At 48.8% G+C, this 250,000-nt stretch overlaps 3 protein-coding genes across 10 annotated transcripts in view; 2 read left to right on the top strand and 1 right to left on the bottom strand.

The window, feature by feature from the left end:
• The first annotated feature begins 39,721 nt into the window (after positions 1–39,721).
• DIPK1A (divergent protein kinase domain 1A) lies at positions 39,722–142,137 on the top strand. Of its 8 annotated transcripts, XM_069967692.1 has the most exons (7): positions 84,384–84,536; positions 111,838–111,931; positions 115,630–115,734; positions 117,990–118,124; positions 133,921–134,028; positions 134,655–134,831; positions 140,782–142,137. In XM_069967692.1, the coding sequence occupies exons 4-7, from the start codon at positions 118,005–118,007 to the stop codon at positions 141,592–141,594; spliced, it is 1,218 nt and encodes a 405-aa protein (XP_069823793.1). In that variant the 5' UTR covers positions 84,384–84,536; positions 111,838–111,931; positions 115,630–115,734; positions 117,990–118,004; the 3' UTR covers positions 141,595–142,137. The 8 variants fall into 8 exon arrangements, with proteins under 8 accessions (XP_069823787.1, XP_069823792.1, XP_069823790.1 ...); XM_069967686.1 differs by lacking the exons at positions 84,384–84,536; positions 115,630–115,734 and adding an exon at positions 39,722–39,806; XM_069967691.1 differs by lacking the exons at positions 84,384–84,536; positions 115,630–115,734 and adding an exon at positions 66,465–66,483.
• Positions 142,138–157,589: 15,452 nt separating this feature from the next.
• On the bottom strand, positions 157,590–170,325 carry RPL5 (ribosomal protein L5). Its single transcript, XM_069969084.1, has 8 exons — positions 170,217–170,325; positions 167,575–167,644; positions 167,272–167,387; positions 165,254–165,388; positions 163,191–163,393; positions 162,110–162,287; positions 158,789–158,877; positions 157,590–157,754 (listed from the first exon to the last, which is right to left on the bottom strand). The coding sequence occupies exons 1-8, from the start codon at positions 170,217–170,219 to the stop codon at positions 157,655–157,657; spliced, it is 894 nt and encodes a 297-aa protein (XP_069825185.1). The 5' UTR covers positions 170,220–170,325; the 3' UTR covers positions 157,590–157,654.
• Positions 170,326–203,567: 33,242 nt separating this feature from the next.
• The window catches only part of LOC138789101 (ecotropic viral integration site 5 protein homolog), a 108,320-nt gene continuing 61,887 nt past the window's right edge, over positions 203,568–250,000 (top strand). The window contains exons 1-7 of the mRNA XM_069967684.1: positions 203,568–203,724; positions 229,937–230,160; positions 244,506–244,698; positions 245,532–245,756; positions 246,632–246,706; positions 247,825–247,950; positions 248,770–248,913. Of these exons, the coding sequence (XP_069823785.1) occupies positions 230,018–230,160; positions 244,506–244,698; positions 245,532–245,756; positions 246,632–246,706; positions 247,825–247,950; positions 248,770–248,913 (906 nt within the window). The 5' untranslated portion in view covers positions 203,568–203,724; positions 229,937–230,017. The remainder of the gene's footprint in view (positions 203,725–229,936; positions 230,161–244,505; positions 244,699–245,531; positions 245,757–246,631; positions 246,707–247,824; positions 247,951–248,769; positions 248,914–250,000) is intronic.

The following is a 250,000-nucleotide window of genomic DNA, read 5'->3' as shown; positions in this document are numbered from 1 at the left end:
CCAGGGAGGTAGGTTGGGGGCAGTTGTGCGTTGCGGGTGCTGAGGCCCGGGGAGGGGGATGGGGGGCGATTGCGGGTGGCGAGGTCCAGGTGGGGGGGTCGGGGTACGGGCGACAGGCGATGGACGATGTGGTCTGGCGGGGGAGGGGCGTTGATGTGCGGGGGATCGGCGGGTGGCGGTACGGCACCATCCGGAAGTCGGGGCAGACCAGGAGCGGCGCAGCCAAGGGAGACATGCATCAGGAAACCGTCCGGAGCTCAGGCGCTCCCATAGACTTCTATGGGGGCGTCCGGGCCGGAATTCCGGACGAAAATAGGACCGGTTCTATTTTCCGGAACGGACACCCTTCCGGAAAAATGCGGGAGGGTGTCCGTGCCTAATGAAAGTCTATGGGTCCGGAAAGGAAATCCGGATGGTTTTCCCGGACGTGTGAAGGGGTGTTACGCCAGATGACCTGGCCTCCACAGTCACCAGACCTAAACCCAATCCAGATGGTTTGGGGTGAGCTGGACCGCAGAGTGAAGGCAAAAAGACCAACAAGTGCTGAGCATCTCTGGGAACTCCTTTAACCCCTAGACGACCCTGGACGTACCACTACGTCCTGAGCTATGAAGCGCGATCCGGAGCGCGCTTCATAGCAGGTGGGGGCTGGCTGCAATCAGCAGCAGCACCTCACCGTCAATGACAGTCTGACTGAGGGGGTCCCGATCGTTACAACGGACCGCCGGAGGTCTCTCACCTGCCTCCGTGTGGTCCGATCGGCGCTCTGGTCACTGAGCCTGGACAGGTAGGTTTAATGAGCAGAGCACCGATAACACTCATCAATGCTATGCCTATGGCAGAGCAATCATCAGTGTAGAAAGTAAAACTAATGTATGTACAAGTCCCCCAAAGGGACTTAAAATGTATAAAAAAAAAAAAGTTAAAATCACTAACACACAACCCCAAAGCCCCTTCCCCAATAAAAGTTTAAATCACCCCCATTTCCCATTATATAAATAAAACATATTAAAATAAATAAACATATAATATACCGTAGCGTGCGTAATTTTCCGATCTATTAAAATATAACAAGCGTCATTGTGATCGGTGAACGGCGTAGACGAAAAGAGGGAAAAAAGTGCGCGGATTACCGATTTTATGTTACATTATATATATTAAAAAAATTTATAAAAAGTGATCAAAACGTCCGATCTTTACAAATATGGTATAAATAAAAACTAGAGATCATGGCGGAAAAAAATACACCACATACAGCCCCGTAGTTGAAAAAATAAAAGCGTCACAATAGGCCCATTTTATTACTAATTAATTTCCAAAAAAAAGGATTTCATAAAAAATATATATATAACATTAGAGAATCTGTGTAACCTGCATATGGTTGTGTTCGGACTGACCTATAGAGTAATGGTATCATGTCGCATTTACCATACAGTGCATTACGTAGACACAGGAACCCCCCAAACGTTACCATATTGCATTCTTTTTTTACAATTTCACCAATTTATATCTTCATAAATAATATATTTGGGATTCCATCATACATGTTATGGTAGAATGAAAGACGCCATTACACAGTACAACTATTCCTGTAACAAATAAGCCCCCACATGGCCTTGTAGATAGAAAACTGACAGTGCTGGAGCTCTTAGAAGGGGAGGAGGGAAAAACAAGAGCGCAAAGATCAAAATTTGCGCGGTCCACTGGGTCATTTTGGGCCTGGTCCTCAAAGGGTACCTTCAGATAGCTGCTTTTAATTCAAGATCTGTCCTGGGGTCCATTCGGCAGGTGATGCAGTTATTGTCCTAAAAAACAACTTTTAAACTTGCAGCCCTGTGCCAAATGGCCATGTTATTGGCTGTGGCATACAGAACATCGCCAAGCTGACCGCACATAGGAAGGTAAGAGACCTCCAGCAGTCAGTTAAACAATTGGGCCCCCCGCAATCACATTGGACAGTGAGTGACAGGAGCGCAGCATTAAAGTATTGAAAGAGTTAATGCCGGGTGGCTGCGCTAAAATGAAAGCTAAGCTGTGATTGGCTGCTATTAGTCCCACTATGGTTCTCTGCTGTACATATATACGTAGTCATTTCTAAACCATTCACATTATACACTCACCGGCCACTTTATTAGGTACACCTGTCCAACTGCACGTTACCACTTAATTTCTAATCAGCCAATCACATGGCGGCAACTCAGTGCATTTAGGCATGTAGACATGGTCAAGACAATCTCCTGCAGTTCAAACCGAGCATCAGTATGGGGAAGAAAGGTGATTTGAGGGCCTTTGAACGTGGCATGGTTGTTGGTGCCAGAAGGGCTGGTCTGAGTATTTCAGAAACTGCTGATCTACTGAGATTTTCACGCACAACCATCTCTAGGGTTTACAGAGAATGGTCCGAAAAAGAAAAAACATCCAGTGAGCGGCAGTTCTGTGGGCGGAAATGCCTTGTTGATGCCAGAGGTCAGAGGAGAATGGGCAGACTGGTTCCAGCTGATAGAAAGGCAACAGTGACTCAAATAGCCAACCGTTACACCCAAGGTAGGCAGAAGAGCATCTCTGAGCGCACAGTACGGCCAACTCTGAGGCAGATGGGCTACAGCAGCAGAAGACCACACCGGGGGCCACTCCGCTCAGCTAAGAACAGGAAACTGAGGCTACAATTTGCACAAGCTCATCGAAATTGGACAGTAGAAGATTGGAAAAACGTTGCCTGGTCTGATGAGTCTCGATTTCTGCTGCGACATTCGGATGGTAGGGTCAGAATTTGGCGACAACAACATGAAAGCATGGATCCATCCTGCCTTGTATCAACGGTTCAGGCTGTTGGTGGTGGTGTCATGGTGTGGGGAATATTTTCTTGGCACTCTTTGGGCCCCTTGGTACCAATTGAGCATCGTTGCAACGCCACAGCCTACCTGAGTATTGTTGCTGACCATGTCCATCCCTTTATGACCACAATGGATCCAACATCTGATGGCTACTTTCAGCAGGATAATGCGCCATGTCATAAAGCTAGAATCATCTCAGACTGGTTTCTTGAACATGACAATGAGGTCACTGTACTCCAATGGCCTCCACAGTCACCAGATCTCAATCCAATAGAGCATCTTTGTGGTGGAACGGGAGATTGGCATCATGGATGTGCAGCCGACAAATCTGCGGCAACTGTGTGATGCCATCATGTCAATATGGACCAAAATCTCTGAGGAAGCTTCCAGCACCTTGTTGTATCTATGCCACCAAGAATTGAGGCAGTTCTGAAGGCAAAAGGGGGTCCAACCCGTTACTAGCATGGTGTACCTAATAAAGTGGCCAGGGAGTGTATGTACAGTTATATATTTGTGTATGTTTTGTTAGTTCTTCAATCATTTAGCAAACTTGTCACCTTCTCCTGATATGGCCGCCCCTTCCCTCTGATTGTTGACAGCTCGTTGTCTAGGTTACCGACCACCACTCAGCTGACTGGGTTCAGCTCACACCACAGGTCTGTGATCGGGTAGTATACAATGGTATATTGATTTTTATGTACTGCATTGGAATTACATTTGAGTAATCGTTGCAAGTCTAAACACACATGCATTCAGAAAAGAACCTGAACGCAGTTACTAGCAGAGTATGTTTACGCCATTAAAGTCTATAGAGGCCGTGTCTGTCCTTACATGTCAAAATGAGATCCAGACATTTCTGTGTGACATGCTGGGAAATCACAGTGTAAATGAACGCTCACAAGCGATGTGAGATCAGATACATTGGGCTGTACCGCCTCTGTCCTGCAGATGTCACTGTTGCTGCAGATCTTGATGAGGACACTTTGTTTATTACAATAGCCCTTCAGGAAAACAGTGAGATCTAGAGCAGGGCTGTGTTCACATGGAGCAGATCCGCCACGTTCATATGGAACAGATCTACTGTGTTCACCTAAAGATTCGTTGTGTTCACATAGAGCAGATCCGCCACGTTCACATGGAGCAGATCCGCCATGGTCACATGGAGCAGATCCGCTGTATTCACATGGAGCAGATCCGCCATGGTCACATAGAGCAGATCCGCTGTATTCACATAGAGCAGATCCGCTGTATTCACATAGAGCAGATCTGCTGTATTCACATAGAGCAGATCTGCTGTATTCACATGGAGCAGATTCGCCATGGTCACATGGAGCAGATCCGCTGTATTCACATGGAGCAGATTCGCCATGGTCACATGGAGCAGATTCGCCATGGTCACATGGAGCAGATCCGCTGTATTCACATGGAGCAGATTCGCCATGGTCACATGGAGCAGATCCGCTGTATTCACATGGAGCAGATTCGCCATGGTCACATGGAGCAGATCCGCTGTATTTACATGGAGCAGATCCGCCATGGTCACATGGAGCAGATCCGCTGTATTCACATGGAGCAGATCCGCCATGGTCACATGGAGCAGATCCGCTGTATTCACATGGAGCAGATCCGCTGTATTCACATGGAGCAGATTCGCCATGGTCACATGGAGCAGATCCGCTGTATTCACATGGAGCAGATCCGCCATGGTCACATGGAGCAGATCCGCTGTATTCACATGGAGCAGATCCGCTGTGTTCACAGGGAGCAGACCCGCCATGGTCACATGGAGCAGATCCGCTGTGTTCACAGGGAGCAGACCCGCCATGGTCACAGGGAGCAGACCCGCCATGGTCACAGGGAGCAGACCCGCCATGGTCACATAGAGCAGATCCACTGTATTTACATGGAGCAGATGCGCCAATAATCGCTGCCATTGACTGTATACAGGTTTTCCAGGACACCGTAGGGCAGGATCCAATTTCTTCAGCCACCGGTTCTCAAATGCTGAATGCTGCTCATCTCCAGTGTTCACCCTTTGCTGCCTCTGTACTTGCTACGAATCCTTTGCAATTCACAGCACATTGATTTATGCAAATTTTTGTGGTTTACTGCAAATTGTCATGGATAGATGAGGCAGAGGGTTGCAGCATACAGTCACTACAAATCATCTGCGGGTTTCTCAACTGCACCAGGGGTGCCAGGTGTTACCTGCAAGGCAGGGGCGTAACTAGAAATGGCAGGGCCCCATAGCAAACTTTCACATTGGGCCCCCCCCCCCCACCCAAAAAAAAAAACTGGAGTGTCACATTTCCACCATATTCTCCTGAAGTGTGAACATAGCCTTACCCTGAGATAGCTCCATAACTCTGCCACTTAATTTATTTAAAGCTTACCTCAAAACGGGAGTAACAGAACTTGTTGACTTGTTTTCTTCTATTGCTTGATTGTAGGTTCTAACTTAGAAATTCCAAGAGAAACAACCTAAAACCAATTTAAAAAGTTTATTAATCTTCTAGACCTTAATGTATATTAACATATGAGATAGCAGTACAACATACCTTTAAGGCTATGCTCATACCTCATTTTATGCTTCATCCCAGGCTATACATCACAAAGCGATGAAAACAGGATAATTAACCTGATGTGTTGCCAATAGTCCTGCTGACTTGACTTGACATTTTGTGACTACATTCTGTCCATTTTATGGACATATAACATTCTTGTTTAAGGACTCAAAAGCATGGCAGACTACACTTCTGGACCAAAAAAGTATACATCCAGGAAATGGACAGAATGTAGTCACAAAATGGCTACATCTTGCCCTTTCAGGTCAATGGGGGAAACATCATCATCCTTTTTTTAAAAGGTTTTTTATCGCCCCACATGGGGCAGAAAATGAAGTATGAACATAACCTTAAAAGTACAAAATATCAACCTAAATGCAGTTCAACAAAGCTTACCTTAACAACTGGTTGTCATCTCTTCAAAAGTCATTTGAATTTGTATTCCAACTTTCAAAACGAAAAATGCATAAACAAGGCAACCTAAAGACCAAAAAGTAATGATAAGTAATCCACATGCATGTAATATTCACACAAAATCATCACAGTTTTGGTTGTGACAAAGCACGAAGAGCTTGAAGAATTTGAAACTTACGTGAACTAAACAGCACTTGAGATAAACCGTAAAATGGAATGATTAACCTAGAGACAGAATAAAACAAATGACTAATGCTGCTATTTGCACCAGTGCCAAGGGCTGAATCTACAGTAAACCATCTTTTTGAAAACAGTTAAATTCTTGTATCAGATTTCCACCATATATTACCTATAATGGTCATTTTAGAAGAACAACCAAATAAAACACAAATTTTCTACATAAAATTTGGTTAGTCATCTAAAAGTGGTTTGACTGCAACTGTTCAACCCAGACACTGATATAAATGTGAATACTCCTTGAGTAGTGGTACTCAAAGACTATGGACACCTTTGCATTTTTTATTGATTCCTGAATGCAAAATTAACTAACTTTTGACTGCTATTCAGAGAAAGATAACATAAATCCATTAGATGCACATACAGCTCTTACAGTGTCAGTGATAGCTGCCGGGAGGAGAAGATGATTAGATATCACTTCAAATTGCAGACAAGAAGACAGAATTTTGGATGACAGCTCACAGTATAAAAGGAGAAGGTAATACATGGAGAACAGGTAAGGCTAGAGACAGAGAAAAGCACACAGATTGCATTTTGTAGGGAAGAATCACCTGGGGTGTACAAGTGTTTAGAGAACACAGAGCTCTCATGGAAAACCATAGAGGCTATAGAAAAAGAATTATTTACCTATAGAGTGAGTCTTTTTGTACCATGATGAGTACAAAGAAATAATAAACAAAAGTTGTCAGAAGTGTCCATAGCCTTTTATACCAAACATAAATGTAATTTTAACTGAAAACTGTTAGTAAAACTGTATTAATTCAACAATAAACTGTTTGTTAAAAGTTAGAGCGTCCCAAACTCCCAATAAACTTTACACTTACACAGATTACACTTTCTTACAACTGACGCCTGCGTGCCTTGACTTCAGCAAAGGTGTCCACAATACTGTCTATGTCTAGTTTCCTAGCTCTCTCATTTTCAATGCTCAGCACTGCAAGCCCGGAAAGCCTTTGCTCTGACATGGTGCTCCTCAGATAGTTTTTTATTAACTTTAGCTTAGAAAAGGATCTTTCTGCGCTGGCTACTGTTACAGGTAGTGTTAAGAATAGTAGCAAGGCTACACACACATCTGGCAAGGTAGATGAAAGAGCACTGTTGTCTACGAACAGGAGGTGGGTAAGGTCACTGACAGATGTTGATTTTTGAATCTCCCTCCTTAATGCAGACCGGAAGCTAAGCAATTGGCTAGGAAAACTGGGTGACAGATCTTCATTGTAGAGATTGTGCAGATTTGAAGCAGCTTTGAAAAGATCGTCATCACAAGCAGATGAAAGCATTGCAGGCTGAATTATATTAAATCGACCAAGAACCTGATCAAGCCCCTTAAATCTGTTTAGAAGCTGAGATGTTATTACATCTAAACAGGCAAAAAAAACTGTCACTTTAAAATGTTTTTCGCCATCATTTAACCGCTCATCAACTGCCAATTCATCAAAATGGCGCCTTACTTTGGGGGTGCGTTTTTTTCCGAACTTTGAAGCAATGCCCCATTGTTGTGCAAGCGATTCTGCATTTTTTTTGGCTTCCTCAAATTGATTCCTATATTGGGCAAGACTGTCTGCAACATTCTTAATTAGGGTACAAACCCACTTGACGTATTTGCTGCGTGAATCAGTCTTAAAAATAAGCAGGCAAAACGCAGGTTGGCTTTATACAATTGTTCTGTGTTAAAATACGCAATTGCGTATTTTTGAAGCATGAAGCTTGTTGTTAGCAAAGCATCAGTTGTTAACAACCTGTGTGAAAAACGCATGTAGCTTCACGCTTCAAAAATACGCAATTGCGTATTTTAACACAGAACAATTGTATAAAGCCAACCTGCGTTTTGCCTGCTTATTTTTAAGACTGATTCACGCAGCAAATACGTCAAGTGGGTTTGTACCCTTAAAGTGGATGCCTTCAACAAATCAATGCTTTTCATTTGCAGAACTTTTGACACTGCATTTATGCTTTCTAGAATTTTTGTTTGAAGAACAATCAAAAGTATGAACTCAAAAGACTCAATTTTTTTTTTTAAAGATGCTGCCTCTTCTCTTTCTTTTGGTTTTGCTGAAGTTAGCACAATCTTTGACAGTGCTTGCAAAACATCCAAAAAACGGAAACGTAAAGCAAGCAGGGATTCATATCGTGATGACCAACGGGTAGGGCACAACTTTTTTAATGTGACATTGGATTTTGTTGTAAATGAGCAAAGAATTTCCCACCGCCTTATGCTGTCACCAAAAAACGTGTAGAGATTCTGCAAGACGTCAAAAAAACTTGCAACTTCTTTGATGTTTGACATTGCATCTTGCAATACGAGGTTCAGATTGTGTGCAGCGCAGTGGACATAGAGAGCATTTTCTTCTTTTTCTAAAATTCTTGCCTGTACTCCAGAGTATATTCCACTCATTGTAGCAGCTCCATCATACCCCTGGCCACGACATTTTTTTAGTGTAAGGCCTTTACTTTCTATACAGGAAATTATTTCGTTTTCTATGCCTGCAGCAGTTTGATCTTTTACAGCATGAAAACCCAGAAACACTTCATTTATTTTCAAACTGCTTGCTCTCCCATTTCCATCTCTCATGACAGACACATACCGGAAAACCTGGCTCAACTGGTCAACTTTTGAAATGTCTTGGGTGGTATCCATAATAATAGAATAAAATTGTGCCTCCTTAATTTCAGCGACTATTTCTTTCTGAACGTGCTGGGAAAGAATTTGAATTATTTCATTCTGGATTTTTGGACTCAGATATTTTACGGATTTTTGTGGCATCTCAATCAGTTCTTTCAAAACTGGATCGTACTCTGCAATGAGCTGAATTATTGATAAAAAATTCCCATTATTAATTTCACCTAAATGCTCTCGATGGCCACGAAATGGTAGATTGGCCATTGCCATGGTTAAGGTGACATTTATTATTCTCTGGAGAACTTGCCTCCAGAAGTTTTTTTCCCTTATGATCTGCCGTTCAGTTTCCTCATCAATAGTACCCTTCATTCTCCACTGGTCATATACAACACATGCTTCCATATGGGCATTTGAGCTCTCGTGGCTATGAATTTTTGTTGTTAAGCTCTTCCACTTATTAATTCCTTTTGCCCAGGATGGCTCAAACCCCTGCTTTTTCCGATCCCCAAATAACCAGCATGGCTCACAATACACTGCATTGAGTTTGGGAGAATAACACAGCCATGTGACAGGAAGCTTTAGCCCTGTTTTTGTAGTTCTGTCATAATATTTTTCTGAAAAACATCTTCTTTCGTTATCATTATCTCTGGGAAAGGGACCTGGTGGTCTGCAGGGGCCCTGGGAAACAATGAATCTCTTTACATTTGGGTCAGAGATAGTAACAGGATAATTAGCCCTATCCGTTACAAACTTCTCAGAAGCCGTTGCCAAATCTAAAATGTCACTGGTAGATGTGCTTGCAGTTTCAGTGGTGGCAGTGGTATGCATGGCTTCATCAGTGGTGGGGTTGATGGCTTGTGACAGGCTGATATCACTCTCACATTCACTGTCACTACCTTTTTCATGTACTACATTGGCTTCATCAACAAAAATCTGGCTTGTGTGGGCTTGCTCCTCTACTTGGGCTGCTGTGACATTTATATTAGTACTTTCTGAGCTTGCCTCCTCTGCAGCTGATCCTATAGTATGTGAGGAACTAGAACATTCACCTACAGCTTTAGGGGCAGAAAAGAAGCTACTAATTTTGGGAATTTTCTGACTCTTCAAATTCTCTTCCTTTCTCTTTTTTCGTTTCTGCGCACCACTTAGATGGTGATAGGTAGACATAATGAAGGGATCTGTCAGCAAAAATAAAGTACCATATATAAATAGATCTATAAAATCACTAGGGGGAAATTTATCAAACATGGTGTAAAGTGACACTGGCTCAGTCGCCCCTAGCAACCAATCAGATCCCACCTCTCATTCCTCAAAGCTGCTTTAAAAAATGAAAGGTGGAATCTGATTGGTTGCTAGGGGCAACTGAGCCAGTTTCACTTTACACCATGTTTGATAAATCTCCCCCTAGGTGTTTACAGTCTAAGACCACCTAAGTGTTTACTTAGTACACTGGAAATTAAACCTTCAGTACTCCTGCTGTTGTAAAACTACAAATTCCATCATGCCAAGACAACCAAAGATATGGCTTTGGCTACACAGGTATTATGGGAATTCTAGTTTTGCAATGGCTAAAGAGCCAAGGTTTCCCAATCACTTTTTCTAATCTAAAAAATGTCTTAGAGAAAAAAGTCAACCCAGAACATAACATCTTATACTTACTAAACAACCCTATCAGTAAAATGTGACCCAATTTAAATGACCTAATTTAAATTTTTTGTTCCAAAAAAGCATGGGTTAATATGCCTTACACCACTTTCAGGCATATTTTAATTTTTTTTTTAACCCCAAACAAGCATTTCCAGGAAAGTATATTCCAAACCCAGACTAGGCCCCCAAATGTATTCAGAACATAGACCCAATAATAAAACCTCATTACAGACATTATCAGCAGGACACCTATAAATTTTACAGAGAAGGAGGGGAGCCCTCAGTTGTCTACATCTAAGGGCATTCTTTAACACCTGGTAGTTTCTTCTCAGTCCCACTCCCGAACTTTTAAAACATTAAAGGGGTTATCCAGCGCTACAAAAACATGGCTACTTTCTTTCAGAGACAGCACCACTCTTGTCTCCAGCGTGGACGGTGTTCTGCTGCTTAGATCCATTGAAGGGAATGGAGCTTAATTGCAAACCGCACCTGAATTGAAGACAAGAGTCGTGTTGTCTCTGAAAGAAAGTGGCCATGTTTTTGTAGCACTGGATAACCCCTTTAAAGAGGCTGGGTAGATGTGGCAGCACAGTGCAATTGCAAGTTGTACTCACCGCTCCAGTTGTTACTCTCTGTAGTGTAGTCTACGCTGATGAGCTCTTCACCTCTACTGGCTGCTGACCCACTCCTCAGGTGTGTGGCTTCCAGAAATAGCCACTCTGAGCAGAAACAAAAACAAACAATATTGAGTTAAGTCCATCCAACTCCACTTCCGAAAAGTTAAAGAGGTTATCCAGGACTACAAAAACATGGCCACTTTCTTCCATAGAAAGCATCACTCTTGTCTCCAGGTTGGGTGCAGATTTTGTAACTCGGTTCCACTGAAGTGAATGGAGCTTAATTGCAAACCACACCCAAACTGGAGATAAGATCGGTGCTGTCTCTGGAAGAAAGTGGCCATGTTTTTGTAGCGCTGGATAATCCCTTTAAAGAAACAGAGAGAAAAAATATGGCAGCACAGTGCAATTGCCAGTTGTACTCACCGCTCCGGATATGTAGTGTGTTCACACTGAAGTGCTCTTCACCTCTACTGGCTGCTGACCCACTCCTCAGGTGTGTGGCTTCCAGAAATAAAGACACTCTGAACAGATAGAGGAAAACACAATAATTAGTTGACAAGTCATCTGTACATTTGAACAGGAAATGGTATTTGCCATTAAAGGCCACTGCTTTTAAAGAACTACAGACACAGTGACAAAGCCCATGCATTCAAAGCACAATAATGATATGCCACACGAACATGATTGTTGTCACTCTAGGGGACTAATCCTTTGATTGCTTATACTGACCAATGCTATGCTACTGCATAGCATTAATAAATTGGGTCAGCTCTCTGTAATTAAAGTCTGCCACAAGGCCCTATTACACGGAGCTATTATCGGCTGTATGGCCAATGACCGTTACGGCCAATAATTGCTTGGTGCAATAGCTCCTGTTAAGGGTCCATTTACACAGAAAGATTATCTGACAGATTATCTGCCAAAGATTTGAATCCAAAGCCAGGAATGGATTTAAAAAGAGGAGAAATCTCAGGGTTTTTTTTGACCCGATCTCTTTTTATAGTCTGTTTCTGGCTTTGGCTTCAAATCTTTGGCAGATAATCTTTCTGTGTAAATGGACCCTAAAAGGCAACAATCAGCCAACACGCATGATGTCGGCTGATCCTTGTCTTTCAATATGTTGGGAAAAAAACAGAAATGATTGCGACCTACTGCTGGCCGTCACTCCATGTAATAGGAGTGGTGGCAACAGCAGACCCTCCTGTAGCTGCCTTGCTCATTGTTGGCGCATGTTATAGCACTGGTAGTCAGTAGGGAATGAGGAGCAAGCAATTGCACATCTGACACGTCGGTACTCACTTGATCAGCCTTTTTCCTAATGTGCAGGAGAATAGGATTCTTGCCACACCCCTCCCTCCACCCTCCAGTTGATTGACAATTGACTGCCTATATACAGCATGGATAGATAAGCTGCAGAGAACAGTGTAAGTGATACATCATTCTGTTCAGCCTCTCTGTCAATAGTTTTTGCTACTCTGAGATAGGACACCATAAACCTACTGACAGAGTCTCTTTAAATATCCAACAAATAGAAAGAAACAAAAATTCATCACTCACCATAAACCAACGCTGTGTAAGGTTTATTTAGACACATAGACTGTAGCATGGAATATGCCACTCCTGAACATGACTGCTAGTCACCTTCCATGCTAAAGCCTATAAGTGTCTAAATAAACCTTACACAGCGTTGGTTTATGGTGAGTGATGGATTTTTGTCTGTATTTGTTGGATATTATATTTTATAAGTTTGGACATTTCTGCATGCTGCGATACCAATTATGTTTTTTTGGGGGGGTTTTAGATTTTTTTTTTTGCAAAGTGGGATAATGTTGGTGGTTTAAACTTCTATTAGGGGGGCATTAAAAAAATAATAAATATATCTGTTACCCTACAAGGGTGTTTCACTAGCAAAGTACTACTTTCATAGCAGTCACTAAAAGCACTACTGTCATTTAGAGAAACCTTGTCGTCAGACATGTCAAAAGTTACTAATCTAATCTAGTGTCACTGCTGAGGCCTGCTGCAATAATTACATTACAGCCAGGGAGACTGTGAGTGTGCAACACTTGAAACTCTAAAAGGCCCCTGGCTGCCATGACGAGCAAAAAGCAAGACACAAAGCTTCTAGCCTGCTAAATGGTTAAATAGGAGTGCCATTACACATATACAATATATGATTTTTTGAATGCAGGCAACCAAGCCAATATAAATTGCAATACAGGAGAGAAAAGAGTGCTGCACCTCACACCTATGGCTGATACTAGTACCTCTCGGCTGCATAAAAAACATCAGAATTCTGTGTATGAATTGATCAAGCCACACTGCCCCATGTACCTCGTGCCGGTATCTGATACACATGGGTCCCTACACTAAGTCCACACTGTGCCAGTCAGCGACCACCACCCCCGCAGGCACGCACAGTCAGGGAACGGGGGCCATGGGACGGCCCTGCGACCCCATATCACAGGACCAGACCCAAAAACACCACACCAGAACCCGGCCAGCACCGCCGGCGGAGGAAGCTGCCCCCAAACAGCACAAGTCTGGATAAGGTATTGCACTCACCATAGCTGCAGCAAACAGAATGGGACAGACAGGAGCACTCATGCTGCCCGTGCCTCCCATTCGCACAGCACTGAAAGAGCTCCCACACACACAAAACTTGCCCTGCATATTACTGAGTACCCCCTCTGCCCCCCCCCCCCCCACGACACACACACACAGAATGTGGCCTGCATATTATTGGCGATCATCATCAACCCCCCCCCCATGATTTTGGCCTGCATCTTATTAGAGCCTGGGATCATAATCATCATCATTCCCTCCCCCCATTATCATCATAATCATCATTCCAGCCCCTGCCCCCCCCCCATCATCATCATCATTCCAACCCCCACCCCCCCATCATCATCATCATTCCAACCCCCGCCCCCCCCCATCATCATCAACATTCCACCCCCGCCCCCCCATCATCATCATCATTCCCCCCCCTGCCCCCCATCATCATCATCTTTCCCCCCCTGCCCCGCCATCATCATCATCTTTCCCCCCCTGCCCCGCCATCATCATCATTCCCCCCCCTGCCCCCCCCATCATCATCATTCCCCCCTGCCCCCCCATCATCATCATCATTCACCCCCCTGCCCCCCATCATCATCATTCCCCCCCCTGCCCCCCCCATCATCATCATTCCCCCCCCTGCCCCCCATCATCATCATTCCCCCCTGCCCCCCCATCATCATCATTCCCCCCTGCCCCCCCCATCATCATCATTCCCCCCCATCATCATCATCATCATCCCCCCCCTGCCCCCCCATCATCATCATCTTTCCCCCCCTGCCCCCCTATCATCATCATTCCCCCCTGCCCCCCCCATCATCATCATCATCATCCCCCCCCTGCCCCCCATCATCATTCCCCCCCTGCCCCCCCATCATCATCATCATCATTCCCCCCTGCCCCCCATCATCATCATCATCCCCCCCTGCCCCCCCATCATCATCATCATCCCCCCCTGCCCCCCCATCATCATCATCATTCCCCCCTGCCCCCCATCATCATCATCATCCCCCCCTGCCCCCCCATCATCATCATCATTCCCCCCCTGCCCCCCATCATCATCATCATCATCAGCTTTCCCCCCCTGGCCCCCTATCATCATCATTCCCCCCTGCCCCCCCATCATCATTCCCCCCCTGCCCCCCATCATCATCATCATCATCAGCTTTCCCCCCCTGCCCCCCTATCATCATCATTCCCCCCTGCCCCCCCATCATCATCATCCCCCCTGCCCCCCATCATCATCATCATCATCCCCCCTGCCCCCCCATCATCATCATCATCATCCCCCCTGCCCCCCCATCATCATCATCATCCCCCCTGCCCCCCATCATCATCATCATCATCCCCCCTGCCCCCCCATCATCATCATCCCCCCCCTGCCCCCCCATCATCATCATCATTCCCCCCCTGCCCCCCCATCATCATCATCATTCCCCCCTCTGCCCCCCCATCATCATCATCATCCCCCCCTGCCCCCCCATCATCATCATCTTTCCCCCCCTGCCCCCCCATCATCATCATCATCCCCCCTGCCCCCCCATCATCATCATCATCATCCCCCCCTGCATCATCATCATCCCCCCCTGCCCCCCCCCCCATCATCATCATCATCTTTCCCCCCCCTGCCCCCCCATCATCATCATCATCATTCCCCCCTCTGCCCCCCCATCATCATCATTCCCCCCCCATCATCATCATTCCCCCCCACAGAGACAGGCAGCTATTCAGCAGCTGCAGCAGCAGGGATACCTCTGGGGCCCAAGTCACTTTCTTTCTGTCAGTCCGCCTGAATAATGGCGCGCGCCTGTGACTGTGACTCCGCCCCCCTCCCCCACAGTACGGCACAGCAGAGAGGACCTGCGTGCGTGCGTGCACTTACGTGGGGGAGGAGACGGCTCAGCAGTGACTTCGGAGGCGGCCCGACGCCCCGGGGACTACGAAACGTGAGAGGCGGCCGCGGGGACAGAGGCGGGGACAGATGCCGGGGCGGGCCCCGTACGTACGGGTAGGTGCGGACCCGTCCATAGTTTAAATACAGAGTCAGTTTCTCCCCGGGTGGCCTAACCGGGGAGAAACTGAACTCTGAAAGGACACAAGGACTAGCTGGCCGGGCCGGGCCCCTTGATGCGGCGGGCCCCGTAGCAACCGCTACCGTTGCTACGGCGGTAGTTCCGCCACTGCTGCAAGGGCTGATGTTGGGGCACTTGTCGTGAGGCTCAGAGTGGTAGATGCCCTCCCTAAGTCCCAATACACACCTATTGAAGGTGTTAGTGTAGTCTATGCTGTTTTGTTGTAGTGCAATCAAGTAAACACAAAGGGGGACATTTATCAAGGGCTTTGCGCCTGGATTTTTCAACTATTTTTGGTCTAACTTCTATTTATGAACCAGTATTTGGGCGAATATTTTTTAGATGTGACTTTTTTTTCAATCTGCCTGTTTTGAGTATTCACCCAAAAATCTGCATAATCCGTGATTAGCGCCCAATTTATCATTTGCGACTTTTTAAAAAGTCACACAAACTGGTGCAGGCCTCCGTCTGGCCAGGTGAATTTGTCTGCGCAATTTTTTCCAAATATTCTTAGAAATTTATAAAAAGTTTGTTGAATTAGTCCTATTTGGTTGGGTAAAAAAACAGACGAATACTCTGTAGAAAAATCGCGTGTTTTAGACTCAATAGTAAACGTCCCCCAAAGTCCAGAGCTCCAGATGAACAACTTGACTTGACTTGAAGGTTTTCGTATAGCGACAGTAAAGTTAATTTTGGTAATAATTTTACAATAAGCTGTTTTGTGCGTGAGATATATTGCCAGTGTTCCCTTATTTATATTGGTGATAATCACTCGGCAATTTTTGGACTTTAGATATAGGATATTTGTAAAGATCACTAGCAAAGTTAGGCAATAGAATAGTACAGGAGATGGCAAAGTTACTTGGGGGGCTACCAGGGTGCAGAACTCTGTCAGGGTGACTGTGATAATTGACTTGAAGATAAGTAGATATCTTTGAACTATTCTTCCTGGGCTTACCTCGAGTGCACTAAGGACTTAAAGTGTCCCTGTTCCCCCCCTTTTTGAATTCTGACATCTCTACACAGGTGTAATGGGTAAATTTAGCGGTTTTCATACGTTATTTTATATCATACGTCATGGTGCTAAGTGGGCAGGACTTTGCGGCATTAGCACCACTTAGCCCCGCTTACAGCGCCACCGTCGGCCCTGCCCCTCCATGACGTCATATAAGCCCATTGGAACAGGCTGGCCTAAAGGTCTAGGCCCCACCCCCTCTGCGTCGACCCACCAATGGGCATCAAGGCGGCGGGACCAACTGAGGTGCTATGGGCGGGGCTTAGTGGGGCTAATGCCCCGCCCACTTAGCATAATTTGCAGTTGATAAAAGATGACTTTTTACTTGAACAAGCACCATGACGTATGATATAAAATAAAGTATGAAAACTACTAAATTTACCCTTTACACCTGTGTAGATAAGTCAGAATGCAAAAAGGGGGGGGACAGTGTCACTTTCCCATCACATATTGGTATACCGGCGAAAATAACAAGAATGGGATGATCGATTCAAAAAACTACCGCATCAGCTAATAAAAAACAGAGAAAATAGGTGGCGGCATCTTGGGCCCAAAAAGTGGTACTGCAATAGCGGTAGACTGAGGGTATGTGCACACTGAGTAATCTTGATGGAAACTCTGTCGCGGAATTCTCAGCTAGCGCCCGCTTGTGAACTGCGGCGGGCGCGCCTGTCTCCGCCCGTGTCATAGACTCCATTCTATGAAAGGGCCGATTCTTTTATCTGTCCAAAGAATGAACTTTATCAGAAAGAATTCAGCGATGGCGCTTCCATCAAAATTACTCAGTGTGCACATACCCTCAGGGCCGGTTCACACTGAGCAAACACGGCGCAATTCAGTGGCGGACCTCTCCGCCGCGGAATCCCGCCGTGCTCAGTGTCCTGCTTTGAGCGAATGGGAGAACGCGCGCCTGTCCGCTCCATCTCCTCTCCGCTCAGTGGACGGCAGCAGACAGGCGCGCGCTCTCCCATTCACTTAAAGCAGCACACTGAGAACAGCTGGATTCTGCGGCGGACTTGCGCCGTGTTTGCTCAGTGTGAACCGACCCTCACATAGCAAACCCTACTACAATAAATACCTCAGTGCCAACAAATTAAGGAAGAACCCAGGAGGGACACATCCACAATACTGCACATTAACAGCCGACCATGATAGAAAGCAACAGAAGGCGTAATACTAACACACCGCTGCCTCCATGCCGATGCATTCCTGGTGCACTTGGTCTCTGTTCCTGTCACCAGGGGCGGATTAACTTTACCATAGGCCCCGGGCTGTTCACCAAGCCTGGGCCCCCCCACCCCACTGTAACTATGGCAGCACTAGCCTGGCGTTCATAGTACAGGACAGATAATGTCATGATGTCCTGATTTGTGCAAAATTGCCATAAAAAAAAACAGATTTTTTGCAAATCATGACGGAAGTGTAGCCTGGAGACAGTACACCACTGAAAGTATAAGTCTTTTTGGGTGGTCATAGGCCCCCCAGGAGCTCAGGGCCCCGGGCTGCCACCCGAAACGCCCCTATTATAATCCACTACTGCCTGTCACCATAATATGTAACAGCTACAGCAACAATTGCACGTCACCTCTACAGCCACTGACTGGATACCGTGGTCAAGGCAAGCAGAGACTGGCAAGACACCAGGGAAGCGTTGGCACAGCAGCAGTGAGAGATCGGTGAAGTGAGTACACATCTTTTACTATTTTACACCACTGTTAAAAAAAAATCATGGGAATGGAAAATCCCTTTAAGATGAGCTGACAGATAGAGGAGTGCAGATCTGCCGGAGGGCCGCTCTGTTTGTTCAGATGGGTTTTGTTTTACTGGGTATTATGTGGATTAGGTTGAGGCATTTCTCCCGTTTGCTTTGTATAGCCGCCGCGTTCCTCTAAGTGCTGTTTTGGCGACTGTGAACTCTCCAGCGCCGTGAGCTTTGAATTTCCTCCAAATTACTGAAATCTGCAGAAATCAGCCAAAAATGCAATAAAATGGAAATCTTGTATACAACAGAAAATCATCAGAAACACTGGAGTCCATGGGCACGAGAACCGCTGCTTGTTTATGGCTCAGGATCTAGAAGGGTCCTGAGCTAAAGACTCTTTAAAGCAGACCCGCCAGACGTTCAGATATCACCACTCCAGATTGGTTCCGTGGGCGAGGTCTGGGGCTTGTGCACGGAACGGACATGGTTGTGTACAGAACGCTGCTTCGTGCTGAACAATTCCACAGGCAGAGGAATGGATAGGGAATGAATACAGCAGGTGCAGATCAATAGTCTGCTTCTACTGAGATGTTCTGCAAGAGCTCTGGGCAGAGAACTGGCAGGAGTGCTATGGGAGGAGAACAAGGTGGGAGGTTTATGATGGAGAACTGAAAAAAAAGCAATGCATTATGGGAATTGCAGTATAAGCAACTGCTCAACCAGGAACTTGGAAGCAGTGAGAGGACATGGTGGGGAAAGCATTACATTAGAACAAAATAGACAGATTTTTTATGGTTTCAGCACTTGGGCAGACAGGTGAGCAATGCTACAGTATATTCCTCTGCAGGATTCTTATATACTGTTTGGGTGAATCTCCTTCTTTACAGCAGAATGCAAATGCAACAAACTAGGTTCCATTGATCTCAATAGACAATGTGTGTCATTGCTTACATTCTAATTCTTTGCATGTATTACGCCTCCAATGAAAGGGAGGGGAGCGCTAAAGTATACTGCATGAAACAGGAAGAATTTATTTTAGAAGTGTTTTTTTTTTTTTATTATTTGCAGGTGTTTTTTCTGCATGCCTTCTATGTATATTTCATGTGTATTTCACATTCTAGCGCTCCCATACCCTGTTTCCCCGAAAATAAGACCTGGTAGAGGTTTTGCTGTATTTCTAAATATAAGGCCTTCCCCAAAAGTAAGACCTGGCAAAGTTTTTGTTTGGAAGTATGCCCGCCGCAGAGAACACCAGGGCATGCAGCTGGGATTCTTTTAGCTCACTGCTCCGTCACCTGCCGCCAACCCCGATGTTCCCTTCTGCGACCGTCACTTGTAAATGTGCAAGCAAGGCATCAAGAGGCCAGGCACCTGCCACCATCCCTGTTGTCCCCTACATGTAGAGCTGCAGATGTAGAGCTGCAAACAGTCTGTCAATATCCCATTGCCTGCTGCCAAACCATACGCTGTTCCTGCTGTGCTCTATGCGTGTGCTGTGGTGAGTTCCCCCCAGTGTCCAGAAGCCGTCATACTGTGTGCTCTCTCCCTGCTGTGCTGTACTGTGCTCTGGTGAGCTCCCCCTGGTGGCTGGAACCTGCCATACTGTACGCTCTGTCCCTGCTGTGCTGTACGAGTGTGCTGTGGTGAGCTCCCCCTGGTGGCCAGAAGCCACCATACTTTACTCTATCCCTGCTGTGCTGTACGAGTGTGCTGTGGTGAGCTCCCCCTGGTGGCTGGAAGCCGCCATATCGTAGTCTGTCCCTGCAGTGCTGTACGAGTGTGCTGTGGTGAGCTCCCCCTGGTGGCTGGAAGCCGCCATACTTTACACTGTCCCTGCTGTGCTGTACGAGTGTGCTGTGGTGAGCTCCCCCTGGTGTATGGAAGCCGCCATACCGTAGTCTGTCCCTGCTGTGCTGTACGAGTGTGCTGTGGTGAGCTCCCCCTGACGGCCTGAAGCCGCCATACTGTACACTGTCCCAGCTGTGCATGTGATATGTTAATTCTTCTTCATCTAAAAATAAGACGTCCCCTGAAAATAAGAGCCAGCGCATCTGTGGGAGCAAAAATTAGTATAACACACAGTTTTTTTCAGGGAAACACGGTATATATAAATAGTGGACTTGGTCGTGTTGCAGTTTTCAATACTGCACGGAATTTCTTCCATTACCGACTAATGGAGTCTCAAGTGACAGAATTACAAACTGCAACGTAAATTGGTTGTGTGTTTAACCCCTAAGTAATGGAGGAAACTCATTGCAGTGAAACCACAGCACAGCCTTAATTGTTTTTGACATTGAGGCTCCGTTCACACGGAGTAAAACTGTCGTAATTCTGCAACGGAGAATCCTGCCAGCCTCCTTGTCATACTGGGAGTCTATGAGAGGCTCACGCGCCTCCTCTCTCTGTGCTGAAGAATTGACATGGCCATTCTTCAGCGCGGAGAGAGGAGCCGCATAAGCCTCTCATAGACTCCCAGTATGACACGGAGGCTGGCAGGATTCTTCGTCATGGAATTACAACAGTTTTACTCTGTGTGAACGGAGCCTTAGGGTTTATTGACCACATTGTGTGTTTTGTGTTTTTAACTCTATGGGCCATGTAAATGGATATATATTGTGTATACTGGGCCCAGGGCCGTCTTAACAGCATTATGGGCCGCTGGGCGGAGGTGCGAATTGGGCCCCACCCCCCGCGGCCGCCGCCATCAAAACCCCCCCATCTTTGCAACCCCGCCCCTAGCCAGTACAATTACGTACAATAAAAAATACAAATTATTGTTAACATAAACTTTAATTCACAACACAGTCTCTCAGCAGCGCAAAAACAAAAAATAACCGTGCGTGCCGCCGCACCAAACCAGACCAGGTTGGCTTCAAAGTATTCAAAAAACGCAATGGAGACGGCACTTCCAACAGCAATCTGCAGGGTTTATTGTCACACCAGTGCAACATGTCTCATATATACAGAGGGGCAACAACATGACTATTATATATGAGAACCATGTTGTCTCCCTGTATGTATACTGTATAATACAATATACAGGGAAACAACATGGCTTATATATACAGAGGGGCAACAACATGACTATTATATTATATATGAGAACCATGTTGTTTCCATGTATACAGAATACAGGGAAACAACATGGTTCATATATAATATAATAGTCATGTTGTTGCCCCTCTGTATATAAGAGACATGTTGTTTTGCCCTTCTCTATATATATGCCAGATAACAAGCAACAAATATTACCACCGCATACTGACTAACACCACTGCTGCTACTGACTAATCCACTGTACACAGATCACTATCAACTCATCCAGTCATATAGAGGTACCCAGCTCTACACAGGTTCTGTACACCATATACATTACAGTGCAGATACATCAAGTGACTCACATGGGACGTCTTCTCTGATCGGAGTTCTTCCCTTTTCATCTTCTTTTCCATTTGCCCTGGGCCATTATGAGAACTTCTCCGAGCCACGAATCCACAGAATCTGCCAGACAGACATATTTGGCTCCACACTCTGTCACCATCCTCATCTCTCTACACACTGCACATCTGTATTGGCCCCTTATAGATGGCTCCCCCCTGTATCCCCCCCGTATAGATGGCTCCCCCTGTACCCCCCCTTATAGATGGCTTCCCCTGTACCCCCCCCCTTATAGATGGCTCCCCCCTGTATGCCCCCCGTATAGATGGCTCCCCCGTATTCCCCCCTTATAGATGGCTCCCCCCTGTATGCCCCCCGTATAGATGGCTCCCCCGTATTCCCCCCTTATAGATGGCTCCCCCTGTATTACCCCCTTATAGATGGCTCCCCCCTGTATCCCCCCCGTATAAATGGCTCCCCCGTATTCCCCCCTTATAGATGGCTCCCCCTGTATTACCCCCTTATAGATGGCTCCCCCTGTATTACCCCCTTATAGATGGCTCCCCCTGTATTACCCCCTTATAGATGGCTCCCCCTGTATCCCCCCCCTTATAGATGGCTCCCCCTGTATTACCCCCTTATAGATGGCTCCCCCTGTATTACCCCCTTATAGATGGCTCCCCCTGTATTACCCTCTTATAGATGGCTCCCCCTGTATTACCCCCTTATAGATGGCTCCCCCTGTATTACCCCCGTATAGATGGCTCCCCCCTGTATTACCCCCTTATAGATGGCTCCCCCCCTGTATTACCCCCTTATAGATGGCTCCCCCTGTATTACCCCCTTATAGATGGCTCCCCCTGTATTACCCCCTTATAGATGGCTCCCCCCTGTATCCCCCCCATATAGATGGCTCCCCCCTGTATCCCCCCCGTATAGATGGCTCCCCCCTGTATCCAACCCGTATAGATGGCTCCCCCTGTATTCCCCCCTTTTAGATGGCTCCCCCTGTATTACCCCCTTATAGATGGTTCCCCCCTGTATCCCCCCCTTATAGATGGCTCCCCATGTATTACCCCCTTATAGATGGCTCCCCCTGTATTACCACCTTATAGATGGCTCCCCCTGTATTACCCCCATATAGATGGCTCCCCCTGTATTACCCCCTTATAGATGGCTCCCCCTGTATTACCCCCTTATAGATGGCTCCCCCCTGTATTCCCCCCTTATAGATGGCTCCCCCCTGTATCCCCCCTATAGATGGTTCCCCCGTATTCCCCCCTTATAGATGGCTCCCCCCTGTATCCCCCCCCCTCGTATAGATGGCTCCCCCTGTATCCCCCCCTATAGATGGCTCCACCCTGTATCCCTCCCCCCTCGTATAGATGGCTCCCCCTGTATCCCCCCTATAGATGGCTCCCCCCTGTATCCCCCCTATAGATGTCTCCCCCCTGTATCCTCCCCCTATAGATGGCTCCCCCCTGTATCCCCCCCTATAGATGGCTCCTCCCTGTATCCCCCCTTTAGATGGCTCCCCCCTGTATCCCCCCCTATAGATGGCTCCCCCCTGTATCCCCCCCTATAGATGGCTCCCCCCTGTATCCCCCTATAGATGGCTCCCCCGTATTCCCCCCCTATAGATGGCTCCCCCGTATTCCCCCCTTATAGATGGATCCCCCGTATTCCCCCCTTATAGATGGCTCCCCCCTGTATCCCCCCCTGCACAGCAGATAAAAAAAACAAACACCCAACTCACCTACCAGCGCTCCCCCGTCGCTGCTTCCTCTCCTCTTCTGCCCCCGGCTGATGCGTCGCTCCTTGGGGGATTCTCCGGGAGCGCACACATCCGGAAGCTCAGTGTGCGCCCAGACGGGACTTCCGGTACAGGAAGCCCCAGGGACGCGCACTGAGGTTCCTGATGCGTGCGCTCCCGGAGAATCCCCCAAGGAGCGACGCATCAGCCGGGGGCGGATTTCCTCTTGCGACCGCAAGCAAGAAAGTGCTTGCGGTCGCAAGAGAAGGGGAAGGGGGGGGGGCGTGCAGGGCCGTCTTACCCATTGGGCATGGGAGGCGGCTGCCCGGGGACCCTTGCGTCCTAGGGGGCCCCTGCCCGCTGTGACAGCAGGTAGGGGCCCCCTAGGACGCAAGGGCCCCCGGTCAGCCGCCTACCATGCCCAATGGGTAAGACGGCCCTGACTGGGCCTCGTCTTCTTCCCAGGATCACCTCTCTGTATACAGATTGCTGTGTATTACCTGCAGCTTGTTAGAGATTTCCAGCTGTATTTCCAACTCCAATAAGGAAATCACTAAAAACAAGAGCATACACTCTCTTCATTACTGCATCATGTGACCAAATAACTCAAGAGGATTATAATCCCGAACACAACTGATAGAAGAGCTAAGAAAAGACAAAAGAATGAATGGAAACTAAGATAATAAACCGGCAATGAACTGAGGATGGATAAGAGGAGAGCAGAACCATCATATATATGTCAGAAAGGATGGAAGTGTGTACAGGGAATCTACCTACATCTGATGCCTGATGGATCAGTCTCCAGCCCCTCTCTCTCCTCTCCTGATGGATCAGTCTCCAGCCCCTCTCTCTCCTCTCCTGATGGATCAGTCTCCAGCCCCTCTCTCTCCTCTCCTGATGGATCAGTCTCCAGCCCCTCTCTCTCCTCTCCTCCTGATGGATCAGTCTCCAGCCCCTCTCTCTCCTCTCCTCAGTCTCCAGCCCCTCTCTCTTCTCTCCTGATGGATCAGTCTCCAGCCCCTCTCTCTTCTCTCCTGATGGATCAGTCTCCAGCCCCTCTCTCTCTCTCCTCTCCTGATGGATCAGTCTCCAGCCCCTCTCTCTCCTCTCCTGATGGATCAGTCTCCAGCCCCTCTCTCTCCTCTCCTGATGGATCAGTCTCCAGACCCTCTCTCTCCTCTCATGATGGATCAGTCTCCAGCCCCTCTCTCTCCTCTCCTGATGGATCAGTCTCCAGACCCTCTCTCTCCTCTCCTGATGGATCAGTCTCCAGCCCCCCTCTCTCTCTCTCTCCTCTCCTGATGGATCAGTCTCCAGCCCCTCTCTCTCCTCTCCTGATGGATCAGTCTCCAGCCCCTCTCTCTCCTCTCCTGATGGATCAGTCTCCAGCTTCTCTCTCTCTCCCCTCCTGATGGATCAGTCTCCAGCCCCTCTCTCTCCTCTCCTGATGGATCAGTCTCCAGCTTCTCTCTCTCTCCCCTCCTGATGGATCAGTCTCCAGTCCCTCTCTCTCTCTCCTCTCCTGATGGATCAGTCTCCAGACCCTCTCTCTCCTCTCCTGATGGATCAGTCTCCAGCCCCTCTCTCTCCTCTCCTGATGGATCAGTCTCCAGCCCCTCTCTCTCCTCTCCTGATGGATCAGTCTCCAGCCCCTCTCTCTCCTCTCCTGATGGATCAGTCTCCAGCCTCTCTCTCTCCTCTCCTGATGGATCAGTCTCCAGCCCCTCTCTCTCCTCTCCTGATGGATCAGTCTCCAGCCCCTCTCTCTCCTCTCCTGATGGATCAGTCTCCAGCCCCTCTCTCTCCTCTCCTGATGGATCAGTCTCCAGCCCCTCTCTCTCCTCTCCTGATGGATCAGTCTCCAGCCCCTCTCTCTTCTCTCCTGATGGATCAGTCTCCAGCCCCTCTCTCTCCTCTCCTGATGGATCAGTCTCCAGCCCCTCTCTCTCCTCTCCTGATGGATCAGTCTCCAGCCCCTCTATCTCTTTCCTCTCCTGATGGAGCAGTCTCCAGCCCCTCTCTCTCCTCTCCTGATGGATCAGTCTCCAGCCTCTCTCTCTTCTCTCCTGATGGATCAGTCTCCAGCCCCTCTCTGTCCTCTCCTGATGGATCAGTCTCCAGCCCCTCTCTCTCCTCTCCTCCTGATGGATCAGTCTCCAGCCCCTCTCTCTCTTCTCCTGATGGATCAGTCTCCAGCCCCTCTCTCTCCTCTCCTGATCGATCAGTCTCCAGCCTCTCTCTCGCCTCTCATGATGGATCAGTCTCCAGCCCCTCTCTCTTCTCTCCTGATGGATCAGTCTCCAGTCCCTCTCTCTCCCCTCCTGGTGGATCAGTCTCCAGCCCCTCTCTCTCCTCTCTCCTGATGGATTAGTCTCCAGCCCCTCTCTCTCTTCTCTCCTGATGGATTAGTCTCCAGCCCATCTCTCTCTTCTCTCCTGATGGATCAGTCTCCAGCCCCTCTCACTCCTCTCCTGATGGATCAGTCTCCAGCCCCTCTCTCTCCTCTCCTGATGGATCAGTCTCCAGCCCCTCTCTCTCCTCTCCTGATGGATCAGTCTCCAGACCCTCTCTCTCTTCTCTCCTGATGGATCAGTCTCCAGCCCCTCTCTCTCCTCTCCTGATGGATCAGTCTCCAGCTCCTCACTCTCCTCTCCTGATGGATCAGTCTCCAGCTCCGCTCTCTCTTCTCCTGATGAATCAGTCTCCAGCCCCTCTCTCCCCTCTCCTGATTGATCAGTCTCCAGCCCCTCTCTCCTGATGGATCAGTCTCAAGCCCCTCTCTATCCTCTCCTGATGGGTCAGTCTCCAGCCCCTCTCTCTCCTCTCCTGATGGATCAGTCTCCAGCCCCTCTCTATCCTCTCCTGATGGATCAGTCTCCAGCCCCTCTCTCTCCTCTCCTGATGGATCAGTCTCAAGCCCCTCTCTATCCTCTCCTGATGGGTCAGTCTCCAGCCCCTCTCTCTCCTCTCCTGATGGATCAGTCTCCAGCCTCTCTCTCTATCTCTCCTGATGGATCAGTCTCCAGCCCTTCTCTCTCTCTCCTGATGGATCAGTCTCCAGCCCCTCTCTCTCTCTCCTGATGGATCAGTCTCCAGCCCCTCTGTCTCTCCTGATGGATCAGTCTCCAGTCCCTCTCTCTCCTCTCCTGATGGATCAGTCTCCAGCCCCTCTCTCTCCTGATGGATCAGTCTCCAGCCCCTCTCTCTCCCCCCTCCTGATGGATCAGTCTCCAGCCCCCCTCTCTCTCTCCTCTCCTGATGGATCAGTCTCCAGCCCCTCTCTCTCCTCTCCTGATGGATCAGTCTCCAGCCCCTCTCTCTCCTCTCCTGATGGATCAGTCTCCAGCCCCTCTCTCTCTCCCCTCCTGATGGATCAGTCTCCAGCCCCTCTCTCTCTCCTCTCCTGATGATCAGTCTCCAGACCCTCTCTCTCCTGATGGATCAGTCTCCAGCCCCTCTCTCTCCTCTCCTGATGGATCAGTCTCCAGCCTCTCTCTCCTCTCCTGATGATCAGTCTCCAGACCCTCTCTCTCCTGATGGATCAGTCTCCAGCCCCTCTCTCTCCTCTCCTGATGCATCAGTCTCCAGCCTCTCTCTCCTCTCCTGATGGATCAGTCTCCAGCCCCTCTCTCTCCTCTTCTGATGGATCAGTCTCCAGCCCCTCTCTCTCCTCTCCTGATGCATCAGTCTCCAGCCTCTCTCTCCTCTCCTGATGGATCAGTCTCCAGCCCCTCTCTCTCCTCTTCTGATGGATCAGTCTCCAGCCCCTCTCTCTCCTCTCCTGATGGATCAGTCTCCAGCCCCTCTCTCTCCTGATGGATCAGTCTCCAGACCCTCTCTCTCTTGATGGATCAGTCTCCAGCCCCTCTCTCTCCTCTTCTGATGGATCAGTCTCCAGCCCCTCTCTCTCCTCTCCTGATGGATCAGTCTCCAGCCCCTCTCTCTCCTGATGGATCAGTCTCCAGACCCTCTCTCTCCTGATGGATCAGTCTCCAGACCCTCTCTCTCCTGATGGATCAGTCTCCAGACCCTCTCTCTCCTGATGGATCAGTCTCCAGCCCCTCTCTCTCCTGATGGATCAGTCTCCAGCCCCTCTCTCTCTCCTCTCCTGATGGATCAGTCTCCAGACCCTCTCTCTCCTCTCCTGATGGATCAGTCTCCAGACCCTCTCTCTCCTCTCCTGATGGATCAGTCTCCAGCCCCTCTCACTCCTCTCCTGATGGATCAGTCTCCAGCCCCTCTCTCTCCTCTCCTGATGGATCAGTCTCCAGACCCTCTCTCTCCTCTCCTGATGGATCAGTCTCCAGCCCCTCTCTCTCCTCTCCTGATGGATCAGTCTCCAGCCCCTCTCTCTCCTCTCCTGATGGATCAGTCTCCAGCCCCTCTCTCTCCTCTCCTGATGGATCAGTCTCCAGCCCCTCTCTCTCCTCTCCTGATGGATCAGTCTCCAGACCCTCTCTCTCCTCTCCTGATGGATCAGTCTCCAGCCCCTCTCTCTCCTCTCCTGATGGATCAGTCTCCAGCCCCTCTCTCTCTCCTCTCCTGATGGATCAGTCTCCAGCCCCTCTCTCTCCTCTCCTGAGGGATCAGTCTCCAGCCCCTCTCTCTCCTCTCCTGATGGATCAGTCTCCAGCCCCTCTCTCTCCTCCCCTGATGGATCAGTCTCCAGCCCATCTCTCTCCTCTCCTGATGGATCAGTCTCCAGCCCCTCTCTCTCCTCTCCTGATGGATCAGTCTCCAGCCGCTCTCTCTCCTCTCCTGATGGATCAGTCTCCAGCCCCTCTTTCTCTCCTCTCCTGATGGATCAGTCTCCAGCCCCTCTCTCTCCTGATGGATCAGTCTCCAGCCCCTCTCTCTCCTCTCCTGATGGATCAGTCTTCGGCCCCTCTCTCTCCTCTCCTGATGGATCGGTCTCCAGCCCCTCTCTCTCCTCTCCTGATGGATCAGTCTCCAGCCCATCTCTCTCCTCTCCTGATGGATCGGTGTCCAGCCCCTCTCTCTCCTCTCCTGATGGATCGGTCTCCAGCCCCTCTCTCTCCTCTCCTGATGGATCAGTCTCCAGAACATATCTATACCCGTGTCTCTGTGTACGATGTATATAAGACATGTTCTGTGGCTGCAGACTATTCTCAGACTCTATTCACAGCCGCACACCACAGGACACTCTCCAGTATTACTGTAAAATATGCCCATAATTCTTAAAATACGGCTGTATATTCCGTGAAATAATGCGCTTTCTAGAGGTCAATGGGAAATTAGCCGGCAGTGCAGATTGTATAGAATAACGGCCCTGATTATGACCGACTTAATACTGGACATATTCAGTATTTACCACCTGGTTTTGCAAATTACAGCCGTTTTATTTCATCTGTTCAGACATTGTTTTATTTCTGTAATCTCAGATAGGAATCCCCCTTTATGTCCATTCCCTGTTCTTTATAGCAGTAATATTACTGTATATTAGGGACATGAGGCTCTTAGCCTTAATTATAGGACCTCCTGAGCCTTATTTATAGGACCTCCTGAGCCTTATTTATAGGACCTCCTTATCCTTATTTATAGGACCTCCTGAGCCGTATTTATAGGACCTCCTGATCCTTATTGATAGGACCTCCTGATCCTTATTGATAGGACCTCCTGAGCCTTATTTATAGGACCTCCTCAGTCTTATTTATAGGACCTCCGGAGCCTTATTTATAGGACCTCCTCAGTCTTATTTATAGGACCTCCGGAGCCTTATTTATAGGACCTCCTGAGCCTTATTTATAGGACCTCCTGATCCTTATTGATAGGACCTCCTGAGCCTTATTTATAGGACCTCCGGAGCCTTATTTATAGGACCTCCTGAGCCTTATTTATAGGACCTCCGGCGCCTTATTTATAGGACCTCCTGAGCCTTATTTATAGAACCTCCGGAGCCTTATTTATAGGACCTCCTGAGCCTTATTTATAGGACCTCCGGAGCCATATTTAAAGGACCTCCTGAGCCTTATTTATAGGACCTCCTGAGCCTTATTTATAGGACCTCCTGATCCTTATTTATAGGACCTCCGGAGCCTTATTTATAGGACCTCCTGAGCCTTATTTATAGGACCTCCTGATCCTTATTGATAGGACCTCCTCAGTCTTATTTATAGGACCTCCTGATCCTTATTGATAGGACCTCCTCAGTCTTATTTATAGGACCTCCTGAGCCTTATTTATAGGACCTCCTGAGCCGTATTTATAGGACCTCCTGAGCCGTATTTATAGGACCTCCTGAGCCTTTTTTTATAGGACCTCCTGAGCCTTATTTATAGGACCTCCGGAGCCTTATTTATAGGACCTCCTGAGCCTTATTTATAGGACCTCCGGCGCCTTATTTATAGGACCTCCTGAGCCTTATTTATAGAACCTCCGGAGCCTTATTTATAGGACCTCCTGAGCCTTATTTATAGGACCTCCGGAACCATATTTAAAGGACCTCCTGAGCCTTATTTATAGGACCTCCTGAGCCTTATTTATAGGACCTCCTGAGCCTTATTTATAGGACCTCCGGAGCCTTATTTATAGGACCTCCTGAGCCGTATTTATAGGACCTCCTGAGCCTTATTTATAGGACCTCCTGATCCTTATTTATAGGACCTCCGGAGCCTTATTTATAGGACCTCCGGAGCCTTATTTATAGGACCTCCTGAGCCTTATTTATAGGACCTCCTGATCCTTATTGATAGGACCTCCTCAGTCTTATTTATAGGACCTCCTGATCCTTATTGATAGGACCTCCTCAGTCTTATTTATAGGACCTCCTGAGCCTTATTTATAGGACCTCCTGAGCCGTATTTATAGGACCTCCTGAGCCGTATTTATAGGACCTCCTGAGCCGTATTTATAGGACCTCCTGAGCTTTATTTATAGGACCTCCTGATCCTTATTGATAGGACCTCCTCAGTCTTATTTATAGGACCTCCTCAGTCTTATTTATAGGACCTCCTGAGCCTTATTTATAGGACCTCCTGATCCTTATTGATAGGACCTCCTCAGCCTTATTTATAGGACCTCCTGAGCCTTATTTATAGGACCTCCTGAGCCTTATTTATAGGACCTCCTGATCCTTATTGATAGGACCTCCTCAGCCTTATTTATAGGACCTCCTCAGTCTTATTTATAGGACCTCCTGAGCCTTATTTATAGGACCTCCTGAGCCTTATTTATAGGACCTCCTGAGCCTTATTTATAGGACCTCCTGATCCTTATTTATAGGACCTCCTGAGCCGTATTTATAGGACCTCCTGAGCCTTTTTTTATAGGACCTCCTGAGCCTTATTTATAGGACCTCCGGAGCCTTATTTATAGGACCTCCTGAGCCTTATTTATAGGACCTCCGCCGCCTTATTTATAGGACCTCCTGAGCCTTATTTATAGAACCTCCGGAGCCTTATTTATAGGACCTCCTGAGCCTTATTTATAGGACCTCCGGAGCCATATTTAAAGGACCTCCTGAGCCTTATTTATAGGACCTCCTGAGCCTTATTTATAGGACCTCCTGAGCCGTATTTATAGGACCTCCGGAGCCTTATTTATAGGACCTCCGGAGCCTTATTTATAGGACCTCCGGAGCCGTATTTATAGGACCTCCTGAGCCTTATTTATAGGACCTCCTGAGCCTTATTTATAGGACCTCCTGAGCTTTATTTATAGGACCTCCGGAGCCGTATTTATAGGACCTCCTGAGCCTTATTTACAGGACCTCCTGAGCCGTATTTATAGGACCTCCTGAGCCTTATTTATAGGACCTCCGGAGCCTTATTTACAGGACCTCCTGAGCCGTATTTATAGGACCTCCTGAGCCTTATTTATAGGACCTCCTGAGCCTTATTTATAGGACCTCCTCAGCCTTCCTGCCAGTGGACGTTCCTGAAGACGGTAAATAAGGAAATGGTTGTCCGGGTTGTTTTATTTCCAGTTTTGTTTTTCTGTTCTTGTCGGGGAGGAGATTGGCGGCTGGAGCTGAGGTCACCGCTTCCTGTACGGACGGACGGACGGAAGAAAAGATCCAATCTTACAGGATTCAATGAGGAGTAAGATCAGCAGTGTCCGGCTGTACGCCAGCCATCTGATGAATGGGGAGATTGTATACAGACAATGACTGAGAATCTATGAGGACGCTGCCCAAATATCACATATCATTACTGCAGAAGGAAGATCAATATAAGGACACCCAGATGGCACAAGTGTGAACGTCCCTGCTCAGTCCCCAAATCACTACTCAGCAATATACAGCCGGCCATTAGAGTTATGACAGTAATCTATAGTTACACAGCGCCAACACATACAGGAGCGAGGAGGAAATAGAGGACACAAGAGGAGTGAGGACCCTGATCACAAGAGCTTACACTCTATGAGGAGAGAGGAGACACAAGAGGAGTGAGGACCCTGATCACAAGAGCTTACACTCTATGAGGAGAGAGGAGACACAAGAGGAGTGAGGACCCTGATGACAAGAGCTTACACTCTATGAGGAGGGGGAGACACAAGAGGAGTGAGGACCCTGATCACAAGAGCTTACACTCTATGGGGGGGGGGGGGGAGATACAAGAGGAGTGAGGACCCTGATCACAACAGCTTACACTCTATGAGGAGGGGGAGACACAAGAGGAGTGAGGACCCTGATCACAAGAGCTTACACTCTATGAGGAGAGAGGAGACACAAGAGGAGTGAGGACCCTGATCACAAGAGCTTACACTCTATGAGGAGGGGGAGACACAAGAGGAGTGAGGACCCTGATCACAAGAGCTTACAATCTATAAGAAATTAAGGGCACAGTCAAACATGCCCACCCCTGACATTTAGGCCTGTGCACTTACATGGATTTATCAAATAGATATCACTAGCAAATCAGATGATTTTTTATATTACAGGATCACATGCATTACTTTAATTTTTGTAGTAAGATCAAAATCTTGTCATTCTCTTCATGTTTTGGAAAGAAGACCCTGACTTTATACGGCATGTGAATGGCGAGTGTATAGAGCTCAGATCCAGGAGTCTGGGTGAGAAAATAAAAAAAAAACAAACAGCAAAAACAGGTGAATTTAATCAGATATTTTTTATTAAACATTTTTCAATTTTACAACAAACCCCTCGCCAACCCCTCCACCCCTTCCCTCCCACAACTTCCCCCTCCCCCAACCCTTAGGACTACATGTCCTTTCCCCGTCACATTTTTTAACAAGAAAACACAGTCATCACAAAAATATATCTTGTATAAATATATCAGTACGAATCCTGATTCTGCCTGGGTTCCTGATCCCACACCTCGACCCTGATTCACCCCGGGCTTCTGATACCGATTCTGCCTGTGCTCCTAATTCTGTCTGCCCTCCTGACCCTAATTCTGCCCGGCCTTCTGATCCTGATCCTCCTCGGACTTCTGATCTTGCCCGACCTCCTGATCCTCATTCTACCCAGGCTCTTGATCCTTATCCTGTCCAGCCTCCAGACTCTGCCCGGGCTCCTGATCCTGATTCTGCCTGGCCTCCTGATCCTGATTTTTTCTGGCATCCTGACCCTTCCCTTCCTTTTGATCCTGCCAGGCCCCTGCTCCTAATGCTCTTTGGCCTCCTGATTCTGCCTGTCATCCTAATCCTAATTCTGCTGTCATGAGTCTGCCTGTCCTTCTCATCCTGATTGTGCCCGGACTCCTGATCCAGATTCTGCCTGGGATACTGATCCTGCCCAGACTCCTTGGCTCGGCCTCTTGATCCCGATTCTGCTCGGCTTCCTGATCCCGATTCTGCCCGGCCTCCTGATCCCTATTCTGCCCGGCCTCCTGATCCAGATTCTGCCCGGCCTCCTGATCCAGATTCTGCCCGGCCTCCTGATCCAGATTCTGCCCGGCCTCCTGATCCAGATTCTGCCCGGCCTCCTGATCCAGATTCTGCCCGGCCTCCTGATCCAGATTCTGCCCGGCCTCCTGATCCAGATTCTGCCCGGCCTCCTGATCCAGATTCTGCCCGGCCTCCTGATCCAGATTCTGCCCGGCCTCCTGATCCAGATTCTGCCCGGCCTCCTGATCCAGATTCTGCCCGGCCTCCTGATCCCGGTTCTGCTCGGCCTCCTGATCCCGGTTCTGCTCGGCTTCCTGATCCCGATTCTGCCCGACCTCCTGATGCTTATTCGGCCCGACCTCCTGATCCAGATTCTGCCCGGCCTTCTGATCCAGATTCTGCCCGGCCTCCTGATCCAGATTCTGCCCGGCCTCCTGATCCAGATTCTGCCCGACCTCCTGATCCAGATTCTGCCCGGCCTCCTGATCCAGATTCTGCCCGGCGGCCTGATCCAGATTCTGCCCGGCGGCCTGATCCAGATTCTGCTCAGCCTCATGATCCCGATTCTGCCCGGCCTCCTGATCCCGGTTCTGCCCGGCCTCCTGATCCCGGTTCTGCCCGGCCTCCTGATCCCGGTTCTGCCCGGCCTCCTGATCCCGGTTCTGCCTGGCCTCCTGATCCCTATTCTGCCCGGCCTCCTGATCCCGGTTCTGCCCGGCCTCCTGATCCCGGTTCTGCCCGGCCTCCTGATCCCGGTTCTGCCCGGCCTCCAGATCCCTATTCTGCCCGGCCTCCTGATCCCGGTTCTGCCCGGCCTCCTGATCCCGGTTCTGCCCGGCCTCCAGATCCCTATTCTGCCCGGCCTCCTGATCCCGATTCTGCCCGTCCTCCTGATCCTGAAGGTTCTGTTTCATTGAATAATGACTGCAGTAGGATGTTTTCCTCGCCCGGTAACAATAAGACGGTATGGCTGTGCCCTTACTTTGATTACACAGTATTAGAGACACCCGATCCTGAGCCGATAACCTGCTTAGTACTAAGCACAAGATGTAGGATTCTCCATGGAGATTAGCGAGTGAAAGTGGAGAAAGTGTCTCCTGTTTGTTGCTGATGCAGAAATCTGAGGACACGTGAAGAGGAGCGCGGACCTGCCAGATTACTCAGCACTGGGAGAACTGGGACACCGAGACCTCTGCAGACCACTAAGGACCTGGTCACATCTGGGAGGAAGGTGAAGCCTAAAGCCGCAGTCACACATTCACCTTCCATCAGACGAGGAGCCAAAGATACAGAATTATTATAGCCGATGTCTCCATTATAGATTATACAGTGATGTCACAGTACAGGGATAATACACACAGTGATGTCACAGTACAGGGATAATACACAGTGATGTCACAGTACAGGGGGGATAATACACACAGTGATGTCACAGTACAGGGATAATACACCCAGTGATGTCACAGTACAGGGATAATACACACAGTGATGTCATAGTACAGGGATAATACACACAGTGATGTCACAGTACAGGGATAATACACACAGTGATGTCACAGTACAGGGGGGATAATACACACAGTGATGTCACAGTACAGGGGGGATAATACACACAGTGATGTCACAGTACAGGGGGGATAATACACACAGTGATGTCACAGTACAGGGGGGATAATACACACAGTGATGTCACAGTACAGGGGGGATAATACACACAGTGATGTCACAGTACAGGGATAATACACACAGTGATGTCACAGTACAGGGGGGATAATACACAGTGATGTCACAGTACAGGGATAATACACACAGTGATGTCACAGTACAGGGGGGATAATACACACAGTGATGTCACAGTACAGGGGGGATAATACACACAGTGATGTCACAGTACAGGGGGGATAATACACACAGTGATGTCACAGTACAGGGGGGATAATACACACAGTGATGTCACAGTACAGGGATAATACACACAGTGATGTCACAGTACAGGGGGGATAATACACAGTGATGTCACAGTACAGGGATAATACACACAGTGATGTCACAGTACAGGGATAATACACACAGTGATGTCACAGTACAGGGGGGATAATACACAGTGATGTCACAGTACAGGGATAATACACACAGTGATGTCACAGTACAGGGATAATACACACAGTGATGTCACAGTACAGGGGGGATAATAGACAGTGATGTCACAGTACAGGGATAATACACACAGTGATGTCACAGTACAGGGATAATACACACAGTGATGTCACAGTACAGGGGGGATAATACACAGTGATGTCACAGTACAGGGGGGATAATACACACAGTGATGTCACAGTACAGGGGGGATAATACACGGTTATATTTTTCTTGTTCTGAGTCGTCTGATCTCCATATACAGTATAACCTCAGTGAGCTCCTACATAAAGCAATGGAATATATTATAGTAATGACATGTGACGGCCACTAGAGGGAGGTGAGATAGAAGTGAGTGAGGGCCTGGTCACAGCTACAGTACAGTGCAGTTATATATGTTACAGAATGGCAGCTAATCCATATCCAGCACAATACAATGGTGGCAGCGCAGGAAGCCCCCCCTCCCCTCCATACTCCTCGCCGTCTCTTTAGGACACAGCCTGCGAAGTATTACAATCACTTTACAGGTGTATGTGGTGCCATGGAGCAAAGAAATCTTCTCCTGCTCTGGACAGTTCCTGACATGGACAGAGGTGGCAGCAGAGAGCACTGTGTCAGACTGGAGAGAATACACCACTTCCTGCAGGACATACAGCAGCTGATAAGTACTGGAAGACAGGAAATTTGTTTTTATAGAAATAAATTACAAATCTATATAACGTTTTGCCGGAGTTCCCCTTTAAGCTGCCAATCACACCGCTGCATTCCATCCCCTATGCTGTTATGCTTCTGCCCCTCATAGAGGGGAGGAAAGAGTTAATCCGGCTCTCCTCACCTGTCAGGTCCTGGGCTGTCTGGGAGGCGCTTGGTTCTTTATATGAAACACTGCAGCACATCAGAGTAACATAGAAACCTGTCGGGCTTTGCTGCTGCTGGTTGTTCAGACACTTTGGGGGCCGTGTATTGAGGACGTGATGACATTGTAACCTTTAACTTCTATTGATTTCAGAATTTACCAAGTCGCCCAATGTCATTGATTTATAAAGATGTCAGCAACTATAAGTCATGTGACACCCATCATAAGTCATGTGACACTCATCATGCCATGTGACAGCCATCATAAGTCATGTGACACCCATCATAAGTCATCTGACACCCATCATAAGTCATGTGACACCAATCGCCATTACCGTACATGGTGGCCGATTTATTAAGCTAAATGCAACAGAATTTTGTCCGCAGCAACAAGACTGAGTGTACAGGATCTGCAGTACAGCCCCGGCACACCGCCAACACTGTATAGGGATCAGTACAGCCCCGGTACACTGATGTCACTGTACAGGGATCAGTACAGCCCCGGTACACCGCCGTCACTGTATAGGGATCAGTACAGCCCCGGTACACCGCTGTCACTGTACAGGGATCAGTACAGCCCCGGTACACCGCAGTCACTGTACAGGGATCAGTACAGACCCGATACACTGATGTCACTGTATAGGGATCAGTACAGCCCCGGTACACCGCCGTCACTGTATAGGGATCAGTACAGACCCGGTACACTGATGTCACTGTACAGGGATCAGTACAGCCTGGTACACCGCCGTCACTGTACAGGGATCAGTACAGACCCGATACACTGATGTCACTGTACAGGGATCAGTACAGCCCCGGTACACCGCTGTCACTGTATAGGGATCAGTACAGACCCGATACACTGATGTCACTGTATAGGGATCAGTACAGCCCCGGTACACCGCCGTCACTGTATAGGGATCAGTACAGACCCGATACACTGATGTCACTGTATAGGGATCAGTACAGCCCCGGTACACCGCCGTCACTGTACAGGGATCAGTACAGACCCGATACACTAATGTCACTGTACAGGGATCAGTACAGCCTGGTACACCGCCGTCACTGTATAGGGATCAGTACAGACCCGATACACTGATACACTGATGTCACTGTATAGGGATCAGTACAGCCCCGGTACACTGATGTAACTTTATAGGGGTCAGTACAGCCCCGGTACACTGATGTCACTGTACAGGGATCAGTACAGCCCCGATACACCACCGTCACTGTATAGGGATCAGTACAGCCCCGGTACACTGATGTCACTGTACAGGGATCAGTACAGCCCCGATACACCACCGTCACTGTATAGGGATCAGTACAGACCCGGTACACTGATGTCACTGTATAGGGATCAGTACAGCCCCGGTACACTGATGTCACTGTATAGGGATCAGTACAGCCCCGGTACACCGCCGTCACTGTATAGGGATTAGTACAGCCCCGGTACACTGATGTCACTGTATAGGGATCAGTACAGCCCCGGTACACTGCCGTCACTGTATAGGGATCAGTACAGACCCGGTACACTGATGTCACTGTACAGGGATCAGTACAGCCTGGTACACCGCCGTCACTGTACAGGGATCAGTACAGACCCGATACACTGATGTCACTGTACAGGGATCAGTACAGCCCCGGTACACCGCTGTCACTGTATAGGGATCAGTACAGACCCGATACACTGATGTCACTGTATAGGGATCAGTACAGCCCCGGTACACCGCCGTCACTGTATAGGGATCAGTACAGACCCGGTACACTGATGTCACTGTATAGGGATCAGTACAGCCCCGGTACACCGCCGTCACTGTACAGGGATCAGTACAGACCCGATACACTGATGTCACTGTACAGGGATCAGTACAGCCTGGTACACCGCCGTCACTGTATAGGGATCAGTACAGACCCGATACACTGATACACTGATGTCACTGTATAGGGATCAGTACAGCCCCGGTACACTGATGTAACTTTATAGGGGTCAGTACAGCCCCGGTACACTGATGTCACTGTACAGGGATCAGTACAGCCCCGATACACCACCGTCACTGTATAGGGTATAGGGATCAGTACAGCCCCGGTACACTGATGTCACTGTACAGGGATCAGTACAGCCCCGATACACCACCGTCACTGTATAGGGATCAGTACAGACCCGGTACACTGATGTCACTGTATAGGGATCAGTACAGCCCCAGTACACTGATGTCACTGTATAGGGATCAGTACAGCCCCGGTACACCGCCGTCACTGTATAGGGATTAGTACAGCCCCGGTACACTGATGTCACTGTATAGGGATCAGTACAGCCCCGGTACACTGCCGTCACTGTATAGGGATCAGTACAGACCCGGTACACTGATGTCACTGTATAGGGATCAGTACAGCCCCGGTACACCGCCGTCACTGTATAGGGATCAGTACAGACCCGGTACACTGATGTCACTGTATAGGGATCAGTACAGCCTGGTACACCGCCGTCACTGTATAGGGATCAGTACAGACCCGATACACTGATGTCACTGTATAGGGGTCAGTACAGCCCCGGTACACCGCCGTCACTGTATAGGGATCAGTACAGACCCGGTACACTGATGTCACTGTATAGGGATCAGTACAGCCCCGGTACACCGCCGTCACTGTATAGGGATCAGTACAGTCCCGGTACACTGATGTCACTGTATAGGGATCAGTACAGCCCTGGTATACTGCTGTCACTTCATAGGGATCATTACACTGTCGGTCCAGCTCAGTCACTGTATAGGGGGGTCGGTACAGCCCTGGTCGCTGTATAGAGGTCAGTACAGCCCGGGTATATTGCCATCAGGGCTCGGTCCAGCCCCGATATATTGCCGTCACTGTATAAAGGGGTCCGTACAGCTCAGTCACTGTATAGGGATCAGTATAGCTGTATAGAGGGGTCGGTACAGCCCCGGTATATTGCCGTCATTGTATGGGGTTGGTACAGCCCCGGTATATTGCCGTCATTGTATGGGGTTGGTACAGCCCCCGTATATTGCCGTCAGGGGTCGGTACAGCCCCGGTATATTGCCGTCATTGTATGGGGTCGGTACAGCCCCGGTATATTGCCGTCAGGGGTCGGTACAGCCCCGGTATATTGCCGTCAGGGGTCGGTACAGCCCCGGTATATTGCCGTCAGGGGTCGGTACAGCCCCCGTATATTGCCGTCAGGGGGTCGGTACAGCCCCGGTATATTGCCGTCAGGGGTCGGTACAGCCCCGGTATATTGCCGTCAGGGGGGTCGGTACAGCCCCGGTATATTGCCGTCAGGGGTCGGTACAGCCCCGGTATATTGCCGTCAGGGGTCGGTACAGCCCGGGTATATTGCCGTCAGGGGGGTCGGTACAGCCCCGGTACACCGCCGTCTGGGGTCGGTACAGCCCCGGTATATTGCCGTCACGCCGGAGCTATGCTGGGAATGTGGCAGTAACCCTGCGAGAAGCCGCCGCTCGGCTCCTCCACATCTCGCGAGACTTGGCGGCGCCTCCTGCGATGCTTCCCCGGCTGCTGGAGATAACGTGCGGGCAGACAGCGGCGGAGCCCCGACCATGCCAGCCCCTGCCAAGGTAACCGGGGACCCCGTGCTCTCAGGGATGAGTGTGCACAACCAGGGGCAGCCGGGGCTGTCAGCAGCCTGCCGGGCAGCCATGGCATCATCCTGGGCAGCGCACTACTGACAGGCTGCCGGTGCCCCCGGTTTTGCAGGCATGCTGTTCTGGGGGGCTGTTACCGGATGCATATGGGGGGCAGCAGTGTGCATGCAGGCGGCCATAGCAGAGAGCTACAAATCCCGGTGCTGTGGGGGCACTGGTACCAATGGGCAGCCCCTGCTGTCACCCTCCATGTCCTGACAGCTCCTGGGCAGAAATCGCTGCGGTACCGCACTGGGGGTGGAGACATTTGTAAGATTTGTAACTTTATTATTTCTGTTCAGTTTGATAATATTTACTGACGTGTAATAATACTTACTGACGTGTAATAATACTTACTGGTGTGTCATAATATTTAGTCTTCTGTGACGTCATTGCTTCCTGTGTGCAGGCAGATGTGTAATCACTCTCATCCTCCAGCTGCCACCTGGGAGGAGGGTTAACCCTTTCTGTGCTGTGGCTCTCACCTGTTAGGAGGGTTAACCCTTTCTGTGCTGTGGCTCTCACCTGGGAGGAGGGTTAACCCTTTCTGTGCTGTGGCTCTCACCTGTTAGGAGGGTTAACCCTTTCTGTGCTGCAGCTGCCACCTGGGAGGAGGGTTAACCCTTTCTGTGCTGCAGCTGTCACCCAGGGATCTCCTCCTGTATGGAGCTCTGTCCTCTGACGCCCTCCAGGTTACAGGCTGGTGACTATTAATATAACTGTAACAGGATAAACTTTCCCTTGAAGTTGGGCTTCACTGCAGGATGTTCACAGGATTTACATGAAGCGTTTCTGTGGTGTTCCCGCTTCCTGGCCTCATGTCTGAGGGAACATACAGCACAGCAGCGTTTCTTATCCTGTTACTATCCAGCCAGTGCAAGACTACAACTCCCAGCATGCCCTGACAGCTTTTAATGCACTTATTCAGTGTGGTCTCCACCTGCTGCAAGACTACAACTCCCAGCATGCCCAGACACCCTTCACTGCATCCTATTTCCCAGCTTACTGTTTCACTGCTGACCAGGGAACATTTCATTAGATCATGCTGTTGGCTGTCATGTCATGCTGGAAGTTGTAGTGCTGCAATACTTTGGTGAACACTTTTATCAGACCATGGCAGTGGCTGTGGGGGCATGCTGGGAGTTGTAGTTCTGCAACACTTTGGTGAACACTACTTCAGACCATGGCAGTGGCTGTGGGGGCATGCTGGGAGTTGTAGTGCTGCAGGAGCTGGAGAGATGCAGGCTGTGCGTAGAGCAGGGGTGCGGAGGGGACGTTCTTTTACCCACTGGAAGAATGTGAAAGAACGTGAAGATTTCCTGTAGATGATTGACAAGGATGCAGCGTTCCTTCCTTTAGGCTACGTATATAGGCTGGTATATAGTCTAGTAGTCGCCATATACCGGGGGGGGATGTATATGTTGCAGTTATTTCTGTAGGGACGGTCTGACCTCTAAGGATGCACAAAGCTCACATGTACAGTATATATATATATATATATATATATATATATATATATATATTGCATCACATTAATTGGCTCACAGGATTATGTAACGTCCGAATATGATGAGGAGGATACAACGTCTCGGATGTCCCTGGCGTCTTCCTCTATCTTCTGCAGCTTATACTTTGTCGTGCTGCCACTCAGGGGGTGACTTACTTTTATTAGTTTTTTTGTATATTTTTTGTACGTCCATCACCCTTTTTATTTATCACTTGTATATATTGTAATAGTCACTATAGGGGGACAGTAGCGGCAGCTGCCCCCCCCCCCCCCGATCCGGGAGCCTGGGGGGTCCTTTATAGGGCAGTGCTTCTCACACTGTGCGGCGCCCCCTAGTTGTTGGGGAGGCATGCTTTACAGACGTTACTATGAGCTGCTCAGTCCTTTCCCAGGATGCAGCAGTCTCTGGTTAGGAACTTTATTGACCCATTCTGCACTTATATTATTGTTATACAGAGATTAGGAGGTAAATGAAGGGAAAATGAGTGATAGTTTTTATATTTCCATGGACTTCCTCCTGGTCAGTCTGGTGAACCCCCGGCCTCCTCTTGGTTTTCCATCACTCTGGGGTTAGGGTCCTTCCATCACTCTGGGGTTAGGGTCCTTCCATCACTCTGGGGTTAGGGTCCTTCCCTCACTCTGGGGTTAGGGTCCTTCCCTCACTCTGGGGTTAGGGTCCATCCATCACTCTGGGGTTAGGGTCCTTCCATCACTCTGGGGTTAGGGTCCATCCATCACTCTGGGGTTAGGGTCCTTCCATCACTCTGGGGTTAGGGTCCTTCCATCACTCTGGGGTTAGGGTCCTTCCATCACTCTGGGGTTAGGGTCCTTCCATCACTCTGGGGTTAGGGTCCTTCCCTCACTCTGGGGTTAGGGTCCTTCCCTCACTCTGGGGTTAGGGTCCTTCCCTCACTCTGGGGTTAGGGTCCTTCCCTCACTCTGGGGTTAGGGTCCTTCCCTTACTCTGGGATTAGGGTCCTTCCCTCACTCTGGGATTAGGGTCCTTCCTTCACTCCGGGGTTAGGGTCCTTCCATCACTCTGGGGTTAGGGTCCTTCCCTCACTCTGGGGTTAGGGTCCTTCCCTCACTCTGGGGTTAGGGTCCTTCCATCACTCTGGGGTTAGGGTCCTTCCCTCACTCTGGGGTTAGGGTCCATCCAACACTCTGGGGTTAGGGTCCTTCCATCACTCTGGGGTTAGGGTCCTTCCATCACTCTGGGGTTAGGGTCCTTCCATCACTCTGGGGTTAGGGTCCTTCCCTCACTCTGGGGTTAGGGTCCTTCCCTCACTCTGGGGTTAGGGTCCTTCCCTCACTCTGGGGTTAGGGTCCTTCCCTCACTCTGGGGTTAGGGTCCTTCCCTCACTCTGGGGTTAGGGTCCTTCCATCACTCTGGGGTTAGGGTCCTTCCCTCACTCTGGGGTTAGGGTCCTTCCCTCACTCTGGGGTTAGGGTCCTTCCCTCACTCTGGGGTTAGGGTCCTTCCCTCACTCTGGGGTTAGGGTCCTTCCATCACTCTGGGGTTAGGGTCCTTCCCTCACTCTGGGGTTAGGGTCCTTCCCTCACTCTGGGGTTAGGGTCCTTCCCTCACTCTGGGGTTAGGGTCCTTCCCTCACTCTGGGGTTAGGGTCCTTCCCTCACTCTGGGGTTAGGGTCCTTCCCTCACTCTGGGGTTAGGGTCCTTCCCTCACTCTGGGGTTAGGGTCCTTCCCTCACTCCGGGGTTAGGGTCCTTCCATTATTCAGGGGCCGCTATAGAGGAGCACTGTGTAGCATCATTTGCAGCTGTTTCTATTTTTCTTTTGTTTATTTCATCAGGATAGATAAGTCTGTGATCTGCGTGATACAATCTGTATACTGTAAAGAGACAAAAAGATGAGATAAAAGTTATAAAAGCTCTCGACTAAAAATTACCAACAAAGTGCTCTTAGGCGCAGGTTACAGCTCTTTATGTGTCTTTTTGGCTCTCTTGTCTCTGGCATTCCTGCTATACTGTGCCTGCACTCACACTCAGCTATACACACTGCTACTATACTGTGCCTGCACTTACACTCCGCTATACACACTGCTGCAATAATGTCCCTGCACTCACACTCAGCTGTTCACACTGCTGTATAGAGCAGTTTCTGTCACTGTCCTCCTGCACAGCTCTGTGATTCTCACTTCCTGATTGGTCCAGGCTGAACGAACCCCCTTCCCCACTGCTGTCATGTGACCACACAGACCTCTGACAGCAGCCCTGCTTCTCTATTCTAGCCTGTTGTACTATGCTACTGCATTATGGGGATCTGCAGCTCCATCCTGTATATGCAAGCTGCTGCTGTGTTATCAGGGTTATACAGTTACTGTACATTATATACCACATGCTGATTGCTATACTGTACAGTAACTTATATATCACATATCCAGCTGCTGTGTTATCAGGGTTATACAGTTACTATACATAATATACAACATGCTGCTATGCTGTACAGTAACTTGTATATCACATATCCAGCTGGTGTGTTATCAGGGTTATACAGTTACTATACATAATATACAACATGCTGCTATACTGTACAGTAACTTATATATCACATATCCAGCTGCTGTGTTATCAGGGTTATACAGTTACTATATATTATATACCACATGCTGATTGCTATACTGTACAGTAACTTATATATCACATATCCAGCTGCTGCTGTTATCAGGTTGTGCAGTTACTATACATTATATACCACATGCTGCTATACTGTACAGTAACTTATATATCACATATCCAGCTGCTGTGTTATCAGGGTTATACAGTTACTATACATTATACACCACATGCTGCTATACTGTACAGTAACTTATATATCACATATCCAGCTGCTGTGTTATCAGGGTTATACAGTTACTATACATTATACACCACATGCTGCTATACTGTACAGTAACTTATATATCACATATCCAGCTGCTGTGTTATCAGGGTTATACAGTTACTATACATTATATACCACATGCTGATTACTATACTGTACAGTAACTTATATATCACATATCCAGCTGCTGTGTTATCAGGGTTATACAGTTACTATACATTATATACCACATGCTGCTATACTGTACAGTAACTTATATATCACAAATCCAGCTGCTGCTGTGTTATCAGGGTTATACAGTTACTATACATTATACACCACATGCTGCTATACTGTACAGTAACTTATATATCACATATCCAGCTGCAGTGTTATCAGGGTTATACAGTTACTATACATTATATACCACATGCTGCTATACTGTACAGTAACTTATAATATCACAGATTCAGCTGCTTTTCATTGTTTCATCTCTTCTAAATGTTATTCAGAATAATAATCATTATATTTGGGGGTGGAACCAATTGTCTGCAGATCAGTGATTTCTTATGGGAAAATTTGCTTTGGTGTAAGAGTGGATTTGGATTACAAGCGCCGTCCCGGAACGGATTATTCTCCTAATCCAAGGCACCACTGTATCTCCTTTGTAGTATATACGTATTAGCCCGTAGCACTTTATATTTATATTCCGTGGACGTTGAAGGCCGTGTATTTCTTGTGATTTTATTACCTTGTTGATCGTTTTGTACAGTTTATACAGATTACACAGTTACTTTTCCTGAGCTATTTCTTTGGTTAAATATTAAAGGACACTGAGGTCTGGGCTCTGGGTATAAGGATGTCAGTGTGACAGGTCTGTGTATGTGCAGCGTCCAGCACAAGTTGCCAAATAGTGAGGCCGGCTATGACCTCCTGCCCTCTGACCTCTACTCCTGACAGATGCCGCAGGTCCGTTCTTCTGGTTTCTGGGAGAGCGGGGACGGTCGGTTTCACGGCTTGGAGATCTTCCAGCATCTTGTTTAGTAAATCCTCAAGTGTGACAGTAAGTGTCTGTGACCTCCTGGAGCTCCTGTTATTCCCTGTATACAGCTGGATAATGATAATGTGCGGCCCGAGGCGACGTCCTCACCCGTTCTTCTGTAACTAAACATTGTGACTTGGCCGTCTATGGAGAACGTCTACATCCGTGTGTTCACATGATAGCGGCGGCGTCTGTGATCAGGAGTCTGTGACTTCTTCCTGCAGGGGTAGGGAGCGGATCCAATGCACATTCTCCATTCATCAGATCCGAGTAATTTCACTTGTCCGTTGTACAATGTAGTCACCAGACGTCCTCAGCGCCGGCCAAGGAACTATACCAATGTCATTCAAGGCCCCAGAAACTCAGCAATACAAATCCTGGCAGAAGACGCTGCACTTAGAGGACATGGGCGGATTTATTGCTTCATAGCAAATCCCAGACAACAATTCTGCTAACCATCCGCAGGAAGGAAGGTGTCACTGGTGGGGGTCCCTCAAATTCAAAATTCTGACTTTTTTTTTTCTTTCAAATCAACTGGTGAAAGTTATACAGATCTGTATTTTACTTGTAGTTTTAAAAATCTCCAGTTTTCTAGTACTTATCAGCTGCTGTATGTCCTGCAGGAAGTGGTGTATTCTCCCCAGTCTGACACATTGCTCTCTGCTGCCACCTCTGTCCATGTCAGGAACTGTCCAGAGCGGCAGCAAATCCCCATAGAAAACCTCTGCTGCTCTGGACAGTTCCTGACATGGACAGAGGTGGCAGCAGAGAGCATTCACAACAGAGCAAGTTTGTCAGCTCGCCCCCCCATAATGCTGGTCTCTCTTGCACCATCAGCGTCCCAGGAAGGAGCACGTGGAGAATACTCGGGCTGTATCCCGGCAAAGTAATATAGAAAAAATAGAAATGGATCCCACAGCTCCGATAAAATGTAGAAAATTTAATGAAACATAAATAAAAAATAAAGTGATATAAATCGCTCCGACGCGTTTCGGGTATAACCCTTAATCATGGCAAGTTACAAATGATAAAATCAACATTTATTTATGGTAAATGGTAATTGGCACAGAAGAAAGAACGTCCCACACAGTGGGAGGAGAGAAGCAATGTCAGGTGTGTTCACTTCATCATTAAACAAAGAGACCCTGGGCTGAATTCACACACACTGGGGGATGAGAAACAGTAACAGGTGTAATCACTACATCATTGGACAGAGAAACCCGGGGCTGATTTCACACACACTGAGCAGAGCAGAGAGCACTGTGTCAGACTGGAGAGAATACACCCCTTCCTGCAGGACATACAGCAGCTGATAAGTACTGGAAGACTGGAGATTTTTAAATAGAAGGAAATTACAAATCTGTATAACTTTCTGACATCAATTGATTTGAAATAAAAAAAAAAATCACCAGAGTTCCCCTTTGTGTTTCTAGAACAGATCCTGGAACCCACCTTATAATGCCATTTATTCTGGGGATAGTAAGGAAAGTGCTGAGAGATATTATGGATGCTGTAGACTTAGCTTATTGATAGGAAACATGGCCCCAACAATGGGAAGTATGAGAATCCAGCCTGGAGTGCGGCACAAGATGTTGGTTGTTCCCAGTGAGATAGGGCCCTATTCCACCGGACGATTATCGTTAGCATAACTGTTAACGATTAACGATCTCAAACGACCGCTATTGCGAAAGACCTGAAAACGTTCACTCATTTCCATGGAACGATAATCGTTACTTATGATCGTAATTGCGATCGTTTCTTCTTCCGTATTTATTCGCTATTGCGTTCGTATCTATTGCGAACGACCGAACGATGTCTTATTCAATGCGAACGATTTGCGAACGAGCAACGATAAAAATAGGTCCAGGTCTTATAAAGCGATCAACGATTTCTCGTTCGGTCGTTAATCGTTAACTGCATTTCAACCGAACGATTATCGTTTAGATTCGAACGATTTAACGATAATCTGAACGATAATCGTCCGGTGGAATAGGGCCCATATACTGTATGTGTAAACTCCAGAGGTCGTATAAATAGAAGATATGTGGAGAGCGAGGAAGACGTCAGTGACAGGATAGAAGATTCCAGCAATATCCCTGGGAAATAGACAATGTCCAACACAGCAAATGGGGGAAACAGGAGACGGGACAAAGGGGATTGCCATAGAGCTAAACTAAGGAGAAGATATAGGGGCCAAAGAGAAGGATTCTGGGGGGTGGGAGGGCAGTGATGTCACTGATCAGTCACTGATCTGCATTGGATCCTCTCTGGGATCGTTCAGATGAGACATATAAAGATGGCGCCAGAAGAGACAGTCACATTCCCCATCATATACCATGTCATGTAAAGGCCCGGTAAGATGGCGGCCGTCACCCTTAGCGCAGGACGCAGCCTCAGTGCTGGCTTCTCTCCTTCCATCTATAGACGGTCAGTGATGACATCATTATTCAAGATGATGATGTGACAGGAGCGCAGTCCAGATCTTAAACCTTGGGCCATGTACAGACTCCATCCTGCCCGCTGTCTCCGCTCTACCAGAAAGTCTCAGGCCGCTGCACATGGAAGATTGTTTGGTGTCATCTCTGGGATTTGTGGATTTGCTATGAAGTAATAAAGCAGATTTTGCACAGGGGTTTTATGTCCTTTGCGCATCTTTTATTGCCTTTATGTTTTCTGTGACCAATGGAGAAATGTCAGAGCCTGTGTATTTATATGAAGCCTCTGTAGTCACATATACATATAACATGAGGACCTGTGACATCATCATCATCAGTAGTGGCAGATACATATAACATGAGGACCTGTGACATCATCATCATCATCATCAGTAGTGGCAGATACATATAACATGAGGACCTTTGACATCATCAGTAGTGGCAGATACATATAACACGAGGACCTGTGACATCATCATCATCAGTAGTGGCAGATACATATAACATGAGGACCTGTGACATCATCAGTAGTGGCAGATACATATAACACGAGGACCTGTGACATCATCATCATCAGTAGTGGCAGATACATATAACATGAGGACCTGTGACATCATCAGTAGTGGCAGATACATATAACACGAGGACCTGTGACATCATCATCATCAGTAGTGGCAGATACATATAACACGAGGACCTGTGACATCATCAGTAGTGGCAGATACATATAACACGAGGACCTGTGACATCATCATCATCAGTAGTGGCAGATACATATAACACGAGGACCTGTGACATCATCAGTAGTGGCAGATACATATAACACGAGGACCTGTGACATCATCAGTAGTGGCAGATACATATAACATGAGGACCTGTGACATCATCATTAGTGGCAGATACATATAACATGAGGACCTGTGACATCATCATCATCAGTAGTGACAGATACATATAACACGAGGACCTGTGACATCATCATCATCAGTAGTGGCAGATACATATAACACGAGGACCTGTGACATCATCAGTAGTGGCAGATAGATACATATACCTTGAGAACCTGTGACATCATCAGTAGTGGCAGTTACATATAAGATGGAGTGTTGCGGCAGGACCCAGCGCTGCTCGGAGGACCCCCTTAGGGACGTCCTTTGGCGATGCAGCGCTTCTTGCAGGACTCTAATAGATTTCTTCCTCTTGTTCTTGCGTTTTGGCCTTGTTCAAACCTCTGTAATCATGGCAGCTTGAAGAATACGATAGAACTCTGCTCTGCGCTCTGGAATCGCTCTCTAGGTTTCTCTTTAGTCCGGTCTGTAATAGAGAAGAAACACCTGAGCTGCCGGTGTGAGGGAATCGCCTTCTCTTCCCTGAATAAGCGTGTGGAGCAGTTAAGGAGTAAATTATTCTTAGCAAGGTTTCTGTTGGGTCGGAGTCTTCTGGCGGCAGAGGTCATGGCAGCGGGAGCCCTCTGCTAACTTATAGATGGACTTGGATTTCATTATCTTTTTTTATACTTGTACTTGTGGTCTTTCTTATTGCAGGTTACATATAAGAGAAACAGATTTCTGATCTCAGGGAGACCAGCCAAACGACAACACTGCCGGCTGCTAGTGAAAGCGCTCAATGCAGTGAAGTCCTAGGTGCATTGCCCCCTAGGAAACATGAATATGCAAAAGAGGAGTCCGTGGAGCCTCATTGAAGAGTCTCAAAACACAGGACTAGCCAGATATCCCTCCGGGAAGAACCCACCCAAGGGGCAGCTCCTGTTAGGAAACCACCAAAACCACCATATTAAGTGGCCCTATAAGTCAATGTAATGACCAGGGATAAACCAAGGCCGGGTAACCATCCACAGACAGCTGTTTCGGGGTGTTGCCCCTCATCAGTGTGGAGCAGGATTCTGGCTAGCCCTCTTTTGCATATTCAGGTTACATATAAGACAGAGGATTATGCTATAAAATAAGACCTCAGTAATTTTATGGACCAGAAGACTCGGTTATAGTATATCCACTGCTGCCGCCGCCTCGCGTGGCCTACAGGTGATTTCATTAGTATACAATCACCTGCAAAAAAGAGAGTCCCTGGAGCCTCATTTAAGAGTCTCAAAACAAGAGACTAGCCAAGTATTCCTCCGGGTATGGCCCGGCTGAGGTAACCCCCCCGGGTATGGCCCGGCTGAGGTAACCCCCCCGGGAAGGGCCCGGCAGAGGTAACACCCCCCCCCCCCCCACCCCCCGGGAAGGGCCCGGCTGAGGTAACCCCCCCGGGAAGGGCCCGGCCGAGGTAATCCCCCCGGGAAGGGCCCGGCCGGGGTAACACCCCCCCGGGAAGGGCCCGGCCGAGGTAGATCCCCCCCCCCCCCCCCCCGGGAAGGGCCCGGCCGATGTAACCAGCAGCCGACAGTGTTATCTTTGGCTGCTCTCCCTGAGATCAGTGATCTGTTTCCCGTATACAATGACTGATACTAGATGCCGGGTGATGGGCGATACTAGATACCGAGTGATGAGCGATACTATGATGCCGGGGGATGAGCGATACTACATGGCGGGGAATGAGCGATACTAGATGCCGGGTGATAGGCGATACTAGATACCGAGTGATGGGCGATACAATGATGCCGGGCGATGGGCGATACTAGAAACCGAGTGATGTGCGATGCTATGATGCCGAGTGATGAGCGATACTAGATGCCGGGTGATGGGCGATACTAGATGCCGAGTGATGGGCGATACTATGATGCCGAGTGATGGGCGATACTAGATGCCGGGTGATGGGCGATACTAGATGCCGGGTGACGGGCGATACTAGATGCCGGGTGACGGGCGATACTAGATGCCGGGTGACGGGCGATACTAGATGCCTGGCGACGGGCGATACTAGATGCCTGGCGACGGGCGATACTAGATGCCGGGTGACGGGCGATACTAGATGCCGGGGGATGAGCGCTACCAGATGCCGGGGGATGAGCGCTACCAGATGCCGGGTGGTACTAGTTACTGTTATGGTGCACATTGGAGTTGTCACTCCACATCCCCCTCCAGGAGCTTTTGGGACATCGCATATGTCATTCGTCTGATCCAGATTCCCCTCCTGTCAGTACAGACCTCGCTGCCGGCGCTGGGACACAGTCTGGGGAAACAGAAAAGATTTAAACCCAAACTGTTCCCGCGAAGCTTGAGGCAAAAATTGTGCACAATGTTTTGTTGCTAAAGCCTCGGCGACCCCTGAGGACCCCCATAGTGTTATCCCTCGCCACTAAGCTGGCAAAATGCCGGCTGGTAACACTCAGACTTGTCCATCACATGGCAGATATAGAGGTGTAATCCATCACTCCGCAAAACATGTTACCTCTGCTCCCGAGTTCAGTCATGGCGACTCTACACACTTACTCTAACACCTGGTCAGATGCTTGACATTGTGCCGGTGGTGTAAGGCCCATGTGCAGCCACTCAGTGTACGGCTCCCGGCAGCCATTGTCTTTGTGCTGATATTAATGCCGGATGAGGTCTGGACTCTTTGCAGCCAGCTGAGTGTTGGCGACTTTTAGATTTTTGGCCAATCCAGGTGAAAATATTGATAAATTCTGCACACATCTCCCCACGCACAATGCCGTGCCCCCTCCGCCTATAAGGTGCATGGGGTGCAGACAGGCAAAAAGTCACACAATTTTTGTACAAGAGGCGTCTGTGCGTAAACATTTGCACAATTTTCCCAGTTTGCCCCAGGGTAGGGCTGGATAAATGTGCCCTTAGGTCTGTGCCAAAACGCCACCTTTGGAGAATGGTATATATGGTATATACAAGGGGTATTTTCAAGGGTTTTTCCCTGGATGTAAACGTATCATATATTCACCGGTGAGGCAATACCTGTCTGATGGGTTGGGATCACCCGCTGGAGCCCCGCCAGTCATGAGAGGAGATGTGTGTCTGATGGGTGGGGATCACCCGCCGGAGCCCCTACCAGTCATGAGAGGAGATGTGTGTCTGATGGGTGGGGATCACCCGCCGAAGCCCCTACCAGTCATGAGAGGAGATGTGTGTCTGATGGGTGGGGATCACCCGCCGGAGCCCCTACCAGTCATGAGGGGAGATGTGTGTCTGATGGGTAAGGATCACCCGCTGGAGCCCCCACCAGTCATGAGTGGAGATGTGTGTCTGATGGGTAAGGATCACCCGCTGGAGCCCCCACCAGTCATGAGAGGAGATCTGTGTCTGATGGGTTGGGATGACCCGCTGGAGCCCCCGCCAGTCATGAGAGAAGATGTGTGTCTGATGGGTTGGGATGACCCGCTGGAGCCCCGCCAGTCATGAGAGGAGATCTGTGTCTGAGGGGTTGGGATCACCCGCTGGAGCCCCCGCCAGTCATGAGAGGAGATCTGTGTCTGATGGGTTAGGATCACCCGCTGGAGCCCCCACCAGTCATGAGAGGAGATCTGTGTCTGATGGGTAAGGATCACCCGCTGGAGCCCCCACCAGTCATGAGAGGAGATGTGTGTCTGATGGGTTGGGATCACCCGCTGGAGCCCCCGCCAGTCATGAGGGGAGATGTGTGTCTGATGGGTTGGGATCACCCGCTGGAGCCCCCGCCAGTCATGAGGGGAGATGTGTGTCTGATGGGTTGGGATCACCCGCTGGAGCCCCCGCCAGTCATGAGAGGAGATGTGTGTCTGATGGGTTGGGATCACCCGCTGGAGCCCCCGCCAGTCATGAGAGGAGATCTGTGTCTGATGGGTTGGGATCACCCGCTGGAGCCCCCACCAGTCATGAGAGGGTGGTCCCGAGCCCCCGATATGTTGAGTATGTGGAGTACGGCTCCATTCATAGTCTGTGGGGCTGTAGATGAAAGCCGAGCGCCATTGAAGATGTCCCCAGTCTGAGGCATCTGACAATCCATGGAGGTAAACACGATTATACAGACGAGTGCGACCATCCGCGTCCGTGACCTCCTGAAATCCCTTCTTATTTTCCCGGTATGCAGCGTGATAATTGTGCCGTCCGTTAGCAGCCAGACCTGAGGCGATCTCCTCCCAACCATCCATTCATCTGTAATTACGTGAGATCCCTCGCTCTCCGGCTCCACTCACACATGCCGAGTGACGACAACTAATGGCGGTAATTATAGCGCCAGGAAGGAGCGTCATCCCGCTTCACGGAGACTCTAAACACCACATCAGTCTGTATTGTTATATAGCGCGTTCCTGCGAAACAATGGCCCCTTATACGTACGTCCTGCTGTGCGCAGCGCCGACTGAGAACCCATGTGACACGGAAGCCATTAGAGCGGCCGCCCAGAACATGGATGGGGCATAATAGGAGGTTTGTCGCCTCATACACAACGGCAGCAACTCTTTATGGTTCATACGTTTTTAGTCTTTATTAACATGTTTTCTTGTAAAATTTATGGGGCACATTTATCCATGGACCCCTCCCCCCCTCTGGGAAGAGTTTTGCCTTCTACATTGTGTATGCCAGGTGCAAGCCCCACTCATCCGAAGGGCAGGCAGGGGGGCACAGCAAGGCATCACTTAAAGGGGAACTCTGGTGAAATAAACATATTTTTACATCAGCTGGTGTCAGAAAGTTATATAGACTTGTAATGTACTTCTACTTAAAAATCTTCAGTCTTCCAGTACTTATCAGCTGCTGTATGTCCTGCAGGAAGTGGTGTATTCTTTCACCATAGAAAACCTCTGTTGCTCTGGACAGTTCCTGACATGGACAGAGGAGGCAGCAGAGAGCACCGTGTCAGACTGGAGAGAATACACCACTTCCTGCAGGACATACAGCAGCTGATAAGTACTGGAAGACTGAAGATTTTTAAGTAGAAGTACATTACAAGTCTATATAACTTTCTGACACCAGTTAAGATGATAAAAATCATCTCTGGAGTACCTCTTTATTATATGAAAATAAAAAATATGAAACAGGGACTGTGCTGTGATTGGTTGCTATGGGCAACAAGGGCAGTTTCGCTTTCAGTTCTCAGTCATTGCCCAGTGTGACCGTGGGGCAGCGGCGTTCCTCCAGAGGACGGGGTCACAGGGACATTTCCTGCTCTCGGAGTCCATTGTGCTCCTCTAATCTTCTCTCTATGGCGGCATTGTTCCTGGTGTGTATTATCGGAGATCTGGCCTCAGTATTTACATCACCCACAGAGATGATAACATCTGCCGGCGGCCGCTCACCACACGGCCGCATTGTTGTTGTATCCTGGTCGCCCCATCAGCTTCGGGCTCTGTACACACATGTGCTCAACACACGGCCGCATTGTTATTGTATCCTGGTCGCCCCATCAGCTTCGGACTCCGTGCACACAGGCGCTCACCACATGGCCGCATTGTTATTGTATCTTGGTCGCCCCATCAGCTTCGGGCTCGTTACATACAGGCGCTCACCACACGGCCGCATTGTTGTTGTATCCTGGTCGCCCCATCAGCTTCGGGCTCCGTGCACATAGGCGCTCACCACATGGCCGCATTGTTGTATCCTGGTCGCCCCATCAGCTTCAGACTCCATGCACACAGGCGCTCACCACATGGCCGCATTGTTGTATCCTGGTCGCCCCATCAGCTTCGGGCTCCGTGCACACAGGCGCTCACCACACGGCCGCATTGTTGTTGTATCCTGGTCGCCCCATCAGCTTCGGGCTCGTTACATACAGGCGCTCGCCACACGGCCGCATTGTTGTATCCTGGTTGCCCTATCAGCTTCAGACTCCGTGCACACAGGCGCTCCCCACATGTCCGCATTGTTATTGTATCCTGGTCGCCCCATCAGCTTCGGGCTCCGTGCACACAGGCGCTCACCACACGGCCGCATTGTTGTTGTATCCTGGTCGCCCCATCAGCTTCGGGCTCGTTACATACAGGCGCTCGCCACACGGCCGCATTGTTGTATCCTGGTCGCCCCATCAGCTTCGGGCTCGTTACATACAGGTGCTCGCCACACGGCCTCATTGTTGTATCCTGGTCGCCCCATCAGCTTCAGACTCCATGCACACAGGTGCTCACCACACGGCCGCATTGTTGTATCCTGGTCGCCCCATCAGCTTCGGGCTCCATGCACACAGGTGCTCACCACACGGCCGCATTGTTGTATCCTGGTCGCCCCATCAGCTTCGGGCTCCGTGCACACAGGCGCTCACCACACGGCCGCATTGTTGTATCCTGGTCGCCCCATCAGCGTCAGACTCCATGCACACAGGCGCTCACCACACAGCCGCATTGTTGTTGTATCCTGGTCGCCCCATCAGCTTCGGGCTCGTTACATACAGGCGCTCGCCACACGGCCGCATTGTTGTATCCTGGTTGCCCTATCAGCTTCAGACTCCATGCACACAGGCGCTCACCACACGGCCGCATTGTTGTTGTATCCTGGTTGTATCACAGTGCACGGAGGGGCCATGGAACGCTCACAGTGCACTATAGGTACTAATTTACATATTTATTTTGGATCCAATTACTCCAAGATGGCGCCACCTAGAAAAACAAGAACGCTGGTGCTGTAATGAGGTGATAGGCGGCTACAGGGAGGTATCATAAGGATTGGTGTCCCTGCAAGTGAGCGGCCGTCTCTAGCCGTTTCCCCTGTAGATAGTATGAGGGCAGGATGGCGTCGCAGGCCTCTTTATGTTGTCTTTTCTGTGTATTATGACGTCGCTTTGGCATCTGATGAATGTGATTGTGTGTGATCGGCTTCTCATATAATCCGGCACATTCTGACACGTCTCCACCTCAGAGCTGCGGGAGCGGAGAATGTTTTCTAATCGTCTGCGCGTCCTGGGAAACCGCAGCCGCATTGCCGCTTTGATGTCTGCGATTAGGAAGTGGTTACTTGTTCTCCTCTCAGCACTGTAAGCGGCTGTGACCTCCGCGACACCACGAAGGGGGGGGGGGGGGGGGGGTTTATATTGCTTTATTGTTCTATGTGGTTTTATTTTATTGGCAGGGTTTGGGGTAAATGTATGAAGAGTAATATGAAGTATTAGCATCATCTAATAGACAACAGCTGGAGTTTGAGAATACAAAGACTTTATGATCGTTTTTTTTTTCAGGTAAGAAAAGCGTTATATTTTTTATTTGATCTTTATTAACCGCGATCACACACAGATTCCTGTCTGTATGCACCTACTGTCCTATTGACATGAATAGGAAATGTCACTGAGCATATTCTGTGACCTTTGTAGAGGTCATTCCATGGGGGGGGGCTTCACCTGTTGGCTTCTGTACTGGTGTCACCTGACGCTGCAATGCTGAATAGATTACTTTACAGCAGCCTCCTCCTTATCATCACAGACACTACAGGAAGTCTCAGCTTCGTTTTAGCCCCAGTGGTGAGAATGAGAACTGCAAGATATCAGGATTATTTTGTAATATAGATAGAAAAATGAAAATTTTAGAAAATAAAACAACAATTCTGTAAATAAAAAAAAATTAAAAATTCTGTTTTATGTCAGTTCCCCTCCTGGGTTTGGCCACAGTCCAGTGTGTGAACACGGCCTTACCCCTCTAAAATATTGATTTTGTAGCTTTATAAAAGATATGGTAACCCTAAAGCCGTAAATTGTAAAACCTAAAAAGGTATCGGCAGCGGCTGGATGGCGGCTGACACCTCTGAATTGGTTTCTCAGAGACCGATGGTAAAGTGTCAGCTTGTCGGCTATAGTAAAGTGATGGCATACTGGGAAACTAATTCCGAGGTGATGAACAATATGGCTGCTCTTCCTGATGCCATAAAATGACCACCGGTGGCACAACATACAGCGCAGAAACAAAGGCCGAACGCTACAATGTAAAAACTGTATAAAGATAATAAAGTCGGGTCCCAGGTACCGATCCGTTGATGCCGTATTATTCACGGCCACATTATTTGTTGCTTCTAATGCACTTTAAGGGGATGTTCATGGATTTTTGGATTTGACCCCTTTGTTCTTCTGTTACACACAATTCTTCTGCTTATTGCAGTGGGATTTGCTTTTTCTATAGTCGCTTGTTTTGCATTTGATGAAATCCCCTTTAAGAGGCCTGGCTGGAGGGGAGTCTGTGAGTGTAGGGGTCTGTATTATTCCCTGTGCTGTATACAGATGAGGTCAGGCCTCTCAGCACTTGAAGGGCTTTTCTCCCAGTTGGTTTTGTGTAAGGGATAATACATAAATTATTTAAGATGGCCGCCTTCAATTTACTACTGACCCAACCTGTCCCAGCACATAGGGTGGGTTGCATCATGAAAGTCCATGGGCCTATGTGAGCTGCTCTGTTGTGCCCCCTGGAGGTTGTATAGGACTGGAGCCCATACGGACACAGTCACATGATGATGACGGAAGCAGCAAGGTCTCTAAGGCGCAGACTCAGCTGAAGTAAAGGGGGGCGAGGGGGCAGGCGGTAATGGAGCATAGAGTTTCCTTGTTCCTTTACTTGTCATACACTTATCAGTAATGGAGACCACAGAAGAATCTCTGTTTTTGTTATCTCATTAATAGGAAGGAGGTGAAACAATTTCATGTACGGAAACGAATCCGCCATCCTGGAGCGTCTAGTCTTAGAACGCTGCATTAGGGGATGTTCACACTGAGGAAAGGTTTCTGCTTGAAATTTCCTCTTCTCCAGCTCTGGCGGAATAGATGCAGAATTCGAGCGGAAAGCGGATATTCAAAGCCCCATTGGCTTTTATGGGATTTCCACCATAACATGTCAGTTCTTTGGGCGGAAAGTGGTGGAACATTCCGTGTGTAAATTCCGCCGTGTGAGCAACAGAGTGGAAATCCCATTAAACACAATAGGACATTACTCTGTACATATTTAAATACATGTATATTTAAGAGCTGATTCCGCTTGAAATTCCTCCCCTGTTCCTCAGTGTGAACATAGCCTTTTGCTGCTCCTGGAAATGAATTCCTCCACATTCTGCTACTAATCCTTTAGGGCTGACAGTGTCAAAGCCATATAACACTGTAAGATCGGCACACGCTTACTGAGCCCTTTAATTGTGCAGCAAGAGCTGTGTATGTGTGCATAATATATATATATATATATATATATATATATATATATATATATATCATTAGTGGTATCCTTGCAGCCCTTGCTTTGGTGTAAAATAATAAAGTGTACTTACCTGTTTAGGCTTCCCTCTATCCTCAGGCCTTGTTCCTGTGTCCCCCGATCACCCAGCCCCGCCTCAGGGACCTTTTTATCCCGTCCCCAAAGTGATGGGCCGCTCAGCCAATCACTAGCTGAGATGGGGCAATGCTGCGACCAGTCACTACAGAGACTGTTTCACAGGAACAAGGCAGCAGGACTTTGGGGGAGCCTGGACAGGTAGGTATGATCTTAAATATTTTTCTTTACTCTAGCATCGGCTGTTTTTTTAAAGATGATTTTGTAAACATGTTAAAAGACAACGATCAGCTGATGATCATTTGTTCAGATGATCAATGTCTTTATTACATGAAGCGATAATTTGCCAAATCGGCCTGATCCTCTATTACTAGAAAAAACTTTTCGCCCTCCTATTTGCCCCAATCAGCTGTCAGCAGCCCCAGTCTGTCTGTGAGCAGGATCAGTAAATCATGGCTGGTATTCTCATTGCCAAGTGTACTCAAATTTTTATTTTTGTTGCCCCTATAGACCTCCCATACAGACCTGGATTAATCAAGACTTTAGATAAGCGAGGACTGGCCCAGATTTGGGGGAAAGTCTTAAAGGGGTATTTCACCTGAAATTTACTTTTCCTCTAGCCTCATGTTAGGGGATGTGTTCTGCTCAGGATCCTGATCTCTTAACTGTGAGCAGGTGTGAAGAGTGTCTCTCTCCCTGGAGGACCCATACTGTCCATGCATTACACAGACAACCCATGGATGTAAATGCACATTGTGTAATGCCTTACTTCCCCTGTGGTGGCGCTGCAAGTAAACACTTAATTCCAGGATTCCTACTAGATTACAGCTGATCACTGGGGACACGATGGCCATTTTATTGTCAAGGGACCCTTATAATAGGAAGGGGTTGTCCAATGTGGAGTTCCCCTTTAAGTCGTCTTCTTCTCACATATTCGTCATGTATAAAGAATTATCACAACGCACAAAAAGGCAGCGCCAAAGATGTGAGATGTCACAATCCATTCCGCGCCGTCTGTGAATCAATTATAAGATAATTATAGTCATTTTTGATCATTTATTTTCCCTTACATCCTCGTAGTTGTGTTTCCTGCTATTTCTGCGGCTCTGGAGGTTTCTGGAACAATTTGTTCTTAGATGCAAAAGGGCAGAAATTGTTCCAATCACTAAAGTAAGCGGCAGCCATTAATTCTACTGTCACGGGCTATCCTCTCCGTATGGACGCACAGGTTATACACTCTTCCTTGCCCCATGGCCCCTCTCTATGGCACATTACATGGACACACAGGTTATACACTCTTCCCTGCCCCTATGGCCCCTCTCTATGGCACATTACACACAGGTTATACACTCTTCCTTGCCCCTATGGCCCCTCTCTATGGCACATTACACACAGGTTCTATACTCTTCCCTGCCCCTATGGCCCCTCTCTATGGCACATTACATGGACACACAGGTTATACACTCTTCCCTGCCCCTATGGCCCCTCTCTATGGCACATTACATGGACACACGGGTTATACACTCTTCCCTGCCCCTATGGCCCCTCTCTATGGCACATTACATGGACACACAGGTTATACACTCTTCCCTGCCCCTATGGCCCCTCTCTATGGCACATTACATGGACACACGGGTTCTATACTCTTCCCTGCCCCTATGGCCCCTCTCTATGGCACATTACATGGACACACAGGTTATATACTCTTCTCTCCCCTATGGTCCCTCTCTATGGCACATTACACACAGGTTATACACTCTTCCTTGCCCCTATGGCCCCTCTCTATGGCGCATTACACATAGGTTCTATACTCTTCCCTGCCCCTATGGCCCCTCTCTATGGCACATTACATGGACACACATAAGTTCTATACTCTTCCCTGCCCCTATGGCCCCTCTCTATGGCACATTACATGGACACACATAAGTTCTATACTCTTCCCTGCCCCTATGGCCCCTCTCTATGGCACATTACACACAGGTTATATACTCTTCCCTGCCCCTATGGCCCCTCTCTATGGCACATTACTTGGACACACAGGTTATACACTCTTCCTTGCCCCTATGGCCCCTCTCTATGGCGCATTACACACAGGTTATATACTCTTCCTTGCCCCTATGGCCCCTCTCTATGGCACATTACATGGACACACAGGTTATATACTCTTCCCTGCCCCTATGGCCCCTCTCTATGGCACATTACTTGGACACACAGGTTATATACTCTTCCCTGCCCCTATGGCCCCTCTCTATGGCACATTACATGGACACACATAAGTTCTATACTCTTCCTTGCCCCTATGGCCCCTCTCTATGGCACATTACATGGACACACAGGTTATATACTCTTCCTTGCCCCTATGGCCCCTCTCTATGGCACATTACACACAGGTTCTATACTCTTCCCTGCCCCTATGGCCCCTCTCTATGGCACATTACTTGGACACACAGGTTATATACTCTTCCTTGCCCCTATGGCCCCTCTCTATGGCGCATTACACAGACACACACAGGATATATTAGTGATGATTGCTGGGATACAGTAAAGATGTATGAAATTATGGAGGAGAATGCTGATGACTTATGGGTAATTGCAGAGGTTTAAGAGAGAAAAAAAAATCTCTGCTCAGAAAAGTGCGACCGTGATACACGGCGCTGATAGTTTATTGCCTGTTCTGGCCGATGGGAAACAATGAATATGTTGTAATACAGGAAATGATTACTGTCAGAATCGCTCATCCTCCTGATTTATGGCCGTAATTTGCCTTTTCACTTTGTAATTCCAGAATAAATTAAGCCTTTCCTCCTGATAAGCAGGTAGCGCTCACACGGCGTGAACATTATATGGCGCTCAAGTATCGAAAGGAATAATAGCGCGGGGATTACACCGGGGACTTGTGTGTTACTGCGGGTCTTACATGGGACTGACTGGGAAAATAACCATTTCCAGTCACACAATCAGGTTTTTTGAACATCAGATATATGCCATAAAAAACTATGCGCCCCTGGTGTATGCTAGGGGCAGATACATCCTTTTTCCCTGCCATACACCAGCCATATAGCCCACCTGATGGGCAAGGCGGTGAGAAAGCATGGCATGGCGAGGAGGAGGAGGTGTGACAAAGCGGTGAGGTGGCATGGCATGGCGAGGAGGAGGAGGTGGGACAAGGCGGTGAGGTGGCATCAGGGCCGATTCTAGCTTTTCTGCTGCCTGAGGCGAAAATTAAAATGGCGCCCCCCCCCCCCCCCCCCAACACACACGCCCAGGCTTCCTGGGTCAGAGTACAGGGCTGTAGACCCCGCTATGCAGACCATGCCCCTCCCCCTCTCCCCCTCCCACCCAGTACAGGGAGCTCTTACACCAAAGCAATGCTCTTACACCAAGTTACTATTTTGAAAAACTGTGAGCTTTTACACCAAAACGCTCTTAAACCAAGTTACTCTTAAACCAAGGTACCACTGTATATATATATATATATATATATATATATATATATATATATATATATTAGCAGTAAATATACCATATGCATAACCACACCACAGCAGTGAATATACCGCACAGATACATATACACCAGCTATGAATATACCTCTGCACACGTTCGTATATACTATCAGTGAGTATTCCCAATGCATTACCATATACCAGTAGTGTATTCTGTACAGATACATAAATAACAGCAGTGAATATACCAAATGTATGCATATAACTATATACTAGCAGTGAATATACAAAAGCATCCATACATATCGGCAATGATATACGAAATGCATAACAATATACTAGCAATAATTATACCTAATGCATAACCATATACCGGCAGTGAATATACAAAATGCATAACCATATACAGCAGTGTACACCACACAGATACATATATACCAGCAGTGAATATACCACAAGCACACATATATAACAGCAACAAATGCATTCATATATACCAGTGATGAATATATTGTATGCATTGATATATACCACAGCAGTGAATACAACCATGTGGTACATGGTTATATTCACCAGGTGTGAATTCGTTGCACTGGCTACAGGGCACAGCTCTATGAGGTTTGCTGTACTTCTGCTGAATGCCTCAAGCAAAGAGCAGAAGGTGGCACCAGATTTTGACACACAACCTGGATTGTCTGCCAAAATCTACTGGTGTTGCAAATCGTCACATTTGTCCATTTACACAGAAAGATTATCTGACAGATTATCTGCCAAAGATTTGAAGCCAAAGCCAGGAATGGATTTGAAAAGAGGAAAAATCTCAGTCTTTCCTTTATGACCTGATCTCTGTTTATAGTCTGTTTCTGGCTTTGGCTTCAAATCTTTGGCAGATAATCTTTCTGTATATATGGACCCTTAGGGACTGAAAAAGGTGGTCCAAGGGCAGGTAAGTATCATTTTATTTTGTTTATATTTTTTTAAACTTTCATTCTGGACTACTTCATATAGAAGATTCTTACTTTTAATAATAGGGTCAACGAGGGCTCTTGGGGTATTTTATTTCAATAAAGAGCTTTGTTAAATTGTTTATCTTACTTATTTTTGGCTTAGTAGTGGAAGCCGCCTAATAGATGGCATCCATTAGTAAGCTAGGGCTTTGTGTTAGCTATTATAAGTGCTGACACTAACCCCCATGCTTATTACCCCGGTACCTACTGTCACCAGGGGTACTGGGAAGAATCAGATACTGTCTGGCCTGGAACGCCAGAAAATGATGATCCAGGACTAGGCAGCAACAGGCTGGCGTTATCAAGCTGGCAATGACCAAAATAAATGGTGCTTGTCTCTCTGTCAGGCTGCTGCTGCTTGGTTTTGTATCTGTCTGGTTATGGAAAATAGGGGAGACCCCATCCATTAGTTTATTAAATAAATAAAATGCGTCGGGTCCCCCTCATTTTCCATAACCAGCCAGATACAGCCAAGCTGCAGCAGCCTGACAGGAGGGCAGGGGCCATTTATTTTTGGACACTGCTACCCTGATAGTGTCAGGATGCTGTTGGCTGGTTCTGTATCTGGCTGGTTATGGAAAATGAAGGGGCGAAAGCATGCATTAGTTTATTAAATAAATAAAAAAAATACATAGGGTCCCCCTCATTTTCCATAACCAGCCAGATAGAAAATCAAGCAGCAGCAACCTGACGCTACCAGGGTGGCAGGGGCCATTTATTTTGGCCATTGTCACCATGATAGTGTCAGGCTACTGTTGCTTGGTTCTGTATCTGACTGGTTATAGAAAATAAGGGGGCCCATGCATTAGTTTATTAAATAAATAAATAAATTAAAAAAAATGTGTGGGGTCCCCCTCATTTTCCATAACCAGCCAGATACAAAACCAAGCAACAGCAGCCTGACGCTACCAGGATGGCAGGGGCCATTTATTTTGGCCACTGCCAGCCTAATAACGCCAGCCTGCTGCCGCCCAGTCCAGGAGCGCCATTTTCTGGTGCTCCAGGCCTGACGGTATCTGGCTCTTCCCGGTACCCCTGGTGGTGGTGGGTACCGCGGTAATAAGCGTGGGGAGTTTGTATTAGCCCTTCTACGGGCTAACACTAAGCCAGGCTTAATAATGGATGCCATCTATTAGATGGCTTCCACTACCAAGCCAAAAATAGGTAAGAAAAAAAACACCAATTTTAAAAGGTTCTTTATTGAAATAAAACTCCCCCGAGACCCCTCATTGACCCTTTTATTAAATCAAAAATGTAAAAATCTTTTTTCCGAAGTAGTCCTGTCTCTACCTGTAAAAAAAAAAAAAAGTGAATGATCTGCAAACAAAGACCCTGGCTGCATTAAGTCTGTTGTCATTATGAGGAGGTCTCTGCAGAGGCCCTGACCCCTGAATGCAGAGACTCCCTAATAATGAAAATAGACTGCCAACCCGGAAAAAAAAACTAACAGGTCCCCCCACCGCCGCAACCCGCACCTCCGCAAGCCGCCCGCCACCCATCCAACCCCCCTACCACCCCAGGAACTTACCACAGCACAGGGAAACCGCTCTTCCTCAGATGAAGACCGGAACTGCACTCCTACTTCCTGGACAGGTGACGTGACCTCAGTGCGTAGCGCCGCGGCGGACGGCCGTGGCGCACGCACGCATGTACGCACCCAACCAATCAGGAAGAAGGCTGGGTGACGTCAGATGCAGGGACGCCGGTGAGCGTAGGCGGCGCGAGCCGCGCGACGAGTGGTGAGGCCGTGGCTGCGGCTGTCATTTTAGCCAAGTTAAACTTAGCTATAATGACAGCGGCGGGGGAAATCTTGCCGCCCCCTGAAAGGGCGCACAATCTGCCGCCTGAGGCGGAATACTCATTCCGCCTCATGGCAGAAGCGGCCCTGGGTGGCATGACGAGGAGGAGGTGTGACATGGCGGTGAGGAGGCATGGCGAGAAGGAGGTGTGACAAGGTGGGGAGGAGGAGTTGTGACAAGTTGGGGAGGAGGCGTGGCACGGCGGGGAGGAGGTGTGACATGGCGTGAGGAGGCGTGGCATGGCGAGGAGGAGGTGTGACAAGGTGGGGAGGAGGCATGGCATGGCGAGGAGGAGGTGTGACATGGCGGTGAGGAGGCGTGGCATGGCGAGGAGGAGGTGTGGCATGGCGAGGAGGAGGTGTGGCATGGCGAGGAGGAGGTGTGGCATGGCGGGGAGGAGGTGTGGCATGGCGAGGAGGAGGTGTGGCATGGCGAGGAGGAGGTGTGACGAGGTGGGGAGAAGGTGTGGCATGGCGAAGAGGAGGTGTGAGATGGCATGGCGAGAAGGTGTGACAAGGCGGGGAGGAGGTGTGGCATGGCGAGGAGGAGGAGGTGTGACATGGCGGTGAGGTGGTGTGACAAGGTGGGGAGGAGGCGTGGCATGGCGAGGAGGAGGTGTGACATGGCGGTGAGGAGGTGTGGAATGGCGATTAGGAGGTGTGACAAGTTGCAGAGGAGGCGTGGCGAGGAGGAGGTGTGACAAGGTGCGGAGGAGGCGTGGCATGGCGAGGAGGTGGTGTGACAAGGTGGGAGGAGGTGTGGCATGGTGAGGAGGAGGTGTGACAAGTTGCAGAGGAGGCGTGGCCTCCTCCCATGCCAGATTTATCATCATTTACACCTGCTTAAACCTTGATAAAGTAGGCGCAGGAGGAGGCCACACCTCCTTCTTGCCTTGCCACGCCTCATACCACCTTAACGCTCTCTAGATGACCAGCAGCTACGGTTGGCATATGCCAGGGAGAAGACCGAAATCGTCACCTTCACCCTGGCATACCCTTTAATAAATCTCCCTCGATATGACTACTGCAGTCTGAGTTTAGTTTACGTCTGCTCCATTATGTATTTGTAAAGTGTTTCCAGTCCCTTTAAAAAGGATGTACCATCAGGTACACTCTCTTTAAAATTACACGTGAATCGGATGGTGCCGGCACAGGGAAGCCGGTGCCAGGGTCCTTTTTTTGAACCGCGGCCTGTTCCCCCGCGTACGGCGCCACTCTATTCATGGTTACCGGTTCGGGGGTGAAGCACTGGAGGTGGGCCAGCCCGCCCCCAGTGGGAGGAAACCCCCCTGCCCTCCATGACACCTGCCCTCCAGCCCGCCCCCAGTGGGAGGAAACCCCCTTGCCCTCCATGAAGCGGTTCAAAAAAATGACCGCTGCACCGACTTCCCCGTGCCAGCGCCGTTCGATTCATGTGTAATTTTAAGTGTACCTGATGGTACTTCCTCTTTAAGCCATAAGCAAGTCTCTGGTAAGTTTTTTGCAATGATTTCAATCTTTTTATTTTATTTATTTTTTTCTCATTGTATTCTCCTTGTATTTTAAAAAAAACGAACAAAACAACCTAGGCTAGAACAACACAAAACACACACAAAAAGCCCAGCGCGCATTTACAGTGCTCTATAGGAGGAAAAACACTGCAAACTGCTTGAAAGAGAGGGAACGCCGGCCCAGAGCTCGACACATTTATATATAAAGATAAAGCTCTGTATAGGAATAAAAATACCAGACATAAAGCAAGCTTTATAACGTGTTTCCATATCGACTTCCAGCAACATCTGGCCGCCGCGCTTTACAGACAAGAAAAAGCTGATAAACATGGCGGCAAAAGCCCAGACAGAAGGGGACGTTTCCTGAAGACGCTGCTATCAGATATACTATATAATTAGAAAACAGCGGCCTAAGGCATTGTCAGGGGCTTCCATCTTGGACCTCATCTTCTCAAAGCTGTCGAAAGAAAAGCTGTGTTGCCTATAGTTACCAATCACCGCTTTAGAGCTTTAGTTGTTCCATAGCAACCAGTCAGCACCATCAAAACCAGTCAGAACCATCAGAACCAGGGCAGTTTAAAGGGGAATGTCCCACATGAGTCTGCACTGATGCATTATGGGAAATGAAACCTATTTCAGTTGTACAAGTATGTCTGAGGATGTCCTGTATCTAGACTTGATAATCCTCTGTATGCCGGCTTTGTCTATAGTTACGGCGCACTATTTACCCTGTTGCCCATGGTTACGACACACCATGAGGCATCCATTAATGTGGGTCAAACATGCGCAGTCCAGTCTCCCTATCTGTCCCATTAGTATTGGGAGTTGGTCTCCACTGCACATGCCAGCATGGAGGATTGTGGGAAAGTGTCTGCACTGTTGCATGGCAACAGCAGGGTCACAGGAAGTGATTGGATCCATGGGGGATGAGGACATTACAGGGAAGTAAGTTATTTTTGCTAAAATGCCTCACATTTGCTTTCTTTACACGTATGTATGTGATACTCATTAACCCTTTAAGAAATTGTAACCTGACCTTTAGATTCACACAGCGGCCTAGATTATTGATCCATAGCAACCAATCACAGCTTAGCTTTCATTTTACCAGGGCAATGTGAGAACTGAAAGCTGACTTGTGATTGGTTGCTATGGGAGCTGTGAGTGGTTGCTATGGGCAACAGTTTTTTTGTGTGTGTCTCTGATGGGAATACACGCCGTATCTTCACACGGTTTTCAGCATGTTTCGTTAATTAAATATACTCAAGGAACGTGTATCCAATAGCCGTATCTCAAATTAACCCCAAATGATGGCGTCGGCCACATCTAATGTGTATGAGCAGCTGCACAGCTTCCGTCCTCTGGTCAGACATTTTCCCCTTTTCTTGTCCACTTTTCCCTTAAACACCTGTAATAAAGCTTCGTCTCGGCTCTGGCGGTACGTAGACAATGGCGCACACAGCGATCCATACTGTTACGTGGTTCCCCCATTGTGGCCTCTCTCTGGGGAACAATCCGATAGCCGCCCTTATGCCACCGCGTATTGATGGAAACGCTGGCGCTCTCGTTCACTTTACTTCTTTATCAATGAAATTCCTTCCAGCCAGATCGCCGGCCTGATTTTCTACTTGAGGATAAAAATGAAGGAAAATGGCTGATCGATCGCGAGGAGGAACAGCGTTGTTTTTCTTAGCGGTCATTCTTATAAATCAGCACAAGCGGCTTTTATGGAGTTGACACAAATGAAGAAGAATTCCGGTCAGTAACAATGTAATATATAACTTCTTGCTGATGGCGTCTGATTGGATTCCTGTGCAGTCAGCCGCAGTTAAGAGGTCGGTGTCATTGATGATGACTCAGAGACCAGGGAGTGGGCTTGTGTGGGGTCCTGTGCGGGGGTACGGTAAGAGTGGAGACCTGCCTTGGATTTTGTCTCGGATAGGAAGGGGTAAGAGTGGGCCCCTGTGTGGGGGATGGGGTAGGTCTGGGCTTCTGTGTGGCGGACAGGTTAGGTGTGGGCTCCTGTGCAGGGGGGGGGGGGGGGGTAGGTGTGGGCTCCTGTGTGGCTGACGGGTTAGGTGGGGGCTCCTTTGCGGGGAAGCGGTAGGAGTGGGGTCCTGTGCGGGAGATGGGGTAGGTGTGGGCTCCTGTGTGGGAGACGGGGTAGGAGTGGGCTCCTGTGCGGGGGGCGGGGTAGGAGTGGGCTCCTGTGTGGGAGACGGGGTAGGAGTGGGCTCCTGTGCGGGGGGCGGGGTAGGAGTGGGCTCCTGTGCGGGGGGCGGGGTAGGAGTGGGCTCCTGTGCGGGGTCGGGGTAGGAGTGGGCTCCTGTGCGGGGTAGAAGTGGGCTCCTGTGTGGGGGGCGGGGTAGGAGTGGGCTCCTGTGCGGGGGTCGGGGTAGGAGTGGGCTCCTGTGCGGGGGTCGGGGTAGGAGTGAGCTCCTGTGCGGGGGTCGGGGTAGGAGTGGGCTCCTGTGCGGGGGGCGGGGTAGGAGTGGGCTCCTGTGCGGGGGGGCGGGGTAGGAGTGGGCTCCTGTGCGGGGGGAGGGGTAGGAGTGGGCTCCTGTGTGGGGGGGGGGCGGGGTAGGAGAGGGCTCCTGTGCGGGGGGCGGGGTAGGAGTGGGGTCCAGTCTTGGATTGGCTCGGTGGGATTGTACGGGAGGAGGTCTCCATTCTTCACTCCTCATTTCCAGGCCTCATATTTACAACATTCACCTCCTTGTGCAGAGAATATGAGGCCGTTCTATACCCACAGGTTTGGACACCATGATAAATAAAGCACAGAGGCCGCACATCCTCATACACCTTGTTCCTCTTCTCTTTTCTAAAAACCCTTTTTACGAAGAGGATCTGAACCTGAAAGTTAAGGTTTATTTATTTTCAGTCTGTTCAGGGTCAAGGTCTTCAGACCCCCACCAATGGTCAGATACAGCAGAGAGAAGCTCTCGAATTAACGCTTCCCTCCTCAGCTCGCAGCCTCTTCTGTCTCTCTGCATGATGGGCACCATAGACTTATTATAGAGTCCGACTCCTGCAGCAAGAGGAGAAGCGCAGTAAGCTAGGGAAACGTTCAGCCCAGTGCTTCTCCCGGCTCTATCTGCTGATTGGCAGAGAGTATGAACACCCAGACCCTGACTGATCACAACTTATCACATGTCTGTGGGATATAGTAACTGGAGTCCAGACCCTCTCAGTAATATCACAGTGGCACTGCCAAGATTGAGATGCCGACATATACTGTGGCGGAGAGCAGCACGGCCCCCAAGTTGCCTTTGTGACTCCATTAGTCTCCGTAGTGCATCAGACTGCACTACAGAATCCGTTAAATTTTCATATAGCAGTAGAATGCTGCCCGAACACTGGGTGACTCCATTTAGGCCACTGAAATGAATTGGACCTGCTGCTGTCCATCACAGTATACGTTGGCGTCCCGTTCTTTGTGGGTTGTCACCGGATACCTCAGGAGGCGCAGTGTAAACGGGGCCTGACGCTGTCTCAGGAACATGTAGAATATAAGAGCTCTGGGGATAGTAGGAAACAGGATATAGAATTCATAACACCAGCAAATCCCCTCACAGAAGCCGACGCGTTTCTGGTGCGCCCTCCACCCATAGGCCTCATTCACCTGTTCAGTGTTTCTGTTCCGTACATTGTGACCGCTGTTACGTCCCCAATCTGCTAAAAAAACCAGTATGAAGTTCATCCGTAATCCGTGTTTTTTTGTGGTTCCCAAACAACAATGTGCAATGCTTGTTAATAAAGTTGAAGTGGTTCAAAAAAAGATGCCCAAACCCCTAAAACGGTTAAGTGATTGCTCTCAGCCTGTAACATTTCTTGGGGGATCTGTATTTTTTTGGGAAATCCCATAGACTTTAATTGGCGAGTCTGTAGAAAAATCTGGGTCCGTACTAGGGATTGGATTGGATTGCTTACTCGTAAACTATGGGTTGTGTGAAAAGCCCAATGTGTGTGAATAAGTCTTTAGCAGCTTTGGCTGTTATAGGGTATAGGTGCAGCTCTGTTAAGGGGCACTCTTCATTGTGGTTGGTTTAGCCATGGGCCACACTTTTTCTGGTTTGGTTTGGGATAGTGGTAGAGTCTTTGGCTCTGTAATCCGGGAACCATGGCTGCCACTGTGTACCAGTCTGTTATTGCTCCTGTATGGAGTGGCCCCTATGATCAGGAGCAGCGCTCACACTCCAGTCGGTGATCTGTGGAAATCGCTCTGCCGCGGCCTCCTCAGTGCACGTACAGGTAAAGGGCAGTAATTATTTGTGCACTACATGATGTTACGTGGCCACATTGTGTATGGGAGCCCTCCGGCTGTAGTTACTGATTGACACCATCACACATAACCCAGTGTGGTCCTCGGGACGGGAGCCCGGTCAGAATCTCTTGTCTAGCCTAACCCCCAGGATATTGGGAAGCGGCAGATTTCTCGTCTCCTCTTTATTAACCATGGACGGGGATCTCTCTGGTGGAGCTAGTAGTGCGGGGGAAATGTTTCGCTTCCTAGAAGCTGTATTTTCACATTGAGTCACAGATGAGAGAAACCTTCCGTGCTCGACATCTGTTTCCAATCATAAGGTCTCATACATGTAACATGAAGTAGTTAGCGGAGCGCGCCCCTCTGACATCTGCGTCTGCCCTGGTGGGAGGCTCGGTGTGTACATGATTTATGTGGTATATAATGTCTCTTTATGTGATGTTATGTGTATATGCCGCAGCCTCTGTAATATTACGTGGCTTATACCTTCCCTCTGCAATGTAATGTATTCCCGGCCATATGGACCATACCGCCTCTAAGTAGATGTACATATGGTATAGGAACCATCTGCGAGTGTCTCAGCCTCTAATAGTCTTATTGTGTCTTTGCCAAGTGAACATTTGTGAAAGTGCACAAAACGACAATTACCAACTCTTTACCATATGCCGCAGTCCTGGAGCCTTCATCTTCTGTCCTGATGTGAAGGATGGAAATCCACCGTCCTCAACTGGGAAGAAGAACGCTCAGGTTACCAAAGCAGAGTCTCCTCTACAAGGTAGAGCCCCCCCATCTGTAGACGGCTGTTGTGGGGTCCTTGCCTCTCATCCGTACACGGCAGGTTGCTGGCTGGTTGGGGAGGTATGGATGGGGACTCACCAGCAGTAGAGACTGTTCTTCCATTATGAAGGAGAAACAATTAGCCTCAACCTAAGGCCTCATTCACACATGGCATCCTGTTGCATCCGTATCTACATCCGAGACGTCCGTGAAAAACACGAATCCCATAGACTTCTATTGGATAATCCATGGCGTGATCAGGTCTGCGTTATCTCCTATTTTTTCCCGCCACGGATTTAGTGTGTATCACAGGACGAATTGTCTGAATAGACTCATAAGATGTGATGGCCCCTAAAATTGTCCATGGTGGCGGATCCGCAATCTCGGACAATTTCACGGAACATGTGAATGCAGCCTAAATCTCCATACAACATCTAGGTCTCTTCAAGGTTTGGCCCGCTGCCTCCTCCCACGGCCACATCTACTTCGGCATATACTGTACAAGTAAGGACAAGCAGGCTGGTCGGTCATTGTCACATGTGCAATAACCACCTGTACGGAGACCGGCTGCTGGTGTGCGCCTCAAGGACCGACCAGCCTGCGCGTGCTTACTGGAATCTGCTTAAGTAGATGTGATATGTCAATGGATTCCACTAGAGAAATCCCATAGAAGTCATTGGGGCTTTAGATTTCGGCTTTCCGCTCGCATTCTGCGCCTGTTCTGCCAGAGAAGAGGGAATTTCCAGCAGAAACGTTTTCCTCTTTCATTCCTCGCCTGTTCCTCAGTGTGAACATCCCCTAATAACATCCTAGCTGTCAGTTGTGCAGCTCCGCAGGCCGGCAGATGTGTGATGTATAAATCAGCATTACTGGCACCGTGTAGAGCGGCGGGTGCATTATGTGGCCGTCAGCTGGGACGGAGCAGACAATGGCTAAGTGAAAGGAAAGATGACAAAGAGGAATTGTAGTAGAGAGCAGTGACCAGAGAGAAGACAATGGAGGGAGCGGAGGGAATGGGTGGCCTGTAGGGGTTCAGGACGAGGGGGTAAAGTTTACTTTTGTCATTCTGCCGGGACAGCGCTGTGTGTGGGGCGGCGGGGGACGGACACAGCGCGCTTGTTTCTGATGCCGTTTAGGAACTTGGCAGAGTATTATTGCGCCTTCAGCTGATTTACTTTGGCTTGCTACGTTTTCAGTTTAGATCCAGAGTGGATTTCTGGCAGAGACTGCTCCATCGAATCATCCATATCTTTAGATTTGCAATGATTTACTGCATCAGAACCACATGGAACAATCCAGCTGCATTACTGCATCAGAACCACATGGCACAATCCAGCTGCATTACTGCATCAGAAACACATGGAACAATCTAGCTGCGTTACTGCATCAGAAACACAATGAGCAATCCAGCTGCATTTCTACATCAGAAACACACTGAACAATCCAGCTGCATTACTGCATCAGAGAACCATGGCACAACCCAGCTGCATTACTGCATCAGAAACACATGGAACAATCTAGCTGCGTTACTGCATCAGAAACACAATGAGCAATCCAGCTGCATTTCTACATCAGAAACACACTGAACAATCCAGCTGCATTACTGCATCAGAGAACCATGGCACAACCCAGCTGCATTACTGCATCAGAAAAACATGGTGCAGTCCAGCTGCCTTAGAAAACCATGGAATAATCCAGCTATACTACTGCATCAGAGAACACAGAACAATCCAGCTGCATTACTGCATCAGAGAACACAGAACAATCCAGCTGCATTACTGCATCAGAGAACACAGAACAATCCAGCTGCATTACTGCATCAGAGAACACAGAACAATCCAGCTGCATTACTGCGTCAGAAAGACATGGAACAATCCAGCTGCATTACTGCATCAGAAACCCATGGAACAATCCAGCTGCATTACTGAGTCAGAACAACACAGAACAATCCAGCTGCATTACTGCATCAGAAACACATGGAACAATCCAGCTGCATTACTGAGTCAGAACCACATGGAACAATCCAGCTGCATTACTGCATCAGAAACACATGGAACAATGCAGCTGCATTACTGCATCAGAACAACATGAAACAATCTAGCTGCATTACTGCATCATAAACACATGGAACAATGTGGCTGCATTACTGCATCAGAGAACACAGAACAATCCAGCTGCATTACTGCATCAGAGAACACAGAACAATCCAGCTGCATTACTGCGTCAGAAAGACATGGAACAATGCAGCTGCATTACTGCATCAGAAACCCATGGAACAATCCAGCTGCATTACTGCATCAGAAACCCATGGAACAATCCAGCTGCATTACTGAGTCAGAACCACATGGAACAATCCAGCTGCATTACTGCGTCAGAAACACGGAACAATGCAGCTGCATTACTGCATCAGAAACACATGGAACAATCCAGCTGCATTACTGCGTTGGCGTTTTGTGACTCCATTGTGCAGGTTGCAGTAGTCAGATTATATAGTGGTCACAGATAGATGTGGGACCCTTCAGTCCATCGGTGCTGCAGCTATAGCAGTCGCAGGGGTCGCAGCTGTGACCGGGCCCATAATCCTTACCCTCCGATGATCATGCGCAGTGTTTGGTATTTGGAAGCCCAAGAATTGACTTGCAAATTGCACATTTTGCTTCCTGCAAGAAAATCCTTCTGACTATTCTCATCAGCATCGAGTTCTCTTCAGAACGGAGCCCACTATAGATACGGAATAACCTGGGGTCCCAGTGGTTGGACCCCCCACTCATCAGCTTGTTTTTTCCTATAGATATGGGATAACCTTAATGTTATATACAATGTATCTCACCCATCCAGTCATTGGTCTGATCGGCAGACCCCCCCCCCCCCCCCCCGCCCCCTATATGTTCCTCCTATATGTCCCTGCTCTCTGCGGCCTGACCTGTCACCTGTCAGTACCCCATATACCATAGTGGGCTTCTGTATACTCTCTGTACCCCGTATACCATAGTGGGCTTCTGTATACTCTCTGTATCCTATATACCATAGTGGGCTTCTGTATACTCTCTGTACCCCATATACCATAGTGGGCTTCTGTATACTCTCTGTACCCCGTATACCATAGTGGGCTTCTGTATACTCTCTGTACCCCGTATACCATAGTGGGCTTCTGTATACTCTCTGTACCCCATATACCATAGTGGGCTTCTGTATACTCTCTGTACCCCATATACCATAGTGAGCTTCTGTATACTCTCTGTACCCCATATACCATAGTGGGCTTCTGTATACTCTATGTATCCCATATACCATAGTGGGCTTCTGTATACTCTATGTATCCCATATACCATAGTGGGCTTCTGTATACTCTCTGTACCCCATATACCATAGTGGGCTTCTGTATACTCTCTGTATCCCATATACCATAGTGGGCTTCTGTATACTCTCTGTACCCCATGTACCATAGTGGGCTTCTGTATACTCTCTGTACCCCATATACCATAGTGGGCTTCTGTATACTCTCTGTACCCCATATACCATAGTGGGCTTCTGTATACTCTCTGTACCCCATGTACCATAGTGGGCTTCTGTATACTCTCTGTACCCCATATACCATAGTGGGCTTCTGTATACTCTCTGTATCCTATATACCATAGTGGGCTTCTGTATACTCTCTGTACCCCATATACCATAGTGAGCTTCTGTATACTCTCTGTACCCCATGTACCATAGTGGGCTTCTGTATACTCTCTGTACCCCGTATACCATAGTGAGCTTCTGTATACTCTCTGTACCCCGTGTACCATAGTGGGCTTCTGTATACTCTCTGTACCCCGTAGGCTTCTGTATACTCTCTGTACCCCGTGTACCATAGTGGGCTTCTGTATACTCTCTGTACCCCGTGTACCATAGTGGGCTTCTGTATACTCTCTGTACCCCATATACCATAGTGGGCTTCTGTATACTCTCTGTATCCTATATACAATAGTGAGCTTCTGTATACTCTCTGTACCCCGTGTACCATAGTGGGCTTCTGTATACACTCTGTACCCCGTATACCATAGTGAGCTTCTGTATACTCTCTGTACCCCGTAGGCTTCTGTATACTCTCTGTACCCCATATACCGTAGTGGGCTTCTGTATACACTCTGTACCCCATATACCGTAGTGAGCTTCTGTATACTCTCTGTACCCCATGTACCATAGTGAGCTTCTGTATACTCTCTGTACCCCATGTACCATAGTGAGCTTCTGTATACTCTCTGTACCCCATATACCATAGTGAGCTTCTGTATACTCTGTACCCTGTATACCATAGTGGGCTTCTGTATACACTCTGTACCCCGTATACCATAGTGAGCTTCTGTATACTCTCTGTACCCCATGTACCATAGTGAGCTTCTGTATACTCTCTGTACCCCATATACCATAGTGAGCTTCTGTATACTCTGTACCCTGTATACCATAGTGGGCTTCTGTATACTCTCTGTACCCCATATACCGTAGTGGGCTTCTGTATACACTCTGTACCCCGTATACCATAGTGAGCTTCTGTATACTCTCTGTACCCCATATACCATAGTGAGCTTCTGTATACTCTGTACCCTGTATACCATAGTGGGCTTCTGTATACTCTCTGTATCCCGTATACCATAGTGGGCTTCTGTATACTCTCTGTACCCCGTATACCATAGTGAGCTTCTGTATACTCTCTGTACCCCATATACCATAGTGGGCTTCTGTATACTCTGTACCCTGTATACCATAGTGGGCTTCTGTATACTCTCTGTACCCCATATACCATAGTGGGCTTCTGTATACTCTCTGTACCCCATATACCATAGTGGGCTTCTGTATACTCTCTGTACCCCATATACCATAGTGGGCTTCTGTATACTCTCTGTACCCCATATCCCATAGTGAGCTTCTGTATACTCTCTGTACCCCATATACCATAGTGGGCTTCTGTATACTCTCTGTACCCCATATACCATAGTGAGCTTCTGTATACTTTCTGTATCCCGTATACCATAGTGGGCTTCTGTATACTCTCTGTACCCCGTAGGCTTCTGTATACTCTCTGTACCCCATGTACCATAGTGGGCTTCTGTATACTCTCTGTACCCCATGTACCATAGTGGGCTTCTGTATACTCTCTGTACCCTGTAGGCTTCTGTATACTCTCTGTACCCCGTGTACCATAGTGGGCTTCTGTATACTCTCTGTATATCGGTTGTCTTTTAGCTCAGCTCCTTTGTTTTCGGAGGGCGCAGTGCTTGGCGGCGGCTCAGCGGCGGCTCTGGTGCCAGGTGATAAGGAATCTGTTTACGGAAGCGACGCTTATCATCGTATTATCTAATATTCAGAGGAGCGGCCGTTATTACATTCTGTACCCTTCCTGGTTCTATATCTACAAGGTGAACACGGACAGTGTCAGGAAGACTGGTCACATGGTGGCTGTACGTTAGATGATGCAAGTGCGCTACGGTATACGGCAGAATTCCTTCTTATATCAGCAAACTGGAGCCAAAACGTTTAACATATCACTATTTCATTGTACTAGTATAAGGAGGGCATTCCAGTACTTTTTTCTAAATTATTTCTATTTAAAAATATCCAGGCTTCCAGTACTTATCAGCTGCTGTATGTCCTGCAGGAAATGGTGTATTCTCTCCAGTCTGACACAATGCTCTCTGCTGCCACCTCTGTCCATGTCAGGAACTGTCCAGAGCAGGAGAGGTTTTCTATGGGGATTTGCTGCTGCTCTGGACAGTTCTGGACACTTCCTGCAGGACATACAGTAGCTGATAAGTACTGGAAGATTAGAGAGAATACACCACTTCCCGCAGGACATACAGCAGCTGATAAGTACTTGAAGACAAAAGCTTTTTAAATAGAAGTAAGATACATATCAATATAACTTGATTTAAATCTTTTTTTTCCCCTTTATGTAGAGTACCCCTTTAAGAAATTTAAAATAAACTTAAAATAAACTTTAAGTTTATTTTATTATAATGCGGGGTTTGAATATATAATTTTTCTGGAGTGAACACGATGAATAGCTCCTCCGCAGGATAGACCTAATACGACCTGCCATAAAGCGATAACCCGCCACACGGAGACGTTTATTACAGGTGTGATTCCCATTATTACCGTTACGATTTTGTTAATGTAGATTGCGGTTGAGTATAATGGTAACGATGGCGGGACGTGTTCCTTCACGAGGCAGGACGAGGTTTTATCACAAAGGATGGGTGGGAGATACGGCGCGGCCTGGTGACACAGCCGTCATGTTAAACCTGAACTTGTTACAAAGGAAAGTGATGCCCCCTATAGGTTCCCTATTGTTATGCAGTGTAGGATTAGTAGTACAGAACACTTAGTGCTCCTATCAGGAGAAAATGACGTCTTTGTCGCCTTCCATCGACCTGTGATTATTCCTCCCTGTTTCCCGCTCTCTGTTAAAGAAACTATCAGGAATTCATAAAAGATTGCTGCGTTCTCCCACAAACAGCGCCACTCTTGTCGTCAGGTCTCGTGTGGTATTGCATCTCAGTTCTGTTAAAGTCAGTAGAACTGTGTTGTAATACCAAACACAACCTTAGGACAGGGGGGGCGCTGTTTTGTAAGAAAGAATGTTTTCGGGCAGAGTTTGGCTCCCGGATAAATCCGTTAGGCTGATGATACGGATTAGATTAAAGTCAGCTGAACCTGGTGAACTCGGAGGGATCTGCCTATCATCTAGTGTGTATGAGGGCATCCCAAGTCCCCCACTGGCAGATTTAAAGGGGTACTCCGGCAGGGGGCTATTTTGGGATCTGGTCGGGGAGGAGGTGGCTGAGGGAAACTACGTCCACTCACCTCCCTGGTTCCAGCGATGGGTCCCGTATTGCGGCGCTCCGGGGGCCTGGCTGCTTCCTGGTGTCTGACGTGGGCTCGAGACGTGGCGTCAGTGATCGAGGCGGGATCTCAGCGGACTTGAAACGGATGTTAGGTTTAGTTCAGGAAGGATCTGGAGAGATTTCTATGTAAAACATATGGAGAGTTTAAAGGGGTACTCTAGCAAAAAATCTTTTAAATCAACTGGTGTTAGAAGGTTTTACAGATTTGTTATTTACTTCTATTTAAAAAATCTCTAGTCTTCCAGTACTTATCAGCTGCTGTATGTCCTACAGGAAGTGGTGTATTCTTTCCAGTCTGACACAGTGCTCTCTGCTGCCACCTCTGTCCATGTCAGGAACTGTCCAGAGCAGCAGCAAATCCCCATAGAAAACCTCTCCTGCCCTGGACAGTTCCTGACATGGACAAAGGTGGCAGCAGAGAGCACTGTGTCAGACTGGAGAGAAAGCACCACTTCCTGCAGGACATACAGCAGCTGATAAGTACTGGAAGACTGGAGATTTTTTACATAGAAATTATAAATCTAGATAACTTTCTGACACCAGTCTGGGTGAGAAATACTCTGCTCCAATATCTGCTGTCGGTAATAAAGACCCCCAATACACATCTCAGGTGTCAGACTTGTCGCCTCCAGCTGCTGCAAAACTACAATTCCCATCATGTATAGACAGCCAGCGCTTTAGCTCCTCAGGCATGATGGGAGTTGTAGTTTTGCAGCAGCTGGAGGGCAGCCGTGCGTTTGACCCCTTGCTCTGCCAGTCCTGCGGGGATCTGCTGCCATCACTTAGCTCAGCTTTATAGAGACATATGGAGCCAGATTTTCCGGATTTATTTCCTGTAACATGGAGCTGCGTTCCCATTGACGCGTCGCACGTTCCGGATTCTGCACAATCTGTTGCAATATTCACCCGTTTGGTAAATCCGGGAGCAGCTATTACACGGACGTCCTTATAACGGACAGAACATGCCGGTAGATTGTTGTACTGTGCGGATTATGGTGTATGGCTGGAAGTGATTGAAGTGTTCAGTGTGAGGCGGTTAATGCCGCTCATTGTGCAAGGACGGTCACACGGAACTAAAAGGCGACCAGGGTAATGTAAGGAAATGTAAACATGAGCGGCAGCCGGCGTGCAGGGCGCGCAGCGTAAGGAAAGCCTGCTGGAATCTCAGCTGCTGTGTGCGGCTTGTGGTAAGCAGCTTATCCAGCTACCCGCCAAAGCCCTGAGAAGCTGACACATTAGGCGTTGGAGGGAAGCCATGGCTGAGCGGCCGCAGCTCTGTGTACTGATAGGGAGGCACCTGCTGATGGCGCCGCACAGGACACGATTACACCAATGTTTTCTCTTACCGATTAGAGTCCGATACTAAAACTTGTTCAAGGGTATCAAGGGGTTTAAGGGGTATTTTGGTATCAGAAATTGGTATTTAAATAAGACTTAATAATCACCCATCTATAACTTACTGATATTGAGCTATCTATAATAGTCCTGGCTTCAGCGTATTTTGGTTGGTTTACCTCTGATAGGAAGTTGTGTCGTTTTTTTTCCTTGTCAGTGCAGTGTTGTCTCCAGCATCCCGGCTCCTCCCTCTCTCCTGGGACAATGCATCATCCTCTGTTGTCACTGACCTCTAGCCCCACCCCCTGAGTGATGTCACCACCTCTGACTAGCCCCTCCATTCTACATCACCATGTTCTGTCATATACACTTATATCTTTATTGGGACATTTAGATTTAGGTAAGAAGGTGGGGAGGTGGGATTACAGTATCCTACCTTGTGCTGAACAATGCCACAGGCAGAGAAGCAGACTGGGAAATGAATACAGCAGGTGCTGCAGATTTAGAGTGTGGAGAGAGAACCTGGTGTGTATGAAAATGTTCTGCAGAGAACTGGCTGGAGTGCTGTGGGAGTGAAGTAGGCAGGGTGGGAGGACTATGATGAAAAGCTGAGGGAATGCATTCTGGGAATTGTATAGTAGTGAGAAGACACGGTAGGGGAGAGGAGTTTTGGTGGTTTCAGAACTGGGGCAGACAGGTTTGTAGTGCTATATGCTTCTGTGGTGATTTTATGTTTTTTTTTTTTTTTTAACCTGATATCGGAGTGTCCCTTTAAATCATTCTATCGCTGCTGAAAAAGTCTGAACTATTATAGCTAGAGATGCAAATGAAATAAATGATGAAATTCGGTAATAAGAGCAGAGGCGCGGGCCGGGACATGTGCGGCAGATGCCTGGGCGGTGCCGACTTTGCCCTGGGCACAGCATTTAGATAGATGGTGGTGGTGCAACCTGCTGAGCCTTTACCCCAGCGCAGGAAGCCACGGTATAGCTGTGCGATAGATACCAGGCGGGTGACCCCCCCCCCCCCAGCTGTTCTGTATTATACATGATAACTCATCATGTCTCTGTACTGGAGGACGTTATTATATAAATGGCCGTACAGCACGGCGTCCCGAAGAGCGGTATGAAGGGAACTGACCACAGATCATAAGAGGTAGATACAATTACGGAGTCCCATTGTGGTTGACCGCACACAGATCACAGCGCTGTATCTGACATAGGGATCAGTCAGACGCTGGATCATTTGTGTGTGTGTGTGTGTGTATATGTATGTATGTATGTATATATATATATATATATACATACACACACACACACACACACACACACACATACACGATGGAATAATGTGATCTAATTAGATAAGAAAGGTCCAGACTAGTGATGAGCGAACTCACCGAACATTTCGGTTTGTCCGACGTTTGGCATTTGACTCCCTGTGGCCGGAGAAGTTTGATGCAGCCCATGGATACAGTCATAGCTGTGGTACTCGGCCAGTACTTGAGATAGCCAGTGACCCCAATTCTGTGGTGTACGGTTAGTGATGTTCGTGTCATGACGCCAGTGCTTGTCCAGCACACAGGTGAGCTATTGCCCCATGGGCTCATGTCATGGCAGTCCTAAGTGGCAACTGACCCACCTGAATTATCTGTACCGCCGCACACAGAAAGGGGAAAAGTAACACAAGGTGTGCGGTACTGTGTGTATAGGTGCCGATGCAGACAGAGAATGACAGAGTCCCGGTAGTATAAAAAATAAAACAGCTTCACTGTCAGACTTTTCAATGTAATAGCACACGTTTTCACAAGTAGATAAATCTTTACACACTGGTGTGCTTGACCTTTGTGCTGGAGGAGGTGCTTGAGAGTAGTAAGAGACAGAGAGGTAGTTGTAGTGGTGCTTGTAGAGTATAGGAGTTGGCCAGAGGAGCCCAAACCCAGTGTAGCAATGTACTCTACTGGAACCTGGAGATGTCTTCAATAGTGAAGTATTCTTGTACTTGTGTATAGACTTTGGTCTGACCACCAACTTCCCCCTGGTATCGTAGAACCCGTCCCAGTAGGGTAGTACAAGCCCCAGCCGTGGTTTCTGGGCGTAGCTAGGTGTCTGGGATGGAATTTACCTGTACTGCACGATAGAATACATACGCCTTCAGTGCTGGCTGCTTTGTCCTATCGAAGCTAGTTTCTCTGTTACCTGGATACTGCCCTGCTCATTGTAGACGTGTTCCTGGCGTGGCTAAGGGTTTTCCCTGGTTACCTCTCCCTTGAGTGTGTTTAGCACTGCATAATAGGTATAGTAGTAGTAATAAAAGAACTGGTTGTCTCTTGTTGCATATGCTCACAAAGGTGACTAGACTCAATTGAACTGGTTGTCCTTGATAGGGGTCCTGGCATCAGCCAGGCCCTGGCTTAAGTACAGCAGGAATAGTGTTTGTTATGTCCTTCCTCTCTGAGAATCAGACTAGAACTGCCCTACACTCCACCAGTGTAAACTCCTAGTGTTCCTACCTGTGAGTAGTGGGGATAAGTGTGTGCAGGAGAAAGGCAATAGGTGAGAAGGAAAGAGCACCTCCTGTTGGTCAGCATAAAACATGTTACAGATAAAACATTAACCCATTACTACCTTCAGCACTGGAACACATATAGACATAAGTTACTGACACCTAGTGGTGAAACTTCAGAATAGCTCATCACCACTTTAAACTGAGAGAAAAAGGTGCCTTGACAGGTGCATAGGAGAGACAAAAACACCAGTGGTGGGACACCACAATAGCCCTATGTAGATATACAGGTGGTCCCCGACTTACGACGTTGATCCGTTCTTGCGTGGCGTCGTAAACCGAATTTCGACGTAAGTTGGATCATACATTCATACAGTACTGTACCATAATAACAGTACTGTGCTGTAAACACTTAGCCTATCCTAACACCTACTGTATGCTAACAGTACCCTACATAAGTATCAATAAACACATAGGTACAGTAAAATGTTGTGCACTACGTACTGTACTGTAAGAAAGAGAACAGTACTGTAAGTACAGTAATAAACAGTGTACTGTCCGGAAAAAAAATTCTAAAGAGAGAAGAGGCTTATTGGGAGGAAGCTGCAGAAGGTGCAGGAGATACTGGGGCAGGTAAGTCAAGAGGGGCAGCTGAGGTAGAGGGTACAGGTACAGGATCTGTTGCAGGCCTCTCAGCCGTCTTGAAGTACTGCTGCAGGTTAGTCTGGAAGGAGACCATCTTCTTCTCCTCTAAGATCTCCTTGTAACATCTAAGGGAATCCATGACTCCTCTGGCAACACTACTGTACCTCTCCATGTTGGGATCCTCAGCCTCAAACTTGGACAACCCTTCTTCAATCAGGGCAAACCCTCTTGCCAATCCCTGCCTTGTGAATCTCTTGGGTTCTGGGGTTGGCATGTCTTCCTCTATGATTTGCTTCTCCAGCTGTATAAGGTCCTCAGCAGATAACTCCTCTCCATGAGATGCCAGTAGCTCTGTGACATCCTCCTCCTCCACCTCCAGATTCATTGTCTTACTCATAGCTACAACGTTCTGTATGACACTAGTCACTGACTCTTGAACCTCTGTGACATCAGTCACAAACTGGGGACACAGTTTTTTCCACCCACCATTCATACTGGTCTGCTTCACCTCATCCCAGGAATCAGCAATGTTCTGCACAGCATCAAGGATGTTGTATTTTTTCCAAAAGTCCTTTATAGTCAAGTCCTTATTCTTTTCAGTTGCTTGTAAAGCTTTGCCAATGACCCTTCGGAGGTAGTAGGCCTTGAATGTAGCAATGACTCCTTGGTCCATAGGCTGTATTAGAGCAGTGGTATTAGGTGGAAGGTAAACCACCTTGACATTAGGGTGAAAGTCATCCACATCAGCAGGGTGTCCAGGGGCATTGTCCAGAAGGAGCAACACCTTAAAGGGGATATCCTTGGAGGTACAGTAGCGCTCCACGCTTGGCACAAAATAGTTGTTGAACCAGTCCTCAAACACTGCAAGTGTCACCCATGCCTTCCTGTTAGACTTCCAGATGACTGGTAGTTGAGCCTTAGAAATGCCCTTGAGTTCCCTGGGATTCTCAGCCTGATACACCAGCATGGGCTTCAGTTTGTAGTCACCTGCAGCATTGCCTCCAAGAAGCAAAGTCAGTCTCTCCTTGCTGACTTTATGACCTGGTGCTGACTTCTCCTCCTTGGAGATGTACGTGCGGTTAGGCTGCACGTACTCGACTTACTACGGAACCGCGTAGGTCGGAACAAGGCATCGGAACAAAGCGTCGGAACCACGAAACGTCGTAACTCGAGACCGGCGTAACCCGAGGACCACCTGTATATGTTTCCCAGCACTCCCTGGGGCTTCATCCAACATTTTCAGGGAGTCAAATGCCGAACGTTCAGGTTCAGACGAATCTTAAGGATCAGTAAGTTTGCTCATCTCTAGTCTGGATGCAATGACGCAGTCATAATATTATAACCATCTTCTTTTGTAGGCCTCTCATGGGGGGTCACATGGTGAGTGGCTCACTGGGTTTATAATGTGCGATAGTTTGCACACGTATCCCTCGGTGATGAGGAGTTATCAGAGTTGTACAGAGGGAGGATTGTTGGCGATATTCCTGATACTGCGCAGTGTGATCTGTTTCCAGGAGGCTGTGGTGACAATTTATTGTAATGGAAACTGCTGATCACCATTGCCGGGGGGGGGGTATCAGCCAACCTGGGGATAAACCCGTCCCTGCATATCATCTACACCCATACTTGCTGGTTGTCTTCTCTGGGACGGATGGGATCTTCCAGCAAGATAACACGACTTGTCATATGGCTAGAAATGTCTGACATAGGTTGGAAGAACATGACCACGATCTCCCAGTACTATCCTGGTCCCCTGGGAGGGCGCACTCGGGTGGTGGTGTTGGCTCTGTGGACCCCTCAGATACCGTACCCTATCGTGTTTGTATTCCTGGTTGGGATTCTTGAATATTCAGTGACTGGCCTGGACTTACCTCCTGTATACCGCTCTTTATTTCTCTTGGCCGGTTGTCGTTGTTTAGGTATGTGGGACGTGTAACTCCTTCATGTGTTTATTGTACTATTAGCTGTGCCTGCCCATCACTTGTATCTCTCTAACCTCCATAACCCGCCAGTGTGCGGCAGCTGGAAGACCTGGGCGGGAGCGGAGACTGGAGCCCTGGAGCCAGGAGTCACTCCGCCAAGGTAAACATGAGATGTGACATGTCGAAACAGCAGAGATCTGATAATACGAGAAATGGAGAGAGAAGCCGGCGAGAGAGGGAAAACTATAAGAGCAAGAGAACAGATGAGAGGCTCAAAGTGGTGGAAACTGTATAAAGAACCGAGAGGAGCCATGAACCCGGAGTCACCTGACAGAAAGCGAGAGAGTAGTATAGGTGGAAGACGTAGAGGAGCCATGAACCCGGAGTCACCTGACAGAAAGCGACAGAGTAGTACAGGTGGAAGACGTAGAGGAGGTGCAGGCAGAGGTGGGAGGAAAGTCCCACGTGTCAGATGCTGAAACCGAGCACCAGCCCCGCAGCTGTAAGTAATGATTCACAGGAATCTGAAGCAGAGAAATGACTCTATAAGTGCTCTCCTTTAGAGAGTCATACCGTACTTACCAGAAGAAGCCTACAGGGAGTGCCGCAGGGTAGGAAAGACACAGAGCAATGATCTGCAGAGGAGGATGGGTCAGGAGTAACGTACAGGTGGGTCAGGAGTAATGTACAGTATATACAGATGGGTCAGTAGTAATATATAGTATATACAGATCGGTCAGGAGTAATGTACAGTATATACAGATGGGTTAGTAGTAATATATAGTATATACAGATCCGTCAGGAGTAATATACAGTATATACAGATCGGTCAGGAGTAACGTATAGATCGGTCAGGAGTAATATACAGTAAATACAGATGGGTCAGGACTCAGGAGTAATATACAGTAAATACAGATGGGTCAGGACTCAGGAGTAATATACAGTATATACAGGTGTGTCAGGACTCAGGAGGAATATACAGTATATACAGGTGGGTCAGGAGTAATGTACAGTATATACAGGTGGGTCAGGAGTAATGTACAGTATATACAGATGGGTCAGGACTCAGGAGTAATATACAGTATATACAGGTGGGTCAGGAGTAATGTACAGTATATACAGATGGGTCAGGACTCAGGAGTAATGTACAGTATATACAGGTGGGTCAGGAGTAATGTACAGTATATACAGATGGGTCAGGAGTAATATACAGTATATACAGGTGGGTCAGGACTCAGGAGTAATATACAGTATATACAGGAGGGTCAGGAGTAATGTACAGTATATACAGGTGGGTCAGGAGTAATGTACAGTATATACAGATGGGTCAGGAGTAATGTACAGTATATACAGGTGGGTCAGGCGCAATGTACAGTATATACAGGTGGGTCAGGCGTAATAGACATTATATACAGATTGTTCAGGAGTTATGTACAGTATATACAGGTGGGTCAGGAGTAATGTACAGTATATACAGGTGGGTCAGACGTAATAGACATTATATACAGATGGGTCAGGCGTATGTTCTTTCTTACATTTCTTCCATTTTCCCCTAATCTTTCTGTTCTGTATAGCCGTATGAATCTTATATAGGGAGACATAATGGTTAGACACCTTATACAGAAGCTGCCACCACTGCCAATATACACAAGTATTATATAAACCTGGAGGAAGGATTATAACAATCCCAGAACACCTGGTATGTTTATGTATGGTGGATATGTACTAAGCTGTTTAGTTGCCTGAGGGAGCGGAGCGGCAGCCAAGTGTCTTCCCTGTATCCTCCTGGTGTATACCTGTATCTGTGCCGTGCCTGAACCCGCTATCTATATGTATCTGTACAGTGCCTGAACCCGCCATCTATATGTATCTGTACAGTGCCTAAACCCGCCATCTATATGTATCTGTACAGTGCCTGAACTCGCTATCTATATGTATCTGTACAGTGCCTGAACTCGCTATCTATATGTATCTGTACAGTGCCTGAACCCGCCATCTATATGTATCTGTACAGTGCCTAAACCCGCCATCTATATGTATCTGTACAGTGCCTGAACTCGCTATCTATATGTATCTGTACAGTGCCTGAACTCGCTATCTATATGTATCTGTACAGTGCCTGAACCCGCCATCTATATGTATCTGTACAGTGCCTAAACCCGCCATCTATATGTATCTGTACAGTGCCTGAACTCGCTATCTATATGTATCTGTACAGTGCCTGAACTCGCTATCTATATGTATCTGTACAGTGCCTGAACCCGCCATCTATATGTATCTGTACAGTGCCTAAACCCGCCATCTATATGTATCTGTACAGTGCCTGAACTCGCTATCTATATGTATCTGTACAGTGCCTGAACTCGCTATCTATATGTATCTGTACAGTGCCTGAACCCGCCATCTATATGTATCTGTACAGTGCCTGAACCCGCTATCTATATGTATCTGTACAGTGCCTGAACTCGCTATCTATATGTATCTGTACAGTGCCTGAACCCGCCATCTATATGTATCTGTACAGTGCCTGAACCCGCCATCTATATGTATCTGTACAGTGCCTGAACCCGCCATCTATATGTATCTGTACAGTGCCTGAACCCGCTATCTATATGTATCTGTACAGTGCCTGAACCCGCCATCTATATGTATGTATCTGTACAGTGCCTGAACCCGCCATCTATATGTATGTATCTGTACAGTGCCTGAACCCGCCATCTATATGTATCTGTACAGTGCCTAAACCCGCTATCTATATGTATCTGTACAGTGCCTAAACCCGCCATCTATATGTATCTGTACAGTGCCTGAACCCGCCATCTATATGTATCTGTACAGTGCCTGAACCCGCCATCTATATGTATCTGTGCGGTGCCTGAACCCACCATCTATATGTATCTGTACAGTGCCTGAACCCGCTATATATATGTATTTGTAAGTTACCTGAACCCGCTATCTATATGTATCTGTGCGGTGCCTGAACCCGCCATCAATATGTATCTGTACGTTACCTGAACCCGCCATCTATGTGTATGTATCTGTGGTACCTGAACCCGCCATCTATATGTATGTATCTGTACGGTGCCTGAACCCGCCATCTATATGTATCTGTACGTTACCTGAACCCGCCATCTATGTGTATGTATCTGCGGTACCTGAACCCGCCATCTGTATGTATGTATCTGTACTGTGCCTGAACCCACCAACTATATGTATGTATCTGTGCGGTAACTGAACCAGTCTTCTATATGTATGTACCTGTACAGTATTATTACTATGAAATGTATATCAGTGCGATTTTGGCTCTTGGTGCCTCTTCCTTTCGGCTCTTCGTACATGGCATCTCTTCTCATCTTCATCATCTGAGCAGTAACATCAGTAACACTTTCCACAATGTTATAGAAGAGGCCCGGGAGCTGAACATCTGTGTGCGCAGTAATGAGGATGTGCCGCTACTGTGTCCAATTCCACATAAGTAGCTGTAAACCTGAAACGCCATAGACATTGATATGCACAGACAATGCCGAACAATTAGCAGAACCCCGCGAAGCATCCGGGCCGGGGATAAACAGCTGACGGGTGACAGGAGGAGAGAGCTGGACGGCTGGATGGAATAGTGGTCCTTAATCCACAACTTGCTTGTCCTGGCTGGATCACATGGGGCATTGTTCTGCTGTTAGAGTTGGAGAACATTCTAATCCATCAAACGCTGGGGGTGTTTCCATCTCAACACCATCACCAATCCTGCACCAGATTTCTCGGTGGGTGGGAAATACTGCGACTTGTAGGCCTCTCCGGGTCTCCATGTAACCACTACATGACCTGGTAATGAGCAGAGCTATAAACCGGTCTCATCAGAGAGGAACTCCTTACTCCATTGGCTCCGGACCACTCCTTCTGGTCTTTCAGCCCGGCTCTTCTTGGCTTGTCATTGACGAAAGGATTTTTCTAGCTTTGAACAATTTCCTCCTTTAGAAGCCCGATCTTAACCGTCCTAGCCATGTATTTCACCCTGTTCTTTTTAAAGGTCACATGATGTCATCCTCCAGTTGTTAAGTGCGATTGGAATCAGATAGCGGTCAGCCTGAACAGTAAAGTCATTTTAAGGATGGAAGCAACCTGATGCTCACTGTAGTCCTCTGCCAGTAGGGCTAATATTTATCCCTTCTCTTCCACAATTTTCTTTTCCGCTCTTTAGGCATGGTCTGTAATTATTTTGTGGGTACTACCAGCCTGTTCCTGCCATCCAGCTGCTTCTAGAACAAGAGACTCATGATAACTAGAAGTGTTAAGGGAGATTGGAATGAGATAGTGGTCAGCAGGATCAGTAGAGGATGGAAACAACCTGATGCTCACTGTATTCCTCTGCCTATAGGGCTAATATTCATCCCTTGTGTTCCTCAGCTTTTTCGGCATGGTCTGTAGTTACTTTGCTTGTACTACCAGCCTGTTCCTGCCACTCAGCTGCTTCTAGAACAAGAGACTAGTAATGACTAGACGTGTTTTTATATGATTGCCGGTAAAATAAGATTTGGTTTAGATGATCATCTAATCAGGACCTTACTAAGTAAATTGAGGAGCGATTGAGATGCGATTCAACAAACACTGGGCAGGATTGGCCGCCAGTAGAGACGCTGATGTAAGAGATTGGAGTGGTCATAGCTGGATATAGAACGCGTTCCCATAACAAGTGCAATCAGAGCCTGACACTCAGTGATAGATATATTTTCCGTTCATGGAGACAAAGCTGTTTACTGGAAGTGAGTTGTTTGCTCGTGAGTCTTTGTATTCACGGCCATCGCTCTCTATTATAGCACAGGACATATCTCGCCTTGGCAGTAAGAACATGAAAGCAGTCAATTAAGCAGAAAATGTTAATCTTCCCCCCAAAAAAGAGAAGCTTTTCCTTGGGACGAGTGATTGACTTGTTGTCTTGTCTCCGTGTAGAATTAATCCCTTAAAATGCGGCAATTACAATATTTTCCTATCACGTTTTCTTGATTTTTATTGAAGCGAATCATAAAGCAAATAAAATGTTTCATCATTATAGAGAGGCTTTTACTTTGGCAGCCGGGGCCCGCGGCACGGATTGGCAGCGCTACCCGGATGAATCAATAAGCGATGTCGGAGAGGAGACGAGACGCTAATTAAATGAGAGAACAGTTGTCCTAGTAAATTTAGGAAGTGTTCCCTGATCAGGCCGCATATTGCCCCATTAAATCCTGTCCTTGGCGTCCTGACCATTTATTATTTAGTGATGTGTTTTCCGGGAAGGTGACATCTCGTGGTCGCCGTTAATCAGCAATCAGCGCTCTTACAGTTCCCGCGGATTCCATTGACACGGTTATGTAGTTCTTACAGACACAAAGGTTAATAGGGACGAGGACTTAATAAAAACCCACAAGAGCGCGCCCGTAGAGTTCTACCACGTTGGCTTATTAATAGAGCGAGTCTTATATAAACATGTCATAAAAATGGTTATTAACCCAATGGTGCTAGACTTCATCTTACTCTGCGGGGAAGTCCAGGCCTCCATCACCTGCAGTATAATGACCGGGAAGATATCAGACACCGTGATGGTAGCCGAGCCGGCCTCATCCGCGTCAGCGCTGGCACGCTGCACATATACACCCCCAGCGTTTGATGGATTAGAATGTTCCCAACCTGTGGATCTTCTACAAGATCGTCCACCTCCCACCTATGTTCACTATGTGCATGGGCCCTGATGCATTAAAGGACTCTTAAAGGCATACACCAGATTAATAAAAAAAAAAAATTATATCAGATGGTGCAATGAAGGTATAGAGATTTGTAAATGAATTCTAATTAAAAGAACTCTTCAAGTACATAAAACATCAGAAAAGATACAGAAAATGAAACATGGAGGGGCACTCCAAAGATTATACTTTCTCTTTTCAAATCAACCTGCGCCAGAAAGTTATACAGATTTGTACATTACTTTGTTTAAAGAAAATCTTTAGCCTTCCAGTACTTATCAGCTGCTGTGTGCCCTGCAGGAAGTGGTGTAGTCTCTCCAGTCTGACACAGTGCTCTCTGCTGCCACCTCTGTCCATGTCGGGAACTGTCCAGAGCAGCAGCAAATCCCCATAGAAAACCTCTCCTGCTCTGGACGGTTCCTGACATGGACAGAGGTGGCAGCAGAGAGCACTGTGTCAGAGTGGAGAGAATACACCACTTTCTGCAGGACATACAGCAGCTGAGAAGTAGCTGAGAGATTTTTTAGTAGAAGTAAATTACAAATCTGTATAACTTTCTGACACCAGATGATTTGAAAAGAAAAATACACCCCTTGGAGTGACCCTTTAATGTTACATTCTGTATGTTCTGAGATTTTTCATCATTGCGCTCCCACTCGATGCTGCACTTGGTCAGAGCTTGTGACCCCATCCTTGTGGGCGTTCGGCTGACAGCAGTGACACATCGGGGAGTACAGTCGTTGCGGATTCTCTGGGATGATCTTCCTGGCTGTTACATTGGTCCCACACGACCTGCACATAATCTCCCATTCATTTTGGTTTTGTTTTTTGCCGTCGTCTCGCTGTGGATGGTCCAGATGTTCTGCTGATCTATTGTCTGCGTACGGTCTGTCCCACTGCTTATAGCCTTGTTAGAGCAGACCAGTCTCTTCCCGTCTCGGAGAGGATGATAGAGGTTTCCTGCTGTTAATATGTGGAAGTCTTCCTGTTCTGCTCCCTGGGAGTCATAGATAGCAGGAACCCGAGTAACTCACATCCCAAAGACCTTCTTCCTTCTCTTTGTAAACATCTGGTGCATTTCTTCTTTTTTATAGTCATCGATGTGCGGCCGTTATATGGTAAGAGGAGTATATTCCCTCAGCCATAAGAGTAAGGCTTTATATTGTGGAGATCCCCATGTGCTCTGACCACCCACGGCCTAAACCCCATAGCCCTGTGATTTGTCCTCCTGGACCCCAAAGCCCTGTGATGTGTCCCCCCCAGATCCCATATCCCTGTTATGTGTCCCCCCCCAGAGCCCATATCCCTGTAGTGCCCCCCCCCCCCGAGCCCATATCCCTGTTATGTGTCCCCCCCAGAGCCCATATCCCTGTAGTGCCCCCCCCCCCCGAGCCCACATTCCTGTGATGTGTCCCCTGGACCCCATATCCCTTTGATGTGTGTGCCCCCCCCCGGACCCCATATGCCAGTGACGTGTCCCCCCTCCCCGACCCCATATCCTTTTGATGCTTCCCCTCGGATCCCATATTCCTGTGATGTGTCCCCCCCCCCCCCCCCTGGAACCATATGCCTGTGATGTGTCCCCCATGTTGTGCTTATAATACAAACACAGAATTGCGACTATATTGCACTAAGAAGGTTTCCAGCAATGTTATGTGACTGTGTGAGCCCGGGAGGGGTTAGGAGGTGACTCCACGGCTCTGCGCCTCCCTCATTTATACCGTGTAGCCTCCGCTCAGGGTCAGACACAATAGTGGAGTTATCTGGAGGCGATGGCTGCCGCCCGCGCTGACCCGCTCTCATCCATTTTTAGATGTTACTCCAGGGTCTCGCCATCTCTTCTTGTAAGCCAAACGCTGAATATTTATTTCTGGGAAACGTTCTGCAGCGACGGCACAAATAGCGGCGGCCGATTATCTCGTGTGGATGGGGGCTTGGTTAGCGGAAAGTATTGAGGTCCCGGACGAGATCAGACGTTATCCCGATTCCTACTAATTTATATTCTTAGGGCTGAGTTGCAGATTTTGGAGATTGTTGTGGGGCGGGAGGGGTGTGAGGATATATCCTAGGAGACATCTAATACTATACTTACAATATGGAAAAAATGTTCTTTTTTCCTTTTGTTTGTATTTTATGAGTCTAAGCTTTAAAGTGAATCTGTACACCTGACCTCCTCCAAGCCCCCACTACCTTTCTCTTGTCTTCCACACACCATGCCTGGTCCTGGGGTCTGCTTGTCTTCTGGTGCCGGTATTCAGGCTAAAAACATCTTTTATTCAGTGTCAATGAGGCGGGGCCTACAGTGTCTGTGCCCTAGGCCTGCAGTGCCTTTCTCTTCTTCCCCGCCCTTTTTCTTTGTTGTCACGCCCCTGGGCTGGACTTTCATCTTTGGAGGCTTCAGGCCCGGCCTTATCGATACCACTACGCCGGAATAAAAGATGCCTTTAGCCCGAATACCGGCAACAGGAGACAAACAGACCAGGACCAGGGATGGATTGAGGACGACAAGAGTGCGGTATCGGCGGTTTGGGAGGGGGTTGTCTGGTGGTCCAGAATTCGTATTAAAAGGAAAAACCTGGCTCTGCTCTCTTAGAAGTTCCTGGGCCTAGTGATACAGCTCAGGACGGCCATCAAACTGACCACGACCGAGCTGCAATATCAGACACAACCTGCAAACAAAGCGGCACTGTCTATAAAACTAAAAATCCCACTGTGTCTAACAAGGGGGATAGCGCATTGTCTTTCTTTTGCCCCTGATCTAAGCACAATGAAAGCAGATTTCTTCCTGGGCTGTGTGGAGTGTTAGAGACAGTGCCCCATGGGAAAAATATGCAAATTAGCTCTCCCCCAGTAGAAAGTAAACTGACTCTCTAGTGACACCTATAGGCAGCGACCTGAAACATGATATTACCCAACCTGTGTCCCCTTGAAACCTTTGTCTTACTGTGAACAGAAATGTTTTCAAAAACAAAAGTCTGAAGGATCAGTGCTCACCATTCACAGAATGGACTCTACAAGGTTCTGTTTTATAGGATGTTTTGACTTTTTCCCCAATCTCTTCCAATGTGACATGTGGGACCAGAGCTAAAGGCGGTATAGACAGGGAGCAACGAGCAGGGAGGGACCAATATACAGTGGTGATATGTTTAGAAGTGAAAGGGTTTGTGGGGTTGTGGTTCGCTAGTGATACTTACCTACTCTGGTCCCCCCCCCCCACCAGCTCAGCCCTGGGGAAGGAAGGGGGGTTACTCAGGTTACTAGGAAATATGGCATAGAGGCAGTGTTGCACCCCTACCAAATAATGTTCTACTAAATACAAAAATGTCATTCAGTGTCTCACAGGTGACATCTTCTATGATCTGAGGCGTCACTTTCCCTTTCCTCTTCATCTGGCCCAGGCCACCGTGATGATTTCTTCCAGCTACAATTCGTCTCTTCACAACCTGCCAGACAAACATCTCAGGCTCCACACTTATCCAGCAACTTCCTCCCGCTTTTCCCTCCTGTAGGCTCCAAACTGAAGTAATTGTGCTGTTAGATGCAGTAAAGTCAGTAGTTATGTGGGTGCCCCCTGTATGTAGGATCCGGTGCTGTGCCTGTATATAACAATAATATTTCCCACTGTGCCTCTATATAGTAATATTGTCCCATGCTGTGTCCTCATATAGTAATAATGCCTTCTGCTGTGTCCCTATATAGTAATAATGTCCCCTGGTGTGCCACCATATAGTAATAATGTCTCCTGCTGTGTCCTCATATAGTAATAATGTCCCCTGCTGTGTCCTCATATAATAATCATGTCCCCTGCTGTGTCCTCCATATAGAAATAATGCCCCCTGCTGTGCCTCCATATAGTAATAATAATCCCTGCTGTGCCACCATATAGAAATAATGCCCCCTGCTGTGCCTCATATAGTAATAATGGTCCCTGCTGTGCCACCATATAGTAATAATGCCCCTTGCTGTGCCAATATAGTAATAATGTCTCCTGCTGTGTGTGCCCCACAGTAAAAATGCCTCCCCTGCTGTGCCCCCATATAGTAATAATGCCCCCTGCTGTACCCACCATAGTAATAAAGTTCCCCCCTCTGCCTGCAATAAACCTACCCCAAACACACACTACCCCCACCTTACCCCCCTACTCACACACTATATCCCGCCTGACCCCCCTTCACACACTATCCCACCTGACCTCCCCTTACACACTCTCTCTCCTGCCCCCCCCTCCTCCCTTTACACACACACTCTCTCTCCTGCCCCCCTCCTCCCTTTACACACACTCTCTCTCCTGCCTCCCCTTACACACACTCTCTCTCCTGCCTCCCCTCCTCCCTTTACACACACTCTCTCTCCTGCCCCCCCTCCTCCCTTTACACACACTCTCTCTCTCCTGCCCCCCTCCTCCCTTTACACACACTCTCTCTCCTGCCCCCCCCCCCTCTACACACACACAACCTCACCTGGCCGCCATCACAACAGACCAATGCCCCCACCTGGCTGCAATCCCCCCACACACTACTCGCCGGCCGCCATCACCCCGGTTGTAATATTTGTCCGCGATCAAAGCTTGGTGCCGCTATCGCCAGGGCGCTTGAACAACCACCAACTGACATGAGGCAGGAGAGAGGCGGCGCACAAGCATGGCGTCCTTGGGGTCCATCCAATGAATGAATAACGTGCCGGCTGACGTGCCCAGTGTGCGGTACGTCATGCCGGCTGGTGCCAACATCAAAACGGAGGTCCGTGGGGTCCGGCCTTAGGGAAAGAGGGTGGATTGGGAGGAGGGGGCCTGGTGGGGGGGGGGGGGCGCTGGGAATGTGGTGAGTGTGGCGGGGGGTCGGGCCCCGCGGGGCGCCCCCTAGCTGTCGGTGCCTCGTGCGGTGGCCTGGCCCGCCCGGTGCTAGAAACAGCCCTGGGGTGGGTGAGTATTGTGGTGAGCCCCCACGGTGCTGTGGCAGAGGAACGGACGATCACTTGCTAGCTGGTGAGGTGTGACGCCACTTCTCGGTGGTTGGCCGAGATGTAGCTGGTGACGGTCCCTGAGATGTTGTGTCATGACGCCACTGCCGGTTGGGCACACAGGTATGGTGGCACACCTGCTTTTATTTTAAACGGCCAGTTATACCTAGTTACCCTGTGGACAGTAACCTGCCGGGTCCCTTGGGATGTGATCACGACTGGGCAGAATGGTGTAGTAACCCTCCCGGATTATCGGTACTGCCACCCACAGAAAGGGGTCTTAAGGAAGTAGTGTATATTGTGTCGGTGTGAGGTGAAGAGTCTCTATCATAAATAATCTGTTTACTTGAAAAGTACTTGTGTGCAGCAGGTAATACAACTTCACTTTGACACGATATGTTTCCCTTGGAACACTTGATAATACAGGATCCAGTTCTGTGATAGGAGTACAGTCGTGCTGACTAAGTTGCGTGTTGAGAGATGCAGAGAGGAGGATGCCGTGAGAGTCCCAACCCAAGTAGTTCTGTGCTCTGCCGGGATGTTGGAGGATGAGGTACAAGAATACTTAGAAGAAGAAGAGAATACTTGTGCCCGTGTTTTGACCTTTGGGTCTTTACACCACCTAATGCCCACCAGTGTCGGGTGACCCATCCTATGAGGGTGACACAAAGCCCCAGACCTTGTTACCTGCGATGAGCGGAATGCTGAGGGTTCCCTGCTGACAACCGCGCTGCAAGATAGAGTTCCTAGGCTTATCGCAACTTTGCTCTATCCGAATCAGTTCCTAGCTTACTGCTGTCTGTGGATACTGTCCGGCTCTGTGACTCTCCTTGTACACGGCGTGGGTTGGGGTTATCTCCGACTTGTCCTTTTCCTTTTAGGGGTCTAACACTGCATAGTGTTATGTAGACTAGACGGAGGAGAAACTGTTAGCTGTTCTGACTAAGACTGACCAAGGTTGGGGACCTGGTAGAGGGCCAGGGCCTGGCGGGACCACTGTAGAGAGCTTTCTAGCGTGCGTCCTTCCCCTACAACGTCCAACACAAAAGACTCGTACACTTCCTCTACCCATGTGACTTCCTATCCCCAGCATATCTAAAGTGCGCTGTGAGTGGGTGAAGAGTTCATTAGAAGTATAGAGAGAGGTGATAGGATAGAAGAAGAAAAGACTCCTATAGGTTCACAGAATCAGGTGACATACAAATAAACAATAACCCTTTACAAAATTCAGCCGTTTAGCATCTGAGTACACATACCTAATACAGCAACATCTAGTGGCAAAACTTTATCACCACCTTCATCACCACTTACTAACAATTAGTACAGGCTTTTACGAAGGGTGTAACTAATAGCAACACCCGTGGTGGGACACCACAATATCACTTGGCCATTATTCTACATTATATCCACCAGCATAGCCCTTTAAGTGCCCATGATGGCTTCCACTATTGCAGAGCTTGTGACTGTTTCGGCTTTTTTTTAGATTAGACAAACATTTTCCACTCGGAGCAGAAGATGGACGTCACCATGTATTGTAGGCGCCGTACGTCATCTGGGACATGTCTCATGAGTCTCAGTCTGTATAAAACTCTTCATATTACTACATTTTCTTTCCCCTCGCTCTCTGTATGTGAGAAGGTTTTTACCTCTATTATAATGCGTTCTACATCCTGAAGCTGTGAGGCCGGCCGCTGCTGCGTGTTAATCCATCTAATACAGATATCTCTGACTTTGTGCACCTGTAGGGATTCCAGTCCGGATTGATTTTGTGTCTGGTATTTTCTATGTCGATATGGCAGATGATCGGTAGACGCTGGCCGCACGCCCACTACAGCTCTCTATTGGTTAAGCAGAAGAATACAATAATTGCTTGAGGTGAAATGAATCTAAGTGGCAGCGGGGTCTCGCTGAGTTATAAGCAGGACCCCTCATGGGCTTCAATTTATCCTCAAGGCCAAAGTTACTCCACCCTCATACAGAGCAACACTCTGATCATTCTTACTGCACGATTCTCTAACACCGCTTTACCCGATACCGGATCATACGCCATGGATTCAAGGCCGGTCACATCATAGAGACCCGTGGTCAGTTCCGGTTTCGTAGTGTTCTCTGTATCCAAACGTTCGGCAGTTGAGAGTCCTGGAAAACATAGATACAACCTATGGCTTATGACTGTATCCATGTGTAGTGTCCCAGTACGGGTGGTCCACATAGTTGAAAGGTAACTCTGTCTGGTGTCACTCAGAAGGGGATGAAACTGCTGTTTATATTTTCCCCACTAGGTGTCTCACTTTTCCTGACAGTCTGGTTATAGGAGCACAGCTGCAGTATGAAGGGTTAACTGTTGCACTGTTTTGACTACTGTATTGACCAATCACAGGTGCAGGTGTCACACACGGCTCTCAACCAACTACATGTCTTCCTTCTCCTTTCTCTTACACAGCCCCGCCAACCGAAAGTTAGACCCGGTCACCGCTATAAAAGCTCAGTTAGTTCCTGGTGGGAGGGTCTTTTGCCTGTTTTATGGGATAAAGAACAAGCAAGCTACAGAGGTCCTGCTGCAGTGAAGCTGGGCCTGGCCCAAGGCCAGAGCCCTTGTCAGAGACCTAAAGACTAAGGGCCCTATTCCACAGGAGCGATAATCGTCCGAATCGGCCCCATTCGTCCCGATTCGGCCTATTTTCGCTCGGTGGAATAGAGAGAACGATCAGCCGATGATCGTGTCATCGGCTGATCATTCATTTAGGTTCAGACCTAAAATCGTCATTTGCCACCTGCGCATTGCTACGGTTAAATAGCTGTGCGCGGCGGAGACGATTTTCATTACCTGTCCGGGCGCAGGTCTTCTTCCTCCCGGTCCCGTGCCGTAGCATCGGCTTCGGAGCGGGGCTGTCTGAACTGACAGACCGCTCAGCCAATCACTGGCCGTAAACGCCGCGGCCAGTTATTGGCTGAGCGGTCTGTGTCGCGGGACTGGGAGAAGAAGACCTGCGCCTGGACAGGTAATGTATGAAACAAGGGCTGCAAGGACATTGGTAAAGATGTCCTTGCAGCCCTTGTTTGATCATCGGGGCCGTGGAATAGGCCCAGTAAACGAGCGCCGATCTAGCAGATCGGCGCTCCTTTACATTGTTGCTCGGTCCGTGGAATATGGCCCTAAGCCTGAGTTATATCTATGGGAGCGAGTTTTCTTCTGATGCCCTGCTAAAGCTCAAGGAAGGGGTAACCGCCTTCTAGGGACCACCTTGTCTGTGCCAGGGATTCTTCTTTACCAGTCAAAGAGTGTCAAAAAGAAGTCAAGGGACTGATCCTCAGTAAGGCAAAGTGCAGTTAAGCCGACGTACCCTACTGGTTTTGCATTGCTGTCCTGGGAGGTCTCAGGAAGTCTCTACACCCACCTGGCACTCTTTGATGTGGTTGTGTAGAAGGCAATCAGATATCTAGGTGCCAGTGCCTGCGTGTCCTGGCTGTGCCCAGTACAAAACACCAGAGCCTAGCTGCTGTATAACACCCTCAGCACCCCGGCATATGCTTTCTTGGTAGCCCTAGGACGGCATCCAACTTCTGCATCCATCGGTAAATGCCGAATGTTTGGGTTCAGAGAACACTACAAAACCCTCAGAGTGTGCCAGGTCCGCTCAGCACTAGTCAGCGGGTTACATCAGCTGTCAATGAGGGGATCTGGACTGTATGTAATAGCAGGTGGTTCCTAACAATGAGCCCTATTGTCCGTACACTGAGTAATCATAGATGTGCGCTCGCAGGGACTTAAGGTCTACGCTTTTGGTAACCATAGAAATTATTTTGCAGATATCTATCGTTTTCTTTCTTGATTTTATTTTTCATGTTTTACTTTAGCACAATAACACGTTTTATAGAAAAAAATAAATAAATTCATGTTGCTGAATTCCAAGAGCCATAACTTAATAATCTCCGTCAATGTGGCAGCGTTCCAGCGTTACCCAGGGCCTTTGGCTTATAAATTTAGTAGCTAAATAAATTTTTAGTCGACGAATTTATATATATATATCTGCTTAGTGTTATAATAGAGAAGAGTTCCAGTGGGCCGTGCCCGCATCCCTCCACCATCAGATTCCTACATCCTGTAGTCGACTTTACACCTAAAGCTTCTATACTGGAGGGGCCCGCACTTCCCTTATACCTTAGGGCCAATGGGGGTTCTCACTTCTTTCTGTAGAAATATTTGCAAAACTTTCACTTTCTGATGTGGATTTTGCAGAGAAGATCCAAGACTAGGCCTCAGATTTCAGCCGTGGATGTGCCAGTGGGTCCTCCCGTGGATTAGCCTCCTTGTATTCCAGAAGCAACTATTGCATCTAAGGCCTTATCCCCTGTGCACGGTTTGTAAATACAGACAGTGTGGTACGAAATGAGCAGAGAGTACGGAGTTCCCGACATCATGTATCCTTATGATGCCGGGAGGTCCAAAACTGTTTAAATGTTTGTGCTACTGTATTATTCCAGCACTGTAGTACAAGGAAAATTTAAACAGTTTCAGAACTCCGACCTCTGTTCTGTGGCACATCATCTATATTTAAGGACCATGTGCGAATTTTGGGAAGAAGCCCTACGGGTTTAAAGTGCTGGGATCTTTCTTTTTCCTGGAGCTCCTGCCACAGTCTTGCACAGTACCCACCACCGCTCCCCTACTGTTTGACATCTCCGGCAGTCTCGTTCTCCTCGGTCTAGAGTGTCAATCAAAAATGAATGGGAAGGGGTGTAAAATTGTGAATCCAGGACACGTGTCAATGAAGGAACACTCCTGGACACTTTTCAAAGAAGGAACACCCACTGGACACTTCCTCATGAAGGAACACCCACTGGACACTTCCGGATGAAGGAACATCCACTGGATACTTTCCGAAGAAGGAACACCCACTGGACATTTCCCGATGAAGGAACACCCACTAGATACTTTCTGAAGAAGGAACACCCACTGGACTTTTCCTGATGAAGGAACACCCACTGGACACTTCCTCATGTAGGAACGCCCACTGGACACTTCCTCATGAAGGAACGCCCACTGGACACTTCCCGATGAAGGAACGCCCACTGGACACCTCCTCATGAAGGAACGCTCACTGGACACTTCCTCATGAAGGAACACCCACTGAACACTTCCCGATGAAGGAACGCCCACTGGACACCTCCTCATGAAGGAACGCTCACTGGACACTTCCCGATGAAGGAACGCTCACTGGACACTTCCTCATGAAGGAACGCCCACTGGACACCTCCTCATGAAGGAACGCTCACTGGACACTTCCTCATGAAGGAACACCCACTGAACACTTCACGATGAAGGAACGCCCACTGGACACCTCCTCATGAAGGAACGCTCACTGGACACTTCCTCATGAAGGAACACCCACTGGACACCTCCTCATGAAGGAACACCCACTGAACACTTCCCGATGAAGGAACGCCCACTGGACACCTCCTCATGAAGGAACGCTCACTGGACACTTCCTCATGAAGGAACACCCACTGAACACTTCCCGATGAAGGAACGCCCACTGGACACTTCCTCATGAAGGAACGCCCACTGGACACTTCAGCACTCATTGGCATATGGTGCCGGTTAGATGTCCCTTTTCTCTGTTCTGTGAGCACTGGGAGCGGATGATTCTGGAACACTATGACCCCATCGCATCTTTAGCAGAAAGAGCAGTTTCTGATGATCAGAATTGGCGACATATTCCCTTTAGTGGTGCAGCCTGACCTTTATTCTCCCACCATTGTAAGGAATGGGTAAAAGCGAATCGTAGCAGCAATTACGCTGTGTGCAGAGGAAATACGGGACGTCGTTCAGAAAGATGGCTCTCTGTGATCTCTGCCCTCAGAAAGTGGATACGGTCTAAAGAGCGATGAGCAGTAAAGCCGAGTAAATTAATATTTCATTTACTGAGGAAATCAGCTGCGGCCTGCCCGGACAATGGACGGCCGAGACGATCGATAACAGCCGCATTGTTACCTAAGGAGCGGTGGACGCGGCATCCTGTAATAGCTTCTCAGCTGTGTGCCTGGGATCATACGTGTGCTGACGCCGCAGTCGTGTGTATCGGCCAGTAACACGATGAACGTCCAGCTGATACAGACGCCAACGTGCGGATTCAGGGTCTGGTCCTAAGAACCGAGTTGTGTTACGGCGCTGCCAGTGACCGCTATAGCGCCAAATACTTGTGTTTAGACACATAAGGAAACTTTCCCTAATTCACATGAAGGTGAATATGCAACAAGCTAAGAATGGTGGAAAATGATGCAATATTAATATTATATAATGTATTTTCTTCCATGTCTGGATTGTTTTCCGCTCTATCGACTCCACCCGAAACTTCTTTCCCGATGAGGTCAGAGGGGAAACATAAGCTGGCAATACCACATAGGAGAAGCAGAGACTGTAGTCTTAAAGGGGATCTCCAGACTTCTGTAAATGAGCACCCACAGGAGATCGGCTCTTGTCACCATGGAAACCTGCAGCCCACAGTGACCACTACAGGCAGTATGTGGTATTACATGTGTGCATACAGATGGATAGACAACCACATGAGGCTAGTCTGCTGGTTTCCATGTAATGTATATTGACAATCCATGATAGATCACATGGACTTGATATGGTTGTCAGGTTTCCACTTGTATGATATTAAAGTTACTGCAATCCCTTCCAGGCCACCAGAACACCTGAGTCACATACTAAAACTTGTTCTTTTATTCTATTCTGTTTTATTATTTGACTGTAAATTTTTTTTTATTTTACTTTTTGTACATGGTTATGGGGGCGGCCATATTGCCTGACCTGTTTTTAACAGCATTTAGTGACATGCTTTACAGCACAACTCATGGACATAGACGACAATAGACAGACTCTGTCCCCTTGAGATGAAGGTGAGACATTACTGAGCGCGCTCTGTGACCTGTGAAGAGGTCATTCCTCAGGGAGCCGCTATTGTCTCCTCTATCTACTTTGTGTCACCTGACGCTGCAATGCTGTACAGATAACTTTACTGCAGCCTCCTCTTATCACCACAGACCTCCTGCCTATAAGGATCCTGTTTCATCTATATCTTAGACGGGGACAGTTTTTACCTCTTGATTGTATAAAAGCTATAATCCTTGAACTGAGCCCCCGCTGGTACCGCAGAGGTGGGGGGGGGGGGGGCAGTCACTGCAGCATCGGGGGGGCAGTCACTGCAGCATCGGGGGGGGGGGGCAGTCACTGCAGCATCGGGGGGGGGGGCTGTGACTTTTTTGTCTTTGATACTTTTATAAAGCGTGTAACGGGCAGCTTTGTCTTTTGTGTGGGTCTTTTTGTTTCTTTTTGAGCTTTGCGTGGTTTAATAAGATGTAAATGGCTGCCCACCTTGTTCTATAAGCTGACCATTGTCCTACCCAGCAGCGCCCACTTATAGAGCGCATACAGCTCTGAAGTATAATGGAGCCAGGTTTTCTTTGAACGATCAGCGCTGGGTGTATTGTGTGTGGCTGAGGGGGAGTGGGTAGAGAGTGGGCCCGGAGGAGCACGAGGAGCGTATACCGTATACCTCGCTGTCGGCTCCGTCTTGTTTCTGCAATCTGTTATCTCTCAGGATGAGATTTCTTTCGTATTGATTCATGCGCGGTGATATGTAAGAAGAAGAAATAAGCCGTTCCTAAGCAACTTAGAGGGTAAAACATATGGGAAGACTTATCTGGTACAAGAGCCGGGACTAAAAATAAAATCTCACCTGCTGACTCCATATAATAGGGTTACACATGGGCTCCGGTTCAGAATGACTAAGCCGTAACTGGAGGAAGGCGACTTCAAGGTTTGATTCATAGTAAATGGATATATGGAAGGAAGGCGCTGCTATTATTCCATCTATCCTTAACCAGACCTTAAAGGAACGGTCCAGCCATGACCTTGGAGGTGACTCGTTGCCTATTGGTAATTCTAACCGGCTGCTTATTTTCTTCTGATTTTGCTTTTTAGCTATTTATTAGCTCAGCTGTATTGGGCAGAGCTGCCATCTGTGACTACAGCTCAGCTACAGTGTCTATAGAGTCTGTGGTGGTCTAAGACACGCCTCCTGCCTTGTTATTGGTTCAGACTGCTGCTCTGTCCCGCCCCCTGCAGCTCTGCCTTCTATCACAGTCATTTGGAACACACTATTGGGTTTGACTCCTGCCCCCCCCCCCCACTCAGCTGTTTAAAGGGACAGCGTCATCAGTAAATGGACGATGTTTAAAATCACATTTTTATGTTAAAGAAAAATGTTAGTGTTCTATTATGGACAAGTATAATGGCGGGAACCGATCCCTCACATACCGGACAAGTATAATGGCGGGAACCGATCCCTCACATACCAGACAAGTATAATGGCGGGAACCGATCCCTCACATACCGGACAAGTATAATGGCAATTCCCGATCCCTCACATACCGGACAAGTATAATGGCGGGAACCGATCCCTCACATACCGGACAAGTATAATGGCGGGAACCGATCCCTCACATACCAGACAAGTATAATGGCGGGAACCGATCCCTCACATACCGGACAAGTATAATGGCAATTCCCGATCCCTCACATACCGGACAAGTATAATGGCGGAAACTGATCGTTCACATACCGGACAAGTATAATGGCGATTCCCGATCCCTCACATACCGGACAAGTATAATGGCGGGACAAGTATAATGGCAATTCCCGATCCCTCACATACCGGACAAGTATAATGGCAATTCCTGATCCCTCACATACCGGACAAGTATAATGGCGGGAACCGATCCCTCACATACCGGACAAGTATAATGGCGGGAACCGATCCCTCACATACCGGACAAGTATAATGGCAATTCCCGATCCCTCACATACCGGACAAGTATAATGGCAATTCCCGAATCCCTCACATACCGGACAAGTATAATGGCAATTCCCGAATCCCTCACATACCGGACAAGTATAATGGCAATTCCCGAATCCCTCACATACCGGACAAGTATAATGGCAATTCCCGATCCCTCACATACCGGACAAGTATAATGGCAATTCCCGAATCCCTCACATACCGGACAAGTATAATGGCAATTCCCGATCCCTCACATACCGGACAAGTATAATGGCAATTCCCGATCCCTCACATAGCGGACAAGTATAATGGCGGAAACTGATCGCTCACATACCGGACAAGTATAATGGCGATTCCCGATCCCTCACATACCGGACAAGTATAATGGCGGGACAAGTATAATGGCAATTCCCGATCCCTCACATACCGGACAAGTATAATGGCAATTCCCGATCCCTCACATACCGGACAAGTATAATGGCGGGAACCGATCCCTCACATACCGGACAAGTATAATGGCGGGAACCGATCCCTCACATACCGGACAAGTATAATGGCAATTCCCGATCCCTCACATACCGAACAAGTATAATGGCAATTCCCGAATCCCTCACATACCGGACAAGTATAATGGCAATTCCCGAATCCCTCACATACCGGACAAGTATAATGGCAATTCCCGAATCCCTCACATACCGGACAAGTATAATGGCAATTCCCGATCCCTCACATACCGGACAAGTATAATGGCAATTCCCGAATCCCTCACATACCGGACAAGTATAATGGCAATTCCCGATCCCTCACATACCGGACAAGTATAATGGCAATTCCCGATCCCTCACATAGCGGACAAGTATAATGGCGGAAACTGATCGCTCACATACCGGACAAGTATAATGGCGATTCCCGATCCCTCACATACCGGACAAGTATAATGGCGGGACAAGTATAATGGCAATTCCCGATCCCTCACATACCGGACAAGTATAATGGCAATTCCTGATCCCTCACATACCGGACAAGTATAATGGCGGGAACCGATCCCTCACATACCGGACAAGTATAATGGCGGGAACCGATCCCTCACATACCGGACAAGTATAATGGCAATTCCCGATCCCTCACATACCGGACAAGTATAATGGCAATTCCCGAATCCCTCACATACCGGACAAGTATAATGGCAATTCCCGAATCCCTCACATACCGGACAAGTATAATGGCAATTCCCGATCCCTCACATACCGGACAAGTATAATGGCAATTCCCGATCCCTCACATACCGGACAAGTATAATGGCAATTCCCGAATCCCTCACATACCGGACAAGTATAATGGCAATTCCCGATCCCTCACATACCGGACAAGTATAATGGCAATTCCCGATCCCTCACATAGCGGACAAATATAATGGCAATTCCCGAATCCCTCACATACCGGACAAGTATAATGGCGGGAACCGATCCCTCACATACCGGACAAGTATAATGGCGGGAACCGATCCCTCACATACCGGACAAGTATAATGGCAATTCCCGATCCCTCACATACCGGACAAGTATAATGGCAATTCCCGATCCCTCACATGCTGGACACCAACAGTGCCCAATGGACTCTTTTGACTCCTTTTGGGTCGGTAGGTTTCGGCTCTGCACCCCAGCCGCCTGTGTGACAGAATCTGATGCAGATGTGATCCTAGTCTTACAATGGAGCTGATGCCAGTGTGAACACGGCCCGGGATGCTTCTCATGCCACCCGACCTGTTATGTAACTCACATGGGGAGAGCTGTGACCTCCCCGCTGCCGTCATCACTGCCTCTCCGGCTCCACACAATGCTCCTCACTATACAGGGGGCTTATGACGGGCGGGGGGCCGGGATTACCATGTTGGCCAGGTTCCCGGCTGGTTGATTAGCATGCCAGTGAACCGCGCCATGAAGTCTTACAGGAATAGAGGAGGGGTACATGGGGGGCTTTGCCGCTGTTCATCCCCTTTAGCGATTGTTATTTTGCAGAGGTCATCAATACAACAGCTAGGAAATAAATGATCCCATGATTTAAAGGGGAACTCCAGAGAAGTTTTTTCTCTTTTAAAATCAACTGATACCAGAAAGGTATATAGATTTGTAAATGCTATATAAAAAAATCTCTAGTCTTCCAGTACTTATCAGCTGCTGTATGTCCTGCAGTAAGTGGTGTACTCTCTCCAGTCTGACACAGGGCTCTCTGCTGCCACCTCTGTCCATGTCAGGAACTGTCCAGAGCAGGAGAGGTTTCTATGGGGATTTGCTGCTGCTCTGGACAGTTCCTGACATGGACAGATGTGGCAGCAGAGAGCACTGTGTCAGACTGGAGAGAATACACCACTTCCTGCAGGGCATACAGCAGCTGATTCGCCTACGAACCCATGCTATGTTTTATATGTACAAACAGCAAAACCTGATGAGTACCTGAGCGTGTTTTTTCTTTGTGACCTGATTAATGCGATGTCTTCGGTCGGCATTAAATTTTCTCATAAGTAGATTGTTCATTAGTGAGAAATATGGGATAAATGCCACAGGGCGACTCCACTAATGATGAACGGCCTGTCACTAGGCGGAGGCTAAGATCTCTACATGTTCTGTATGTTCTGCCTAACCTTATCCAGTATAAAGGAGGTTTCCAGGGATACAGAAAGCTAAAAATGTTAATTAGACTTGTCAGTACACTTACCCTTATTCCTCACCTCCCATTTACCGTATCCCAGGAGTCTCCTGCTGATTCTGATGCATCATTCTGGACCTAATCATTACTATAGGTGTCACTGCGTTCATTAGCTTTATATTGTTCCGGCATTTTACAGAGGCAGAGAAGCTACTCAAGGCTCTAGTAAGTGTTATATGTTCCTGTGAGCTAATTCACAGCCTACACTGCTCACTACTGCTCTATAATGTCCTCCATGCTGCCCATAAAAATCTGTGGAGGGAGACTAATAGGAAGAGGGAGATGCAGAGAGAGATAAGAAGCTGCTGGAAGCTCTTGTAAGTGTTACAATTCCCCCAGTGGTGGACTGACAGCTGACACTGCTCAGTACTGCTCTGTAATGTCCTCCATGCTGCCCATAAAAGCCTATGGAGAGGGAGACAAATAGGAAGAGGAAGCTGCAGAGAGAGATGAGAAGCTGCTGGAAGCTCTAGTACGTGTTAGGGTATATGCACACTGAGTAATTCTCATAGATTCTTTGTAAGGAAAGAAGGTTCCGTTATCTGCAAGAATACCTGAGTGTGCATATACCCTAATATTTCCCCGAGTGGTGGTAAGTCACACCTTACACTGCTCAGTACTGCTCTATAATGTCCTCCGTGCTGCACATAGAAGCCTATGGGGGAGATGAGTATTTAGAGGGCTCTGTAGAGAGAGATGAAAAGCTGCTGGAAGCTCTAGTAAGTTCATCAGCAACTTGACCTCAGAATAACCCTCCCAGCATTACAAAGAAGCTACAATGTTTCAGATACAGCCTGCCAGGGACTTGTTTACATCAGAAGAGAGGGGGTAGGAGAGGGAGGCAGAGAAAAAAGCTCACACACAGATTTTTGTGTCTTCAGCAGAAAGCAGCAGCTGAAAACTGGGGGAAGGAGACTGAATAGACAATAAGTGTGGAATGAATTGTTAGTCTCACCATGGGCAGCAACATATCAAAACTATAATTGAGTCGAATACCCCTTTTAGGTACAGCCCATTTTGCAACAAGGGGCTGGTATATCGTCTCTGCATTGGCGGTCGCACTGATATGCGACACGTCTAGTTAGGACAAGTATGATATTTCACAAAAGATCATCCGTCAAGGACACAAAGGAGATCTTCCTTTTTGTTCCCTGATTAGGTGTCTATCAATAAAAGTAAAACCGCTGAATCGCGTATGGCGGATGATTCGCTTCCTGCTATAAATAATCGGACGGACGCAGAAGTGTTGGATATTTTACCATAGAGAGGAAATTCTTAAAAAAAAAACTCGTGACAATTATGACACTTTAGATGAATTGTAGTCAGCGAAAAATAATCTTCAGTGATATAACGGTGGCGGCCTGGAAGCTCGTAAAGATATCACCTTGACGGATGCTTCACCGCGTAATTTCAGGCCGTGAACTTAATCGCGTAATAACTAGAGATGTCTAATAAAAAAGACATCAATTACCCGAATGTAAAGTCGTCGTCCCCCCCTCCCCCCCCCGTGAGTGTTAAGCCATTATTCCACCACGCTGTGGGGAGGGCCGAATGTGCAATCTAACAATGGAGCATGGCCTCACAAATGAGCTCATAAGTGACTCCGGCAATGAGAGCCGCACCGTCCGCAGTCGTGACGCCGCTATTTATATCCACTCTTTTACTCCATTCTTTATTCTATACAATAATGGGAATCGCTGCGCGGAAGCATTATCCTGTCTCTATATGTGTCGCTACAGTACAGTTTGATACTACATGTCCTGTACTGCTGTGTGTATCTAGTATCTCCTCTACAGTATAGTGTGATACTACATGTCCTGTACTGCTGTGTGTATCTAGTATCTCCTCTACAGTATAGTGTGATACTACATGTCCTGTACTGCTGTGTGTATCTAGTATCTCCTCTACAGTATAGTGTGATACTACATGTCCTGTACTGCTGTGTGTATCTAGTATCTCCACTCTACAATATGGTGTGATACTACTTGTCTTGTACTGCTGTGTGTCTAGTATATTCTCTACAGTATAGTGTGATACTACATGTCCTGTACTGCTGTGTGTGTCTAGTATCTCCACTCTACAATATGGTGTGATACTACTTGTCTTGTACTGCTGTGTGTCTAGTATATTCTCTACAGTATAGTGTGATACTACATGTCCTGTACTGCTGTGTGTGTCTAGTATCTCCTCTCTACAGTATAGTGTAATACTACATGTCTTGTACTGCTGTGTGTCTAGCATCTTCTCTACAGTATAGTGTGATACTACATGACCTGTACTGCTGTGTGTCTGGTATCTCCTCTCTATAGTACAGTGTGATACTACATGTCCTGTACTGCTGTGTGTCTGGTATCTCCTCTACAGTACAGCGTGATACTACATGTCCTGTACTGCTGTGTGTCTGGTATCTCCTCTCTACAGTATAGTGTGATACTACATGTCCTGTACTGCTGTGTGCCTAGTATCTCCTCTCTACAATATAGTGTGATACTACATGTCCTGTACTGCTGTGTGTGTCTAGTATCTCCTCTCTACAGTATAGTGTGATACTACATGTCCTGTACTGATGTGTGTGTCTAGTATCTCCTCTACAGTATAGTGTGATACTACATGTCCTGTACTGCTGTGTGTGTCTAGTATCTCCACTCTACAGTATGGTGTGATACTACTTGTCTTGTACTGCTGTGTGTCTAGTATCTCCTCTACAGTATAGTGTGATACTACATGTCGTGTACTGCTGTGTCTAGTATCTCCTCTCTACAGCATAGTGTGATACTACATGTCCTGTACTGCTGTGTGTCTGGTATTTCCTCTCTACAGTACAGTGTGATACTAAATGTCCTGTACTGCTGTGTGTTTAGTATCTCCTCTACAGTATAGTGTGATACTACATGTCCTGTACTGCTGTGTGTCTAGTATCTCCTCTCTACAATATAGTGTGATACTACATGTCCTGTACTGCTGTGTGTCTGGTATCTCCTCTCTACAGTATAGTGTGATACTACATGTCCTGTACTGCTGTGTGCCTAGTATCTCCTCTCTACAATATAGTGTGATACTACATGTCCTGTACTGCTGTGTGTGTCTGGTATCTCCTCTCTACAGTATAGTGTGATACTACATGTCCTGTACTGATGTGTGTGTCTAGTATCTCCTCTACAGTATAGTGTGATACTACATGTCCTGTACTGCTGTGTGTGTCTAGTATCTCCTCTCTACAGTATAGTGTGATACTACATGTCCTGTACTGATGTGTGTGTCTAGTATCTCCTCTACAGTATAGTGTGATACTACATGTCCTGTACTGCTGTGTGTGTCTAGTATCTCCTCTCTACAGTATAGTGTGATACTACATGTCCTGTACTGATGTGTGTGTCTAGTATCTCCTCTACAGTATAGTGTGATACTACATGTCCTGTACTGCTGTGTGTGTCTAGTATCTCCACTCTACAGTATGGTGTGATACTACTTGTCTTGTACTGCTGTGTCTAGTGTCTCCTCTCTACAGCATAGTGTGATACTACATGTCCTGTACTGCAGTGTGTCTGGTATCTCCTCTCTACAATATAGTGTGATTCTACATGTCCTCTACTGCTGTGGGTCTAGTATCTCCTCTCTACAGTATAGTGTGATACTACATGTCCTGTACTGCTGTGGGTCTAGTATCTCCTCTCTACAATATAGTGTGATACTACATGTCCTGTACTGCTGCATGTCTAGTATCTCCTCTACAGTATAGTGTGATACTACATGTCCTGTACTGCTGCGTGTCTAGTATCTCCTTTACAGTATAGTGTGATACTGCATGTCCTGTACTGCTGTGTCTAGTATCTCCACTCTACAGTATGGTGTGATACTACTTGTCTTGTACTGCTGTGTGTCTAGTATATTCTCTACAGTATAGTGTAATACTACATGTCCTGTACTGCTGTGTGTCTGGTATCTCCTCTCTACAGTACAGTGTGATACTACATGTCATGTACTGCTGTGTGTCTGGTATCTCCTCTCTACATTACAGTGTGATACTAAATGTCCTGTACTGCTGTGTGTCTGGTATCTCCTCTACAGTATAGTGTGATACTGCATGTCCAGTACTTCTGTGTGTGTCTAGTATCTCCTCTACAGTATAGTGTGATACCACATGTCCTGTACTGCTGTGTCCAGTGACTCCTCTCTACAGCATAGTGTGATACTACATGTCCTGTACTGCTGTGTGTCTAGTATCTCCTCTACAGTATAGTGTGATACTACATGTCCTGCACTGCTGTGTGTCTAGTATCTCCTCCAGGGGCGTAACTAGAAATGGCTGGGCCCTATAGCAAACTTTTGATTGCCTTCCCCCCCCCCCGACTGACCACTAAACGGTCAAGTGAAGTCACAACTACATAACCATAACTGCTAGCTCTGGTCAGGAGTGCTTGCAGTTAAAGGGACATTTGCAAAACCCAGGAGACCAGCAGGGTCACCCGGTGCTGCAAATGATGACGGCTCAGGGGGCCCAGTGTATTGCAGGAGCAGGCCATGGGGCCCCCTGATGCGGCGGGCCCCATAGCAGCCGCTATGGCGGTAGTTACGCCCCTGATCTCCTCTCTACAATATAGTGTGATTCTACATGTCCTGTACTGCTGTGGGTCTAGTATCTCCTCTCTACAATATAGTGTGATTCTACATGTCCTGTACTGCTGTGTGCGTCTGGTGTCTCCTCTCTACAATATAGTGTGATTCTACATGTCCTGTACTGCTGTGGGTCTAGTATCTCCTCTCTACAATATAGTGTGATTCTACATGTCCTGTACTGCTGTGGGTCTAGTATCTCCTCTCTACAGTATAGTGTGATACTACATGTCCTGTACTGCTGTGGGTCTAGTATCTCCTCTCTACAATATAGTGTGATACTACATGTCCTGTACTGCTGTGGGTCTAGTATCTCCTCTCTACAATATAGTGTGATACTACATGTCCTGTACAGCTGTGTGTCTGGTATCTCCTCCCTACAGTATAGTGTGATACTACATGTCCTGTACTGCTGTGTGTCTAGTATCTTCTCTACAGTATAGTGTGATACTACATGTCATGTACTGCTGTGTGTGTCTGGTATCTCCTCCCTACAGTATAGTGTGATACTACATGTCCTGTACTGCTGTGTGTCTAGTATCTTCTCTACAGTATAGTGTGATACTACATGTTCTGTACTGCTGTGTGTTTGGTGTCTCCTCTATACAGTACAGTGTGATACTACATGTCCTGTACTGCTGTGTGTCTAGTATCTCCTCTACAGTATAGTGTGATACTACATATCCTGTACTGCTGTGTGTCTAGTATCTCCTCTACAGTATAGTGTGATACTACATGTCCTGTACTGCTGTGTGTCTGGTATCTCCTCTTTACAGTATAGTGTGATACTACATGTCCTGTGCTGCTGTGTGTTTGGTGTCTCCTCTATACAGTATAGTGTGATACTACATGTCCTGTACTGCTGTGTGTTTGGTGTCTCCTCTATACAGTATAGTGTGATACTACATGTCCTGTACTGCTGTGTGTCTAGTATCTCCTCTACAGTACAGTGTGATACTACATGTCCTGTACTGCTGTGTGTTTGGTGTCTCCTCTATACAGTATAGTGTGATACTACATGTCCCCTACTACACCCCCCAGACGTTTGCAGGTTGTCCTGCTGATGCCCCCTATCCCTGGTACACGGGTCGTATATAATAAGGCGTTTATTCTGTTTGTCCGCAGGAGCGATGCATCCGTGCCATCAGACTTAGCGGTGCCGCCATCGCCTCCACCTCACTGATCTGAAGCCGGGCCTGGACCGCCACCATCTTTAATGGTAAGTGCTGGCAGGACGGGGGTCTCGGGGATGTCCGGATATGACGCCATTCATCAGCGTTCTTCAGGATACTGCAGTGATACGTGACGCGGTAACTTCCCCTATCCATCCTTCTCTCTCCTCCATGTGTGGCCGCGGCTGGCGCGGCAATGCAGTCTCCTCCGCGATCACATTTACCTTCTATTCACGAATACTATCCCCCAAATCTTTGCTGAATGAGGCCGCTCTGTCCCAGATCAACGAGCGTTACCGAGATTCATTGCTGGTAATATCCGTCTATTATTGCGGCCTGACGATGACGGCGCGGCCCCTGGCGGATGTAACTGATGGCTGTGCCGCTATGATTTGCAGCCAGGAAACAATGGGATTGGATAACGGCTCGGGCTGCTGTTAGACATTATCATTGAGAGACGTTTCATCGGGGACATAAATCCGGACGGACCAGGTGTCGCTGGCGCCCGGGCTGGAGGGGTCTGTTACATTGCGGCACTTACGTGTGACAATTACAGGCGCAGAGCGTCACCAAAGTGATTCCATGTCTTTAATTTGTCAGATGTTATTGTGTAGGAGGAGATAGTCTGCTCCAAGGACAGGGTTATTACCCAGCAGTGTCCTGGTACTGCGCCATATCCATAGGGCGGCCATGACACCCTGCTGAGGGGTAGACGAGTGCCGCTTCCAGGCCCCCACATCTTGGCAGCAGGTAGGGGGCCAAAATTTAGCAGCGCACATTGTAAAGTCTCCTGAATCAAACCTCCTGGCACAATACAGACTCGGACCACCTGTGTAATACAGACCCCATAGTAAGACCCCCTTCACAATTAAGACCCAATAAGTAAACCCCATACTCAATACAGACCCCAGAATGAGACCACCTGCTCACACTTACCCGACTCCAGGAAATGATTCCGATGATTGTGCAAAAAAATTATCCAGAATGTGTTCCAGCTGATATACGTATGGTCCATGGAGAAGTCAATAACTAAGAGCTCCAATTCCTGGATATCCCCCAATACTAATATATAATCACCCCCCTCCCCCAATACTAATATATAATCACCCCCTCCCCCAATACTAATACATAATCACCCCCCTCCACCAATACTAATACATAATCACCCCCTCCCCCAATACTAATATATAATCACCCCCCTCCCCCAATACTAATATATAATCACCCCCCTCCCCCAATACTAATATATAATCACCCCCCTCCCCCAATACTAATATATAATCACCCCCCTCCCCCAATACTAATATATAATCACCCCCCTCCCCCAATACTAATATATAATCACCCCCCTCCCCCAATACTAATATATAATCACCCCCCTCCCCCAATACTAATATATAATCACCCCCTCCCCCAATACTAATATATAATCACCCCCCTCCCCAATACTAATATATAATCACCCCCTCCCCCAATACTAATACATAATCACCCCCCTCCACCAATACTAATACATAATCACCCCCCTCCCCCAATGCTAATATATAATCACCCCCCTCCCCCAATACTAATATATAATCACCCCCTCCCCCAATACTAATACATAATCACCCCCCTCCACCAATACTAATACATAATCACCCCCTCCCCCAATACTAATATATAATCACCCCCCTCCCCCAATACTAATATATAATCACCCCCCCTCCCCCAATACTAATATATAATCACCCCCTCCCCCAATACTAATACATAATCACCCCTCCCCCAATACTAATATATAATCACCCCCCTCCCCCAATACTAATATATAATCAACCCCCTCCACCAATACTAATACATAATCACACCCCTCCCCCAATACTAATATATAATCACCCCCCTCCCCCAATGCTAATATATAATCACCCCCCTCCCCCAATACTAATATATAATCACCCCCCCCCTCCCCCAATACTAATATATAATCACCCCCTCCCCCAATACTAATACATAATCACCCCTCCCCCAATACTAATATATAATCACCCCCCTCCCCCAATACTAATATATAATCAACCCCCTCCCCCAATACTAATACATAATCACACCCCTCCCCCAATACTAATATATAATCACCCCCCTCCCCCAATGCTAATATATAATCACCCCCCTCCCCCAATGCTAATATATAATCACCCCCCTCCCCCAATACTAATATATAATCACCCCCCTCCCCCAATGCTAATATATAATCACCCCCCTCCCCCAATACTAATATATAATCACCCCCCTCCCCCAATACTAATATATAATCACCCCCTCCCCCAATACTAATACATAATCACACCCCTCCCCCAATACTAATACATAATCACCCCTCCCCCAATACTAATACATAATCACCCCCCTCCACCAATACTAATACATAATCACCCCCTCCCTCAATACTAATACATAATCACCCCCTCCCTCAATACTAATACATAATCACCCCCCTCCCCCAATACTAATATATAATCACCCCCCTCCCCCAATACTAATATATAATCACCCCCCTCCCCAATACTAATATATAATCACCCCCCTCCCCCAATACTAATACATAATCACCCCCCTCCCCCAATACTAATACATAATCACCCCCCTCCCCCAATACTAATACATAATCACCCCTCCCCCAATACTAATACATAATCACCCCCCTCCACCAATACTAATACATAATTACCCCCTCCCCCAATACTAATACATAATCACACCCCTCCCCCAATACTAATACATAATCACCCCCCCTCCCCCAATACTAATACATAATCACCCCCCTCCCCAATACTAATACATAATCACCCCCCCTCCCCCAATACTAATACATAATCACCCCTCCCCCAATACTAATACATAATCACCCCCCCCTCCCCCAATACTAATACATAATCACCCCTCCCCCAATACTAATACATAATCACACACCCCTCCCCCAATACTAATATATAATCATACACCCCTCCCCCAATACTAATACATAATCACACACCCCTCCCCCAATGCTAATACATAATCACCCCTCCCCCAATACTAATACATAATCACACCCCCTCCCCCAATACTAATATATAATCACACACCCCCTCCCCCAATACTAATACATAATCACACACCCCTCCCCCAATACTAATACATAATCACCCCTCCCCCAATACTAATACATAATCACCCCCCTCCCCCAATACTAATATATAATCACACACCCCCTCCCCCAATACTAATACATAATCACACACCCCTCCCCCAATACTAATACATAATCCACACCCACAGGTTTCTCAGATGTTGCCCTTATGCGTTCTCTCCTCTTCTAGACTGTCCGTTTTCTCCTCTTCTAGACTGTCCGTTCCCTCCTCTTCTAGACTGTCCGTTCCCCCCTCTTCTAGACTGTCCGTTCTCTCCTCTTTCAGTCTGTCCGTTCTCTCCTCTTCCAGTCTGTCCGTTCTCTCCTCTTCCAGTCTGTCCGTTCTCTCCTCTTCCAGTCTGTCCGTTCTCTCCTCTTTCAGTCTGTCCGTTCTCTCCTCTTCCAGTCTGTCCGTTCTCTCCTCTTTCAGTCTGTCCGTTCTCTCCTCTTCCAGTCTGTCCGTTCTCTCCTCTTCCAGTCTGTCCGTTCTCTCCTGTTCTCTCCCTCTCTGGATGACACTGCTATAGTTTCTGTGACTTGTTACACTTGGTCTCTTGCCCTGGGCTTTTATACGTTTTCTCGCGTCACCTGCAGCGTCTGATGTGATTCCTTATTTAAACTCAAGAGAACATTGAGAAGAAATCTACTCCAGGGACACTCCAGAGGGAAAAAAAAATCCAATAAAACTTTGTCAGAAAGGTATTTATTTCTATTTTTTTATTTATTTATTTATTTTTTTTAAACTCCAGTCTTCCAGTACTTATCTGCTGCTGTATGTCCTGCAGGAAGTAGTGTATGCTCTCCAGTCTGAAACAGGGCTCTCTGCTGCCACCTCTGTCCATGTCAGGAACTGTCCATGGGGATTTGCTGCTGCTCTGGACAGTTCCTGACATGGACAGAGGTGGCAGCAGAGAGCACTGTGTCAGACTGCAGAGAAAACACCACTTCCTGCAGGACATACAGCAGCTGGTAAGTACTGGAAGACTGGAGATTTTTAAATAGAAATAATTTACAAATCTGTAACTTTCTGACCCCAGCTGATTTAAAGTCAATTTGGTTTTCCCTGGAGTGCCCCTTTATTAGGTTAATATGTGATAGTTGTGAGTGGAGGGCGGGGTGTCATACTGCTGCCCCCCACCTGCTGAAACACTACAATTCATATAAAGCTTTAGCTGTGCAGGCATGATGGGAATTGTAGTTCTGCAGCAGCTGGAGGGTCGTGAGTGACACCCCTGCAGTAATGTAACCAGATTCATCTCGGCCTCTGATATTTGATGTGATTGGATATAGGAGCACTGCCGCCATGTTATGTAAGAACCCCGCATGGATAGCTAGAAAGTATTACTGTCCTATAGATTACAGACACTTCTAGCCGGGAAACCGATGTCCTTTCACTTTTCACCAAGTAAACTACGAATGTTCCCCTCAGAGAAACCTTTCTAGAAACCTTTACACCATTTCTAGAGAATGGACGGTCTCTTAGAGAGTGTCTGGTCCTATAGAGAATGGACGGTCTCTTAGAGAGTGTCTGGTCCTATAGAGAATGGACGGTCTCTTAGAGAGTGTCTGGTCCTGTAGAGAATGGACGGTCCCATAGAGAGTGTCTGGTCCTGTAGAGAATGGACGTCCCATAGAGAGTGTCTGGTCCTGTAGAGAATGGACGGTCCCATAGAGAGTGTCTGGTCCTGTAGAGAATGGACGGTCCCATAGAGAGTGTCTGGTCCTGTAGAGAATAGACGGTCCAATAGAGAGTGTCTGGTCCTGTAGAGAATGGACGGTCCCATAGAGAGTGTCTGGTCCTGTAGAGAATGGACGGTCCCATAGAGAATGGACGGTCCCATAGAGAGTGTCTGGTCCTGTAGAGAATGGATGGTCCCATAGAGAGTGTCTGGTCCTGTAGAGAATGGACGGTCCCATAGAGAATGGACGGTCCCATAGAGAGTGTCTGGTCCTGTAGAGAATGGACGGTCCCATAGAGTGTGTCTGGTCCTGTAGAGAATGGACGGTCCCATAGAGTGTGTCTGGTCCTGTAGAGAATGGACGGTCCCATAGAGAGTGTCTGGTCCTGTAGAGAATGAACGGTCCCATAGAGAGTGTCTGGTCCTGTAGAGAATGGACGGCCGTAGAGAGTGTCTGGTCCTGTAGAGAATGGACGGTCCCATAGAGAGTGTCTGGTCCTGTAGAGAATGGACGGTCCCATAGAGAGTGTCTGGTCCTGTAGAGAATGGACAGTCCCTTAGAGAGTGTCTGGTCCTGTAGAGAATGGACGGTCCCATAGAGAGTGTCTGGTCCTGTAGAGAATAGACGGTCCAATAGAGAGTGTCTGGTCCTGTAGAGAATGGATGGTCCCATAGAGAGTGTCTGGTTCTGTAGAGAATGGACGGTCCCATAGAGAGTGTCTGGTCCTGTAGAGAATAGACGGTCCAATAGAGAGTGTCTGGTCCTGTAGAGAATGGACGGTCCAATAGAGAGTGTCTGGTCCTGTAGAGAATGGACGGTCCCATAGAGAGTATCTGGTTCTGTAGAGAATGGACGTTCCTATAGAGTGTCTGGTCCTGTAAAGAAGTTTGGTCCCAAAGAGGGTGTCTGGTCCTGTAGAGAATGGACGGTCCCATAGAGAGTGTCTGGTTCTGTAGAGAATGGACGTTCCTATAGAGTGTCTGGTCCTGTAAAGAAGTTTGGTCCCAAAGAGGGTGTCTGGTCCTGTAGAGAATGGACGGTCCCATAGAGAGTGTCTGGTTCTGTAGAGAATGGACGTTCCTATAGAGTGTCTGGTCCTGTAAAGAAGTTTGGTCCCAAAGAGGGTGTCTGGTCCTGTAGAGAATGGACGGTCCATTGGGGAATGTACCATCCAGTAGGGGGGCTTGTTCGGTTCTCTAGGGAACGGCCCGGGGATTTTATCGTTCATGGTTTGATGGACGTTGATTGTAACTCGGCTCGTTTTGTATTTCCAGGCTCGCTTGTCCTATATGCGGATTAAATATCTCTTCTTCTCATGGCTGGCGGTGTTCATCGGCAGCTGGGTGATATACGTCCGATACAACTCGTACACGGAGCTCTGCAGGGGACATGAGTGTAAGGCGACCATAGTAAGTGCTGTCCGTGAGGGTGACCCAGGGGGGAGGGGGGGTGTAATGTGACTATTATCCCACTGTAATGTAGTTTCCCACTTGCCGATCCAGTCACATAGCCCATGCCGCCATAGCTGGCCGTGGACTTTACATGTTTTTCACGGTCTCCCTCAATCTCTCTATACACATGTATGCTTGGCTCATGGCAGACTCCTCTGCTGGTGGTTTATCTCCCTGAGGACAAAAGGATTGGTAAGCTTAAAACGACTTGATCGGCCACCATACAAATGAGATGGTCAGCCAGTCATGAAGGAATCAGGGAGTTCAGCCACCATTGATCTAGGGCCTCATTAACATTAACTACCTTGGAGGCTCAGGGCCTCTATAACAGATTTCATTCAAGACTGGAAATTGGATCCTGAGAGATACCATTGACTTTATGGAGTCCCTCTGGTTTCTGCTTACAGCGTTTTTGTCTGCTCTGTTTAAACAGAATTTGCAACAAAGCCCCCCAAATGGCACAGATATGACGCTAGCCTCCAACAAAGCCCCCCAAATGGCACAGATACAAGGCTAGCCTCCAACAAAGCCCCCCAAATGGCACAGATACGAGGCTAGCCTCCAACAAAGCCCCCAAATGGCACAGATACGAGGCTAGCCTCCAACAAAGCCCTCCAAATGGCACAGATACGAGGCTAGCCTCCAACAAAGCCCCCCAAATGGCACAGATACAAGGCTAGCCTCCAACAAAGCCCCCCAAATGGCACAGATACGAAGCTAGCCTCCAACAAAGCCCCCAAATGGCACAGATACAAGGCTAGCCTCCAACAAAGCCCCCCAAATGGCACAGATACGAGGCTAGCCTCCAACAAAGCCCCCAAATGGCACAGATACGAGGCTAGCCTCCAACAAAGCCCTCCAAATGGCACAGATACAAGGCTAGCCTCCAACAAAGCCCCCCAAATGGCACAGATACAAGGCTAGCCTCCAACAAAGCCCCCCAAATGGCACAGATACGAAGCTAGCCTCCAACAAAGCCCCCCAAATGGCACAGATACAAGGCTAGCCTCCAACAAAGCCCCCCAAATGGCACAGATACGAAGCTAGCCTCCAACAAAGCCCCCCATATGGCACAGATAAGAGGATAGCCTCCAACAAAGCCCCCCAAATGGCACAGATAAGAGGATAGCCTCCAACAAAGCCCCCCAAATGGCACAGATACGAAGCTAGCCTCCAACAAAGCCCCCCAAATGGCACAGATACAAGGCTAGCCTCCAACAAAGCCCCCCAAATGGCACAGATACGAAGCTAGCCTCCAACAAAGCCCCCCAAATGGCACAGATACAAGGCTAGCCGCCAACAAAGCCCCCCAAATGGCACAGATAAGAGGCTAGCCTCCAACAAAGCCCCCAAATGGCACAGATACGAGGCTAGCCTCCAACAAAGCCCCCCAAATGGCACAGATACGAGGCTAGCCTCCAACAAAGCCCCCCAAATGGCACAGATACAAGGCTAGCCTCCAACAAAGCCCCCCAAATGGCACAGATACGAAGATAGCCTCCAACAAAGCCCCCCAAATGGCACAGATACAAGGCTAGCCTCCAACAAAGCCCCCCAAATGGCACAGATATGAGGCTAGCCTCCAACAAAGCCCCTCAAATGGCACAGATACGAGGCTAGCCTCCAACAAAGCCCCCAAATGGCACAGATACAAGGCTAGCCTCCAACAAAGCCCCCCAAATGGCACAGATAAGAGGATAGCCTCCAACAAAGCCCCCCAAATGGCACAGATACGAGGCTAGCCTCCAACAAAGCCCCCAAATGACACAGATACGAGGCTAGCCTCCAACAAAGCCCCCAAATGGCACAGATACGAGGCTAGCCTCCAACAAAGCCCCCCAAATGGCACAGATGTGAGGCTAGCCTCAAACAAGGCTAGCCTCAAACAAAGCCCCCCAATTGGCACAGATACGAGGCTAGCCTCCAACAAAGCCCACCAAATGGCACAGATATGAGGCTAGCCTCCAACAAAGCCTTCCAAATGGCACAGATACAATGCTAGCCTCCAACAAAGCCCCCCAAATGGCACAGATACGAGGCTAGCCTCCAACAAAGCCCCCAAATGGAGCTCCAACTGTTTTTTTTTTGTTCTTTGACGTTTTAACCTTTAACATAGCATGAAGGTGATGTGCGATGACGTACGACGCCTGTTTCTGGAACTCAAACCCAAGACAAGAGCGGCGCTGTTTCTGGAGGAAGGCGGACATGTTTTTGTAAGCCTGGATAATCCCTTTAACAATCAGAACGGTCCAAATCCCAAGGGCGTACATCTGAGTATATACTGACTATATATAAGAAGGGTACAGCTGAGTATATACTGACTATATATAAGAGGGGGTACAGCTGAGTATATACTGACTATATATAAGAAGGGTACAGCTGAGTATATACTGACTATATATAAGAAGGGTACAGCTGAGTATATACTGACTATATATAAGAAGGGGTACAGCTGAGTATATACTGACTATATATAAGAAGGGTACAGCTGAGTATATACTGACTATATATAAGAAGGGTACAGCTGAGTATATACTGACTATATATAAGAAGGGCGTACAGCTGAGTATATACTGACTATATATAAGAAGGGCGTACAGCTGAGTATATACTGACTATATAAGAGGGGGTACAGCTGAGTATATACTGACTATATATAAGAAGGGTACAGCTGAGTATATACTGACTATATATAAGAAGGGTACAGCTGAGTATATACTGACTATATATAAGAAGGGTACAGCTGAGTATATACTGACTATATATAAGAGGGGTACAGCTGAGTATATACTGACTATATATAAGAAGGGTACAGCTGAGTATATACTGACTATATATAAGAAGGGCGTACAGCTGAGTATATACTGACTATATATAAGAAGGGTACAGCTGAGTATATACTGACTATATATAAGAAGGGGTACAGCTGAGTATATACTGACTATATATAAGAAGGGGTACAGCTGAGTATATACTGACTATATATATAAGAAGGGGTACAGCTGAGTATATACTGACTATATAAGAGGGGGTACAGCTGAGTATATACTGACTATATATAAGAGGGGTACAGCTGAGTATATACTGACTATATATAAGAGGGGTACAGCTGAGTATATACTGACTATATATAAGAAGGGTACAGCTGAGTATATACTGACTATATATAAGAGGGGTACAGCTGAGTATATACTGACTATATATAAGAGGGGTACAGCTGAGTATATACTGACTATATATAAGAAGGGGTACAGCTGAGTATATACTGACTATATATAAGAAGGGTACAGCTGAGTATATACTGACTATATATAAGAGGGGGTACAGCTGAGTATATACTGACTATATATAAGAAGGGCGTACAGCTGAGTATATACTGACTATATATAAGAAGGGTGTACAGCGTAGTATATACTGACTATATATAAGAAGGGTACAGCTGAGTATATACTGACTATATATAAGAGGGGCGTACAGCTGAGTATATACCAACTATATATAAGAAGGGCGTACAGCTGAGTATATACTGACTATATATAAGAAGGGGTACATCTGAGTATATACTGACTTTATATAAGAGGGGGTACAGCTGAGTATATACTGACTATATATAAGAAGGGGTACAGCTGAGTATATACTGACTATATATATAAGAGGGGTACAGCTGAGTATATACTGACTATATATAAGAAGGGTACAGCTGAGTATATACTGACTATATATATATAAGAAGGGCGTACAGCTGAGTATATACTGACTATATATAAGAAGGGGTACAGCTGAGTATATACTCACTATATATAAGAAGGGGTACAGCTGAGTATATACTGACTATATATAAGAAGGGCACAGCTGAGTATATACTGACTATATATAAGAGGGGGTACAGCTGAGTATATACTGACTATATATAAGAGGGGGTACAGCTGAGTATATACTGACTATATATAAGAGGGGTACAGCTGAGTATATACTGACTATATATAAGAGGGGGTACAGCTGAGTATATACTGACTATATATAAGAAGGGGTACAGCTGAGTATATACTGACTATATATAAGAGGGGGTATAGCTGAGTATATACTGACTATATATAAGAAGGGCGTACAGCTGAGTATATACTGACTATATATAAGAGGGGTACAGCTGAGTATATACTGACTATATATAAGAGGGGGTACAGCTGAGTATATATTGACTATATATAAGAGGGGGTACAGCTGAGTATATACTGACTATATATAAGAGGGGGTACAGCTGAGTATATACTGACTATATATAAGAAGGGGTACAGCTGAGTATATACTGACTATATATAAGAAGGGTACAGCTGAGTATATACTGACTATATATAAGAAGGGGTACAGCTGAGTATATACTGACTATATATAAGAGGGGGTACAGCTGAGTATATACTGACTATATATAAGAGGGGTACAGCTGAGTATATACTGACTATATATAAGAGGGGTACAGCTGAGTATATACTGACTATATATAAGAGGGGGTACAGCTGAGTATATACTGACTATATATAAGAAGGGTACAGCTGAGTATATACTGACATAAAGAGGGGTACAGCTGAGTATATACTGACTATATATAAGAGGGGTACAGCTGAGTATATACTGACTATATATAAGAGGGGTACAGCTGAGTATATACTGACTATATATATAAGAAGGGCGTACAGCTGAGTATATACTGACTATATATAAGAAGGGGTACAGCTGAGTATATACTGACTATATATAAGAAGGGGTACAGCTGAGTATATACTGACTATATATAAGAAGGGGTACAGCTGAGTATATACTGACTATATATAAGAAGGGTACAGCTGAGTATATACTGACTATATATAAGAGGGGTACAGCTGAGTATATACTGACTATATATAAGAGGGGGTACAGCTGAGTATATACTGACTATATATAAGAAGGGCGTACAGCTGAGTATATACTGACTATATATAAGAGGGGTACAGCTGAGTATATACTGACTATATATAAGAGGGGGTACAGCTGAGTATATACTGACTATATATAAGAAGGGCGTACAGCTGAGTATATACTGACTATATATAAGAGGGGTACAGCTGAGTATATACTGACTATATATAAGAAGGGTACAGCTGAGTATATACTGACTATATATAAGAAGGGTACAGCTGAGTATATACTGACTATATATAAGAGGGGGTACAGCTGAGTATATACTGACTATATATAAGAAGGGCGTACAGCTGAGTATATACTGACTATATATAAGAGGGGTACAGCTGAGTATATACTGACTATATATAAGAAGGGGTACAGCTGAGTATATACTGACTATATATAAGAAGGGTACAGCTGAGTATATACTGACTATATATAAGAGGGGTACAGCTGAGTATATACTGACTATATATAAGAAGGGCGTACAGCTGAGTATATACTGACTATATATAAGAAGGGTACAGCTGAGTATATACTGACTATATATAAGAAGGGGTACAGCTGAGTATATACTGACTATATATAAGAGGGGTACAGCTGAGTATATACTGACTATATATAAGAAGGGGGTACAGCTGAGTATATACTGACTATATATAAGAAGGGTACAGCTGAGTATATACTGACTATATATAAGAGGGGTACAGCTGAGTATATACTGACTATATATAAGAAGGGTACAGCTGAGTATATACTGACTATATATAAGAGGGGGTACAGCTGAGTATATACTGACTATATATAAGAAGGGGTACAGCTGAGTATATACTGACTTTATATAAGAGGGGGTACAGCTGAGTATATACTGACTTTATATAAGAGGGGGTACAGCTGAGCATGTACTGACTATATATAAGAAGGGGTACAGCTGAGTATATACTGACTATATATAAGAGGGGTACAGCTGAGTATATACTGACTATATATAAGAGGGGGTACAGCTGAGTATATACTGACTATATATAAGAGGGGGTACAGCTGAGTATATACTGACTATATATAAGAGGGGGTACAGCTGAGTATATACTGACTATATATAAGAGGGGTACAGCTGAGTATATACTGACTATATATAAGAGGGGGTACAGCTGAGTATATACTGACTATATATAAGAAGGGGTACAGCTGAGTATATACTGACTATATAAGAGGGGGTACAGCTGAGTATATACTGACTATATATAAGAAGGGTACATCTGAGTATATACTGACTATATATAAGAAGGGTGCAGCTGAGTATATACTGACTATATATAAGAGGGGGTACAGCTGAGTATATACTGACTATATATAAGAAGGGGTACAGCTGAGTATATACTGACTATATATAAGAGGGGTACAGCTGAGTATATACTGACTATATATAAGAAGGGTACAGCTGAGTATATACTGACTATATATAAGAGGGGTACAGCTGAGTATATACTGACTATATATAAGAGGGGGTACAGCTGAGTATATACTGACTATATATAAGAGGGGGTACAGCTGAGTATATACTGACTATATATAAGAGGGGGTACAGCTGAGTATATACTGACTATATATAAGAAGGGGTACAGCTGAGTATATACTGACTATATATAAGAGGGGTACAGCTGAGTATATACTGACTATATATAAGAGGGGTACAGCTGAGTATATACTGACTATATATAAGAGGGGTACAGCTGAGTATATACTGACTATATATAAGAGGGGTACAGCTGAGTATATACTGACTATATATATAAGAAGGGCGTACAGCTGAGTATATACTGACTATATATAAGAGGGGTACAGCTGAGTATATACTGACTATATATAAGAGGGGGTACAGCTGAGTATATACTGACTATATATAAGAAGTTGTACAGCTGAGTATATACTGACTATATATAAGAAGTTGTACAGCTGAGTATATACTGACTATATATAAGAGGGGTACAGCTGAGTATATACTGACTATATATAAGAGGGGTACAGCTGAGTATATACTGACTATATATAAGAGGGGTACAGCTGAGTATATACTGACTATATATAAGAAGGGTACAGCTGAGTATATACTGACTATATATAAGAAGGGTACATCTGAGTATATACTGACTATATATAAGAAGGGTACAGCTGAGTATATACTGACTATATATAAGAAGGGTACAGCTGAGTATATACTGACTATATATAAGAAGGGTACAGCTGAGTATATACTGACTATATATAAGAAGGGGTACAGCTGAGTATATACTGACTATATATAAGAAGGGGTACAGCTGAGTATATACTGACTATATATAAGAGGGGTACAGCTGAGTATATACTGACTATATATAAGAGGGGTACAGCTGAGTATATACTGACTATATATAAGAGGGGGTACAGCTGAGTATATACTGACTATATATAAGAGGGGTACAGCTGAGTATATACTGACTATATATAAGAAGGGCGTACAGCTGAGTATATACTGACTATATATAAGAGGGGTACAGCTGAGTATATACTGACTATATATAAGAGGGGTACAGCTGAGTATATACTGACTATATATAAGAAGGGCGTACAGCTGAGTATATACTGACTATATATAAGAGGGGTACAGCTGAGTATATACTGACTATATATAAGAGGGGGTACAGCTGAGTATATACTGACTATATATAAGAAGGGCGTACAGCTGAGTATATACTGACTATATATAAGAGGGGTACAGCTGAGTATATACTGACTATATATAAGAGGGGGTACAGCTGAGTATATACTGACTATATATAAGAGGGGGTACAGCTGAGTATATACTGACTATATATAAGAGGGGTACAGCTGAGTATATACTGACTATATATAAGAAGGGTACAGCTGAGTATATACTGACTATATATAAGAAGGGTACAGCTGAGTATATACTGACTATATATAAGAGGGGGTACAGCTGAGTATATACTGACTATATATAAGAAGGGGTACAGCTGAGCATATACTGACTATATATAAGAAGGGCGTACAGCTGAGTATATACTGACTATATATAAGAGGGGTACAGCTGAGTATATACTGACTATATATAAGAGGGGGTACAGCTGAGTATATACTGACTATATATAAGAGGGGGTACAGCTGAGTATATACTGACTATATATAAGAGGGGTACAGCTGAGTATATACTGACTATATATAAGAAGGGTACAGCTGAGTATATACTGACTATATATAAGAAGGGTACAGCTGAGTATATACTGACTATATATAAGAGGGGGTACAGCTGAGTATATACTGACTATATATAAGAAGGGGTACAGCTGAGCATATACTGACTATATATAAGAAGGGCGTACAGCTGAGTATATACTGACTATATATAAGAGGGGTACAGCTGAGTATATACTGACTATATATAAGAGGGGGTACAGCTGAGTATATACTGACTATATATAAGAGGGGGTACAGCTGAGTATATACTGACTATATATAAGAGGGGTACAGCTGAGTATATACTGACTATATATAAGAAGGGTACAGCTGAGTATATACTGACTATATATAAGAAGGGTACAGCTGAGTATATACTGACTATATATAAGAGGGGGTACAGCTGAGTATATACTGACTATATATAAGAAGTTGTACAGCTGAGTATATACTGACTATATATAAGAGGGGGTACAGCTGAGTATATACTGACTATATATAAGAAGGGCGTACAGCTGAGTATATACTGACTATATATAAGAGGGGTACAGCTGAGTATATACTGACTATATATAAGAGGGGGTACAGCTGAGTATATACTGACTATATATAAGAGGGGGTACAGCTGAGTATATACTGACTATATATAAGAGGGGGTACAGCTGAGTATATACTGACTATATATAAGAGGGGTACAGCTGAGTATATACTGACTATATATGAGGGGGTACAGCTGAGTATATACTGACTATATATAAGAAGGGTACAGCTGAGTATATACTGACTATATATAAGAGGGGGTACAGCTGAGTATATACTGACTATATATAAGAGGGGCACAGCTGAGTATATACTGACTATATATAAGAGGGGGTACAGCTGAGTATATACTGACTATATATAAGAGGGGTACAGCTGAGTATATACTGACTATATATGAGGGGGTACAGCTGAGTATATACTGACTATATATAAGAAGGGTACAGCTGAGTATATACTGACTATATATAAGAAGGGTACAGCTGAGTATATACTGACTATATATAAGAAGGGTACAGCTGAGTATATACTGACTATATATAAGAAGGGTGTACAGCTGAGTATATACTGACTATATATAAGAAGGGTGTACAGCTGAGTATATACTGACTATATATAAGAAGGGTACAGCTGAGTATATACTGACTTTATATAAGAGGGGGTACAGCTGAGCATATACTGACTATATATAAGAAGGGTACAGCTGAGTATATACTGACTATATATAAGAGGGGGTACAGCTGAGCATATACTGACTATATATAAGAAGGGCGTACAGCTGAGTATATACTGACTATATATAAGAGGGGGTACAGCTGAGCATATACTGACTATATATAAGAGGGGGTACAGCTGAGCATATACTGACTATATATAAGAAGGGGTACAGCTGAGCATATACTGACTATATATAAGAAAGGTACAGCTGAGTACTCTCCATCTCTCTATATACACCAGTGACGGGACTCTCCATCTCTATATACACCAGTGACGGGACTCTCCATCTCTATGTATATTGGTGACGGGACTCTCCATCTCTATATACACCAGTGACGGGACTCTCCATCTCTCTATATTCACCAGTGACGGGACTCTCCATCTCTCTTTATATTGGTGATGGGACTCTCCATCTCTCTGTATATATTTTTTTTTAATAATAATTTTTTATTTTACAAATTATAAAAATAATTTCACATACATAAATGGGATGACACAGAGAACTCTCTACCCCGTGCCATCCCACCCAGCAGCAAAAAGGTACAATATGATCACCATTTATTTATAGCCCACTAACTCCCACCCCCCCCACCCCCCTAGAGAGAGAGGAGAAAAAAAAAAAAAAAGATAAGGTACGGCAGTTATGATCGAATACACTTTTTTCACGGCCCCCAAAGTTTCCCATGTCTCTGAAATGCCTTACAGGATTTACATTTTGACCAATATTTCTCATACTGATATACCTTAGATACCAATCCCTTCCATTCCATAAACGAAGGGGAATCGTTTGGGAACCAATGTCTGGATATAACAACTTTTGCCAATACACTAAATTTATTTAGTAGAGAGCCAGTTGCACCATCATTGTTATATCCACCCATAAGTAGTCTATGGACCTCCAACCCAACCTGCAGGCCCACGTCAACCTCTATGTAGTTCGGGCATTCCCATAATAAATAAAAGAACTCCGCATCCTCCATAGAACACTTAGGACAGTTGGCATTCAATCTAAGCCCTCTCCTCTCAAGATCTTTAGGCGAGAGATATAAACCGTACAAAATTTTAAGCTGTATCAACCTATGAGAGGGGTTGACCGAGACATCCTGTATACCCTCAATAATATCTGACCACTGGTCATTAGATAAGATTCCCAATCTAAGTTCCCACTTCTCCCTCGCTTTACGTAGATAACCACTACCCCTTTCCTTAAAGGGGTATTCCAGGGAAAATCAATAATTTAGCAAAGGAAAGGGTTAACCAAGGTTAACACTTTCCTAATATACTTACCTGTTGTTTTTTGGCCCCCCAAGGAGATCTCCGGTCCGGTCACGTGATCTTGCAGCTTGTGGCTCGGATCCTCTTCTCCTTCCGGTTCGGTGACGTCACCCGGCCGGCGTCGCTCTCCGTCTCATTAGCAGCAGAGCACTGAACCCTGACTGGCTTGGTAGCGTGCAGCCAATCAGGGTTCAGTGCTCTGCATCCCCACAGTGGGGGTCCCCTGAGGCTGCAGTAAATTATCAGGGGTCGTCGGGCTCAGTGCCGGTCACCAGTTACATGGGCCGGCACTGCACTACAGCAGGTGAATGCGGGGTCTGGCGTCAATCATCACTCCGCACAACACCCCCCCCACCTTGTCAGCGATGCCGACCGAGTCCCGGGAGGGGATGCGGCGGGCGGCATTACTTCATTCATAGCTACCAGACACCCGGCTGCCCGCCGCATCCCCTCCCCCCAGGGACTCAGGTTCGGCATCGGTGGGGAAGTAATGTTTATCGGCTGCTGATCCCCCCGGCCCCCCCTCCCTGTGTCCCTATCAGAGATCACTCACCCCCAACCCTGGAGCGTGCTGCTGGCCCCGATCTCTGCACTGGTCTCAGGCACCTGATCGCGGGGGGGGGAGATCCGTGCCACTAGACACCAGGGATGCACGGAGGAAAGCACTTCAATGCAGCTGTCAGGTTTGACAGCTGCATTGAAGGGCTTAATTAGCCGGCGCGGCAACGGGACCCGCGCCGGCTAATAGAGGCACTGCCCGGCTGCAGATTGCAGCCAGGATCGGTGCCGTTCAGAGCGGGGTCCCACCGGGACCCCGCTCTGAACACCCCATGCGGCACCATGACGTATCAGATACGTCATGGGTCGCTAAGGGGTTAATCTTATATAACCTTTTCAACGCTTTCCATGTCTTAGTGTACAACTCAACTTGTGAAAGAATCTTAGTACCTTCAAAACCCCCTTCTAAACGGACAAAAAAATCAGAATTATGCTTAATGTTACATAATAAAAATTGAATAACAGGAGATAGCTTCCATTTCCTAAATAATTGGGCACCCATGGCAAGGAAATACAGTCGAAAATCAGGGAGGGCCATTCCGCCCCCATCACATCTCTGGGACCAACCCTGATATCCTATCTTTGGCTTTTTTTTCTCCAAATAAAAGAATTTAGTACGGTCTCAATTTTACCGAACCAGGAAACTGGGATCCAAACTGGTGAAGAGAAAAGAACAAATAAAAATTGTGGCCATACGGTCTGCCATCGATAATGGCAAACGACCCCAAAATTCCACTTTCTTACTAATTTTAGCAAAAAGCGGATGCAAATTGAGGGCGATATATTTCTTCACATCTGATGTAAGCTTTACCCCTGAATAATCGATCGAGTCATCCACGCCCAATACACGAACCAATGAACTACTGAAGGCACTGCCGTCCCCTACCAGCAACAGAGAGGACTTCAGCCAGTTAACCCTCAAACCAGAGACATTTCCAAATTCAGAAACAATATTTATAACAAAACGAACTGCGCTCTCATCCCCCCGCATAAAAAGAAGGATGTCATCCGCATAAAGCAGAAATTTATCCCTATCCCCCCTGCAATCCGAAGCCACAGACTTCATTAGACTTCCTTATCCGTATAGCCAGGGGTTCAATAAAGAAGACAAATAATAAGGGGGACAGAGGGCACCCTTGCCTTGTCCCCCTCTCCAACTTAATCCAGTTAGTAACCCTACCATTATAGATAACATTAGCCGTTGGAAAAGTATATAAAAGATTAATCCATGCTATAAAACCCTCCCCGAGTCCAAACCCCACCAGCACCCTCCAAAGGAATCCCCACTCCACCCTGCCAAACGCCTTCATCGCGTCAAGGGACAGGATGGAGTGGGGGGCCCCGGACGGCAGCTGGACATTAGCAAAAGCCCTTGAGATATTGTCAAAAATGACCCTACCAGATACAAAGCCAGTCTGGTCACAGCCAATAAGACCCGGAGTCACCCTACCCAGTCTAAGAGCCAGGACCTTTGAGATAATCTTACAGCCACAATTGATCAAAGAAATGGGCCTATACGACTCTTATCTGTTGTAAATCTTTCTGTTTTTTTCTATCAGGGTGATACTAGCCTCTCTCATAGAGGGAGGGAGGGAGAACGCCTCTCGAACAGGATTCATTAAATATCTCTAGTAACCAGGGCAAAAGAATATCTGAAAATTCCCTATAAACCGCAAAGGGCAGGCCATCGGTACCCGGTGCCAAATGACCTCTAAAGCTCCCTAAGGCTGCCCTGAGATCATCCAACATAACAGGGGCATTTAACACTCCTCCTCCCCTAACCTAGGAAACTCGACCTGACCCAACCACCCGTCAGTCTCTGCCTCCATACCATGCAACTCTGACCGATATAACTCAGAATAAAAATCGTGAATGACTCGACCGATCCCTTCCTTTGAACTATCCAACCTACCCTCCTTATCTCTCTGTATATTGCTGACGGGACTCTCCATCTCTCTGTATATTAATGACGGGACTCTCCATCTCTATGTATATTGCTGACGGGACTCTCCATCTCTCTGTATATTAATGACGGGACTCTCCATCTCTCTGTATATTAGTGACGGGACTCTCCATCTCTTTATACACCAGTGACAGGGCTCTCCATCTTTCTGTATATTGGTGACGGGACTCTCCATCTCTCTATATACACCAGTGAAGGGACTCTCCATCTCTCTGTATATTGGTGATGGGACTCTCCATCTCTCTATATATACCAGTGACGGGGCTGTCCATCTCTATGTATATTGGTGACGGGACTCTCCATCTCTCTATATACACCAGTGACGGGACTCTCCATCTCTCTATATACACCAGTGACGGGACTCTCCATCTCTCTATATACACTAGTGACGGGACTCTCCATCTCTCTATATAAACCAGTGACGGGACTCTCTATCTCTCTATATACACCAGTGACGGGACTCTCTATCTCTCTATATACACCAGTGACGGGACTCTCCATCTCTCTATATACACCAGTGAAGGGACTCTCCATCTCTCTGTATACACCAGTGACGGGACTCTCCATCTCTCTATATAAACCAGTGACGGGACTCTCTATCTCTCTATATACACCAGTGACGGGACTCTCTATCTCTCTATATACACCAGTGATGGGGCTCTCCATCTCTCTATATACACCAGTGACGGGGCTCTCCATCTCTCTATATACACCAGTGACGGGGCTCTCCATCTCTCTATATAAACCAGTGACGGGACTCTCTATCTCTCTATATACACCAGTGACGGGGCTCTCCATCTCTCTATATACACCAGTGACGGGACTCTCTATCTCTCTGTATATTGGTGATGGGACTCTCCATCTCTCTATATACACCAGTGACGGGACTCTCCATCTCTTCCTCCAGCGTTACAGCTCGGTCTATGTCTGTAGTATCTGCAGCCTCGGTCGGACTCGCACGTCTTCATTTACACTCTCGCTATTTCATTTGATTTCTTTCTTACGTGTTGTCTGGATGCCGGAGACCATTATAGCAATGTTGTAATCTGGGAAGAATTCCTGTCTAATTCTGTCCCCGAGGCTTTCTGTGCGCTCCGCTCTCCTCTTACCGCCTGTAATTAGCCCAATTATTCTTAAGACTTATAATTAGGAACATGTTAGAAGACTCCCAGTGATGGGCGGACATCCACTGCCTGACTATACAGGAAAACATGGGGGCAATCTGCTGCCTGGACGGCTGTGGGCAGGGGATGACAGCACCGAGCGCTGGAGGGTTTCACTACATGTCTAGTAATCCGCCTTACATGGGACTGCTGCCTGCGGTCAGATTATCTGGGCTGTGGGATAAAAAGTAATAAAGGCAGAAATAACCGAATCCACAACCATGACTGCAGTCATCAATATCCAGATGATGATGGAACACGTGAGTGATGATGATGATGATGATAATGATGATGGCAGTCGGGGGGGGGGGGGCAGATAACAAACAGGAACGACTACAAAGACTGAGTCTTGCTGTCCCTAACCTTACCTTAGATCTGTCCCTGAACACTAAATCTCACTGACCCTACAAATATCCCTATGATAACCCTGATCTGTAAGCTATCCCTAACAGAGCAAGAAGCAAGTACTAAGACACAGAGACAAGAGCGACACTAAACAACTACACAATCAACAAACTGAGGTAACGGAGTCAAAACTTTGTAATACAGATACAAGGATTAACCGAGACGAAGCTGAAAAAACAAGGAACAAGATGCAAAAACAAGAACAAAGAATGCTGAGAAACACACACAGGGTTCAATATAATCCATACCATACTGCAAAAGCTAGGGACTTTTGAAGGGAGGCTCAAAAAACGGAAACTGTAAAAGAACCACACTATGTATACAATGCAATGCTTGTGTGACACACAGGTTGTGCGGCTCCTGAGATACACTCCTTTATTTAGCGGGTGCTGATCCTGAGTCACAGCCTGTATTACAGATCAGGACAGCGTTCACTCTTCTGATAGCTTCACAGCTGAAATCTGCCGACGTCGCTCCCTGCTCATATTCTGCACCGAGTGCTCAGGGGGATTTGTATCCTGAGACCTATGGGTGAAACAGTCATAGCAGCTGCTGCAGGGCCGACGGCTACGACCCCCCCCCCCCCCTGTGCACCCAGACATACAATACACTCACTGACAGCTAAAAACAATGGGGGAGGGGGAGGGAGGGCATCCAAACTATGAAGCCCATGGTCATCCCTGCTGGTGTCATCAATACTTTTTGCATTATTTATGTGCAGCAGCATCACTGTTATCCCTTTATCCAGAAATCATGTGTGTTATATATATCTATGATGTGATGTCACAATCTACATGTTACCTGTATTATCCCTGTACCCAGAAATCACATGTATATATCTATGCTGTGATGTCACAATCTACGTGTTACCTGTATTCTCCATGTACTGTAGGTCGCATACTACCGTTATATAGCATCTTATACCGTATATAACTGCTTTCTTTTGGATTTCTGCTTCCAGTGTGACAAATACCGGAAGGGGATCATTGACGGATCGGCCTGTGAGGGTCTCTGCTCCAAGGAAACCATTTATTTTGGGAAATGTTTGTCAACCAAGCCGAACAACCAGGTAATCTGCCGCTTTGTTTTACCGGGATGTAGGATTGGGATGACCAGCATGAACCGTTATCAGATGTCTGTTGTCCCAGGAGAATGGGCCACATCTGGCCGACCTTTGGGTTTAGTTGTCCCCCTGAAGAGTGCACCGGTGTCCCGTAGATATAAATGGTCATTGTGTGCAATGCGTCATCTCTCCTGTGATGGCGCTGCAGGAGATATGAACATTCGCTTCTCCTTACTGGTGGTCCCAGTGGTAATCTTGTGATTCACAGTGGTGGATGGGAGCCATAGTCTATAAACAATGGAGGTGACAATGGTCCAGAGCCATAGTCTATAGAATAAAACAATGGAGGTGACAATGGTCCGGAGCCATAGCCTATAGAATAAAAAATGGAGGTGACAATGGTCGGGAACCATTGTCTATAAACAATAGAGGAGAAACAAGAATTATTGAGTTATATTTCAGTCTTATTCCCATCTGCTCCGGGGCTACGATGTGTCAGCCATGTTGATAGGGCAGATGCTGAGTATGTGACCATGAGCCGCTGGTCGGGGGGGTGGATGGGACTTTAGAACTTGTGGCCACAGAGATGGATTATTAGCCAAAAGGGCAACTAAGCCTTGTTTGCTTCTCAGATGTACCTGGGAATCTGGGGGAACCTGGAGGGGGTGATAAAGTGTCAGATGGAAGATTCGCTGCATCTGGACTTCGGGACAGAATTAGAGCCGAGGAAGGAGATTGTGCTGTTCGACAAACCGACCCGAGGAACCACCGTCCAGAAGTTCAAAGAGATGGTGCACAACCTGTTCAAGGTAAGAACCTGACCTCCAGCCAATGTGAACGCTCACCAGTGTGACTGGCTGCCAGTGTGACTGCCCACCAGCCAGGGTTACTGCCTGCTGGTGTAACCGCCTGCCGATGTAACTGCCTGCTGGTGTGACAACCCCTCCCCCCCCGGTGTGACCCTCTGCCTGTGTGACCACCCCTGATGTAAAGGCCTGCCGATTTGACTGGCCCCCCACCTCCCGTGTGACTGTCTGCCTGCCGGTGTGACTATGTGCCGGGGTGACCGACTGCCAGTGTGACCACTCCCGGGATAAAGGTCTGCCAATCTGACTGACTGTCGTCATTGCCTGTCGGTGTGACGCCACATAGTGCTCTAGGCCGTATTTACACACAGCCAAAACCAGGAGCCAATTCGATAGGAGAAAATAAAGGAAGAACCTGAAAAGTGTGAGTGTGTATCCAAACTAGAAGAGATTGTCCTGCTGTATCTCATCGGGTTCGGATACATCTGATTCTTTTGCCCTCCAGGAGGTAGAGGTAATGTAATGTTCTTATGGATTTAGCAGTGAGCAGATCTGTATGATCTGTAACCATTAAGGAGGGGAGTGAGGAGTGATGGGGACAGCACATAGGACCAATGCATCTCCAGGCCTTGGTTACATGTCCGTATGTGTGTCCGTTGCCGTGATCGGTGCCACAAGAGGACAGATCCTGGTGCGGAGCTGCATGGATCAATATCTCCAATCCAGTGTCCTGTGAATAATGGAGATGCACATCCATCGTGTGGTCCGCAATGGACGTGTGAATGAGGCCTCATCTGTGTGACAGTGAGCGGAGCCGTATAGATGTAGTGTTCACTAGTAGGGTGATATTAGTAAGATGGTAGGGGGCGCTCTTGAGCTGTCTCATGTACAGTTTGTTCTGGTGAATGTTTTTTTACATCTCCACATGATAGAGGATGGGAAGCTGATGGGTGAGATTCCACCTGCTGGGACCCCCACTGATCCCGGGAATCAGGAGGAAATTATTCCCGGAGTTAGTGAAGCGCACAGTGTGTACACAGCCGCCACGCCATTCATTCTCTATGGGGTCCCGAGCATTGCGGAGCTCAGCTGTCCCGTACAGTGTCATACCTGGCCCGCAACCCCCAATGTTGGGTAAACACATACCACATGGTAAACTTCTCATGCTGAGATATATGTATCTATATCATGCTCTACACATCTGTATACTGCTCTATGTATCTATACACTGCTCTATATATTTATATACGGCTCTATGTATCTATATACAGCTCTATATATTTATATACGGCTCTATGTATCTATATACAGCTCTATATATTTATATACGGCTCTATGTATCTATATACAGCTCTATATATTTATATACGGCTCTATGTATCTATATACAGCTCTATATTTATATACGGCTCTATGTATCTATATACAGCTCTATATATTTATATACGGCTCTATGTATCTATATACAGCTCTATATATTTATATACGGCTCTATGTATCTATATACAGCTGTATGTATTTAGTGTAGACTGTCCCTGTGCTGGGACCCTCAGTGATGTCTCGTTATGTGCAGATGATTGATATCACATCATAGAATAACTCCAGGTAATGGGCCTGTTCATTGATGATTGGGGCTGAGTGACCCCCGTCCTGTTCTCTGTTATCACCAGCGGGGCCCCCCTTCCCTGTTATTGATGGTTGGGGCTCGGTGACCCCCATCCTGTAGGAAGCACAGTTCTGTCTGTTCTCTCCATCACCAGCACCCCCCAGTATTGATTGTTGGGTCTGGGTGTGCCCCCGTCCTGTTCTCTGTATTACTGGAATCCCCCCATTATTGATGGTTCGGGCTGGGTGACCGCCCCATCCTTTTCTCTGTATTACTGGCGGCCCCCCATTATTGATGGTTCGGGCTGAGTGACCCCCGTCCTGTTCTCTGTATTGCTGGCGGCCCCCCATTATTGATGGTTCGGGCTGAGGGACCCCCGTCCTGTTCTTTGTATTGCTGGCGGCCCCCCATTATTGAGGGTTCGGGCTGAGTGACCCCCGTACTGTTCTCTGTATTGCTGGTGGCCCCCCATTATTGATGGTTCGGGCTGAGGGACCCCCGTCCTGTTCTCTGTATTGCTGGCGGCCCCCCATTATTGATAGTTCGGGCTGAGTGACCCCCGTCCTGTTCTCTGTATTACTGGCGGCCCCCCATTATTGATGGTTCGTGCTGAGTGACCCCCGTCCTGTTCTCTGTATTGCTGGCAGCCCCCCATTATTGATGGTTCGGGCTGAGTGACCCCCGTCCTGTTCTCTGTATTACTGGCGGCCCCCGGTATTGATGGCTTCTGTCCGTACATCCGGTTAGTAATCAGCCTGACACAAATCCATATCATCAATAACCTGATTCCCAGCCGGCCGGGCTTTTAGCTTTTAGCGATATTTGCAGCTATTCTGCCCAGAACTCCTGTACAACGTCCAGATGGGAGAGATGCAGAGACCACCTGATGGATATATCACTATAACATAATAAGGGCTGGAAATAGAATTATCCGTCTTCTTAAATCCCCACTGAGGATAGCCCCTTTAATGGATGCTGAGCCCAGATATGGTGGGGATTCCTGTCCGGCCGCCATCTTGGCCTCAGCACCTGAGCATTGCGGTTAATACCGACCTCCCTGTGCTCCCTTACAGCAGGAATCTGCTTCACATCCCACAATTATTTTATGAGAATCTTCATTTATTTTTTACCTTTTCAGTAATTGTCGCCTTTTTCTGAGTATAAATCATGGAGGCTGCGACTGGCGCTGTAGACACGACCGGGCGGCTCCGCAGGTTCTGTTACATAATGTATGGCCCTGGTGATAAACAAGTCCGGGGAAGGTGACCTGGTGCTGATCACACGTAGAGACGTCTCATAGATGGCGGCAAGTGACGAGACATCTGACCCCCCACCCCATCCGCTCCCCCTCAGTAGACGTCCGGCCCTTATGATCTCTATACGGACAGGGAAGACTCACCATGTTGGGACAATTTAGTGAATTGGGAACTAACTGAATACTAGATGTAATAATAATAAGCTTGAGACCCCGTATTCTGTACAGATCATCTCAACAGTCTCCTCCTTATCATCACAGACCGGGTTACAGTGAATGGTGACACCAGTATATAGATATATAGTGTGGGATCAGGCCATTCACAATAGGGGATGGTCACAGGTCAGTCCCCCCCCCCCCCATCTGCACAGGTCACAGAGCATGCCTAGAAACGGAAAGTGAACAGGGCCCCCTCCAGTCCAATGCGCCTATGTCCATGGGGCTGCTGTAAAGCAGGTTTCTAAATGCTGCTAAAAGAACATTTACAATTGGAGAGTAGAAACAAATTATAGAAAAAGGTTTCAGTGTTCGGCTGTGATTGGTATAGAGAGGAAATCTGGGTGATAGGTTCCCTTTAAGCTCCCTCCATTGTCCCTATTCCCCCGCTGTACCTGTAATTGGTGACGGTTGTGCAGCGGTATACCTGTCACCGGCCGTCAGCGCTGCCTCCTGTCTGGTCACACACCAGCCGCCATCTGTGAATCATCTATATATAATAGAGAAGCCGTAGAAAGGTCTCACAGTGCAAAGACCTCACACTCACCGCCACCAGGGGGCACAAAGAAGGATGGAGGCCCCACCACCACTGGTTGTCATAGCGACAGGGACCGGACAGCACTATAACTGGTGTCCACCCAATAGTGGGCTATCCTCGAGTGTCGATATAGATCCCTCACTAACCACATCCGGCCCAGCAGTCGGGGACCCTCTGCCCCTCGGGTGTCCAGACAGCAGGAGATCCCATGGCGACCACATCTAGATGCCACCCAGGATTCATGCGGGGGGGGGGGGGGGGGCTCAAGAGTTTATTACCATTTTATGAAAAAATATAAAGTTCTGTGATTTTCTGTGTGAGAGTGAATCCGGTGAGCCGCGGCAGAGCGTTCACCAGGCCGGAGCCGCCATCTTCTTGTGGTTTATGATCTTCTGATCAGTATTATGGGGTTTGGCTCAGGATTGCAGACCCCGCTTAGTCGTCTTATGTACAGTTATAGTTTTCATTATTTTAATTGACAGAATCAAGAACTTTAAAGGGAACCGGACGCCATGAAAATGTCGCCGATCCACTAGCGTCTGATTATAGGAGAGGACTGACATATGGGAAGGCAGGAATAGATTCATTATAACTCTTTACTCATTCTGGGCTTAGGAGTCCAGTGGGCGGTCCTAATTATTGATTTACAGCTATCTGTGTATAACTGGCCCTATAGAGAGATGTCAGTCACATGGTAGGACTGCCCCCTTGACTCCTAAGCCAAGAATAAGCAAAGATTTATATGAATAAGTGACAAGTTATTCTGGAACTTTACCCACAATGCTATAGATCAATCCGTTGAGCTCCTCCAGTCAGGATACATGAGGCCTGCTGATTGGACGGCACTTTCATGAGGACAAGATCCCTTTAAGTCCAGTTCTCAGGACTATTGGGGGTTATGTGCCCAACTGGAAGAGTGACGCTGAGAGTAATCCTTGTCTCCTGAGGCAAAAAGAGCGGGCGCAACCCAAATCCTTCTAACTCAGATCCTCACCCCGACTTTGTCTTTTTTTTTTTTTTTTAAATCTTTGTAATAATTTTTTTTTTCACACAAAAAATACCAGAATTATAAAGTTTATCAGTTAACTTCCAAAAACTGTGGTTTTGCTCTGGAGGTGGCGGAGGGTCGGCGGCCATTGCGGTGTCATGCTGGAAATACATTCTGTCCCTTTTAGATGTCACTTCATGGAGTTATTACTAAGGCCGCACTGCATTCTGCGCAATTTATGTGTCCCGGGGGGAAACCCTGGACGGACAGAGTGTGAACGACGGCCGATGATGCATTAGGTGCAGTGTAGTAGAGAAGACGTGAACAGATTGTAAGATCAGATCCCTGGATACAAAGTGAAGAACGGCCCCTAAGGGAGGTGAGAACAGAGGAGGCCGTGGATTTCAGGCTACAGTGAATGTATTTATAATAACCCCTTCCTGCCCCCATACAGTAATAATGCTGGCGGATGAGCCCTAATATAACATACATGTATGGCATAGGAGTGGCACCAGCTTGGAGTTAGCTCAGATCTCGGCCATTTAACCCCCTAGATGCCACAGCCATTATCCTTTGTCAGCGATTGTGGGGGTCCTGCAGCTTTTGAGAGGAGTCATAGTAATAAATCCAGCCTGGACCGAGCGCCAAGTCATCATGGTGGTACGCAGTGACTTCTCCCCGAGGTATATAGAAGGATGGATCTATCGGGGACAGCAGGAACAAGGGGCTAGGGACCACCTTGATGACTTATTCCTGGGGTTCGGGCAGTATAAAACGATGACAGGTTCCCTTTAAGATCCCAAAGAGCCTCTTCCCGACCTGCTTAAACAATGGACAATGTGAAGTTGTTGTTTTATCGGCTCGCAGGAAGATTCTGCAGGTGAAGCTTTAAAGTGCTCCCAAGTGATCGCCCAGACGCTCCCGTTGTTTCCCTGAATAAGGCAAATCCTAGGAGCGCGGCCTTTTTCATGTTCCTATTGAACTGCTGATAAGAGCGCACTGGGGTTTGGAGGCGTCTGGCGTTCAGACACACAATAATTTCCCCCGTGCGCTGGAGGATGCGATTAGAGGCGCAGTTATCCACGTCCGCAGAGGAGCCGTGCTCATGTATTGATTCACCCTATGAGCATTACCAATGTCTTACTATATAAAGATCCCTACATCTATGAGCAGAAGCGGCGGGTGCGTGCTCGTCCCCCCGAGGGTTCTTATTAGGGTCAGTTTTATGCAATCATATTACGGCGGCATTCCTGCGTTCATATTACAGCCCGATAAGGAGGTAACATGGCGGCGGTAACGTGGATGCGCTCGTCTCATTAAGTAACGTTCTTTCTTCTCTATCTTTTTCAGACTAAATTAGGAGACCAAGGCAATCTCCGAGATCTCGTCAACCTCATCCTCGCAGCCGCAGATGGTAATAAAGACGGCCACGTGTCCCTCCCGGAGGCCAAGTCTGCATGGGCCCTTCTACAACTCAATGAGTTTTTGCTGATGGTGATCCTTCAAGACAAGGAGCACACCCCCAAACTGCTGGGGTTCTGCGGGGACCTGTACATAACGGAACACGTACCCTACACCTCGCTTTACGGGATCAGTCTACCCTGGATCTTTGAAATATTTGTTCCTCAAGGACTGCGGAAACGCATGGACCAGTGGTTCACCCCGTCCTGGCCTCGCAAAGCCAAGATAGTCATAGGTCTTCTCGAGTTTGTAGAAGACATTTTTCATGGACCTTATGGAAATTTTCTTATGTGCGACACAAGTGCCAAAAACTTTGGTTACAATGACAAGTATGACTTGAAGGTGGTGGACATGAGGAACGTTGTTCCGGAGATGCACTTGAAGGACACGATGAAAGAGCGACCATGTGACTCGGACGCGGACTGCGTCTACGGTACCGACTGCAGCGCCGCGTGCGACCAAAGCAAAAGGAAATGTACCGCAGACGTGAGCCAACCAAACCTAGCGAAAATCTGCCTGTTAGTCAAGGACTACCTGCTGCGAGGGAGCCCGTCCGAGATCCGAGAGGAGCTCGAGAAACAGATCTCCTCCTGCATGGCCCTGAAAGCTGCTACTAAGAACATGGAGATGCAACACTCCCTCATACTGAATAACCTGAAAGCTCTTCTATGGAAAAAGATCTCCCATACTAACGACTCCTAACATCGCTCGCTCTGTCTTTTATGTAACTTTTTTCATCATCTTTTTTTATTTTTTATTACTATTTTCACCTGTGGTATTCCTCCATTCAGCCATTCTTGGTTTTACCATCTTCTGGTTGACATCATTGACTCATTGACTCTTGCTCCACAGTGACTGGTAGCACGTGATATGCACTTATATTGCCTCCAATGTTGGCAACAACCCCCTCATTCACCCCATCATGTCGGATTTGCTCCATTCAGGATGTTACGATGCTGTGAAATTTGCCTCCTCCTCTTCCTGTAACTCAAGGCGTTTTTATAGAACATTAACTATATTATTATTATTATATTTTTTTTTTTGTTAGACCGCCGGCCAAAAGACCGCTCGTGTGGTCAGATAAAAAGCTGCTGTTTTATTATATGGGAATAGGAAAGCGGAGATAAAAGTTTACGGATACGTTAGCATGGATGAATTTGCACACAGAGCAGAAACTAAACAATAACATGCCATTAAATGTGGATCATCAGCCGCGTCCCTGACATGTTCCCCTTCTGCACCAGTGCTTTTGTCTTCAATGTTTCTTATTTTAATATAAACTTAAAGGAAAATTCCAGTAAAAAATAATATTTTTCCAAATTACTGGTGTCGAAAAGTTATACAGATTTACGTCTGTTTAAAAATCTGCAGTCTTCCAGTACTTATCAACTGCTATATGTCCTGCAGGAAGTGGTGTAGTCTCTCCAGTGTGACACAGTGCTCTCTGCTGCCACCTCTGTCCATGTCAGGAACTGTCCAGAGCAGCAGCAAATCCCCATAGAAAACCTCTCCTGCTCTGGGCAGTTCCTGACATGGACAGAGGTGGCAGCAGAGAGCACTGTGTCACACTGGAGAGATTACACCACTTCCTGCAGGACATACAGCAGCTGATAAGTACTGGAAGACTGGAGATGTTTTAAATAAAAGCAATTAACAAAACTAAATAACTTTATGGTATCCATTGATTTAAAAAAATATTGCTGGAGTTCCCCTTTAGGTTTAAGGTTGCGTAAAACCAGGTTCACATATGATCAGCTGTTTGTCATTGTTCACACTCAGCATTCTCACAGAAGATAAGAACGTTTCACTTAAAAACATGTCTTCCATGACTTCTGTTACATGCTGCAAAGCATAAAAGCCAAGGACACATCTGAATGCAGTCATGTATTACATTGTACTTATTAGGGGGCAAACAAATGGCTCTTTGTTAAACATTTTTGCTCTTTTTCTCTTGCAGCCGCTCTCTCTGCTTTCCTGAAGGTCAGTTGTAGTCTGATTATAAATTAGCTTACAAGAAAGTTCACGACAAGGCAGGTAAAGGCTGGAGACTGATCCATCAGGAGAGGAGAGAGAGGGGCTGGAGACTGATCCATCAGGAGAGGAGAGAGAGAGGGGCTGGAGACTGATCCATCAGGAGAGGAGAGAGGGGCTGGAGACTGATCCATCAGGAGAGGAGAGAGAGAGGGGCTGGAGACTGATCCATCAGGAGAGGAGAGAGAGAGGGGCTGGAGACTGATCCATCAGGAGGAGAGAGAGAGAGAGAGAGGGGCTGGAGACTGATCCATCAGGAGAGGAGAGAGAGGGGCTGGAGACTGATCCATCAGAAGAGGAGAGAGAGGGGCTGGAGACTGATCCATCAGGAGAGGAGAGAGAGGCTGGAGACTGATCCATCAGGAGAGGAGAGAGAGGGGCTGGAGACTGATCCATCTGGAGAGAAGAGAGAGGGGCTGGAGACTGATCCATCAGGAGGGGAGAGAGAGGAGCTGGAGACTGATCCATCAGGAGAGAGAGGGGCTGGAGACTGATCCATCAGGAGAGGAGAGAGAGAGAGGGGCTGGAGACTGATCCATCAGGAGAGGAGAGAGGGGGGCTGGAGACTGATCCATCAGGAGAGAGAGAGAGGGGCTGGAGACTGATCCATCAGGAGAGGAGAGAGAGGGGGGCTGGAGACTGATCCATCAGGAGAGAGAGGGGCTGGAGACTGATCCATCAGGAGAGGAGAGAGAGGGGCTGGAGACTGATCCATCAGGAGAGGAGAGAGAGAGGGGCTGGAGACTGATCCATCAGGAGAGGAGAGAGAGAGGGGCTGGAGACTGATCCATCAGGAGAGGAGAGAGAGGGGCTGGAGACTGATCCATCAGGAGAGGAGAGAGAGGGGCTGGAGACTGATCCATCAGGAGGAGAGAGAGGGGCTGGAGACTGATCCATTAGGAGAGGAGAGAGAGGGGCTGGAGACTGATCCATCAGGAGAGGAGAGAGAGGGTGGAGACTGATCCATCAGGAGAGGAGAGAGAGGGGCTGGAGACTGATCCATCAGGAGAGGAGAGAGAGGGGCTGGAAACTGATCCATCAGGAGAGGAGAGAGAGGGGCTGGAGACTGATCCATCAGGAGAGGAGAGAGAGAGGGTCTGGAGACTGATCCATCAGGAGAGGAGAGAGAGGGGCTGGAGACTGATCCATCAGGAGAGGAGAGAGAGGGGCTGGAGACTGATCCATCAGGAGAGGAGAGAGAGGGGCTGGAGACTGATCCATCAGGAGAGGAGAGAGAGGGGCTGGAGACTGATCCATCAGGAGAGGAGAGAGGGGCTGGAGACTGATCCATCAGGAGAGGAGAGAGAGAGGCTGGAGACTGATTCATCAGGAGAAGAGAGAGCGGAGCTGGAGACTGATCCATCAGGAGAGGAGAGAGAGGGGCTGGAGACTGATCCATCAGGAGAGGAGAGAGAGGGGCTGGAGACTGATCCATCAGGAGAGGAGAGAGAGGGGCTGGAGACTGATCCATCAGGAGAGGAGAGGAGAGAGAGGGGCTGGAGACTGATCCATCAGGAGAGGAGAGAGAGGGGCTGGAGACTGATCCATCAGGAGAGGAGAGAGAGATAAAGATGGAGATGGAATTAAGCAAACACAGCTCAGTCATTCCTCTTTTTAGGTATTGAGAAGCTGATTAGATGATCATCTAAACCAAATCCAATTTATGAGAAGTCGTCTCCCTCTGCAGCCATCATTATTCTCTTGTTCTAGAAGCAGCTGGAAGGCAGGAACAGGCTGGTAGTACCTGAAAGGTAAGTGTCACCAGAAAATAACTACAGAGCATGATGAAAGAGCTGAAAATAAAAGATTGGAGTAAGAAGCAGATGAATATTAGTCTTACTGGTTGGGGGACACAGTGAGAGTTGGGGGGTTTCATCCTTAGAATAAAGACATAAGTACAAGGTCCAGCAACAAACACTGGAGACAGCAATGATACAGAGGGCAAAATCTACTGACCGTGATGATGACCGCCATCTCATTCAAAGGGCAGTCCGGCCAAATTCATAATTACAGGGCTGGTAGTATACACAACCTATACTTACCGATCCCCGTGCCCCTGCACTGCCGCAACATGGGGCGCCCAGACCTCGCCGGATGTTGTCATCTCTTCATTTCTTACTACATCACGACACAGCAGGAAAGGGCAGGGGGTAACCAACCAATCAGTCAGCCAATCAGTGACTGCAATGGTGTCCCGCCACATTCACCGACTGCCTAAGCGGTGCATCTCTCAGCCAGGATGTGCTGTAGCAGGAGGGGAGAGATGGACAATCCCAGTGGTGGTCCAAGAGCGGAATTCAGCACTGCGGGGGCATGGGGACAGGTAAGTATAGGTTTTTTATTATGTATATTATTTTCCTTCTGTATGATAGGAATCCCCCTTTATCCTGATCCCTGCAGGTATAACCTTATATCCCCCTATATACCATTGCTACATCCTTTATCTCAGTGTCTGTGTGTTGCGCTGATCCTGAGCTCCATCCTGGACCGTCGCCCATTCTGATCTGCAGCTGCATTCAGGACTCCAGATCCCGGTACTTCTCTTTGGCTTTTGCAATCAGATACTTCTAGTGATTTGCATTCTGGGACGTTTCTACTTTACTTTATCAGGCAACTTGATATATAGAAAAATTACTTCTCCCAGAATGCATTGCGTCAGAGAGACACGGACGGCTACGTTCACCTGAGCTGTCAGGAACACATCTACCATAACGCTGCGGCTGTCACTGGGGATTAATCCACTATAGGATGTAATGCAGATTATTTCTACATTTAAATTGTAAAAGTACGTCTGACAGCGAGAATATTCCTGGATTCCAAGAATTTCCTGCATAATGTATCCTGAGTATGACATGTATGGGGTATTATTAGTCTCTATAGATAACCAATAATCACCTAGAGTCACCACTAAATTTCATTCTGGAATCCTCCATCATCCTTACACCCGAATTATAGTGTACAACCTGCTCCTGGGTTCAGACTTCAGGATGTATCCCGCTCGTAACGCCACAGACACAATATCAATGAGGTACTGGTGGTGTATCATCCAGACTATCTCTGTATATCAGATCTGTGCTACAATTATATACACACTATTACACAGGCCTTAGGCTTTGTTCACATTTGTGTTCTTAAAATCCTGTAAAAGAAGAAATAACGAGTCAGAAATGCTCATAGACCCCATTACTGGTGTTATACATGGTTAGAAAACAAAACTTAACTGCTTTCTTACAGAAACAGCGCCTCAACTGTCCTCAGGTTGGGTGAGGTATTACAGCTTAAAGTGAATGGATACTTGTAGTACCACAAACAACCTGAGGACAAGGATGGTGCTGTTTTATTTAGAAGAAAGCTAAAATTATTATGTTAATTTGTTTTCCCTAAGACCCATTGGCATCACAACATATGGGGTAAATTCGCCCCTGCGAGCCCCTGGGACGAAGGAATATTTAATGAAAAAATAACAATTAAATTTTAATCCCCTCCTCCATGAGGTATAAATAGGCTCCACCTCCCCCTAGACCTCAGTCTAATTATAAAGAAACATAAAACACAGGGAGGGAGTCTTGTGATGCCAATGGGTCTTAGGGAAAACAAATTAACATAATAATTTTAGCTTCCCTTACGTCCCATTGGCATCACAACATATGGGGAATTAGCAAGCATTATCCCCAATGGGCGGGTTATTTATTACGTCCGCATTAAGAACAGATCTTGCAAAGGTTGTTCTTGACAAGAAAGAAGTATCCAGCCTGAAATATCTCACAAAGGTTGTCAAAGACGACCAGGTAGCTGCCTGGCATATGTCCTCAAGTGGCACAGCGGCACGCTCTGCCCAAGTGGAGGCCACAGCTCTAGTAGAGTGAGCCCTGGTAAATTCTGGTGGATCCAGATCAGCAGAAGAGTAACATAAGGCAATGGAGTCACAGATCCATCTGGATATTAAAGGTTTTGAAGCCTTTCTCCCCTTGTTCTTTCCTGCGAAAGGGATAAAGAAATTCTCGTCTTTACGAAAATCACCTACTCTATGTAGATAGATCTTGATAGCTCTGGATACGTCCAATAAAGAAAGATCCAAGTCTTCTTTAGATGATCCAGTAGGAGAAAATACAGGCAATACTATTGGCTGGTTGATGTTGGCAAATGAAGCCACCATAGGCAGGAATCCTGGAAGGAACCTAAGGATAACTTTGTCTTGGGAAAAAGTCACGTATGGAGGTGCGGAGCCAAGGGCTTGAAGTTCTCCAACTCTCTTAGCAGAGGTAATGGCTAGTAAAAGAGAAACTTTCAATGTTAACTTGAAGTCTACTTCCTCCCAAGGCTTAAAGGGAGGAAGACACAGGCGTCTCAACACAAAGGATAAGTCCCATGGGTCTACCTGCTTTACCAGGTTAGGCCTAGTCTAGCCTTAACAAAATTCTTTACCTCCAAGATCTGAAAGAAACGTGAGTTTAGGTGTGCAGAGAGGGCTGCTATCTGCACCTTGATGGAACTAGGTTTTAATCCTTTATAGAAGCCTTCCTGTAAAAACTCCAATGACTGTGGAGTAGAAGGTTTAAGTCCATCAATACTCCTGCTTACACACCAATCTTGAAAATCTTCCAAATCCGTGCATAAGATTTATTTGTAGTGCAACTACGAGCGTGAGAAAGGGTATACTATACCTTCTCAGAAAAACTAGAGTCCAATACGGTCCTCTCAGTCTCCGAGCTGTCAAGCTGAGGCTGGAAAGATTCCTGCACAGATGTTGACCTTGGAATATTAGATCCGGATGCAGAGGTAATCTCCAAAATTCCCCTCTGCTCATATTCATGGGCAGGGTGAACCATGCCCTCTTCGGCCAGAAGGAAGTTATTATTATCACTGACAACTGATCTTCATCAAACTCTGGGAATCATGGCTGTGGGAGGAAAGATATACGCCAGCTGGTATGTCCGTGGTATTGTCATTGAGTCCACTACTGTGGGATTGTCTGCCCTGTAAAGGGAACAGAAATTCCTCAGTTTGGCATTGCTTGCTGATGCCATGAGGTCTCTCTGAGGAAGCCCCCACCTCTGGGTTAACTGAATGAACACTCTCCTTGAGAGAGACCATTCCCCCGGTAATGTCAGGCCTCGACTCAGTCAATCCGCCAATATATTGTCGACACCCCTGATATGAATCGCAGAGAGTCTGGTTATTTTGGTTTCTGCCCAACAGAAAAATCTTCTCTACTTCCCTGAGGAGAGAAGGGGATCTGGTACCTCCCTGTTTAGGTACGCCACACAGGTCATGTCGTTCATCCGGATTCTGACTGCTCTCTGTAAAATAGGAGGAGAAAAATGAAGAAGAGCTAGGTAAATCGCTCTAAGCTCCCTCACGTTGGAGGGCAGAGCGGATTCCTGTTGACTCCAAGATCCTGCAGTCGTGATGACTGTCAGATGAGCTCCCCAACCTGTTCCTGAAGCATCTGTCGTGATGGTTATCCAGTGTGGTTCTGAAAATAAACTCCATGTTTGACTTGTCTCCACCACATTAGAGAATGTCTTGTTTGAGTCGATAGAACATGCATCGCATCCAAGTCCTTCAGTCCTCGGTTCCATACTGTTAGTGCTTCTCTCTGAAGAAATCTCATGTGCCATAACGCCCATGGCACCGCGTCCGCAGCTGAGGCAAGGAGCCCTAAAAAGCGCATTTATGTTCTTATGGATACCTGACGAGGAGGAATTAGGAATTAAGTCTGATTTCTCTATGTTCATAAGCCAACCTAATTGTTGAAGTATGTCCTGGACATAGTTCAACTGAACTCTCAGAAGATCCTGAGTCTGAGTCATAATCAACCAATCATCCAGGTAAGGGATAACTTTATCCCCTGTAAACGGAAGCGAACCATCATGGTGACACTACCTTTGTGAAAACAAAGGGTGCGGAGGTATTCCGGGTGGAAGGACTTTGAATTGTAAGTGTCTTACCTTCCCCTGGATTTGGATGGCGAAGGCTCTCCTGTGAGCCTTCAGAATCGGTACCTGAAGATATGCATCCGGTAGATCTATGGTGACCATAAAATCTCCCTCCTGGAGGATAGATTTTACCGATCTTATGTTCTCCATGTGGAAAGTCTTCTTTACGATGCATCTGTTGAGATATCGCAAATCTATAATAAGCCTACAATTTCCGGATGGCTTCAGCACTAGTAACACTGGGGAGTAAACTCCCTGACCGATCTCAGATAGAGGAACATCCTCTAGAGCCTCAATGGAAAGGAGGCGAAGAATTTCTGTCTCTAGGACTAAGTGTCTTTCTGGCTTAAGATTTCTTGACAGAAGAAATCTTGGAGGAGGAAGAGATGATAAATGAAGGACATAACCATTTTGAATAATATTTAACACCCAGTGATCTTTTCTTAATTCTTCCCAGGCAGGGAGAAACAAACTCAGACGTGTTCCCACTGGACAGCTTCTGCGTCAGAAGTCTGGTTTCTTGTTGGTGTCCTTATTCTGCTGCTTCCCGGAACCTCTTCTGGAATAGTTTCTTCCTCGACCTCTGTACTGGTATCTCCCTTTGCCTCGCTGAGGAGATTTTGCTCTGCGAAAGGAATCACCGCTCTTATAGGACAATGGTAGGGACTTCCCCTCCTTGTCAGACAATTCCTCCATTAATTTATCCAGCTCAGAGCCAAACAGCCTACCTGGCTGGAACTCCATATTACAGAGCTGAATTTTGGAGTTAGCATCTCCAACCCAGGGTTTTAACCATAGCGCCCTTCGGCAGCGGTTGAGAGCGTACTAGTTTTTTTACGCTAACCTGGTTCCCTGAGATGCATCATCGCAGAGGAAGTCAATGGCCATAATGACCTTTTTTAAGGAGCGAAGGACCTTGTCCCTGCTAGCTCTACCTTCCAATTTTCCTGGACCTTGGTCAGCCATCTTCTTAGGCTTCTAGAAACCTCAAAAGAAGAAATGGAGACTGCCCCTTGGGCTGCCGCTGCCGTATATGATCTCTTGAGGGCTACCTCCACCCTTCTATCCATCGGATCCTTAAGATTGGATCCGTCCTCCGCAGGCAGCACAGTACATTTTGACAGTTTGGCTATGGCCGGGTCCACCTTTGGAGGCTCAATCCAGTCCTTACATTGTTCTTCCTTGAGAACATATAAGGTCTTAAACCTCTTGCTCAAACCCGGAGCCTTTTCCGGTTCCTTCCATTCCGCCTGTAACATAGACACTGAAGTCTTACCCACAGAAAAAGCCCTAGGCTTTTTTGAGGAGGACCAATCCTATCCTCTTCTATTTCCTCAGGGTGTATTTCAGCTTGCACAGCTTAGCAGAGCTTGTGAATTCTATCAGCTGTGAAATACCCCCTGAATAATTCTTTCTCATTTTCAGAAGTAGAAGAGGTTTCAGAAGAAGATGATGAGTTAACTTCATCAATCACAGTAAAACTGAAAATGACCATAATCCTACAGCCATAAAGTAATATACTCACAGGCTGGGAGTAGAGAGAGAAATACTCCGTTTGGTCTTTAACTTAGGACACGGGCGGCGATTCTCATTAGCCGCTAAAGTCTTTTGCACATAGTACTTGACCCATACAGCTACATCCTGAACATCAGGCTCCTCATAGGTTTAGGTCTGCATGAAGGACAGCGTACTTAGGCATTATAAATATTTTTAGGCATTCATAAATATTTTTATGAAAGAAAGGATGAATCTTATCTGGAAAAAATGATCCTCCTAGGGTATCCATAGCCATCAGGTAGAGGAGTCTCACACTCGGTACATGAAGTGCTTCCTTAGAAGGTCTTTTGCCAGCAGCAGGACTGGTCTCCATTTCAGACATTTTTAAGTCTATAGAAGAGAGATCACAGCACTTTGCACTCAGATGTTTTCTATTAGATCCAAATGAGCCACAGAAAATCCTTCCAGAGGAAGACAGCCAGACCTAGAGGTAGCAACAGTTTACCTTCTGCCTTAAACACACAGCTAATCCGGCATGCAGAGAGCGCGCGCCGCTGCCGGGCGCCGGAAGTGACATGACGCCGACGCCGCAGTGCTGAGATGCACGCAGCGCCGATGCGTTCCACAGTCGAACGCGACTGGAAGAAAAGCCAGCGGCTCGGGTGACACGCAGAGTGCGTTCCAAGAAGCACTAGGTAAGAAAAACTTAAAAGCTAAGACCTGCAGAAGCAAATATCAGGATACTACCTGGACACCGGCTCCAGCGGCATCCCAGCAATCATTACCTGGAGAGAAAACCTGAATGCAACAGGTTAACAAAGCATAAAAACGGAGGAGGGACAAAGTCCCCTAGGGCTAACAGCAACGAAGTAAAAAAAGACTGAGGTCTAGGGGGAGGTGGAGCCTATTTATACCTCATGGAGGAGGGGATTAAAATTTAATTGTTATTTTTTCATTAAATATTCCTTCGTCCCAGGGGCTCGCAGGGGCGAATTTACCCCATATGTTGTGATGCCAATGGGACGTAAGGGAAGCCGCCATGTTTTTTTATATACTGTAGTTAAGGTTAACTCAGTGAGGTCAGTCAGGATCTGTAGGTATCTGGTGTGCAGTGAACCCACCCGAGTCAGCATTCAATCTGAAGGCTCCATTCACTGGGATAAACCCAACAATCGGTATTGTAAAGACGTCTGAGGATCCAGGGAAAATAGGATTATAATTGCACCAAATTCTTCCTCATTCTGCTGATTTGTATAATCAGGAACAATGTTTTATAGGGGATTCTATAGGGGACGGCACAGACAATAGCTACGGGCCCATATACGCCGGCTGGCTCCAGGTGACCAGTGCTGATCCCTGTCATCAGCATTTGCTATACTGGGGGCTATATACTGAGGGCGGACTACACTGGGGACCATATCCTGAGTGAGGGCCTTCTACTAAAGGAGGACTACACTGCGGACCGTATACTGAGTGGGGGCCATCTACTAAAGAAGGACTACACTGGGGACCGTATACTGAGTGGGGGCCATCTACTAAAGGAGGACTACACTGCGGACCGTATACTGAGTGGGGGCCATCTACTAAAGAAGGACTACACTGGGGACCGTATACTGAGTGGGAACCATCTACTAAAGGAGGACTACACTGGGGACCGTATACTGAGTAGGGGCCATCTACTAAAGGAGGACTACATTGGAGACCAAATACTGAGTGGGGGCCATGTACTAAAGGGGGACTACCCTGGAGACCAAATACTGAGTGGGGGCCATGTACTAAAGGAGGACTATAGTGGGGACCAAATACTGAGTAGGGGCCATCTAATAAAGGAGGACTACACTGGAGACCAAATACTGAGTGGGGGCCATGTACTAAAGGGGAACTACACTGGAGCCATATACTAAGTGGAGGCCATGTACTAAAGGGGGAAGTTAAGTAAATGGCCTCCACTCAGTATATGGCCCCCAGTAAAGTTCCCCCCTTAGTAGATGGCCCTTACTCAGTATATGGCCCCCAGTAAGGGGGGACTACACTGGGGGCCATATACTGAGTAGAGGCTTTCTACTAAAGGGGGGACTACACTGGGGGCCATATACTGAGTAGAGGCTTTCTACTAAAGGGGGGACTACACTGGGGGCCATATACTGAGTAGAGGATTTCTACTAAAGGGGGGACTACACTTGGGGCAATAGACTAAAGGAGGACTTTGTGTCTTGTTGTAATAAAGTTCACAAGTTTTATTGAATGCTGGATCCATCGCTTTCTCCCTTGATTGCATACTAAAGGGGGACTTTATTAACTTCCAGGGGTGATTACCTACAGACTGATGCCTACATAGAGGATATTATATGCACAGAGATGCCTAACTGCTATACAGGGGGCACATGGGGGCCTAACCACTATAGGAGGGCAGATAGGTAATTACTATATGAATGCACAGAGGGGCCTATCTACTATATGGGGCACAAAGGGGGCCTAACTACTGTATGGGGGACAAGCAGGAGACCTAACTACCATATGGGGTCACAGAGGACGCCTCTACTGTATGAGAGAGAAGCCTCAAGTGTTTGTCTGGTAGATTCTGCAAGTTGTGGCTTTGAGAGGTCTTCAAGATGGCCTGAACCATCATATACACAGTACACCTCCCCATCAGCACCAGGTACTACACCGCAGCACAATATAAGCCCCTCCTGTGTGTCAGTAGGAAGAGCCTGGTGCTCTATGTGTCCGTCCTCATTGTCCTTCCTTCTTCTGTGCCCCCAGTCCGTGTCTCTGACTGAGTGCGGGGTTTGGGGGTACGAAGCTGACAAGACGCCAGGAGCCCAGAGCGGCCGACAGCTCCCTGCACAGCCATTGTATTCAACTGAATGTGCACCTTAAGGACGCTAATACAACCGATGCAACAAGCTCCCCGAGCCAATGCCGGATATACCAGGCTAGCCGATTGGATCTGGGGCAGCTGGGGGATGTCCGCCCCTCCCGCTCTGAGAATCGCAGTTCTGATCACATTACATGCAGCTTTTTCCGTCGATGCATCTGTCAATATACGGTAATACAATAATACTCTTCATCTTCCTTATAAATAATAAATAACCCGGAATAAGAACCAGTGACCCCCTGACGCGGCCGGACAGACCACTCTCCAGCCCATAAATCCCATGTTTTATTAAATGGATTCCGCCCGATCGATTCTTTCCACATTTTCCTTCAGAAAATATTTAATATTTCATATTGTATATGATCGTCTGTACGAGAACTAACTCATCTCCAGGATAACTCTCTAGTGCCCCCTATTGGGGTAGTATCAATCCAAGCCAATGCAAAATCCTTATAAGAGTATTGTCAGAACCTCTTCTATACGGAGCCCCCCCCCCCCCCATGTAGACGGCTGTTTGGGGGTTCTTGCCCCTGATGATTACAGAGCGGGGGGCCATAGGGGTCTATGGGTATTGGAGTCTTGGAGGCCACAAAATGCTCAATTAGGAGAAAAAAAAAATAAGTATCTGTCCATAGGGAAGAGTGCGAGCTCTCTGCAGGCTGATCTGGGGATAGCTGTGCAGGTGTCGCCCTCTGCCGGCTGATTTGGGGGATAGCTGTGCAGGTGTCGACCTCTGCAGGCTGATCTGGGGATAGCTGTTCAGGTGTCGCCCTCTGCAGGCTGATCTGGGGATAGCTGTGCAGGTGTCGACCTCTGCAGGCTGATCTGGGGATAGCTGTGCAGGTGTCGCCCTCTGCAGGCTGATCTGGGGATAGCTGTGCAGGTGTCGCCCTCTGCAGGCTGATCTGGGGATAGCTTTGCAGGTGTCGCCCTCTGCAGGCTGATCTGGGGATAGCTGTGCAGGTGTTGCCCTCTGCTGGCTGATCTGGGGATAGCTGTGCAGGTGTCGGCCTCTGCAGGCTGATCTGGGGGATAGCTGTGCAGGTGTCGCCCTCTGCCGGCTGATTTGGGGGATAGCTGTGCAGGTGTCGCCCTCTGCAGGCTGATCTGGGGATAGCTGTGCAGGTGTCGCCCTCTGCTGGCTGATCTGGGGATAGCTGTGCAGGTGTTGCCCTCTGCTGGCTGATCTGGGGATAGCTGTGCAGGTGTCGCTCTGTGCAGGCTGATCTGGGGATAGCTGTGCAGGTGTCGCCCTCTGCTGGCTGATCTGGGGATAGCTGTGCAGGTGTCGCTCTCTGCAGGCTGATCTGGGGATAGCTGTGCAGGTGTTGCCCTGTGCTGGCTGATCTGGGGATAGCTGTGCAGGTGTCGACCTCTGCAGGCTGATCTGGGGATAGCTGTGCAGGTGTCGCCCTCTGCAGGCTGATCTGGGGATAGCTGTGCAGGTGTTGCCCTCTGCAGGCTAATCTGGGGATAGCTGTGCAGGTGTTGCCCTCTGCAGGCTAATCTGGGGATAGCTGTGCAGGTGTTGCCCTCTGCTGGCTGATCTGGGGATAGCTGTGCAGGTGTCGGCCTCTGCAGGCTGATCTGGGGGATAGCTGTGCAGGTGTCGCCCTCTGCCGGCTGATTTGGGGGATAGCTGTGCAGGTGTCGCCCTCTGCAGGCTGATCTGGGGATAGCTGTGCAGGTGTCGCCCTCTGCTGGCTGATCTGGGGATAGCTGTGCAGGTGTTGCCCTCTGCTGGCTGATCTGGGGATAGCTGTGCAGGTGTCGCTCTTTGCAGGCTGATCTGGGGATAGCTGTGCAGGTGTCGCCCTCTGCTGGCTGATCTGGGGATAGCTGTGCAGGTGTCGCTCTCTGCAGGCTGATCTGGGGATAGCTGTGCAGGTGTTGCCCTGTGCTGGCTGATCTGGGGATAGCTGTGCAGGTGTCGACCTCTGCAGGCTGATCTGGGGATAGCTGTGCAGGTGTCGCCCTCTGCAGGCTGATCTGGGGATAGCTGTGCAGGTGTTGCCCTCTGCAGGCTAATCTGGGGATAGCTGTGCAGGTGTTGCCCTCTGCAGGCTAATCTGGGGATAGCTGTGCAGGTGTTACCCTGTGCTGGCTGATCTGGGGATAGCTGTGCATGTGTCGCCCTCTGCTGGCTGATCTGGGGATAGCTATGCAGGTGTTGCCCTGTGCTGGCTGATCTGGGGATAGCTGTGCAGGTGTCGCCCTCTGCCGGCTGATCTGGGGATAGCTGTGCAGGTGTCGCCCTCTGCTGGCTGATCTGGGGATAGCTAGGGGGTCACACTGCTGGGAGAATGGTGCACCTCTATAGGAGCCGCAGTAGTTGCTGAGGTCAGAGCTCGGAAATGGTCAGCGCCCCCCACAGAGAACAGATGGATATGCACAGCACTTATTCTGGATATAAACGGGAGAACAAACATGTCTGTGCTGAGTGACAATACCGAGGCATGATGGGAGTTGTAGTACTGCAACAGCTCAAAAGCTATAGGTTACAGATTACTGCATTAGATCACACTGAATACTGTCAGGGAATGATGGGAGTTGTAGTGCTGCAACAGCTGCAGAATCTTTACCTTTTTATATATTCTGATGCCTGTACAAATCCCAGGCGAGAGGGGCGCCCCCTCCTGGCAGCGCTGGTCAGTGAGAGGGGGCAGTGACTTATTCATCTCTGGAGGACCGCCACACAGAATAGAACCCCCCCACCCCACCCCAAATGACACCAGGTGAGCCCTCTCCTCCAGACCTGCTGCATTACTGCAGACACTGTGCAGGTGGCGCCCTCTACTGTCCCGGCTGTGGAATAGCTCTAAGTGCAGAAGATGAAAAGCTGCTAGACACAAAGGATAAAGATGGATCCAGTTTATGTCTATAGCAAAGAGTCATCCGTCCATCATTGTTTCCCCATCTCCATGGTTTCTGGGAGGTTGATGGACGGACATCCCATCAATGGCCTATAGGGGCAGATGCCACGGCCTAAACCAGGTAGCGGCATCTTTACAGGCATATGTGCTGGCAGCATGTTCCAACACCCAGAGATACTATAGAGGTGTGTCAGGGGGTCTAAGGGTAAATGCACACTAGACAGATAAGTTGCAGTTTTGCAGAGTAGTTACAGCATCGGCAGAATACACAGAGATCCCATGACTATGGCCGACACATGGGCTGTACCATGTCAATCTATGGCCGACACATGGGCTGTACCATGTCAATCTATGGCCGACACATGGGCTGTACCATGTCAATCTAGGTGCAACACCTCCTTGCTCCCCCTCCCATCCCTGCTTGAATACACATTACACCTAGTGTACAGTGTCACATTACAGCCCATAGACTCCATTACACAGCTTTGTTGTTCACTTGCTGTCCGGATGCAAATTAAAAAAATATATATATATTCATTAGAAATTTTCCACAAAACTCTTCTCTTTAGCCGCAACATGAGAGAAATCACTCAGATATGTTACATACCACCTCAGATTATAGGGAGGAGAACATATATGGAGGACAGCTCACACAGGCTGTATATAGGGAGGAGAGCATACATGGAGGACAGCTCACACAGGCTGTATATAGGGAGGAGAGCATACATGGAGGGCAGCTCACACAGACTGTATATAGGGAGGAGAGCATACATGGAGGGCAGCTCACACAGGATGTATATAGGGAGGAGAGCATATATGGAGGGCAGATCACACAGGCTGGTGATAGGGAGGAGAGCATACATGGAGGGCAGCTCACACAGCTGTATATAGGGAGGAGAGCAGCTCACACAGGCTGTATATAGGGGGATAGCATACATGGAGGGCAGCTCACAGGATGTATATAGGCAGGAGAGCATACATGGAGGGCAGCTCACACAGCTGTATATAGTGGGGAGAGCAGCTCACACAGGCTGTATATAGTGGGGAGAGCAGGTCACATAGGCTGTATATAGGGGAGAGCAGGTCACATAGGCTGTATATAGGGGGAGAGCATATCACACAGGCTGTATATAGGGAGAGCAGATCACATAGGCTGTATATAGGGAGGAGAGCATACATGGAGGGCAGCTCACACAGGCTGTATATAGGGAGGAGAGCATACAGGGAGGGCAGCTCACACAGGCTGTATATAGGGAGGAGAGGATACATGGAGGGCAGCTTACACAGGCTGTAGACAGGGAGGAGAGCATACATGGAGGGCAGCTCACACAGGCTGTAAGTAGGGAGGACAGCATAACCATTTCTCATTGAGTTACAGTGAGGGGGGGTCCTACTTTAGGCCCAGCAGTCAGAGGACCCCCTTTTCCCAGCTGCTGCTGACTATCAGCGCCCCATCCGCCAATCACACAGTAGAGACCGTTTTTTTTTTTAGTGAATAGATTTATTTTCACAAGACTTGTATAGAAAACTGCAAGACGCCCAGTTTAGCTGTCTGTAATCTTCTCCTGAGCCCGGAGATAGCTGGCTTTTTTCTGAGCGATGCGGTCTCTCTTTTGTGCCAGAGACAATTTGGCACGGTTCCACCTGGAAGAGATTATTATAGATTATAGAGATGCTGCAATACTGCTACATGTCGCAGCATTGTAAAGTGCTGAAAACAACCCATCCATCATGGTCTATGTGAGCTATAGGACGGGATGGATTGCCACCAACGTCACCCATAAGCTAAGCTTAGCCGCCAAGGGAAGAGTGGAGACATAGGTCTTTAGGATATTACAGAACGCTAAGGGCCAAGCAAGACACCACTCCAAGTAGTTGGGAGTCTGGGCAGTACAGGGTTAAAGTGTCAAAGAAAAAACTGCCAGGTAAACCTTATTGGTGTTGGGAGTCAGGTGACTGATCTGATCGCTTCTCTCCCCAGCTGACTGCAGGCAATAGATTCAATACTGAGCCCTCTCTCCTGCTGTGAACCAGTGTAAGAGCTGCATATTTATTCACCCAGTAGAGGTTTGAAACCCCAATACAGTGACTGGTCAAAAGTCTTGAGTGACAGCAAGGGTCCGCTAAGGAGGATTGCTCAGCTGCAGGTGACCAGAAGTGAGCGCCAGTCAGTGAGCGGCGCCTTTACACTACAGGAGAAATCTAGTGGCCGGGCTTCACGAACAATCCATGTCATTCATGCAGCCATGGAAACTGACAGCACAGATATACATAGATCCATGCTTCCATATCACGCAGCAGTACATACTTACCTAGTGTGCTGCTACTGTGATCCGGCATCCTGTTTGTCCTGCTCTCCCGTCCAGCCACTGCCTTCAGGCCCTGCCACCTCCAGAATGATTGACAGTCACAGGAGGCGGACCTTAACAGCAGCTGGACAAGAGACTGAGAATAGGATGCTGCATGACAGCAGCGGTAAGTATAATGTTCTGTGATACAGAAACTGACAGCATGGTTATAAATCACCTTCACACGGGTCGAGCGGCCGCAGATGCGTTTCTTGCGACCCTCCTGGCTGATAATCGGCCATTACGCCCTGTGTAACAAGGTCCTACAAGTCCAGTCAGGTTTGTGTACTATAGGGCGGGTTATAATTCAGCTGCCATATCACCACATACCTCTTCTTTTTGACTTCTCTCTCGGGCTTCTTTTCGTGGACTGGGTTCTCTCGGATGGAGGAGTGGGCCTTTTTGTACATTTCTTCCATCTGTGAAGATAAAGAATCCAGTGAGAACCGACCACAGAGCATTTCCATCAACGCAGCAATTACATTAGGTTTCACGATTTTACAGACTGTGCTGCAATGAAGAGAAGCCCCTAATCTAGACAGCACAGACTGCTGATGATGCGCCACTCTTACGGCAGGTACTAGATCATGGTACTGGAGCGCAGCCCCTGCACCCACCTGCATCTCTGGCCTGGACGGGTGTAACGCATACACTGTGCCGCTCACTACAGTTATACTTCCAGAAAGTAAAAAACCACAAACTTTAAGTCTATAAAGACCAAAAATCTCAAACAAATGGTGCGCAGTTAAGAATAGAAATTTCTAGTAACAAGACTTTTTGCTCAGACTGACCCAAGTACCAACAGGAAAGGTAAAAGCCGAGACTCCGCTCCTTGGGCTCAGGTGGAGGTTGTCCTGTGTAGTCAGCAGTGACCGCAGAGCAGAGATCACAAGGGTCACCTCAATAGCAGCAAGTGTTGGGGCACATTCACACTCTGCGATTACAGTCCGCGCATGGACAATGTGATAGAGACTGGAAGGCAGAAATCCTTCATTCATCATTCATTATGATGCCGGGAGCTCTGAAACTTATTAAATCTTCGTGTTATTGCACTGACACAACAACTGTTTCGGATCCGGCATAAGCGTTGGTGCAAGGAATTCTGGTCTGTAGCACATTGTCCATGTACAGACTAATCGCACAAGGTGGGAATGTGCACCAACACTAGTAATAATGCTGTGTGCAAACTTCACAAAATCAGTACAGATCGAGCCACATGTGGTTAATGTGGCTTCTAATGTTCCCGGGGAGGAGGGACAGAGAGTGTGTGCCGGCCTAATGCATACACAATCTAGGCCACGGCCATTTGGCACGGGGCTGCCAGTTAGTGATGCACCGAAATATCGATACTAATATCGATATTCTGGGCAAAAAAACGGTTTAACTTTATGTTAAGATGTGCAATAGCGCAGCTTAACATAGAGTATAGTGCAGAGAACACGGTCGGCGGCTATCTGAGCGCCGGCCGTGTTCTCTGTGTGCCCCCGCGCAGCTCACCAACTCCTTCTCCATGCTGCCTGGTCCCGGTGTCATCTCTCTCCCCCACGCGGCTCACCAACTTCTGCTCCATCTCCATGCTGCCCGGTCAAGCAGGTTAGTGAGCCAGCGTGCCACTGCACATGTGTCACGGCCGGGGGTTAACCCCACACTTCCCACGGGCCGACCCCTGGTCTGCAACCTGCGCGGGCCGTCCGGGTACGGCATGCCGCTGTCACTAATGGAGCGGTATTTATACTGGGCTGTGCTCCGTTGTGACTCCCAGCCCCCGCACACAGGCCGCAGCCTCCTCACTACGGGACAATCTCCAAAGCCATCGGCTGCGGCGTACGGAGCAGCTCGGATGCTGCTGAGTGCTGACACTTCACAGCGGCATCTACACAGTTACAGCGGCATCTACACAGTTACACCGGCTATTTAACTGTGTAGATGCCGCTGTGTCAGCAGCATCCGAGCCGCTCCGTGCGCCTCAGCCGATGGCTTTAGAGATTGTCCCGTAGTGAGGAGGCTGCGGCCTGTGTGGTGCGGGGGCTGGGAGTCACAACGAGGAGGGAGGCAGGAGTGATGCCGGGACCGGGCAGCACGGAGCAGGAGGTGAGGGTTCTGCTCCACTACAACTATTACTATCCCCAATGTACTATACTAGTGCTGGGTCAGCACTAGTATAGTATGTTGGGGATAGTAGTTGTATAGCTATGTGTCAACCATACAACTACTATCCCCAATATACTATACTAATGTTATGTGTCAACCATACAACTACTATCCCCAATATACTATACTAATGTTATGTGTCAGCCATACTACTACCCCCAACCTACTATACTGTGCATCTGCCATACTACTACTACCCCAGTCATACTATACTGTGCATTTGCCATACTACTACCCCCAACCTACTATACTGTGCATCTGCCATACTACTACTACCCCCAACCTACTATACTGTGCATCTGCCATACTACTACTACCCCCAACCTACTATACTGTGAGTCAGCCATACTACTACTACCCCCAACCTACTATACTGTGAGTCAGCCATACAACTACTACCCCCAACATACTATACTGTGTGTCAGCCATACAACTACTACCCCCAACATACTATACTGTGTGTCAGCCATACAACTACTACCCCCAACATACTATACTGTGTGTCAGCCATACAACTACTACCCCCAACATACTATACTGTGTGTCAGCCATACTACCTTCCCAATCTCGCACAGTATACAGCGTTTGCACCAAAAAAGTCATATATGCAAACACGGTACCAATCAAAGCTGCAAATCACTGCGCACTAAAAAAAGACTCTCAGACAGCCCTACCGGCTGAAAGATTTTAAAAGTTATGGGAATCAGAAAACAGCATTATATTGAATCAAGTATCGAAATGGTATTGAGTATCGAAATAAAAAAGTTGGTATTGGTATCGAACTCAAAATTCTGGTATCGTGACATCCCTACTGCCAGTTCAAAAGTTTTTTAGGACGATACCTGCATCACGTTCCGAAGGGAACCCAGGACATATCTAGCATTAAAAGCAGCTATCTGAAGGTACAAGGGGGGGGGAAGAATCAGATTTTGGGTACAGAGTAGCTTTAAAAAGTGGTCATCAACCCAGAGCTATACGGTGGGCACACAGGCAGTGATGACCTGCATTAAGCAGATTCTGCAAGGGGTGACAGGCATCGCTTTGTGTAATAGCAATGTATGGCCTATAACTGATGACTGCAAAAAAAAAAAAAAAAAAAACACGAGAACCAACCCATAACTTCACTCTGCCTGAGGTCCTGTTAGCTTTGGGCCACTTGAACTGGCCACTCAGCCAATCACCAGGACATCACCGCAGCCAGCGATTGGCTGAGCAGCAGTCACTTCGGACACAGTAAGTAGTGGGCCCACATGTAAAAATTAAAAATAATGCAGCCATATCTCCAGTTTTCTGCAGCTATGGTTCATCTGTCTGCTCTTTCATTCATTTGTTGACTTCCTATTTCCAAGACGAGAAACTTAGTGCAGCCCCTGCAGCGTTGTCCCATCTCGGCTGGTGATTGGCTGAGCAGGCAGCAGGTCCTGTACGCAGCTCTGGTCTCGGACAGGAGCCATAGAGTGATCTATATACACAGCCGGCACATTGGGGCAGCACACATACCAAGTCAGCTGTGATGCCGTTCTTGATGTACTGAGAGAACTGCTTCTTGTACGCATCCTCATCCTCCTCTATAAGAAGACGCATGTACTCCGCTATGTTCTGGCCCAGTATGTGTTTGCGGTGAACTTCAGCGTTGAACTCTTTGCTCTCTGAATCGAAGCCGGGGAATCGTTTTGTGCTGAGGGGAAGAAAAAAAAAAAAAGTTTACCAGATGCCACAGTACAGATGCACATATGCCATATGGTCAGGGCACATGATCAGAAACGGGTCATCCGAGGACGCGGGAGCCTCACATGAAGAGTTCACAATCACACTGACAATTCCTACAAATCTCAGTTCTACTACCGATACTGAGAAAACAGAGGACATGCTGGATTTAAGGGGCCGCATCATAGAGCAGCCCCGATCATACAGCCCGAGTACTGGCCACATATCATAGAACACTTTTTGCTCCCATGTCACCCTAAAATGCTTCCTAAGCTATCAGCATCATGTTACAGAGCTGGAGGAGCTGAGTGGAATGATATATATCTATATGGGAAAAGCTTCAGTATAACATAATTTAGTGATATCTGATGTTTCCAGGTTAAAAAAAAAAAAAAAGTCCAGTCCATTGAGTGACTCCGCCCACTGGACTCCTTATTACATAACAGGAATTTCACTCAACATGTTACAAGTTACATTAAATTTTGTCCCACAATGATATATGTCACTCTGCTCAGCCCTTCCTGCTCTATAACATGATGCCAATAGATTACATCAAGACAATAGTATAAGATGCAGATGAAACATTTTGTGAACTGCTACTCTAATGGCTGCACAACTCTAAACAGGAGAGAAATTGGAATTTCTGCACGATTTATCAAGCATTGTAAAAGCACCACAAGCTCCTCAGCATCCTCGCACGACCTCAGGCCATGACATCAGGCCATGTAATAGGAATAATCATATACGCCTGTGTGTGCGGTTAGTGTCAAAAAAGTAAAAAAAACCCCTTGGACTGACGTCTGCAGAGCGACTAGCGCAGGAGTGTGACCCGTACGCTGCACGTTTATATCCAGATTCATGTACCACCGCTCACCTGTGGGGAATGGAGAGGCCACCGTCTACGGCTCCCTTCAGGGCACCAAAGACTCTGTTTCCGGTTGTGGTTCTGGTGAGGCCGGCGTCCAGGTAACAGGTGAAGGCGCCAGGCTGTCCGTCAATGCTTTCCACATTATACTCATCACCAGTGACGTCCACTTGGCCTTCATAGACTTTGTCCAGGCCGAACTTGTTCAAAAGCTAAAAGCGGAGTTAAAAAAAAAAAGTAAGCCATTACTATCGGACAAAAAAAAAAAAAAAAAAAAAAAAAAAAAAAAAAAAAAAAAAAAGATAGATAGATATAGATATTTCTTTTTTGACAGTTATGGGAAAAGTGGAACTCAGTATAGAGACAATGGGGTTTCAGCAGAGACAATATTCAGGTGCTGCCGGAAACATAAGTGGACTAATGGGAAGGACATTTCACCATAAGGATCAGTCTGGGCCGTAGAAATAATAAGTACAGTTATGTGCTAAATAATAAAACACTGGGTAAAACTGCTGCCGGAAAGGAGCTGGGGGTATTGGTGGACAGATACCTCATCTATAGGTATCAGTGCCAGGCAGCAGCTGCCAAGGCTAATAAAATGGGGGGCATCAAAAGCGGCCAAGATGCTTAAAGTGTCACTGTCGTGAATTTTTTTTTTGCAGAAATCAATAGTCCAGGCGATTTTAAGAAACTTTGTAATTGGGTTTATTATCCGAAAAATGCATTTTTATCATGAAAAAGCAGTTTGAAGCTCTCCCCCCTGTCTTCATTGTTCTATGGAGAGAGCTAAAGAAAAGACCAAAACAGGACAACAAAGAGTTAATCTACAAACCCCTCACGGGATATCTCCTGTGACAATCACCAGTGACCAGTCTGAGCTCGGATTACAGCTGTCACCCAGCTCCGTGCCTGTAATCCTCTGTTATCTGCTTTCTGCTGCCGGCTAACTCCCTCCTTCCTCCTCCCCCCTCCCCTCTCCATAGAGCAGACAGGGTCAACTCCTGCAACAAGTCACAATTTTCAGATTTTTCAGAGTGGATGAAAAAGAGGAAGGAGGGGGGGGGGGGACCTGGGAAAAGGCTTTTTACATGCAGATAATGGCAGATTTGGCTAATAAGCCCAATTACAAAGTTTCTTAAAATCGCCTGGACTATTGATTTCTGCAAAAAAAAATACGACAGTGACTCTAAGATGAGAACATAGTTTTTGCTCTTTATAAATCACTGGTCAGACCACACATGATATATACTGTGTACAGCATCAGTAAAGAAGGACACTACTGAACTGGAGCGGGTGCAGAGGAGGGCGACAAAGGTAATTAAGGGAAGGGGAGGTGGGTTACAGGACCAGGACAGGTTATCACACCTGGGGTTATTTACACTAGGGAAAAAAAAAAAGAAAAACAACGTCTTAGGTGCGATCTGATGTACAAATATATGAATGGACATTACAGAGATCTTTGTGGCGATCTCCTACTCCTAGGTCTGTAACCATGACAAGGGGGCATCCTCTACGTCTAGAGGAAAGATTTCACATCAAAGCAGATTCTTTACTGTATGAGCGGTAAGACTGTGGACCTCTGCCACATATTATGGCCAATTCATTATATTATATTATATGTACAAGGGAGGCCGGGATGCTTTTCTTAAACAATATCATATTGCATGGGCATTAGATTTCTGGTGATACGTTGATCCAGGGATTATTCTGATCGCCATCGGAGTCGGGAAGGAATTTTCTCCCTGTGATGGGGAAATCATCATCATCATCAGCCTTATAGGGATTTTTGCCTTCCCCTAGGTTGAACCTGATGGACTCTTGTCTTCTTTCAGCCCTATTTACTATGTTTTACTCCACCCATCAGACACCAGAACTGGTGACCCACCCCGCCGTTTCATCGTTAACAAGTCACTGGATCTAGCACATCTTTGTCTTAGCATTCCTATTGTTTGACTGAAATCCACTGACATCACATGAGATCCTGTAATCCAGCATCATCTACTATCCTGCCAGGAGCGAGGACACAGCTAGACTATGCAGAGCGGCTCCCCTCCAATCATAGTGTCACCTACCCTGCGGGCCAGCAGCAGTCCTGTGCAATAAGCAGCAGCATAGTTTGTCAGCCCGGCCTTGACACCGTACTTGGGCAGTTCATGGGAATATGCTGCACAGACAATTGTGTCTCCTTCAATTTTGGCGTAGGCAATCTGTGAAAAAAAAAGCAGCAAGAATCAGTCAATAGATTTAGCATAGTTCCTGCGGATCAGAGGTGAGAAGACGAGCGTGCCCACACTGTGGCCGACTTGTCAGGTGTATGCCAAGTTGACAAGAATCATCATGTCTGAACAACGTAACCTGCAGCAGCCCGCCACTAACTATAAGCTGAGGACTGGTCATACGGGACGCCAGAAGTCACAGCCCCAAGGCCTAATCTTCAGGGGTTTTAAGACGTCTGCTAGAGGATACAGATTACTAAAACTTACAACTATTAACCTACTCAGAAACTTAAGCAAGCTGCAGATAGGTGACAGACACTAGATTAGGGCGACACACTCCTCTACAGAAAGGGTTCAGGTGTTTCAGCCAATGCAATAGTGCGACACCCCTGACTCCATTCACTCCTAGGGGTGTCACGCTGCTCCAGCAAACATTGAAGTCATCTGTAGGTAGGAAAAGGATTCTGACGCGGAGGACCCCTCGGCTCCCGAATATAAATAACGGAGGGGACACATACACATTAAAACGGAGGGGACCCCTCGGCTCCCTAATATATATAACGGAGGGGACACATACACATAAACATTAAAACGGAGGGGACCCCTCGGCTCCCGAATATATATAACGGAGGGGACCCCTCGGCTCCCGAATATATATATAAAACGGAGGGGACCCCTCGGCTCCCGAATATATATCGGAGGGGACCCCTCGGTTCCCTAATATATATAACGGAGGGGACTACTTAGACTCTTTCATTTGTGGCTTAAAGCAAGAAGAATGCAAAAACATATAAGTAGATTATACAGCGCTTATTCCAAATCTGCTTTATCTTTCTAACTTAGGTGTTGGAGGTGACAGCGCAAATCAGGTTTGTTCTGTTTCGTAAGAAGTAAAACTGTTCTACGCTCCTCTCGCTCAGACTGCCGGCTCCGTGCACAGGGAGGAGACTGCCTGGAAGATATAGAGCGAGCTATGGCGGGATCCATGTTTCCCAGGTGGTGCCGAGGCGGTCTCCTCCCTGTACACGGAGCTGTCAGTCTGAGTGAGAGGAGCGTAGAACAGTTTTACTTGGTACGAAACAGAACAAATCTGACTCGTCTCTAGAGGCGGCATCCCGCAGCTCTACCTCGCCCTCCATCAGTCGCCTTTATCACACTGTGGCCCAGATTTGCTGCAACAATTTTGGTTTTGTACTAAAATTATTCGCACCAAGCAGCTGAGTTTGCTATACACAGTGCACCTAAAACATACGCCACCTTGTCAGACAATGGACGTCAGGACCGTGCCTTTACATTTAGCAGTTCAACAAACCTAAAGTTTTGTTCAGCTGGGGGTCTAGGAGCTGAGACCCCCAATACAGCTGATCGCTAAAATGAAGGAGCAGAAGCGCTCAGCTAAATGCCGCATGCAAGAGGTATACAGATCTGCACAGTCTCAGTGTAGCCGTACACAATGGGCTTCAGCTCCACAAGCAGAGCTGAACCAAGGGGCACATGATGTTTGGCCAAGCACCTCTGTCCCCTCATTCTTAGAGATTAGCGGGGGTCCCAGTATATGGCACCCTACCGACCAAGAAATGTGATGCCATGTGTCCTAACTGAATCCCTACTGGAGAGATCAACAGTAAGTTTTGGCCGGAATAGCCCTTTAAGCCAACAATCTACGGTGACCAGAATTCGCTAGGTCCATGCTAACACTAATAGATAAGACGGGTCACTTATTGCAGCTCCCTCCATGCACAGAATGTGTCAGGACGGGGAGTTTTCCCATCATGCCAGGGCAGCCAAACCTTTAGCTCTCTAGGCATGATGGGAATTGTAGTCTTAACAGCTGGAGGGTCAGAGTTTGACACCTGTGTTCTAGCTGGACGTACCTGGCAGATGATGTCCCTGTTGGTGACGCGCACAATCATCCTGTACTTAGGTGTATTGTACTTGTTCTTGTCCTGGACGACCAGTCTCTTGCGGGCATAGTAGTCAGTCTTGCCCTCTAAGGAGGAAAAAAAAAAGTTACGTCAGCAAAATCATAGACCGGGAACCTTGTAGACCGTGAGCTGAGAGCCGGGTCAGCACTGACGCTGTATCTTATAACGATGCGGTATCGGTACGTCACAGGCGCTGCCCATATCCACCAAGGCCCCATGTATAAGTAGGTAAAGTCTCAGGACCCCACTCACCTCTCCTTCTGCGGAACTTGACCTGGTAGCGCTTGAAGTAGGCCTTGTTCTTCACAACTTTAACGAACCCCTAAAAGTATGAAGAAATGACACAGAATCAACGAGGTGTTACACAGTATGGTTACCCCCATACACCCCCTACACACGGACAGTACAGGCCAACGCACAGGACCACGGCCTCTGCAGATCTGTGCTCGGGCGCCTCCTATACAATGTGCACGGTATGAGGGCGGGCGTCCTGAAGAGGGCGCTCTGTGAGCAGATCTGTAATAATGAAAGGTCACATAGTGCAGAGTATCACCCCCTGATACTGTGACGCAGCGTATGTTACAGTCCCCATGATCGGAGCAGGAAATCCTCACACCAAACATTTATGATACAAGTGAAGAACCACACACAGCGTGAACACGACAAATCTGATCGGGGGAGGCGGAGTGACGCGTGTGTGTGAGGTTCTGGTCACATCTGTGACTCCACTGCAGAATCTGCCAGAGGGGATGGGAAGAGCAGCGCGACAGAGCCCCATCCACCCCATCAGCGCGGCAGAGCCCCATCCACCCCATCAGCGCGGCAGAGCCCCATCCACCCCATCAGCGCGGCAGAGCCCCATCCACCCCATCAGCGCGGCAGAGCCCCATCCACCCCATCAGCGCGGCAGAGCCCCATCCACCCCATCAGCGCGGCAGAGCCCCCTATAAGTGACTGGGGTCCAGGGGGACCGGCTCCTCAGCTCCATCTTTCCTGCTGTCATAGAACACATGTGAACGGAGCCGTAGGAGAGAGTCAGTACATGAGGAGGACCTGCAGCCTAATGTACCAGGGAACCTAACGCTACATATACATACAGGCTAAAGACGTCATGTGACCACTCACAGAACATGCATCAGGGCCCAGCAGTATTGTGTGCCCCAAGAATCACATCACAGCCAATAATAATGAGTGACCCTTAGGGGAAGAGCAGGGACTGATGGTACGATGTGCCCCCATAGACTCACAGCACAGACTGACCCTGCTATGTGTCCCCCCTATAGCAACAGCATGGACAGACCCCGCTATGTGCCCCCCCACCCCTACAGTAACAGCATGGACTGACCCTGCTATGTGACCCCACTATAGTAACAGCATGGACAGACCCCACTATGTGCTCCCCCCCCCCCTATAGTAACAGCATGGACTGACCCTGCTATGTGTCCCCCCTATAGTAACAGCATGGACGGACCCCGCTATGTGCACCCCCCCTATAGTAACAGCATGGACGGACCCCACTAAGTGCTTCCTATAGTAACAGCATGGACAGAACCCACTATGTGCTCCCCTATAGTAACATCAGGGCCCCCCAATATTATGTGCCCCCCCTACAGTGACAGCATGGACTGACCCCCCCCCCTATAGTAACATCAGGGGCCCCAGTATTATTTGCCCCCCCTATAGTTACAGCATGGACTGAACCCACTAGGTGCCCCCCCTATAGTGACAGCATGGACTGACCCCACTAGGTGCCCCCCCTATAGTGACAGCATGGACTGACCCCCCCCCCTATAGTAACATCAGGGGCCCCAGTATTATTTGCCCCCCCTATAGTGACAGCATGGACTGACCCCACTAGGTGCCCCCCCTATAGTGACAGCATGGACTGACCCCACTAGGTGCCCCCCCTATAGTGACAGCATGGACTGACCCCACTAGGTGCCCCCCCTATAGTGACAGCATGGACTGACCCCACTAGGTGCCCCCCCTATAGTGACAGCATGGACTGACCCCACTAGGTGCCCCCCCTATAGTGACAGCATGGACTGACCCCACTAGGTGCCCCCCCTATAGTGACAGCATGGACTGACCCCACTAGGTGCCCCCCCTATAGTGACAGCATGGACTGACCCCACTAGGTGCCCCCCCTATAGTGACAGCATGGACTGACCCCACTAGGTGCCCCCCCTATAGTGACAGCATGGACTGACCCCACTAGGTGCCCCCCCTATTGTGACAGCATGGACTGACCCCACTAGGTGCCCCCCCTATAGTGACAGCATGGACTGACCCCACTAGGTGCCCCCCTATAGTAACAGCATGGACTGACCCCCCCCCCCTCTATAGTAACATCAGGGCCCCAGTATTATTTGCTCCCCCTATAGTAACAGCATGGACAGACCCCGCTATGTGCTCCCCCCTATAGTAACAGCATGGACTGACCCCCCCCCCCCCCCCTATAGTACCATCAGGGCCCCCCAGGATCTGGTCACACAATAGAATTATAAAATAATTATCCACACTGCACAAACGCCGCCTGTAGTAAGAGCCTGTACACACTGCGTTACCTGCCTATAGGACATAGTGCACACTACATGCAGTACCGCAGCCACTACCACCACATAAACCAGTAGACATTATATATAACACACTGTAGCAGATAGCGGACACTGCAGCAGTGACAGTTCACACGGGGGCGCAGAGCCGCAGCGGCAGCACTAGGCCGCCGCCTGACACCACAGCAGCCATTAGGCCACGCTGGAAGCCGAGCGGCCCCGGCCACAATCTATCACCATCCGCACCTAAAACCGCGGGGCCGGGGCGACAGAGCGGCGGGCACACTGCGGGGGACACTCAGGCACCGATCGCTGCCGGTATCGGGCCCCGGTACTGACCATTTCTGCGGATTTTGTCCCGTCAAGGCGAGGACCGGAGAGTCACAGCGCTGGTTACGGCGCCGGAGAACTGGGAAAAGGCCGGACCTAGTGCGCATGCCCAGTAAAAGGGCTCACGCGCTGAGTGGGACGTCACCCGAGGCAAGACGGCCTGCTGAAAAGCGAGCGCGAACTGACGTGCTGCCATCTCATGGTGGGAGGGGGAATCGTCCATTATAATGAATCCTACCAAAGTGAGGGAGGATTAACCCTTCATGTACACGATTCTGCCTGAACAGGAGGAGGATAAAGATTCTATAATATATAGAATATATCAGTGATATGAGCTGCCTGCTTATAAGAGTTATGAATATACATAAAATAAGATAGAAATGCACATCTGAGGAGACCACTAAATCTTTGGAAGTATTATACACTGTGGAGTCCATTATTCTGCCCGCCATCTAATAACCATGGTAACAAGAGGGTGCAGCAAAGACAGCAGCTGGAAGGTACGGAGTGGCCCCATAACATTCTGCTAGGGGTCACAGGTATCTGGAGCCATGCTGACTGCCTCCCACAGCTGCCGGAGGGCCCATAGAGCCAACACCACCATCCAGGGGGCCCCACAGCTGCCGGAGGGCCCATAGAGCCAACACCATGATGCAGGGGCCCCCACAGCTGCCAAAGAGCCCATAGAGCCAACACCACCATCCGGGGGGCCCCACAGCTGCCAAAGGGCCCATAGAGCCAACACCACGATGCAGGGTGCCCCACAACTGCCGGAGGGCCCATAGAGCCAACACCACGATGCAGGGGGCCCCACAGCTGCCGGAGGGCCCATAGAGCCAACACCACCATCCGGGGTTCCCCACAGCTGCCAAAGGGCCCATAGAGCCGCCACCACGATGCAGGGGGCCCCACAGCTGCCGGAGGGCCCATAGAGCCAACACCATGATGCAGGGGCCCCCACAGCTGCCAAAGGGCCCATAGAGCCAACACCACCATCCGGGGGGCCCCACAGCTGCCGCAGGGCCCATAGAGCCGCCACCACGATGCAGGGGGCCCCACAGCTGCCGGAGGGCCCATAGAGCTGCCACCACGATGCAGGGGGCCCCACAGCTGCCGGAAGGCCCATAGAGCCGCCACCACGATGCAGGGGGCCCCACAGCTGCCGGAGGGTCTATAGAGATGCTACCACTATCCAGGGGGCCCACAGCTGCCGGAGGGTCCATAGAGCCAACACCACCATCCAGGGGGCCCCACAGCTGCCGGAGGGCCCATAGAGCCAACACCATGATCCAGGGGGCCCCACAGCTGCCAAAGGGCCCATAGAGCCAATACCACCATCCAGGGGGCCCCACAGCTGCCAGAGGGTCTATAGAAATGACACCACTATCCAGGGGGCCCACAGCTGCCGGAGGGCCCATAGAGCCAACACCACGATGCAGGGGGCCCCACAGCTGCCAAAGGGCCCATAGAGCCAACACCACCATCCGGGGGGCCCCACAGCTGCCAAAGGGCCCATAGAGCCGCCGCCACGATGCAGGGGGCCCCACAGCTGCCGGAGGGCCCATAGAGCCAACACCATGATGCAGGGGCCCCCACAGCTGCCAAAGGGCCCATAGAGCCAACACCACCATCCGGGGGGCCCCACAGCTGCCGGAGGGCCCATAGAGCCGCCAACCACGATGCAGGGGGCCCCACAGCTGCCAGAGGGCCCATAGAGCCGCCACCACGATGCAGGGGGCCCCACAGCTGCCGGAGGGCCCATAGAGCCGCCACCACGATGCAGGGGGCCCCACAGCTGCCGGAGGGTCTATAGAGATGACACCACTATCCAGGGGGCCCACAGCTGCCGGAGGGTCCATAGAGCCAACATCACCATCCAGGGGGCCCCACAGCTGCCGGAGGGCCCATAGAGCCAACACCACGATCCAGGGGGCCCCACAGCTGCCAAAGGGCCCATAGAGCCAATACCACCATCCAGGGGGCCCCACAGCTGCCGGAGGGTCTATAGAAATGACACCACTATCCAGGGGGCCCACAGCTGCTGGAGGGTCCATAGAGCCAACACCACCATCCAGGGGGCCCCACAGCTGCCGGAGTGTCCATAGAGCCAACACCACCATCCAGGGGGCCCCACAGCTGCCGGAGGGCCCATAGAGATAACATCATCATCCCGGGGGCCCCACAGCTGCCGAAGGGCCCATAGAGATAACGTCATCATTCAGGGGGCCCCACAGCTGCCAAAGGGCCCATACAGCCAACACCACGATCCAGGGGGCCCCACAGCTGCCAGAGGGCCCATAGAGATGACACCACAATCCAGGGGGCCCCACAGCTGCCAGAGGGCCCATAGAGATAACGTCATCATTCAGTGGGGACCCACAGCTGCCGAAGGGTCCATACAGCCAACACCACGATCCAGGGGGCCCCACCAGCTGCCGGAGGGCCCATAGAGCCAACACCACTATCCAGGGAGTCCAAAGCTGCCAGAGGGCCCATAGAGCCAGCACCACCATCCAGTGGGCCCCACAGCTGCCGGAGGGTCCATAGAGATAACACCACCATCCAGGGGGCCCCACAGCTGCTGGAGGGTCTATAGAGCCAACACCACCATCCAGGGGGCCCCACAGCTGCCGGTGGGTCCACAGAGATGACACTACCATCCAGGGGGCCCCACAGCTGCTGGAGGGTCCATAGAGCCAACACCACCATGCAGGGGGCCCACAGCTGCCGGAGGGCCCATAGAGCCAGCACCACTATCCAGGGGGCCCCACAGCTGCCGGAGGGTCCATAGAGCCAACACCACTATCCAGGGAGTCCAAAGCTGCCGGAGGGCCCATAGAGCCAGCACCACCACTCAAGGGGCCCCAGAGCTGCCAGAGGGTCCATAGAGATGACACCACCATCCAGGGGGTCCTACAGCTGCCGGAGGGCCCATAGAACCAGCACCACCATCCAGGGGGCCCCACATCTGCCAGAGGGCCCATAGAGCCAGCACAACCATTCAGGGGATCCCAGAGATCATGAATTGGGCCCAGGTCTATGTAATTAGGGGTCAGGATAGTACTGGGAGGTCCAACTTCTTACAACCAATGTTGGACATTTCTAGCTCTGTGACACGTCGCATTGTCTTGCTAGAAGGGCCCATCCGCCCCAGAGGAGACAATCAGCATGTATGGGTGTACATGATCCGCAGGGATGGATTCTGCATGGAATCAGCTGAGAGCTCCTCCACATGGATGAGTGACCCTCAAAACACCTCAAGAACATCCCCCAAACAATAACGCTGCCACCACCGGCCTGTGTTCTTCCAGCAATGCCTGCAGGGTGTTCTCTGAGGTTTCTCCTGACACGCCAACATCCATTCTGTGAAGCAGGAAATGTGGCTCATCGGAGAAGACAACCCTTTACCAATCATGAAGAAGACTAGCCTCCATCCCCTACCAGTCCTGTGACTCCATCTACCAATTCTGGGACTCCATCATATCCTACCAATCCTGGGACTCCATCTCCTACTAGTCCTGTGACTCCATCAACTACCAGTCCAGTGACTCCAACCCCTACCAGTCCTGTGACTCTATCTACCACTCCTGGGACCCCAAGATATCCTACCAGTCCTGTGACTCTATCTCCTACCAGTCCTGTGACTCCATCTCCTACCAGTCCTGTGACTCCATCCTCTGCCAGTCCTGTGACTCCATCTCTTACCAGTCCTGTGACCCCATCTCTTACCAGTCCTGTGACTCCATCTACTACTAGTCCTGTGACTCCATCTCCTACCAGTCCTGTGACTCCATCTCCTTCCAGTCCTGTGACTCCATCTCCTGCCAGTCCTGTGACTCCATCTCCTACCAGTCCTGTGACTCCATCTCCTACCAGTCCTGTGACTCCATCTCTTACCAGTCCTGTGACCCCATCTCCTAACAGTCCTGTGACCTCCATCTCCTACCAGTCCTGTGACTCCATCTCCTACCAGTCCTGTAACTCCATCTCCTACCAGTCCTGTGACTCCATCTCCTACCAGTCCTGTGACTCCATCTCCTACCAGTAATGTGACTCCATCTCCTACCAGTCCTGTGACTTCATCTACCAGTCCTGTGACCCCCATCTCCTACCAGTCCTAGGACTTCATCTACCAGTCCTGTGACCCCATCTCCTACCAGTCCTGTGACTCCATCCCCTGCCAGTCCTGTGACTCCATCTCCTACCAGTCCTGTGACTCCATCCCTTGCCAGTCCTGTGACTCCATCTCCTACCAGTCCTGTGACTCCATCTCCTACCAGTCCTGTGACTCCATCTCCTACCAGTTCTGTGACTCCATCCCCTGCCAGTCCTGTGACTCCATCTCCTACCAGTCCTGTGACTCCATCTCCTACCAGTCTTGTGACTCCATAAACTACTAGTCCTGTGACTCCATCTACTACTAGTCCTTTGACTCCATCCCCTGCCAGTCCTGTGACTCCATCTCCTATCAGTCCTGTGACTCCATCTCCTATCAGTCCTGTGACTCCATCTCCTACCAGTCCTGTGACTCCATCTCCTACCAGTCCTGTGATCCCCATCTCTTACCAGTCCTGTGACTCCATCTCCTATCAGTCCTGTGACTCCATCTCCTATCAGTCCTGTGACTCCATCTCCTACCAGTCCTGTGACTCCATCTCCTACCAGTAATGTGACTCCATCTCCTACCAGTCCTGTGACCCCCATCTCTTACCAGTCCTATGACTTCATCTACCAGTCCTGTGATTCCATCTCCTACCAGTCCTGTGACTCCATCTCCTACCAGTCCTCTGACTCCATCTCTTACCAGTCCTGTGACCCCATCTCCTACCAGTCCTGTGACCTCCATCTCCTACCAGTCCTGTGACTCCATCTCCTACCAGTCCTGTGACTCCATCTCCTACCAGTGCTGTGACTCCATCTCCTACCAGTGCTGTGACTCCATCTCTTACCAGTCCTGTGACCCCATCTCCTACCAGTCCTGTGACCTCCATCTCCTACCAGCCCTGTGACTCCATCTCCTACCAGTCCTGTGACCCCATCTCCTACCAGTCCTGTGACTCCATCCCCTGCCAGTCCTGTGACTCGATCTCCTACCAGTCCTGTGACTCCATCCCCTGCCAGTCCTATGACTCCATCTCCTACCAGTCCTCTGACTCCATCTCCTACCAGTCCTGTGACTCCATCTCCTACCAGTCCTGTGACTCCATCTCCTACCAGTCCTGTGACTCCATCCCCTGCCAGTCCTGTGACTCCATCTCCTACCAGTCCTGTGACTCCATCTCCTACCAGTCCTGTGACTCCATCTACTACTAATCCTGTGACTCCATCTCCTACCAGTCCTGTGACTCCATCTGCTACTAGTCCTGTGACTCCATCCCCTGCCAGTCCTGTGACTCCATCTCCTACCAGTCCTGTGACTCCATCTCCTACCATTCATGTGACTCCATCTCCTCCCAGTCCTGTGATTCCATCTCCTACCAGTCCTGTGACTCCATCTCCTACCAGTCCTGTGACTCCACACCCTACCAGTTCTGTGACTCCATCCCCTACCAGTCCTGTGACTCCATCTACTACTAGTCCTGTGACTCCATCTCCTACCAGTCCTGTGACTCCACACCCTACCAGTTCTGTGACTCCATCCCCTACCAGTCCTGTGACTCCATCTCCTACCAGTCCTGTGACTCCATCTCCTACCAGTCCTGTGACCTCCATCTCCTACCAGTCCTGTGACCTCCATCTCCTACCAGTCCTGTGACTCCATCTCCTACCAGTCCTGTGACTCCATCTCCTACCAGTCCTGTGACTCCATCTCCTACCAGTCCTGTGACTCCATCCCCTGCCAGTCCTGTGACTCCATCTCCTACCAGTCCTGTGACTCCATCTCCTACCAGTCCTGTGACTCCATCTCCTACCAGTCCTGTGACTCCATCTCCTACCAGTCCTGTGACTCCATCCCCTGCCAGTCCTGTGACTCCATCTCCTACCAGTCCTGTGACTCCACACCCTACCAGTTCTGTGACTCCATCCCCTACCAGTCCTGTGACTCCATCTCCTACCAGTCCTGTGACTCCATCTCCTACCAGTCCTGTGACTCCATCTCCTACCAGTCCTGTGACTCCATCCCCTGCCAGTCCTGTGACTCCATCTCCTACCAGTCCTGTGACTCCATCTCCTACCAGTCCTGTGACTCCATCTCCTACCAGTCCTGTGACTCCATCTCCTACCAGTCCTGTGACTCCATCTCCTACCAGTCCTGTGACTCCATCCCCTGCCAGTCCTGTGACTCCATCTCCTACCAGTCCTGTGACTCCACACCCTACCAGTTCTGTGACTCCATCCCCTACCAGTCCTGTGACTCCATCTCCTACCAGTCCTGTGACTCCATCTCTTACCAGTCCTGTGACCCCATCTCCTACCAGTCCTGTGACCTCCATCTCCTACCAGTCCTGTGACCTCCATCTCCTACCAGTCCTGTGACTCCATCTCCTACCAGTCCTGTGACTCCATCTCCTACCAGTCCTGTGACTCCATCTCCTACCAGTCCTGTGACTCCATCTCCTACCAGTCCTGTGACTCCATCTACTACTAATCCTGTGACTCCATCTCCTACCAGTCCTGTGACTCCATCTGCTACTAGTCCTGTGACTCCATCCCCTGCCAGTCCTGTGACTCCATCTCCTACCAGTCCTGTGACTCCATCTCCTACCATTCATGTGACTCCATCTCCTCCCAGTCCTGTGATTCCATCTCCTACCAGTCCTGTGACTCCATCTCCTACCAGTCCTGTGACTCCACACCCTCCCAGTCCTGTGACTCCATCTCCTCCCAGTCCTGTGACTCCATCTCCTACCAGTCCTGTGACTCCATCTCCTACCAGTCCTGTGACTCCACACCCTACCAGTTCTGTGACTCCATCCCCTACCAGTCCTGTGACTCCATCTCCTACCAGTCCTGTGACTCCATCTCTTACCAGTCCTGTGACCCCATCTCCTACCAGTCCTGTGACCTCCATCTCCTACCAGTCCTGTGACCTCCATCTCCTACCAGTCCTGTGACTCCATCTCCTACCAGTCCTGTGACTCCATCTCCTACCAGTCCTGTGACTCCATCTCCTACCAGTCCTGTGACTCCATCCCCTGCCAGTCCTGTGACTCCATCTCCTACCAGTCCTGTGACTATACACCAGGCAGGTTATTACAGTGCAGGGAGACTGCACAGTAATTACATCCAGTGACTAATAATCAGATTATATCCAGTAACTTAAAATCAAATTACATCCAGTGACTGATAATCAGATTACATCCAGTGACTGATAATCAGATTACATCCAGTGACTGCTAATCAGATTACATCCAGTGACTAATAAGCAGATTACATCCAGTGACTAATAAACAGAATACATCCAGTGACTAATAATCAGATTACATCCAGTGATTAATAAACAGATTACATTCAGTGACTAATAAGCAGATTACATCAAGGAATTAATAAACAGATTACATCCAGTGACTAATAAGCAGATTACATCCAGTGATTAATAAACAGATTACATTCAGTGACTAATAAGCATATTACATCCAGGAATTAATAAACAGATTACATCCAATCACTAATAATCAGATTACATCCAGTGATTAATAAACAGATTACATCCAGTGACTAATAAACAGATTACATTCAGAAAATAATAAACATTACATCCAGTGACTAATAAGCAGATTACATCCAGTGACTAATAAGCAGATTACATCCAGTGACTATAAGCAGATTACATCCAGTGACTAATAAACAGATTACATCCAGTGATTAAAAAGCAGATTACATCCAGGAACTAATTGGCAGATTACATCCAGTGACTAAGAAGATCAATCCAGAGACTTATAAACAGATTACATCCAGTGACTAATAAGCAGATTACATCCAGTGACTAATAAGCAGATTACATCCAGCTCTGATGTATTTGTTCACTTTCCTGTGTCTGTCATCTGGCCCAGACCTGTCTCTGATCTATCATCTGCCTCTTTGCTTTTACAGCTTTTACCCTGCACACCCCTAATGCCAACCCTAGTGCCCGCCTTGTGATGGTTACCTGATATCCGTGTCACCTTCCATTACCAAAGGCTTTGTATATTTTTAGCCCAAAACAGAAGTGATTGACAGAGGAAAGCAGAAAAAAAACCTTTTCCTTGTCTGATACATAAACGGTGCTTGAAGTTTCCGTTACCTCAAAAGTGATTGGCAGAGTTTGGATTTATATCTTTGCTGCAATGCATTATGGGACTTAAAAGCAGCCAGCATTAGGAAAAGAAATCCTACAGAGGTGCCCAGACTGTAAGCACTGCAGCAATGCCCTGAGAGTCCAGCAGGTGGCAGCACATAGCCCTATGTTTAACCTCATTCACAGACAGCTGTGTGTGTGTGTATATATATATATATATATATATATATATATATATATATATATATATATATATATATATATATACAGTGGTGCGTTGGATTAGGAGCATAATTCGTTCCCGGACTGTGCTTGTAATCCAAATCCACTCTTAAACCAAAGCAAATTTTCCCATAAGAAATCATAGAAATGCAGACAATTGGTTCCACCCTCCAAATATACTGATTATTATTCTGAATAACATGTAAAACAGATGAAACAATGAGAAGCAGCAGAATCTGTGATATTATAAGTTACTGTACAGTAATGGAGAGGATGGGAAACACAAGGGCGGAGAGAGACTGCAGAGAGCAGGAAGGAAGGAGCAGGGCAGATGTGGGCACATACATGCAGCACTCTCTGGGGAGTGAGGCAGTAGTGCATTATAATAGGTCCTTTTCAGGCCCATCGAGTCCATCCGAACCCGATCATTCGGCATTTGATTAGCGGTGGCTGCTGAAGTTGGATAAAGCCCTAAGGCCATGTGGAAATCATGGATATAGTCATTGGCTGTATCCATGTTTTCCAGACAACCTTAGAGCTTTATCCAAGTTCAGCAGCCACCGCTAATCAAATGCCGAACGCTCGAGCATGCTCGAAGTTCGCTCATCTCTGGATCCATCTGACCGGCCATGTTTATAGAGATCTGGATCCATCTGACCGGCCATGTTTCTCCACAGAGATCGGGATCCATCTGACCGGCCATGTTTCTCTATAGAGATCTGGATCCATCTGACTGGCCATGTTTCTTCACAGAGATCTGGATCCATCTGACCGGCCATGTTTCTCAGGAGAGATCTGGATCCATCTGACCGGCCATGTTTCTCCACAGAGATCTGGATCCATCTGACCGGCCATGTTTCTTCACAGAGATCTGGATCCATCTGACCGGCCATGTTTCTCGGTAGAGATCGGGATCCATCTGACCGTCCATGTTTCTCCACAGAGATCTGGATCCATCTGACCGGCCATGTTTCTCGGTAGAGATCTGGATCCATCTGACCGGCCATGTTTCTTCACAGAGATCTGGATCCATCTGACCGGTCATGTTTCTCGGTAGAGATCTGGATCCATCTGACCGGCCATGTTTCTCCACAGAGATTTGGATCCAGCTGACCGGCCATGTTTCTCGGTAGAGATCTGGATCCATCTGACTGGCCATGTTTCTACACAGAGATCTGGATCCATCTGACCAGCCATGTTTCTTCACAGAGATCTGGATCCATCTGACCGGCCATGTTTCTCGGTAGAGATCTGGATCCAGCTGACCGGCCATGTTTCTTGGTAGAGATCTGGATCCATCTGACTGGCCATGTTTCTACACAGAGATCTGGATCCATCTGACCGGCCATGTTTCTTCACAGAGATCTGGATCCATCTGACCGGCCATGTTTCTTCACAGAGATCTGGATCCATCTGACTGGCCATGTTTCTACACAGAGATCTGGATCCATCTGACCGGCCATGTTTCTCGGTAGAGATCTGGATCCATCTGACCGGCCATGTTTCTTCACAGAGATCTGGATCCATCTGACCGGTCATGTTTCTCGGTAGAGATCTGGATCCATCTGACCGGCCATGTTTCTCCACAGAGATTTGGATCCAGCTGACCGGCCATGTTTCTCTGTAGAGATCTGGATCCATCTGACTGGCCATGTTTCTACACAGAGATCTGGATCCATCTGACCAGCCATGTTTCTTCACAGAGATCTGGATCCATCTGACCGGCCATGTTTCTCGGTAGAGATCTGGATCCAGCTGACCGGCCATGTTTCTTGGTAGAGATCTGGATCCATCTGACTGGCCATGTTTCTACACAAAGATCTGGATCCATCTGACCGGCCATGTTTCTTCACAGAGATCTGGATCCATCTGACCGGCCATGTTTCTTCACAAAGATCTGGATCCATCTGACTGGCCATGTTTCTACACAGAGATCTGGATCCATCTGACCGGCCATGTTTCTTCACAGAGACCTGGATCCATCTGATCGACCATGTTTCTTCACAGAGATCTGGATCCATCTGACCGGCCATGTTTCTCGGTAGAGATCTGGATCCATCTGACCAGCCATGTTTCTTCACAGAGATCTGGATCCATCTGACCGGCCATGTTTCTTCACAGAGATCTGGATCCATCTGACCGACCATGTTTCTTCACAGAGATCTCGATCCATCTGACCGGCCATGTTTCTCCACAGAGATCTGGATCCATCTGACCGGCCATGTTTCTCCACAGAGATCTGGATCCATCTGACCGGCCATGTTTCCCCACAGAGATCTGGATCCATCTGACCGGCCATGTTTCTCCACAGAGATCTGGATCCATCTGACTGGCCGTGTTTCTCCACAGAGATCTGGATCCAGCTTACCGGCCGTGTTTCTTGGTAGAGATCTGGATCCATCTGACCGGCCATGTTTCTTCACAGAGATCGGGATCCATCTGACCGGCCATGTTTCTTCACAGAGATCTGGATCCATCTGACCGGCCATGTTTCTTCACAGAGATCTGAATCCATCTGACCAGCCATGTTTCTCCACAGAGATCTGGATCCATCTGACCGGCCATGTTTCTCCACAGAGATCTGGATCCATCTGACCGGCCATGATTCTCTATAGAGATTTGGATCCATCTGACCGGCCATGTTTCCCCACAGAGATCTGGATCCATCTGACCAGCCATGTTTTTCCACAGAGATCTGGATCCATCTGACCGGCCATGTTTCTCCACAGAGATCTAGAGGCAGCTGACCGGCCATGTTTCTCGGTAGAGATCTGGATCCATCTGACCGGCCATGTTTCTTCACAGAGATCTGGATCCATTTGACCGGCCATGTTTCTTCACAGAGATCTGGATCCATCTGACCGGCCATGTTTCTTCACAGAGATCTGGATCCATCTGACCGGCCATGTTTCTCCACAGAGATCTGGATCCATCTGACCAGCCGTGTTTCTCCACAGAGATCTGGATCCAGCTGACCGGCCGTGTTTCTCCACAGAGATCTGGATCCAGCTGACCGGCCATGTTTCTCGGTAGAGATCTGGATCCATCTGACTGGCCATGTTTCTTCACAGAGATCTGGATCCATCTGACCGGCCATGTTTCTCCACAGAGATCTGGATCCATCTGACCGGCCATGTTTCTCCACAGAGATCTGGATCCATCTGACCGGCCGTGTTTCTCCACAGAGATCTGGATCCAGCTGACCGGCCATGTTTCTTCACAGAGATCTGGATCCATCTGACCGGCCATGTTTCTCCATAGAGATCTGGATCCATCTCACCGGCCATGTTTCTCTATAGAGATCTGGATCCATCTGACCGATCTTCCGTGCTCAGGAGTGATGAGCTGTCAGTTCGGCCATGTTTCTCGGCTGCAGTTTCCTCCTCTTCTTCAGAACCATTCCTGACCTCCTCGTCTGATCAGTTTCGGCGATGAGATGTTTCCGTCCACAGATCCCTTTTTTCTGGATGTTTTTCTTTGCTTCCACCATTGTCTGTATTCTCACCACATCATGACAGGAGATCCCGAACCTGACCAGTCTAACCCCGAGCAGGCTGCACTCCGACTTAGACCGATTCTCAGAAAACCGATCACTGGACTTTAGGTCCCCATGTGGTTTATACTTATGTCGGGTGTATGGCGCTTGCCAGAGACTCTGCCAACAGATGATGTCGGTGGAGATGGAGGCCGAGCATGATGGAATTTCACTGCCTGACCCCGTTGTTCTTAGAGAGGTAAGCCGCACCCAGAGCTCTTTATTACCCTTCCTCATAGAGAACACAGGAAAGCTTGGCGATGCTGTGTACGGGGAGGATAGAGATGGCCGTCGGCTGAATGATTGTTCGGCCAACAGTTCTTGAAGCTGTATGGCCGCTATGCTCAGGGATCACGGCTCTGATGTCTGTATTGTGGATTGTGAAGGGGCAGCAGACGCCATGTACCGTATGTGCAGCCTGATGAAGTTTTATACCGTAAATGAATGGTTAAGCGGCGTTCTCCTGGGCTCGGTCACTGCACACGCTCCGTCCTTTGTGAAGAAGCCACTGTCTGTAGTTACATTGGATTACAGGCGGAGATGGCAGGTAATTGTATTTCTGTACATGAAGGCGGGGGAGGGGGGTGGGGGGTAATTGCTTTTGGATTTAATATATGATAGATATTTCTACAGTAAACATCATTAATCTCTGGATAAACCTTATTAGGAGCCGAGTGTGCGACCGTGGGAGGAAAAACCACCAGGAAATGATGCCGACGCCATTCTCAACAGTTCGCTCTGAACTGAATAAATGAGGAATCCTGACGCGTCCTGATCATGTTCTGTCGTCTTTAGGCCGGGTTCACATGGCGGCGTCCTGGTTATGCACCAAATTCTGCACTCAAATACATGCCATGCCACCATGAAGGCAAGTGGCCAGGTAGAACTGCAGGACGTAGGTTAAAGGGTTAAAGGGAATGTGTCACCTAAATTTTCTTTTCCTGATTAGCGTCAGATACTAAAACTTGTTCTTTTATTCTAATCTGTTTCTATTTTCTGACTGTAATTTTCTTATTTCACTTTTTGTACATTGTTATTGGAGCGGCCATATTACCTGGGCTTTTCTTAACAGCATTTAGTGACATGCTTTACAGCAAAACTCATGGACATGGACAGCAATACACAGACTCTGTCCCCTTCAGATGAATGTGAGACAATACTGAGCGCGCTCTGTGACCTGTAAAGAAGTCATTTCACAGGGAGCAGCTATTGTCTCCTCTATCTACTGGTGTCACATGACGCTGCAATGCTGTACAGATCACTTTACAGCAGTCTCCTCTTATCACCATAGACACAACAGGAAGTCTCAGCTTAGTTTTAGCCCAAGTGGTGAAAATGAGAACTGCAAGATCTCAGGATTATTTTATAATATACATAGAAACATCAGAATGCTTTCAAATACTCTAATGGCAGTAGTCTTCAACCTGCTGCTAGCCAACTGTTGCAAAACTACAACTCCCAGGATGCCCGGAAAGCCAATGGCATTTAGTCCATGACAGGGGACCTGGTCTCAGGCCAGGCCCTGGAAGGAACTTCAGCAGGAACAGGCTCTGGTTCACACTCTCTGACATAAACTAACTCTGGACCAGACACCCACTTAAGGACCTTCTGGGAGCTCTTATAGCAAAGGCTGGGACTTGTCTCCCATTGGTGGGGAATCTTCTGGAAAGGCCTAACCCTGAGTGGAGTGTGGGATAGGTTGAACAGTGAACAGATTGAGTGCAATATTAACCCTTGTGATACCATCAGCTGTGCAATAAGTAAGAAAGTGTGACACCAAGTGGTAAAAGAGTAGAAAGCATCCAGAGCACAGTCATATATGCGAGGTTACCTGACGACAGGTTGTGCTGGGAAGTAGCGGTGCCCAGGCTCTGGGACACTACACACTGAACACGGACCTCCCAGCTCTACACGGACCTCAGCTCTACACAGACCTCCCAGCTCTACATGGACCTCAGCTCTACACGGACCTCAGCTCTACATGGACCTCAGCTCTACACGGACCTCAGCTCTACATGGACCTCAGCTCTACATGGACCTCCCAGCTCTACATGGACCTCAGCTCTACATGGACCTCAGCTCTACATGGACCTCAGCTCTACATGGACCTCCCAGCTCTACATGGACCTCAGCTCTACACGGACCTCAGCTCTACATGGACCTCAGCTCTACATGGACCTCAGCTCTACACGGATCTCAGCTCCACACAGATCTGAGCTCCACACGGACCTCAGCTCTACACGGAACTCAGCTCTACTCGGACCTCAGCTCTACATGGACCTCAGCTGTACATGGATCTAAGCTGTACACGGACCTCAGCTCTACACGGACCTCAGCTCTACATGGACCTCAGCTCTACACGGATCTCAGCTCTACACGGATCTCAGCTGTACATGGACCTCAGCTCTACACGGATCTCAGCTGTACACGGACCTCAGCTCTACACGGATCTCAGCTGTACATGGACCTCAGCTGTACACGGATCTCAGCTGTACACTGACCTCAGCTCTACACGGATCTCAGCTGTACACGGACCTCAGCTCTACACGGACCTCAGCTATACATGGACCTCAGCTGTACACGGATCTCAGCTCTACACGGACCTCAGCTCTACACGGACCTCAGCTGTACACGGACCTCAGCTATACATGTACCTCAGCTGTACACGGATCTCAGCTGTACACGGACCTCAGCTCTACTCGGACCTCAGCTCTACACGGACCTCAGCTCTACACAGACTTCAGCTCTACATGGACCTCAGCTCTACACGGATCTCAGCTCTACACGGATCTCAGCTCTACACGGACCTCAGCTCTACACGGACCTCAGCTCTACATGGACCTCAGCTCTACACGGACCTCAGCTCTACACGGACTTCAGCTCTACACGGACCTCAGCTCTACACGGACCTCAGCTCTGCACGGACCTCAGCTCTACACGAACCTCAGCTCTACACAGACCTCAGCTCTAGATGGACCTCAGCTGTACACAGACCTCAACTCTACACGGACCTCAGCTCTACACGGACCTCATCTCTACATCTGTGTGTACACAGATCTCATCTCTACACGGATCTCAGCTCTACACGAACCTCAGCTCTACACGAACCTCAGCTCTACACGAACCTCAGCTCTACACGAACCTCAGCTCTACACGCACCTTAGCTCTACACGCACCTTAGCTCTACACGCACCTTAGCTCTACATGGATCTAAGCTGTACACGGATCCCAGCTTTACATGGACCTCAGCTCTACACGGATCCCAGCTTTACATGGACCTCAGCTCTACACGGATCACAGCTTTACATGGACCTCAGCTGTACATGGACCTCAGCTCTACACGGACCTCAGCTCTACATGGACCTCAGCTGTACATGGACCTCAGCTGTACATGGACCTCAGCTCTATATGGAAAGACTATTAACGCCAACAAGAACTATGTACTCATGTCTCCATGTCACCTTTAATTTCCATATAAGAGTGAATTTTATGTGCATTGTTTTATTACCTGTTATATTCTGTTACTGTATTTATTATACTGGTGTAATAAGGCAAGTTATGTAATGTGAAGGGAAGTATGAGGAATATGTAACAAGCGGCTGATGTGGGTCCTGTCGGGACCTGCCAGGAATGTCTATAGGTGAGGAAAGTGTCCATAGCCTGTACCTGGATGGAGGTAACACATAGTTCACACAGGAGGAGGTGTTCCTGGCCCTGTACCTGGATGTAGGTAACACATGGTGCACAGGAGGAGGTGTTCCCGGCCCTGTACCTGGATGGAGGTAACACATAGTGCACACAGGAGGAGGTGTTCCCTGGCCCTGTACCTGGATGGAGGTAACACATGGTGCACAGGAGGAGGTGTTCCCGGCCCTGTACCTGGATGGAGGTAACACATGGTGCACACAGGAGTAGGTGTTCCCGGCCCTGTACCTGGATGGAGGTAACACATGGTGCACACAGGAGGATGTGTTCCCAGCCCTGTACCTAGATGGAGGTAACACATGGTGCACAGGAGGAGGTGTTCCCGGCCCTGTACCTGGATGGAGGTAACACATGGTGCACACAGGAGGAGGTGTTTCCTGGCCCTGTACCTGGATGGAGGTAACGCATGGTGCACACAGGAGGAGGTGTTCCTGGCCCTGTACCTGGATGGAGATAACACATGGTGCACAGGAGGAGGTGTTCCTGGTCCTGTATCTGGATGGAGATAACACATGGTGCACAGGAGGAGGTGTTCCTGGTCCTGTATCTGGATGGAGATAACACATGGTGCACAGGAGGAGGTGTTCCTGTTCCTGTACCTGGATTGAGGTAACACATGGTGCACAGGAGAAGGTGTTCCTGTTCCTGTACCTGGATGGAGGTAACACATGGTGCACACAGGAGGAGGTGTTCCCGGCCCTGTACCTGGATGGAGGTAACACATGGTGCACAGGAGGAGGTGTTCCTGGCCCTGTACCTGGATGGAGGTAACACATGGTGCACAGGAGGAGGTGTTCCTGGCCCTGTACCTGGATGGAGGTAACACATGGTGCACAGGAGGAGGTGTTCCTGGCCCTGTACCTGGATGGAGGTAACACATGGTGCACACAGGAGGAGGTGTTCCTGGCCCTGTACCTGGATGGAGGTAACACATAGTGCACACAGGAGGAGGTGTTTCTGGCCCTGTACCTGGATGGAGGTAACACATAGTGCACACAGGAGGAGGTGTTCCTGGCCCTGTACCTGGATGGAGGTAACACATAGTGCACACAGGAGGAGGTGTTCCTGGCCCTGTACCTGGATGGAGGTAACACATAGTGCACACAGGAGGAGGTGTTCCCGACCCTGTACCTGGATGGAGGTAACACATGGTGCACACAGGAGGAGGTGTTCCTGTTCCTGTACCTGGATGGAGGTAACACATGGTGCACACAGGAGGAGGTGTTCCCGGCCCTGTACCTGGATGGAGGTAACACATGGTGCACAGGAGGAGGTGTTCCCTGGCCCTGTACCTGGATGGAGGTAACACATGGTGCACACAGGAGGAGGTGTTCCTGGCCCTGTACCTGGATGTAGGTAACACATGGTGCACAGGAGGAGGTGTTCCTGGCCCTGTACCTGGATGTAGGTAACACATGGTGCACACAGGAGGAGGTGTTCCCGGCCCTGTACCTGGATGGAGGTAACACATGGTGCACACAGGAGGAGGTGTTCCTGTTCCTGTACCTGGATGGAGGTAACACATGGTGCACAGGAGGAGGTGGTCCTGTTCCTGGTCCTGTATCTGGATGGAGGTAACACATGGTGCACAGGAGGAGGTGATCCCGGCCCTGTACCTGGATGGAGGTAACACATGGTGCACACAGGAGGAGGTGTTCCCGGCCCTGTACCTGGATGGAGGTAACACATGGTGCACACAGGAGGAGGTGTTCCCGGCCCTGTACCTGGATGGAGGTAACACATGGTGCACAGGAGGAGGTGTTCCCGGCCCTATACCTGGATGGAGGTAACACATGGTGCACAGGAGGAGGTGGTCCTGTTCCTGGTCCTGTATCTGGATGGAGGTAACACATGGTGCACAGGAGGAGGTGTTCCCGGCCCTGTATCTGGATGGAGGTAACACATGGTGCACACAGGAGGAGGTGTTCCCGGCCCTGTATCTGGATGGAGGTAACACATGGTGCACACAAGAGGAGGTGTTCCCGGCCCTGTATCTGGATGGAGGTAACACATGGTGCAAAGGAGGAGGTGGTCCTGTTCCTGGTCCTGTACCTGGATGGAGGTAACACATGGTGCACAGGAGGAGGTGTTCCTGGCCCTGTATCTGGATGGAGGTAACACATGGTGCACAGGAGGAGGTGTTCCCGGCCCTGTACCTGGATGGAGGTAACACATGGTGCATACAGGAGGAGGTGTTCCCTGGCCCTGTACCTGGATGGAGGTAACACATGGTGCACACAGGAGGAGGTGTTCCCGGCCCTGTATCTGGATGGAGGTAACACATGGTGCACACAGGAGGAGGTGTTCCCGGCCCTGTACCTGGATGGAGGTAACACATGGTGCACACAGGAGGAGGTGTTCCCGGCCCTGTACCTGGATGGAGGTAACACATGGTGCACACAGGAGGAGGTGTTCCTGTTCCTGTATCTGGATGGAGGTAACACATGGTGCACAGGAGGAGGTGTTACCGGCCCTGTACCTGGATGGAGGTAACACATGGTGCACACAGGAGGAGGTGTTGCGGGCCATTTCCTGGATGGAGGTAACACATGGTGCACACAGGAGGAGGTGTTCCCGGCCCTGTACCTGGATGGAGATAACACATGGTGCACACAGGAGGAGGCCCTGTACCTGGATGGAGGTAACACATGGTGCACAGGAGGAGGTGTTCCTGGCCCTGTACCTGGATGGAGGTAACACATGGTGCACACAGGAGGAGGCCCTGTACCTGGATGGAGGTAACACATGGTGCACAGGAGGAGGTGGTCCTGTTCCTGGTCCTGTATCTGGATGGAGGTAACACATGGTGCACACAGGAGGAGGTGTTCCCGGCCCTGTACCTAGATGGAGGTAACACATGGTGCACACAGGAGGAGGTGTTCCTGGCCCTGTACCTAGATGGAGGTAACACATGGTGCACACAGGAGGAGGCCCTGTACCTGGATTGAGGTAACACATGGTGCACACAGGAGTAGGTGTTCCCGGCCCTGTATCTGGATGGAGGTAACACATGGTGCACAGGAGGAGGTGTTCCCGGCCCTATACCTGGATGGAGGTAACACATGGTGCACAGGAGGAGGTGTTCCTGGCCCTGTACCTGGATGGAGGTAACACATGGTGCACACAGGAGGAGATGTTCCCGGCCCTGTACCTGGATGGAGGTAACACATGGTGCACACAGGAGGAGGCCCTGTATCTCGATGGAGGTAACACATGGTGCACACAGGAGGAGGTGTTCCCGACCCTGTATCTGGATGGAGGTAACACATGGTGCACAGGAGGAGGTGTTCCCTGGCCCTGTACCTGGATGGAGGTAACACATGGTGCACACAGGAGGAGGTGTTCCCGGCCCTGTACCTGGATGGAGGTAACACATGGTGCACAGGAGGAGGTGTTCCCGGCCCTGTACCTGGATGGAGGTAACACATGGTGCACAGGAGGAGGTGTTCCCTGGCCCTGTACCTGGATGGAGGTAACACATGGTGCACACAGGAGGAGGTGTTCCCGGCCCTGTACCTGGATGGAGGTAACACATGGTGCAAACAGGAGGAGGTGTTCCCGACCCTGTACCTGGATGGAGGTAACACATGTTGCACACAGGAGGAGGTGTTCCTGGCCCTGTACCTGGATGGAGGTAACACATGGTGCACAGGAGGAGGTGTTCCCGGCCCTGTATCTGGATTGGGGTAACACATGGTGCACAGGAGGAGGTGTTCCTGGCCCTGAACCTGGATGGAGATAACACATGGTGCACAGGAGGAGGTGTTCCCTGGCCCTGTACCTGGATGGAGGTAACACATGGTGCACACAGGAGGAGGTGTTCCCGGCCCTGTATCTGGATGGAGATAACACATGGTGCACAGGAGGAGGTGTTCCTGGCCCTGTATCTGGATGGAGGTAACACATGGTGCACACAGGAGGAGGTGTTCCTGGCCCTGTACCTGGATGGAGGTAACACATGGTGCACACAGGAGGAGGTGTTCCCGGCCCTGTATCTGGATTGGGGTAACACATGGTGCACAGGAGGAGGTGTTCCTGGCCCTGTACCTGGATGGAGATAACACATGGTGCACAGGAGGAGGTGTTCCTGGCCCTGTATCTGGATGGAGGTAACACATGGTGCACACAGGAGGAGGTGTTCCCCGGCCCTGTACCTGGATGGAGGTAACACATGGTGCACACAGGAGGAGGTGTTCCTGGCCCTATACCTGGATGGAGGTAACACATAGTGAACAGGAGGAGGTGTTCCTGGCCCTGTACCAGGATGGAGATAACACATGGTGCACACAGGAGGAGGTGTTCCCGGCCCTGTACCTGGATGGAGATAACACATGGTGCACACAGGAGGAGGTGTTCCCTGGCCCTGTACCTGGATGGAGGTAACACATGGTGCACACAGGTGGAGGTGTTCCCGGCCCTGTATCTGGATGGAGATAACACATGGTGCACACAGGAGGAGGTGTTCCTGGCCCTGTACCTGGATGGAGGTAACACATGGTGCACACAGGAGGAGGTGTTCCCGGCCCTGTATCTGGATGGAGGTAACACATGGTGCACACAGGAGGAGGTGTTCCTGGCCCTGTACCTGGATGGAGGTAACACATGGTGCACACAGGAGGAGGTGTTCCCGGCCCTGTATCTGGATTGGGGTAACACATGGTGCACAGGAGCAGGTGTTCCTGGCCCTGTACCTGGATGGAGATAACACATGGTGCACAGGAGGAGGTGTTCCCTGGCCCTGTACCTGGATGGAGGTAACACATGGTGCACACAGGTGGAGGTGTTCCCGCCCTGTATCTGGATGGAGATAACACATGGTGCACACAGGAGGAGGTGTTCCTGGCCCTGTACCTGGATGGAGGTAACACATGGTGCACAGGAGGAGGTGTTCCCGGCCCTGTATCTGGATGGAGGTAGCACATGGTGCACACAGGAGGAGGTGTTCCTGGCCCTGTACCTGGATGGAGGTAACACATGGTGCACACAGGAGGAGGTGTTCCCGGCCCTGTACCTGGATGGAGATAACACATGGTGCACACAGGAGGAGGTGTTCCCGGCCCTGTATCTGGATGGAGATAACACATGGTGCACACAGGAGGAGGTGTTCCTGGCCCTGTACCTGGATGGAGGTAACACATGGTGCACAGGAGGAGGTGTTCCCGGCCCTGTACCTGGATGGAGGTAACACATGGTGCACACAGGAGGAGGTGTTCCCGGCCCTGTACCTGGATGGAGATAACACATGGTGCACACAGGAGGAGGTGTTCCTGGCCCTGTACCTGGATGGAGATAACACATGGTGCACATTAGGAGGTGTTCCTGTTCCTGTACCTGGATGGAGGTAACACATGGTGCACACAGGAGGAGGTGTTCCCTGGCCCTGTACCTGGATGGAGGTAACACATGGTGCACACAGGAGGAGGTGTTCCTGGCCCTGTACCTGGATGGAGGTAACACATGGTGCACAGGAGGAGGTGTTCCTGGCCCTGTACCTGGATGGAGATAACACATGGTGCACACAGGAGGAGGTGTTCCTGGCCCTGAACCTGGATGGAGATAACACATGGTGCACAGGAGGAGGTGTTCCCTGGCCCTGTACCTGGATGGAGGTAACACATGGTGCACACAGGAGGAGGTGTTCCCGGCCCTGTATCTGGATGGAGATAACACATGGTGCACACAGGAGGAGGTGTTCCCTGGCCCTGTACCTGGATGGAGGTAACACATGGTGCACATTAGGAGGTGTTGTTCCTGTACTTGGATGGAGGTAACACATGGTGCACAGGAGGAGGTGTTCCCGGCCCTGTACCTGGATGGAGGTAACACATGGTGCACAGGAGGGGGTGTTCCCGGCCCTGTACCTGGATGGAGGATGACCCAGCTCCATTGGTGTGTGACCTGTAACCCCATTCATTTTCTATGGGACTGCTGGAAAGATTCCCGTGCTGGACAAGTATTTTTAAATCGGAAACCCCCTTTAATGTATTCTGGAATTGTCCGTGCACACCTTATAATTTACATTCCTGTACCATGTGTAAGGGCCGTATTACACGGCACAATACTCCGGGGGAAGCGAGCGCAGACCTGTCACATCAGCACTTGCTTCCCCCTCATTCCCGCAAGGCCGCCTGAACGATCCTTAGATTATCCGGGCTGCCCACTGAAGTCAGCGCATCAGAGCTGCCACTGCTCCTACTGCATGGAGTGACACACAGCCGACCGTCGCCGCAAAAATCAGGAGCTTTCCACATGCATTACACAAAACGTTTATCAGCGCGAACGGACGGTAATCGGCCTAATACAGCTGAATCGTTTAGTGTAATAGAGCCTTAGAGGGGTACTCTGTCAAAAAACGTTTTCTTTCAAATTAATTGGTTTCAGTTTAAAAATATTCCAGTACTTATCATCTGCTGTATGTCCTGCAGGAAGTGGTGTATTCTCCCCAGTCTGACACAGCGCTCTCTGCTGCCACCTCTGTCTATGTCAGGAACTGTCCAGAGCAGCAGCAAATCCCGATAGAAAGCCTCTCCTGCTCTGGACAGTTCCTGACATGGACAGAGGTGGCAGCAGAGAGCACTGTGTCACACTAGAGAGAATACATCACTTCCTGCAGGACATACAGCGGCTGATAATCATTGAAAAGTAAATTTAAGTGTAAATGTAAAATGTAAGTTTGTATAACTTTCTGACATTGGTTGATTAGGAAAAAAAAAATATTTTAGAGTGCCCCTTTAAACATAGGGTTTCTCCTTTTCATAGCTCTGTGCTCTGTAGATACGAAGACCCTTCTCTCTTGGGTCAGTGGGGATTCGTAACGTTTCCCGTTGCTCATTGCTGTAGCCGCCACATCTGCAGCTGTTCCTTCTCCCTTCCCTGCGCCCTCCCAGCTCTCACTGAGGATCAGCTGTACAATGCCCATAGTGTCATTATTCCTGGGGTCCTGTCACACCGTCAGGGGGGATAATACAGGGTGGGCCCTATGTATTCCAGCTACTAAGGAGATGGTGTCCCTGACCGTACATGACTGACACATCTATGATGTCACAGCAGCTTTTCTGTTTCCCATTTATGATGTCACAGCAGCTTTTCCGTTTCCCATCTATGATGTCACAGCAGCTTTCCTGTTTCCACCTATGATGTCACAGCAGCTTTTCCGTTTCCCATCTATGATGTCACAGCAGCTTTCCTGTTTCCACCTATGATGTCACAGCAGCTTTCCTGTTACCCATCTATGATGTCACAGCAGCTTTCCTGTTTCCACCTATAATGTCACAGCAGCTTTTCCGTTTCCCACCTATGATGTCACAGCAGTTTTTCCGTTTCCCATCTATGATGTCACAGCAGCTTTTCCGTTTCCCACCTATGATGTCACAGCAGCTTTTCCGTTTCCCACCTATGATGTCACAGCAGCTTTTCCCTTTCCCACCTATGATGTCACAGCAGCTTTCCTGTTACCCATCTATGATGTCATAGCAGCTTTCCTGTTACCCATCTATGATGTCACAGCAGCTTTCCTGTTACCCATCTATGATGTCACAGCAGCTTTCCTGTTACCCATCTATGATGTCACAGCAGCTGTTTCCCACATATGATGTCACAGCAGCTTTCCTGTTACCCATCTATGATGTCACAGCAGCTGTTTCCCACCTATGATGTCACAGCAGCTTTCCTGTTTCCCATCTATGATGTCACAGCAGCTTTCCTGTTTCCCATCTATGATGTCACAGCAGCTTTCCTGTTACCCATCTATGATGTCATAGCAGCTTTCCTGTTACCCATCTATGATGTCACAGCAGCTCTGTTTCCCACCTATGATGTCACAGCAGCTTTCCTGTTTCCCACCTATGATGTCACAGCAGCTTTCCTGTTTCCCATCTATGATGTCACAGCAGCTTTCCTGTTTCCCATCTATGATGTCACAGCAGCTTTCCTGTTTCCCATCTATGATGTCACAGCAGCTTTCCTGTTTCCCATCTATGATGTCACAGGAGCTTTCCTGTTTCCCATCTATGATGTCACAGCAGCTTTCCTGTTACCCATCTATGATGTCACAGCAGCTTTCCTGTTACCCATCTATGATGTCACAGCAGCTTTCCTGTTACCCATCTATGATGTCACAGCTTACTTTTTCTGATAAGTAGCTGTGATGTCACTTGTCCTGAATCCTATTCTGACTTTCTTTATAAAAAAAAAACAACAAAAAAACAACATCAGTTCTTTTTTTAGCATACAAAATAATTTGGTCATCCAGATTTATGTAAACTAAAAAAAACAGATTACATCCGTGTTTTCATCCATCTTTTGCATAAAACGTATTGTAAAATGGCGGTGTAATTGCGGCCTTCTTATGGGCGCGGCTGGAATAGGAAGTGTTGTGTAGTCATAGGAGTCTCTTCGAGGGGAGCTCCAGAGCTGTACGGTCTCCTCGGATCTGGCTGGTGACTCTTCCATCACCGCTCTCCATGTGACTGAGTCGCTGCGTCTATCTCAGGAAGTTCATTGTGCTGAGTCGGCGATGTGAGAGCGTACGCCGGAGCGGTGAGGAAGCAGGAAGCGCCCAGACAGGCTGACGGAGAAAAGTCCCTGAAGATGGAATAATCCGGAATATAATAACTTCTCTATATGTGGAGAATAATAGAAGCAAAAATATTCCCAGACAATCCCCTCAGTAATGGGGCATATAGAGCGTTCTCGGGTTCTCCAGGCGCAGCGCCTCTCCTGTCCCCAGTTTGGGTGCAGTATTGCAGCTCAGTTCCATTGAAATGAATGGAGCTGAATTGTAATACTGCACACAACCTTAGGACAGGGGTGGCGCTGTTTTTGCAAGAAGGCAGCAGTGTTTTTCTAATCCTGTATACTCCTTTTAAAGTTTTTTCCCATATTTAAAAATACTTGTTCCTTATGCGCAGGATAGAGGATAAAGTATGAGATCACAGGGGAGGGGTCCGACCTCCGTGCCCCTGGGATCTCTTTACTGATGACCCAGCTCCATTGTTGTGTGACCTGTAACCCCATTCATTCTCTATGGGACTGCTGGAAAGATCCCCGCGCTGGACAAGTATTTTTAAATCGGAAACCCCCTTTAATGTATTCTGGAATTGTCCGTGCACACCTTATAATTTACATTCCTGTACCATGTGTAAGGGCCGTATTACATGGCACAATACTCCGGGGAGAAGCGAGCGCAGACCTGTCAGATCAGTGCTCGCTTCTGCCTCATTCCCTGTGCTGTTAGACACACAGACAGAAGCCAGGCCGCCCGAACGATCCTTAGGTTGTTTGGGCTGCCCACTAAAGTCAGCGCATCAGAGCTGCCACCACTCCTACTGCATGAAGTGACACACAGCCGACCGACGCTGCAAAAATCAGGAGCTTTCCACATGTATTACACAAAACGTTTATCAGCCTGAATGGACGGTAATTGGCCGAGTACTGCTGAATCATTCAGTGTAATAGTGCCTTAAAGGGGTACTCCGGCAAAAATCTTTTTCTTTCAAATCAACTGGTGTCAGAAAGTTACATAGATTTGTGATTTACTTCTATTTAAAAATCTCCCATCTTCCAGTACTTATCAGCTGCTGTATGTCCTGCAGGAAGTGGTGTATTCTCTCCAGTCTGACACAGTGCTCTCTGCTGCCACCTCTGTCCATCTCAGGAACTGTCCAGAGCAGCAGCAAATCCCCATAGAAAACCTCTCCTGCTCTGGACAGTTCCTGACGTGGACAGAGGTGGCAGCAGAGAGCACTGTGTCAGACTGGAGAGAATACACCACTTCCTGCAGGACATACAGCAGCTGATAAGTACTGGAAGATGGGAGATTTTTTAATAGGAGTAAATTACAAATCTATATAACTTTCTGACACCAGCTTATTGTAAAGTAAAGGATTTTCTGTGGAGTACCCCTTTAAGGTCTCATCGGTGTCAGGGTGTGTTCACACAGGGCGTATACACTGCAGATTATCCCCAGCAGACGTGCAAACAGCTGAAAAAGTGGATGAAGTATTAGGAAAATCCCATCTACAAACTGGGGGGAAATATCTGCATAGAAGTGTTCAGCATGACTCCCACCAGTGGTGTCCGGGTGGTCACTGTCAGGGCATGCTGGGAGTTGTAGTTGTGCAGCAGCTGGAGGGCCGGGATGATGGACTATACAGGACGGTGACACAATGTTATCAGGATGCTTAGTGTTTGCTGTGATGCAATAAATGTGAATACGACCCCCAGGTGGACGGGAACAGCTGCTTTCTGCGCTTTGATCAGGGGGCAGCTGCGGTGTCATCCGGGGGGTCACACAGGGGCGTCACCGCTTCTCTCAATCATGTCAATTGCCCTCATTGATTTGTCCTGGAAAGATTACGGCAGCGTCAATATACCAGAGAGGACAGGAGAAGGATATGGAAGAAAGACTCGGAGAAGGGGAATGTGAGAAACTTATGGGCCTATTACACCGGTCGTTTAGAGGAGCAAACGAGCGCTCTCAGGGGGGTGGCGGGGAGCTACCATGGGGATCGCTGATCGTCCGGGCAGCACATAGGATACAGCAGCGTCTGCTGCCGACGCTCCTATTCAACGGAGCGAAGGCAGCAGATCGCTGCTATATCAGTCGCTTGTTTTTCAACATGTTGAAAAACAAGCGACTGCAACGATCAGCCGACATGAACGATGTCGGCTGATCGTTGCACTCTATTCCACGGGACGATTATCGTCCGTAGCGGCCGAATACGAACGATAATCGTTCCGTGGAATAGGGCCTTTAGCCTGGAGCTGTGTGATGAGGATAGCCTAGAGCTGTGTGATGAGGATAGCCTGGAGCTGTGGATGATGATAGCCTGGAGCTGTGGACGATGATAGCCTGGAGCTGTGAGCGGTGTGTGATGAGGATAGCCTGGAGCTGTGTGATGAGGATAGCCTGGAGCTTAGAGGGTGTGTGATGAGGATAGCCTGGAGCTGTGGACGGTGTGTGATGAGGATAGCCTGGAGCTGTGAGCGGTGTGTGATGAGGATAGCCTGGAGCTGTGTGATGAGGATAGCCTGGAGCTTAGAGGGTGTGTGATGAGGATAGCCTGGAGCTGTGGACGGTGTGTGATGAGGATAGCCTGGAGCTATGGACGGTGTGTGATAAGGATAGCCTGGAGTTGTGTGATGAGGATAGCCTGGAGCTGTGGACGGTGTGTGATGAGGATAGCCTGGAGCTGTGAGCGGTGTGTGATGAGGATAGCCTGGAGCTGTGTGATGAGGATAGCCTGGAGCTTAGAGGGTGTGTGATGAGGATAGCCTGGAGCTGTGGACGGTGTGTGATGAGGATAGCCTGGAGCTATGGACGGTGTGTGATAAGGATAGCCTGGAGTTGTGGACCGTGTGTGATGAGGATAGCCTGGAGCTTAGAGGGTGTGTGATGAGGATAGCCTGGAGCTGTGGACGGTGTGTGATGAGGATAGCCTGGAGCTGTGGACGGTGTGTGATAAGGATAGCCTGGAGCCTGGAGCTATGGACGGTGTGTGATAAGGATAGCCTGGAGTTGTGGACCGTGTGTGATGAGGATAGCCTGGAGCTTAGAGGGCGTGTGATGAGGATAGCCTGGAGCTGTGGATGGTGTGTGATAAGGATAGCCTGGAGCTGTCAATTTACGTCAATTCCTTGGGTGGAGTCACCCTTGTCACATGACTCACTTGTCCCTTGCACCAGGTCGGGGGCAGCAGTGTGACATCCCCATTATATATATAGGTATATATAACTGCGGAGAGACAGTACAAGCGGCTGGCCCCTCAGTCGAGTGATTGGGGGGGGTCTCGTTGATCACAATGGCCGTCACTGACCCCACCACCGTTGTCTCCTCAGTAATCTCTGGCATGTAATTTGTGAGCTCTGTCCTCCTCCTTCCTGTAAGGAACCACCCCGCTCGTGGCTGACGTCCTGCAGATCAGACATCGCTGACCGCGCTAAAAAAAAGGGAGAAAAACACAAAAAATAGAAACAGCTGAAGTGATCAGATTTTACCACAAAACAACTCGACCAACGTGACGGCGGCGACTACAGAGGTCTCTTCCTGCCGTATATACCCGACTCTCTGAGCACGTGACGGCGGCGACTACAGAGATCTCTTCCTGCCGTATATACCCGACTCTCTGAGCCAGTGATGGCGGCGACTACAGAGGTCTCTTCCTGCCGTATATACCTGGATCTCTGATGTGACGGCGGCGACTACAGAGGTCTCTTCCTGCCGTATATACCCGACTCTCTGAGCCAGTGATGGCGGCGACTACAGAGGTCTCTTCCTGCCGTATATACCTGGATCTCTGATGTGACGGCGGCGACTACAGAGATCTCTTCCTGCCGTATATACCCGACTCTCTGAGCACGTGACGGTGGCGACTACAGAGATCTCTTCCTGGCGTATATACTTGGATGTCTGAGCACATGATGGCGGCGACTACAGAGGTCTCTTCCTGCCGTATATATCCGACTCTCTGAGCCAGTGATGGCGGCGACTACAGAGGTCTCTTCCTGCCGTATATACCTGGATCTCTGATGTGACGGCGGCGACTACAGAGGTCTCTTCCTGTCGTATATACCCGACTCTCTGAGCACGTGACGGCGGCGACTACAGAGATCTCTTCCTGGCGTATATACCTGGATCTCTGAGCACGTGACGGCGGCGACTACAGAGGTCTCTTCCTGGCGTATATACCTGGATCTCTGAGCACGTGACGGCGGCGACTACAGAGGTCTCTTCCTGCCGTATATACCCGATTCTCTGAGCCAGTGATGGCGGCGACTACAGAGGTCTCTTCCTGCCGTATATACCTGGATCTCTGATGTGACGCCGGCGACTACAGAGATCTCTTCCTGGCGTATATACCTGGATCTCTGATGTGACGCCGGCGACTACAGAGATCTCTTCCTGGCGTATATACCTGGATCTCTGAGCACGTGACGGCGGCGACTACAGAGGTCTCTTCCTGCCGTATATACCTGGATGTCTGAGCACGTGATGGCGGCGACTACAGAGGTCTCTTCCTGTCGTATATACCCGACTCTCTGAGCACGTGACCGCGGCAACTACAGAGATCTCTTCCTGCCGTATATACCCGACTCTCTGAGCCAGTGATGGCGGCGACTACAGAGGTCTCTTCCTGGCGTATATACTTGGATGTCTGAGCACATGATGGCGGCGACTACAGAGGTCTCTTCCTGCCGTATATATCCGACTCTCTGAGCCAGTGATGGCGGCGACTACAGAGGTCTCTTCCTGCCGTATATACCTGGATCTCTGATGTGACGGCGGCGACTACAGAGGTCTCTTCCTGGCGTATATACCTGGATCTCTGAGCACGTGACGGCGGCGACTACAGAGGTCTCTTCCTGCCGTATATACCTGGATCTCTGATGTGATGGCGGCGACTACAGAGGTCTCTTCCTGCCGTATATACCCGATTCTCTGAGCCAGTGATGGCGGCGACTACAGAGGTCTCTTCCTGCCGTATATACCTGGATCTCTGATGTGACGCCGGCGACTACAGAGATCTCTTCCTGGCGTATATACCTGGATCTCTGAGCACGTGACGGCGGCGACTACAGAGATCTCTTCCTGCCGTATATACCTGGATGTCTGAGCACGTGATGGCGGCGACTACAGAGGTCTCTTCCTGCCGTATATATCCGACTCTCTGAGCACGTGACGGCGGCGACTACAGAGGTCTCTTCCTGCCGTATATATCCGACTCTCTGAGCACGTGACGGCGGCGACTACAGAGGTCTCTTCCTGGCGTACATACCTGGATCTCTGAGCACGTGACGGCGGCGACTACAGAGATCTCTTACTGACGTATATACCTGGATCTGTACCTATAAATTACTGTACAAATACACTAACTACAATAATATACACACTCACTACATGTGTATACACACTTACTACATGTATATACACACTCACTACATGTATATACACACTCACTACATGTATATACACACTCACTACAAATATACACACTTACTACAAATATACACACTTACTACATGTATATACACACTCACTACAAATATACACACTTACTACATGTATATACACACTACACACATACACACTCACTGCACACATATACATTCACTACATGTATATACACACTCACTACAAATATACACACTTACTACATGTATATACACACTCACTACAAGTATATACACACTCACTACATGTATATACACACTCACTACATGTATATACACACTCACTACAAGTATATACACACTCACTACAAGTATATACACACTCACTACAAGTATATACACACTCACTACAAATATACACACTTACTACATGTATATACACACTCACTACAAGTATATACACACTTACTACATGTATATACACACTCACTACATGTACATACACACTCACTACAAATATACACACTTACTACATGTATATACACACTCACTACACACATACACACTCACTACACACATACATTCACTACATGTATATACACACTCACTATACGTATATACTTACTACACATATATACACACTCACGACACACATATACACACTACACACATATACATTCACTACATGTATATACACACTCACTACACACATATTCACACTCACTACACGTATATACTCACTACACACACTTACTACACACATTCACTACACATATGTGTGAAGTGTGTATATGTGTAGTGATTATGTATGTTTATATGTGTGTAGTGAGTGTATATACTGTATGTGTAGTGTGTATACATGTACTTAGGGGGACATTTATTAAGTCCGACGTTTTTTACGCCAGACTTATAAATGTCCCTGCATCTCCGCCGCTACGGAGATTTATGTAGAGGCGGACTGCCCCTACATAAATCCCGTGCGCATCAGTGCGCACAGCCGAAAACCTACGCCGCCTGAAAGGTGGAGTAGGTTTTCGGCATAGCTTTCAGTTTACCCGAAATGATGAATCGCGTGGACTATGTGTCCGCGCCCCTATCCCCCTCCGCCCCCCCCCCAGCGTAAAGTGGCGATTTGTGAATATTTTATTTGCAAAACGGGCATTTGCGAATAAAATAATGCGCAAATCGGCACTTTCCGCCAAAAATACACAAACCGCCTCTTGATACATGTCGCCCTAAGTGTGTATATATGTGTAGTGAGTGTGTATATATGTGTATATACATGTAGTGAGTATATACCTGTAGTGAGTGTGTATATGTGTGTGTGGCTGTATACATAATCTATATATATGTGTTGTATATGTGTTTGTTATTACTCGCAGACCATCTCCCTCCCAGCTGGAGAGCGGCCGTTGTTCTTACCTAATGGCTGCAGGTGAAGCTTCCCGGAGATCTGGGGTTTCTGTCGGACATTGTAGCTGTCAGGCGGGCGGCCGCACACACCACAAATATTTACCCGCCATCTATAGCTTACACTGGCCGGGCTGATAACCTTGTGTGCGGGATAGAGGACTGTTCACACCCGCCGGGTCACTCTCTGCATCGTGTTACAGCCTCGCCCTATACATGTTCTCTATGGTGGCCTTGTCTGCCCGGGCATGATGGGAGTTGTAGTTCTGCCTCAGCTGGAGGGTCGCTGCTTTAGGCCGTGTTCACACCGTCTGTTCTGACAGCAAAAATATTCTATACAGAGCCTAAACTTTTTTTTTTTGCACTTTGGAGCCGTATGTGCAGGTTTTGTTGTTTTCCGCAACATTTTCTGTGTTTTATACATAGTCCATGTGGGAAGGAAATAACACCAGAAACCGAGCGATTCTGGTGTAAAACTCCTGTATTGTGTCCACAATAAGACCCACGAACGGCAAATGGCGCCACGTCCGGTACGAAAAATAAAGAAAATAACGTCTCTATATTGAGGTGTAAACGACCTAATGTGAACACAGCCTAAAAGACACCGCCCCCGTCTCCTCTGAGGTGCAGTTCTCTTCGGAGTCTCCTGTAGCTATGAGGTAATGCGGTGACTTTGGCGCAGAGGTGCGTCTTGTCTGAGCGGGATGATTCTACACCATGTGGGACATTAATGCTCCATCCTGTGTGCCCTGGCAGGGTGAGGCAAGCTGCGGGCAGGATAAAGCAGGTGAGGTGAGCTGCAGGCAGGGTAGGGCGAGCTGTGGACAGGGTGAGGCAAGCTGCGGGCAGATCGAGGTAGGTGGGGTGAGCTGCGAGCGGAGTGAGGTGAGTGAGATGAGCTGTGGGTAGGGTGAGGCGAGCTGCAGGCAGGGTGAGGCAGGCTGTGGACAGTGTGAGGCGAGCTGTGGGCGGAGTGAGGTGGGTGAGGTGAGCTGCGGGCGGAGTGAGTTGAGTGAGATGAGCTGTGGGTAGGGTGAGGAGAGCTGCAGGCAGGGTGAGGCGAGCTGTGGACAGTGTGAGGCGAGCTGTGGGCGGAGTGAGGTGGGTGAGGTGAGCTGCAGGCAGGGTGAGGTGAGCAGCGGATGGGATGAAGCGGGTAAGTTGAGCTGCGGGCAGGGTGAAGCGGGAAAGGTAAGCTGCGGGCAGGGTGAAGCAGTTGAGGTGAGCTGTGGGCAGGGTGAGGCGAGCTGTGGACAGGGTGAGGCGAGCTGCGGGCGGAGTGAGGTGAGTGAGATGAGCTGTGGGTAGGGTGAGGCGAGCTGCAGGCAGGGTGAAGCTGGTAAGGTAAGCTGCGGGTAGGGTGAGGCGGGTAAGGTGAGATGCGGGCAGGGTGAGACGAGTTGCAGGCAGGGTGAGGTGGGTGAGCTGCGGGCAGGGTGCGGCGAGTTGCAGGCAGGGTGAGGCGAGCTGCGGGCAGGGTGACAAGAGTTGCAGGCAGGGTGAGGTGGGTGAGCTGCGGGCAGGGTGAGGCGAGTTTCAGGCAGGGTGAGACGAGTTGCAGGCAGGGTGAGGTGGGTGAGATGCGGTCAGGGTGAGACGAGTTGCAGGCAGGGTGAGGTGGGTGAGATGCGGGCAGGGTGCGGCGGGTTGCAGGCAGGGGGAGGCGAACTGCGGGCAGGGTGAGACGAGTTGCAGGCAGGGTGAGACGAGTTGCAGGCAGGGTGAGGTGGGTGAGCTGCGGGCAGGGTGAGACCAGTTGCAGGCAGGGTGAGGTGAGTGAGCTGCGGGCAGGGTGAGACCAGTTGCAGGCAGGGTGAGGTGAGTGAGCTGCGGGCAGGGTGAAGCTGGTAAGGTTAGCTGCAGGCAGGGTGAGGTGGGTGGGCTGCGGGCAGGGTGAGACGAGTTGCAGGCAGGGTGAGGGGTGTGAGCTGCGGGCAGGGTGAGATGAGTTGCAGGCAGGGTGAGACGAGTTGCAGGCAGGGTGAGGTGGGTGAGCTGCTGGCAGGGAGAGACGAGTTGCAGGCAGGGTGAGGTGGGTGAGCTGCGGGCAGGGTGCGGCGGGTTGCAGGCAGGGTGAGGCGAGCTGCGGGCAGGGTGAGATGAGTTGCAGGCAGGGTGAGACGAGTTGCAGGCAGGGTGAGGTGGGTGAGCTGCAGGCAGGGTGAGGTGGGTGAGCTGCGGGCAGGGTGAAGCTGGTAAGGTTATCTGCAGGCAGGGTGAGGGGTGTGAGCTGCGGGCAGGGTGAGACAAGCTGGAACCTGTGGTGATTACGGTAATGAGAGGGTACCACTACCCCACGTGACCCCGGCCCGGCCGTGACCCTCCGGCGCAAGAAGGGGGCGGGGCAAGGACTGGGCGGAGCAGTGCGCCTGCGCGGTGACGTCACGCCTGTGTATGGTGGCCGCAGAGAGGGAGGCGGGAGGCTTCGGAGGATCGGACCGGCCGCACCGATCACCGGGCGGAGAAGCTGCAGGGACCGGACTACATGGGCACAGCGCCGATTCACTGAGCGGAGAGGACCCCACACGGCTTCCAAGGTACCGGGGCTCGGCCGCTGCGGGGTGACGGTGTCGGTGAGGCTGGTTACAGCTGCTCGGTGCTCTCCGGCGGCTTCCTGATGAGGGAGGACCGGGGGAGCACGGCGGAGGAGCCGGAGGAGGACGTGTCACCCCGGAGCCCGCTGCCTCCTCCTCCCGGGACCTCTCCGGTGACAGCCGGCGCTGCTGGGGTCCTAGTACCGGAATACGTGAGGAGATGCCGGGACAGTGTCAGTGTATACAGCCGGGACTCCGGGACAGTGTATACAGCCGGGACAGTGTATACAGCCGGGACAGTGTATACAGCCGGGACAGTGTATACAGCCGGGACAGTGTCAGTGTATACAGCCGGGACAGTGTCAGTGTATACAGCCGGGACAGTGTATACAGCCGGGACAGTGTATACAGCCGGGACAGTGTATACAGCCGGGACAGTGTATACAGCCGGGACAGTGTATACAGCCGGGACAGTGTATACAGCCGGAACTCCGGGACAGTGTATACAGCCGGGACAGTGTATACAGCCGGGACTCCGGGATAGTGTATACAGCCGGGACAGTGTATACAGCCGGGACAGTGTATACAGCCGGGACTCCGGGATAGTGTATACAGCCGTGACAGTGTATACAGCCGGGACTCCGGGATAGTGTATACAGCCGTGACAGTGTATACAGCCGGGATAGTGTATACAGCCGGGATAGTGTATACAGCCGGGACTCCGGGACAGTGTATACAGCCGGGACAGTGTATACAGCCGGGACAGTGTATACAGCCGGGACAGTGTATACAGCCGGGACAGTGTATACAGCCGGGACAGTGTATACAGCCGGGACAGTGTATACAGCCGGGACAGTGTATACAGCCGGGACAGTGTATACAGCCGGGACAGTGTATACAGCCGGGACAGTGTATACAGCCGGGACAGTGTATACAGCCGGGACAGTGTATACAGCCGGGACTCCGGGACAGTGTATACAGCCGGGACTCCGGGACAGTGTCAGTGTATACGGCTGGGACAGTGTATACGGCCGGGACAGTGTATACGGCCGGGACTCCGGGATAGTGTATACGGCCGGGACAGTGTATACGGCCGGGACTCCGGGATAGTGTATACGGCCGGGACTCCGGGATAGTGTATACGGCCGGGACAGTGTATACGGCCGGGACTCCGGGATAGTGTATACGGCCGGGACAGTGTATACGGCCGGGACTCCGGGATAGTGTATACGGCCGGGACAGTGTATACGGCCGGGACTCCGGGATAGTGTATACGGCCGGGACAGTGTATACGGCCGGGACTCCGGGATAGTGTATACGGCCGGGACAGTGTATACGGCCGGGACTCCGGGATAGTGTATACGGCCGGGACAGTGTATACGGCCGGGACTCCGGGATAGTGTATACGGCCGGGACAGTGTATACGGCCGGGACTCCGGGATAGTGTATACGGCCGGGACAGTGTATACGGCCGGGACAGTGTATACGGCCGGGACAGTGTATACGGCCGGGACAGTGTATACAGCCGGGACTCCGGGACAGTGTATACAGCCGGGACTCCGGGACAGTGTATACGGCCGGGACAGTGTATATGGCCGGGACAGTGTCGGTGTATACGGCCGGGACTCCAGGACAGTGTATACGGCCGGGACAGTGTATACGGCCGGGACTCCGGGACGGTGCGTCGGTGTATACAGTTGTAGCTCCGGGTATGCTGGGAGTTGTAGTTCGATGTCCGTTGCACACCCGATGACGGCCTAAGGCTACGTATGTGTTTGCGTCCCGTCCCATAGAGGATACTGACATATACAGTGGCGCAGTGACACAGGGTGTGGGTGTCTGGGGGTCCTTCTAGCTGGGGGGCAGATATATATATAATCATTGTCAGTGTGCCCCCGGGCTATTGTGGCTGATAGATCTCCAGCTGATTGCTGAGCCATTGTCCATGGAGCTGTCAGCCGCCCCCGGGCTGTGGATTCTGAGTGGGCTCCCCTCCCCCACCTGTAGTGGACAATAGCCCTGGATGTGGCCGGACATGTCTCATCCATGTGATGGACGTAACGTAGCGTCCCACCTTATAGACGTGAGACCACCTGCACACAGGTCACATGACTCGGCTTTGGCTTCTCTTCAGTCTATGGCTATATTTGCTGTATACACTGGGGGCTTTCCTGGTGCGTGTGGTAAATGTTCTCTCCAAGTGTGAATAGAGATGAATGAGAAGTATAACTCACAGGTGTCAGACCCCCGGCCTCCAGCTTCTACAATTCCCATCATCCCTAGAGAGAGAGAGAGCCTTTGCTGCTCAGGTATGATGGGAGTTGTAGTACTTACACCATGGCGGCGGTGACACTGAGGAGCTTATTGCCGCTGTTTCTGGGGTCATGACTGACCCCTCCTACACGGGCTGGGTACTGCTATGGAGGGTGCCTGCCCCACTTAAAGGACCATTAGCTTCCTATTAGACAAAGTGATTTTTAACGATAAACGATGGCAAACAAGGTTCATCATTAACCCGATTTCTTCTCGGTCCTTTGTTGGCACATAAACCACTGGATTTACAGGTCAGAAAGGTCAGCGCTGGTCTGGTGCCTGGTGAGAGAAGGTTGCAGGATGATGTGCTGTGCAGAGCTGCCTTCTCTCCTCTCTGTGCTCACTCATCCCTCCCGGCCCCTCCCCTCTCCATAGAGCATAATGGAGACAGAAATCCTTTTTCTGAAGTGAGGGGGGGGGGGAACTCTTTTGCTTATTAAAACCTATTAGTTATAATCACTTAGAATCACTTGTACTATTGATACTTATTGATTTCTGAAAAGTGACAATTGCATGATTTAAATTTGAACAATATAACGATAATCGTCCCATGTAATAGGCAGTGATCACAGTAGCATCATGGCTTACCGCTAAGACTCTATGGCTGGGAGCCGGGTCGGTCTTCTGTTACTGTAGGTGATAGTGAGTCCCCTGCCCATCACTGCAGACGTGTTATGGCGGTATGATGTAGTTATATGCTGAGTCCCCTGCCCATCACTGCAGACGTGTTATGGCGGTATGATGTAGTTATATGCTGAGTCCCCTGCCCATCACTACAGACGTGTTATAGCGGTATGATGTAGTAGTTATACACTGAGTCCCCTGCCCATCACTGCAGACGTGTTATAGCGGTATGATGTAATTATATGCTGAGTCCCCTGCCCATCACTGCACAGACCTGTTATGGCGGTATGATGTAGTTATATGCTGAGTCCCCTGCCCATCACTGCACAGACCTGTTATGGCGGTATGATGTAGTTATACACTGAGTCCCCTGCCCATCACTGCAGACGTGTTATAGCGGTATGATGTAGTTATATGCTGAGTCCCCTGCCCATCACTGCACAGACGTGTTATAGCGGTATGATGTAGTAGTTATACACTGAGTCCCCTGCCCATCACTGCACAGACCTGTTATGGCGGTATGATGTAGGTATATGCTGAGTCCCCTGCCCATCACTGCAGACGTGTTATGACGGTATGATATAGTAGTTATATGCTGAGTCCCCTGCCCATCACTGCAGACATGTTATGGCGGTATGATGTAGTTATATGCTGAGTCCCCTGCCCATCACTGCAGACTTGTTATAGCGGTATGATGTAGTTATAGGCTGAGTCCCCTGCACATCACTGCAGACATGTTATGACGGTATGATGTAGTTATATGCTGAGTCCCCTGCCCATCACTGCTCAGACCTGTTATGACGGTATGATGTAGTTATATGCTGAGTCCCCTGCCCATCACTGCACAGACGTGTTATAGCGGTATGATGTAGTTATATGCTGAGTCCCCTGCCCATCACTGCACAGACGTGTTATAGCGGTATGATGTAGTTATATGCTGAGTCCCCTGCCCATCACTGCACAGACGTGTTATGGCGGTATGATGTAGGTATATGCTGAGTCCCCTGCCCATCACTGCAGACGTGTTATGACGGTATGATGTAGTTATATGCTGAGTCCCCTGCCCATCACTGCAGACGTGTTATGGCGGTATGATGTAGTAGTTATATGCGGAGTCCCCTGCCCATCACTGCAGACGTGTTATGGCGGTATGATGTAGTAGTTATATGCTGAGTCCCCTGCCCATCGTGTTATGGCGGTATGATGTAGTTATATGCTGAGTCCCCTGCACATCACTGCAGACATGTTATGACGGTATGATGTAGTTATATGCTGAGTCCCCTGCCCATCACTGCTCAGACCTGTTATGACGGTATAATGTAGTTATATGCTGAGTCCCCTGCCCATCACTGCACAGACGTGTTATAGCGGTATGATGTAGTTATATGCTGAGTCCCCTGCCCATCACTGCACAGACCTGTTATAGCGGTATGATGTAGTTATATGCTGAGTCCCCTGCCCATCACTGCACAGACGTGTTATGGCGGTATGATGTAGTAGTTATACACTGAGTCCCCTGCCCATCACTGCAGACGTGTTATGACGGTATGATGTAGTTATATGCTGAGTCCCCTGCCCATCACTGCAGACGTGTTATGACGGTATGATGTAGTTATATGCGGAGTCCCCTGCCCATCACTGCAGACGTGTTATAGCGGTATGATGTAGTAGTTATATGCTGAGTCCCCTGCCCATCACTGCAGACGTGTTATGACGGTATGATGTAGTTGTTATATGCTGAGTCCCCTGCCCATCACTGCACAGACGTGTTATGGCGGTATGATGTAGTAGTTATATGCTGAGTCCCCTGCCCATCACTGCAGAAGTGTTATGGCGGTATGATGTAGTTATATGCTGAGTCCCCTGCCCATCACTGCAGAAGTGTTATGGCGGTATGATGTAGTTATATGCTGAGTCCCCTGCACATCACTGCAGACGTGTTATGGCGGTATGATGGAGTAGTTATATGCTGAGTCCCCTGCCCATCACTGCAGACGTGTTATGGCGGTATGATGTAGTTATATGCTGAGTCCCCTGCCCATCACTACAGACGTGTTATAGCGGTATGATGTAGTAGTTATACACTGAGTCCCCTGCCCATCACTGCAGACGTGTTATAGCGGTATGATGTAATTATATGCTGAGTCCCCTGCCCATCACTGCACAGACCTGTTATGGCGGTATGATGTAGTTATATGCTGAGTCCCCTGCCCATCACTGCACAGACCTGTTATGGCGGTATGATGTAGTTATACACTGAGTCCCCTGCCCATCACTGCAGACGTGTTATAGCGGTATGATGTAGTTATATGCTGAGTCCCCTGCCCATCACTGCACAGACGTGTTATAGCGGTATGATGTAGTAGTTATACACTGAGTCCCCTGCCCATCACTGCACAGACCTGTTATGGCGGTATGATGTAGGTATATGCTGAGTCCCCTGCCCATCACTGCAGACGTGTTATGACGGTATGATATAGTAGTTATATGCTGAGTCCCCTGCCCATCACTGCAGACATGTTATGGCGGTATGATGTAGTTATATGCTGAGTCCCCTGCCCATCACTGCAGACTTGTTATAGCGGTATGATGTAGTTATAGGCTGAGTCCCCTGCACATCACTGCAGACATGTTATGACGGTATGATGTAGTTATATGCTGAGTCCCCTGCCCATCACTGCTCAGACCTGTTATGACGGTATAATGTAGTTATATGCTGAGTCCCCTGCCCATCACTGCACAGACGTGTTATAGCGGTATGATGTAGTTATATGCTGAGTCCCCTGCCCATCACTGCACAGACCTGTTATAGCGGTATGATGTAGTTATATGCTGAGTCCCCTGCCCATCACTGCACAGACGTGTTATGGCGGTATGATGTAGTAGTTATACACTGAGTCCCCTGCCCATCACTGCAGACGTGTTATGACGGTATGATGTAGTTATATGCTGAGTCCCCTGCCCATCACTGCAGACGTGTTATGGCGGTATGATGTAGTAGTTATATGCGGAGTCCCCTGCCCATCACTGCAGACGTGTTATGGCGGTATGATGTAGTAGTTATATGTGGAGTCCCCTGCCCATCACTGCAGACGTATTATGGCGGTATGATGTAGTTATATGCTGAGTCCCCTGCCCATCACTGCACAGACGTGTTATGGCGGTATGATGTAGTTATATGCTGAGTCCCCTGCCCATCACTGCACAGACGTGTTATGGCGGTATGATGTAGTAGTTATATGCTGAGTCCCCTGCCCATCGTGTTATGGCGGTATGATGTAGTTATATGCTGAGTCCCCTGCACATCACTGCAGACGTGTTATGGCGGTATGATGTAGTTATATGCTGAGTCCCCTGCACATCACTGCAGACGTGTTATGGCGGTATGATGTAGTTATATGCTGAGTCCCCTGCCCATCACTGCACAGACGTGTTATGGCGGTATGATGTAGTATGATGTAGTAGTTATATGCTGAGTCCCCTGCCCATCGTGTTATGGCGGTATGATGTAGTTATATGCTGAGTCCCCTGCACATCACTGCAGACGTGTTATGGCGGTATGATGTAGTTATATGCTGAGTCCCCTGCACATCACTGCACAGACGTGTTATAGCGGTATGATGTAGTAGTTATATGCTGAGTCCCCTGCCCATCACTGCAGACGTGTTATGGCGGTATGATGTAGTTATACACTGAGTCCCCTGCCCATCACTGCAGAAGTGTTATGATGGTATGATGTAGTTATACACTGAGTCCCCTGCCCATCACTGCAGACGTGTTATGACGGTATGATGTAGTTGTTATATGCTGAGTCCCCTGCCCATCACTGCACAGACGTGTTATGGCGGTATGATGTAGTAGTTATATGCTGAGTCCCCTGCCCATCACTGCAGAAGTGTTATGGCGGTATGATGTAGTTATATGCTGAGTCCCCTGCCCATCACTGCAGAAGTGTTATGGCGGTATGATGTAGTTATATGCTGAGTCCCCTGCACATCACTGCAGACGTGTTATGGCGGTATGATGGAGTAGTTACCTGCAATTTAGTTTGTGTTACATGTACATGGTTCCTGGCAGTGACCTGCGATGGGTTTGGGGTCCCTGTGCCGCTGGGTGTGGACTCTTTATAACTGTTAAGCCCCTATTACACAGGGCGACTATGAGGAACAAATGAGCGCTGTCGCCTGCTGCCGTGTGTAATAGCAGCAGCAGCCAAAAGCTGGGGGAGGGGGGGGCTGCCGGGGTAATCGCTTGATCGTCCGGGCAGCCCATAGCAGATAGCAGGGGTATTCTGCCGCCGCTCCTATTCCACGGACCCACCGCAGCAGATTGTAGCTGTATGAGTCGTTTATTTTTCAACAATGTTGAAAGACAAACGACTACATTGATCAGCCGACATCGATCATGTCTTCTATTACAACGACTATCGGCCGTAACAGGGCCTTTACACATTATAATCATCAGCTTTTAGGGTCTGTAGATTGGGGGGTGGACGTCTCTTCTGCTCCCCTCACTGTGGCATTCCCATGTATCTGATCTCCCCCGTGTATCCTGCAGCCCTCCCCTCCAGTCTGTTATTGCCCCGCAGCTGTCAGCCGCACTGAGTGTCTGAAGATTCCTGTATAAGACGCTTCACATACTTCTGATTCCTTCTCCTGGATGTGTGACGTCACTTAGGTGTCGTCTATAGGCGAGGAGCGGGGACGCCACAGTCGCTGGGTTCTCATTGCTTTGACGCTGTCCCGTTTACTTCCTCATGGCCGTAATCTCGGCTCAGTTTCAGGTGTAACCCTATAAACGCCTGAAAGAACTTCTGCATTGTTAGCTCCTCAGACTGTGAGCTTCTGAGTCATAAGCGTGTCAGCAGAAGTCGTGCAAATGATTTACTGACGCGTCTGCCACCTCTCCGGGTAAGTGAGAGTTCACACCGCGCACTAATGGCCCTATTCCACGGAACGATTATCGTTAGTTTTCGGACGATATCGACCGCTACGGACGATAATCGTTCCGTGGAATAGAGTGCAACGATCAGCCGACATCGTTCATGTCGGCTGATCGTTGCAGTCGCTTGTTTTTCAACATGTTGAAAAACAAGCGACTGATATAGCAGCGATCTGCTGCCGTCGCTCCGTTGAATAGGAGCATCGGCAGCAGACACTGCTATATCCTATGGGCTGCCCGGACGATCTAGCGATCCCCTGGGCAGCCCCCCCGCAGCTCCCCGCCGTCCCCTCCCGCACTCACCCGCTCGCTGCAGCCGCGTTGAATAGCGGCGGCAGCGAGCGGGGAACGAGGAGCAAACGAGCGCCGACAGCGCTCGTTTGCTCCTCCAACGACCCGTGGAATACGGGCTTAAGGTGCTGCATGGGCAAAAAGTCTACCGCCATATTGCCTCGCTCCACCTTTTCTCCATATATATATATATATAGTAACCTCGCTCCCCCTTCTCTCCTTATATGTGTATAAAAACCTTACTCCCCCTTCTCTCCATATATTTATTTATTTATTTATTTATATATATATATATATATATATATATATAACCTTGCTCCCCCTCCTCTCCTTTATTTATATATATATATATATATATATATATATATATATATATATATATATAAATATGTGTGTATAATAACCTCGCCCCCCCCTCTCCGTGAGTGTGTGTAAATATATATATATATATATATATATATATATATATATATATATTAGAATAACCTTGCTCCCCCTCCTCCCACTATATATATGTGTATAGTTAGTAACTTCTCTCTCTCTCTCTCTCTCTCTATATCTATCTATATATATATATATATATATATATATATATATATATATATATATATATATATATATATAATGTGTGTGTATAGTAACCTTGCCCCCCCCTCCTTTCCCTATAGATAGCTATAATAATCTCGCTCCCCCTCCTCCCCCTCCTCTCATTCTATATATGTGTAGAGTAACCTTGCTCCCCCTCCTCTCCTTATATATGAGTAGAATAACCTCGCTCCTCCTCCTCTCCTTATAGATGGGTATAATAACCTCGCTCCCCCTCCTCTCCTTATATATGAGTAGAATAACCTCGCTCCTCCTCCTCTCCTTATATATGAGTAGAATAACCTCGCTCCTCCTCCTCTCCTTATATATGAGTAGAATAACCTCGCTCCTCCTCCTCCTCCTTATAGGTGGGTATAATAACCTTGCTCCCCCTCCTCTCCTTATATATGAGTAGAATAACCTCGCTCCTCCTCCTCCTCCTTATAGGTGGGTATAATAACCTCGCTCCCCCTCCTCTCCTTATATATGAGTAGAATAACCTCGCTCCTCCTCCTCTCCTTATATATGAGTAGAATAACCTCGCTCCTCCTCCTCCTCCTTATAGGTGGGTATAATAACCTTGCTCCCCCTCCTCTCCTTATATATGTGTAGAATAACCTCACTCCCTGTCCGTAGATGTGTAACCAGGTTTATAGTTGCCGCCGTTTGCCCCTTCACGCTGCGCTGAATCCAGGTTCTGCCAGTGGAAAGTTTCGTGGAAACAGACATGTGATCAATGACATCCGCCCCCCTGACAGCTCTGCCGGGCGCAGGGAGTGATGTGTTGCTGAGTATAAGCAATCTTGCACCGGCGGTTCCTCTTCCTCCCCTCCGTCTCTTCCTCCGGTTTGGCTGTTGCTTTGTATATAGTGAGCAGAGTTATTGCTGGGGATCAGCTCACTTTCTGCTGATTTATAGACTTTTCCTGTCACATCCTATTCCTGATGCCAGTAACCTGCGTATTACCGGAGCTGTATACAGGGTACAGAGTACAGATACATGGTGCAGAATACAGATGGCAGGTTAGCAGCTGTATACATGGTGCAGAATACAGATGGCAGGTCAGTAGCTGTATACATGGTGCAGAATACAGATGGCAGGTCAGTAGCTGTATACATGGTGCAGAATACAGATGGCAGGTCAGTACAGGGCTCCAGACTAAAAAATTTACCTAGGAGCCATTGGCTCCTAACCTGAAAAATTTAGGCGCCAAATAGAATATTTGGTCGCCAACATTTTAAACCATGTAAAATTAATGTTATGTTAAATGGGACTTACTGTGTGCAGAGGCCGCAGCAGCATCCTCCTCCTCCTCCATTAGATTCTTTCTTTTCTTAGTTTGAAAACGTTCAACATGGAAACTTGCAACTTGACAACCATATACAGTCTGACAACCATATACAGTCTGACAACCATATCCAGTCTGACTCAGTACTTCAGCCTCACTTGGCTAGCCTTTTAATGAGGCTTACTCTTCTGAACTTGAACTTAAAGGGAACCTGTCGACCCCCGTGCCGGGGTGACAGGCTCCCAACCCCCCGTTAGAGCCCCCTATATTCACCTCATGGCGCCGGGTCCCGCTTCTGAAGATGGTCGGGTCACGGAGATCTCAGCCGCTGCAGCCCGACGTGCGCTGAGAGATGAGTCCAACGCTCATAGAGAATGACGGGAGAGTCCAGTGCTCCGTCATTCTCTATGAGTGTTGGACTCATCTCTCAGTGTGCGCACCGGGCTGCAGCGGCTGAGATCTCCGTGACCCGACCATCTTCAGAAGCGGGACCCGGCGGGATGAGGTGAGTATAGGGGGTTCTAACGGGGGGTTGGGAGCCTGTCACCCCGGCACGGGGGGTGACAGGTTCCCTTTAAAAGCTTGCAACAGTCTATACATACTGAGCTAGACTTATGACTGCAGCCATAGTGACCCCCACAAGATGTGTATATAGATAGATATATCTCTCACCTAGTGACTAATGCAAGTGACCCCCTACAATACAGACACCTGAGGGGCCCTGATAATAATAATTGTGCATATATCTATCTCCCAGTGTCTGCAGCCAGTTTGCCCTACACTTATAGATGGCCCCCTCCCCTTATAGATACCCCCTCCTCCCCCCCATTATAGATACCCCCTCTTCTCCCCCCCATTATAGATGCCCCCTCCTCCCCCCATTATAGATGCCCCCTCTTCTCCCCCCCTTATAGATACCCCCTCCCCTTATAGATGGCCCCCTCTCCCCCCATTATAGATACCCCCTCTTCTCCCCCCCATTATAGATACCCCCTCTTATCCCCCCCTTATAGATTCCCCCTCACCTTATAGATGCCCCCTCTCCCCCCCCCATTATAGATGCCCCCTCCTCCCCCCCCATTATAGATACCCCCTCTTCTCCCCCCCATTATAGATACCCCCTCTTCTCCCCCCCATTATAGATGCCCCCTCTTCTCCCCCCCTTATAGATTCCCCCTCACCTTATAGATGCCCCCTCTCCCCCCCCCCCATTATAGATGGCCCCCTCTCCCCCCCTTGAAGATGGCCCCTCTTCTCCCCCCATTATAGATGCCCCCCTTCTCTTCCCCCCATTATAAAGCCCCCCCCCCCTTTCCTCTATGCTAAGCAATATTTAAAAAAAAACAAACACACAAACTCACCTGACAACCCGCTCCCCCGGCGATCCTCTTGTTCTTCAGGCGCTGTCCCCGGCTGATGCGCGGCTGCCGGGGGTGTCCCGTCCTATTCCCGGCAGCGCGGCGCGTCAGTGAGCTCCTGTACGCCGGGGCTGTGACTTCTGACACAGGAAGCGTCTCTGACGTGCGCTTCCTGTGCCGGAAGTCAGGGCCCCAGGCAGCTCACTGATGCGCCGCGCTGCCGGGGATAGGACGGGACACCCCCGGCAGCCGCGCATCAGCCGCGCATCTTAAAGAGACAGCGCGCCGCCGCCGGGGCCAGTCGCAAATGGCGCCCAGATTGATAAATCTGGGCGCCATTTGCAAAAAGTCAGTCGCATTGGCGACCATTTTGGTCGCCATCTGGAGCCCTGTCAGTAGCTGTATACATGGTGCAGAATACAGATGGCAGGTCAGTAGCTGTATACATGGTGCAGAATACAGATGGATAGTTAGTAGCTGTATACATGGTGCAGAATACAGATGGCAGATCAGTAGCTGTATACATGGTGCAGAATACAGATGGATAGTTAGTAGCAGTATACATGGTGCAGAATACAGATGGCAGATCAGTAGCTGTATACATGGTGCAGAGTACAGATGGCAGGTCAGTAGCTGTATACATGGTGCAGAATACAGATGGCAGGTCAGTAGCTGTATACATGGTGCAGAATACAGATGGATAGTTAGTAGCTGTATACATGGTGCAGAGTACAGATGGCAGGTCAGTAGCTGTATACATGGTGCAGAATACAGATGGATAGTTAGTAGCTGTATACATGGTGCAGAGTACAGATGGCAGGTCAGTAGCTGTATACATGGTGCAGAGTACAGATGGCAGGTCAGTAGCTGTATACATGGTGCAGAATACAGATGGATAGTTAGTAGCAGTATACATGGTGCAGAGTACAGATGGCAGGTCAGTAGCTGTATACATGGTGCAGAATACAGATGGCAGGTCAGTAGCTGTATACATGGTGCAGAATACAGATGGCAGGTCAGTAGCTGTATACATGGTGCAGAATACAGATGGATAGTTAGTAGCTGTATACATGGTGCAGAATACAGATGGATAGTTAGTAGCTGTATACATGGTGCAGAATACAGATGGATAGTTAGTAGCTGTATACATGGTGCAGAATACAGACGGTAGATCAGTAGCTGTATACATGGTGCAGAATACAGATGGCAGGTCAGTAGCTGTATACATGGTGCAGAATACAGATGGCAGGTCAGTAGCTGTATACATGGTGCAGAATACAGACGGCAGGTCAGTAGCTGTATACATGGTGCAGAATACAGATGGATAGTTAGTAGCAGTATACATGGTGCAGAATACAGATGGCAGGTCAGTAGCTGTATACATGGTGCAGAATACAGATGGATAGTTAGTAGCTGTATACATGGTGCAGAATACAGATGGATAGTTAGTAGCTGTATACATGGTGCAGAGTACAGGTGGCAGGTCTGTAGCTGTATACATGGTGCAGAATACAGATGGCAGGTCAGTAGCTGTATACATGGTGCAGAATACAGATGGATAGTTAGTAGCTGTATACATGGTGCAGAGTACAGATGGCAGGTCAGTAGCTGTATACATGGTGCAGAATACAGATGGATAGTTAGTAGCTGTATACATGGTGCAGAGTACAGATGACAGGTCAGTAGCTGTGTACATGATGCAGAATACAGATGGCAGGTTAGTAGCTGTATACATGGTGCAGAGTACAGGTGGCACGTCTGTAGCTGTATATAGTCACATGTCTGTAAACTCTTATTGGGGCAGGCTCGTCTATGGCCGTCCTATAGTGTCGTCCCTGCAGGTGTAGACCACCCCCTAATGGCTATTACTGGTATATGGGGTGGGGGGGGGGTGTATACTGCACATATGATTTCTGACACATGGGATTAGCCATCCGTTCTGGTCTCTGGCTGGCGGTGTGTGTGGATGCCGGGGATCACTATTGTTCTGGTCTCTGGCGGTGTGTGTGGATGCCGGGGATCACCATTGTTCTGGTCTCTGGTGGGGTGTGGGGATGCAGGGAATCACCATTGTTCTGGTCTTTCACGGGTGGTGTGTGGGGATGCCAGGGATCACCATTGTTCTGGTCTCTGGCGGTGTGTGGGGATGCCAGGGATCACCATTGTTCTGGTCTCTGGTGGGCGGTGTGTGGGGATGCCGGGGATCACCATTGTTCTGGTCTCTGGTGGGCGGTGTGTGGGGATGCCGGGGATCACTATTCTGGTCTCTGGCGGGTGGTGTGTGGGGATGCCGGGGATCACTATTCTGGTCTCTGGCGGGCGGTGTGTGGGGATGCCGGGGATCACCATTGTTCTGGTCTCTGGCGGGCTGTGTGTGTGGATGCCGGGGATCACCATTGTTCTGGTCTCTGGCGGGCGGTGTGTGGGGATGCTGGGGATCACTATTTTGGTCTCTGGCGGGCGGTGTGTGGGGATGCTGGGGATCACTATTTTGGTCTCTGGCGGGCGGTGTGTGGGGATGCCGGGGATCACTATTGTGGTCTCTGGCGGGCGGTGTGTGGGGATGCCGGGGCTCACTATTCTGATCTCTGGCGGGAGGTGTGTGGGGATGCCGGGGATCACCATTGCTCTGGTCTCTGGCGGGCGGTGTGTGGGGATGCCGGGGATCACTATTCTGATCTCTGGCGGGAGGTGTGTGGGGATGCCGGGGATCACCATTGCTCTGGTCTCTGGCGGGCGGTGTGTGGGGATGCCGGGGATCACTATTCTGATCTCTGGCGGGCGGTGTGTGGGGATGCCGGGGATCACCATTGTTCTGATCTCTGGCGGGCGGTGTGTGGGGATGCCGGGGATCACCATTGTTCTGGTCTCTGGCGGGCAATGTGTGGGGATGCCGGGGATCACCATTGTTCTGGTCTCTGGCGGGCGGTGTGTGGGGATGCCGGGGATCACCATTGTTCTGGTCTCTGGCGGGCAATGTGTGGGGATGCCGGGGATCACCATTGTTCTGGTCTCTGGCGGGCAATGTGTGGGGATGCCGGGGATCACTATTCTGATCTCTGGCGGGCAATGTGTGGGGATGCCGGGGATCACTATTTTGGTCTCTGGCGGGCGGTGTGTGGGGATGCCGGGGATCACCATTGTTCTGGTCTCTGGCGGGCGGTGTGTGGGGATGCCGGGGATCACCATTGTTACGGCGGCTGATACTCGCAGGCTGCAGGGAGTTGAGTCATTGTTGTTCTCCGGTTGCTTGGACGCTGTGGCCGCTCTCTATTCTGGTCGTAGATACATGATGTGATGTTCCTGGATGGAGAGTGAGAGTAGTCAGGGCCGCAGACCTCTGGCGTCTCTGCTATACACTATATTGTTTTCTGAGTTACAACCCATCAGTTTTGCTTTTTTATCTTTTCCACAATCCTCAGCTGGTGCAGGACCACAACTCCCAGCCTGCCTGGACAGCCCGAGGGGGAGTTGTAGCTTTGCAGCAGTTGGAGAGCAACAGGTCGGGGGACATTGCTGTAAGGTGAAATCCGGATACACAGCAAAATGGTCACTGAGAGAGATGGTTATCGGTATGGGATGTTACTGAAGGCCGCTATACACGAGACACGGTGGTAACTCCTAATATACAGGAATCAGCAGTGTTAACAACCATGTCATATACGGGTTTCACAGGTGTCCTATCCTCTCGTCCTCAGGGAGATAAGCTGCTGACAGGAGGCTCTGCTGCAGAGAGTGCACAGGTGTCTGGCAGCGGCTTGTGGGTATAGGAGTGGGGTAAGGATTAGAGCAGTATATAACCACTCACCCTTCCATGCAGAGTAGGGAGCTTGACCAGTAGAGCGGAGCTGTCGGCAGCCGCCCAGAGCAGCACTCCAGGGGCGGTCACCAGGGCTGGGATCTGTGCACGATCAGCGATGGACTCGAGTCCTGTCAGACTGATTCCCCACTTCGCTCTATTAGATGTGTGAACGGCGTCTTACTGTTCATGAAAGGTTTCTTAAATTGTTCATCAGACTTAACCTTCTTGACAGAAATGACAAATTTAAAGGGAACCCGTCATATTGTGCAGCGATATCCATGGACGACAAGGTATATATGGAGAGAGAGATGGGGATAGAGATGCATAGGGGAGAGAGATGGACAAAGATACATAGATATAGATATTTATTCCTGGGAAAAGCTTCCAGATTACTTGTTACCGTATGTGTATCTGTAGTGCTCCGTGCTTCACTGGGCACTACCATCACACATCATTACCCCAGCGATCCGTGCAGCAAAAAAACAGTCCGCATTACATGTCCGTTTTTTTTGCGGCACAGATCGCCGCCCCGTATACACGTAGGGACGTGTGAACGGGGCCATAGGATAACTGTGGACAGAACGGATGTGTGAATTAGCCCTTACTCCTTGCATTGGGGTCTGTTCACTAGATAGGGGGGCTGCAACCCGACAACAATAAAGATGCCACCCGTCACAGTGCGATAGATTCCTATTACAGACAGTGCAGGTTGAAATACATTCAGTTTGGTTGTCCGGAGGGGCCGGTTTCAGGGCTCCTCTGCTTCAGGCATACGTGTGACCTTATTTCTGTGTAGCTCTCAGCACTTGCTCTGTTGTCTCCAGCAGCGTTTTCATCCCGCCGGCTCCCATGGAAGAAGCTCTAGGTAAATTTCAATATTCACCTTCTCAGATTTTTGGATCTCATGTTACAGTAAACAGTGAGTGACGTCCCCCAACTACTCTGGCTCCAATCTCCGCTCCCCTTAGCCCATGCAGGTTACGGCAGGCAAGGACTCCAGTCCTCACTGTGATCCCCAATCTGTCTCCGGTAGTGGGGATCTGTCCTCTGTTGTCCCACATCCCCCCCCAATCTGTCCTCTGTTGTCCCCCATCCCCCCCCCCCCAATCTGTCCTCTGTGGTCCCCCATCCCCCCCCAATCTGTCCTCTGTTGTCCCCCATCTCCCCCCCCCCCCAATCTGTCCTCTGTTGTCCCCCATCCCCCCCCCCCCAATCTGTCCTCTGTTGTCCCCCATCCCACCCCCCCCCAATCTGTCATCTGTGGTCCCTGTCGCTGGGGTTTTTGATGTGGATTCAGACCCCGGCCTCTTCTGATCTTCGCCCCAGGACGGCAGATGTGAGCTGTGAGATTTTCTGCCCGGCCGGGCGTCACGTTTTGCAGACGGCTCTGGGTCATTCTGTTCTCTGATATTTTTTTCAGTTTTGCATTTTTCTTATCACTATAAAACATAGATGCTTTTGCAGCAGTAGTTGTCGTTTTAAACCTGATATGTGAACAGATCATAAAACGGATTTTCTTCTTATTGTTCACAGATTAGAGAAAATGGTGCGGATTTGGACAAATGTATTAGTCGTTATCCAGCAAAAATCTTTTTCTTTCAAATCAATTGGTGTCAGAAAGTTATACAGATTTGTAATTCACTTCTATTAAAAAAATTTCAAGTCTTCCAGTACTTATCAGCTGCTGCATAATGAATAGAGCGCAGGCTGCATTGCTGAGTGACTGCGCCCTGGTCTGTAAAGTGGTGAGTGTCCTGGTAGTCAGACCCCCAGCGAGCAGCATGTTGTCCCTTATCCTATGTGTTATGCTTTGTTTACACGGAGCGATAATTCGCCCAATCGATCGCTTAACGATTTTAAAGCAACGATTTGGTATTTACAATGATCAGCGTTTAGCCGAATAAATCTATAGAACAATAGTTTGAAAATTTGTAAGAAAAATCGTTATTGCGATCGATTTTAAGATCGCTTAAGCACATCTTTTACAGAGGGTAAATCGGTGAAAGGCTGTTTACACGAAGCGATCTGCGAATTTTCAGCGAACGACGAACGACAATTTAAGAACATCCTGAAAGATCAAAATAAACGATTTCTCACTCGTCGTTTGATCGCTTGCTGTGTTTACACGATACGATTATCGCTCAAATGCGATCGCTTATGCGAAAATTCTAACGATAATCGTTCCGTGTAAACGCAGCATTAGTGTATAATAAGTCAGATGGGATACCCCTTTATTATTCAGTGAGGGGTGATGTGGACGCTCTGTGTGGTCTCGGCCTCCGCTCTGTATACCGGACCCCATTACGTCGGTCTTTTCTCAATCTCTGTCCCTCCATCACAATTAGACAGCTGGTTAATAATAATAATGTACGGCGGCGGCTTCTGCTGTCAAGTGCAGGATGTGCGGAGAGCTCGGCGATACGTCCTGACAGATTGAGGCTACAGCTTCTGAGGACGCAGAGATTGACTCTGGTAGGACGGGATTTCTTCAGCTACGTCGTCTGTGTTACCCACGTGGGACTTGGCAGCACGGATTTTATTCCAAGAAAGTGATGAACGTGTAACATTTTACCCCCCGGAGGGGGGGGGGGCGGGCTGGGCGGTCTCATCTGTCTCGGAGCGTCATAGAGGTTCCTTAATTATTATGTAGGATACGTATTATATAGTAAAGCTCAGAGTCATGGAGTGTAACACCAGGAGGCATGCCCATCAGGGTGAGGGGGGAAAAATCAAAAACTTGCTGCTTTTCCCAGTGTGTGAGATGTACAGTAGGTGGTAGTGTGTGTGTGTGTTTCGTACAGTAAGTAGTGTGTGTGTGACGTACAGTAAGTAGTGTGTGTTTCGTACAGTAAGTAGTGTGTGTGACGTACAGTAAGTAGTGTGTGTTTCGTACAGTAAGTAGTGTGTGTGTGTGTTTCGTACAGTAAGGTGTGTGTGTGTGACTTACAGTAAGTAGTGTGTGTGTGCGTGTCGTACAGTAAGTAGTGTGTGTGTGCGTGTCGTACAGTAGTGTGTGTGTGTGACGTACAGTAAGTAGTGTGTGTGTGTGACGTACAGTAAGTAGTGTGTGTGTGTGTGACGTACAGTAAGTAGTGTGTGTGTGTGACGTACAGTAAGTAGTGTGTGTGTGACGTACAGTAAGTAGTGTGTGTGTGACGTACAGTAAGTAGTGTGTGTGAGACGTACAGTAAGTAGTGTGTGTGTGACGTACAGTAAGTAGTGTGTGTGTGTGTGTGACGTACAGTAAGTAGTGTGTGTGTGTGTGACGTACAGTAAGTAGTGTGTGTGTGTGTGTGACGTACAGTAAGTAGTGTGTGTGACGTACAGTAAGTAGTGTGTTTCGTACAGTAAGTAGTGTGTGTGTGTGTGACGTACAGTAAGTAGTGTGTGTGACGTACAGTAAGTAGTGTGTGTGTGTCGTACAGTAAGTAGTGTGTGTGTGTGTGTGTGACGTACAGTAAGTAGTGTGTTTCGTACAGTAAGTAGTGTGTGTGTGTGTGTGTGACGTACAGTAAGTAGTGTGTGTGTGTGTGACGTACAGTAAGTAGTGTGTGTGTGACGTACAGTAAGTAGTGTGTGTGTGTGACGTACAGTAAGTAGTGTGTGTGTGTGACGTACAGTAAGTAGTGTGTGTGTGTGACGTACAGTAAGTAGTGTGTGTGTGTGTGACGTACAGTAAGTAGTGTGTGTGTGTGTGTGACGTACAGTAAGTAGTGTGTGTGACGTACAGTAAGTAGTGTGTGTGTGACGTACAGTAAGTAGTGTGTGTGTGTGTGTGACGTACAGTAAGTAGTGTGTGTGTGTGTGTGTGACGTACAGTAAGTAGTGTGTGTGTGTGTGTGACGTACAGTAAGTAGTGTGTGTGTGTGTGACGTACAGTAAGTAGTGTGTGTGTGTGTGTGTGACGTACAGTAAGTAGTGTGTGTGTGTGTGACGTACAGTAAGTAGTGTGTGTGTGTGTGACGTACAGTAAGTAGTGTGTGTGTGTGTGTGACGTACAGTAAGTAGTGTGTGTGTGTGTGTGACGTACAGTAAGTAGTGTGTGTGTGTGTGTGACGTACAGTAAGTAGTGTGTGTGTGTGTGTGACGTACAGTAAGTAGTGTGTGTGTGTGTGTGACGTACAGTAAGTAGTGTGTGTGTGTGTGTGTGTGTGTCGTACAGTAAGTAGTGTGTGTGTGTGTGACGTACAGTAAGTAGTGTGTGTGTGTGACGTACAGTAAGTAGTGTGTGTGTGTGTGTGACGTACAGTAAGTAGTGTGTGTGTGACGTACAGTAAGTAGTGTGTGTGTTTCGTACAGTAAGTAGTGTGTGTGTGACGTACAGTAAGTAGTGTGTGTGTGTGTGTGACGTACAGTAAGTAGTGTGTGTGTGACGTACAGTAAGTAGTGTGTGTGTGACGTACAGTAAGTAGTGTGTGTGTGACGTACAGTAAGTAGTGTGTGTGTGACGTACAGTAAGTAGTGTGTGTGTGTGACGTACAGTAAGTAGTGTGTGTGTGTGACGTACAGTAAGTAGTGTGTGTGACGTACAGTAAGTAGTGTGTGTGACGTACAGTAAGTAGTGTGTGTGACGTACAGTAAGTAGTGTGTGTGACGTACAGTAAGTAGTGTGTGTGACGTACAGTAAGTAGTGTGTGTGACGTACAGTAAGTAGTGTGTGTGACGTACAGTAAGTAGTGTGTGTGTGTCGTACAGTAAGTAGTGTGTGTGACGTACAGTAAGTAGTGTGTGTGTGTGTGACGTACAGTAAGTAGTGTGTGTGTGTTGTACAGTAGTGTGTGTGACGTACAGTAGTGTGTGTGTGTGTGTGACGTACAGTAAGTAGTGTGTGTGTGACGTACAGTAAGTAGTGTGTGTGTGACGTACAGTAAGTAGTGTGTGTGTGTGTGTGACGTACAGTAAGTAGTGTGTGTGTGACGTACAGTAAGTAGTGTGTGTGTGTGTGTGACGTAGTGTGTGTGTGTGTGTGACGTACAGTAAGTAGTGTGTGTGTGTGTGACGTACAGTAAGTAGTGTGTGTGTGTGTGTGTGACGTACAGTAAGTAGTGTGTGTGTGTGTGACGTACAGTAAGTAGTGTGTGTGTGTGTGTGTGACGTACAGTAAGTAGTGTGTGTGTGTGTGTGTGTGACGTACAGTAAGTAGTGTGTGTGTGTGTGTGTGTGTGTGACGTACAGTAAGTAGTGTGTGTGTGTGTGTGTGTGACGTACAGTAAGTAGTGTGTGTGTGTGTGTGTGTGACGTACAGTAAGTAGTGTGTGTGTGTGTGTGTGTGACGTACAGTAAGTAGTGTGTGTGTGTGTGTGTGTGTGACGTACAGTAAGTAGTGTGTGTGTGTGTGTGTGTGTGACGTACAGTAAGTAGTGTGTGTGTGTGTGTGTGTGACGTACAGTAAGTTGTGTGTGTGTGTGTGTGTGTGACGTACAGTAAGTTGTGTGTGTGTGTGTGTGTGTGACGGACAGTAAGTAGTGTGTGTGTGTGTGTGACGTACAGTAAGTAGTGTGTGTGTGTGTGTGTGTGACGTACAGTAAGTAGTGTGTGTGTGTGTGTGTGTGACGTACAGTAAGTAGTGTGTGTGTGTGTGTGTGTGACGTACAGTAAGTAGTGTGTGTGTGTGTGTGTGTGACGTACAGTAAGTAGTGTGTGTGTGTGTGTGTGTGTGACGTACAGTAAGTAGTGTGTGTGTGTGTGTGTGTGTGACGTACAGTAAGTAGTGTGTGTGTGTGTGTGTGTGACGTACAGTAAGTAGTGTGTGTGTGTGTGTGTGTGACGTACAGTAAGTAGTGTGTGTGTGTGTGTGTGTGACGTACAGTAAGTAGTGTGTGTGTGTGACGTACAGTAAGTAGTGTGTGTGTGTGTGTGTGTGACGTACAGTAAGTAGTGTGTGTGTGTGTGTGTGTGACGTACAGTAAGTAGTGTGTGTGTGTGTGTGTGTGACGTACAGTAAGTAGTGTGTGTGTGTGTGTGTGTGACGTACAGTAAGTAGTGTGTGTGTGTGTGTGTGTGACGTACAGTAAGTAGTGTGTGTGTGTGTGTGTGTGACGTACAGTAAGTAGTGTGTGTGTGTGTGTGTGTGACGTACAGTAAGTAGTGTGTGTGTGTGTGTGTGTGACGTACAGTAAGTAGTGTGTGTGTGTGTGTGTGTGACGTACAGTAAGTAGTGTGTGTGTGTGTGTGTGTGACGTACAGTAAGTAGTGTGTGTGTGTGTGTGTGACGTACAGTAAGTAGTGTGTGTGTGTGTGTGTGACGTACAGTAAGTAGTGTGTGTGTGTGTGTGACGTACAGTAAGTAGTGTGTGTGTGTGTGTGACGTACAGTAAGTAGTGTGTGTGTGACGTACAGTAAGTAGTGTGTGTGTGACGTACAGTAAGTAGTGTGTGTGTGTCGTACAGTAAGTAGTGTGTGTGTGTCGTACAGTAAGTAGTGTGTGTGTGTGTGTGTGTGTGTGTCGTACAGTATGTGATGGCCACTGCTGCCATAACATTAATATATGAGCAATAAGAAGGCCTGGCTCTGGTCCATACGTCAGATCAGCCCCCTTGATTGTCCTGTATATGGCGTTCATAGCTGGGTGGTCAGTGGGGTATATACTAGAGTATATATGTATATGGTGTCTTCCATGTTCTGACAGCTTCTTCTTACCATTGTGTTCCAGGTTGAGTGCCGCACTGAATTATAACAGGGTGAGGTGAGATATTCACATTGACCCTTTATTAGCTTTCCACCATTCATCCCTCCCCCCTTCCCCCGCTTTATAAGCAATGAATGGGCTCAGGATCCTGGTGCACCGGCTGTATAAGCAATAAGTGGGCCCAGGATCCTGGTGCATTAGCTGTATAAGCAATGAATGGGCGCAGGATCCTAGTGCACTGACTGTATAAGCAATGAAAGGGAGCAGGATCCTGGTGCACCGGCTGTATAAGCAATGAGTGGGCCCAGGATCCTAGTGCACTGGCTGTATAAGCAATGAGTGGGCCCAGGATCCTGGTGCACTGGCTGTATAAGCAATGAGTGGGCCCAGGATCCTGGTGCATTGGCTGTATAAGCAATGAATGGGGGCGCAGGATCCTGGTGCACCGGCTGTATAAGCAATGAGTGGGCGCAGGATCCTGGTGCACCGGCTGTATAAGCAATGAATGGGCTCGAGGTCTCGGTGCTGTCCCTTCCTTATGGGTTCTCACCTCTTCGCTCTGATCACTGCTTCTCTGCTGTCTAGAGAGCGTCAGCAAGCTGGTGGGGGCCTGGGCTCAAATCACATATATTCTGCATAATTCTTATTGATTATAATACCTGAAGAAGCGTACCCTGCTGTATGTGTCTGCTGAGCTGTACCCTGCTGTATGTGTCTGCTGAGCTGTACCCTGCTGTATGTGTCTGCTGAGCTGTACCCTGCTGTATGTGTCTGCTGAGCTGTACCCTGCTGTATGTGTCTGCTGAGCTGTACCCTGCTGTATGTGTCTGCTGAGCTGTACCCTGCTGTATGTGTCTGCTGAGCTGTACCCTGCTGTATGTTTCTGCTGAGCTGTACCTTGCTGTATGTTTCTGCTGAGCTGTACCCTGCTTTATGTGTCTGCTGAGCTGTACCCTGCTGTATGTGTCTGCTGAGCTGTACCCTGCTGTATGTGTCTGCTGAGCTGTACCCTGCTGGATGTGTCTGCTGAGCTGTACCCTGCTGGATGTGTCTGCTGAGCTGTACCCTGCTGGATGTGTCTGCTGAGCTGTACCCTGCTGGATGTGTCTGCTGAGCTGTACCCCGCTGTATGTGTCTGCTGAGCTGTACCCCGCAGTATGTGTCTGCTGAGCTGTACCCTGCTGTATGTGTCTGCTGAGCTGTACCCCGCCGTATGTGTCTGCTGAGCTGTACCCCGCCGGATGTATGTTAATGCTTTACCTGGAAAAGTCATTTTCTCAAAAAAAAAAAAAAAAAAATTCTTTACTTTGTTTTGGAGTCTTGTGAGCTGATCTGTCAGCAGAAGCGTCCGGCTGTCTATACATCCGGTGGACTCCATAACAATGCCGGTACCAGACCGGTCACATGACGGAGTGACGGCCACCAATGGCGTTTATGGGATCCCGCTGACTGGGTTCTGTCTGTCGGGTTTCATCGCTGTCAGTCATTATGCAGCATGGATCTGAGCTCTGCAGTTCCCATCATGCTTCCTGGCTGTCCGCTGTCCTGACGCCTGTGTGGTAATGATAGTGTGACCCATATAGACTGGACGGAGCGGTGGACACGCAGACAGGTGTCGGTGTTATACTCTTGGGGGAGGTTTCACGCTTGGGATCTTTCTGTCCCCGATATCATCTGTCAGAGGAGTGGGGAGACCCCCATACATGCGGTCAGGCCGGTGTTACTCCTTCCATCTCTTGTGGTCCTGGTAAATGTTCTGCTTTATAAGAACCGCACAGAACGGCCCTGTGTCTCCGGTGCTGATCTCATATCCAGCGCTGATCTCCGGACATTATCATAATTGATGTTTTCAGATCTGCAGCAAAATAATAATTTACTGATCCTGTATACAAAAGAACTGGCACAGTGGGTGTATACAGCTTGTCAGTGTGTGTGTGGGGGGGGGGGAGGGGGGGGGAGGGGGTGTATATGGCCTGTCAGAGTTGTCTGTGTGTGTGTGTATACGGCCTGTCAGAGAGGGGTGTGTGTGTATGCGGCCTGTCAGCGGGGTGTGTGTGTATACGGCCTCTAGGTGTGTGTGTATGCGGCCTGTCAGATGGGGTGTGTGTGTATACGGCCTGTCAGAGGGGTGTGTGTGTATACGGCCTGTCAGAGGGGTGTGTGTGTATACGGCCTGTCAGAGGGGTGTGTGTGTATACGGCCTGTCAGAGGGGTGTGTGTGTATACGGCCTGTCAGAGGGGTGTGTGTGTATACGGCCTGTCAGAGGAGTGTGTGTGTATACGGCCTGTCAGAGGGGTGTGTGTGTATACGGCCTGTCAGAGGAGTGTGTGTGTATACGGCCTGTCAGAGGGGTGTGTGTGTATACGGCCTGTCAGAGGGGTGTGTGTGTATACGGCCTGTCAGAGGAGTGTGTGTGTATACGGCCTGTCAGAGGGGTGTGTGTGTATACGGCCTCTAGGTGTGTGTATATGTCCTGTATCTGTCAGTAAGAACGTCGGCTCATATAATTCTCTCCTCTTATTTATCGTCATCCATAGATCCTTCTAACCTAAATGATTTAAGTCTAGTTTTCATCATGTATGTGCACAGTCCCCATTTACCTGTTTGGGCCTGGTGAAGATGGCTGAACACCGCTCCCTTCAGATCGGGGCACTCTGCTTCTTAAAAGGGCCCTCTGCTCATCCCATTGAAGTGTATAGGACAGATCTGCTCTGTGTGAATCCTGCGGGTGTATGAGCGCAGCCCCGACCTTTCTGCATGATGCAGCCGTCGCTCTGTGCTATCAACATGTCTCGCTGCAGTTTATTAGCTCCTCGCTGATACTGAGTATATACCGTATACCACAAGCACAATGTATATACCCTCCAGGTAACTGTGCTTCTCCGGGGTGATGGCTCCTGCACGTCCGGATGTCTGCCTAATTCCTGGAGCTTCAGTCGTGTGTGGACACCTTCTGTCTGTCCAGGCCTGATGGGAGTTGTAGTCTCGCAGCACAAAATCATGGCTGATCGGAGCAGGAATATTCATTACAACATTACACAGAACGTGGTGCCCATCCTGCTGTATTCTATGCCCCGCTCCCCCAAGGTAGTGACGCCTCCTGCTTTGGTTTATTGCAGGGATGGGAATCTTCGGCCCTCCAGTTGTTGCAAAACTACAATTCTCATCATGCCTGGAGAGCTAAAGCTTTGGCTGTCCAGACATGATGGGAATTGTAGTTTTACAACAGCTGGAGGGCCGAAGGTTCCTCATTCCTGGTGGTGGTGGTGGTGGTAGCGCCCCTCTGATCCTCTAATGGTACAGGCGTCAGCCCCTCCACTCTAGAAGGAGGCTGAGAGGAGAGGCAGGTGACTGACTGTCCTCTCTGGGAAACCTTTATGATGTAACAGTCTGTACATCATCCGAGCAGTCATCAGATCCCTTTAAAGGGGTAGTTTACAAAAGATTTTTGTTTTTTTTTAAATCAATTGGGCTCAAAGTGACAGAGACTTGTAATTTACTTCTAATAAAAAAAAAATCTCCAGTTTGCCTGTACTTATCACCTGCTATATGTGCTGCAGGAAGTGATGTATCCTCCCAGTCTGACCCAGTGTTCTTCTGCCACCTCTGTCCATGTCAGGAACTGTCCAGAGCAGCAGCAAATCCCCATAGAAAACCTCTCCTGCTCTGAACAATTCCTGACATGGACAGAGGTGGCAGCAGAGAGCACTGGGTTCAACTGGAGAGAATACACCACTTCCTGCAGGACATTCAGCAGCTGATAAGTACTGGAAGACTGGAGATTTTTTTTAATAAAAGTAAATTAAAATCTATATAACTTTCTGACACCAGTTGATTTGAAAGAAAATATTTTTTGCTGAATGACCCCTTTAAAAGTCTTTACTGTGAGGTACTTAGCAGCCTTATATCACAGGTATATGCCGTGACTTCTGCTGCCTAATCCCTGGTGGGGAAGGGACCCAGCTTTCCATGGTGGGGCCCTAATCCCTGGTGGGGAAGGGGCCCAGCTCTCCATGGTGGGGCCCTAATCCCTGGTGGGGAAGGGGCCCAGCTCTCCATGGTGGGGCCCTAATCCCTGGTGGGGAAGGGGCCCAGCTCTCCATGGATTCCTTTGTAGTTGTGGTTTGTTTCCTGTAATGCAGGGGGTTGTCTGGGCCCCCAAAACTACAATTCCCATCATGCCTGAGCAGCCTTTGGTTCGAACCCTGTATGGCTGACGCTCTTGGCGGTGGGTGTCGTTCGGGCAGCATACTTTATTGGGTTAATTTTCCCTGTGAATAATTTAGTTGTTGCTCAGTAATATATGAGGCGTAAACCAGATCAGGAACTAAAACTGAAATACATCTGTGAGAATGATGACTTCTTCTTCCTTCCGCTGTTTCAGGTGGCGACAGACAAGGTTGCAGAAAAGCTGAGTTCTACTCTCTCATGGGTGAAGAACACGGTGTCGCACACTGTCAGTCAAATGGCAAGTCAGGTGGCGAGTCCATCCACGTCACTGCACACCACCTCCTCCACCCTGTCCACGCCGGCACTCTCCCCGTCCTCTCCCGTACAGCTCAGCCCAGACGAAGTGGAGTTGTTGGCCAAGCTAGAAGAACAGAACCGGTGAGTAGAGTTTTGTCTTTTTGGGGGGGGGGGGGGGGGGGGGGGAAAGGAATCATCGGCTGATTGTTCTCTCTATTCCACCGAGCGATAATTCCTGTGGAATAGGGCCCTAAGACGGTGTCCTTCACAAAGCAACGACCTACATAGGAATGACGCTGACTGTCACTTAAAGGGTAACTCTCACCCTGCTGTGGTGGCGGGATACACGGTCAAACTTACCAGCAAGTCCATAACCCAACGATATAGGGAGCGATATACAGAACAGCTGGACGTCCCATAGACTTACATTGCAATTAACTTGCAATGCAAGTCTATGGGACATCAGGCAATTCCTGTCTGTATTTTTTTATGGGCATTCTCTCTACCATTTTAATACTGAGTGACTTTAAAAAAAAAAAGAAAAAAAAACACTTTAATTGCCTGCAGTGAAATTGAAAGTGAATTCCCTGTTATCACCTGTAGGCCGAGCAGTAGTGACTGGACATTGTACTGCCTGAACCTAGATAAGCAGCTTTTACAATGAAGAGAATCTGTCTCACCTGTATCCAGAGGGAGGGGGCAGGGTTGTCTGTGTCACTGGTGATAATTAGCTCCAGATGCTTAGATATGTCTAACAGGTGCAGTGTACAGCAATGTGTATACAGGTGTAATATATACAGTGTATATATAAGCAGGATGTGTCCTGGTGAGGACCTGTGTGATGGGAAGTATACATCCAGGAGGAGCCTCTGAACCTGGGATAATCCTGGGATGACAGAATGAGTCCGTCGCACTGGCGGCTCACTATTACTCATGGATTATTCATTTCTCTCCCGTGTTTTGGCATCAAATAGATCTTTGATTTGTTCCCTTTCTGCCTCCGATCTGATTACCGTTCTGTTGTCTCTTGTTGGTTTGTTTATGGTTGAATCTCGGATTGTGTGACCTGTAGACATGCATATATATATATATTGGTACCTTGGTTTAAGAGTAACTTGGTTTAAGAGCGTTTTGGTTTAAGAGCTTACAGTTTTTCAAAATTGTGACTTGGTTTAACCCATAGCTGCACCAGGACGTTATTGAACGTCCTCGTGCCGCTATGGGAGTTCAGAGGGGGGTCGCGCGGCGACCACCCTCTGAACTGCCGCGATCCCGGGTGCCGCGAGTAGCCCGGGCTCGCGGCTATTAGCGGGCACGGTCCGATCGCCGTGCCCGCTAATTAAGTACTTAGAAGCAGCTGTCAAAGTTGACAGCTGCTTCTAAATACATGCTGTTATACATGCCTGGTGGTCTAGTGGGGGGATCGCCCCCCTGCGGCGCGATTGCGGGGGGGGCAATCCCCGCATCCATCCCGGGCCGGGGTCTGCTCCGTAATGGCGCTGATCCCGGCTCGGCATTCTATTGCTTTTGGCTGCAGCAGCCAAAAGTAATAGAACACCGATCTCATGGATTCATGCAGTATAACTATACTGCATGGATCTCTATGAGAGATCAGAGTGCATATACTAGAAGTCCCCCAGGGGGAATAACCCTAACCCCAGGGGGAATAACCCTAACCCCAGGGGGGCTTCTAGTATATGTGTAAAGTAAAAGAAAAATGTATTTTTAATAACACAAAATCCCCTCCCCTAATAAAAGTCTGAATCACCCCCCTTTCCCCATTTTATAAATAAAAATAAATAAATAAATTAATAAACAAACATGTTTGCTATCGCCGCGTGCGTAATCGCCTGAACTATTAATTAATCACATTCCTGATCTCACACGGTAAACGGCGTCAGCGCAAAAAAATCCCAAAGTGCAAAATTGCGCATTTTTGGTCGCATCAAATCCAGAATAATTGTAATGAAAAGCGATCAAAAAGTCGTATATGCGCAATCAAGGTACCGATAGAAAGATCATATCATGGCGCAAAAAATGACACCTCACACAGACCCATAGACCAAAGGATAAAAGCGCTATAACCCTGGGAATGGAGCGATTTTAAGGAACATATATTTTCTTTAAAAGGTTTTAATTTTTTACAAGCCATCAAATCAAATAAAAGTTATACATGTTACATATCGTTGTAATCGTAACAACTTAAGGAACATATATAACGAGTCAGTTTTACCCCAGGGCGAACATAGTAAAAACAACCACCCCCCAAATAAAAAAAAAACATTTTTTTTTTCAATTTCACCACACATATAATTTTTTTCTGGTTTCCCGGCACATTTTAGGCAAAAATTACATCTGCCTTAGCAAAGTACAATTAGTTGCGCAAAAAATAAGGGCTCATTTGGGTCTCTAGGTGGAAAAATGCAGGCGCTATGGCCTTATATACACGAGGAGGGAAAAACGAAAACGCAAAAATAAAAACTGGCTGTGTCCCCTAAGGGTTAAGAGCATTGCTTTGGTGTAAGAGCTCCCTGTACTAGGTGGGAGGGGAAGTGGGGGAGGGACCTGGTCTGTATAGCGGGGTCTACAGCCCTGTACTCTGACCCTGGAAGTCTCCCTTACCTTCCAACCTTCCAAATCACAGCAGATCCACTTCAGGCTGGGGCTTACATCAGGGGACAGGACTGTGGAGGTAATCTCTCCATAGCTGTAACCCCTCTCTCCCCGGACAGAGAGCGCTGCATGTATGTGCCCCCATCTGTCCTGCTCATTCCATCATGCTCCCTGCAGTCTCTGTCCGCCCTTGAGTTTCCCATCCTCTCCATTACTGTACAGTAACTTATAATATCACAGATTCTGCTGTTTCTGAATGTTTGTCTCATCTGTTTTACATGTTGTTCAGAATAATAAATCATTATTTTGGGGGTGTGGAACCAATTGTCTGCATTTCTATGATTTCTTATGGGAAAATTTGCTTTGGTGTAAGAGTGGATTTGGATTACAAGTGCCGTCCCGGAACGAATTATACTCCTAATCCAAGGCTGATGGGAATTGTAGTTTTGAACTAATTGGACGGGCATACATACACACAGACACAAACATATGCATGTATTGCAGCATGCTTACTAGTTAGAGGTCAGAGGTCAGCTTTCCTGCCGTCAGTAACATGAGGCAATGTCGTTGTCTCTCGTCCCATGTTTAGAGGGACAAAGTTCGCTTTTCTGGCTGTGTACTCGCTGGTGTCCCGGAGGTCAGCCATGTCTCGCCTTGTCCGGGCCCCTCAGTCTGTTTGAGGTAAATCTCTATAGTCGGGGCAGTGCGTGTAGCTGGACGGCGACTGACAGCATCCCAGGGATGTCCATGCTCAACCTTCTCAGGTACAGTCACTGCCTCTCGGGTGACATTGCTGTATAGTGGCCGATGGGTTTTACTTTAATTTTTTTCACTTTATGATTTTGCATTTTCTACAAGTGGGGTCTGGCGGGGAGAATTTGGGGGGGGGGGGCGGCGGTAGGTCTGGCGAGGAGAAGTGTGTGTGTGGGGGTCTACTTATTGAAATTATATTCGCACTTGGCTTAGCTGAGCGTGCATGTGTCTTGTAAGGGCAGCGCAATAGCTAGTAATTAAGCAAGCACAACTATATAGGGTCTACGAGCGTTCAGGTGACCACATGGCATCATCTATTGGAGGGGGGGTATACTCGCTTTATGTCTGTCATGGGGTTTAGTTGAATAGTTTTGTTGCCATCTGATCCATCCATGAACTCTGTGGTCACAGATGTACAAATGGCGTCCAAAGCATCTGCTGGTGGCGACTTCTCGGTCCATGAACGCACAGCGTCTGTGTATGCACCATCTCTCCTGTGTATATGTATATACTGTATACTCAGCAGACATGACATGCACAGATTGCAATAGATATTAAAAAACAGCGTCACCCACCATCCAACCTGCACAATTGGAGATTGGGGACCATTGCATTAGACCCAGTGGAAGGCTGTCATGAATGATGGGAGTGGTAGTTGCAGATAAGGAACGACTGGAATAGTAAAGGGCAATAAGAGACGGTGACGTCGTATAGTTAGGTGTATACTGAGCTCAGGGATGGCTTTGTAGTATAACCATGCATCGGGTATATATAATATACAGGTAGGATTTCTATCAGGACCGTACACAGAGTGTGTGTGTATACTACATTGTGCTGGCGCTGGATTCGTTCTTGCAAACATCAATGTTCAAGGACGCAGCAATAACAAACAGCGACTGTGTCCTGTGACCGCTCTGTAGTCATGAACCTCCATGTAACACTCAGAATTAGGAAGATAGACGCCCCCCCCCCCCGCCCCCCATGTAACACTCAGAATTAGGAGGGTAGATGCTCCCCCCCTCCATGTAACACTCAGAATTAGGAGGATAGATGCCCCCCCCCATGTAACACTCAGAATTAGGAGGGTAGATGCTCCCCCCCTCCATGTAAGACTCAGAATTAGGAGGTTAGATGCTCCCCCCCCCCTCCATGTAACACACAGAATTAGGAGGATAGATGCCCCCCCCCCCCTTCCATGTAACACTCAGAATTAGGAGGATAGATGCTCCCCCCCCCCCCTTCCATGTAACACTCAGAATTAGGAGGATAGATGGCCCCCCCCCCCATGTAACACTCAGAATTAGGAAGATAGACGCCCCCCCCCCCGCCCTCCATGTAACACTCAGAATTAGGAGGATAGATGCCCCCCCCCCATGTAACACTCAGAATTAGGAGGGTAGATGCTCCCCCCCCTCCATGTAAGACTCAGAATTAGGAGGATAGACGCCCCCCCCCCGCCCCCCATGTAACACTCAGAATTAGGAGGATAGACGCCCCCCCCAGCCCCCCCCGCTCTCCATGTAACACTCAGAATTAGGAGGTTAGATGCTCCCCCCCCCCCCCCCCCCTCCATGTAACACACAGAATTAGGAGGATAGATGCTCCCCCCCCCTCCATGTAAGACTCAGAATTAGGAAGATAGATGCCCCCCCACCCCATCCATGTAAGACTCAGAATTAGGAGGATAGATGCCCCCCCATCCATGTAACACAGAATTAGGAGGATAGACCCCCCCCCCTCTCAATGTAACACTCAGAATTAGGAGGATAGGCAACGTTTCCTCCATGTTTTTGTCTTTGACTAATGATGCTTTTGTTCTTTGCTCCGGGGATAATACAATAAGATGGTGTATTAGGAGAACGCTTCATGTGCTTAGTAAGGAAGGATTGTCTATTGTAGGAATCCTTAAAGGAGCAGTGGGGTCCTGCTAAGAGCGCTGTCTGACACCTCTTCCATGTTGTATGAGCCTATGTGTCATGGCCGCCCTCGGACCCAGCAGCAGACATAACACAGGATCACTGCTATCCCCGCCCTGTGGCTCTCCTGCTTTTGTGTAAGTACAGCTTCTGGTACACTGCATGCTGGGAGTTGTAGTTTGCAGCAGCTGGAGATCACGGGACTACATGATTGCTTCTGTTCTATGAGTGATTTATACTTGTTGCTGCTTTCTGGGCCGGGTCACCGCCATAATCTCCCCGGACATTATTTCCAGATCGGGTCATTACACCCAGAGGCGTCTGGATCCGGCCCGTCTGCTGCCGTGAAGCTCAGAGTCTCAGTGATGCTGATGGAGGTTCATAGCTGGGTATTCCTGCAGATGGGGGGTACATAGCGGGGTATTCCTGCAGATGGGGGGTAAATAGCGGGGTATTCCTGCAGATGGGGGGTACATAGCGGGGTATTCCTGCAGATGGGGGGTACATAGCGGGGTATTCCTGCTGATGGGGGGTACATAGCGGGGTATTCCTGCAGATGGGGGGTACATAGCGGGGTATTCCTGCTGATGGGGGGTACATAGCGGGGTATTCCTGCTGATGGGGGGTACATAGCGGGGTATTCCTGCAGATGGGGGGTACATAGCGGGGTATTCCTGCTGATGGGGGGTACATAGCAGGGTATTCCAGCAGATGGGGGGTACATAGCGGGGTATTCCTGCAGATGGGGGGGAACATAGCGGGGTATTCCTGCTGATATGGGGTACATAGCGGGGTATTCCTGCAGATGGGGGGTACATAGCGGGGTATTCCTGCAGATGGGGGGGTACATAGCGGGGTATTCCTGCAGATGGGGGGGTACATAGCGGGGTATTCCTGCAGATGGGGGGTACATAGCGGGGTATTCCTGCAGATGGGGGGTACATAGCGGGGTATTCCTGCAGATGGGGGGTACATAGCGGGGTATTCCTGCTGATGGGAGGCAGGGACATAGCGGGGTATTCCTGCAGATGGGGGGTACATAGCGGGGTATTCCTGCAGATGGGGGGTACATATCGGGGTATTCCTGCAGATGGGAGGCAGGGACATAGCGGGGTATTCCTGCAGATGGGGGGTACATAGCGGGGTATTCCTGCTGATGGGGGGTACATAGCGGGGTATTCCTGCTGATGGGGGGTACATAGCGGGTATTCCTGCTGATGGGAGGCAGGGACATAGCGGGGTATTCCTGCTGATGGGAGGCAGGGACATAGCGGGGTATTCCTGCAGATGGGGGCATCAGTTAATAACGTGTGTGTGTGTGTGTGTGTGTGTGTGTGTGTGTGTGTGTGTGTGTGTGAACAGGCCCTGCAGATTCGGTGAAAGTTCCTGGAGACTTTGAGGCTTCTGATTAAGCTTTATAGTCATGTTGGCCAGGTCAGCACAGGCTTTGGCTGAAGGATGATGATGAGGGTTTATAGTCATGTTGGCCAGGTCAGCACAGGCTTTGGCTGAAGGATGATGATGAGGGTTTATAGTCATGTTGGCCAGGTCAGCACAGGCTTTGGCTGGAGGATGATGAGGGTTTATAGTCAGGTTGGCACAGGCTTTGGCTGGAGGATGATGAGGGTTTGTAGTCATGGTGCCTGGGCCGGCACAGGCTTCGGCTGGAGGATGAGGAGTAACCCGTGGACTCCATATCTCTAATGACCGGAGCTGAATTTTCCTTCGTTTCTGGAGGATTTGGCACAATGACAGATATAACTATTCTCATCTATGAGGATAACGTCATGTAGGAAGCTGCCAGTGATCGCCCTATCTCAGTCACATGATGCTTCCAGGACACACTGCACACGGTGACCGCAGCTGCTGACTGACATGACGCCTCTTGCAGCAATGTATTGTTCTCTTGGGGCAGCATGCACGCTCTGCTGCATACAGGTGTACGGGGAGATGTGGAGGATCAGCGCTCCGGTCCGCAGTCTCTATTGTGCTCTGCTGGTTATAGACATGCTGCGGAGCCTGCTCGGTCTCTTCTCGTTGGTCAGGGAGGTTTGCTTATTTGCTTCCTCCATTACATCATCTCCTCAGACCTGACGACGGACAGAAGAAACTTTTCAGAACTCTGGTTTATAAGAAAAGTTGTAAAAGTTTTAGGGTTAAACCCTTCGTATGTATTGTAATGCTTCCGACGTTTTGTGAAGTTTTTTGGCTCCTTAAATATGATTAGGTCCCGGCTAGTACTGACTGACCAGAGAAGTCTGATAGCCTGTGGGCTTTATCTCCAGATCACTGTCAGTGAGATCACGTGTGTGCACTGGTCCCAGCTGTGAGAAGAAGGAAATTCTAGGCGGATCTTAGTATTGGCTTGGCTGTAAACAAAAAGTCTGCCAGGAAAGCCTGGCCCTCGATCCCCCACTGCTGCTGTTCAGATGGCGCCTGGTCCCTCGGGGTCATCACTTCCTGGTGCAGTCTCCACACACACCTGCTCATCCACTCACCAGCCTCCGCAGGGACACGCCCCCAGCAGTCATTGGCTGAGTAGTTATTTCCTGTATGTGGAGATGGCACCTTATGCTCAGCTGGGACCGGGCGCCTTCTGAACAGCAGCAGTGGGGGTCATCAGGTGTTTTTTTTTTTTTTGTTTTTTTTTCCCTTCCAATTTTCTTCGTAATTGTTTCAGCCACCTTTTTCCCTCATTGTGCACCAGTAACCGAGCAAAATGTAACCTGCGGTGTAGAAGGGAACGCTGTTACAACTCCTTTACATTTTCACTGGGTTTTCTATCGTTACTACAAACTACTGATGTCATGCTTTGATTGGCGGTGGTCGGGATGTGTAGACCCCGATATGGCTATGGTCAGGATGTGTAGACCCTGATATGGCGGTGGTCGGGATGTGTAGACCCTGATATGGCGATGGTTGGGATGTGTAGACCCCGATATGGCGGTGGTCGGGATGTGTAGACCCTGATATGGCGGTGGTCGGGATGTGTAGACCCCGATATGGCGATGGTCGGGATGTGTAGACCCTGATATGGCGATGGTCGGGATGTGTAGACACCGATATGGCGGTGGTCGGGATGTGTAGACCCCGATATGGCGGTGGTCGGGATGTGTAGACCCCGATATGGCGGTGGTCGGGATGTGTAGACCCCGATATGGCGGTGGTCGGGATGTGGAGACTCCCATATTTCCACCTAGGAGAGGGGAAAAGAATCCAATCCAGTGGCCTGATCCTGATGTCGGCTGCTGGTGAAAGTTCTCACTCTGCTGATCATCACCATGACTGGTTTTATACAGCTGAGGGGTTTGTTCCAGTGTGTCAGTGCAGGTAGTTCAGGACAGGGTGGGTCAGCTTCGGAGCATTGTCTTGATCAGATGCTGTTCACATTATGCTGGAATTCTAAACTGAGAGCAGATAAAATCCTGACAGTGTGAATAGGTGTGAAGGAGACAGAGATTCCCAGTGACGTCGCAGCAGCCGCAGCTTCCTGACACTTGACCCACTTTCTCTCCGCAGACATTACTACAATTTTCCGGATGATGTTATATGAGCGAGGATGAGGGGCAGATTAGTGGAATCCCAGCTGTGGAGGGGCTGGGGGTCCGGAGGGGTTGAGATACTGAATGAGCTGAGATACTTGAGGGTCTGGGGGTCTGGAGGGGCTGAGATACTAAATGGGCTGAGATACTGGAGGGGGTGGGGGTCCGGAGGGGCTGAGATACTGGAGGGGCTGGGGGTCCGGAGGGGCTGAGATACTGGAGGGGCTGGGTGTGCAGGGGCTGAGATAATGGAGGGGCTGGGGGTCCGGAGGGGCTGAGATACTGGAGGGGCTGGGTGTGGAGGGGCTGAGATACTGGAGGGGGTGGGGGTCCGGAGGGGCTGAGATACTGGAGGGGGTGGTGGGCTGAGATACTGGAGGGGGTGGTGGGCTCAGATACTGGAGGGGGTGGTGGGCTCAGATACTGGAGGGGGTGGTGGGCTCAGATACTGGAGGGGGTGGTGGGCTGAGATACCCAGGGCAGGGGGGCTGATATACCAGATACCATAATACTTTCTTTTTTTTTTAAAGTCTCAATTTTATTAAATTTTTCAAACATTTCACATAAAAGCCACAGCAGAAAACAATGAAGACAAACAAACCAAAAGCAGGGGTACACACCACGCCCCTAAGGGCGGGACCGTGAGGAGAGGGCGAACTTGTTTAAACCCCAAGAACGGAAACATCTCATATATATAGATGTGGAGGGGCACTTTACACCTCACAGCTCCTTGTAGGGGAGATCTTGCCCGAGGGGCAGAGAGCCCAGGGCATACAGCTGCACTGGTGGGGGCCCCACAAGGGAACCACTATGGGAGACCACTAAAGTAAGGGGTAAAGACGAGAAAGCAAGGACAGAACGAAAAAGAGGAAGAGGACATAAGGGGGGGGAAAGGGGGGGGGGGACAGGTAGGGTCGCTCCTCACTGAGCCAGCAGGTTCCTGTACTCATCCGTCTCGGTGAATTGATCCCAATAGAACCACGTCCGAAAGAACTTTGCGTTGTGTCCGTGCAACTGGGCCGTGAGATCTTCCAGGTGCTTGAGATCCTCGACTTTTCGGATCCACATGGCTATACTGGGAGGATCAGGACGGCGCCAGAGGGCCGGGATACAGGCTCGTGCCGCATTAATCAGGTGCCGAAGGACAGAACGGCGGTAGGACTTGAGAGGGATATCCGCAATGTGCAGGAGAAAAAGCGCCGGAGAGAAGGGGAGCTGGCGGTCCGTGAAAGTAGAGGAGATACGCCACACCTCCCTCCAGAAAGGTGCCAATACGGGGCAATTCCAGAAGGTGTGTAAGAGGGTGCCTTCCTCGCCGCAGTTTCTCCAGCACAGTGGTGAAACGTCCGGAAACATCCGGTGAAGGCGGGTGGGGACCCGATACCACCGGGAGAGTAGTTTATAACCCGCCTCTTGGAGGCGCGAGGAGATAGAGCTGGAATGGGTACAGGTAAAGACCCTGTCAACCTGGGACGCCGATAGGGAAATGCCTAAGTCTTCCTCCCATGCAGTGAGAAAGGGGGGTGGTGGTTGTTCCGGAGGGGAGCCCAACAGATTGTAAAGAAGAGAGAGGGAGTGTCTGAGAGAGCCAGAGCCCAAACAGAGGGTTTCGAAGTGCGTAGAGGGGCGAGCAAAACCAGAAGGGTTCGGAAGCGAGGAGAGGAAGTGGTGGAGTTGCAGGGCCCTCCAGAATCCCAGAGGGGCCGGCTCAGAGAGGTCCCTAAGATCAGTAAGGGATCGCCACGCCGAGCCCTGAAGGAAAGCGGAAGCTCGAAAGGTGCCAGCTCGCGACCAGGTTCGGAAGATCGGATCCTCCAAGCTAGTCGGGAAGGCAGGGTTGCCCAAGATAGGAAACAGGGGTGAGGGATGGGGGGCCAGGAAGCCAGTGGAAAGGTGCTTATGGCACATCTTCAGTGTGGGAGCGATAGTGGGATGAGAGCCAATGAAGCGCGCAGAAGCTGGGATCCACGGGGCTGCCAACAATGGGATTGAGGAGAGTGCCATTTCCAGGCCAACCCACAACTTAGTGGTGGTGTGACGGTGCCAATCAATTACCCGAGTCAGGTGTGCCGCTGCATAGTATTGATAAAGATTAGGAAGAGCCAGACCTCCCTTTGCTTTCGGGCGGTATAGCACTGATTTGGCGAGGCGAGGTTGCTTGTGTGCCCAGACAAATTTAGTGAGGAGTGTAGATAGTTGCCGGAAGTAGGACAGGGGGACCGTAACCGGAAGGGCTTGAAAGAGATACAGCAAGCGCGGCAGGACATTCATTTTGAATATCGCGCAACGCCCAAACCAGGTGAAGGTACCCCCGTGCCACTTGAGCAAATCCGCTTCAATACGCTTGAGCATGGGCAGGTAGTTGGCTCTAAAGAGGTCTGCTATTACGGGAGTAAGTTGGACTCCCAGGTATGTCAGAGAGGAACGCGACCACCGGAAAGGGAAAGAAGCCTCCAAAGAGGTTGCGACAGCAGGGGGAAGAGAAAGGTTTAGCGCTTCCGATTTTTGCAGATTAATTTTGTAGTTAGAGAGATGTTGGTAACGAGAAAGCTCCGAAAGAAGGTTAGGCAGGGCGACAAGAGGTTGAGAGAGGAAAAACAATAAGTCGTCTGCGTAAGCTGCAACCTTGTGGTCCACCGACCCCACTCGAATGCCGGTAATATTGACATTGTTCCTGACATGTCTGAGGAAAGGTTCAAGGGTCAAGATAAAGATGAGGGGGGACAGGGGGCAGCCCTGCCGGGTCCCATTGGCGATAGGGAACCCTGACGAAAGAAGGCCGTTGACCGAGACCTGAGCCGTAGGGTGAGAGTAGAGAGAGCCAATCCACTTCAACATATGCGGACCGAGGCCCAAATGTCTGAGTGTGGCAAAAAGGAAAGGCCAGCTGACTCAGTCAAAGGCCTTCTCAGCGTCCGTGGACAGGAGCATGGAGGGAAGGCCCGCAGTATGAACGTGATGGATGATGTTAATCGCCCTGGTGGTGTTATCCCGGGCCTCTCGGGAAGGCATAAAGCCTACCTGGTCCAGGTGTATGATGGGCTGGAGCAAGGGGGTGAGACGGGAGGCTAGAATTTTGGAAAAGAATTTAAGGTCCAGATTCAGGAGGGAGATAGGGCGATAATTCTGACATTGTGATGGGTCTTTGCCCTCCTTAGGGATGACAGAGATATGGGCACGGAGTGAGTCTGGAGGGAGAGTGGAGCCGGTGGAGACAGAGTTGTAGGCCGCAAGAAAGTGGTCCTGTAGGAGAGGGCCAAACGACTTGTAGTACGGTAAAGTGAGACCGTCCGGGCCCGGAGCCTTACCAGAGGGGGAGGATTTGATCGCCCATTCCCATTCCAAAGTAGAGATGGGGGATTCGAGCGAAGAGATGCTCTCCTCTGGCAGAGAGGGCAGGCCTGAGTCTTGAAGATAGGAGGAAATGGAAGACAGAGGAGGGTCTGGACTGGTGGGACCAGGTGTAGTGGAGAGCCCATAAAGATCTACGTAGTATGAGCGGAATGCGTCCGCTATTTGGGCTGTGAGCGACAAGCGAGTGCCGCCGGCCGAGGAAACATGAGGGATAAAGGAGCGAGCTCTCTGCAGTCTCAATGCCCGAGCTAATGTTTTGCCGGGCTTGTTGCCGAACTCGAAATAATGGCGACTGCAACGCGCAAGGGATGCCGAGGCAAATGTAAGATCCCGTAGCTTGCCCCGCAGGGCCGCCAGTTCCGCCCCCGTAGACGCTGCCAGAGACCTTTTGTGCTGCCTATCAAGGACTGCAATTTGCGAGACCAGAGACAAGATCCTTGCAGAGCGCTCTTTTTTAAGCCGTGTGGCCACTTTGATGAAGGTGCCCCGTATGAAGCATTTATGAGCCTCCCAGTGTGGGCGAGGAGTCAGGGGTGACATTAGTAGCGAAATAATTGGTCAGGTCAGAGCGAATCTCGGCTACGACCGTCGGGTCTCGCAACAGGGAGTCATTGAGACGCCAGGATCGGGGTTGGGGGGGAGTAAGGGTGAGAGAGAGGGAGATGAGAGCGTGATCCGAAAGGGAAATGGGGTCAATGGAAGTAGAGGACACTTTGTCCAGATGAGTATGAGAGACAAATAGATAGTCAATCCGGGAGTATCGGTTATGAGGGTGTGAGAAGAAGGTGTAGTCCTTGTCTAAGGGGTGCTGGAGTCTCCAGGCGTCGATCAGCTGAAAAGAGTGGAGAGTGCGTTTAACCCGACGCAGTGCAGGAAAGGAAAGGGACGAGTGGCCCGTGGAGGAGTCGAGAAGGGGGTCCAAGGCCAGGTTGAGATCACCACCGAAGACCACCACCCCTTCCAGAAAGGCCTCCACTTCGGTCAGGCAGTGTTCCAGAAAGGCTATTTGACCAGTGTTAGGAAGATAAACCGTGCCAAAGGTGCAAAGTGTGCCCGCCATCTTGCCTTTTACTAAGAGGAACCGGCCTTCTGGGTCCGACAGTTGATCTAAAAACTCCCAGGGAGCCGAGCGGGCAATCAGAATAGATACCCCTTTAGTTTTAGAGTCTGAGGAGCAGCTGTGGAAGGCGTCAGGGAAGTTACGATCAGACAGACGCTGTATATGGTCCCTTCGGAAATGGGTCTCCTGGATAAAAGCCACGGAGGCGTGTTTAGACCAGAGAAGGCGCAGCAACGATGACCGCTTCTCTGGGATTTTCAGGCCCTGAGCGTTCAACGAGACGCAAAGAATAGTGGACATGGCTCAGCGAGGAGCGGCCACAAGGGGAAGGATAAAGAAAGAAAGAGAGAAAAAAGAAAAGAAAAAAAAAAGGGGGGGGGGTAGAGTCCTGGTGGCGGTCGCGGCAGCCATCTTGGTGGTGCTCGAGGCGGCCGTCGGAGAGGGTGACAGAGAGTGGACAAAGCGGGCGATGGAGGCCCGGGGAGTCACCAGTGGGATTGCCGGGGTCTTTCTGGCCCTAGTGGGCATCCCTGTGCCAGGCTGTGGGTGGTCTGTGTCCTGGTAATGACGGTCAGTGCCCGGAGCTGAGGAGAGACGTGTCTTCACTCGGCCATGCTCAAGCCACGCCCAGATACCATAATACTTATTTGTAGGTTTGTGCTACCAGAATCCCTGCAAAAATCCCCTTTTCTGAGGAACTTGTCACCTCTTCTGTGTAGGCCCGCAGTTCCTCTTATTTCTGTGTCCCTATGACAACCATTCTTGCTCTGGATGCAAATATTTGCATGGCCGTGGGCCGACTTCCTTGGGTAACAATACTCTGTAGATGTTAAGGATCCAGTCATGTACCATGGGGGCCTACAGTCCAAAGCAGTGTAAATAGTGTTACAGGGAGGAGCTGTGGCTATCCTTTTTTAGGAGAGTGTTGTGGTCATGCTTTGTGACATGTGCAGATTTCATTCTGCAGGACAGGTGAGCGGAGTCGTGATCATTATCTATTGACTTCTATTGGTAAAGCATTGTGGGCATGCTATGTTGTGAAAGGACATTGAGTTGAGCTATGGCCGTCCTCTCTTGTTCTTGTGGAGTGCTGTAACCTCAGTACGTCACCTCCGCACACCTGAAGAGGAGATTTCACAAATGGAGTAATTTTTCCTGTAAAATATTGATGTAGCAGAGCTGCCTCAGAATGGGTGCCATAATCTGGTATTGGGGTGATTTCCCCCCCCCCCCCCCTTTGTGTTTCAGGCTCCTGGAGATAGACAGTAAGTCCCTGCGATCCGTCAATGGCTCCCGGAGGAACAGCGGCTCCTCGCTGGTGTCCAGCTCGTCGGCCTCCAGTAACCTCAGTCACCATCAGGAGGAGGACGCCTGGCTGCTGTGGGGCCGAATCGTCAATGAGTGGGAGGAGGCGTACAAGAAGAAGGAGAAGCAGATCAAGGTAACGCCGAAGGAATCGGCCGTCTGTGGTATAGAGTCAGGCTGTTATGGAGCGTCCACACAACCATAACCTACACAGGAAGCCATATAGCATATCAGTCGACCCTGTGCCTACCCAGCCGTATACTGATAGAGGGGGTGCAGCGTCTGCTGCTGCCAACCACACTCCCCTCCACTGAGCTGCAGTAACCGAGCATGGCCACTAGGTAGTGATCAGAGCCAGCTGCTTAGGACCTCATTCATAGGGCAGATGACACCCCACAGAACAGCTAGCCAATAGGGGTACTGGGTTTAAGGCACGCCCACTGATAAGCTGGTGATGCTCTATTGGGGATAGGTCATCAATTCATTTTTGCCTGGAAAACCCTTTTAGGGTGCAATCACATGTACAGGATCTGCAACAGATTTGATATGTTTTGAATCTGCAACTTCATATTTGCACCATCAAATCTGCTTTAGATCCTGTATGTGAAAACACACCCTTAGGGTGTGTTCACAGGCTGCAGGTTCTGCTGTGATACTCGGTTCAGTCATGGGCTATAACTCTACATTCTTGCAGCAGTTTTTCATTCTGCCATGAGAATGTAGCCCCTGCCCCTGGTTCATACATTACCCATCCGCGCTCCTGCCTGATTGTCCGGCTCCTAGGTCACTGACGTCCTGCTCAGCCAATCAGTGCTCTGTTCCATCACATCCACTGATTGGCTGAGCAGGATGCCAGTGACCCGGGAGCTGACAAGCAGGCGGGAGTGTGGGCCGTTCTTAAACCCTTCTGGGTCTTCAGTGCTCGGTCTCTTATAATATAACACATACAGTGATGGTGTTTTATTGCAGGAACTCGTCAGGAAGGGAATCCCGCACCACTTCCGCGCCATCGTATGGCAACTCTTATGCAACGCTCAGAATATGCCAATCAAGGAGCAGTACTCTGAGCTCCTGAAGATGACCTCACCGTGTGAGAAACTCATCCGACGGGACATCGCCAGGACCTACCCAGAGCATGACTTCTTCAAGGAGAAGGATAGTCTGGGCCAAGAAGTGCTCTTCAATGTCATGAAGGTTTGTGGTGTTGGGGGGAGGAAGGGGAATCTATACATATTATACGTTTACACTTTGACCACCTATGATCAGCTGTAATTTGTCAGGGAACTGCACAGTCTACTCTGCACTGACCCTACGCTGATCATAGTGGATCCAGCTTCCTACACCTTTGACCTTCAGAAGTTGGAAGCTGGGGCAGCCATGTAAGCAATAGTGCGTCCTGGCAGTATGGTATATAGACGGCCCGGGTCCACCACCGCTGCAGAGCTGCTCTTCTAGAGGGTGTTGGTGCACTGATCACGCCCCCAATGCGCCATACATTCTCATTCGCATATGGATTAGACTACAAACTTAACAAGAATAGTGCTGAGGATAAAGGTAAGGAAATCACTTTCATTCTCAGCACCTTGTGCACTAAATGGATGTATCAGAAGGTTGGATGCAACTGACATGCCGGAGTACCCCTTTTAAGGGAACCAATCAGTACGGTTGTGCTGATATGGTTCCCTGCTGCAGCAGTAGCTTGTTAGAGGTGAAAAAGATGTTTTATTATGCTGCGCAAGACCAGGAGAGGGGTGGCAACTAGTCTTCTGCGCAATGACAGGCCGAGAGCCGTGACTAGTCGCCGGTGGCTCCCTGCCCAGATGACTAGTTGCCGCCCCTCTCCCGACCTTGCGCAGCATAATAAAACATCTTTTCCCCCTTTGTAAAGCTACTGATGCAGACGCAGTTGGTAGTCTCGGAGAGGCACAGTACATCTTTACTCTGCTACAGGGAACCATATCGGCACAATCGTACTGACTGGTTCCCTTTTAAGCTGTTTTTCTATTTGTCCCCCTGTAAATCGTTTATCTGCCTGCATCTAATTTGTGCCTTTTTTTTTTCTTTTTAAGGCGTATTCTCTAGTAGATCGGGAAGTGGGGTACTGCCAGGGGAGCGCTTTTATCGTGGGCCTCCTCCTTATGCAGGTAAGTCGCCACTGCAGCTGCCTTTTATCTGGAACTTGTAGAAATTTATGAATCCGACCAATTAAGGGTATATTCACACGAACGGGCTCGCAGCGAGATTCTCGCTGCGAGCCCGGCAGGTCCTGGCAGTTCCCATACACTACATACTTGCTGCGGTCTAAACGACCGCAGCGAGTATGTAATTCTGCCGCCCTTAACCCCTTCTGCTCCCGGCCGGCTCCCCCGCTGTAAGCATACTTTACCTGTCCTCGCTGCACGGGTCCTGCTCTCCCGTCCGGCCAATTAGTGTGTTGCCCAGCCGCAGCCACTGATTGGCCGGACGGGAGAGCAGGACGCCGGACCCGTGCAGCGAGGACAGGTAAAGTATGCTTACAGCGGGGGAGCCGGCCGGGAGCAGAAGGGGTTAAGGGCGGCAGAAATACATACTCTCTTCGGTCGTTTTGACCGCAGCAAGTATGTAGTGTATGGGAACTGCCAGGACCTGCCGGGCTCGCAGCGAGAATCTCGCTGCGAGCCCGTTCGTGTGAATATACCCTAAAGGGGATTTTAACCATTAAGAGTAAACCCCTATCCACAGGAAGGTAATAAGTATGTGATTGGTGGTGTGACAGCTGCGAGCCATCGAGATATACTCACAGGATTCCTGAAGCTCGCCTCTGGATGGAGCAGCACATAAGTGTACACACTGCCTCGCCATTTCTTTTCTATGGACTGGTGAAGATAGCCAAAGACCGCGCTCAGTTATCTCCAGCAGTCCTATGTTACCACAGTGCTTTGTTCCTTGTTTACACTGCACAGTACTGCTCTATAATGTCCTCCATGCTGCTTCTAAGTATGTGATGTAGGGAAGCAAAATTCCCCCCTTCTATGTGTGCAGCATGTGGAGACATCATAGCAGATAGTCTACACCGCTAGATGGGGGACAACAGAAACAAATCCAGAGAGAAAACCAGTGAAAAAAGTCTTATACAGGTTATATAATGGTCAGTGGTAGTGCTGCTCCTCATGTATACACAAGGCAAGAAAGTCACCGGAAGGTGCTGTAACTTAACAGGGGATCGTTCATGTTACAGGTTTCATTATTCTTCTATCCTCTTTCTCTGCTTTGTACTTTGTAGATGCCGGAAGAAGAAGCGTTCTGTGTGTTTGTGAAGTTAATGCAGGACTATCGTCTCCGGGAGCTGTTTAAGCCCAGTATGGCGGAGCTGGGTCTGTGCATGTATCAGTTTGAGTGTATGATCCAGGTGAGGGTCACATATCACCTACATCACAGGCGTCACCATCTGCAATGTGCTGTCTACCATCTTGTTCTCTCATTGTATGGTAGTGGATCATGAGATGACGTAGAATCAGCGAGCTGTGTCCCCTCATTCTGGCCTCTCAGGCGCAGCTCTGTAATATTTGGGGGTCCCTATGCCTGTTGCAGTACCTGGCACGGCTGCTACATAATGTACAGTCCTTTTGGCATACTGAGGTTATACTAAATCATATATCTGAATTTGGGTTGAGCTCACACAACTCTTTGCTATTAAAGAGTCAACGATATCCATTATAGGCCGCTGCCCTGTCCACCTACAAATGATTGACAGGTTTCCCATTGTGCGTAGGGAGAGACCTTTTACTCCTCAGCAGACTGGCGGCATAGGGCCCCTAATGGATCTGGATGGCTTCTCTCTAGCAGGGCCCCTAATGGATCTGGATGGCTCCTCTCTAGCAGGGCCCCTAATGGATCTGGATGGCTCCTCTCTAGCAGGGCCCCTAATGGATCTGGATGGCTCCTCTCTAGCAGGGCCCCTAATGGATCTGGATGGCTCCTCTCTAGCAGGGCCCCTAATGGATCTGGATGGCTCCTCTCTAGCAGGGCCCCTAATGGATCTGGAGGGCTCTTAATATGAGCTGCTAATAGCACGTCTGTGGTCATGCAATGCTGCCCTCAGTCAGGACTGATAACTCTTGATAAGCAGATGGCGCTGGTTGTGTGTTACGTTCCATAGTACAAGGTAAGGTTTCTTCTCTCTGAGTTTTCTCCTGTCTTAATAGCTGCCATGTCTCCTCTCTTGCAGGAACAACTGCCGGAGCTCTTTGTACACTTTCAGGCGCAGAGCTTTCACACCTCCATGTATGCATCCTCCTGGTTTTTGACCATTTTTCTTACCAGTTTTCCACTACCCATCGCCACGAGGATATTTGATATATTTATGTCTGAGGTAAGAAGGGAATGAAGCCCAGAAACTCCGGCCGTCATGCATTAACACTGGAATATACAATGTCCCGTTCATGCTGCGCGCAGTATATATTGTTTGTTCAGTATACAGCAGCATTTGTTGGTAAAGTATTGGGGATATTAATAAGGAAATCCTCATCAGTAAGGCCTCTCAGTTACACGTACTGTCTGCCAGTGGGAACAGTATTGGAGCCATTCTTTCCTATTGTCCGACGCTTATGGCTGGAGATTCCACAGTCAGATTATATTGGCCATGCAGAGCATCATGGCTTCCCCCAAAGGTGAGAAATTATGCTAGGTAAGCTTTAAGTCAGGGGTGGGGAACCTCCGGCCCGCGGGCCGCATCCGGCCCCTGAGACCTCCCGATGCGGCCCGCAGCTCCCCTGTGATGCTCGCCGCTCTGCTGGGGAAGAAGCCGGCATACACCGCATCCTCCGGTGTCTGTGACAGCTGGCGGACACCGGAGGATGCTGTCTGTGCCGGCTTCTTCCCCAGCAGAGCGGCGCGTGTCTTTAGTCTCTTGCGGGCCGCGCGCGATGACGTCATTTCATCACGCGCCGCCTGCAGGAGAAGACCGGCACAGAGGACCTGGGACAGAAGAGGACCTGGACTGCGTGGGAGCGGAGGTAAGGTGAGTGGGATGTTTATTTTTTTATTTGGGGGTTAACTAGGATCCCAGGGACATGATTGATGGGGGGGGGGGGGACAACTAGGCTACCAGGGACATGACTGATGGGGGGGACAACTAGGCTACCAGGGACATGACTGATGGGGGGGGGGGGGGGGGGGGACAACTAGGCAACCAGGGACATGACTGATGGGGGGGGACAACTAGGCTACCAGGGACATGACTGATGGGGGGGGGGGACAACTAGGCTACCAGGGACATGACTGATGGGGGGGGGGGACAACTAGGCTACCAGGGACATGACTGATGGGGGGGGGGGACAACTAGGCTACCAGGGACATGACTGATGGGGGGGGACAACTAGGCTACCAGGGACATGCCTGATGGGGGGGGGGGGGGAATAACTAGGCTACCAGAGACATGACTGATGGGGGGGGGGGGG

Source organism: Dendropsophus ebraccatus, chromosome 4 (genome assembly GCF_027789765.1).
Source record: "Dendropsophus ebraccatus isolate aDenEbr1 chromosome 4, aDenEbr1.pat, whole genome shotgun sequence".
Taxonomy (NCBI): Eukaryota; Metazoa; Chordata; class Amphibia; order Anura; family Hylidae; genus Dendropsophus; species Dendropsophus ebraccatus.
The sequence above is the reverse complement of the archived record's forward strand: the minus strand, read 5'-3'. Positions and strand labels throughout refer to the sequence as shown.

Bases quoted from the DNA above. Each gene is read 5' to 3' on its own strand.
- DIPK1A (XM_069967686.1), top strand. The intron at 134,029-134,654 runs GTAATCTGCCGC...TTTGCTTCTCAG, and splicing joins CAACCAAGCCGAACAACCAG to ATGTACCTGGGAATCTGGGG. The intron at 134,832-140,781 runs GTAAGAACCTGA...TATCTTTTTCAG, and splicing joins TGGTGCACAACCTGTTCAAG to ACTAAATTAGGAGACCAAGG.
- RPL5 (XM_069969084.1), bottom strand. The intron at 163,394-165,253 runs GTAGGTGACACT...CTCCGCTTTTAG, and splicing joins GACTGCTGCTGGCCCGCAGG to CTTTTGAACAAGTTCGGCCT. The intron at 158,878-162,109 runs GTATGTGTGCTG...TTATCTTCACAG, and splicing joins ACGGCATCACAGCTGACTTG to ATGGAAGAAATGTACAAAAA.